Here is a 243,969-nt window from a genome sequence, read left to right as displayed (position 1 = left end):
TTGTAATAGGCTAATTAGAAAGAGGATGAGCATCAAATATCTAAAGATGTCTCTCACAGAATTATCAGTCCAGCAAACCTAGCAGTAGCAGCCATTATGGATCCTGAATTTTGCACATTTGCCTGTATGTAGAGATCATGTCAGAAATTACATAAACAGGTTAGTTTGAGATTTTTTAACCACTCAAAGAGTGCAGTTTGCATGATGCTAGTTGGTGGGGTATAAGCTTCCATAACTAGTAAGCTACAATAGCCTCAAAGCTCCAGTGCAAAACTAAACAATCACTTCAGACACCAAATATGAAATATGTCTTAGCTGATCGACTTTAAGTGGGGTCAAAGGGAAAACTACATAAATGTTGTTTAATGTTATGTAGAGACAAATGCTTTTAAGGCCTTAATTACACAATATGCTGCCATTTTTGCCACAAGAAATAGCATAATCTGAGACGCACTTCATATATGCTAGACTTCCTGGGATCATACAGATGAGTTTTTCACATGAAAAAAATAAATTAATTAAAACAGTCCCATATTTTGCCATCTAAAAGGCTGTAATGATGTTTGTCATGGCTCACAAAGGAACATGTGACAAAAACACAGCCTGAATTTACATGTCAACTTCATCTCAAAACACTGATGCCACATCAAGTGCGAAGTTAGGTGTCATCATCTAGCAGTAACTGATGAGATTTAGATAATAAAGTATTCTGTAAATGAAAGATCAAATGACTGCACGGGCCTTCATTGTTTATGGCTTTCCTTGCAAACAAGATATTAAAACACTATGTTCCGGCTCATCAGAACATAATCTCCCCTTCTGTGTTACTGTGTTTTAGTCCCCATGTTGACTGGAGTTGATTTAAGCTGGCAGGACACTTAAAATGAAAAAAAAAATGTTTCAAAGCAAAAAGATGTCTTTTTGGCCAAAATGTGGTTGTTTTGAGTTTTTATGGTGCTGTAAGTGCTGCTTGCTGAACAGAACTCCTAATCACTGCATTGTTCGTTCTGAGATACCCCTGACTACGATTGGTCCTAATCATCGCATTATATGTTCTGAGACCTCCCCCCTGTCTGTGACTGGTCCTAAAGGCTGTGTCATTTGTTCTGAGACCCACAGCATGTTAAATAATCTTTGCACCTTATTCCACAACCCTACCTCATGCTCAGAAATGAGTGCTGTGTCGGCGCTGTCTTGTCTGTTTACTGTGTCTAATGTCTGTTTTATTTATCCTATTTATTGTATTGTTTCTAGTCTAATTCTTTTTGCACACTTACGTCTGCATGTTGCACTTTGTACTATTTTGTTTAACATTGCACCGTGTTCCTTGGAGGAATGTAATTTCACTCCACTGCGTACTTGTACATAGATGGAACGACAATAAAATCATTAATGTTGTTGTTGAAGCCTGTGATAAAAAGTTGACTCACATGAGTACACATCCAGTCATAACATAGCAGTCAACCACTTCACTGTCTGCTGTGGTTTGGTTAAGAACCACATTAGACTTGAGTTAAGCATTAAGCTATGGAGTCTTCCATTGCATCAATACCAAAACAATGCACTGGGTTTAAATAGATTAGAACATAATCCTTGTAGATATGTATAAGGTATAGGTCTGAAAACTACATTGCTTTTTTAATGTTTTTGTTTTTTTTTTTAGGGATAAAGAGAGGTTGGCAAAAAAATTAATTAGGACTCTTTTTTTTGTTTTGTTTGTGGGCAGCATGGTGGTGCAGTAGGTAGCGCTGTTGTCTCACAGTAAGAAGGGCCTGGGTTCGATTGTGTAGCTGGCTGACTGGGGTTCTTTCTGTGTGGAGTTTGCATGCTCTCCTTGTGTCTGCTCCAGTTTTCTCTCACAGTCCAAACACATGCAGTCAGGCGAATTGGAGATGCTAAACTGTCCCTATGATGGACGGTCCAGGGTGTTTTTTTGCGACCCAGGAGGATGAGTGGCTTAGTATGTGTGGTACATACATTTACATAAACATCATAAGTGGATCTCATGGGGCGGGGGGGGGATAAAATACAAGAAACATGCAGGATACAGGCCTGTTAAATTAGTACAATTTAACAGCTAAAGTTGTAATACCTATTGCTTTTTTCCCCCCACTTGTGTCCATTGGCAAAAATGAACTCAGTTTTCCACTGCAACTTCTTTAGTCTAGCTATCACATGGGGCATTCTGCATGCAAAATGAAACCATTAGTGGCACAGGGACTTGAGTGTTTACAAATTTAATTTTGTTTCTTCATCAGAGGCAGCACAGATTTCCCAGTGGCTGCATGTTTTGCACTGCAGCACATCAAGGACCCCTCTCTTCTAAAAGCTGTGAGGATCTGGCTTTTTTGTGAATCGTATCACATGGCTGTAATAGGCAAGTGTCCCTGCTGTCCATTTAAAACTGAATGAAAGCCATCAAATAGGAGGAGTCATCCTTATGTTTCAGAGTCAGGGTGACAAATCAGCTTTTACGTAAGTGTAATGTGGAGCAAGGCTGCAATTCTCTGCTCTGACACATCTGTAATCATATGTTAAAAAATTACACCAGCAGCTTATTTGTTTGGTTTGCAATTTTTTCTCCGTAACAGCTTCTTGGCAGCTACACATCCTTTCAGATTCATAATACTGAGTTTTCTTCACACAGTGGAAGGATGGACAGAAACACCTGTGGACTTTTTCAGATGTGAAGCAAGAGTGGAGCTTGACTGACTCAAAAATGAAAGCTTTAAAGTACTGTTTATCTGATGGTGACACTTTTGGTGGTCTACCAGGTCTTGCATGGTTGTTAGGAGTCCCATTACTTCATATCTTTAATAAATTATTTAATTCCAGTTTTGGAAATTACTGTATTTTCATTTATTTTTCTTTGACTTTCTCCTTCTTTATACAAGTGGATTATCATATATCTATCCTCCCCATAAAAGTCTCCAAATGAAGGGTGCTCTCTGAGTTTTTACTGTATTAAATTTAACATTTCATAATAATGAGTATAAATAAATAGCTTTGTGTTGATATTAACATAGTGAACTAAAGTACATTTACACTTTTTCCATTTCTGGAGACTCATGGCACTAAATACTTTAATGCATTCCCTGATCTGACGTTCCTGTTTATAGCTGTTATGAACTGGCTGACCCTGAAATAAGTAGACTAAATAAGAGAACAATAGAAGCATAGAAAGAGAAGAAACCACACCACTATGGAAGTAGTGAGTTTATTGATGTGTTTCCCGCTTGTAACCATAAAGCCATTTCCATAGGAGTCGATCATATTTACTACTAATATATGCATCTTATATTAGTCTTCCTTCACCTTTCCAAGCCATCCCACAATCAAGCAGGCAATTACAAGGTTCAAGATCGAAGCCATTTGGGTGCATAGTGAGACAGTCACATACAGAAATACTGTCACAGGAAGAGGAAAGAAATAGAAAAACAAACTTAAAAATATATATATCGTATCATTTTATATAAGAACAAAGCACACCACAGGTTGTCCTCCATAAAAGCCATGATTGCAACATCAACTATACAGGCATACAAAGACATTACTAAGAGAGAGAAATAAACCCAGATGATTCAATGTTGATTTTTTTGTGTGTCTTGTAGAGATACACAAGTTTTGCTTTCAATGTGAAGTTCCTCCATGCACTGCCCTGGCCTCCAGCACAGAGGTCCCATGATGATGTTGTTTTTAGCTAGCTGTACACCTTCTAAACAGCAGTCCTCAGAGACCACAGTTTTGAACAATTGCCTGATTTGCTGGGTAAAACACTGCCATTTAAGCAGTATTTAATGACGAGCTGGGGCCAAGCCATGGCTTCAGCTACTCAATAGGAAACAGTCAATCTGAACCACTGTTCTGGGTCCATATTATCATCATGACTTGTGTGTGTATATGCGTGTGTGTGTGTGTGCACATGTGGAGGGTCAACAACATTCATTTTAAAGTATCATTAGATATGGGAAACTGGAGGCCTCTAGCCTTGTCCCTCTATGCCTCAGTCCAACCACAATCCCCCAAATAACCACAATCTTAAAAAAGGGCACCTTTTAATTAGTCCAAACAGGTGGGGCTATCACCAAACATCCCAGCTGATGTGGTCTTATAACATTTACATCAAAACATCTTCAGGGATCCACCCTTTAATCATCCACCAGTGAATAGACCATTTAACAGTTTTGCATATGCCATATAGGTGATAGCATCAGAGATTTGGACCAACCAAACTCATCCCTTAATCTCAAAGCTTAAAACTAGCGTCCCAGGCAGCAACTCCTGGAAAAACTAAGAGGAAATAGAACATCTACTTTATATTCATATATTTATCATTTGTTTGTAATAATAAACAATAGAAAGTAAATTAAATCATTTCAGTTATCATATTTTCTCAGTTCGATTCATTATACATTTAGGTTGGTACAAATAACCTTCATATACAAGCAATCTATTAAAAAGAAACAAAAAAAGATTGTATATTAGACAGTCATGGAACATGGCGATGGCTGAAAGAAACATGAGCGTCTTTGTTCTGATTCTTGATTCTACTAAATGTGTATTTCATTACGATTTACTTGATCTGTATACCGCTTCCAAAAATTTTAAATAACAAAACTGAAATAATCCCACGTTAAATTCTCAGTTGTTGATGATGGATTCAGAATTAAGTTTCAGAATCATATTTTCCATATTTAAAAGTTTTGATACATCGCCTTTTAAAAGAAGAAAGTAAATGAGCAAAACAGAGCTCCATGGTACAGCAGTAGCAGTAGTAGAAGTAGTAGCAGTATTAAACAATGTTTTGTTTCTTAATGAACCAGAATATGCACCTCTCATACATGAAACGATTTGAAGAGAGCAGTTTTATTATTGGTCAGTAGTACGTTCACCGTTCTGTGGCCCCATAGCGCCCCCTGGTGGCCCAGGCTAGATCTGCATCTGCTCCAGGTATTTGTAGGTGGGGTTCTCGTAGCCATGGTTTTGCATCTTGCTCAGGTGACGCTCCTCAGGACTCAGCATAGGGTCAACCTGTCAAACAACGGGCTATTAGCATATTGCAGCACTTTTTATTAATTTTAAGTCATCCTCAAGTGAAATGATCTCACTGCACCGGCAGAACATTTTACTTGTATATTTAATGCAATAATGTTTGAAGGAAGTAAAATCACCAGGGCAGTAAATTACTTTTGATGTGTTGACTTCAAAAAAAAAAAAGAAAGAGTTTAAATAATCTTATAATATTCTGACCACAGTCCAAACTAAAAATAACAGATATAATGGTTTCACATTCCAAGATAATCAACAAGTAATCAACTGTATGGAACAAGTAATCAACAAATAATCTCCAGTGTTATTTTGATCTCTTTCATTGTTACTTTACATTGTCATGGTACACGGAAGTGTCTCTGATGATACCGGCTCCCAAACAAACATCTGACTAAATAAATAAATACATCCATCCATGAAAATATTAGTGACCTCATTCACTCTGTCTTGCACTCCTGAGCGTACAGTTATCCTGGCAACTCCTAGGTGAAATCTTAAGTATTACAAAAATGAATCTTAAGATCCTTCTTGAAGAATATTTGCCTATATTAAATCATTGCAAGTAGAGATGGGATTGATCTGATACTAGAGAACACTAGATTGAATATCGGTGGGAAAAGAAAAGAACAAATTTGATCATGTTGCATGTCCTAGCCTGAAATAGCAGATACTCTATTGTTTAAGACATTGTTTGCTGCGTATTTCTTCTGGTAGGGTTGTAGAGTGTTAGAGTAGTTCGAGCCTACTTTTAGATGCTCATCTTAAGAGAGGTGTTTCAGTTAAAAAAAAAAAAATCTAATTAATTTAGATGTAATCATACTGTGTTCTGAAACAATCAACTACTCTGTGCAATTAGGATCTGGACATGGTTTGAGCACGTTAACAGGAGTTTTGGTGATGTATTTTACAGAGAGTTTGTAGCTATTTGGACTATATTATTTCAGGAATTTTAAGTTCTAAAATTGATTAACAATGTTAGCTTTGCAGCTCCAGTTCTAAACTAAAGAAGTAAAATTTGGACTCCAAACACATCTTGGCCAATCATCTACATCGTGGTTAAGTGGAAAAATTATGCAAATAAAATTTCTGCCAAAGCTATAAAGCTTTGTTGTATTTAAAGGGCCAATTTCCTACATTTTTCTTGTATTTTTTTCTTAAGGTACACTTACAATATTTGTGTGCCTTTATGTGTCAAAAATAGTCATTATTTATTTTACACTATCATTTTCCAACCTCTGTTTATCCCTTAGAACTAAACATGCTGTTTTAATTACTGTGCCTTCAAGACTGATATATGATAAATGACCTCCATTTTAACCAGCTGCCCTGTAAATTGCTGAAGGCTGAATAGATGCGTATATACACAAGGTGATTCTCGTGACATCACAGAAAATGAGAATTCAAAACTGTGGATTTGAAATGTATTTTGCAGTGTGTTAACATAATAAATTATTTTATTTCAAATTCATAAGGGAAAACGTCACACTGAGCTTGTGTGTACATGTGTCAGACTCACCTCCACAATGCCGTGGCTGATAGTGCCATACTGCCTCTTCCTCAGCAGCACTAGGCTGATCACAATCACAGTTGCTATGGCCACTGCAATCACCAGCAAGCCAATCAGAGCACTGCTTCCAAAGCTAAATTCCTCACCCAGGGGGCGGAATGTCTCCTGGTCCCCTCCACGACTGAACTGTTGAAAGAGAAACAAACCTTAAGCATGTTTCAAAGCACAGTGGAAAGCCTTGCATAATACATATAAAGCCCACAAAATATGTCCAACCAATTTTTTAAATCTTCACTGTAACTGACACTGATAGGAGGTAAATAAAGCTGCTATGAAGTCATATATTGGGCTCTATTTTTGTGCATGAGTGAGTTTAGTTCAGTGTTACAATGCTTGCATACTACTCATTTGATTGAGCATAATCTGGGAGTCTCAAACTACAAGGCTGCAGGCATACGGCTCTCTTCAGCTATAACTTACTAACCTACTATTCTGACTCTGACCAATGGTTAGTTAAACCTTTGTGGATTCACTGAAGACACAGCGGTAAATACAGTGTGTCAGAATTAATAAATGGATGGAATTATCAAACAAATTGACTAAGAATTAACTGCACTCCTTTGCTAACATCATTCACAATAACTTCACTTGTGTTCCTCATCCTTACAGTGTAAAGACTGTTTGCTTTTTTATTTATAATGTTTATATTGTTAATGTTGTGAAGGATAGAGTTCATATTTTTTACCTTAAAAAGCACTGTGCACTGGGAATTTCCACGGGTGTGGGATAATTGCTATTACTATTACAATATAATACACATAATTCTACTGTTGCATGTATGTTCACTTGAACGTAAGATTTATTTGGATGCTAAATTTACAGGTTTATACTACTATTACTACTACTACTACTACTACTACTACTAATAATAAAATTATTATTATTATTATATGTTTATTTTTATTATTTTTAGTAGTCCTCAAGTTATTGAGGTTTAAGGCATCCGGTGTAAACTTTTTTCCAGTGACCAAACGAACAGCTCCTGTGCTGGCTTGGGTGGAGTTTTGCACAGGGGGCATTGCATTTGAAATCTGCTGCATGGTGGTATTTTAAATTACGCTTTGGTCCAAAATTCTGCTTACATTACCGTATCCCCAGATCAACTTGTAGCGCAAATGCAGGTTTTACAATACACCAAATTGTATTTTCATGACTTCAGGAGAAGGCTTAAAAGTCCTGTTCCATTCCTACTACTAACTAGATACAACACCCTTTTTACAAATGAGGTGCTTTTCACAGGTTACTGTCTGCACTAAAGGTCATGAAAATACCAGGAATATACCCACATGCGCCAATGTCGAGATCTGTCAGATTCCAGATAAGACAAAAAAGATACAAATAACCTAAAACTGCCTGGGAATGAAAGACAAACATTAAAACGTGCTCAGAGAAAGAAAGTAATTGTCTGAGACCTTAAACATGAACCCTCTTATGTGTGAGGAATGGAGGATGAACTGTGACCACATGTAGGCTACATTCCAGTGCATTCACATGAAGACATACACACATGCAGCAAACTCAAACATGATGGATAACAACATAACACTGGGAGCGGAAAAATATCTGCAAGCGGTCATTTGCTCTCAGCTTGGTCTTAAAAAGGACTAATATGTTGCATTAACTCCCTGAAGCCCACTGTTATAAACTGTAATTGCCTGCAGTGCCCACTGGAGGGCAATATACTCACCAGAGGATCAACACCATTCAAAACGCTGACTTTTTCAGCACTGTAAATCACTTCTTTAACATCCATAGTCTCATCAATCACCTGTCAACACAGACAGGGCAGCCACAATTACTCACTCTGACAGTGTAGGAGAGAGAGTCAGTGAGCGAGCATGTGTGTGGGTGTAAGCGAGTGTGGGTGCATGTGAACATTTTAACTGCAGTATAAAGCCAAGTAGATTGAAATGCCAGATACAGTACTGTGCAAAGGTCAGAGACCACCGTTTTGTTTTTTGTAATTTCCAGTCAAAAACGGTCATTAAGTACATCATTCATTTTTCAGTGCTAAATTTATTTCTCATGTGCATCTAAAATGGAAAAATGGAAGAAAAAAAAACAGGATTTTCCACAAAATAGAGGTCAAAAAAATTATTAAAACATACAGAAAGAACTGAACTTCTAATAACTGCGCACAACCTGATAGACCACCAAACTGTTACCATTAGGTAAAACAGTACCTAAAGCTTTTTTTTTTGAAAGAAACTGAAGCTTCACTCTTGCCCCAGATCTGAAAAAATCCACAGGTGTTTCTGTCCATCCTTCCACTGTGTGAAGAAAACGCAACATTATGAATCTAAAAGGATGTGTAGCTGCCAAGAAGCTGTTACTGAGAAAAATTTGCAAACCAAACAAAGAAGCTGCTGGTGTAAATTTTTAACAGCTCAGATGAATTAACTACATGTGTCAGAGCAGGGATTTGCAGCCTTGCTCCACATTACGCTTACGTAAAAGCTGATTTGTCACCCTGACTCTAAAACACGAGGATGACTCTTCCTGATTGAAGGCTTTCAGTCAGTTTTGATTTGACAGTAGGGACACGTGCCTATTGCAGCCATGTGATATGATTCACCAAAAAGCCAGATCCTCACAGCTTTTAGAAGAGATAGGACCAAAAATGGACATCTGAGATATCTTATTACTTGAAAGCAGAACATGCAACTGCCGAGACTGAATTTTGGAGGTCCAGAACTAAAAGAAGTTCCTGCAGATTTCTTTGAAAAGTCACACAAAAAGAATGGAAGCTGTAATAAAGGCAAAGGGAAGATATTAAATACTGAAAAATGTGCTACAATATTTTGTATTATAAATATTATATATTTAGTATTAGAAACATTAAAAATCTGTGTAATTTCTGGTTAAGTATTTGTTTGTTTTTTTCTTGACACTGAAAAATGAATAACTGGCTAACTAACTAACTACTTAATGGCCGAGTGGACATGAAAGAAATGGTCTTTTGCACAGTACTATACATTGTGAGAAGTTACACAAACAGAATCTACATTAACAATGCCATCTCAGTCTCTAGCAGATTTGTAAGTTAGTTTTAGAGCAGCAAATAATAAAGCCTTTAGCAAGCATGGTTCAAGTGAGGACAACTTAAGTTCTTCATCATCATATACACACAGTAGTGAGTTTCATGGTCTAATGAAATTCTTCTTTAGTTATCCTATCTTGTTTTTCCCCCACATACTGAATCACTGAATGTGACTGCACATACGTTTAGTGATAGTTAAATGTGGTTTAATGGAGAAGGCAGTAATGGTCAGGCTTCAGGTTTTCTAAACAAACCTCTAGATTTAAAAGAAAACATGCTAGCATGCAGACAGAGTGACTACAACACACTCAGTCCAGTGCAACGCCATGCAGTTTAATCCCAGTCACTCATAGGCCTTGAGTGCAGGCCCTGATAAGAACCAGAATGCAGGAAGACTGAAAAATAGAGGAAATATGACATGCAGTGACATCTAAGATTTAAATGAAACAGACTCAAAGGATCCTTCCTTTTGAGAATGTGAGACAGCCATAGTTATATGAATTATAAATGCTACGTGTCTGAGAGCAGGGAGGGCGTATTAAACTTGTATAGAATTAAACACTCCACTGATGTCTGAATGCCAAAAAAATAATGTGTGATCAAGGTATGGAGACTGCACCACTAAGGCATTTTTCGTTATTTCTTGTCTATTATGGAGATTAAGAAAGTCACTAATTGAAGGCATGTTTTACCATAGCTGGGATTAGTGTGAGCAGCAAAAGCAGGCTATATTGGTTTGTGACATTATGAGAGTAAATATAAAGCAAAGATGGAGTAAGTATTAGAGGGTAGTTTTATTGAGGCGAGTGTGCAAGTTTTGGCAGGCCGGCCAAAAGGTTCTTACCGCATTGTCGTTGATTTTGTTCTTGCTGTTGATGACCCGCTCCTCAGCACCAATCAGACCATCCAGACTGTTCATTCCAGAGCCTACAAACAAAAAGGCACGACATATCCAGTCACATAGAGACAGAAGTCAAAGTGTGTTCCTTTCAGTACCTTTGTACTGATCAAGTTAGTCACGCTAAAACTGACCCAGATTTCCTTGAAAAGTACACACACAGACATTTGGACATGTACAGCCAAATACAATATCCTTGATGCTTGCCATAATAAGTAAACTATGATAATGCCAAAATGCTTCCTCAACACAAACTGTATTTTACTTCACATTCTGCAGACAGCTGTACGGGTGATGTGATCAGTAAAATCTTTGTTTCACATCAAGTTAGCCCGTGGCAGGACAATCGCTAGCGTGCACTCACTGCCCCTCTCCCTACAGCCGCCAGCAAGCAGTCCCAGCAATGGGGTTCGACAGCAGAGCAACTCCATTCATAAATAATAAGTTCATCAAAGAGTGATGCGCTGAAGCACAGCCATGGGCACAGCACTCGACCCACACATCTCCTGGGGCCTCACTTAGCAACTGTGTTGGCGCACAAAGATAGAACTAAAGTGTGCACCAAAAAAAAAAATTTAACAAGAGATCTGAAAAGTTATTCTTTAAATCGTTATTTTTGGCTTTTTCCACAATGCTATGTGCGTAGTACTGTATGCTAGAAATTACAATATGATATGCTAGCAAGGCTAACAAATGAAAACCAGCAAACAAATTGGGGCTATGTATTAGCAACACAATTAACTGAATGTCTTATTTGCTCTAATCTGACCCTAATTAAAGTATTTCAGTGATAAACAAAATCACAGCATGACAGTAGCTAGAAGTAACCTTGGTTTTATTAAGAAAGCCATCAATATGCACACAAAATCAATATGCACACATACTCGCGCAACAGACAATATACGATATAAGGCTAGCTAGCAGGCTGTACATCATTTGAGACTAGGAACAGAAAAAAAAGAAGGAAAGCTGTATACAAACCTATATTCTGTATGAAAAAGGAGAGGTTGATAATACAACTACAACACAACAATACATACAAGACTTACTGACACTGTATGAGCAACTTATTTACTGACATAGTTGTGCTCTTCACTTAAACAACCAGTCCAAAAAATGACAGTCTGTATGAGCTAATATTAATGTAAATAAGCACCACGTCAGTCAAATACAAGTCAAAACATAGTATAATTCAGGCTATATAATGGATTTGCACTAAAAAAAAAACATGATGTCATTACAGGAGGTCTTAGAGAACCTTCAACAGATTATACAGAGCAGTTGGTTAGAAAAAAATCTAACTGACAATCCACAGATCTGCTTGTGAGAGTAAGATCGCAGGTTTGTAGTAAGGATGGAATCATTTCTTCACTCCAGTCCGGGAGGAAAAATTGAGCCAATTTACATGTGGCCACAAGTCTGTGGAAACAGCACTCCTGTGATAGGCCTGCTATATCAAAGCGCTCCTATCACCAGGACAGAGGGGGGGGAGAATAATTAACTAAAGCACTCAAATGAACCTTGAGAAGCTGTCGACAGAGAGCTGGACCTGAGCAAAACAGGAACTAGCAGGAATTTTTCTCCCAAAGCACCACAGCAGTCTTGCCTTTCCACACTGCCCTAAATCTCAAATCAAAACTATTCATTATCTTACTAAGCCTGGTGGCCTTCAACTGGTGGAGTTCAACAGTACTGACAAAATTTGATATAATATTTTTCAGATATATAATGGTATCAGAGTCTTTGTTAAAAGTTAATGAATAATGCTTCTTTGTACTAAAAGAATATCTTACAAACAACCTGACATAGCTTGTTTTGATTGTACTGTATTGCTCTGTTGGCAATACAACTTATTGTTGTTTTCATCTTGTGGTGGAAGGATGGGCAGAAAGACCAGCAGATTTCTTCAGATCTAAAGCTATCTCTCCTTTAAGAACTTTTGACAGTTTTGGTGGTCTACCGCGTCTTGCACGGTTATTAGGAATCTTTTAATCTTAAACGTTAAAAGTTTTGGAAACTCTTGTTTTTTTTTTCCTTGTTTTCCTTTGCCTTTCCCATTTCTTAGGCAAGTGGATCTTATATATAATCTTCTCAGAAATATCTTCTGTAGCTATTTTAGATCCACACAAGAATGAAATTTGCAGAGCAGCTGAGGTTTCTTAAGTGAATGTTAGCGTCTCTTTGATGGGTAACAGCCAGTGACCCCTTTGGAAGCCGTAACTCGTTTGTTTTAAAACTGAAGCATGTGTAATGTTCTGTTAAATATGTGGGTCGTGCTTTTTTCACTTGCAGTTCATCACTATTTTAACTGTAAATGAAATAAAACAAAGGGTCGCTGAATTTTGTACAGTACTTTTGTGATATCATTCTTTCAAAACCATCTGAAGCACCCAACAAACTGCATGCACTGCAGTTAACTGCTGGATCCTGGATTACTAAGTGAAAAGAATAATAAAATAAACTGTTGGGTAAAAGAAATGCCACTATTCTATGTACAATAACGGATATCACTAATACCTATTGTCATGCATATAAATATTCATTATTTATCAATTTTGCTAAAAATCAGTAGTGCTGTGTGTCACCAGTACCGGTTTAGATGATGGATCACCCAATACTATAGCACCCTTTTTTAATAGAGCAGCTCACCCAGTGAGGTAGCAGATAGTGGGGGGGAGGCTGCACGAGTGACTTGGCGGACAAGTAACAAGATGGCCAACAAGCCTGACAGAAAAGACATCACAGCAAAAGAAGGAGGATGGGGGGTGGAAACAATGCTAAAGACAGCCAGTGGAGTAACGTAAGGAGGTGACTCCAAAATGAGACACAAAAATTTAAAAAAAGGAGGAGAAAAGAGAGCAAAAACACAAAACACACGTTGGGTAGGCAGAGGTGACTCAGAGGAAAGGAGAGAAAAGAGAACAAGCCGCAAAGACCCACCTTTCTTGAAGGCGCGTGGGGGTTCAGAGAGATCACCTAGGTATTGCGCACAAGCGTAGGAAAAAGAAAAGAAAAACAAAGATTGAAATAGGAAAAAAGGGAGAGAAAAAATGAGAGAAAACCCTAGACGAGCAGAGGAACAGTCAAGATTATCAAGCTGTGCCTAACAACTGAAAAGAAGACTCCTGCAGGGAAGCTTTTAGCACTATAACGTCCTGATAAAATAAAGAAATTAATGAACGGAGGCGGGGGGGGCGAATGAGCTTCTGAATTGGTCTGCTGCCAGCAAAAGCTCTCCAGGGTGCCAGTATCTTTGTTTGATATTTGTACTTTTAGCAGCATCTGTAAAATGTTATATATATAGATAGATAGATAAATGACGCTTTTTTTTTTTTTTGGAATTTGAAGCATAATTTCCCCCCAGCGCCTGGCCATTTCCTTTTTGGGCATTCCGGAAGGTTTTTGAAAGCAAAGAGTTTGGCAGGCTGGAGGGAATGAGTAGGATCATGCTCAGACAGACGGAGGTTTTTCAAAGCATTTGGCTGCAGTGTGGCTTAGGAGCCTTGGGCTTTGTGATTTTAGAAGAACTTCAAATGGCTTTGCACAGAAGACAGTGCTGTGGGGATTCATGCTGGCAAAGATAAGCAGGAGCCAGTGGCTTGTCTAGACTGTTCTATAAGTTTTATTCAGCTCTTATGAGACATTAGAGTTATCAGCACTCATAATTCAGTGCAGTCCCCGACAGACAAAAATAAATCCATAAATTAAAAAATAAATAAACAAACAGATGGTCTGTGCAGCAGCCAATATAAGAACAGACGGCAGCTGTTTGCAACTTTGAGGTCACTCGCCTTTGACCAGAACATGACTCAGAATGGGTCCCCATTTAAAGGTCTATGCGAAAATGAAGTCACCCCAATTTTATGCTGAAAACGTTTTCTGACTCCTGATAACAATAACCCAGTTACTGTCCCTGATTGGCCTTACTAAACTCTACTTTAGGTGTGAGCAAGATATGCACAATTGCCTGAAAGGTGTCAAAACCCCATAGCAAGCAGGATCTTACCCTCAGGTTCAGGCCGTGAGCCCAGGGTGTTGACCTTGAAGGGGTGGAAGGGACTGCCTTCGAACGCTGGGACCTCTCTGCTCTCCTCTGAAGAAACTGTCACATCAGGCTGAGACTCGGAAATAGAGGACATGAACTGATCCATATCTGCCTTCTGCTCCTGGAGAAGATTATCTGCAAGAGGGAGAAAGAAAGGGGGTGAGAGAGGTAGAGTGGTTCAGGGTGGGTCAGAGTGGGTCAGGGTGTGAAGGAGTGGGTCAGGGCGGGAAAGGGGGAGTCAGGGCAGGAAAGAGGGAGTCAGGGCGGGTCAAGGCGGGAAAGAGGGAGTCAGGGCGGGTCAGGGGGGGAAAGAGGGAGTCAGGGCGGGTCAGGGCGGGAAAGAGGGAGTCAGGGCGGGTCAGGGCGGGAAAGAGGGAGTCAGGGCGGGAAAGAGGGGGTCAGGGCGGGAAAGAGGGGGTCAGGGCAGGAGAGTGATGATAGGTGAGGAAGAGTGAGGGGGGGATGGGAGAGAGAGGGTGAGGGTAGGTTATGATGTTGGTGGGTAAGAGTAAGTGAGAGTGAGAAAAAATAAAACAGCAAGAGAAAGTAAGAAAGAGAAGCATTAGGTAGAGTGATGGAAATTAGTGGAAATTAGCAAAAAAGAGGAGGGCAGGAAGAAAGGGAGGAGTGTGGGAAATAGAAGGTGAAGCAAGACTGTCACATGACAATCCATTCATAAGCCCATGGTACGAGGGGGGGGATCGTACATGAGACAAACTCAAACCAGTTAGAACTGTCTCATTACTGTAACACCATGCACACATACACAACTTGCCACAATGCCACAAAATAACAACAGTCTAAACTCCCAATTACTGTTTGTGCAGGCACAGAGTCATCTACCATGCAGTACATCCATAAATCTCTGTTGAGCAGCAAGAGAAGAGCCTTGACCCAGTTCTGTCAAGCCCACACAGGCCTTTCATCTGTGACACACTACACTACCGCCACCTCTTTTATGAAACAAGTGCAAAAGAAGAAAAATAATGAAAAAGGTAAGAGTGAAAAATAACAGAAATGGGAAATGGCTTGGCCTCTACTCCTCGCGACAAAGAGGGAGTGGTGAGAATGCTGCAGTATGCATGCATTCAATTTAATTGCAGAGCACGCATTTTTGTGCGTGTGTATGTGTGTGTGTGGTGCGCACTAAGGTGTCAGGCTGACAGGCACAAACAGCGGCTCCATTAGGGAGCGAGGGAGGGACAGAGATAGATTCACTGTCACACATCTGTAATCAAAGTTGCTAAGCTCTTTCAAACAGATGTAATTATGTAGTTATGTTGATGTGACTGCACACCTCTACAGAGGAGTACAGGTATGAATCTCATGCTGGGACAGAATGTATTTACCTTAGGGAATCAGGCATCAAAGAACAGATTATAAAGACCTCCATTAGTTTCATATGATGCCCGTCATAGAAAAAAACTTGCACCTCCAAAACAGTGTAGTTCATAAATATTTTTGTTCACAGTGGTGGTGAGAGGAACCAAACAACCAAAGTGTTTAATGCCTCTAAAAGCTACCTCATAGAAAGCCAGTACATGCATTGGTTACAAATTCACTCTCTAATACCTGAGCCATTGTTTTACAATAGTCTTAAGGTAAGATTTTCGGCTAAAACATACTTTTAAAAATTACATTCATTGCCAATTAGTCCCCAAAGAAAACTATTTTCCAACCACAATTTTATCATTATCAAAATGACATATAAAACTCAGTAGACATGTAGGCTCACTGGTCATTTTGTATATATATCTTGTTCCCATCACCATTACAGACAGACAACAGACTCACTGTGATCTCACTGTAACTTCAGTCTAGCAAATCTATCTAGCACATATAGATGGTCATCTCTCACATCTTCTATTAATATCTTGTATAATCTGGAATATGTACATATCAGTATTCTATCCACTGTGTACCCTGCGTCTCATTTATCTATCTCAGACTAACAAATTGCATACATGGAAAAGTGTAAAACTGTACATATCACAGCTTTTATGTCAGTAAATTTCTCTACAATTAGCCTTTTTTCATTAAACCACTCTGAATGACTATTTAAATCTCAATGGATGAATTATGTAGAAATTTTGAAAAGGACTTCAATGTATCAAGATTTTTTCTTTCAAGTAATTTTAGACATTTTCTATAGGTACATGTGTGTATACCTATAAATGGTATAAAGAATAACAACTAGTCTTGATATTTTATGACAACAACAGTACATTAACATTTCTTATGACTGCAACAATTACATCCCCCAGGCTTGTCATTAAACATTACCAAAAAAACAAACTTTTCTCTTCCAGAGTAACTTTGTGAACTTGCTAAACAACGTCCTCCACTTTCCTCTCCACTTTCTTTTTTCATTCATTTTTCCCTCCATCTGCTCTTCCCCACCTCTCTCCCATTCCAGCACACCAGACGCACACTCACCAATCTCTCCTTGGATTTCGTCTGCAACGTATGGAACCTTATAGAGCAGAGACAGGCTCTGATTCATCCTCTCCTCAATCACACGCAGATGGGTCATCACCTAGGCAACACAAATATACTTGCACTTCAATCACATAAATATCAACAGACTTTTGTACATCATGTACACATGTTCATCAAAAGGTTTGACTCCACAGATTGGCTTTCTTACGTATTTCAGTTTCAGTAAAAAAACACTAATTTAGACTAATAACACTAATTTTCTACTTGATCGATCCACTGGTCCTCAATCAGTCAAGAAATGTATGGTGTCCAAATTTTGCTTCTTTAGTTAAGTGCTGGAGCTACAAGGCTAATATTGTTATTAGAAGTAAATTTTCACCCAAATCTTTTCTGTAAATACATCCCCAAAACTCTCACCCTGCTCAAACTGCATCCAGTCTTTAATAAGATCGTGCAGACTTGTCAATGCGGTTTAGGACACATTATTACATACCATTTTTGACAACAGCTTGTGCCAAATTGAGCCTTTTTTTACATGCACACATCAAGCAGGCATTTGGATGACATAGATTACGTTGGCGATTAATGTTGTTTCTTTTATGATTAATTGTTCATCTTGAGTTTTCAAACCGGAGATACTGTATTTAGTCATAAGTAGAAACAATAGTAATCTCAAGTGTCATCTAGGTCAGAATTCATCACAACTGTCGTCTAAGGCTGTGTTCAGAATGCAGGCAAACTGGATTTGTTTCTCAAATCAGATCTTTTGAGACGACTGTCCGCACTGTTATTTGCAAGTGTTCAGATCAGATTTCTGTGTCCAGACATCACCAACCTACCTGCATGGGTTGCTGTGGTAACGACCTAGCCATCAGTAACGCAAAGCTATGCTGGTCATACTGATTTCAAATGTGGATGCAGGAGAGATGGAGGTGCATCATCTCTCCCTCCAAACTCAAAATCTCTGGCATAATGAATCCTTGATGTTCTTTTTTACTCCCAGCCCTCACTTTAAAATCTGATTCGAGTGGCCAAAGCATCCCAGTTGAGCTGCATCTATAAAAATATGATTGGAATCAAACCATCTCCAAATGCGATTTCATGTTTTTTTTGCTGTCCAGACTATAAAAAAATCGATCTGGATTCAATTTGGATATGTCAAAAATCAGATTTGGGCTGGCAGTCTGAACAAGGCCTAAAAACCACTGTCTGCTGTGTTATGCTACATTGTGTTTTGTTTATTTTTATAGCTCATACTTTGTCCTAAACCACACAGATAAATGCATGACTTTAATGAAGATCTGTGTGCAGTTTGAGTGGTTTGAGAGCATTGTTGGGGTGTATTTACAGAAAAGATATGGGTGACTGTGATGTCTAGTATTTTTAACAACTTACAGGTTTAGTACTAAATTAAAAAAGTCAATTTCAGACACCAAACATGACTCGACTGATTGACTTCATCTGTAGTTATTGGAAAATGATGTACATTTGATATTTCGGTGTACCATTCCTTTAAAGGTTTCAATTAAAAAGCCCTTTGTGCCAATTAATAGTGTTATAGGGACAAATACACTGTACTTTCAGACTTGGAAGACAAGGATTTGCATGAAATAAGGATCATAAGTGTATGATTCATACTTGTAACCACGCCTGTTCTTTTGTCATGTAATCTGCATGCAGTGATTAAAAGCCAGCAGCAGATGGGAGTAACGGGCCTCTCCGAAAGAAAAGGAAATCAAAGAAAAAACACTTTTCTCTGTTCTTTCCCAGGTCATATCAAACCACCTTCTCCAACTTCAAAATGAGACAAATACCATCTAAATAGAATCCCTTCCTGCTCTGTTGGTTATTTAAACAGCACTACCATACCTCCATACCAGCACAGGGTAGGGATAAAACAGGATTTACTGCAAAATAGAGTCTTGATGCATTTACGTAGCGTAGTCAAATATAAAGTAATTTTTCAAAAAATAAAAATACATCTCAAACTTGGATCAGATACATCTAGGATAATGTCCCTGAAACCTGACAAGGACCAGAACTACACAGTAAAGAATATGCCCCTCAATTTATCCTGAAATAAACAAACGAGGGAAGGAAACAACAAATAAACAAAAAGATGCTCTGGTTACTTCTTGTCTCCCATGGCAACGCTACATGATGACTGAGGGTAGTTCAGATCGCAAATTATAGCAGCGTGCCACTGGGTTCTGGTTCAAAGGTTCTGTCTAATCAACTGCCTAAAAACAGCAGCGTTAAGTGAAATGTTATACAAGAACAGAGCTATTCTCTAGCAAAAACTCAGATGTGAGACAAACCTCTCTCTCACAGCTCAACAAAAGCCATTATTTTAATAAACGAATGCTAAACCTGGAGGTCACAACCTCCACTGGGGTCACAAGGGTGGTGCTATTAAATATTGATGTGTTGATGTGTGTATGAACATGATGTCTGTTAGTATGGCTCCAATTAAAGTTCACCGAATCAAAGCGAAAGTACCTAATCAAATTAGTATCTAGGCAGGATGTAATAGAAGTTAAACCTAGAGCATTTATTTTCTTCTTCTTCAAGTTAGGCCTAGCCATGATTAGCTTAGCAATGGAATTTTTTTATAGTTAGCACTAGAGCTACACAGTAGAAATGCAAACCAAAAATCCTGTGGAAAAAAACCTAAAAAACTAAAATAAGAAAATATGAAAAACTGCTGAAGTATGGAATTACACAGACAAGTGACAGAGAGAATGCACATCCATAATGTTTGGTTTGCAGAAATGGCTAAGAAAAGCTGTTAGCCCTCCAAAGTGAATGTGAAAGATGGAAATTGTGTGGAGGGAAGTGTAGGAGGAATGGGGTCACAAAACATTCTTAATTTAAAAGTCATCATTTGCAATCTCAAAATAGTTAAAGTGAGGATTCGCCACTGTTCTGTCCTATACAATCTACATATTTAGGCTCTCTGAAAACAAATAATACAAGAATGGTTAAAATTGTCCCATAGTTTAAAAAAGGGCATATTTATTCCCACTGAGTTCGATCCATGAAAAAACAACTTTCACAATGCAACGGGCCAGCCAGGTCTTTAGACTCTCCAGGATAGCAATCCTTGATATTCAGTGCTGAACGTTTGTGCTGTGCTAGAGCACAAAAGTTAAAAGAAAAAAAAAAAGAAAGAGGTATCACCTATATTTTTTTTACCAAGAGACATTTAACACTATAGAAATAGCGAGTTGCAGGCATTTCATACATACATACATCATCTAAACCGCTTATCCTTCTGGGTCGCGGTGTTGCAGGCAATTCAAAACTGAAAAATCCTACTACTACACAGGTAGACATATATTCAAATTTGAGTTTATGAAGTTAACATTTTACTCCAGAGGACTACAAATATGAACCGCGACCAGAGTTAACTGGTCATCCACCAAGACATGAATTGGAAGAAAAGGTAATTCCATAAATTTTCAAACTGCATCAGCATCTCAGCCAAATTAGTTTGCAAAGTTTTTTCTGGTAATTAGCTAACTTTATCAGCAGAAATACAAACATATATTTATCTATCAATCTACATAATTTGCTGTGGATACTATAGCAACAGTTTGCATTTCGTGGATCTGTAGTCTTTTAGTAAGTTTTTTAGTGAGCGGTGGATGACTAAATGTTTAACCGCCCGAAGTCGAGAGCTGCTAAGAGATATTAGAATAAAAACTTACTGCAGTAAATACATTCCACCCTTGCAGCCACTGATGAACAACAACCACAAACATACCAACAGTCACTAGTAGCTTGTTGCTCTCCTTCAGCAGGCTAAAGAAAGTGCATAAATACTGAAAAAAAAATTGTTAAGGCTTCTGATCCATGTGTGAGTGAGATCAAAGGAATGAGTACAGCGCACAAAAATCATAATCAGAGGATTATTAGAGACACCACTGCTCTCTTCCTAGAAGTACTCTGGTTGTGGATTAAATGTTATATATTAATTTTCTATTAAATACATGTTTTCTGCTCTTGTTTCCCAGATGCTGAAAAATCCATAACCTGTATATAATGGCTATTTGGTTGGTCTCTGAATTTTCTGCAATACTATACATAGTGATGAATTTGGAAGTTATGTGATTTCAAAACGAAAGCTGTGGACTGCCTATATAATTAAACTACTGACTGTTTTTTATGCACAACCATCAAATTTCAAACTAACACATTTTTACTCTGTGGAGAGAGAGAGCGTGAGAGTGCACGTTGAGGAGTACCACAGGACTGACCTGGGACTTCATCTGGGTAGCCTTCTCGGGGTCCACTGAAAGCACATGCTGGTAATGGCGGATGGTGTGCTGCCGGTCTTTATTTTCTGCACGCACATACCTCTTCAGAGCCTGCAGAATACGGTGGGGCTGTATAGACAGACAGACAGACAGACAGAAAGGCAGACAGACAAAGAGACAGAGGGAGGAAATCAAGACATAGTAGTATAGGGAGAGTTGAAGAATGAAAAAGAGGGAAAAGGGAGAGGGAGGGTCTAGCAAGTGGATGGTTTAGAACATCAGAGCTTTGTGTTGATCCATGTGTGAGTGAGCAGATCAATGGGATATGAGCAGCAGCGCACAAAAATCATAATCAGAGGATTATCAGAGACACCACTGCTCTGGAAGTACTTTGGTTGTGGATTACACGTTACGTATTACATATTATGCAAGTCCCAGTTTTTTCCAAAAATAAATATCCTAAGCTAAACAACAAAAGCACTTTATTATGTGTTGAGGAACCAAAATAAAGAAATAAGCCAAGAAACTGTGTATTACAATGATTTAACCATGATTAAGGGGTGTTGTGAAGCACAATATAAAGTGAACAGCTGTTATAAAACTGCAGTGACAAAATACAATATAATAAACCATACCAATGTCCAATAAATTAACCTGTTAGTAAAAAATAATCACAAAAAAACAATTCTTCCACCAAGCTAAGCAGTTTGCTAACAGTGGGCTATGACTGCCAAGTAACATAAGTGTCAAATACTCGTCCAAGAACACCGCCATGTTTTTTTTTTTAAATTTGTTGCATCAACACAGAATTTAGTTAATATGTGCTGTCATATGTGAGTATATCTAGTGTTTTACAATAGCTTTGAATCTTGCTCAGCCAATCAAATTTTAGACCCTAGTGCCAGGTCTTAAGAAATCTTTTTAATCTTAATCTTTTTAAGTCTGTTATTTTTTCTTTTTAGATAAATTGTTATCTTTAAAAAAAAAGTTCTCAACCATTCTCTTCATTTTTCAAGTTCTTCAGTATTTTCTTAACCATACTATACTCTTACACTTGTCTTAGACTGTAAGAACGAATTCTGTAACCCTTTAAATCTATAACTGTTAATGAGTTTCACACAATAGAATATGTGAAAACAGACCTCTTAACTATTTCATTTGACTTGTAGTTATTGTTTGCTGACATTTTTGGAACGGGTTCATTTTGTTTTTCCTCCATTTTGCTGTCTTTAGACACTGAGCAGATGAAACTGAGTAATTATTTAATGCAAAAGTATTTAATTCAAATTCACAATGTACCTCAAATTGTGAATTTGAATTAAACCTGTAAAATGTAACATATCAATAAGCTATATGACAAATAAACCTATAGCCTACATATGAATACAATAAAGATTTTATTAAGAAAATAAAAAAGACTTTCTGAAAAGAATATTTGAGAACTTCTTCAGCCCCCCCAGCAAAAAAACAACTGCATCTTCTTAGTGCCTGCCTGAAGACCTTCTGTAAGTTTTTTGTAAATTTGTCTGGTATTTGTTTCCTAGACATAAAAACTGCAGACTACCAAAGACAATGCAGCAGATCTCACTGTATGTGGGAGCAGATATGTTCATCAGTCTCACCTTGGGTGGGTCAGCCTGCAGGGCAGCAAGGTAGTTCTCCAGGGCAAAACGGCGGCGGTCATTCAGCATTGCCTCCACCCGTGCCAGGTGAGTTTCCACTAGCTGCTGCTTCTCACTGGCTGCCTCCTCTTCCAGAGACTCCACCATAGCCTGGAAATGCTGCAGAGAAAAAGAGAAAGAAAGGAGAGAAACACAAAGAGAAGTCCATTGAATATGTTATTGTAACATGTTAACTGAATTAGTCAAAATAAATAAGGCAAGATAATAATCCTTCTACAAGTTATGTGAAATTTCCAGCAGAAAATAATTTGAATTCCTCGGATGCCCCAGTTCTGCATTTGCATTCTGTTCTTTAAAGTATTTTATATATATATATAATATATATATATCTTTACCTGGATCAGGGTCTGTCTCTCTGCTTTCGGCAGATTCTTGGCCTGACGCTCAGCCTCCTCCCACTCCTTCCTCACCTGCCGAGAACAAATTAACAGACAGCAAAGAGGTCGGCAAGTCAGAAGGTAAAGAGAAGGGACAGTGAAATCCAGAGAAACCTCAAGAACCTGCACTGTTTATCATATTCTTGTTTCCCTTGTGCTCATGAAAGGACGCAGGACGTCAGAGTACTGCATCAATGAACTCAGAAATAAAGTCTTCTGAGCAAAGTAAAAATCTGCATGTGCCTGCTGAAGTCTAGAGACTATATTTCTAGGCTTTGACATTTGTGGTAGGTGAGTTCATTACTGCATTTTACAATGTGGCAATTTGCTTCCCTTGACAAAAGCTGTTTGCTATGGTAGTACGTCACAAAAAATGCAAGCATTCCTACTGTGCCATAATGTATAAGCAGCACCCTCAATTGAAAATGCCTTCCTGCATCCCTGTGCTGCAGCTCCATTCATCCACTCTCCTTGTCTCTGAGTCCATTCTCTCTATCCTCCCCCTCCCTTCCCATCTTGCTCTGTCCTCACCCTCTCCATGCGGTTGCGGTGTCTGATCTCCAGCTGCTCCTTGGCCTTCTGGAAGCGGCTGTGCTCCTTATCATCAGCCGGAGTCTCAAAGTACACATCCACGTCATCTGTGGGTTGGGGAGCAGGGGGCACGGCTGGGAAAATAGAGATAGAGATAGCAGTACATTTAATGCAAGAAAGACCTGAAAGGCAAGCAGTCCAAAGGCATATAATCACAGCAAAAGGAAAAGAGCGTACAAAGAGATACAGGTAGGTAGATAGACAGGTGCAGAGATTAGGGGTGTTATGACACGCATATTAATGTTAATCTTTTTTTAATGTGAGACAATATGTGCTGCAAATTGCTCACAGTCAGATTTTATGCTATATAAATAATTGATTCCAGATATTATGACACAAAATAGAAGAGATACCATTGTACTACACAAAACAATCCACGAAATTCCTAAAAGAAACAGCCATGAAAGCAAGGAAACAAAAAAACTCTCCTGCCACTGTATGACCCCGGTTCCTATCACCACCACTATAAAAGAAGTCAGTAAGTTTCTCTACAATAGACCATTTCAAATCAAACCAATGTGATTGAGTTTGTGACATCTCAATCATTGAAATATGCAGAAATTCAGGAAAATCTATGGAGTTCCCCTTTTACTGCACTTTCATAAGACACTGTCATGTTTTTGCAATTGTACTTTGACCAAAACACACTAAAGGAAAATGAATTGTTGGATTTCTATTTTTTTTTACTTCTGTGTCGGAAACATATTTTACCCAGCCACAATACATATTGTTCTTTGAAATGTATCATTACAGCCCTGGTAGAAACAGATAAAGAGACAGAGAAAGAGAGACAGAGCGGTAGAATGATAGGAAATATGAAGAGAAACAGACAAACATATAAGCTACAGAGATTTACACAGATCCAGAGAGACAGACACACAGTCATAGACACAGGCAGAAAGACAGACACGTAGTCAGAGAGACAGAAAGAAAAGTATCAGCTAAAAAGAAGTATGTGAAGTGGTCAGGCAAAACTGATCACACTCAGTGCCACTCTTCTGGAGAAAACGTCCCAGCGATTTTCTCTGCCTCTGAGAGAAGCAGACACTCTTATTTCCCATTCCTTTCATTCTCTCGTCCCCTAGCTGCTTACACTCATTCTCTCGCTAACTTTTATGACTTTGCTCCTCCACCCCTTACTAAGATATGCCTGGGGGGACACAGAGGTTAGATCCAGGTTGCCATGGGATACACGATCAGCCTGACTAGGCAAAAGTCAAGTGAAATCACACATGCATGTTGACGTGAAGTCACCCATCTGCCAGAAGCAAAGATCAGGAGGACAGAAAGACCACAACCTTGTCACAAGCTGGACACCTTCACACAGCTCTGCAATCTTGACTCAAGATCTTTCCATGTTGCCACGGGAACTAGGTCTCCGTTCGAACTTGGATTTTGATTATTGTTTACACAGACAGGTTAGAATGCAGACAGACAGAAGGAGAGCCGACATTGGACACGGAGGCAAAGGACACAGCAACAAGAGGAAAGGACAGGCAAAGAACAAGCACGATGCTTGCATCTGGAAACTGAAGGGAAATTTGCATGGGTTATTTCTGGCAGCCTAAAAGACACAGTGACAATCAAAATCCCCAGCATAAGACTAAGGAAGTCAGTGAACCAGTGATGATCAGATATCCCTGTATTTGTAAATATGTGCATGTATGCAAAAGCACTATTTCTTTTTCTAACAGCAAAATATGTGAAGCCTGATGCCTATGGATAAGGTTGTTTAGGGGTAGGCGATATGACAGTATGATACTGTTAGCATGATAAATTACTTCATGATATGTTTTTATAGTATATAGTGGGTAGTGTCTGTTAAGCTAGACGTACCCTGTGTGATTTTAGAAATCTTGTTCTTTATTGACAACTCACACTGTACATTGAATCGCCCATCATGTATGTACAAAGTCTGCGATTTATAAGCTCACACTGTACGCAAACACTCGGTCCGACTGACATGGCGTGACATGGGTGCTCACACTACATGTGAAACGCAGCCCCTACAGACATCTCTGTCTACAGACAATTTCCAATAAAAGTTACATACATACATACATCATCTAAACTGCTTATCCTTCTGCGATGGACTGGCGACCTGTCCAGGGTGTATCCTGCCTTCCGCCCAATGACAGCTGGGATAGGCTCCAGCACCCCATCAATAAAAGTTGTTTTATTCAAAACAACATGCTGAGTGTCCAAGTCTCGAGCAAAAACATTGGCTGAATCTCATATAACTCCCTGCTCCCTACATAGTGCACCACACAGAAATAAAAATAGTGCTTCCTGCACCTAAACAGTGCATTATATGTCTAATAAATAGCTATTTGGGATTCAACCACGTATGCCACATTCCACACTGGACACATAGTACACTATTTTGGTGTGGAAGCCAGAATGTTCACAGTGCACTGCATAGAAAGGAGGGGGTTGTTTGATATTCAACCACTACAACAGTTTCGCTAACTTGTCCCACTATATGCAATAAAACTAAAAACCAGGTGGTCTACAGTGATAATAAACAAAAAAAAAAATCACCGTATTTATTTATGTATACCTCGCAATTCAATTCAGTTAAACAGAGCAGAGATGGCATTGGTACTGAAAATGTTGACTTTTTTGCCTCTGTGTACATGTGTTCACCTGTGTACAGTGGTTGTGATTGTTCTTATGTGGTTTGAGCAGTTAAATGGACATCACTTCCTCTCTCACACTGCATGGCAAACAACAGGTGATGAAGCTGAAATTCAGTCAGTTCCAACCAAATTGGGCTTAAAATCGGGTTAAAATCACACAGTGCATGCCGGGCTTTAGAGATGGTGTATCAGTATCGTTGAGTACTGGTACAGGGCTGATATCCAGAAAAATGCTGGACTGGATTGGTGGGAAAATAAAAGAATGAATACAACCCACTCTTGTAACAAATCTGGTTTCAAGTGTAATAATTTTAAAAGAAAAAATATCAAGGTTTCAATACTGGTATCGGTGATAAAAAGTGGTATCATACCATCTCTATTGTCAGTATTTATATAACAGTGCCAAACTGCATGTTATTAATCAAAAGTGAACTATTTGTATAAACCGTTGCTCTGTTTTTGGGGACGAGCAAGTCTGAGTACTGACAACGGCTTCAGTTCTTGAGAGGATTATTGGTCCAAGATAATTGGATGTAGTGCAGTAAAGCAGGGCTGTTGCTGTGGGCGGGCTTTAGGAGGCCATGCACACCCAGTTAGAATGCTAGGTTTACTAAAAAAAAATGGTTGGCATATACATTTTATATAGACAAAAATATATATATATTTTTACACGAAAATTAAACACTACTAATTTTATGGTAAAGGTAGTTGTTGTTTTTGCAAATAATTAAATATTTCTGGCCTGTAGCAAATAGCAATTAGGCATTATAGCATGACGTATATTGTCAAAATGTCTTCTAGTATCGTGATATATTTCTTTCAATTTTGCCCACCCCTACTTCCTCTCATGGTGCCTATCCAGGTTTGAGCAATAAGCTAACGCTAATTGCACCAGCAGCCTTGGCGCTGACACACAGAGAGACAGAGAGAGGGACAGGAGCAGCGGGGCATCTGGGTCCTTGCGGAGACTTACTCAGGCGTTTGCACACGGCCATGCAGTACTCCTCCGAGTCGAAGTTGTTGCGGTTGCCGGCGCAGCCTCCGTAGATGAAGCGCACACACTTCCTCTGGCGCATATCGAAGTGCCAGCGTGGCATAGAGGCACGGCAGGGGCCCGTCTCCGCCTCCAGGGAACACACAGCTAACACAGGGAGCGCTGTTAGAGCCTCCGGCCACCAGAGGACAGCACTCAAAAATGCCCTCTGTTATCTTTACCACTCCATACCAATACAATGTGGCATCTTAGCCACTAAATATGTTTACTACACATGACAAACAGTGAATAAAACTTGGTTGCAGTATATGCTGCACTTGTGACAGTGTGACATGAAGCCAAAACCTTACTAACCTTTGACTTCTTGTAGAGATTTGTCAGTATCCTGGTTTTCTACTACAGCAGCCTTCTCTTTCTTTCCCTGTTTCTCTTCACTGTCTCTGTCCTCCTCTTCATCCTCATACATGTACTGGTACTCTTCCCCACCATCCTCCTCCTCACCCTCATAATCTGTCTCCTCTGCTGTGTCTTCCTTCTGGGTCGGCTGTTCATCCACTGCTGGCTCGCTACAGGGGCAATAAAATGTTTCAGGCTTTTTTGTAAACAATATTACTTCATCTAAAGTTTACATTAGTCTGGGAAAATGGGAATAGCGAAGAACATAAATAAAATGGCAAAAGCAGAAACAAAGACAAGCAAAACTGGAGAGAGAGTCTGGGCGAAAGAAGATATGAAAAAGGAGAGAGAAATGAAAATGAATACTGGCGTTACAATGTCGCATGACATGGATTTTACCATATTGTGGATAACGAACATAAACAGCCCCAGACAGAGACAAATATGAACTTGAACAGCTTTAATCATTCTTATAAAATCTTATAGTGCCAGTTTCCTACTCCCAGATTAAGCCTAAATCTAGACTAAAATAGAGCTTCCAATGGTTATTCATCATGGGAAATGCAACTAGTCCAGGACTAGGCTTAATCCCTGTCCAGGAATCCAGCCCATAGTGTTATAAACAAAAAACACGTGCGATTTGAAAACATTTTTTAACTATTTTGAAGAGTAGTGCAGATTATCATAGTGTGACAGGGAAGAGCTTACTTTTTTACTTTGCTCAAACTCAAGACCGGACTAAAAGAATTTGCAATGCTGAGTCACCTTTGACACTGCAATTTAAGTCTAGGCTTAATCCAAGTCCAGAAAACCAGTCTATAACAATACAATACGCTAAGTGCCCTTGTTTTGTTGCTTTTGAAAAACACATGATATCAGCATTGTCCAGGCCATGGAAAAACAGGATGCATGATGATATCAGAATCATATCGGTATCGTCAGATATTTGCTAAAAGAAATATCATCATTGGGTAGATTGTTTAGCTATGTCTTATATTTCAAAAGTGATATTTGATGACATATTTAGTGTACTCTAAATAAGCAGAATGTGTAGGCAATGCTTAGCTACTGTGCTAAAATATCTATTTTAATCATTTTAATAATTTAATAATAAACTAAATTCAAATTCCACATTAAGCAAGGATCCACTCAGTGTGGCTGCAGAGGCAAGCTGGTTTGGGTTGAAGGAGAAGCATAGTTTTCTAGCATGTAGTCATGGTAGGTTTTAGTAACAGAATTTTATTGAAAAATCTTTTTTCTTCAGTCCGAGATATTAGTCTAAAGTGGTTTTAATTTGGTTAATGGACTATTCTCAGTCCAGCGTCACTGCTGGACTGAGAATAGTCCGTTAAACAAAAATATCCAGTCAATAGCGTCCTGTGGACCACCAATGAAGGACTAGAGGATGATTAGCTCATACTGTACAGCAAGAGATGAGCTATCGTCTCTGGCTTTACAACTACAGGGTGGACCAACAACGCAGGTGCAGTGTTACTGCAGTGCTGAGAATGATCCATCACCCAAATAGTACCTGCTCTGTGAGGGTCCATGGGGGTCCTGACTACAGAAGAACAGGGTAAAAGGGGGCTAACAAAGTATGCAGAGAAACAGATGGACTACAGTCTGTAATTGTAGAACTACAAAGTGCACCTATATAGTAAGTGGAGCTGATAAAATGGACAGTGAATGTAGAAACAAGGAGGTGGTCATAATGTTATGCCTGATCGGTTCTACACAAACACGTACAAAATATGTATATGAAAAATATTGGATAACAGACATCTGCTTAGGCCTACAATTCCCCTATCTGTGCATCCCTAATGTAAAACTATCATGATATAGATTTAAGCTCATATCATGATATAGATTTAGGCTCATATCATTCGCCCCTACAAGGAGGGAAAAAGCATGACAAAGGAAGAAGGAGGGACAGAGAGGAGAGAAGTAGGTGAAGAGAAAGAGGGAGGAGAGAGGGAAAGGAGATGAAAGAACAGGCATGGGGACATAAGAGTGAAGGACAGACAGGGAGGTGAAGAGGTTGAGAGGTGGGGAGAGAAATGTGATTTATGAAACTGAATACACCAGCTGCCAGAGGTCATTGACGTGGCACTGCAATTCATCTTTACAAACACATACACACACACACACAAGCCCTCACACTCTCTCAGGTACCCAGCAGTGAACATTTGCACATATCTCACAAACATACACAAACACACAAACACACACACACACAAAATGTCACTACACATTCCTTACACACCACCTGTCATAAGATACTCCTGTTATACTCTACCTTCTGCCCACTAAACAGACCCATCTCATTAGCAGACGCACACATATACAAACACACAAAAGCCAAAAACATCTCTTATTACTCAAACACCATCTGTGATTATGTACATTACGGCTGGGCAATGTGGCAAAAATATCATACTGTGAGACATGAAGACATTTTTATATCACAATACTTTGTTTTTCTGATGTTTGTTAAGCTAAACAGACACCATGCAACAGTAGTACAATGATTGTCCCTTATTGAGCATTTCTTATACTGCATACTGTCGCAGGGCCAGACATGATCTTGTGAGAATGTCTGGGGACAACCATGTGAACTTTTGAGCTAATTGTGGAAGAGAATGTAGATTTATTAGGGGAGGGTCAAATTTCTAAACCAATACAGCTCAGAGTAGGTGGCAAAGATGCAATCATCAACATTTGCAGAGGGACTACAAGGAGGTCATTAGCCCATGGATGAGACGCAGGTCAGCATGGCTTTAAAGTTATGCCAAAAAACTCCAAATAAGCATGTGGATGTATGTTGTGTGTGTAGACAGCACATGCCACAACAAATGCCATATTTAAATTAATTCCTTGTAGAGGATGTTTACTTATTTTCAACTAGAAAATCAGCAAAAAATGTAATTCAAACTTAGGCATACAACTGTGTACAGCAATTAATTGTCAGCTAAAATTTTTATGATTGTGACAGGCCTGGCAGTTGGTCAGTGTTGTGAAAGTACTGACAACACCCATGATATGCTCAGAGAAGCTTACTGTGAAGAACTTTATCATAATAACGACATCATATCATCATTTTGTCCACCCTTAATATGTACACACACTTCAGTGGTGAGAGGAATACAGACAATAAAGGAATATATCAGCTTAATTTTCCAGGCGTTAACACATTTATGCACATTACCTCTCCTCTACAGCCTCATCCTCCTCATCCTCATCAAGCTCCACCTCCTCGTCTTCCTCTTCGTCTTCATCCTCCTCCTGAGAGGGAGAAGCAGGTGGGGCCAGCTCCTCAGGGCGAGTGGAGGGGCAACAGACGTACTCAGTGCCGTGGAACTTATCAATGCCACAGGGCAGCAGCATGCCATAGCTGTGCAGCACCATGCTTCCCTTCGAACAGGCCTAAAAGAGAACACAGATGAGAAAGAAATCACATAAATCACAAAATACTTGACCCTGGAACACAATATTTATGGGGCAGTCTACATACAGTAGTCACATAGTTACCAGAAATAGCATTACATGCATTAGCTTGGTTGATTTTACATTTGCAGATAACACTGAAATTAAGGATGGGCGATATGGCAAAAATGTAACATAATATAAACTGTAAAAATATAACAATACTTTACTTATTTTTTCAGTGTACAATACATACTGATATACATACACACGACATACACAATACATATGACATAACGGTAAAGATAAAATACCATCATATTGCCCACGCATAATCGAAATGTCACAATATGTGATGTTACTGAAAATCAGCGAACACTCAGATCTGTAATGGCAAATAATAAGGACGCGCAGTGATCAGCAGACAACTGCTTGACAGGTTTTTAGATTTTACTTATGTTTCAAATCAATATTTGGGCTACTGTGCTAAAATGTCAGCATTGTATTCATTTTACTGCATTTGCAACCCTACAGAAATAAACAATAATAAGTAATATTTCTCCAAAATACTAATCCAGGTAGATGTAGTCTCAATTTCAACTTCCAGTCCAACATCCAGAACCAATTTTATATAATATACAATTACTTGGTAATAAATAATCATTATGCAAGCAGATAAATTATCCAACTACCTGGAAACAATGTAGGAAAACAAGGTATGAAAAGAACAACACTAAAGGCCCATTGCTACTAGTGTCCTTCTATTTGGCCCAGTTGCCACAAAGTTCTATCACTTAGGCTAAATTCAAAGACTGTCAAAAGAGTATGCTAACTACTTGATTTGATGCATAAACAGCTGGGCCAGCAGCACCATGGATACTTACACAATTGTTATTTGAAAAGACTAGCTAAGACACTTTAGATCTGAAGGTGAACAAACTGCTAAACTGCTTTTTCTTAAGGGTTCACTTATAAAGTTAAGCTATTGCTGCTAGCTAAATATAATTTTTTTAAACTATATTTTTAAACTACTTGGCAAGTCACACCTAGTGTACTTATCCCATTAAGATCAATGCAAAAAAGTGCCTATTTCTGCCATTTTATCTACGTTTTCTGCTGCTGTTGCATTTCTTTCATATGTAAAAAACATGATCAAACAAAACTGAAATGTGATATTTTAATTTAGTTTGTGTCGCAAATAATCTTTGTAGAAAAAGAAAACACATAGATAAGAATATGAATACAAATTACACATTAGTTGTGCTTTATTGTTACTCTGATTAAACAAACCAATAACAAATGTATACCGATCTGTACTCTGAATGAGCTCTCATGAGGAAAATCCAACAAGAAAGACCGTCTTGAGCATATTTTATATAATGATAGAAAACATGTTAGCACACAGAATGCTCCAGTTCTCCATGCTGAAAGTGATCAAATGATTTTACAGTTGCCAATAGGGATGTGCACATGACAACCCATCTGGGGGAGAAAAGTTTTCATTTGTTTTTGGGACCATCAAGTACATGGCCCATCAAGTGGTTAATGCCCTCTAAGTTAATAAGTAAACAGGCAAGGTTTAACAATATCAAATGACTAACTTTTTAAGCCCTATGGTTGCTCAGTTTATGAACTTCAAAGGAATCCAGTGAATGCAGCTTTCATAATACCAGACACATGCCAGACACCCATAATATTGTTTAATCTTAACTTTACATAAATGTTGCTTAACATGTCTTGGAAAAAATTAGGGTTGGCACTGGGTGGAACGCCTGAAAGGTTTTATAAGGTGTGTGTGTGTCTCACTGTGTGGATGAAGACACTGATCAAATTATGTTTAAATTCAAAAATAAAGTGACAGATAACAGCAAAACTTGCTACATACATGTAGGCTCTAACATAGAAATACATTAAGTTAGTCAACAGTCTGATTGAGAGACAAAGTGACAGAGATAGATGTACACACACAGAGTGAGAGAACAAGCAGAGACTTGTAGCAGCTCAAAAGGGCATCTAGCCTGCAGCGCAGGTTACAGAGTTTTGTGTGTGTGTGTGTGTGTGTGTGTGTGTGTGTGTGTGTGTGTATAAAGTGGAAGAGGGTTGTGGATTAGCAGCATTACAGCCCTGCTGCTAATCTGATTATCAGGGTGAAATGTGAGGACTTGAACGTCTACTGTGACTGAGAAAGAGGGAGGGAGGAGGGAAAAAACACACAGTTTGAGAGTAAGAAGGCATGTAAAGAGTCTATAAATATAAAAAAAGAGAGAATGAACAAAGCAGAACCATCAGATGGTCTATTCACAAGAAGAATAATGGAGAATGAAAACAATGAACAACATTCGACAGGCCATCAGTGATGCTCTTTCCCTATTCCACTGTAATAGCTGGTATCTAAGAAGGAAAGAGAAGGCTGAGTGTGTGTATTTGGAGGTTACAGAAGGTTTGGCTTACCTCCTTGGCTACTCCGTGCCACTGCTGATGACTGACGCACATGTCCATGCGCTCCTTATGGAAGAACTTGCACTTCTCCGGGACCAGTAGGACATCGCTCACAAATTCACCAACTGCAAATGTACAACCACACATACACAGTCAGGCATCAGCAAGGAGTCACTGATAAAATTCAATATGACTATTTTCCAAATGCATCAGACTAGTTAATATTTCATTTTGCATGAATGAAGTTAATGAACCCATGCTTCCGGAGTGTTGCCACACAAAATGAATTAAAAGGAAGGGAAGGTCAAAAGAAAATAAGTGAAAAAAACAGGAGTTTCCAAAACTGAAGTTCAAAAATACTGTCAGTCTGAAAGGTGTAGTTGCCAAGAAACTGAGAGAGAAAAGGAAATTTTGCAAATCAAACCAGCTGCCAGTGTTCTCAGAACAATGGAGTCTAGACCTCAACATCAGTGAATGAGAATGCGATTACTTGGATTGCCAGAAGCAGAAAATGAAACCAACTTCTAAGACAGAACTTTGGAGGTAGGGAAAATATCCCTGCAGAACTCTCTCAGAAAAACTGAAATCAAGTCTCCCAAAAAGAATGGAAGCTGTAACAAAAGCAAAGGGTGGACACACTAACTTAGAGATGTACTGATACCACTTTTTCCTTTCTGATACTGATACTTGATACTCGACTGTGTCCCAGTACACATGAAAGCCAACTTGAGTTAAACACTAGGGGGGGGTGAAAAAATTAATAAATAAAAGAATTTTAAATTGATGTCCTTATCTGATGACAGCCATTTAATTTGAGCAAGAACATTGAAGAGCAGAAATCACAGACAAATACATTTAAGTTATTAACAATTTATTTAGTTATAAAAGTGATAAAGCAGATAATGTGGTCACTTTGTACTGCTGTTGACTCAGGAAAAAAGGTATGTGATCTGCTCATAACGTTGATGCCACAAATCAAAATACAGTGAAATAAGCCACATAACTCAAGGAAAATGAAACTGAAAACAAACAAAACTTAAAAAAAAGCAAATTCTCTCATTAATGACCATTATCGAATGAAATAGTAGTAAAACATTCTGTGCCACACACAGATTTACCGGTTGGTCCACCAGGTTTTGCCCAATCAGAATGACGTTGAGAGTAGACAACAATACTATGCTCCAGAATTCTTTTTTTTATTGAGCAGAATGACTGATTGTTTATCAATTTAGTGGAAGGATGTTTGTAGATATTTCACTACAGCTGTATATGAGATTGATCAGAGTGTGTGAACTGTAGCAGTCACGCGGCTGCACCTCTCACGCCCCACAGAATGAAACAAAACAGATAGCAGAAAGTTTACTTAAAACCCACCAGAATCTGAGACTCACCCATAATGTGTTCAAACACAAACATCTGAAGCATAGTGTAAAAGACACCACACACTTAAAATAACATCTCTGCATCTAACAACATCTATCACCTCTTATCACTAATACCCCACTGTCCTTGTGAAATCAGTCTGTCAGTTAATAGTTGTCAGTTATAGAGATCTCTTTTTGTGATATTAGATGCTCATTTGTCCTCCTTCAGGTTTAAAATAATCAGTGTCACCACCAGAGGTGACAGAACTACACACTTACTTAAGTATAAGTACTAGTAATCCAGTAAAAAAATACTCAAGTAAAAGTTGAAGTATGACTTAGATGTTTTACTGAAGTAGAAGTATAAAAGTACATATTTATAAATGTACGTAAAGTAAAAAAAAAGTAAAAGTATTTCTTTAAAAATCATCTCTAATTACATTTTTAAACAGGATATCTTTTTACTGAGAGTTAGAGGAACACATTCATCAAACTGAGCATACATAAGGGTTTTTACTAGAGCAAGTAAGGCCAAGACTCGAGTGGAATTTGCTTTCAGACCTGGAGTTACACACAAACACACACACACACACAAAATGTGTTAATGTCCTGCAATGTCATTACATCAGGCTGTAGGCTGCTCCTAACAGCCATGCAGTCATCACTCTGCATATTCCAACACTCCCCCCCAAAAAACTTCACTATAAACCATGCTCACCACAGGCACAACTTCTGCCCAGAGAAGATGACAAAACTAGGTTAAAATAAGACAGCTGAGGTGTACAATGTTAAACCTGCAAAGCTAAAGATGTACAAACTTAAAACCTAATAATTATTGAAGCCAAAAACACAGGTTACTGCCACAGTGGGCAGACCCAAATTAAGACAACATGAAAGCCACGGCGGGCAGGAAACACATTTATGGTCTATTTCTGCAGTGAAGTAACGTCCATACAGGCGTCTGAACATAATCACTACATCAGTTAAGGTGGAACGGGAAATAAAGCTTCAGCTTCATCTAATCTCTATCCACTGTATGAGTCTTAATTACAGCCCTGTGGCTGCATCACTTGAGATGAGGACTGCCAACATTACTACAGATGCATATTTGGGTGTGATATTTACAGTTTGAGCATTCTTGTGCTGTGAGTTTATTCTGATTCTCCTGAAATCCCACTCCGGCACTGAATAAGGCCATGGCTAAATTGAGGCTACATTGTAAAAAAAAATGCAGCTTTTAAACTTGAAAAGTAAGTAACCAGGTTAACTTGAAATGTTGAGTTCACTTGTGAGTTCTTTTGTGAATAAGTTCACAAATGTAAAACATTTTATTCTTCTGTTAATATTACAGGTTCAATGAACTCAGATTTTCAAGTGAACCTGGTTACTGGAACCTGGTACTTTTACTTTTTAAAGCTGTATATTTTTTTTTACAGTGTAAAGGCTATTATTAACTCAAGAGACAGACGCTTCTTTCCATATGTCTCCCTTATGTTCGGTCCCTCAATAACAATATGGACTAAAATAAACTCAGACTGTAACTTACTACACAGTGGGAGATGAAGGTTTACTTCAAGAGGTAAATCGCTAAGATTAGTGTGTTTGTATGTTTGTATCTGGTGTATCTGTAAAACCAATATCTTAGGCAGAAAGCCAACAGGTTCGTTAACGACTTCTACTGCTTTTCCACAAAATAGACCTACTGGCATTACAGATTTTGTCATAAGCATTTTACTTCTGCTTGTCAACCTACACTGCTGTCATAAGTTCGGGTATCCCCAGCACTAATACCAATACCGTGTTTGAGTGCCAGTATTGCACTGATAACAGTATTGGAGTAGCACTACGCTAAATACTGAAAAATCTCATATAGTTGTTGGATCTTCTGTGAAATGGATACCTTATACTTAATGTCCATTTTGGAAATTAAATAATTGAAGAGTGGTCTCTGACTTTTGCATAGTACTGTAGGTTGTGTTGAATGAATTGTTATGTTTTGCATTTTCCTCTTAAAATGGCTCCAAAGGAACCTGTATTTATACTGGAGTGACAACAGGGACACAGCTGTTTTATGGAATAGAATTTTATCGTGTATATAATGCTCATTATCTCTCAAGAGATTGCTAAGACTTAAAAAAAAATAAATAAATAAAAAATCAACACTGTTGCGTGACACCAACATCCGTGTGCTGGTATAGATACACTGCCTAGCACTACTTGAACATCAAAACAATCCAGCGACAACCACTTTTCAAGATCCAGGCAAAGAACCAATTCTCAATAAAACAAAATTAATAAGAAAAGACAGTAAAACACCTCAATAACTCATCCCAACATGGTCCTTTGCATTTCATTATGATGGGATTACCAATAGGGCAAGTGCCACTTAAACATCTGCACAATCACCCAGAGACAGAGCATGGATCTGACTCACACACACAGTTCCACTCTGCTTCAGCCGACACGGCACAACGACAGCTTTTACTGCACCAGCAGATTTTTATTAATTTCCCTGCAGACAGCTATGCAGGAAATTTACAGAAGAAATATATTTCAACTGTAAAAATGGGCAATTACTGACTCTGTGGAGTCAGTGGGTGAGCAGTAGGTTGCACAAGCAGCACTGGAGAAGTTCAGATGCCATCAGGTACTTGGCATGCTCCTACTGACCATATGGTGGATGGTCATTACAGTAAGACTGACCTCAAGACAGATGGAATGGCAATGGGGTCACTAATTCGACCAAAGACGGGGGGGGGGGAGAAACAGAGATTGTCACTTTCAGTTAGTGTTGCACAATATATTGAAACTTCAGTGGTTTTCAATATGATATTGTGGTAAACAATCCAATATACTAAACATTCAATTCATTTTTTAATAGGCCAACGCTATGTTATTAATATTTAATATTTTATTCTGCTCACAGTCAAATCAAATTGACATGGATGGAAACATGCCCATTAATATACTCCCAGGTAAAGAGTTTTACTCAATAAGGTAACTCTGTGCTCCTAGAAACAAACAGCTTAATTTACAACCCATTTAAACATATCATGGTAAATGTTAGGCTATATTATATTCCACTCTCTCACTGTTAATTTTCCTTTTTGCTAATGCTGAATGAGGCCATGTTTAAAGTATTTAGTTAAGTATTTGATTGATTTAACATTTGAAGAGTTTTGTAGTGATGAAAAAAGAAAAAATGTATATAAACTAAGTTGTAATGATCTCTGTATTTTTCTGTGGTTAATCCTATAAACACCGGGTGTTCAGATGGAAAATGTTTTTATTTATTATTATTACATTTTTTTTTTTTTACCACATTATTGTTTAGGTATTGAGCATTACTCTTAGCATCAGTATCAAAGTAAAAATTCTGGTATTGTGACAGCCCTCTCTGTGTCTTACAAAACATATGCAATGACTGTTAAAATCTGATAAAAATGACAGTTTATAGCAGGGATTCCCAACCTTTTGCAATTTGCAATCCACACAAATGACCACAAAAGCTTCTATGGCTCACAAGAAGTTTTAACACATCTGATTCGTTTTTCTGTCTGAGTTCTGGCTTAATTCGGTTCATTATATATATATATATATATTCATGATGTTTAGTCTCCAAGTGACAGCGTAAACTGTTTGGCTTCAAAGCTTCATTTGTAAAGGCGTCTGAACATATAACACAGAATGTTAGTTGTTAGCTCTCAGTTCCCCTTGCATGTGAAACCTAGCACTAGGTACTCACTGCTGTTTTTTCTTCATTTTGGTTTATACTTGCTTTTCTCAGATTTTTTTTGTCTGATATGGTGGCCGCTTCACTTGCAGATGGCCAAACCTCAGGATCTGGGACCTTTTGAAAGACCTTTTGAAAGATTTTAACATGGTGGATGAATTCCATATGATTGAAACGTGAAATGTTTTACATTGACTTGCACTGAAAATAAAGACAGAACTAGCTAGCATGTTGTGAGAACAATCAATAAGCTTGGTATAAATGTCTTGTTTTTGCAAATAAATACCAGAACAATATTTAACATTACCTTTGCAGGTTGAAAACCACTGGTTTATAGCTTATCTTTAGCAACAAGCAACTTGTTGACTTCCTGTAATATATTCTCCATGTTCAGCATTACGAGCTGTTCAATTTGGCTTTTAGCCAGTTAATTTTCACCTCCTGCTCTTATTATAATTCCACTGCACAATACACTGGGGTTTGATTCTGCCTTGGGCAAGCACACCATGCTATACCAAAAAGAATCCTTGGGCAAGATCGTTAATGCTATATTCATCTAGCTCTGTAACAAACTGTAGGTTGCTCTACCAAATGCCATAGATGTAATGTAAAAGTAGTGAGAAATGGGATGGAAAGAAAAAATGGAAAAGAGAGAAAAGCAGAGAAAGGAGGGGAAAAAAGCACAGGGATGGAGGGATTGAAACTAAGAAGAGAGTTTACCAAAGGAGAAGACTGCAAGCATTCAGAAACTGCTCATTTGGTGCTCACCACAAAACAGGCAAAAACAGCACAGGAGAAAGGGAGAGAGAAGAGAGTGAGTGAGCAAGAGAGGCAGAAAGGCAGTGTTTTGGAAAATTAGAAGGTTGAAGGAAAGGAAGAGGCTGAAAATAGCAGAGGACACAGCTGTTCTTCAACCCACTGCCCCTCCACACACCACATAGACACACACCTACCATACCTCACCCTCCACCCACACTCAACAGGACACAGCAATAAAACTTAACATCATCTTAAAAAAAAATAAAATTCTGCCATTCTCACTGGCCAGTACTGTGTCTGAACAGAGAAATCATGAACAGTTCAGCCCCATTCAGCCCTTATATAAATAACACAGCCACACACAGACTTACAGTACAATGTTTTTGATTCGCAAAAACAAGTGGTACAGTCTACAAAATAATGACTGGCCTCTCTATTCTACAGCACTTGCGTCTACACATGAACCCCGGTGACGCAAACTCCGGTCACAAAATCAGAATGACTCAACAACAGCATTATTCCTTATACCACACTCAGAACAATGCTGACACACATAACAAAAGCTTAGATGGATGTTGTTCCAGCCTCGCCTGCCTCCCTTCAGTACAGCACAGCAAATTGTAGTGAAAGCATAATAGGTAATGCGTAGGACCCCACTCCATTCACAGTTTGGGTTTATGAGCTTAATAATCATGTCTACGGATTTTGCATGGCACAAAAATACAGATAATACAGGTTATACAATTCATGATTAAGATATGATCTGCACATTTGCAGATTTCATCATCTTCAAAAAGCTTTAAGCTAAAAGCTCTGTCTTTGTTTACCATGCAAATGAAAGTCATCTTTTGCAACGGTTACTGACTCTGTGTACTGTAACAAAGATAAGCATTCTGGAGAAAGATACAGTCAGTGGATTTGAAAGTCTGTGATGTTCACAGTATCACATCTTCAAAAGACTTTTCTCTGAAGCATTTAGTTGCTAGTAAACATGTTATCCTTGTGTGTATGCAGATGCATATCACTTTCTGCCACACAGATTTTAGAATCACTTGCTCCTTTATGTCAAGCTTAAACAGTGGTCTATGGACGGTCATTTTGCAGGGCTGTCAAACTGCCCTTTCCTGTCAAAGTTGTCAAGGTATTTCTTGGTCATGTTTAGCAATGAAACCTACCAGACTCTCAAGAGACAGTGGCTTGCAAGACCACTGTGACTAGGTTGCATTCAAACACGTCTGAAATGTTTAATTATATGAGGTCATTTTATTAATCATTTGTCTGTGGATTAGCACTAATACTGACAACAATCCTTGATAAAATTCATGATTTATCTGTGCATTTTGGGTACTAGATTTTACCTTCAAAAAGCTTCAAAAACCTTTTTTTTTCCCACAGCATAAAATTTTAATACCCTTTTGCAATAACACTTCACAAAACTGAAGGTAATCTTAATCTCAAAACAATCTGTTTGATCATATGTTTCAACCATGGAGTATGACATGTTTAATTATATGAGGTCTTTTTTACCACATGGCAACCACTTAAACCAGATGATTCTGGTGAGGTTTTATACACTGGTTCACTGTACCTCAGGCAGACACTGCTGTAAGGACTGTTCTAGATCATCACCATGATGAGGCACAGCAGTGCTATCTGAGCTATAGCAGTACAATAGTGGCCTAAAGAGGAGAATGGAGGAACTGAGTGTATTGTTAGAAAGGCTTACGTTAGATCTCTGCAGAGCCTTTAGTCTATAACGTGTTAAACGGAAGGTTCTGGAGAACCTCTCTGTTCCAGGTCCAGCCTCAGTGGGATGATGAATGGGAAAGCAGAGGAGAACAGTTTTCTCTCTTTTTCTCTCTCTGGGCAAACAGCCACCTGGAGCACCACTTAGACAGAAACAGCTACACAATGTTACCGGTGTGGCTGAGTCAGAGGAGAAAAGAGAGGGGGAGAGACAGATGAGAGCAAAAAAACAAAGGGAGATAGAGAAAATCTGAGAGAAAGGAAGACAAAACAAAGACAGTCTGTGTCTTCTGATCTTCTCCAACTGGCTGAGTCAGGCTCTACAACAGCGCATGCATCCACTCAGCCAGACATCACCAAGATACACCGAGATATAATTTGTATTGCCATTTTTAAAGATCTGTGTGACACTCAGCATTGTGATATATTATGATATTTTGCACTTTATTAGACACTTGTGACTGCATTTTTCCAAAATAATTATTTAGTATCAAATAGAATGTACAATTTGCTCATCACTCTTCAATCCTTTTCCACTGAAGCAAAACAGAACTGTGAAGTAGACAAAGCAACATTCTAATAACTTCCTCCAACATTTACATATTAAGCAAGGTTTTTAGCAGGGGCTGATTTACAGAGCTAGGAGATTGTAATGTTAGGAGTCTTGCATCATCTTGTTGACTCCGAAAACAATGGATTTTTGTATCCTATAAGCCTGCCCACAGGCTTAATAAGGAATTGCACTGATTTTTCTACATTTCTCCATAAGTCAATTGTTAAGATGTAAACAAAGTCTCTGTTCTAGAGAAACTTACCAAGACAGAATATTTCAGTGGTGGTGATAGGAACTAGAAGTCTAAAGAGTTTAATGCCTCTAAAGGCTACATCATAAAAAGTTATTGCATGAAGTGTTTTTGAATACACTGCTTGCCTTTTCTATGACAGTTTGGTCCGTGTATCTTCTCTGTTCATTTGATTTTTATTTCAAAATCCAGTATTGAAAAACAGCAAATGGGTCAATTCTCGTTTTTGATTCTGTTATTGTTAGTCGAAAAACAACAAACAGCTTCATTTTACAGTTTCACAGACTAATCAAAAAATCAAATAACAAACAAACAGCAATGGAATAAAGGGTTGATTTTAACTGAGTTAAATTAACCAACAATAAACTGCCGAGTGCACCCATGGTCGCAGGAGCTCAGAAATTAGGCTGTCGCGGTTAAAAATTACGAGGACAGGAAAGATCGAGCATGAGTGTTGAGAAGGTCAGCCTAGTTCTGTCATTATGGAAGGCGATATGACGTTTTATATGTGTTTGTTGACTTTTTTTCTATTAACAAAAAACTGCGCCGATTACAACATGACTCCCGCCATGTGCACTGTCCCATGTGGGTTAATAGTGTTCGCCCCGCGGCGCCGGGGGTCTCTGTGCTCAGGACTCTGTGTTCCGTTCGCTTCTGTGAGTGTTTTACGGTGGTCTAAATCAAACGAGGGGACTCAACATTTTTCAGGGGTGATAACGTGGGTGTGTTTAGTTAGTTGGGTTAAGTGTCTACAATGAAGCGGAGGGAGCGGAGGTGACCTTCATTGTTAACAGGCTGTCCTGTATGAGCCTTTTCTGCAGGTGTCAATAAAGTAGCAGAATGACAGTCTCTCCTGAGAGGCTACAGTCTCACCAAGATGCTACAGTACTGGTCATTATGACTGAAACACATGTAATCTAGTGTCCATATGCCTGTATGAAGCGTGCGTATGCATAGGGGAGTTCGGCACAACACAGACATAAAACTTCTTGAACTTGAGCGCGTCAGCAGCTGATCTGGGGAGCATGAAGCCCCGTCAAATGTTGGGAGTTCAGTTTCTTCCCTATATCATTTCTTTCTTATATAGTTTGGACACTTCAAATATACAAATGCTTATACAAAAATATAGCCGACCACATACACCAGAACCACAGGCCTGATTTCTATTATTTCTGAGCTTCCATACCTGCACTCTGCACGTTTATTTATAGAAACAGCAGTCGGAGAAAAAGGTGAGCCAGAGGAAACTTATTTCACATGGCGTGCTCTAAAAAGAGAAAAATGACAATAAATGTTGTTGAAATATTACTGAATTGTACTTTATTTGATTTGCCATTCAGTTGTTGACTACATAAAATGTTGATATACCTACTAGGCTACTTCAGTATACAGTATATTGCACTGAATTATGATGCAAGTTAGACGTTATGATGTTCCGGACCTTTGCTTGAGGATATTTTCTCTAACCTGACCAGGAATTTTTATTAAAGACCCCTGATGTAGGGTGTTATAAAGCAAAGTAGTCCCTAAAGAAAACTTTAGGGAGCAAAGTTCCCATCATCACCACTGTAAAGAACTCAGAGTCACATTTCGCATAAAACCATTCTGAATGAGTTTGTTTAGATCTGGAACTCCCTTTTGATTCACAAAAAATATTAATGTAGGAATTGCACAGTGTGAAGCTGAAGCTCAGAGCTGATACATACCTATAATATTTGAGATCTGATCCGAACAGGCCCTATCGGAACTGCAAAATCTGAAACTTGAACATAACTCTAACCTATTTGACAAGCTGTCTTTTTTTATTTGGTCCATGGTGAACAGTTAGCAAGATCATAAGCTAGGCTTTGTTGTACACATAAACAATAATAGGGAGAGATCGCACAAGATATGTGAAAATATGTGTGTGGAATTTACAAACATACAATACAAACAAATCTACATGCCTGAAGAGAGCCCAAAATCCTATTTAAAAAAAAACCCTGTAGTAAAAGATCAATACTTGGGCTCTATCTGTTGAAATAAATTTTTCATCCAAAATATCACAATACTATGCTGTACTGATTTTTTTTCCTTCTCCAATCACCACCTTTTTTCCTCTACTTCACCTCTCTCCTATTAAGTTCCCCTTTCTCTGCTTCCTCTCTCTTCTCTCTCCCCTGACAGAATAGAGCAAAGCAGCCCACTTGGGTGATGGCACTAGCTTGCACACAGTGTTCGCCACATGCCCTGTGATGGTAGGCAGATGAGTGGCAGCTTAGCAAAAACGGTCACCTGCTGGTTATTACGTGACCAACTAACAGAGGCAGCAGTTCTACTGACTAATACTAATTCCCCAGAGAGAGAGAGAGAGAGAGAGAGAGAGAAACATGCCCAAATGCAAATTAATGTAGAAAAGAAGGTTTTCTAAAGCCAAAGGATGCTTTCAACCAACTGTGTCTGTTTAATCATTTTTTCCTCCACTGTTAAATCCTGTACAAAGAACATTATGGTGTGTTCTATGCTACATTCACAATAATGCTCAATGCACTGAAGACATGATTACAATGTTGTTAAATAATGCTACAGTGCTGGAAAAAAACACTGTGCTGCAGGGTTTAGAATCAGGGACACAGGGAAAATGGTGGTTTAGAAAAGTTAGAGAAAAATGATAATACACGCCACTGGGACTTACACACTGTGAGTCCTCCAAACATGACCATTTTCTCTTTCTTTCTGGCTCACATTATACACTTAAATCTATTCCAGTGACATTAAGTCTGTCCACGCTACTTACATGAGCTCCCTGAGTTGCCTTTCAGGCTCCAAAAGTAATTTTGGCCTTTCGTCAGTGGCTGTTCGTTCTGCTATTCTCTCCTATCTTCTCTTCACAGAGACTTTTTTGTTGTGCTAATTAAAGAAAATGTCTGCTCTATTACATGACCATTTTTCAATTCAAAACAAAACACAAACCACAGAATGCAGATCTTCTTTGGCTTTGTTGCTGTTTTGTACTTGGTGTGGCTATTATAGACAATGGATGCTTTTCTCTAGTGCTAAATTACATCAGTCCTGTTTTCAGTTTAGTAGAATAATGAAATAAAGTTCAATTAAATAAACTAAACATAAGCACACTGGTGAGCTGCACGCAAAATATAACCAAGGAAATCACCCCAAGGCGTGTGTAACCACCAATGTTAAAGGCTATCTGAAATCAATCAGAGTTGCACCTACTGGAAGAAATGAGCCAGAACCTCATAACGAATGGCTTATGAGCAAATATCAACACTGGTCTTATTAGTCAGCTAGCAGCAGAGCTCTACTCCTGAGCACTGCTCATATCCTTCATACAAGCATAATCACTGTCTTCACAGTCATACTATCTCGCTTTCTTTCTCAACCATGTCTCCTCCACAGGGAAACACAGGCCGAAAAAAGAGAAAATGAAATAAAAGACAAGAACAAAGTCAAAGAGAAAGACAGAATGTGTAGGAGTTTGCTTATGTGCCTGTGCCTATTTTTCTAAGCCACAACTGCTATAGCATTCATTAGTGCTCTCTCTTGCTCTTCCTTTTGTGCATATACTTGAAATTGAGCAAGAGGAGGAATACAAGCAAAAAAGGAGGACACAAAATGAAATAAGAGACAGAAAGTGTGTCTGTGTGTGTGCTTACTTCACTATTTTTTCATACCACTGCAACAGCTAAAAGGCAACACATAGCAGCAAATTGTAAAGCTCTGAAACCCAGACAGAGACTAAGCATTTTCTTAGTCTGCTTTGCTCAAAGCCTCTCTCTGTCGTTGGACTGGTGACAGGGGCAGAGCAGCCAGCAGCCCATTTCATCCCATTACAGCCTAGAGAGAAATGGGTCTCTCTAATTAAACAGCACTAGCAATAATACTGCTGAACCATAATGAGTTGTTAAGGGGCAGTATTAATAGTCAGCAAAAGAAAGGTGAGACAAGGCAAGAATGAGATGGGTTCAAGGTTAGACTGAAGTAGACAGGGTGAGGTTGGGAAAGGTTTGGGACACATTGGGCCCCACCTTTGAAGGGGCTCTTTTACTTCATTATATCATATCAACAGTTTTTTTTAATTCCTCAAAATAAATCTTAAAGTTGCTTGAATCGCTGAATCAAATCGACAAATCAAATCGCTGTTTGCTCTGCAATTTAATAAACTGCACTTAATTCACAACAAAAAAAGAATCATCAATCGTGATCAAACGTGCTGTCAGTTCAAAGATTCATACCCCTAGTAAATTTTAATCAATGTTTTATTGTTTTTCCCGAGTATTTTAGTTAATAGTAATTAAGTGGAGTCAACGTGATCGCTCTAGATATAGCTACATTAGGCTATACAAGTTTAGCCTGTTGTAGCTATACAGCCTAAGTTTAAGCACAAAATCACAGTGATTTGTGGTTTTGTGCTTAAACTTAGGCTCCTTATACTTGGCCTAGTCTTAGTGTCCAATACTGTGACATCCCTTTTCACTACGCAGTGTTTCCATGGTAACGGCAAACATTATGGCAAAAGGCATTACTGAGAACAATTAGACAACCACACACATACCACCCACAAACACACATCCCTGAGATTTCATGACACCAAGAGTCAGTTGTTTAGCATGTAAAAGGGTGTTTATATGAGTGAATGTGTCTCATGCACTAAACGTTGCCTAAAGGTGCACTTTCCTCGTGACCCTGTCAGTCCATCGCCCATGGCATCAGGTGGCAGGAGCCAACAGCTGCAGTGTCAGCTCCTCACATATATACACACATGCACACACACTCATCTCCAAACGTCCATTTTGTGAAGCCCCCAACTGTCAGCCCATTTCACAGCCCAGTGCCGGCGCTAATGGCTTTTTCAGCCCGCAAAGCGCCACAACTCAATCAGCCAGCGCCAGGGTGAGGGACTGGCAGGCAGAGGAGAGGAAAGAAGAGAGCATGCCAGCTCTACCGCCAGGAAGGGATGAGATAATGTTATTTCTACCATATGAATAAACGCAAATGGAAAGCAAGGTTGGAACTATTTAATGTTGGAAGACAAAATAATTACACAAGGGATGTGATCTATTTCGCACAGCAGTGCAATTGACCTACCCATGCTCCAAACTACCAATGCATTCTTTCAACTGTTACAAGCTTGGACAAGCTTTCCCATTGAATGTAATGAATTTAGGCCAATGAATCCAGGCAGGTTGGAAAAGACAACAGGCCACATTCACCAAATGATCTTAAAAATAAATTTCTTCTTAAAACCCACTTACACAGTTTTCACGAAGATGAAGACTGAAGTCTAGCTGCTTGTATGCCCTAATCACATCCCTCTCGGTATAGCATTTATGGTTCTCTTTCCAGCTACTGCCATGTTCCAAGTAGCATCAAAGTAGCCTTTATCAAGTTGTATCATTTGGTCATTATCATTTACAAGCAAAACACTGCTGATGCCTAGAATATCCGTCATAACAGTAATGTTAGCATTGGAGGACACTGCAGACTACGCTGGACAGCGCTTATGGGACAACTATGGATAAATCAACAAGCAGCAAATTAACAAACGCAATAGCAAAATGTAAAGCTCCAGTTCACCTCAAAACAAGATGTACCACAGTAGTATGAAAGCGAGAGGTGTGAGCCAAAAGAACAGATAAGGACAGAGAGTGGAGTGCAAGCGAGTGTGTCCAAAACAGAGAGTAAAGGAACAGAAACATTACAGAAAGGGTACAAAGAGAGTTTAGTACCTCTGACAGCTGATCTAGCCCACATGACTGTGTTGCCATAGTCAATTACTGAGTGAACTAGAAAAAGAGAGAGTGTGTGGGGATCCATGATCACTTTGGTGCTATGAGAAGCAATGAAGTAGCTGGACACTCAAACACACACAGAGGCTAGAGTGTCTTTGCTGGCCTCATAGCCCCTTGTCAGAAAGAGGAAATAAGATTTTGCTTTATTGCTGTCCAAGTCCCCCACACTATAATGGCTTTTTACCCCTGTGCCATCATGCAGCTCAGTTCCGCTATATCAGCAGCCATGAGCCAGGATTTAGATAATCACAGCTGACTCCAATACAACCCCAGCACACCAGAGCCACGATGGCCTTCAGCCATGCTGAATTGAGAACCTTAATGGCTGACAGATTTAGGAAACTGTGGCTTATTTGATATAGAATTTCAGCCACTGATGTGTGAACATATCCTGCCCAGATTACACTGCTGGTAACAGTTCCTAAATGTGTCTTAATGCAATGTATTTGTGAACAAATGGAACTTTTTTCCTAAACTAAGGGTTTCATTAGGTAAGTTAATTGGCTCACCCAAGCACTTGTAAGGGACCACAGTGTGAGCATGGCCCTTGCACTGCTTCTTCTCTTTCTTGCACCAGTTCTCGATTTTGATTGGTTGGTTGGCCTCTACCACATTTGTAATTTGCAGTTCAGGGTACATCTAATAGGAGAGAGAGAGAGAGAGAGAGAGAGAGAGGAGAGAGAGAGACATTTTAGCACCAACAGCACTCAGTGATCTGTGCCTTATAATCTCTAGACACCATCTGCTCAGGCATGAAACAGCAAAAGTCCTCAGTAAAAACCAATCTAAAAACGTACATGGAGGGCCTCCTAGGGATTTCATACAGCACACTTTTGTGATAGATAACAGTAATGCATGCAATGTATAACAAGACACTTTTTTAATATGAAAGGAAGAGAAGGACAGAGAAAAAGAACAGAGAAGAGGGAGAGAGAGACAGACATAGACACAGAGATATGGAAGGGCACAGAAGCACAGAATTTATCTGACTAACTTGAGTTATGTGCATGCTTCACAGGGCATGGTAATAACTAACACTAAATTTGGACAAGTAACTTGAGCAGGTCAAAACATCTCTTCCCCTGACGGAAAGCCTCAGCTGTCTCTATAAAAATGCATAACTCAAGGTTCATGGGCATTTTGAATAATTTTGTGGTCAAGTACTCACTAACAGTTTGTCATGTGTAAAAATGTACATTGTCCATAATCCACAGCACAAAATTATTAAGAAAAACAGGGCTGTGCTTCCTACTTCCTAGTTAACTAGTTGTCTGCTCTCCACGCTATGATAACCATGAGCCTTTTGCAGCAACATGTAATCAAATAGAAAAAAACATAATTAGTGACATTCACGGCTTTTAGTGTTTAAAAGTTATTATTATATTATTTTTGATTATTTAATGTTGATTTTCAGGTGCCAATGGTTTGAACTTTAAGCAGTGGGAAAAACATCTCTTATTTTATGTAGGTCTGTGTTTGTTGTAGCAACATTTTTGATAATCTCTTGCCCTACACATATGCAATAAATAGATACAAATATGAAAATAAATAAATAAATAACCTTAGTTGGTCACTTTGCTTCTCAGTGGAATATCCCCTTCCTCTAAAGACAGTTGGCCATGTTGTGTGACAAAAGCAATACCCCAGAACACTGGTTTATGAAACAACAGAAAGGGCAGCCTAGCAACACTGCCACACCATGTATTCAATTCTAACATAGGCATTAAAGTGAGATATGTAATGGGATGTTTTTTTCTTATTTGGTCTCAGGCAACACAAACTGATTTGTGAGTTTTGAGTAGTATTTTACTAGTTGAGCAGGTGGTTATGTAATAACTACTCAATTGATAGATTACTCAGGTCCATCACTTTTTCACACCTCCATTCAATGCTGTAGCAGCATTCATATGCAGCATTATATCTGTGTCTCACCTCCTGACAGTAATGCAGCACTCCCTCCTTGGTCTCAATGCAAGTTTTAGTTCCTGAAGGGTCCGGCTCCCAGCGACCCGTCTGGATGTTCACATGCATGTTGAGCTTCCCACAAAACATAGCCACCTGAGGCTCAGCCACTGCAAAGCCTGTCCCTGCATTGGCTGCTAATGCCTGCAGAGGATGAGAGAATGAGGTATAGATAAAGAAGAAATGCAAAAATGGGTTAAAACATGTTAATGACAACAAACTAGAGATGACACAATCCTACTTTTTCTTTTCCAATTCGGTTATTAAAACCTTGAGTATCGGCTGATACACATCTTTCTTTAAAAACTATAAAGTTTTAAAATGAGCTATTTTTAATTTAAGACAGGGATGCACCAATATGGGAATTGTGGTCTGATGCCAAAATCCCTTACTTTTTGTGTAAATCTGCCAATGCTGATACTAATGCTGATACATTAACATCAATAAACTTTAATATTGGGATTATATCTACTCAGAGAATTGTAACATGTATTGCTATATAGGTAAAAATGCAGTACAATGAATAAAACGCAGACATTTTACCAAGTTAGCCCAGCAGTGCCTAAATATTATGCCTCACAGAGTAGAATAAAACACGTCAAATATCAGTATGAAATATCGGCCAAATCTAAACATCTGTCCAATACCAATCATTTTTAAGCAATTATCTGCCAATAAGGACATGATTCTGCTGTTATTATGCATCCTTATTTCAGGCAATGCACTCAAGATGAGTATCTAAAAGTAGGCTGCATTGCTCAAAGTACTCAAACACAAAGTACTGAATAAATATATAGCTCCAGGCTAGATTTGTTACAGGATCAGATTCATTGCTTTTGTTTTTTAAACTATGATATCCACACACATACACACAAACATTTTTGCATTGTATTCATTCAAACGTTGCATTTTATGCATTTACATGATATGATTTGTTTTTAATGTGTATGAATCGGTATAAGCATTAGCAGATGTGCATGAAAAATATCATACATTGCCATTTACAATTACAATGTCGATGCATATAAATATTCTACTTAGAAAACTAAGAAACCACAGAGTCAAACGTCTGCCACAATTGCAAGCCAGAGAAATAGGCAAAGAAACCAAAAAAACAAACATGCTCTCAAAATATTTAACCCCATATGCAGGGGTCGGTGATATAGCATCATGATTCTTCAAGACATTTTCAAGATTAAACATATGCATTGTGAGATTTAGTTTTTATGAAGCTTGAGATGATGGAACAGACAAAAAAAACTACTAGTGCCACATTTTCATATTTTATCAAAACCTATGAATACAAAGATCTTCATTCAGTGTTTCATGCACTGTACTATGTGGTAAACTGGACTAGTAACACTCTCTAATAGCATGAAATATGCAGCTGGTCAGTGTTCTTCAGTACTGTCCATATCCACAATATGTTCAGAAAATACTGTGATGCACTGTGACATAATTTATCACAATACGACAAATATCATATTGCTCACCTCTAACCATTACAGTTAGTGTGTGTATTGAGTGTGTCCTTCCAACACTGTCATGCCTCTCGACACATGCCAAATGTCCTGTACGACAAAAAAATTTGAGCTGACTCCAGGCAAAGACTAAAATGGTCGCCAGGCTGCGTATGCATCACCTCCTTGTGATGAGACTGGCTAATGATTCCTGCTTGAATCGGCTGAGCAATTCACATCAGCAACGGTGCTGGGAATAAAACATGCTGTTACTTTTAATAAGCATGCTGATCGGGGATTTTAGACACTGAGGGAATCAGAGGTATTTTGCCACAAATTTTATCTGTACATGCTGTTTTTTTTAACTGTTCTTACTATTTTCCCCTCAAATAGTTATTAATGAGGAGGTTTTATGTTGAATTACTGCACATTTCTTGGTACCAAAGCTTACTATCACAGAAAAGAGGAATTTAGAAGAGTTTTGTGTTTCATGTCAGAAATTCCCCACCTATATCTAATAATCAGAGTAAAGATTTGCGTACAAATGGTACGAAGGGAAATCTGCCCATCCTCCCACCTGTTCCCTCTGTTTTTCCTGTAGATAGGACATTATCGTAACCGACTCTTCCTTTTTGCCTGAAACAGGAAGCAGCTCCACCCAGTCCTTCATTAAGCCTGAACACCAGCATGTTTGGAGCAAGAACAAAGTTCAAAGGCAGATATAAACTGTGAGATCCAAACCAAGCCATGTTGATGTTGCTTATCAGTGTAATCAGACAGCAATTAGAGGAGTACATAATAAGCTTGGGATGCCTTTCTCAGTACGCACGAAAACAACTCAGAGGGTTAGGTCAGGGCCGGGCTTACACACTGTGTTCAGCGGTGGGGTGGAAAATAAACATACCTCTACTCTCCCACCAGCTCCTTCTGTTTAACTTTATCACATGAATTCACTCAGTGTACACTAGGGGTGCAACGATTATTCGACTTAGTCGACTAAAATCGACGACCAAATGAGTTGCCAACTAATTTAACAATTGATTAGTTGGTGACATCATTACGCGTCTTTCTCGCACTCTCTAGGAACGTTTTGACATTTCCGCTTACTGGAGAGTTAACAACAGCGCGATGGCTGCCTCAAGAACAAAATCCTTCATCCTCCAAGTGTTGGAGCTAAACTCAAAAAAAAAAAAAACATTGTCAGTTGTGCTATTTGTAAAGCCGACCTTAGCTGACATGGGAGCACATCCTCCAAGATGGAGCATCTGAAGAGGAAACTCGTCGGATTCACTGGGTGAAGATGATTCATCTCGGTAAGATACGCCGCATCCCAAATCGCATACTAGCAACCTAAATAGTGTGTAAAAATTGCGCATATACCATTAGAAGTGCACTCATTAGTGTAGTATGTGAAGTACAGAAGTGTGTGGTTTGGGAGCTACTGTTAATGCTAAAAGTTGTCCTACATCATGTTATGAGGTGAGCTGTAACATTTGTATTTTGAAATGCATGTTCTCTGGTACCGTTAGTGGAGTTGGAACAGAGAAGCAAGTAACTATTATTTACAGCAACCCTGTTCACTTTCCAGATAACGTTTACACTTTTAAACCCTGCATCGTTGTCTTAACGTCGAGGCCACCGGTGCGTTTAACATTTAAATTTAGATTGATTTTTTATGTACTTGATTAAAGAAAAACTGCTTTAGTTTAATTTTAGTGCTGCTACTTTGCACATCCATGGTTATACATTTTTACAGAAAAATACATTGGAGTTTTATTTTTTTATCTTTTGTATTAGCAGGAAAATTAATTAAAACAGTGAATTCTTGAATGGTATTCATCTTTATTGTCTTCATTGTTAGTTAGCAAATGCATAAAACAACCTCAAGGTAAATTTAAAAGCCTATAGGTACATAAAAGTTATTTGGTAATGTAGTTATTCATAATCTGAATAATCAATTATTCGTTTAAGTAATCAATAGATTATTCGACTATCAAATTAGTCGGTTGTTGCGGCCCTAGTGTACACCATGTCAGGATATATTACCCATATGAATGACATTTCAATTGGCATCTTTAATAGATACAGCAATGGCTAGTATAAAACCTTAATTTAATTAATTCTGTATTACATACTTTATTATTGTCTGTTTTTAAAAAACATATGATAGGTGTCTTTGACCTATGTACAGTGGAGTCTAAAACTCCGCAATTACATTAAAAATCTGAGATTTCTAAAATTTAAACCTGGAAATAAACAACAGTAGATTTTAGGTTTCTGAAAAATGTGAAAAAGAAAAATGATGACAACTGAAGGAAAATTATTCAATATTCTGCACTACTTCTAGGCTGCTTGATAATGATATTTTTGGGGTTTTATCTCTTCCATTCAAGCACATGTTCAGATGACTCTCAGACGGATATGATCCACTTGAACAACGTTTGGAGTTTATGCCAGCTTGAGCACACACTGCAATTTAAAGCAACAAAATGGGGACATGTCTATTATATCAGATACACAAAATGGTGATTTATGCCAACTAAGATATATCAGAATGCCATATTATGTAGATAAGAATGTAGTAATATTAACTGGCAGACCAGAAAATCTTACCTAAATTGTGTGACTATTATCTATGAAAACACAAAAATAACGTTAACATTAAAGCATCTGGATAGTACTGGGGGGCAAAAAAAAACAAAAAACAAGGATCAGGACATCCTTCAACACTATAACTCCTTAACCTTACGAAATTGTTTTTCCCTTTCAATTATATAAACAATTATTTATAATTGACTAAAATCAAGAGCATTTTGTAGATTAGCTGTGTTTTTAATAAAAGACTTTCCTGAAGTACAAAAACCCAAACACACACATACAGCATAGTTTGGCAACTGGTGCAGACACCACAATCCCAAAGGGAGAGGGTGGTTTGGATTGAGATGTAACACCCACCAGGCTCGTTACCCACAGCAACGGAGCGAGGCTGATCAGGTGGGTGTTGGGACACAGCCCAGAGCTGGCACCCTCACCAAGACACGCAGCCACCCAGAAAGAGGAGAATAAGGATAACACAGGAAAAATTACGTAAACAGCACAGGAATGACATCTCTCTCTCTCTGTCTCTTCACTTTTGCCCATTTTAAAATGCTACTCTTTCATTACATCTCGTCTCTCTTTCTCTTTCATATGCTCGCTGTCACTCTTGCTTTCACTCTTTCACCACAGGTTTTTTTGCCACAGACTTCTATTTTCCTCTTCCAGGTCTTTGATGAGTGCAGAACATTAGAGAGAAGATTGAGAGAGAGAAAAGGAGAGAGAGAGATACAGCAAGAGAGCATGAGAGAGTGAGAGCAAAAGACAGAGAAAGAAAGAACAAAAGGAAAGGCAGAAAAAGTTTGTTATATATTAAAATTTCATCTAAAATAAAAAAGACTACATTGCATGAATGAATACAGGTAAAAAGAGAGCTGTGTGTTATATATTACATCAATACGTCATTAGAACAGAATAGAACAGAATAGAAAAAAGCAAGAGATGTAAGTGCTTGAGCAAAATTAACCGGCTGGGCATGAGCAGAGAAGTGGAACAGGAGAAGAGAGGGGAAAAAATAGACAGAAAGAAAGAGGAGGCCTCTGGCAAAGAACACTGAGGGAAAACCTCTCTCTCTCTCTCTCTCTCTCTCTAGGATGTTAAGCCTGGTCTTTATTCTGTAAGTGCATCAGCAGTGGTAAGTGGACGAGGCAGAGAGGCAGGACATCTCAACAGCACCTAAACCCTGAGACACACACCCACACACACATACACAAACAGGAGAAGGCTCCAGGGATGAAAGAAGAATCTTAGTGTGAATAAATGTACCTGAGGAAGATGTGTGAAGAACTAGGATAAGTGTTGTATGTAATTTGTGTGTGTGCCTATCAAAATGTTCTGAGGGCAAACGAACAGAAGCCATGTCCAGAAACGCACACAAACACGCATGCACACATACACATACGTAGTGTGTTAGGGAAAGAGGAAGAGAGGCAGGGTCAGTGTTCTGGAATGAGTCACTGGGGACATTTATGAAATATCTGTTGCCCAACAAGCATTTCAAAGGAAGAATGTATTTGTGCAATTTCTGGATGATAAAGTCTGGTATTCGTACCAAAATTAGAGAAAAACATGGATAATGTACAACTTTTAGGACCAGTAAAATAGTCCTGACTTTTTAAAGAACTTTTATAGTTATGTTTCATTTCTTAAGCCTAAAAGAACAAAACCTGTGTCCTGACCCCATATAAAACCAACTGGTGTGTGTTCATGTGAATCAGAAGTGGCCCCACTAGTGGTCACACAGGAACAATGAAGTCTTTGTGTGTTGCAGTGTTCGCCTGACCGGACATCACTCCAGCAAACCTGACCTTCTGCAACGTGCTCACACTCTTACTCTGTCACTCTCTCAGCACTCACTCACTCAGTAAAGGTAGTTAGAAAAGTAATAATTTTGTACTTCTGTGTTACCCTTTCACATCAGCAGTTTTTTTTTAATTTAATGCAAGTTAAAATTAATAAATAAATAAAAAGCTTGCTCATTTATTGATTTAGTTAGTGCAACTCATAGCTGAACTTTTAAATTTTGGGTAATGCAATATCCTACTGCATACTGCATTTATTGTGCCTACAAAGATGAGATTCAAAAAGCTGCCTCTATGCTGCAGTGTACATTTTAGGACATCCTCACACCAGAAGCGTCAGATTTCAACAACAATTACTAACCTATCAACAAAAGCAAGCTAGTACAATATAAGACTTTTACAAACACCTTTTTGAAGGATGCAAAATATCATCCACTAATAGTTATTAACAAAATCCCAGAAATCCCAGTATCACACACCCCTATTAGGACCATTACACTAACACTGGGTAAGACCCCCCTTTGTTCTGAAAACAGCCTTAATTCTTTGCGGCATGGATTCCTCAGAATTTTGAAAACATTCTTTTGAGATTCTAGTCCATATTGACATGGTTGCACCATGCAATTCCTGCATATTTTTAGGTCCATTTTAATGCTGCACATCTTCTGTTCTACCACATCTCAAAGGTATTCTTATTGGATTCTGATCCGGTGACTGAGAAGGTCACTGCAGAAGACTGAACTCATTGCCATGTTCATGAAACCAGTTTAAGACGACTTTTGCTTTGTGGCATGGTGCTTTATCATGCTGGAAGTTGGCTTCAGAAGATGGTAAATTGTGGCCATGAAGGTAGTACATGGTCAACAACAAGACTCAAAAAAGCAGTGGCATTCTAGTGATGACTGATTGGTGTTAATGGGCCCAAAGTGTGCCAAGAAAACATTCCCCACACCTTACACCACCCATTACACCACTTCCACCAGCCTGGACTGGCAAGACAAGGCAGGTTGGTTTCATGGATTCATGCTGTTGGCATCAAATTCTGAACCTACTATCTGTGTGCCTCAGCAGATATCGAGATTAATCAGACCAGCTAAATTGTTCGACTCTTTGGCTCTCTAGTTTTGGTGAGCTTTCTGTTCTTGGCTGACAGGAATGGAACCCCACATGTTTTCTGCTGTTGTAGCCAATCTGCCTCAAAGTTTGACATGTTGTGCATTCTGAGTTGCCTTTCTGCTCTTTTCTGCTGAGTTACCATAGCCTTTCTTTCAGCTCGAACAAGTCTGGCCATTCTCTGTTGACCTCTGTCACTAACACAGCGTTTCTATCCACAGAACTGTTGCTTACAGGATGTTTTTTTCTTTATTGCACCATTCTGAGTAAACTCTGTTGTGCTTGAAAATCCCAGGAGATCAGCAATTATTGAAATGCTCAACCCACCCAGTCTGTCCCCAGCAAGAGTCAGAAGCACTGAGATCACAGTTTTTATCCATTCTGATGGATAATATGAACATTACCTGAAGCTACTGGCCCATATCTGCATGCTTTTATGCCCTGCACTGCTGCCACATGATTGGCTGGTTAGATAATTGCATGAATGAGTAGATATACAGGTGTTCCTAATAAAGGGCTCAGTGAGTGTAAGTTTTAAACTACGCTAATGTAATTTAAAAACAAACACTAGAAAGATGTCAGTAGAAACAATCCAAAAACAGCTGCTTCAAAATAAAATCTTCAAGAATGAAATGTAAAGCATACAGAGTTGTTTCTGATTCACAACTGAGGGGTCTCCCTTTAGCATGACTAGATGCTTTAACAGACTGCTCAGTGAGTTTATGGCATTTCCACATTTGCACTGCACTGGTAACATTCACAGGCAAAATCAAGTTGTTGAAAGCACGCCCTGGCAAATTATGTACAAGGGGAGGCAGGGATAATCTATATAGAGGAAATGTAAGTTTTAAAGGCATCACACATAATTAATATTGTGCTGCCAGAGACATATGAGTAATGCAAACACCCCAACACTGTCACCTACACCATTTCATTTTCACAACTCACTCACTAAACTTGTGTTCGCTCACACACCATACACCCCCTCTCTCCCTCCCTTCCCAAACACACCAGCAGCAGGGTTAAACATGGACAACAGACTTCCAATCGGCACAAACAGACGAGCTTTTCCCAGACCACAGAAGTGAATACGAAGGATGAAAATAGCTGTCCTGGTGTGAGGGAATTTCATAAAGCTGCCGGTGTGATTTCCTCCCCACATTCTGCAGCACTACTGTTGAATTCTCACAGACTTGCCAAACAAAACGCACACTCTGATGAGAACGGAGGCAGCATGTAAAATGTCCGCTCTGAGTCACAGTGAGAAACAGAAAGATATAAAGCTTACAGTCACTGTTGTTACAACTGTTAGATAACCATTCTTTTTTCCTTCTGCCTTTTAATTTTCTCTACAAGTAGTTATTTTCTCTAAGGATTCACAGACATGGGAATTGTGGGCTGATGCCAACATCCAATATTTTTCATGTACATATCTGCTGGTGCTTTTATATAAACATTTATAAAATGTAGAAACTGGTATTATAGAAAATATAATGTAATTTCTAGAGGGTTACAAATGCAGTATAGTGAAGAAAATGCAGGTAACTTAGCAAAGAAACCCAGTGTCGTCTATATGTTCTGCTCTACAAGAGTATATGTCATTAAACATTGGTCATCAAACATGATGTCATCAGGCGTCCCTAACTTTTTCTCCCTCCCTTCAAATGAAAATGGCTGACTACATTCTGTGTACTTTAGTGAATGTTTTAATAAATAATAAATCTTTAATAAATCTGTTACTTTTGCCCTGCTTATGTTTTTCTATTAGAGATGGCATGGTGAACTTTGAGTATTGCCTGATACAGCTCTTTTTTCTTTCAGCTTTCGGATGAGCTATTATTTAAATGAAAACCAATTTTCCCTAAGTGAGTCCTAAGTGATTTTCAATAAAAGCACATCATCTAATGAGCATCTAAAACTAGTCTATCGTGCTGAAACCACTCAAATACTCTGCTACTTCACAGAAAGAAATACACAGCTCACAACACAACATCACACAGTTGAAGTTGTTGCTATTTCACACTAGATCTGTTACAGGAGTAAATCAGAGTCATTCTTTTTTCACTTTTGTATTCCATCCAACATTTTCTGCAGATATCAGCCCAATACAGAAACCTGGTGGATCGGTGCATTCTCGTCTTTCTATCAGAAGGAGGTAGGGAGTGAGCGTAAACAAGATGTTGAAAGTAGTCCTCAGGGAAACATGGTGATGGGTTTTTGTCATTGTTTGCTTTGTAATTTAGACAAAGTGAGAGAGAGAGAGAGAGAGAGAGAGAGAGAGAGAGAAAGAGAGAGAGAAAGAGAGAGAGAAAGAGAGAGATACGGAGAGAGAGACGGGGAGAGTGACAGGCAGAGAGTCATCTTGCAGCTGTCAAATAAAATCACACATCAAGCAAATGTTTGTTTGGTTGTCTGAACAGAGCACCATGTGTCTCACTCTGAGTTTACAGAGTAGAGAGGATCTGGCAACTTTCAGTCACACCACATCACCCACAAGTTTCCAGTATTGTAAACTTTAAAAGAACAAAGACATGACACATACAAACTGCACACATATATCATGAATCATTACTGACTGAACAAAATCTCATATCCAAAAGAGTAACTTTTTAGGAGAAGGAAAATACGTTTTCAACTTTCAAACCATTTTCAAATTATGTAAAAACATAAAAAAGGAGATTCAAGATTTTGTTCCAACAGCAATGATTTATTAGTTTCCCTCCATCCAATAAATGCATACAAAGCACTTGAAAAGCCCTATTTAACTGTTTTCCTTCTGTGATTTCATTCTCATGCTCAGTTCCCCACATGCTATACCGCACTGTCAGATTTGCATATTTTTATTTTTGTAGCCCATCTGAAACTCCCAGCCACCCTCTACATTGTGTGAACATTTCATAATGAACACATCATTAGAAATGGTGAAAAATAACTTGGAATAAAATCTAACTAGTATAACTTAATAAAAGCAGGGTGCCCAAACCTCTTGTCTTAGATCTACACAGCAGGCTTCACAGCCACATTGTCTTAGCAGGCTAAACTGCAATGTTTGTGGTGGCCAAAACAGAAAACACAATATAGAAATAAAAAAAATAGGCAGGTTTCAAATCAAGTTTGTATGTATCTTATAATTATATTATGTTTTTTATATATATATATATATATATATATATATATACACATATATTTTATATATGTTTTTCTCTTATTGGGTGAGCCAAATTAACTCCTGACTTTGAGCAGCCCTAACTTAAAGGAAGAGTTCAAATTTACACTATTTTTCCACTTACCCCAGATGTTGACATTTGGTGTCCAAATACATTTGCTTCTTTTGTTTAGTGCTGGATCCACAAGCCTAACATTGATAAACACTAGAGAGCAAAAGTCACCCAAATAGCTCAAACCGTTTCCATAAAAATACAATCACATTCTGTATCACATCTCTCACATGTCTCAGCCCACTTCATACAACATCCAGATCTTAATTAAGGTTGCACAGACTAGACTAAACAGACACAGTATTACTGTGAACTATAAAAAAGGAACAAATCTTGATCACTACAGGCCATTTTAGACAACACCAGGACTGGTATTCAAAAAGCAGTCATAAATCAGAGGACTGGTCTTGGATCAGATTTCTTTATATTTATCACTGTCACAAAAACTGATTCTAGATCAGCACTCATACTCCAGAGTTGGTTTATGAATACAGATCATATTGTCTTAAAAATGGTGCCCCCAACATTCAGCTACACAGCAAGGTTTTGTTAACAGTAAGTCTGTTCTGCCTACTCTGCCCTAAGTGGTGCCTTAGTACTGGTAAAATTTTCTTAATATTATTATTATTACCATTTTGTTCATTTTCTTAAGAAGTATTTCAGGTCATACTTTTCCAAAACCACAACTCCTCTGTACAATCTTAAGGTTTAGATGCGGTTGCTGTGTGTTTTGGGAATGTACTCATGGAAAAATTTTGGGTGACTATTGACATGTTGTTTATCAGCAACTTTTAGCCTCAGAGCTTTAGTTCTAAACTACAGAACCAAATTTTGGACTCCAAATATCTGTTGGCTGATTGACTATATCTGGAGTCAGTAGGAAACTGCAAATTAGCTTTTTCACCAAATCGTTCCTTTAGCTTTATTTTTCTTTTGTGATTACACTCTCCTGCACAGTTCCTCACACGCTATATCACAATGCATGATTTGCCTATATTTATCTGTAGAGTTCTTTAATTTTTTAGGCCATTTTAAAATGTCAGCTTACATTGTGTGAACACTGCATGATAAATGTATCAACAGAAATGGTGCAAAATTACTTCTATGTACAGTAACTTACTCAGACTCACTTGGCTTGCTATACTCATCCAAATAAGGGTCAGCTATTACACGGCTCACCTGATGGTGCTTGGCACCATCACAGTGGGGCTAATCCTCTGTGAATATGTGCATGTGGCCTTAAGTCCTCCACTTAAACTCTGAGATCTACACAGCAGTCTTCACAGCCACACACATGCACACAGTAAAGTCCACCGCAGACTCAGCAGCTATGGTGCTAGCATCCCATAAACACCAGCACAGACACGTCACACCCAATGCAGGCAAACAAACACTGTAATTTTTCTCCTTAACCCTCTCTTTCCTTTTCTCCTTCACTCACTCCCTCTGATGCTCCTAAAATAGATGATTACTCGTGATCACATTTACAGAGATTAAAACTAGACCATGCGGAAAGGTATTGGGACACTGTACGCAGACTTAACAGTAACTCAGTGTAGCTGCAGACCAGCTATAAATCACATTCTCTGTCTCTCATGGTGACTTTAACAACAGGCTATTTGACAGGAGAGCATGGCGAGGCCGAGATTGTGTGTTTTATTATGCGAGCAATGAGAAGCTACAACACTGATGTGGATCCCCTAAATACAGGCAATGGATGCAGCAACAGAAAAAAAGGTACAACAGAAAATGGAGATGAAACACAGTAAACATTTGTGCCAGGATCTGAGGGCTCCCAAAATCCTTACAATCCATGTGACCCAGGGAAAGAAGGCCTTGCTAGAGCTAAGCCCCCATAATCCAACCACCACCTTCACCACCATCCTGTTTTGCCTTTATACATAAAGTAGGAGTTCGCTCAGACCCATATACTTGTTTTTTATGTGTAACATCATGACATAGGTCCCCCATATATTGCTGGAAGCACTGTTAAAATGCAATATCATAGTGTTTTTCAAATCATTTTTCAAAAAATCCTTGTATCACATGACATTTAAGTCTGCAATAAAACAGTTAGTGAACTCATAATGAGCTCATTGAGGGCTGCTACTTAATTTAAAACTTTGCACTGCCTGATTTGACTTGACCATTTTATTGTTTTCTTCTCTTAAATTAGGCAAAGAGAACCTTACGCAGTACTGTAAATGCTTACCAGACATAAACCTCATTTCCAGAAAGGAAACTTACTATTTTAGATTTTACGCATTTTTAATCTTTCAAAATAATCAGATGCACACAGCATGACATACATTAGATTTAACCTGAAGGGAAAAAGATCAAAAATAAAAAATACAAATGTACCAAAACTAACATATAATGCCCAGGACTAGATATATTGCCACTGACTAGTCTTGCACATGTAAAATATACATGCAGGTATCCACATGTAATAAGACTTTTCTATATCTACCCCTAACCCAAGTTGTAACCCTAACCTCAGTAAGAAAAAAGAAATAGTTTTGCCATTTCAGTAAAAAAAAAAAATTAAACATGGAACTTTTGTGAAAAGCATTTTTTTTTTTCAAAAAGTCAGGACATTTTTGGTCCTAAAAAATGTAATATATCACTTCGTTGATAATATCAAATAATAAAAATCCCTGGAAATGCACTAAAAACCAAACCAATACAGACTATCAGACTAGAGAATCAAGAAATTTAAAAGACAAAACAACAATGAAGGGAACTAATGAAAAATAAGAAAAGCAAGGACACAATGTCATTCATGCAAAGGACTGCTCTTAAGAAGAATTTAATGGCTATTTCACTGCTACACTGCGCCCATTATGTTCAGAATTTTAGCCTGCTAAACATGGGTAAGTGAGTGAGTGAGCGAGCAAGTGGGTAAGTGAGCAAGAGAGCGAGTGAGTTTCAAACCAGTTCCTTGAGGTGCTTTGCATTTAATAAGAGGTAATTACCAGAAACCAAACTGCAAAACCTCTGGGTAACTCCACCTCTGTTGCAACAATATTTATATTTATTTAAATATGTAAAGTTTCTGTTGCTTATCTGAGTTTAAGAACTGTAACAATTGAGAACGAACCATGAAATCAGTCAGTAAAGCACTGTTTAACTAATACTATTAGGGATTAAAATTAACATCTAAAATACAAATATAAAATTACATCAGCTGATGGTATCTGTCACCATAATTTTTAGCCCCTTAAAATCATTAATGTCAGGAAAATGTTGTAATAAGGGCTGTTTATACCACAGGGATAGAGTGATCACTGTGTGACTAAGAAGGAAGGGATCACACACGCACCTGACCGTGATCTCTGAATATGAGAAAACACACACTCAGACACCAGACACGCATACACGCCCTGCCAAAAGGTATTTGCTTATGTGCAACATGTCTTGTTAAAAAGGTGAGGTGAAAACAGAGCTTATAAAGGCATGCTGCTGCTCTTTAAACCAGGCCAGCTCCTCAGCTCTATGCAAATGCAGACAGCAAAGCTCAAATGTCCGTCTGTGCTCACACTAATCTGGCAATGACAGAAGAATGTGTGTCTGGAGGTGTGGAAATTCACATCTCTTCCACAGTTCTGCAAGAACATGCGTCACTCTGGAACACCCGTCATTCCATTACAGTGGAGCAGAAGTGACGAAAGAAAGAAAGAAAATAGCTGTGAAGAGGCGAATAAAAAGTCAGTGCTGCAATCCCCATCTGTGGGACTAGGCGTGTCGGAAGTGACTTTTCAGCATATGCCCCAGCTTTCATACACACACACACACACACACACACACACACACACACACTTTTCCCAAATTGTTCATCAGCTAAGACATGTCAGATATCCAAATTTTATTTGTTTAATTTAGAACTGGACATACAAGGCTAATGTTGCTCTGGTCATCATCAAGGTATCTCAGACTTGTCAATGTGGGACATGGTACATTTTTTTAAAAAATGAAACTATGAAAATGAACATATCTTTACCATGTAGCTGAATGCCGTGAGCAACAGGTTTTATGCCAAATTTTAACTGCCCACTGCGTGCTCACACATCACACTGACATAGGTACCCTACAGAGTATGTTCACGAGTTCTTGTTTAATTATATAAACACTTTCTATGAACAGTTAATATCAAATTTACTAACTGAAGATGTGTTTAAAAATAGAAAAAACAAAAATCACAATTATCGTCTAACACCCATTTCCTTGCATGACGTGTGCATGCAAAGGGGAACTGGGGAAGGCAGAATTCGGCAGAACACTTGTGTTATAAAACAGCTGAAGACAGCATTCAGCTACACAGTGAAGTTCTGTTCATTTTTATAGTTTACAGCAAATAATACTGTGCACTTAACCACACCAACAAGTCTGCACAACCTTAATAAGGACCTGGATGCTGTTTGAGAGTAGGCTGGGGGATGTGTTTACAGAATGGCTACTGCCTTAAAGTGTATGTTACCAATTTTGCCTCATAACACCAGCAAAATTTGGACACCAAACATGTCTTTGCTGATGAACTACATCTAGGGTAAGTGAAAAACTATGTAAATCAGAATTAACTAAGCCATTCATTTAAAATTTAAATTTAATTTAGTATGTCATCACTTTTGTAACAAAACTTTGTATCTCTTAAATGATAACTTCAAAAGAGAAGAAAAACACATTTTTTAACTTGTATGAATGTTAATAAAATGGGATTTGATTCCAAGCAATTTTTCTACCATTTCTATGGTTCATTCATCATGAGCCGGCATTTACAAACAGGGTAAATAAAAGTAAAAACAAAGAAATTGAGATTTTTGCTATGACAATGACCATATACTGCTTAAAAAGCAGTTAAAGTAGTTATGTCCCCCCCTCTCTCTCTCTCTCTCTCTCTCTCTCTCATGCACACACAGTAACAACATACATCTATAAATCATTTCCTGTGTCCTCCAGCACAGATGGCCAATGTCAAAGGAACAAGAGGCCCACTCCTCAACGGAAGTAGTATGATGTGATGTGTGACATTCCTGTGGAACGGTGAAGCCCTCGGCGTGTGTACTTGTGTTTGTGTATCTGTGTGTGTGTGTGTGTGGTGTGTCTGAGTGAGTATTTAAAGGGGAATTCAAAGAATTCTTTAAAATGTATGCATAATTAAAGTGTTAAGATATAAACACAGTTAATCAGAGTGGTTGTAATTGAAATGCTCCAATTGTTTACAGCAGTGGTGATGGAAGCCATTATTTCAGGAAATGGTTAGGATTATGCTGCTTGATGATTGAGACACTGTTTTATGACAGTATTGAAACAAGATTTTGACCTAAAATGCATTTGAACTCCATTCAGGGCAGAGTACATGCAAGGCATTGTAAGGCAAAACAGTATCCAAAGACAAAATAACCACTTACCACTAATTTACCACTGTCGACATTACATATAAGACATATGTAAGTTCATATATGTGGTCATTTTGGATAGTAAATAAAATGGCTATGATTGCGCCGTAGACATTGCGACCCCTGGTTCCGATCACCAGCACTGTAAAGAAATATGAGCGAATGTCTGACTTCCTGATAGGGGTACCAGAGTGTTTCATCCTACAGTCCATTAACCTGTAGTTGTTAATCAGAAAAGCCACGGCTGCGTAACTCCAGACCTTGCCACCCACACACTCATACAAGCACTGCGGAAAAGTACTGGGGCAGAGAAGGATCAGACCTTCGTATTAAAACAGAATGGACAAAGACAAGCCCAGAGCAAGCACATGATCTGTAATCCCAACTCTTTTCACACAGACTTTTCTCTCTTTCACAGCACGGCTATTATTTATTGTAATTACCACAGTTTAGTTCAATACAGTTCAGATCATTCCAGCACAGTCAGTCAGTCAGTTCAGTCTAGAGGTCTCCAGTGCATTCCAGATCAGTGTACTTCAGTTTGGCTGCTAACCGATCTAAAATACTGATGTGCAAACACATAACAACCTGGCTCATGACACCCAGTTTCCACTTAACTGTTTCCCTTTCAAAACAAAGACCCTTTTTTCTGTTCTGTTTATGCAATTCACATGTGTATTAGTGTGTGTGTGTGTGTGTGTGTGTGTGTGTGTGTGTGTGTGTGTGTACATGCATGTGCCAGGGGGAGATAACCTGCCTCTTCTCCTGCACTCGTTCTGCAGACATAAATGATGACTTGTTCCAATGCCCTCGTCTCTATGGAAACACTTCTACAAAAGCCTCTCAGCTATTCACACAGAAAAACATCCAGGAGGGGGGGAAGAGAGAGAGAGAGAGAGAGAGAGAGAGAGAGAGAGAGAGGAGAGAGAGAGAGAGAGACAACAAGACAGTGGGTGGTAAACATAAAAAGATCAACAAGAACCAAGTGAGAGAAAATGAGAGAAAGTAACAGGCAGACAGACAGACAGACAGACAAAGCGATGGTTTATGGTATGTAGGGATGGTTTTCTGAAAGTCACTTAACAGCTGCATTCCCAAAAGTCATGACTCTTCACACACATATGCACATACCATCTCTGTCCAATAAGGCTGCAAATGTCTTTACACCAGCTAGTGAACAGTGACACATAAACTAAGCTAACAATCTCAATTAGGGGAAAAGAAAAATAATAAAAAAAATATTATAAGTATAGATACACATCATATAATGCACTTTTAGTTTGCTAACTCTATTGACAACATGTAACTTTGAATTTGGCCTTTTTTTTGATCATAGCATCCTCTGCCAAATTATTATAGCCTATATGCTGGAGCAATTTACTGATTCACAAACAGTAAAAAAATTTATAGCCTGGGTGTGGACATCTCCTTATCAATACAAACATAACTGCCAGCCTAAAAGCTTTCCAAACCTTTCCTACAGCCTATGTAAAAGGAACAGAATTATTCAGTTTGTTCTAATCTACACTTGATGGACAAAAGTATTCGGGCACATACATATTACACTTACAGGGGCTCTTATGACATCCCATTCTAAATCCATAGGCATTCATAAGGAGTTCTTCCCCCCTTTGCAGCTATAACGGTTTCCACTCTTTTTGAATGGCTTTCTACAAGATTTTGGAGTGTGTTTGTGCGAATTTTTGAGCATTCAACCAGAAGAGCATTTGTGGGGTCAGACACTTATGTTGGACAAGAGGGCCTGCCTCGCAATCTCCATTCTAGTTCATCCCAAAGGTGTTTGATGGGGTTAAGGTTAGGGCTCTGTGCGGGCCCGTCAGGTTCTTATTTATGGACCTTGCTTTGTGCACTGGGGCACAGTCATGCTGGAACAGAAAAGCGCCTTCCCGAAACTGTTCCCACAAAGTTGGAAGCATACAATTGTCCAAAATGTCTTGATATGCTGAAACATTAAGATTTCCCTTCACTGGAACTAAGAGGCCTAAACAAACCCCTGAAAAAACAACCATATAGCATTATTCCTTCTCCACCAAACTTTACAGCTGGCACAATGCAGCCAGGCAGGCAATGTTCTCCTGGCATTCGCCAAACCCAGACTCGTCCTTCCAACTGCCAGATAGAGAAGCATGATTTATCACTCCACAGAAAAAGTTTCCACTGCTAAAGAGTCCAGTGGCAGCATGCTTTACACCACTCCATGAGACGCTTGGCATTGTGCTTGATGTAAGGCTTGCTTGCAGCTGCTCAGCCATGGAAACCCATGCCATGAAGCTCCCAGAGCACAGTTATTTGTGCTGTTGTTAATGCCAGAGGAAGTTTGGAACTCTGCAGTTATTGAATCAGCAGAGCGTTGGCGTCTTTTATGCACTATGAGCCTCAGCACTCAGCAACCCCACTTTGTAACTTTACGTGGTCTGCCACTTCATGGTTGAGTTGCTGTGGTTCCTAAACACTTCCACTTTTCAGTATTAACACTCACAGTTGACCATGGAATAGCCAGAAGGAAAGAAGCTTCACAAATTGATGTTGCAACGGTGGCATCCTATTATAGTACCATGCTCAAATTCAGTGAGCTCTTTAGAACGTACGTGTATTTTATCGACCAAAGAAACTGAATATATGGGTGATTTTGCCTTATTCCCCATGGTTATTTTTGACACTGGTTTGGTTGAGAACGTGACAGCATATCAGGAAATGCGTGCATGTGTAAACGTGGGTAATGTGGCCAGTGGGTGTTTTCTGAGTGGAGGGCAGGTGGAGCAGGAACTCTTTTCCCCACTGTACTTCCTGATACATACATCTCAAACAATTAAAATCTAAAACAAAAGTGGTTGCCAAACTGGGGTATACCGTAGTGTGATTTTTATTACCACTAGCACACTGGATATTTTTCGCTTTATTTATTATTATGCACAAAAAAGGCTGCGCTGGAGAGCACAGCTTGCACGTTAGTCCCATCTCACATTGCGCATTTAGAAGAAACTGATTTTGATTACTATTTATTGTTAAGGCATGTATACTCCTCCTTAGCTGTTAGTTTCACCTTCACAAACAGGGTTTAGTTCTCGTTGTAGTGAGTTAGTTTGTAACCTGCTTAGCGATTAGTGTTTTCTTTACGTATCTGTAGCACTGCTTTATGTTGTTGTGCTGTAAAATGCTTAGCAGGTTACTGTGATGGGTGTGATCTGTGGCACACAATTGTGGATATGTAATTATTCGCCATTCATTTTAAAACTGCAGATTCTCTAACACATGCATTTGCCTCCTGCTGCCTTTGTGAATATCAATGAAGGTTAATTCCTCTTGCTAGGCGTGGGCGATAATGTAAATTTAGACAAACGATTATCGTCTCCAGAATTATCGCGATAAACGATATTATCGTGTTAAAAATTAATTTACGAAGAAAACTCAAGTGAGTGGGCCTTTCAGTCACGTGATCATTTTATTGCAGCCTATGTAAGTGAACTGCTGCATGGTGGCGGGGGGGCTGCAGAGCGCAAAGCCCGAGCTTCGCCGAGGGTCGCGAGGCTCGCGAGTGACGGCGGGAGGAGGAGGACGACGGCGCCGGCCATAAGGGGCACCAGGGCAAGGAGCAGGGCCCGGGCGGCGGAGCTGCAAGCTGGGGACAGTGACGAGGAGACGGAGCAGCGAGCTCTCGTTCCCTCTCGGCTCGGGTGATTTTAAAAGGCGCAGAGAGGGAACAGAAAGAGAGAGGGACGAGCAGCAGCAACAGAGACTGACTGAAGAGCTGGTTGGTTTTGTTGAGTTTATTTTGTGTGAGTTTGAAGCAAATATTAAAGGAATGGCTGCTGCGAAAGTTTTTCCTGCCTCCAGCGTCCTCGTGCCCGGGTTAGCGCATGACGTGCTACAAATAATTATTAATATTATTATGATTATATCTTTAACATCCTAGTTTGTATCATACTCAATTAACATTATTACACATCTCAGGCGCCGCTGTCTTGCTGAAGTACTTACGGCTTGGCAGCTTGTACTGTGGATTCAAGGTCTGTATCGCCGCCTTTGATAATGATCAGTTTTCTGCATCGACGGCATGTAACACTGTTAACATCTAACGGTTCTCTGTGTTTTCGTCTGGTTGGAAACCAAAATATTGCCAAACGGGCGCGGTAACACCCTTCTTCTGTACAAGCTCATCCATTTTTCACCGTCTAGGGAGACGGTCACATGTAGCGTGTAGTGTTTCATTTGCATGTACCCAGCATTCTTTGCCAGACTGAAACACTACATTCTGATCTTTTCAAGTGGCGTTTTAAAACGCATATTTGTAGTTAATTAGTTATGTTTGCGTGGTCTATACTTAAATGCCGTCTTTGCTGTTATAGCTTAGGTCTAATATTGTAACCTACCATAGATTAGAATGCTTGTACAAAGTCAATGGTTGAATACAAAGAACAACCAATAAGAACAAAAAAAAAAAAAGAATAAATCGCATGGCAAGGTACATACTTAAAAAATAAAACGATAATTTACTTCGTTTCATCACTGGTTGAAATTATCGCGATATTCGATAATATCGTTTACCGTCCCAAGGCTGTCTCTTGCTCATCCCTGTGCTCTGAATAGCATCTCAGAGTGAACCACACTTGCAATACAGACCTTACAAACATCCCTAACATGATAATTTACTATTATTTAGTACATCTAGTGAGTTGTCATCGCATTATAACATGTTTGACATATTAAGGGGATTGATTTTACAAAGTTAAATGTCTCACAAATGCATCATGGCAATATGTGCCTTGTCATACAGCATCCAAAAATTCAGAACCATTATCTTCTCTGAGCACTGTTCAGTTTCTCAGCACTACACAACATGCCATTCAGTTCATCATTACTACATTAAATTAAAGCCACAGTAGTGGCTTGAAATCTACACTGAGGAAAGTAGTCATCTGTTTCAGATGAACAGTCAAATGCTAATGGTATGTAACCTCATTCTTTTTGAGCTCTAAAAGAGCGAGTTGGTGAAAAGGTAGAAAATTGATGTCAACCGTGTAAAATGATGCTGAAAGTTTTATTTCATTCAGTTTAAAAGAATACAATGTAAAAATGAAAGTGAACCTCATGTTTATAGGCTGTCCCTGGCAAAATTCTATAGCAGCACTCTGTTATGTGATACTATGCTGCTCTATGTGGCGTGATGCTACACAGCGCATCCGGAGGCCTTAATGGCCCAGCACAGTATTTTTCCTCCTTACTCAAAATGTTATATTAGTAGGAAGTATGTGATCATCTTTATACTTCTGCTTCAGTCCAGTATTTATTGGGCACTGCAGAGTGCATGAAATGACCTCTAAATTTAAATTTTTTTGTATACTGCCCCTTAACCACCATTTAGGAATCACACATTATTTGTGGTGATCTTGGGCATCACAGATAACAATATTTGACTATAGCGAATTATAAGCTGCCTTACTCTGCATATTAATGAAATGTGAAATCAACTGACCCTCCCACACCTCACACGCTCCACACTGCTCTGCTTTAGTAATGTTATAGCTACGAGGAGATAGCAATCATTTACAAATGCTGAGTTTCTGGATGCAAAGAGGGAGACTGGTCACTCTCTACATTCAAATCCAAATTACCAGAACCAATCAAAATGGCTAAATTTCTGACACCCAGTACATAACTTTCTAGCAAGCATGTATTACTCATATACAGCTCAATATAGCTATGGTTTTGACAGCCTACTCAAGCTGAAAGGAACGGCTTTCCTTAGAGGAGGCATTGCAGATCTTTATTCTTTAATTGTTATTCTTAAATAATAGTCGTTGTTTGCATTTGACAGTTTATTCAATAATGTAGATAGCAATAAGAATGTAACAAAATGTGCAGGCTAATGTTAGCTACTTTAGTTATATAATTTTGCTTGCTAACGTTACATTAACATTAGCTACCTGCCATCAAATATTTTACATCTAAGATGCAAATCAGCTACAAATTTATTTTTATAATGTTATATGATACTGATATGTTTTTGAGGAAGAAATTAGAAGATAATTATATAAAATTGCTGAAATTTTTATTTCAAACAACTGTGCAGGGCCTTTACGGGGTGAGAGAAGGTACACAGCAGAAAGTTTAATGTCTGAAGGGGTATGAGATAATAAAAAGTTTAGTAACCCCTGGCCTAGTGCAATCACAGGTACACACACAGACAAAAAGGGGGGAGGGTTGTGGCATCATGATGTTGACGTCGTTGACGATGGACAATGGCATCGCCTATCGGCCCAACCCTATACGACACAACTAATATATATATATCAGCTGGCCGAAACGGACACCCTGAATTTTCTTCAATATAGCCAAAAATATCACAGATGGTGGATTTAAAATTAGCAACAAGTCCAGTCCAAGTCATGTCTCAAGTTATATATAAAGCTGTCTTGAACACGACACCACTGTGAACTGCAAGAGAATGCCATCACAATAATTGTGCATGACTCAAAACTGACAGGCACACGTCACACATGCAAAGTCACACATGTAAAGTCACACATGTAAAGTTGGAGATGAAGGCTTTCATTGCTGCATTGACTTTCCTAATGAAATCAGTGTTGTCTGTTCTTTCCTCCTTGAACCTGTCTTCCAGTCCAAGGTGAGTTGCAATTCAGTCATCATGTGACACAAGTGTGACTAATGTCTGAGTCGACCCGACTCACCATTTCTGCTTTATGGTTGTGCAACTGGGAAACTCAATTTGAGTCACCCTCTGATTAAATATCAGAGTAATACACATTGAACTGGTAAATTTGAACACATGGTTAGAATCCCAAAAAGACAGAAAGCAAAGAAAGGTACAAACTAGAAATGGAGGAGAAAGGAGAGAAATGAAAAGCAGAAACACTAAAGAGAGAAGGAAAACACAGAAGAATACAAAAGGCAAGTTTACAGGTTCACCTTTTGCTTAAGCTTTTAAGGAGAAGTTAAGGAACTCTGTGACAGCAGAAACATGTGTTTCTGCCAGCACAAAGCTTGCAGGAGAGGAGAAAATAAAAAAAGGAAAGAGAACTTGTATTTACAAGAAATCAGTTTCTGGTTTCCTTTTGCTTTCTCTCCCTTCTTCTGAAAAAAGCTCACAGTTTTTTTCTTTTCTTATTGCAAAGAAAGTGACTTTCCCAGAAATAACTATTTCTTAGTTATTATTTTACAGAACTCTATTCGGATTGTTGTATGTACACCTACTCTGATGTAGCAAGCATGGAATTTCGCAGCGGCTGGTGAACAATTCCCAATCTGTCTATAAGACAGTTTAATGTTAAGCAGAAGACTGGTATTGCAAATTAAATAAAACAGTAATGGCAGGTCAATTTACCAATTACTTTCATATTATGTTTACTTACAAAAGCATCAGGATGAAAATGACAAGGCCACTCACTTAACCTCAAAGCCATTACAACATTATGGGATACTTTTTTTGTCATTGCTGTTGGCTAGAGAATGCAAAAGGAATGCAGACAGCTAATTTCACTGCTATATATAAATATATATAAATAAACCAGTTGAACACGGGTAACCACTTCTACTTAATTTCCTTGAGGGCTGAAACGTATGTCATTTTTCAACTATTGAACTTTAAAATCAAAATTAACTAAAATTTTCTTCTAGGGGAGCATACTCCTGCACCTAGCAGGGGTCCACCCACCATAGGCTCATAAATTCCTGTGGGGAAACACTACTTAACTCAGTCTGGCTTCTTTTCTCTGGCTGAAAGGGTTAAAAACTCGTCTCTGGTTTCCATTTTGGGCTGAATAAAAGATATAATCAATTTATTTTCTATTCTCTAATGACTGAGGTAAACATCACACTAATTCTAGCTTGATTGTTTTTATTAGCCTATAGATCAATGGCTAGACTAGCTGTCAGAACTGAGAAACACCACAGGGATTCCCAAAGATTGTATGCTGTAATGTATGCTGGGTATTGTATGTAAGAATATTGAGGGACGAAAACATGAAAATGATATAAAATCATGAATTCTGCCAAACATAGAGGTTGAGAAATCTAATGCTGCACTACAGAAAAGTGCATAACATGACAAACAAAATATTAAACTAGTTTAATGCTGCTTTACCATGCCGAAATGCTGCTTTACATGCTCTGTTTCCTAATGAGCAATTAACTGAATACAATAATAGTTTACTTTTCTAATAATTTCAGATTTCAAAGAGGTAAAGATGTGTGGCTGCAATGTTCTTCCATTCATCTGCTTTAGAACATGCAAAATAGCACAAAATCCATTTAGAGAATCTGTACAGTAAGCCAGTATACAGCCACTGTATTTTAAAAACAGCCTGGCAGTACAGGCCCTCTGTGCTGCCAGGCTGTGTTTAAAATACAGTGGCTGTATACTGGCTTACTGTACAGAGCATGTTAAAGCAGCAGCATAATTTCAGATTTCAAAGAGGTAAAGATGTGCAGCTGCAATGTTTTTCCATTCATCTGCTTTAGAACATGCAAAATAGCACAAAATCCATTTAGAGAATCTGTACAGTAAGCCAGTATACAGCCACTATATTTTAAACACAGCCTGGCAGCACAGTGGGCCACTATCAGAATGCCTATAAATGTCGTTTTGAGTTAGAAAGACTCCGTTCACCATCTGTAACTGTTCCGGCATGTTAAGAGCACAAGAAAACTATTATACACGATAGATGATGTAGCAAGAATAGCAGGTGGTTAAGTAATAGCTTGAATATGCACATACATCTGTTTGCACCCAACAAAGCCCCCTCCGCAGCCCCCTCCCTAATCTTTCATAAGTGTTCTCATCATAAAAGCGGTCTTTTACAGCACTTTTTCCAAGTCCCCCCTCAAATGCTCTCTTTCTGTGTGTGCATGTGTGTCTTATTTTTTAGTCACTGTGCCTCTCTTCAGTCTCTATCTACTCTAGCTGCACTTAATCAGCCTCTTGTTCTGTCTTCATCTCTGCCCCCTCTCTCTTTCTCTCCAGGCCATGTGACTGGCCAAGCGACCCCTTCAGTCCGCTTTATCCAGGCTTAGTGTCCATGTGGCCATGAGAGGATTACATTCCTGACATCACCAGGCCAGATGTTGATGATAAAAATAGACACAGTACCTCTTCCATTCTCTAAGGAACGACCAATGGCCAACCTGCTCCACCTTAGCGCAAAAAGCACCTGCACTGATCTCCCTTGGCCCTTGGCAGACTGCTCTGGGTTAAATATTACTCAACCCCTAGTTTTCAGATTAATCTGTTCTTATTATCACACTCTCTGCCCCACCTTTCTCTCACTCTGCATGTGTCAGCATTAATGCCCAACCAAAGTATTCTTTGGCTAATAAATCCATTGATATTAGGGTTCCACAGATTTATTGATATTGCTAAAAAAAAATTCAAATCATACCAACACCAACATCAGGTGGCTTGCTTTATGTTCTAAATGAACATACATTTCTAATGTATAGCGAACCCATTTTTGAGGTTATTAATAGTTTCATGTGCTTATGCCAATCTTGACACAGCTCCCAAAGTTGGAAGTCACTGGGTGCTCAAATTGATCCCAGTAATACCACCTGAATTCCTACACTTAAACACAAAATACCACAATGGTTACAATAATGTCAAATTCATCAAAAACAATGATGGTTTTGATGTTGTTAGCTGTCAGAATTTTGAGGCCCTTAAAACTGGTTTCTGTAATGGCCACAACAAAAAATATCAGCCGGGCCCTAAATTAACTGATTAACACTTACTGAAGGTACAAAATTCAACCTTAAAACTATTGCTGTAACTTTTACATTTAAGGTACATTTACATTGTTTTGTACCTTGAATGAAAAACATACCTGCACAGTACTTTTTGATGACAGTGTAGTCAGCATGCCAAACTCACTTGCTTTATCTCTTTGGCCCCTGTTTTCTCACTTCTCCTTTCTCTTTCTCCCTATGCTGGCCCTGTTATAAGATGCTGACAGTAATATGGTCTGCCTGGATAGAAAAGCAACTGAACAAGGTAGATTTTTATATTTAAATCACCCATCTAGTGCACTACCCAAGTGTACCTAACCAGCAGCTTTGTGCAGCAGCCTGCAGGCTGAAGCAGAGAAAAGAATAGTGCACGAAGGAACAATGACTGAGATTTGAGGCTTACTGAATGCTGCTCTGAATGCATTGCAGTGGTGGAGTGTGTTACTGCTGCTGGCTGCATTGTGGCTGCGCTTGTTTGGAGCACAACGTCCTGCGTTCCCAGCATTTTGAGGTGTTGGGGTCACGAGAACGCCAGCCTAATCCCTCCACTTAGACCAGGCACTTCTGAGACATGACCTTCACTATGCTCTGCCACACTATCCCTTTCCCACTCTACCAGGGCTGGTCAATACATCCGTACATTTGTATATTGTTGTTGCAATATTTGATTTTGCACAGATGTGGACACTTTAAAGCACAATGTTTGTTTCAAACAATTTATAATGTTGAATGCTCTAATAAACTGGAAATGGAAACATCAAAATATTAATATGAGTCACATTATCAGCCACTCCTTTGCTATATAATATAAAAATTATTGAATCAGGACATGTATCGTATCAAATCAAATAATACATTTCATGAAACTTATACCCTTAGTAGTTTTAGTGACATTTGGCCAGGATTAGACATAAACATATACCTTCAAACAACTGTTACAATTTGCAACAGAGGTCTCCAATGGCTAAAAGTATTGCAATGCATATCGCAATAAAATATGTAAAAATTTAATTGCAATACTAGTATTATGTCCATATCGTGCATACATGTCTCCCACAAACCCATCCCTCTCAAACCTTCCTTCTCTATCATCTTCTCTTTTAGTCACCTTCTCTCTCTCTCTCTCCCCTTCACCTTTCTCTGTCATTAACTTCACTCACTATCCTTGTTCATTTGGTCCAGGTTCAGACTACGCACCCTTCCCACTCTCCCCCTTTCATTTTCATGCTTTCGGCTCCTGCACTCATCAGTATGCAGCGCCACTCAAAATCACAACTCGAGGACTGCCAGCACAGCCACATCGATAAAGGGGACGCACACACGCACACAGAGGAATCCTTGTCCAGTCATCCTTCACAGGAGCCCACTCTCAAAACTTAATGAGACACTTCACCAGATAATTGTTGCACGCAAAAAATATAGGAAGGAAAAAAGGTGTTTGAGATGCAAAGCCAATGGAAGTGAGAAAGACAATGACTAACATGACAAAAATCAAGTCAAACGGAGATGCCGGCCCGTCTGCTAAAAAATATAACCCTTTATTCGGATAAAGAGCAAGCCCAATGTTCTCGGTGAAATCACACTATTAAATGACTAAAAGTAATTGAAAAAGTAACTAAAAAGGACGAGTTGGCAAAAAGGTTAATGCTAAGCTAATGATCGAAAATGCATGACATCATATTCATAGATTAATTGTTGGATTCCATTCACTGTTAGCCAAATAGCCTGCTTTAAATGTACAACGCCCCTCGTTAAGTTTAGTCACTGCCCAGAAAACACCCCCTAAATGTCAGTGGTTTGCAGGTGTCCAAAAGTGGGTGTGATTAGTCTTTGTTACAGGTCACTGTGGAGAGGAATGCAGGGTGTTAAAGCTGGGTGAACGTCTTGCTGTGTGTGAGGTGTATAGTTGGTTGGGTGTTGGTGTTAGGGAGGGGGAATTGGTGACATTCAGAACAGCATGGCAAAAAAACACACTCAAGGACAGAATTTCACACTGATTCCCAAGTTGGAAGGATAAGAAGTGTTAGAGTACAAGTTTTACTGAGAGAAAAAAAAAGCAGGGGGGAACAACAGGTCAGGACACATTGTCATTTTCAGACTCATTCACACACAGAGGTTTCCAGAGACGACAAAAGAGGGCAAAGAGAAGGAGAGAAAGAGTGGGAGACAGCTGGAGCAATAGAGGATGGAAAAATGCTGATAGACATGGGTGGTGCATTATTGTATTGGCCTGTGCTGGAAGAGTAAGAGAGAGAGAGTGACAAAGAGATAGATAGAGAGCGAGAGAGAGAGAGGGAGACAGGGGGTTGAGGAACAATTTAACTGTGCGCTTTTGATCATTCTTTTATAATAAACCTAAAATACAGAGACAAATGAGGGATGGAAAGAAAGTGATGAGAAAGATGAAAAGAAACGTAGACAGAGGATTTAAAGTGAGCACTTTACTCATTACTATTGACAGCTTTGCAATGCATCATTACATAAAAAGCTTTATGACTACTACTGTGGTTTGATATGAATAGTGAATAAGTGAAACCATAAACTCAGAATTATGGCACATTCTGCAAAAACATATAAAGGCTTAAGATTCAGCATTCACAGCACCTCTCTCAGTATTTGTTAGGGTGAGAAAACAGTTTGCACTGGTATTGCAATACATTCTTCTCAATAACAATGACAAATAAGGACGCACAGACATTTCAGCCACCGCATATTTTTGGCATAAAGCGGTCAAAAACGGTACTTTCGGTTTTGAGCCGAAAGAGAAAAAACGAAAACTTTGTGTCAAAATCTAAGACTCTACAAATAATTGTACTGGTAATGACAATGAAAAACTGTGATTAATACTGTTTGTTTCTTTCACACTTCAAACTGAGCAGCAGCAAATCAAGAGTGGCAAATGTCACCTACATAGAACTACAATTCACAGTTCCTATGAGTGAAGTTGGACAAACAATTTATAAAAAAAAAAACTTTCCATTCTAAGCATTAGGGGGTACAATGTCCAAGAACTTCTTCACTACATGTCTGAAACCACTTGAAAACACAACATCCCACTCAATATGCAGAACACAGGAAAACTACAGAAGTAGAAAGGTCCCTGCAAGCACGCGCACTGCCTTGGATGAACCGTTCTCTGTTGTCAAGGACGAGGGATTTCATGGCACAAATGGTAACTAACATTCTGGATTTTGATGGATGTCTAATGACAAATGTCGAATATTAAACTTTTACCATGAGGAGAGAGAGCCAGCAAGCTATTCTCAATGCTGAAACTATAGAGTCAAAATGGCTGAAACAAGAGGAGACTGTGGTCACACAGCAACTTTGCTGTTTTTGTTGTTAGTATTAATGTTGAGCATTGTAATACGGTTAATGTGTTTATGTATTGGTGTGTTAAATTTAAACTGATTTCATTTTCTATCTTTATAAATATGTTTGGGTATTATGTCATAATACGCCTTTTGTTTTCTTCAGAGTTTAGAATACTATTCAGACTTAAAACTGAGGATTACCAAAAGTAACTAATAATTACAGTTACTGATTAAATGAAGTAGATTGTTTGAAAGCTAGTTTTTAAAGAAGAAATATTGGACCGGTGTCATACGATACTTAAGGTTTCAATATCAGTATGTTGTCTCTAATTTTTGGCCATATCACAGAGCCCTAATATTCTGTTTCCTACATAATTAATGCTGTAACCTATTTTATGTACTTGTTTTAAATTAAACTGAGCTTTGTGTGCTGCTGTTTATGATCACTCCTATAATCTTTCACACATAAACACTTTTATTTCCATATTTCTCCTCCATTAAGAAAATGGAGTCATGTTCCAAGTGTAATCCTCAAGTCCCTCACGGCTCCCAAAACAAACCCACCCCACTGAATTGCAAAACAATTCACTGTCGCTATTCACATCCTCTGTACTACCAAAGTCCTCAATTCAGAAGCTTATGAATATCACCAGCGACAGCTGAGCTAGCCACAGTGCTAAATGGGCTTCTGAAAAGGTAGCAACGGCATTTTTATGAAGGCAGTAATAGAAAGAGGGGGGACTGAGGTCAGCAAGTGGTGTAGAATCCACTATAATTAGCCGCTAATGATCAAATGCCTCTCAACATGTACCAACACGGCTCTATTGGCTTTTGTTCACTTCGATTGCTCGCCAGGGAAATGCACAGAGCAAAAGTAGATTAGTTCTTTGAAAAATGAAAATAAACCAAATGAAAATTTCTTAGGCAACAGCACAAAGTGGTAGACCTTAGGGTCAGCAATGAGATTCTGCTCTGAAATTAATCAAAGATCATCATTTCATCTGACTATTAGAATAGCAGAAGGCAGGTCAGGAGGATAAAATGACCTTTAAATGTCATTAGAGTGGGCACTAATGAATCCATTACTGTTTAAATGATAAGACTGCTAAAAATAAATGTTTTTCTATTACTAAAGATGGTGGTGGAGGAAAAGATTGAATCTCAATTCAATTTAATTCTGTTATTCTGGTATGAATTGATATGAACCCCTCATTCACACACTCTCCAGCAGCACAACTAAGGTCTCTGTTGATATTCTCACACACTCTTCCCAGAGATACGATAAAGAAACTCTGTGTTCTTTCCTGTCCACTGCTTCCAGGTGAGAGTGGCAGGCAAGAGTGTGACCTATAGAGCTGGTCTGGAAAAACAAACACAGGATGTGTGTGTGTGTGTGTGTGTGTGTGTGTGTGTGTGTGTGTGTGTGTGTGTGTGTGTGTGTGTGTGTGTGTGTGTGTGTGAGTATGAGTGTGAGTGAGCAGAGAGAGAGAGAGAGAGTATATAATATATACAGTATAGTATACTGTAACATACAACATGCATACACGTACACATTGCTCAATACTGCCTTTTGACCAGTGCCCCAGTCTACAACACTGTCCACTGCAAAAAAAGCCACTAAAATGCAGCATTTGGGCCCAAGTGCCACCTTTCCTTTGAGATTTTTTTGCCCCCCCCCCCTCCTTTTAACAAAACATCAAGGCAGTTGAATTTTTATACATTCACAAGTATCTACTATTAATGTCAGTACATCTACATTTCACTGTGAGATCCACAGCAGTCAGACTCAACTAATTGCATCAAAACCTAACATGAGAGCAAGTGACAGCTTCTTTCTAAAACTCATGAGCATTTCTTCATAGCCTGCTGCGCTGGCTGGGTTATGAAGACAACTCAACTTAACTTTACTGCCAGAGGCATTGCTGACCATAATGAAGATAATGATGATGACTATGAAAAACATAAATTAAAAAAAAAAAACACATTCAGTGGAAGAAAGAATTTGTGTGGATGATTTTGTGAAGGATGTGTAGTTCTGTCGATCATGAGGTCAGTTTCTACAAAAAGCAGATACCACAAGTTTATCGGAAGCAACTTGTTTAGGAAACACAATATTTAAAAGCATGGCTGCAACTTTCAACACCGTGATCTACCTGATCCTCAGCAATTTCAATAAATCCTCAGGGGTGACTGATTAAACATAAGAAGGGATTGAATGACAAAAATGGTAGATTATATTGTGAAAAACAAGGATTCCTTTATGTTATCCTCTAGTTTGACCAGTACTATGGGGGGAGCAGATATGAGCAGATGTACTATTAGGAAAAGGCAGTGTCTGACTAATTTTTGGTATGGAAGCATGTTTATTAACTGTTATTACAATATATACAATAAACATGTTTTGATAATTTTGGCTACAAGATTTACTGGCTTACTGGCATGAGCTGCCAGATCAAACTTTTATCTGTCCACCCCGTGTGTGTCTGTGTTTGCTTTTTTTTCCACTGTATGTTGCATGAGCCTCTCAATATTAATCCTTTCCTTCTCTCCACTTCCCTCTTCCTGTGGCAATAGCAAGCAGCTGACTTCCATGTGCATCTAAATGCCTCTCCTATCTCCCCATTACAACACTTCAGCAAAATATTTCTTCCAGGGCTCTGTTAACCCTCTCATCTCTCCTCTCCGTCACTGAGATGCAAATTAAGGAACAGGGAAAAAGAACTCTTCTTCCAATGTGTCACTGCAGATAATAAACACACTCGGTGTAGTAGGGCCCAACCCATATGAACATTTAGAGACCACTCAGACACCAAATTTTGAAGAGCTACAAAATTTGATACTCTATAATTACAGCCTATGCTGCCTTCAAAAAGAAAGCATTAAGGTTAGAATCACCTTCAAAGCATAGAATAACTTTCAAAAGTTGGTTTATGAGCACGAAACAACGAAATCCAGAAAAAAGGAATAGTTGCACAAGTCATTTCAGTATTGGCAGATAATGCATAAAATGCCTAAAAAAAAGTTTCAATTTGACTAATACTTCAAACCATTAGGTGATGTCATATTTACTGAACTCAAGAGCAGAATGTTTAGACAACATTAGGTAACTAATCCTATAGAACAAATGTTACATTGTTTTACATGCCAATCCAGGTAAATGTACTCCAAATTTCTATATTTTATAAATGTTGATGTATGTTCTGCATCAGTTTCCACATCAGCAGATATGTACATGAAAAATATTGTAATGTTTGCCCACAATTCCCACACTGTTACAATATATAACAAGCCACAAATTACCTGCTTTACCAGCAGGATTTCCTGTGATAAATCCACAAGCTGTATTCATCAGGCAACCCATATCGGTCAACCCAACCAATTTTGTGCACCCAAACGCTACGTGGCTGAAATCCAGTGTAAAGGGTCAGGATGTGTGTCAGCAAGTTGAGCTGGTTTTATGGCCTTCCTGAGAGGTTCTTTATAAATGTTCATGCTCTGGTCCTCAATGATAGATGAGAATATCACCTTCCTGTGTCCTGCCAAGACCGTCATGGTCAAGGTCAATGCCTCTTGCTCTCTCTCTGTCTATCAATCCTAATGTCTATATATCTGTCACTCTCTCTCATGACTTGTCTTTCTCTCCATCCTCTCTAACTGCTGCCTCAGCTGAGCTGAGACACTGAGCCCTCTCTGGAGGGGGTTTGTGTTACAAAATACTGCTCTACTATCTTCTCCTCCTCTCCTCTTTGATATGGTTTTGCTTTGTTTCTCCTGCTTCCCTCAGCTGCTGTAGACTCTTTGACTTCTTTAAGTAAGAGAAAAGAAACATCCTCTATTCAAACTATTTACAGGGTCACAAGATTTTTAATTTTTCAATTTCTATAAGTCTTTTTGATAAAATATCCCAGATTATGATATTCACATTCAAATTCAAAAAGAGGCTCTCATTAAACAAGTGCATTTAAACAAAGTTACTCATAAGTAGCATCTTCAGCCCACTAAACAAAGGCTTACTATCAATATGATGTTTTCACATATAAATAAGATTCCACAGAGTGCATTTTGTGGTTTCCTGCACTGCCCACTGAAGGTCAAACATGTGAAATTGAAATTAATCTTAAAATGAATCTTGAAGTGAATTTTATGGTTGTGTTTTCACAATAATTTCTTCCAATCTCACATTTATACTTGGTGCTTTTTGCAAATGCACAGCCAATGATTGATTGTATCACAGTCTGAATAGTGGACGGCTTCTTTGTGGACAGCACCCGTTAAACACGGGCGTGCAATGATGTGGCAAGGTTGTAGATTATATCACTGGTCCAGACTTGACACTGTGGCAATATTAATGTCAAATCACATAGGCTATTGACAGAGCAGGCTGCATTTGTGTTCACATGTGCATGTATGTTTGTGGATGATGAGGCCAAGCTGTTGTTGTTTCTGGCCACAGCCAGCAGATTGTGCCAAGTAGCTCCACAATATCACTCCATTACAGAAGCAGGGCAGAAAGCCAGTCCTGCCAATCAATCCCTACATGCCGACACAGCCAGGCCCTACTCCTCTCCTTCCACAAAGAGAGGGCAAAAAAAAAAATAAATAAAAATAACACAGCCTTATCTGAGGCAGGAACGCTGCTGACTAGTTTCATCTGCTCCCACACAAAGGAGGAGAAGGCAAACGACAAATGCGCCAGGAGACAAAACACAGCAGTTCAGAAAGCAGGACTGCCCCCCCAACTACGCTTGAGCCAAGTGGCCAAAACAAAGCCACGGTCTGAAGGACAATGAAAAGCTTTTAGAGGGAGACTGACTTACTGCTGGAATTTGAATAAAGAACTCACAAGGAAAACAACAGAGCAGAGGCTACAAAGTCAATGCCCTAAAGTGAATATAAATGAGGATAAATCAGCTCCAGTCATGTCAGCAGCAATATTTATGAATGTTTGTAACTAAAGACCAAATAACGTACATGCACACCCACATTCTCCAGAAAATTGAGAACTGTGGTAGAATAGTTTGTATCTCTCCATTTCTCCAACACTCCTTCTCCATCTTTCGTTCTAAACAGGAGCCAGTCCTTTATTCTCTTCTCGTACTTGTTTGATGCGGTGAAAAAGGAGGAATAAATCAGCGTGCCGGGTGTTCCCAGTATGAGTCACTAATGGTGTGTGCACACAGCTGCACAGTCCTAACAACTGCACTACTCCCATGCACTACATGTCCAATATGCTTACTAATGTGGCAGAGCGACAAGATAACATACTGGGCAAATCAGATTAGAATGCATAAGTCCACAAAAATACACTATATACACAAATTTATATATATATATATATATATATATATATATATATATATATATATATATACACACACACACACGTAAATCATATTCAGCACACCTAAAGTTTGATCCCAGCTGTTGCTTAAAATGAGGAACTAACAGCTATAATGTGATAATTTTTCTTTTCCCAAAGAATCAAAAAAAGTTGACGAAATGACTGACACATTCAGTGATAGGCTACTGAAAGTTCTATATTCTAAAGTTCTACAGTTATAATTACCACTCATTACTAGCCCACACTAAGTTCAAACTTGTATATAACTTGTTATATCTCAGCAGCTCTCAAAAGCTGTCGCTGTCCACCACGTCCTTCTCTGTAACTTTGCAAACCTAAGTGTGATTTCCTCACAATGGCTATGTTTACATGCAAATATTTTTGCCAATCCGATTGAATACAATCCGATTACAGATTCAGACTGAGGTGTTTATATGCACACTCTATTCAACGATTTGATGGAAAATCTTCGTTTACATGCTCACTACAAGTAATCCGATGCAAAATGACGCGCATGCGTGGAGTAGCGTTTAGAGTAAACGTTACCATGACAGCGAACATCACGTGAGGTCCAGTCCGCGTGAGATGAGTTTCCAGTTGGCGCGCTGGTGTTTTAATTGCTTTAAAATCATGTCAGACTCAGGAAAACGTGCTTCACATGTGCTTATAAAGGAAGCGGCGAGAGGAAGACGTCGTGTTCTGAGACTCATAAGTTGGACGTCCGTCCCACCGCCGACCTTTAAAGATCAGAGCATAAACTTCGTCTCCTCTGCAGACCCGTTTCTGCTCCGCCATGCTGAACGGTATAAACTTTCGCCTTGACGCGACGCACATGCGCAGAACATACTTACACGTTCCGATTGGAATGTAATCGGATTCAGGCGTTTACATGGCTATTATTCTTCTATTTAACGGATTATTTAGAAGTTTACCCACCTCGTTCAATCGGATATAAATTGTATTCCGAATGGCCTCAATCGGACTAGACTATTCCGATTGAGGTGTTTACATGGACGTGTTCTATTCCGATTGAGCTATTAGTCGGATTATTAACGGATTATCAGGCTGCATGTAAACGTGGCTAATGAGAGAACATGGAAAAAATAGTTGTCTAATAGCTTGCACAGGTTTGATTCTGGTGTAGTACATTGTTGTGGTTATGCCATCGTCCTTTTGAAAAAGTGGTCCTGAACAACACTATTTCTAGCTGCGGTTTTTAGTAAGCCTGTCTAGCCTGCCTATTGCACTCCCATGTGTAAATTTAACAAAATGTTCATCAGCTTGCATGGCAAACCAGATTATTCATGTAAGAGCTGTTCTACTGGAAATGAAATAAAATTACATTTGTTTTTTTTTTTGTTTTGTTTTTTTCTTTTCAACTGATAGCATTTGAAGGTTTGACAGGTTAATCTGCTTATCAATTACATTCCTAGTCCGAACACACACACAAAAAAAAAATTCACTCAGTCAGAGACAAACACCTTCACAGACACAAAGACCTCACTACACATAGTCATAGACACAAATAAACATAAAATTAATAAATAGCTCTTAAAAAGAGATGCTCCTGGCTAGAAAGGGTGATCTTTTATTCATGTGCGAACACATGTAGGAGAGATGAGTCACTGGGTGACCATGAGCAGCTACTGATGCAGGCAGAGAACACACACGCACACACAATACACAAGGAAGGAGAACATCCACAAAATAATGGACAAAATGGGCTATTTTTGGAGTCAAATCTGTAAACATTGCCAGCAAACATTTAGCACACAATTCCCTTACTTCCATTCCAAATTCATCCATTTGTACTATAATCAGAGAAAGCTTTGATTGAATAACTGAGTACAGTTGACTGGCCATTGTAAACAGCTGAAGATACAGGGACAGGAAATGCCAGGGAGGGATGGAGGGAGAGCGACAAAATGTTGCAAGTGCAGTGCTAGTTTGGCTGCATGTAAGCTTACTTTTTTGCAGTGCTGTGTTGGGCTGTTTGAACTGGAGGGGAGGTGTCGCATTCCTGTGCTCATCTCAGTGTAAACAGGAACAGTCACAGTCACCCATCTCCTCTTGCTCATTTCCCTTCCCCTTGTTTTTATAATATCAATCATCAAAGCAACATTTGCTAATATCTATGTTGTGTCAGTGTAGAACTGGTTGGGTGTGGCCTAATATTGTTATAAGCATGCTTGATTGACATCTCTTTCCAAGACTCCCAACTAGCTACGCTGCTCAAGTAGAACTAATACACAATAGTGCACACACAATTGTGGAAAATTGGGGTTCAAATATACAAACCTATCCATGCTGATGTAAGAATCAGACAAATGTTCAACCCCAATGGGAAACAAATGTTCACCAGGTTAAATGCTAGTAGCAAGCAATTGTAATCTCTGCACAGTTATGAGCTTTTCAGCAAAAGACGTAGTCACTAATCTGAAATGTTATCCCATTTATCCCATTATCCCAAATTTATTGAATTTTGCTTGGTATCAGTGGCTAGTAAACCTCATGGCTTTATTTTCATTGCGCAGACATCACACTAAACAGTCTGTGATTGGTCTTTTGCATGCTAGTCAAATGGTCCTTTCCTATGAAAGTCATTGGTTCTCTAAACCTACACAAGTTAACTTGTGAGACTGTATTTCAGCATGATTTTACAGAGCTAGCAGTGGGTTTCATCTCATGTAGTATTTCCACACTAATAAAGTACTTAGTTCCACACTAAAACAGGGCTTCATGCTTAGCAGAAATACTGTTGTCTGGAGTCTCTTCTTGGCTGTACACCAATGCTTTTTTAACCACCATTGTATTTCAGTTGTCAGCTAGTCAACTGAAAAACACATATGCCAAAAGCTCTAGGAGATTTGCAATGTTATGTTAGTGCCAAGCCAGAGGTAGTATACACTTTTCACACATTCTCTCACTAGACTGCTTTTGTTCACCAAGTTGCTCAGATTCTGAGAGAGTAAGGGACAGCACAGATCTCATAAAGGCTGTTTGGGAAGGACAAGTGACATCAGCCATCTGATAAGATTCCCTGAGGCTTTACAATATGTAAGTTTACAAGAGAACAAGCCATGTGGATACTTTTCTAGAAGAGAATTAAAGCTAGAGACAAAGTGTACTGTCTCTCAGTGTGTGCAAGTGCCCAGCCCACACATTTTCCCATCGAGCTGCAAGCTGTAAGTCAGACTCTCTAATGGGATGACGAGGCGCTAAGTCCCTGCTTCTTCCAGCTGAGAATCTTTGAGTGTGGAAAGACTAAATTTGGGATGAGCTGCACTGTGGGAGGTTGCAGTGTCACAGGCACACACATGCACACATACTGAAGAAGCTGGCGTAAGAAGCGCAGAATAATTAGAGCACATACAGCCATACAGGGCCCAGGAGATTGAGATTTAGATTGTGCAAATGAGGGCTTGTCTGACAAGTCATCTAAATTTAACACTCTTGCACAAAGTGTACGCTTTTGTGTATTGGGGCCAACTGATGTGAAAGGCTTACCAATACTGATAGTGATATTAATGAGCTAAAAATATCTAATTTCTGCAAAAAATGATTTATTATGGTCAAAAATTTAAACTGCAATCTTTAGAATATTGCTTTCTTGACTGATACAATTGGCACTTGTCAATTGTAAACTGTTGCACCAAGAAAGGTGTGTTTCTGTTAAGTAGCTGTTCTTTTTCCATTAATTCTCTTCACAGAAAGATTTTTTGTGTTATAACATTCATGTGCAAAAGGTAAGGTTTGGAAAGATTTAGATCTTAGATTTAAATCAAACTTTTTTGTCCTAGGGGATTAATTTAGAGGGCCGACAGCCTAAAATACAGGGCTCCTGCATGGTGCAAGCATTCACACCAACATCAGGAGACCATGAGTTTAAACTCCAGTGATGCCACAGCCATCCATAACAAGGATCTGGAGAGGAGAAAATGTCTGGTGGGACTGTGATGGAAAAAAGTCCCAGTTAGAGAGGAAAGAGAGGTAAAATAAGAATTTAATAGGTTTTAATGTTATATCAGATTTTGGCCTTTTTATAAACATAATCTTTGTTTTATTTCCCAGTCTTTTATCTCTTCTAAATAAAAAACAGGTCATTTTTGACCATTTTGCACTTTCAAAATTTAAGCACATCCCTACTAAACAGTATAAAATATGTTTGTTCTTGTTCTGTTGTTTAGGTTGGAGTAACTTTCTGAAAAGCCAAATCAAACATCCCTGTAGGACAACTCACACTTTGGGCAGCCATTACTTACATATTTCTGCTGTTTTAACCTTGATGTTGTTTTGTGTTCAATTTTACCAATTGAGTCTGTTTGCTATAATATGTAACAAGGATTTTCACTGATACTCGTAAGAGCGCGTTACATCAATCCCAGTCAAACGGACATATCAGTCAGGCCTTATCTGCACTGTGAAACATACACCAGCAGAAACAGCAGGAGATAAATGTCACAAATGAGGACTGGCAACACAATTGAAAACTGGGGATTAAGCTTTCAAACATATGAAAATCACTTCTGAAGTTTATCAGAGGATTATGGCAGGGTAAGTGTTTAACAGTGTTATGTGCATATGTCACGACTGCTTTAATGCAGAGGTGAGGACAGCAGTAAGCCTAAGCTCAGATACCTGACATTGAGGCATGTTTGTACATGTGTTTGAACAGGTGTGTGTATGAGTGTGTGTGTGTGTGTGACTACAGAAAGTGTGTGTACAGGTAAAACTGCACACAAAGTGGTGAGAAAAGGTGGAGCAAGCGCCACAGGAGTGACGGCCAGAGAGGCAGATCTAACGTTATGCCTCTTGTAATTATGGTGTGCCCAGATGGTCCTTGTAAACCTTCCAAATGTGTGAATTTCCAAATCTACTGTGTTTACAAGTTGTGATGTACCATCAGTAAAGGTCTAATGACTTCAATACGTATCAAATTCTCATTTGAAAAATATGAAACTGTAGCACTGATTCACTCCTCTGTCTTGTTTCAAGGGTTTCTCATTTATAATTTTTCATGTAAACCACTGTCAAAATGGTTTTGATCAAAACTAAGCTTCTGGGTGCATCCTATCAGAGTAAAGTGAGCAGGGAGGGGGAGGAGCTTATGTAATGCATGCACCCATGTACAAATGACTAGGTTTTTTATCAGTAAATTATGAATTCTAGAAGTTGCAATTTCAGAGGGGCGTTTTTGCTGTATGGAAAAACGTATTGAGACACCACTGCACTGTATCAAATCGATTGATCGATCTTTATCACCAGCAAGCACATTCTCTGATACCATGTAAACACCAAGCATAGGAGTACCATGTTAATGGTAAATGTGTCAATGATACATCAATTATTGTATCATAATGGTCATAAATGACTGTAACATTAAGCCTTAAAAGTAGCTTCTGCAGTGAGTGATGTTGCTGATCCATCCCGGTGGGATTATGCATCATTTGTGTGATAAAAGTAACAGCTGAAAATGACTACCTGAATGCAAACAACTGGTAATTACTATTTGGTGGCATGAAAACTTTCCGACTTTAAATGTTGACGAGGATCGGCACTATTACACTACCCCTTCCCATTGTTAGGGAACCAAATGTGGCAGAGGTCAATTTACAAACAGGTTCTCTGGCTAGGGAGTGGTGAGAGAAGAATGTGGCTAGAAAGCAAAAAGCCAAGATGGTGAGCCCTAAAGAGCTGAAGGGAAATTTCAGTTATTTCAAGTATTTTATTTTAGTTCTGTTATGTCTGAATAAAATCTGCCGTTCTCCTGCACCTGGCCTCCAGGTGTCCATTCTTGAGCTCTTCAGCTTGGTTTCCTGTCAAGGAGCAAGGCTCTAGACCAGAGGTCACTAACAGGCGGACTGCGGCCTGAGTCCGGACCCAGATGCTGTCCTACGCGGACCTGAACCTATAACCGATAAACTATGGAGAATTGTTTAATTTTGACGGGGTGGTCCTATTTTAATCGGCGTAACTTTTCTAGCCTTTATGGTACTGCTTTAGCAGCCCGGGAAACTCACAGACCAATCGCATACGTTGCAAATATCACACGTGATGCTACTCAGCCAATCAGATCTGTGCATTACGATGAGCACTGAGGCTCGAGTGAGTGATGCACACACAGGGGAGGGACGAGGTGAAAAACAGCAGTCGGAGAAGAAAGTGAATCAGAGGGAAGTTATTTCACATGGCGTGCTCTAAAAAGAGAGAAACTGACAATAAATATTGTTGAAATATTACTAAATTGTGCTTTATTTGATTTGACATTCAGTTGTTGACTACATAAGATGTTGATATACCTACTAGGCTACTGCAGTAAACAGTATATGGCACTGAATCATGATGCAAGTTAGACATTAAGATGTTCCGGACCTTTCCTTGAGGAAATTTTCTCTAACTGGACCTTATTGAATTTTAATTAAAGACCCCTGCTCTAGACTGATGCAGTCCCAAACTACTAGGGATGATAGAAACAGTGCATGGGACAACATTTAATCTATTTAGGATGCTTTGAAGATGCTTAAATTAAGTGCAGTTCATTTTTTGCAAAATATATAGTCATAAAACAATGAACATGCTAGCTGTTCATGCCGCCCTAAAAAACGCAACACGAACCATTTTTAAGTTGCTTCATGTTTGGTATTTGCTCACCAGACTTCCACTGCAAGCAGAATTCTGTTAACACATTACTGAAATTCCCTATATTATGTTAGCATTGCATGTGTAACTGTATGTATTCACATTTTGCTGTCCACACAGGAGAAAACTTTCTTCTCTTTTGTCAGTGTTTCCGCTGAAAAATTATTGCCACTGCTGCTTCAGAATTTTCTGAAATATCATGAAGGTGCATTACAAAACTCTGCAGAGGGCTTTTAATTTGAAAAATGGATACAGGAAGTAGACAAACACTGCACAAACTGTCAAGAGCAGAGTTGAGTAAAAATGCCGAATGAAACGGTTGTCAGTGAGGCGGACTGTTCAGGCAGTTTTAGCAAGCTGTAGCTATTGAATTGGCTAGCTTAGCACACCTTGAGGAGGTTGGGTTGACCTTATTTTGCTCAGTTCAGTTTTACATTTTGTGGACTTTTGCAGACAGTGGTGGTCTGAAATATGGAAAAGGAACTGTTTATCTGTTTTGTTCTGCGCAAACCTGGCTACCTGCTTGTTGTAATGTGTTAATGCAAACACGAGCCATCGAGGGCGAGCTACTGTTAAGGGCGGTATAAAGAACCAGACAGGGGGAGGGGGGTTGGAGAGAGGTTGGTCTTGGCCCGGGCCTTGGCGGGGTAGTGTCTGATCTGCCACTGTTGCTGAAAAAATTCTAAGGGAAGCACTGTTCTGTGATGCTAATATGATGTGTAATGATGCTGGGTGCAGCTGGTCATACAGCTTATTCACTGAACACAAAAATGAGGTTTTCTTACAGTTCCAACACGGGGAGGATATCGTTTACTGAATACAAACCAGTAAACGGTCATAATGCACTGTTAGAACAACTTATGTAGTTATACTAGCTTTTAGAAAGCTGCCCAAGGCTATTGTTATGTTAAGGTTCATTTATGGTCAAAGCCTCAAGATCTAGAGTGATGTGAAAAGTGTTATTGTCTGGGACATTCTATCCTCAAAAAACTTATTCTACCCTGTATGTATCTTTCCACACCTCTCTTTCTCTCTGCATCCTGTCCTTTGCTCTTCATTTTCGTAAACAATGCAAACATGCATAATAGTGTGCCTCTGTCAGGGCCACATGATGGTCAGGCTATTCATACCCATTCAGTGCCACACAATGGGCTCTGATTGGGACCCATTTGTCCCTGCTTGGGAGACAGCCTCTAAAAGCCCTGTGACACATTCAGCTCATGGGGACACTATTCATTTGCATTGCGTGCTATCAGCGTCTGCAGACAGCATCAACCACTTGCAAATAGACACACAGGGACCGACGCAAACATTTCTGTACTGTCTTGCAAATGGAAGAAATGCGTGTATGTGCGTGATGTATGAGTATGTGTAGGTCAGTCTTCAGCTGAGGGCTCTGATTACTCGCTGTAAGGCTGGATATCATCAATGGCCTTGTCATATCATGAGCCCCATTTACATCCTGGTTGGTCTCTGTCTTTCTCTCCCTCTCTCTGGATCAGAAAGCAGCAGAGCAGCAAGAGGAGAGATGCTGAAAGACAATGCAAGCCAAGCGCAATGTAGCCTCTAGATCCGCTTGTCTGGAGCAAGATGGAAAATAAAGAAGACATGCTCGTTTACTTGTTCGGACAATCTGAAAGAGCACAGCTTTTCCTCTCCAGGTCACTGACTGAGGCACTCCATCTACAGTCTCCACTGAGCATGCATTTTCCCAATAGCTTCCCATTTTACATAACAAAAACACTGAAACGAAAACGTCAAAGTTTGAGAGAGGACTCAGCTCACTAATTTCAGCACTGAAAAGAGTTGTGTCAAATCAACAGAAGAATCCGGGAGAACAGGAAAAATTAGAGCAGTCATGTCAATGCCTGCACAGGCCAAGTACCTTTCCTCCAGAGTGCTTCCACTTGCATGACTGCATTTTTTATTCTTCATATTACTGTCAATCATACTGGCAACACTAAATCAGAACTAAATAAGCACAGAGCAGCAATTTCTAGGTAGACTAAAGGTTATCCAGTGAAAGAGTAGCAAGATAAATGCATTGGTGAAATAACAGTTGCAGAAAAGCTGTGTGTAAAGTAATGCGAGCTGGAACAAGGGAAGAATTCCAGCTATTCCACATAGCAATATTCAGCAGTGAACAGAATTAGCATTAAAGGAATACCAGTGTGATACAATTCAACAGAAGATCGAGTTGGACGCAAAACCTCCTGTATGTTTCCTAAAATGCTTCCCTTTATTCATATACAGTATTTTGCAAGTCAGAAAGCAGCCTTTTGTTTATTCAATTTCCAATCAAAACAGCCATTACAATGTTTCCCATTAATTACTTAGACTGTGGCGGCACACAATAGTCGAATTTGTCCCACTGCAGTTTTGTAATGTACCAAAATATCTTTACACATCCCATAATAACATAAACAACAGTGTGTTTTGGGATCATGAGAAGCAAAAATCGCAACCAATTTCTGAGACTGAACTTCATCCCTGATGCTGAAACTTGTACTTAATAGCTATAAACTTGTACTTAATGACTGAAACCTGTACTTGATGGCTGTTTTGACTAGAAATTAAATAAATGAAAGGGTGGTCCCTGACTTTTGCACACAACTGTTTTTTTCCTCAATGTTGAATATCAGATACAACAAACAATATAGTAACTTAGGAGACAAAGACTGTCCACTCTGGTATGAGGTTGGGTATATCAAGTATACAGAGTTTATTAATATCTTGTGAACATGACTTATCAAGTGTGTTATGAATATGAGCTAACTGGGGCAAAACAAAACTAACCCATCCCCTCTACCACACACCTCTACAGAAATAAGCAGCACCACACCAAAACTCACACCAGCCTCACAGAATCAACAGCCAAACTAAACACTTCAGATGTTACAACACAGACGTGGTCTTAAACAAATACAGTTTGTCATGAATCAGATAAGATCACACCTAGCAAAGCTTTCAAAACTAGACACAGGGAGCAAATCGCCAAGCCTGCACAGGAAACGGCTGAGCAGCTGCAATATTGCAAGACTGTGATATTGGGTGAGGGAGCCGCGGGCTGCACATCACCTCGACACAACTTTCTCAGCCAGCTCATAAATCAGGACCAAGGTCCAGGACAATGTGCACTCAGTAGTCCCACACAAAACTAGTATTCACACTATCCACTATGCTTTAAGCACAAGTACCATCTAAGACTACAAAGGCCAAATTAACTTGCAGAGTTAAACCGACACAAACTGTGAACAGAGGTTTATTTCTGTGTTTTCACAGAACACTCTCACAACAGCCTTGGCCACACATATCAAACTTGTAGTTTTACCACCGAACATAGATGAGTGCCCTAAAACAACATCAACAGTATGGAGAAGAAAAGCTTAACCTCCAGCAGACATGGATTTAGAGAGTTTGGAGATAGAGAATTTGATAACCCAAGAAATCATACACTCCCCATTATAACAGAGAGAAAATGCAGTCATCAAAGAAATCTGAGAGGGTCAGAGTATTGATTTCATGTCAAGTAACGGCTAAGGTTTCATCTGCCCTGTTGAACTGTGCATGTCTATAAGCTGAGGCATACACTAACGTTATCCAAAAATAAACAATGCTGGGTTTCCTATTTTTGAGGCCAAAACCCAGGCTACATTAAATTATTAAGAAAAGCATACCGATCATTTTAATGTCATGCTCCATGTTCACAACAGACTGCTCAGCTTTTGCCTATTATTTTCGAAGAATTACCGAGGATTGTTTAATAACTAGGCGTGCCGAGCGTCAGGGCAGAGCTGGCATCTCTCTGGAACAGTGTATTATGTGATCAAATGGGACGGTTTGACTAAGTGTGATAGCATGAGCATACAAAAGCAGCTACCGCAGACAAGGCAACACAGAGACTGATCAAATGAAAACATCACCAGTGTTTCTGCATTGAAGCATACCGATTTAACTGGGTGTCTTCCTTTGTTGTGAATGCTGGCTATGATTTCGACTAAGGCAGCCAGACTGGAGACGTCAGTTCTTCAACATCGCCAACTGAATGGGCGACCCTCACACAATTTCAGACTGGGTCAGTTACTAGTTCAGCACTGGCTCAACACACAGGCTGTCGAGTCATTTCAATAGCTTTACCAGGTTCACCGATACAATGGCTCGTAAATTCTGTAACTTAGGCTGTAATGGAGTCTACCATTATCACTAGAGTGCACGCGAGATAAGACGATCGTACAGCCATTTAATCCACACAGATCAGCAACCTTTCATCGAGAAAAAGCAATTGATATAATGTCACTCTGTTTTGTCCCTTGCAAAAATGCATATATTTGTCGTTTTTTTCATAGATTAAAAACATTCTGGCAGGGCTAAAAATAAATATTAAAAAAATAGACAGTAAAATTAAAAGCAGCGCACCAAATTGCCCTTGAATCATTAGTCAACGTTAAGCGCATAGTCAGTCTCAGTATCTGAAGCATAATGTAGCAGTCCGATTATCCGACTGTCCATAATACAAACTACGCATAACGTTACATGAGGAAATTAATCCGCTTAGGCACACACCGTTAATAAAAGAATCGATCGAACTGAACCTAAACAATAAAGTACACATTCTCTACGGCAAGGGTATGTAACAAAGAGCCAATATAACAAAACCAACCACATTACGCAGGGTTAAAATAAAACTGTGCCATAGCCTACCTCGATATATCCGGCCAGGCTAGGCATAACGATGCCCAAAATCAGGACAGACACCGCCGGGGCTGAACCCATCTCTTCAAGGACTTGTCCGCTTCTGCTTCGCTGAAATGGTCCCTGACTGGATTCGGAAGAAATCTATAAAGGTGATAAAACTGTGTGTCTTTTGGATATGGCCCTCCGGTAAACTGTCGCTCTCTGCTCTGAGAACGGCGAGTGCACCGCTGCTTGTTTTTCCACCCGAACGTCACCGCGCGCCGCCGGTCACTGCTCGTGGAATGCAGCGCGAGCCTCGGCTCAGCTCAAAGGAGCGCTCGCCCCCACGCGGCGGCACCGGGCACTACCGGAAATGAAGCCATGACGGAAAACACGTCTGATCCTAAAAATCAGTTTCTTCACTGAATATATTCTTCAACAAAGAAACAAAATATCCCCTAGAGGTAAGTTCTATTGGATGTCCTTTATTGAGGATATCAATTGAAAAGGGGCATGGCTTTTCCCTCATAAATACTGTATGTCCAATAAGATCAAAGAAGTTCATTTTAAAATTTTACATAAGACATACCCTGTGAATTCTGTTATTTCCAAATTTGTTGACATTAATAGCTTTTGCTCCTTCTGTGGATATGATGATGAAACTTTGACTCACCTATTTTTTCAGTGTGAGAGAACGAATGACTTCTGGTCCAACTTACATGCTCATTTTTAACCCTGTCAAAATTACTTATTCCTTTAATCTCAAAGATATTATTTGTTACTACAATAACTTTGCTAACAAGCCTCTTGAGTATATTGTTATTTTTTTCATTCTACATGCAAAATTCATGAACAGAAGTTTTCAAATTCTCAGCCAACCCTGTCCCTCTTTTTAGTGGAATTTAAATCACTACTCCGGTTCTAACATCTTGTAGAAACTAAGAAAAGTAATAGATTTTTGAATTACTATGACCAGCTTTATGGAGAGACACCTGATTAACTGGCTTTCCTCTTGTATGTATGTGTGTGTGTGTGTGTGTGTGTGTGTGTGTGTGTGTGTGTGAGAGAGAGAGAGAGAGAGAGAGAGAGAGAGAGAGAGAGAGACAGTGTATATGTATATGTGTATGTATGCATCCTCCTTTAGACAGATTTTTTTATGCAGGTTGTTGGGTTGCATCCTTACTCTCTGACGTCGTGATGTGCTAGGATGGTATGATGATATTGCTGAGAGTACTGTACACATATTCTTATATGGGGTGGGATAATGTATTGGTCTGACGTTGGTTGTATATTTTGTATATTCTTTAAATAAAAAAAAAAGTTTCTTCACTGAAGTAACTCGAATCAGCGAGAATCATATTATATTTGGCATATTAATGAAAATGAGAATATCTTGTCTCAGTTATTTACTCCACCCAGGGAAGTCCAAGTATACAAAACCATAGGCTATATGTGCTATATATTTAAATTATACCTTTTTTCCAATTACTATAAATCACTTAAGACAATGAAAAGTAAAATGCAAGAAAGCTGACGTATTTATTTTGTGTGCACTGGTTTTATTTTATATAACTTGTGGTAGTTGTTACGTTGTTACATAACCTGTTTTTGCAATTTCTACACATTGTTTGTGTAGAATCCTACTTCATCTGAACAAAAGAAAGAAAGAAAGAAAGAAAGAAATCAATTTATATGGAATCTGTAAGCATTATCAAGGGCCCTGCACATATACCAACCAGATACTGCATTAACATCAGTGTATCTACACTCTGTCCATTTTATCAGCTCTACTTGCACTTTGAGGTTCTGTGGTGGTGGTGGTTAGTGTGTGTTGTGTTGGAATGAGTGGTTTACACACAGTGGTGCTGCTGGAGTTTTTCAAAACTGTGTCTACTCACTGTTTTGGCTGGATAATTTTGGTTAGTAAACTATTTTCAGTCCAGCAGTGACACTGAGGCGTTTATAACCTTCAGCAGCACTGCTGTGTCTGATCCACTCGTGCCAGCACAATACGCTCTAACCCGCCACCACCACGTCAGTGCCGAGAATGATCCATCAAGTAGTATCTGCTCCGCAATTGTCCTGTGGGACACCTGAACATTAAAAAACAGGGTAAAAAACGATTAAGAAAGCATGCAGAGAAACAGATGGACTATTGTTTTTGTACTGTAGGAAAACATGGTGCACCTGCATGGTAAGTGGAGCTGATAAAATGGACAATGAGTGTAGATATAAGGAGGTGTAATTATTGAAGTGACTGGTCAGTACATTTTGATAACCACATCCTTTTGTAATTATTTCATATAATGATAATAGCCATAACAAAATTATTAGGACCTGTCCAGGGTGTTTCCCGCCTTCCACTTAATGACTGCTGGAATAGGATAAAACAGTAAAACCATTCCCCGAGCTTTTCTAAGTCTCATCTAAAGATTTCTAACATATCTTCCAAATTCTTTATCTATGGCTATTTTTTCATTGCCTATTTGCCTAGTTCAGACTTGATTGAAAGTATTATTTTTTGTGATGATCACTGACTGGCCTACTTTCTGGTTGCTCCTAAGGTTAAAGAGATACATTAAAAAATAATGCTTAACATCAGTCGAGTTAGCAAGAGATTTAAATTAGAGACTGAGCTTTGTGGTTTTTGTTCTTCTGCTATATAGACAACTGTTCACTTGTTTTTTTCAATGTATACCAGTCAGTTTTGGATAGATGTACACCGATGTTTGTCTTTAAATAAAATGTTTTTTTCTTTTTGAATGTCATATTATTTTTTTCATGAACGCAAAAAAATACACACATATACATATACATACACATTTGATTTAATAAATGTTGTTATTCTTTTGAGTAACTATCATATTCATATATGTAAATAAGAAAATGCTGACATTGTTTATTTGTTTATTTTGTTTATTTGTGACTTAATTCTTTCAAAGTGTTACATTTATGAGGAAATCCAACAAAAGGACAAAACAACTGTATTAATTCATGTCAAAGTAGCAACTATTCTCACTGTGCTCCAGTGTTTGACTCTTGATCCTTTTCTTTTCATTTATTTATTTATCTATTTTTGCCTTGCCTTGAGTCCTTTCGATATGTTTGTTGTAATGCCTTTTATTTTTTTTTTCTTTCGGTTAGGATTAATTCTATAGGGTCTTTAATGTATTTTCTGTTGACTATTTTCCCCTTTTTGGTAAAGAGCAAAAAAGGTTATAAAACTGTATTTGTTGTTTTATTACAGGGTGTAGTACAATGAAAAAAATCGTGTCCACCAACTACATTCAGTATGACAAGGAAAATGGCACATAACTGGATCTATCTATCTTGGATAAACATCTGACATCGCCTCTGGCCTATATTGTAAATAGTATTTCACTATAATAAGGTCCTTGAAATAATCAGAGGATTTAGGCTACTGTTGAGGTTCAGTTGTCTAAACGAAAGACAACCATCTTTTATTTCAAGCTGTTTAAGTTCGCTGCAGGTTCACTATGTAAGCTGTAGTTTCAACTAAACCTAGGCCTATGTAACTCGAGGAGGTGCCGTTTTGACGCAACAGAAACCAGTATGTCAGGTTTGTTTATGCGCCCAACTTCTAACAACCATAGCAAAGGGCTGTGAGTCACGGCGAAGAAGTTCCCTGAGTTCCGTCGATACTCAAAGCATATACACTGATGATGACACATTCAATGTAACCATATGACTGTGCTGTTTGTAAGTGGAATAATCATATAAAGGCACAATCTCACATGTAGCGCCTATGGTAGCACACTGAGCTAACAAATCTAGGCGCTATTTTGCTACGTTGCTCTATTTTAAGGATCTACCTGTATTTCCCTTCCTCGCGTACATCACAAAACGCATGCGTTATTTTGTCTCCACTCGTTTTCTGACAAGCCCCGCCTCCTGCGCTGCGATTCGCTAGTAGGTCGGCATTCAAAACACATTATTAGGCAGGCTGCGTGTGAGTATGAACTACTAGCCACTCGCAGCACAGAAAGGCGGGTTTTTCGGAATACGGGTATTAAAAAAAATCTGCGTGAGCGCAACAGGTAACTTTCGCTCAAACAGAACACGCCCACTGTAACCTGATTCCGGATTTTTTTCTATTTTTCGGTCACATAGGTAGGCGAGGCGACATGTTCCGGGTGTTTGTGAAAACTGGTTAATTTAATAGTGTTCGTTTTGAACAGCAGCAAGAGAGCTGGCTTCTGTTTTAATACGTTTAGTATAGGTATTATTTCCATTTTGTTAGCCATTTTTAAAAGCTGGATTATTTTTAACAAATTGGTTACAGGTTTGTTGCTTGGGGGCGTGTTGCGTTCACTTGTTGTCGACAGTAAAATACCAAGACTTACTGACGGGTTTTGCTCAATCCGGAACTAAACAACAAAGGCGATACTTGAAGCGTCGGGTGCCACGGAGGACAGTGGAAATAAATTCTGTTTATTTCCAGTTTTTCTCAAAATGATGGATCCAATGGATGCAGGAATGCGTTACACTCCAAAGTCTTCGGTAGGCCTCACTTTTGCATGTTGCCTTTGTTTTTCCTTAAGTGTATAAAATTGCATTGTCGTTTTTTTTTCTTCTTCTTCTAGGTCACTGCGACCTTTCCTTTCAACAGCCCTTACACCAGTTGTTGTGCTGGTTGTTTGTATGGGAGATGGGAGTACAGATTAATTTTGGTCAGGCTGCTAAACATTTAACATTATTTAAAATCAGGTTGACAGAAACAAGTCAGAGGTAACTTAGCTGAATAACTTACCCTGGAGAACAAACACAATTATACAATCAGGTGGTGAAAAATTCACAAAAAACATATGGCTGACTCTTGTCTTGTTCAGGTTAAAAGTGTTTACAATGATCTTAATGAAGCTCAAGAAGCAACAGGGGTTACACCCTGTTTCCATTTCGGCAATAATATTGAGTTCACATTGCTGTGAGCTATAAACAATGCTGAACGGCCTGATCAGAGCAGTTGAGCCTAAAGCTTGTACAAAAGTACAGTGTTTTAGTTAAGTGCTATTCTCAGTCTCCTTTTTTTGTGTGTGTGTATATATGTGTGTGTGTGTGTGTGTGTGTGTGTGTGTGTATGCTTTGGAAAATGTTCATAAAGTGAAAACGAATTTGCTTAAAGAGGACTGCTAAATCAACGTGCAGCTCTTTGCTCAAAGTTCAGTTTTGAAAGGTTACAGTGGCTCATAGTCTTTCCACTGAACTAAAGCTGTAAATGAAAACATTGGATTCAATATCAAATGCCACCTTTCATATTCATAACATGTTTACGATTAGTCTCTCACATAAAATAGAGGTGCAGAAATATGATGGTTTTTGATTTTGTAAATATGTATATTTAAGTAGTTTGATATTGTCTGCGTTGAGGACAGTCATGATACATGGTCAAGAATGCTACTGAGTGAACACACCCACATTATGAAATTTACTCTGTGAGGAAATAGTAGTGAATTGGCTTTATTCTTTAGTCTTCTTAGAAGAGAGCAAAGCTGCTATTAAATAGGTTAATAGGTGTTCACCTCTCCTCTGGGTTAAATCAGCAGCATTACAGGCCTACAAGATAGACTCTCCTATTGATAATCAATGGAATTGTGAGCTCAAGTTGCTCTTCCCAGTGCATTATGTTTGCATCATGGTCTTACCCTAAGGATGTGATGATGATTGACATACACAAAGAATTAAAAGTGTACATGCCTGCATAGTGCATATTTATAAACAGGTATGACTTAAGCATGTTTTTGCATTGAGTGATGTTGAGGTCTGCCTCTGGCGTAGGCAGTCTATTGTTCTGAGAACATCAGCAGCTTCTCTGTTTGATTTGATTAAAAAAATTGTCTTTTTTTTTGTTTATTTCATTTTCTCAGTAACAGCTTCTTGACAGCTGCACAACCTTTTGGACCTGTAACAAGTTGTCTTCTTACAGTGAAAAAATGGGCAGAAACATCTTTTTTTCAGATCTGAAGCAAGATTGAAGCTTGATCTCTCAAGCAAACTTTAAGTAGTGTTTATCTGAGGGTGAGAATTTTAGTAGTCTACCCGTCTTGCATGGTTGTTTTGTGTCCTCTATTCTTTTAAAACTTTTTTGGAGACTCCTGCCTTTTCACTTAGTTGCCTTCATGTTACATTTCCTTATGCAAGTGGATTAACTTTTATCAAACCTCTTCAGAAATATCTCCTGAAAAATGAACTTGTGTGATACTTGTGTAATACTTGTAATGGCTGTTTTGACTGAACATTAAATAAATGAAGGGTCAACTTTGACTTTTGCACAGTACTGTACTATAAAATACTGCGCATATTGTATGAAGTGGCATGCCAACTGTCATAGGAAATGTTCATTTCAATTTCACACCAATGAAAATGAACGAATTGAGTAGTGATTCACTAGGGATGTGCATTTCGACTAATTTTGATATTCGAGTATCTGCAAGTGTTAATGAAAGGATATTCTTATATTTGACTTATATTTTCAAGTATTTTGGTGTCTCCCCAATCAGAGAGGTAGGAGTATGGTCTTGTATGGCTGAAAATAACTGCCAGGCAGCGTTGCAAAATGGCCACAGAGTAAACAGACTTTCCTATAAGGACTTTGCTTAAGGTGAAGGAGATCATGCTAGCTAGTCTGTCACTGCCGGTTCGTGTATATTGTAGATCAGTAGGGCAGAACTGGTATCCATTTACTAGAATAGAATATAACAATGAACTGAGGTGTTTGCTAAGCGTCGCTTAAACACTGCAGTAGGAAATAAACTGCACTACGAGACACTGGGTCGCTAGTTGACCAAAACACAAAACATTGGAACTTGTGTTAAAAAATATAATCGTGCAAATTCTTGTTTGAATTTTTCGGTTCCACCTTAAATGGTGCAGCAGTTACATTCTGCTGCCTGAGGCTGCACCATTTAAGGTGGAATGGGAAAATTCATACAAGAAGCTGGTGAATAAGATTCAGCTTTGTGTAAGAAGGTGCTGTTCTGAATATCTATATGGCTTAAGGAATGCTGTAACTTACCTACAATGCTTATTCAGCATAAACAATCATTGTAGTAGTTGTATTAATTTATTTACATCAAGTTAAGATCCCCTTTATAGGCTACTAAATGAAAGACGTTTAACATAAAACAAGAGGAAAAACAATCGCTGCGGTCCCTTCGTTATATAATCCTATCCCAATTTCTGAGATATTCTGAAATATTCTTGAAATAGAATCATTTTGGACAGTACCTTTTATTAACCTGCCACTTTGTAATTGTATTGAATGCAGTAGGGTGGTTATGTTAACTGCCCCAAAATTGACGTTCATATATATAAGTATACATTTATATATATATATATATAATGAAGAATATTAGTTCTCTGTTTTGTTGACATATGTAGTGTTAGTGTGGAAACCAGACAGATTGGAGCATGGCAAAGCATAAAAAAAAATTATATTTAAAATAGAATTACAGTGCTGCTGTATACAGACATTTAAAAATATCTTTATTATTGTTTTTTAAAAGGAATAAAATATCATAAAATGTTAAGGACCAACTCGCCTCCCATAATGTAAAAGTTGGCAGCCATGAATATAGGCTGTTTCCACTGTATCTGGACCTAGCTCACATAAGCTAGAGTAGTTAGCCTTGTTAAGTGCGTATGCCGGTGTAACATACGCACTTCCTCACAAACAGGAGCAAAACCTTAACATTTTACACTTGTGTTAAAACATAAAAGTGCCATTTCATTGAATTAATAGCCTCTATATTTTCTTTGTCTTCATGTGATGAAACAGAAAGAGTACTCGAATAGTGACTTGTGTATTTGAATACTGGCACCTCAAACAGTTAACCGAGTGTTTGAGTACTGGTGCATATAATTACTAGCTAGTGACCTAGTTTGATTTTGCAGTAATAACACCTTATGCTACTGTACTATATCAAACCTGTTGACCTGATTTAACACTTAACTGGTGTTCTACTCATTCTGGTGTGCAGTATGCACTTCGCTTCACCCTGAGGGTGTTTAGTAAATTTTTGTCACAGGTGTATCTGTGCCACTGACGTGATAATTAAAGTCTTTTGAAGTGCTGAATTTGAGTTTTAGTCCAGACTGTTTTATCAAAAGCTTTATTAGATGAGTGAACAGAATGTTCCCCATACTAAATGCCACACCAGAACCGTTTAAATGCTAAATTTGTCAAGAAAAATTTGAACTTTTCCAAATTTCAATTAGAGTTTTGCTTTTACTCTTTACATTGTTGTTGATCTAGCTGCTTCTTTAATAGCCTAAGGCTGGCTGCTCTCTTCCATGTTCCATCATTGAATGGTACGATTATTAAGCATATTGTTAGTAATAATTTAGTTAATTTGCTCATTGTAATAGCAATTTATGGTTTTTGATTGCTTTTGACAAACTACATAGTAATGGGTGAATTTTATGAAACTGGATATGTCACTATGGATAAGAACGTCTGCCAGATGCCATAAATGTTTAATGCTGAAAAAGTGGAAATATAAATGTAGCACATAAATGTGTAAGATAGGAACTACTTTTCCTTCCACCCTCTCTCTACAGTCATTTCATATGGCAGTTAATTTATTCAATTTAATAAGTCAATTTTTCATGTCCACATTTACTGGTTTTCACTGTAGATGTGATAATAAATTCCCCTTTATATGTGCACAAGAGGAGTATTGGTTTTGGTATCAGGATATTAGCCTTGGTATTACTTAGTATCCCCCTTTCCTACCTTCCTTAATTTTATTTTGAGTCATATTGTCTGGGTAGGGATGATGTATATTGGGGGTGGGGGACATTTCAGGAGTGAAACTAGTAGAAACAAAAATGAGAATGGTCTGTTTGTCATTCTGAGCTAGCACACCGAGAGTTGCTTAATGTAGCATTCCTGGGACATTAAGAGAAATGATTGTGATAAACAGAAACTAGGTCAGGGCTATGACGTAACACCAGAATGTCAGATCACGTGTCACACCTGTAATCTGACTCATCATAGTTTCACCGAGCTTAGTTACGATACTCACATCCTCTACAACACCATATAAAGCTTATGAAAACTCATTTCAGCAACAACATTGTAATTTGAAGGAGAGATATAAATTTGAAAGACAATCAAGTTTTGTATCTAGAGTTGTCACTATAGATTATTTTAGTAATCAAATAATCTGCTGATTATGTTGACAAATTATACTAATCAGAGTTTTTAACGGACAATTAATCAAGTAGTCTGAGTTATTAGCAAAGGCCAAACACTAAAAATGAAACTGGACAATAACAAACCATGGATGGATAGAATATTTCCTTTAAAATATTCCATAATGCCTAACTGGAGGAAGATGAACTAGGACAAAAAGACAAAAGCCTTTAATAAATGTACTATACATGCATTTTTTGTGTCCAAAATCATTATTTTCTTATGAAATAATTTAATAAATACATGACATATATTATTCTACAATGACTCAAACAAAGTATTTATGCCCCCCAAAGTCTCAAAATGTTACACTATATTGCCAGAAGTAATTACTCACCAATCCAAATCATTGAATTCAGGTGTTCCAATCACTTCAATGGCCACAGGTATATGAATCCAAGCACCTAGGCATGCAGACTGCTTTTACAAACATTTCTGAAAGAATGGCTCGCTTTCAGGAGCTCAGTGAATCCCACCGTGGTACTCTGATAGGATGCCACCTGTGCAACAAGTCCAGTCGTGAAATTTCCTCGCTACTAAATATTACAGTCAACTGTCAGTGGTATTATAACAAAGTGGAAGCGATTGGGAACGACACCTACTCAACCACGAAGTGGTAGGCCACGTAAAATGACAGAGCGGGGTCAGCCGATGCTGAGGCGCATAGTGCGCAGAGGTTGCCAACCTTCTGCAGAATCGATCACTACAGACCTCCAAACTTCATGTGGCCTTCAGATTAGCTCAAGAACAGTGCGTAGAGAGCTTCATGGAATGGGTTTCCATGGCCTAGCAGCTGCATCCAAGCCTTACATCACCAAGCGCAATGCAAAGCGTCGAATGCAGTGGTGTAAAGCACGCCACCACTGGACTGCAGAGTCGATAGCTACAGACCTCCAAACTGCATGTGGCCTTCAGATTAGGTTTAAGGGCAAAAAACGACCGAACAACTTGAAAAACGTGACGACGAATCTGACTCCTGTGGTAGCGCTTCGTCAGCCAACGCCACCAGCCATGATGAGTGGAGGAAACGAGTGGAGGAAACGAGTGGAGGAAACAGCAGAAGCAGTGAATCTGGAGTTGATTCTAAGACAAATACGGGACTTTCGACAAGACTGTAAGGGTCAGCTCGAAGCCATTAAAGGAGAGATAGCGAAAGTTAATTCGAGGATGGATGACGCTGAAGCGCGAATTGTACAGAACGAAGAAAGAATACAAGGCACAGAAGAGGTTCTGGCTGAGATGCTAAAACTTCAGGTACAGCTTCAAGGTAGCCTAATGGACCAGGAGAGTCGTTCGAGGCGTGAGAACGTGAGGATATACGGGGTCCCAGAAGGGTCTGAGGGGGATGCATGCTCCATGATTACTTTTGTGGAAAACCTGCTTAGAGAGAACCTCGAAATACCGTCCACAACGGACATTCACATAGAGCGAGCGCACCGGGCTCTGGGGCCGTAACCCCCCACTGGAGCACCGCCAAGATCGCTGATCGTCATATTTCTTAGCTACAGAACAAAGGAAGAAGTCTTGAAACTGACATGGCAAAGGAGACGTTTCGTGTGGAAAAACAGCAAAATAAGCCTGGATCACGATTATGCGTCGGGAATCCTCATCAAACGAATGGAATACGCCGAATCACGACGAGCATTAAAGGGCAACAACATAAAGTTCCGGACTCTGTATCCAGCAAAGCTAAAAGTTTTTTATGACAAAGGGACGGTAACTTCTGAGTCAGTGGAGGAGTGGTCTCTCAGCCTGACAAGCTTCTGGATCAGATACGGCTATTGACATGACAACCAGGCAGGCTACGGGCAAGACGTGGCAACCGTGACAAAGGGGCGACGGGCTCCAGAGAAAAATTAAGCGTTAGGATGGCCAAGAGTAGATGACCTTTTAAGTCAAAAAAAATAATTTCTAATTTCTTTTGAAATAATTTCTTTTAACGTCAACGGGGTCTTAAATCCAATCAAGAGACGGAAAATTTTATCTAAACTTAAAAAAGAAAGGGCACATTGCATATCTTCAAGAAACACACTTGAACAAAACTGAGCATGTTAAACTAAAATCAATGGGTTTCAAACACTTGTATTTTTCCTCATATAAAGCAGGACATATAAGAGGAGTAGCAGTTTTGATTTCAAATACATTAGAATTTGAACACATATCAGAAACTAAAGATGAGGATGGGAGGTTCGTAATGGTAACAGGGAAAATACAGGGATCAGTTGTGTCACTCTTAAATATATATATGCTCCTCCAGGAAGTGAATGGAACTTTTACAAAAGGCTATTTGAGTTGATGGCCAATTCACAGGGTGTGCTGATTTGTGGGGGTGACCTGAATATTCGTCTAAATCCAAATGTAGATTCCTCTGGATTAAGTATACAGCAAAATTCAGTTTGCAACAGAGTCAATATGGTGATGAAAGAATTAGGGATAATAGATATTTGGAGGGAGATGTATCCATCAAGTAGGGATTATACGCATTACTCTCCACCACACCTGACTTATCCTAGAATAGATTATTTTTTTACTTTTAGTCGAGATAGGGATAAAGTAAGAGATTGTGATATTGGTGTAATAGACCTATCTGATCATGCTCCCATTTATTTACCCATAATGTTGAATAGGAAACGTAGGTCAACATTATGGAAGTTGAATCCAAATATTTTGAATAATCTTCAGATTGTACAGAATTTGAAAACTGATATTAGAGAATACTTGGAGCAAAATGATAATGGGGATGTCTCACCGTCTATTTTATGGGATGCTATGAAGGCCGTCATGAGGGGAAAAATTATAGGGATAACCTCTTTTAAATAAGAAACTAAGGGCTCAGAAATTAGAACAAATGCAGGCACAACTAAAAGGCTTACAGACAGTTAATTACAATACAGCCCACTCAAATTTGAAACAGGAAATAAATAGATTAAAGCATGAAATTAATGACATGTACAATTTGGAAATACAACAGAAACTTATGTACTTGAAACAAAGACATTATGAACCTGGAGGAAGATCAGCAAAGCTCTTAGCCTACAGACTGCAAAAACAACAAGCGGATAGTACTATTAATAGAATTAGAAACCCGAAAACTAACGTGATGGAGTCTAAAATAGAGAAAGTACAAGAAAGTTTTGAGGTTTATTATAAAGATCTGTACTCCCAACCACATGTGCCAAATGATGAACAAATTGACAAGTTTCTAGACTCCCTGGAATTACCTGTAGTAACAGATTCACAAAATAAAAGACTTCACAGCTGAGGAATTGAATTTAGCCATTTCTAGATTAAAACCAGGAAAATCCCCAGGAACAGACGGATATACCTCTGAGTGGTATAAAGTATTCAAAGAACAACTGGTCCCTGTCATGTTGTCGGCCATGAACTGGGTAATAGAAACAGGTGAAATCCCACCCTCATGGAGGGAAGCAATTATTTCAGTTATACCCAAAGAGGGAAAGGATAGTCTGACACATGACAACATAAGGAGAACCCTACATATAATGAGATACATTAACCAAAACAAACTTGAGGCAATGTTAATTATTTTAGATGCCGAAAATGCATTTGATTCGGTTAGGTGGTCCTTTTTATATAAAGTTCTAAGAAAGTTTGGCTACCATCCTGCATTCATTAAAATAATCCAAACGATATACAATAAGCCCAGTGCAAGAACTAAAATAAATGCAGACCTCTCAAGCTCATTTGTGTTAGAACGAGGAACTAGACAAGGGTGCCCAATTTCACCTTTGTTATTCTCTTTATGTATTGAACCTTTAAGTCAAATAATTAGACAGACCAGGGAAATTAAAGGAATTGAGGTATTTTGTATCGAACAAAAACTCGCATTATTTGCAGATGATGTTTTAGTGTTCCTAGGGCAGCCTACTCAGTCACTCCTGTCACTGATGAATACATTGGAAGAGTATGGGGCTCTTTCAGGATATAAACTCAATATACAAAAGACTCTGACATTATGTCCCCCCTAAAAGTCTCAGGGATGCATATAAGCTCAATCGGCAGTCATATCAAATAAAGTATTTGGGAGTGTTTTTACCAAAAGAATTGTCAGATTTGTTTCAAGTAAACTATGGTCCCTTAAATATTACAATAAAGGCAGATATGCAAAGATGGAACCTTATCCCCTGCCTCACCCTAATCAAGAGGGTAGAAACAATCAAAATGAATGTACTACCTTGATTACTTTATCTTTTTCAAAGTCTACCAGTAGAGATATCAGATCAGCAATTTAGAGAATGGGACAAATGGATTTCCCGGTTTATTTGGCAGTGGCGTAAACCTAGAATTAAGTATATCACACTACAGCAGGGAAAAGAAAAAGGAGGAATCTCCCTCCCCTGTCTGCGTGATTACTTTTATGCTTCTCAATTAAGGCCTTTAATATGTTGGAGTAGTGAGCACTATACAGCAAGATGGAAGGAAATTGAAAATGCATTGGCAGTAAGTTTCCCATTGCAAGCTATGATAGCTGATAGAACATTAATGAAATAGCTTTTGGACAGGGAGAATCCCTGGATCAATCTAACAATGAAAATTTGGGAAAGGATAATTACTTTATGTGGGATACAAGATGGGCGGCACGGTGGCGCAGTGGGTAGCGCTGTCGCCTCACAGCAAGAATGGCCTGGGTTCGATTCCCGGCTGAGTGACCAGGGTCATTTCTGTGTGGAGTTTGCCTGTACTCTGCGTGGGTTTCCTCCGGGTACTCCGGTTTCCTCCCACAGTCCAAAGACATGCAGTTAGGCTGATTGGACATGCTGAATTGCCCCTAGGTGTGAGTGAGTGTGTGAATGTGTATGTGTGTCTGTCTGCCCTGCGACGGACTGGCGACCTGTCCAGGGTGTATCCTGCCTTCCGCCCAATGACAGCTGGGATAGGCTCCAGCACCCCACCGCGACCCAGAAGGATAAGCGGTTTAGATGATGGATGGATGGATGGGATACAAGATTCAGTAAGACTGCTGAAATGGTGTGCCTATGATAGTACGTTTCCCCCTAATAAAGAAGACAAAGGCTTTAAAGTATGGGTAGGGAAGGGTCTTACAGCATACATTACCTTTCTACATAAAGGAGTACTCTGGTCATTCCAGTCTTTAAAGGAAGATTTTGGATTGGAACAGAAAGATTTTTATAGATATCTTCAAGTGCGATGTTACTTCAATGAATCTTTTAAAAATGTAAATCCACAAGCTGTTGAGACAGGACTCCTCAAAATTATTTGGTCAACTATTAGATTAGGTACTTGTTCTAAAATTATCTCTAGGATTTGTAAAGAACTCCCTCTTTTGTAGGAAGGATAATACATTTTATATTAAAGAAAAGTGGGAGAAGGAGGGTAAAATATCTCAGATTGCAATGTCAGAGGGTCAGAGGGGGAAAAAAATATGTCAGCTTCAGTGGGCAACAAGAAGTTCCTTAACATGGAGAGAATTTTGCTGGAAAAATGTCCTTCGATTCTTTATTACACCTGTGCAGAAACAAATATATATATATATATATATATATATATATATATATATATATATATATATATATATATATATATATGCTTACCATAAGGTTTGTGTGTATGTATGTAATTATGTGTTTATGCGTATATAGATACATAAAAGTATACAAACATTGAAAGCAAAGCACCTGAATAGGCCCATAATGGAACTGTCCTTAGATAACCATAATTGTGGTGCTAGTTGATAATTGTAATTTGCTATTTTCTTCTATGTTCTTTTCAAAAGACTTTCCCCAATAAAAAGAAAATTAGCAAGGGAAGGTGAATCCTCATCGTCAAAGAAATAAAAACCGTGAAGAAGCAAAGCAAAATCAGGACAAGCTACAGCAGAAAACCTGACTGCCACCATAGGTTTTACTACACGTTTGGAACAGGATGGGTATTCAGTTGGGTGTAATCTGCAACTTCACCACTAGATGCCACTAAATATTACGTAGTTCTCAGCTCCTTTACAGCTATGTATTAAATGGTGTTAAAAAAACGTGATCGCTGTATAATAAAGGTGAAACTGAAGACAAGCAGCAGAGGGTATTTAAAGGAGGAAAGAGCATTCATTCACCTGGCATGGTACTTCGTAGGTTTATAATTTTGAATTCACGTTTAAATGACTTGTTGTTGTTGCTTTTTTTTCTTCTTCTTCTTTTTACTGATTGACCATCACTGATGGAATTTAGTAGTAACTGGAAGAACAAGTATAGATAAAGGTTCACTAAGAGAAGTAAAGTCAAGGAAAAAAGCTGTGAAATTTGCTTTCTATTTCTCTGTTCTTTATTACTTGCTCAGGACAAGGACTGGGAGCAGGCAGTCCAATTCCTGCCAGCAACAGACTCCACAAAACTGGAGAAAAAGAAGGGTCCTGGGAAGGTTGGTGCCATCATTGGTGTAGTGATCTTCGCCTGTGTCATGGCTTTGATGACAGGACTTCTGGTTTGGCATTTCCACTGTGAGCATGCTTTATTTATTTATTTATTTATGGATTTATCTATTGTATTATATTCATGTATGTATGTATGTATGTACTTTAATTGTTGAGGTGTAAACAAAGTCGTGATTGTTTTAATATGAAATGGTATTTTGCAGAGAAACTTACAGACCCAGATTTCTTTGCAGTGGTGGTGACAGGAACCAAGATTGCAATGTCTGCAACACAAATTTAGCCATTTTATGTACTAACCAATAAGACCTGCCAATTCACACATTTTTTCTGTTTTTTTTATGTTGATACTTGTAAATTGGTGGTCTGAAAAAATAAGTTTTTTGGGGACTCTGTTACCTTAGAACGCCCTGCATGTTCCATTCTACCAACAATGACTAGATCAAATTTTAGCTGCCAAGTTTTACAAAAAAACTTCTCAGAACTATCAGAAAACAATGTCCCTGGCATGTTCATACCCATTTTGTGCAATAACTGTCTGAGATTTTTGAGGCATTAAATGTTATGGATGCCTGGTTTCTCTCACTATCACTGTCAGCAGTTCTGACTAACCCACTCCAAGGTAGAACAAGTTAAGAATTTCAGATCAAAAGCAGCTCTTGGACCAATCAGAGCCAAGTTTCTGGCCAAAGTGGCCCCTCATCAGCTTTTAATTTCTTGTAGTACAGACAAAATAAAGATGCTAAAAAGAGTTGTTATAATTGGTTTATTTATTCTTATTTACATATGAGGCATTCACGGTTATTAAAAGACACAGCTTTTGCACCAGTCATGGTGATTTACTAACCAGGTGTCTTCACAATAAGAGTTTTTATCAGAATTACCTGTGAATAAATAAACAAACAAACAACCTAGACCTACATTTCTTGAACACGCTACATTCCCGCCCCTTACAAAAGTCCTTGCCCCCAAGGATGACAAAGTCTTTGAACTGAAATGGCTCCGCCTCCTAGAGTGTGCTGGTGTAGGCCTGTCCACCATCCCAGCCAGCACAAGTGCCGTGAGCTGCCCGCTCAGGCCCATGTCTATGGCACAGCAGCACCACAGCATACCCTGCTCTAGTTGGCACTGTCCTGCTCTGCCCTAGTCAGCAGCCGAACACCAGCTCCGTGAGCATCCCCTCCCTTGGTTTGAGGGAGAAAAGAGACTGAGCAGGGCGCAGAGGAACTCTTCACAGCTCATACGTCAAGTAGGGTGCCACTAACAACAACAACAGCAGCAGCAGTGGCACTCCTCTCCATTGCCTTCCACTTCATCTGCATTTTTGATGCTGACAAGGGTGCTGCTCGTATGTGCTGCCCATGAAAAGCCATGCTGCCCTCGACCTGACAGCACGCTCCACCCCCAGAGATCTTGCAATCAACTCTGATGCTGTGTGTTTCGATATGTACTGGGCATCCAGTGGCTTCCTCGTCACCACATGGCCACCTCTGAAACTCGGTATGGCACTCTCTAGGTCCATTTGGCACCCATCGCTTCTCAAAAAGTCTAGGCCCAGAATGCATCTGTTGGACCTCAGCTATCCAGCCTAAATGGCGCATGTCCTTGCCCCTGACTCACCATCAACTGTCCCCTCCCCATGATTGTTACTAGCTCACCTGTCACAGCATGGTGGGGAAGAGCTGTGCCATCCAGTCCAAACCCAGCAAGTACCACTTCTGGCTGGTCATCTGTGACTGTTGCACCGTGTCCACCAGAGAAGTGCATGGAACTCCTTCAGTGTCAATGGAAATGGCAAAAGTCTAATATGGACGTGGATGTAGGGGCCTTCAGGGCCTCAGGCAAGTAGCTCAGTTGGAGACAGTGTCTTGATGAACTGGTCTCAGGCTTGCTATGTACAGGAGGTGGAATGTGAGCATAAACCCATTTAGCTAGGGTCAGTGTCATTAGAAAGGGATCTTAATGGTTCCCCTGCCTGTCTTCACCGTTCAGACTGTCTTCACCGTTCAGACTGAAGGAGCCTGCACTGAAAACACTGTCCAAAATCTCTCCGGAGCGCCCAGACCAATGCACTGTAATCAAATCTCTCACTAGGGTCTAGCAATAACAAGCAAGCTAATGCATTTCTGTTCATCGGACTACTCACATGATTCAGCTACCAGTTCAAATTATGCATGGAAAGCCTCCCAGACCGCTTTGCCAGAGTATTTTAGACTCTTAGCGCTTAGTGCAAAATGCTGTTCGTTGGTGCCGCCTTCTGTAATTACATCTGCACCTGGATCTACCGCTGATGTCATGACACCACGGCAGCTCTTCCTTCACCATCATTGCTCTCATGGTTCTCACGGGCAGTATAAATCACTCCCGGTGGCAGTCTTCTAATTGTAAACTTGCTGTCATCCTCTTCTAGTTTCACGCAAACAGAGCTCTCCATCTTCCCTCTGAGCTATGTAGCTTAGCTGCTGGCGGCCGAATCGTCTGTAGGCATGGGTATCAAGAACCGGTACAAAATTGGTACTTGATCTTGACTGGTCAGTACCAAAATATTGACAAGCTCCTGGACAAGGAGTGCTGCTACCGGTATTTATGTAACATTAATTCATTCTACATTAACAGGCATTTTCAAATGGTTGGTGCTAGAATGGAGTAGTGGGAGGGACAAATATCTCTGACTACCTTAACCATTTTGAATGCTGAGCATCATTCTGTGCTCTCTATGACAAAGAACACAGAATGATGCTCAGCATTCGAAATAGTTAAGATAGTAAAAGACATTTGAACGCTTTCATTGCTGTAACAACTGAAAGGTAAAGACATTCAAATATGAGGACTCACTTTACTAAATTTAATAATAAGGAAGCTAAATGCAGCATATTACAGCAGTAGCTGCCTTTTAAACAGGGTAACAGCCTCATGAAACACAAAGACAACATTCAATAAATCTTAAGCAGTGCAGCATGTTTACTTTAGCAAAGCGGCTGCTGCGCGTACGTTTTCAGTGCAGCCTCCTAGTGTTGTGACAAATGCTGTTCCCTTGTTGAAATGTACATAAAACTCTAGGTAGGATATTTTGATAGCTTAAAACACCTTATCAAAAATGCTGCCAGCATTAAAACTACAAAGCTGAAGTCAGCTTCCTGTCCACCAGCTTCTTGTTCAAATGTTTCCACTCCACCTTGGTGCAACAGTTACATGCGTTAAAATAAAAACTGCTGCACCATTTAAGCTGAAACGGAAGCGAACTTCAGTTTGAATTCTGATAGTTTGATAGTCTAAACGTCCTAATCAGAAAATGTTTCCAGCATTAAAAGAATATATATATATATATAAGATATTTTGATAGCCTAAATCAGCTTTTCAGGGAACAGTAGTAATACTAAGCTGAGTATGTACTGAATTAACATTTTAGTTAGCATAACATAAATTGCAAACTGCTAGATAGCCTAACCAGGGGTAATTAATTTTGAATTGCTTATAGATGTAGGGAGATGTTTACAGCCTTTTTTATATCTTTTCATTTTGATTGTTTTCACATCTTTTCATGTTGTTTTTTGCACCAAATTATGGAGAGTAGTGTCAATAAGTATCAATAGCGATATCGATAAAATCCTGACAATACCCATCCCTAATCATATGAATGCCTCCTATTAAGGAACGTTTACTTCTGACACCAAATGTAGTGTTTGCTACTATTAAAAGAGAGAGCTTTTGCACAAGTCATGGTGCCTCATTAACCAGCTTTATTAAACAGCTTGCTGTAAGCCTCATCTCGTGCGCACTCTCAGCTCTCAGCTCCCGTCTCTCAGTTCTTCCTGTTCTATGTACATATTCCTCTGGAGAAAACCAGCCCCGACTTCACAATAAGAGTCATTTCTTGAACACACTACACATAGTATGACCTCATGTTCCACTGCAAAAAAGTAACCTTCTCAATTCCTTCTGTGTGTACAACTGAAAACTGTTGACTGCCTTTGCAAAACAAGTAACTGCTTTTGTTTCTTAGATTCTTAGGTGAGTGTTTTTAAGAATTATAACTCCTGTCCTCCTTTCTCCTGTGTGGGCTTACAGTTCGTAAGGACATCAAGGTGAAGAAGATGTACAGCGGCTTAATGAACATCACAAACCAGGAGTTTAAAGATGCTTATGAGAACCCAAACAGCACAGAATTTCAGGCCCTGGCTAAACAGGTAGCCTCTCAGGTAAGAGCCAGGGTCAGAGCTAGATCTACAATTATTTTCAGTTTGTTTGTTGATGACAAATATTTGTGGTTTGACATTGTTTTTTGCCTTTGCATTACTGTTTTAACATTTTTAGTTGAGAGAAATCTACTCCAGGACGCCGCAGCTCTCTAGATATTACGTTGACTCTACTGTGCAAGCCTTCAGGTGCAGCCTTTACACTAATAGCACACCCTCTTTCCTAGTATTTGTGAAATATTATTTTCTTTAATTTCTCTGTTTCTTCCCTCTCTCTCCAGTCAGAACAGTGTAATAGCATATTATCTATCAGAGTTCCACGTTCCAGTGTCACAAGAAGCTGCTGTAGACAACACCATGAGCAGCATAAACGAAATCTTAACCAAGTCACAGCGTCGCCTAACAGACCCCCAAGGAGCTTTACTTTTTAACAGCGTAGAAACTTCAGGTACAATTCAGTAATGAGTCAAAATTTACAGTTGCCTGTATTAAGGTGGTTAGTGTTAGATGAAAACACCTTACTTTTAATTCACTCACTGTCACTTTTTCTGCTCACAGCTGTGGACTCAAGGATGTTTGCAAAGTCTTGTGAGTTTTGCTTCAGTGGTTTTTATTTGAACTAATTTCTTTTCATGTGCTGTGTATAAGACAGTAAATGGGTTGTACTGTGGCTAAGCTATCTCTGTTTCCACAGCAATTCAGAGATTCAGCGCACGCACTAGGCCAAACACGGCCATACTTATTGAGTCACCAGGGTTTCCCAACTACCCATACCCACCCAACACATTGGTGCAGTGGCAGTTACGGGCTGACCCTAACAACGTCATAAAGCTAGATTTCCGTACCTTCAATCTGGAGGGAGACTGCAAAAATGATTTTGTGAAAGTGTATGACTCGCTGGCAGCCATCGAGAGCCGCATAATGGCTGAGTAAGTAGGCCATGCTGACTTTATTTTCAAACACCATTTTAGAAAATTGAGTTGAAAATATTAGAAAAAGTAAATAGTGAGACATTTGGTTCTTAAATTGAGCCTTGTTTAAAGTAATTATAACAGTGAAGTCAGAAAGGTGTATCTGCAGGTGTTAAATGGTAGACTATAAAAAGATTAAGAAGCAGCACCCAATGAATAGTGCTGTCTAGAACAGTGGTTCTCAATCCTGGTCCCATTTTAGAGCTTTCTCTGGTGTAACTGATGAGCAAGTTCTTCTTGGGGTCAGGTGAATGTGTTCAGAGCAAATACAACAGCATGCAGGGCTGTGGTACTCCAGGACCAGAATTAAGAACCACTGTTCTAGAGAATCAACAAAGGAGTGAGAGATTACCCAAATCAGGTGTCACCTGTATAAAACATCTGAAAGTTAGTCCTTTAGTTTTGCACTGGGACTTTAGCCAACAAGTCATAAAAGCAAAATACATGCCTAAATATTTCCAGTCATTCCATTATTAGTTAACTACGTTGTTGTTATTTTATTTTTTCTAAGTGTATTAAAATAAAACATTCAACCATTGCTGCATCTGCTGTAAACATACATACATAGCACCCGGTCATGCTGTCACATTAATCGCTTGAGTGAAATTTTTGATTCACTTTTGATAACGTATCTTTAAGGTAGGAGAAACTGTTAAGTTTTTTTATTGTTTTTGCTTTGAGAACAACACGATCACGCCAATAAGATATAAGTACATATTTGTAGGAATAGGGAGGGAAGGGGGGAACAAAACGAAACAAAAAAAAGTAGAGATGCATTAATGCTATTTTTTAGACCGAGTACAAGTATGTTCTCTAGTACTTGCCGATATGGATACCGTAATGAGTAACCTACTTAGAATTAAGTAGTTGCTAAAGTAAATGAGTGTCATGTACATTAGTAACCTTGGATCAAGTAGCGTTGCAGTGAAGGTCAGTGAAGGTCAAGTTTTGATCCACATCAGAATAGTGCTTCTGTACAGCTGTAAGTAAAGTAGCTTTCATGATTTTGATCCCAAGCTCCTCATCCGTCTCTTTCAGCAACAGTCTCTGTAGCTAAGTGACCACAGGAACGACATTTGAGGCTAATCCAAGGAGTTTACTTGTTGAGTTTTACATCTTGTTAGATGAAAAAAATGTATGTGTTAACAAAATACCTTTCAATTCTATTTAACTAAGTAATGTCGGCATATACCAACTTTGCTTCTGTAAATGTTGAGATTTGCCTTCATTTTGCTAGCCTTATTTTTACTATTTTGTTCAACAACCAATGTGTTACACTAATGCTAGCTTTGTTGTATTTATTAGCCTGTAGCTCAGTGACTAGGCTAGCGGTCAGGATTGGTTGATACCACAGGAATTTCCAATGGTTGTATGATGTGTTTGCACTATGCATACTGGGTGTTGTAGTGAGAGAACAATGACAAACAAAAACTTAAAAACTTATTCACATTTTTAAAATATTTTTTATGTCTCATTGCTGGGGCTAAGGGCACACTGTGCTGCATTACAGAATACTGCAGAACACACCTAATAACACTTTAAACACATTTGGAATAGAGAAATCTTGTGCAAATGTGAGAGTTTGTCCAGCTATATACAACAATATAAATAAAAATATATTTTGGGCTGAGCTATCGTTTATCCATTACATGTGAATATAGTGCCATCTGCTGAGCATTTGCATTACAGCAGGCTATTTGACAACATGTAACATAACACATAAACAAGGGTTTCCAGCCTTTTTTAAAACACACAACTTAAAGCACACACATTCTTTGTGTTCTCGTACTGCTGGTTCAGCTACAAAACATGTTTGTATAAAGATATAAAGTGTTAACAAAGAATGACATTTTAGTGAAGTCATTATTGTCTTTTTGGCTGGCAGGAAGTGCGGATACTACTCTCCAAACGACCCTCTCAGCTTCATCTCCTCTGGAAATGTCATGCTGGTCACATTGGTAACCAATGAGGAAGGAGACTATCCTGGCTTCAGAGCTCATGCTACTCAGTTGGTGAAGGGCAGCAGAGGTATGCACAAGGACTGATCTAGAGAGCCACAAGTAATGTGGTCGATCACCTAAACATGTTTGGTGCCTTTAGTTTGCGTTTTTAGTTTTTCATTGGATCTACAAGAATTATATAATAGAAATCGGTTATAGACATAGACTTCCATTACTTGATATCTATATTAGCCTTGTAACCTTAAAAACTAAAGAAGCAAACTTCAGTCACCAAACAAATCTCTGCTGATGTAATACGTTTTTTTTCAGTTGACCATTCCTTGAAATATCTACTTATAGTGCATGCTTCATCATGATGTCCTGAGAGTATTTAAGGGGATGAATGATTTAATTTATTGCATAATGACAATCTACTGGTACAGAATTTTTTAAAGAATATTTTGTCCGTTAGATTGCTTCACAGAACACTAATGCAGATTCAAAGAACTCAAACGATGAATTCAAAAACACAGGGCTATCATTGTTCCCTTTCTCTCTTCTGTCTCCGCCTTCAGACGTAACATGTGGTGGAATCCTGACAGGAAATACTGGCACCCTTACATCACCAAACTACCCAAAATATTACCCACCTCTTACCAAGTGTGAATGGACTATTCAGGTTAGACAGCCTCTCATGCTGATATTAATATCTAATTACCATCGTTGGGTTAAAAACATTAGTTTGTAAACTTTTTCTTTATTGAAGGTGCCCTCTAATATGAATGTGAAGCTGCTCTTCTCCAAATTCATGATGTCGAAGGGTGACCCAAAATGTCAGAAGGACTATGTCCAAGTCAATGAAGAAAAGTGAGTGATAAAGCTGGTTTGATAGATTTTTGCAGTTACTAAAATTTCACTTTGTACTTTATTTGGGACATAAAGTATTGGATCAACACAGTGCGTGTGTGTTTCTCCACAGGTTGTGTGGTGAACTTCCAACTAACACAGTGCGGACGAGCAAAACAAACCAAATGACTGTTATCTTCTACTCTGATGCATCATATGTAGATCGAGGATTTAATGCCATCTTCACAGCCTTTGAGCCCACTAACCGTAAGTGCAAGTTTAGACAAAGCCCACCAGGATCCCACTCTATGCCAGTGTTCATCAACCCAGTTTTTAGGGCCTGCCAGACAGTTCCACATGTTTGCTGTAACATAGCAAAAATAAATTTAAAAAGTAAATGCTAAAACGGAGAAAGACAAATGGATGCAACAGGAGAAGCCCATGTAAACATTAACCTTTCTTACTCTTCAGCATGCCCGGATAAGTTCTTGTGCAGCAATACACGCTGTGTCAGCCATGACCTGCGCTGCGATGGTTGGAATGACTGTGGAGATAGCAGTGATGAGAAGAAGTGCAGTGAGTACTCCCCAGAAACTGAGTGACATCAGCCCTGCAGATGAATCCTCAGGCTAAACAAAGTCTTTGGGTAGAAGAAACCCCAGCTTGGGCAGAAGTTAGTTAACTACATAGCTACCCAAGTTGGCTGGCTGAAGTCTTGGTGAGGTATCTTATATTAACCTAAGGTGATAATTTGTCAGTGCAAATCTGTTACGGAGAGTGCTTGCTGTAGTTACATAATTACTAGTTGGATAACTAGCTAATATTATCACTAACTGTAACCTTAAACCTTTTTAAAAACATTAGCTAAACATGGTTATAGAGTAAATAAACATAATCTTTATCCTAAACAATTTTATTTTGAAGGCGCAATTTACACTAGCTAATGTAATTGGGGAACTTACCGCAACCTTGACCTTTACAGTTTTATTTACCTTATGTTAATTTGAGCCACTTCACACACACTTTATCTATCTAGGTAACCTAGGTCATTAAGATTTGCCCAAGCTGAGGCTCCCACCACCCAAGCCAAGTCTTTGCCCATGCTTGCAGATGCAGGAAGTTGCAACCTACTAATTCTCACAAAAAATTAAAAACACAGATTTTCCATATGGACACAGCACCCTGATCTAATCTGGGTTGATAGTTTGCTCTTAAAGAAAAAGGACAAATAATTTGTTTTTCCACAGATGTTTTTTGAACAACATACTCCTTGTGAGATATTCAAAAGCATCAAATGAAATTCTTAGATTTCAATCATTACAAAATGTTGCATGTGAGCATGTGTTTTTGGTCTTCCAGATTGTGACTCAACCATGATCAGCTGTAGGAATGGTCTGTGTAAGCCAATGTTCTGGAAGTGTGATGGCATTGATGACTGTGGAGACAGGACTGATGAAATGAATTGTGGTAAGAATTTCAGTGTTTTAATACCCTGTTGCTATCTTGCTCATTTTTGTCATATCAAAATATATCAGTCATGAGTCATCTCCCTTTTAATGCTGTTTGTATTAAACTAACTCTCTCTATTTCCTTCTGTATCTCCCTATCTTGTTCTCTCAGCCTCTTGCAAGGCAGGCGAGTTTGTATGTGGTAATGGTAAATGTATCTCAGACAAACAGAAATGTGATCGGCAAAACGACTGTGGTGATAATTCGGATGAAGCTGACTGTGGTAGAGGTAAAGTGATTCCTTCATGACTAAAGGGAGGAAATATGCCATAGTAATCGCATTTGGCAGTCATTGTAAAAACAAACAAGTTCAACAAAGTTATGGAATATGTCAAGAATAAGATGTTATGTGAATATAACTATTATTTGTCTTTAAAATGGTCACTGATTCTTGTGTATGTGTTAATGAATTATTGAAATGTCGTTCTTTTGTCATTTCTGTTCTCCTTCAGCAACACCATGCACAGAGAGTAATTATCTGTGCAAGAATGGCCAGTGCCTCACTAAGCAGAACCCAGAGTGTGATGGAGTGAAGGACTGTGAGGATGGATCTGATGAGGACTGTGGGGGTAAATCACAAAACACACTGGGGCTGAGGTTCCCATTGTACAGTAGTAATTTTGGCCAAAAGTCTAATTCACACAGTAGTTGATCAGTTTTGTACAGGAGCTTCTAGGGTAATGCAAATAACAAGTAATGGAAGTTTGTACTCACCAGTTTCTATTATAATAATAATAATAAAAAAAAAAATAATAATAATATCTTTATTTATAGAGCACTTTTCTTACCAGTGGCAACTCAGGGCTTTATAGACAGCTTAACAGTAAAAGAAGAAAGTATGAGTATTGAATTAAAATCACGAGGCCATAACACGGATCAAATAAAGATTAATACCAAAAAGTGAAATTTTACACTAAGTTAAAGAGATTACCACTTCTGTACAACACACATATCATTTCTTCTTAAGTGTCAACTGAGCTTGACTGTCTAATAAAAGGTGGAATTGAGTCCCACAGTTTAGAAGCGTAATACCCAAAAATACCTTTTCTGTATTTTACAGACGACATTTGCAAAAGGCCAAAAAAATCTGCAGATCTAAGTTCACATATTGGAACATGAACATAGATAGGCATTCTGTGAGGTAGCAGGTGCTAGGTCATTTAGAGCCTTAGAGGATATATTGACTTCATTAGTTAATCAGTCAGTGTAATCAACTCAGCTTGTAAAAAATGCATGAAAAATTCCTCTGAATCACTGAGATCGAAAAACAAAGTGCAAACTGCATGCCTGAATCATCACATACTTGTCTCAAACTGTATGAAATCATAAAATCTAAAAAAGATTTTATGTGGTTTTTGACTTTGTATGACATGCTCGTAACTTAAAAAGCGGACAGTGTTTTTAGATATCTGTTTGTTATACAGTGTCTGAACTACATAGATTGATAATGTGGGTGTGTACTTTGCAAGCCTGTAAGTTAACTTGTTAAATAAGCTTCAAAGCTCCAGTGCAAAACCTAAAAAAAAAGCTTCAGACACCAAACTGTCTTGACTGTTTGGCTACATTCAGATGTATAACATTTGTGTAAATTTGATTTAAGTTGCTTGTACTTTGCTTATGTATTAATATAATTTCTCTGCTTTTCTCCTGTAGATTGTGGAACACGACCCTATAAGACCTCACGTATTGTGGGTGGTCAGGATGCTACAGAGGGCGAGTGGCCTTGGCAGGTCAGCCTTCACATAAAGAGCTCTATCCATGTGTGTGGAGCATCTCTGATCAGCGATCGATGGCTAGTCACTGCTGCTCACTGCGTACAAGATGAAGGCTCAGTGAAGTAAATGCTGCTTCTTTTTTGCTTTACATCTGCTCTTGCTCTTGCCTCACCAAATAACTGAAGTTTCCATTTTCACTTTGTTTTGCTTTCCTAAGCTGTTAAAAGCTCAGCAAATGCATGAGAAGTGCTGGCTATTATGACAACCTTTTAGTAGAGTGAATGAAAAAGAAGTGATTTGTTCAATAAGTCTGACATGGGGGGGGAAAAAAGCATAAACAAAACTCTTCTACATCATGTATCTGTGGAAGGGCTTTAATTGGTTTGGGTGTGCTTTTGTGTGTGTTTGTAACAGGCTCTCTCAGCCAGGCTCATGGGAGGTGTACCTAGGCCTTCATACCCAGAAGCAGCTAGATAAAGCAGAGAAGCGCTACCTGAAGCAGGTCATCCCTCATCCCAATTACAGTGAATACACCTTTGACAACGATATAGCCCTAATGGAGCTGGACCAGCCTGTCATCTTCAAGGACACCATCCGGCCCATCTGCCTGCCTTCCGCCTCCTACAACTTTCCTGCAGGCAAGGAGGTCTGGATAACTGGCTGGGGTGCCACAAGAGAAGGAGGTGTGTTTAAGGGATTCATGTAATTTCATCGTTCACGATCTAAATATATGTTGTTCCCCGGACTGTAACAGTTTGATATTAGTCTACCCTTATTATGATTGAAGTTAATAGGGTGCATCAAAACATCTTAAATATAAAAATTCATATATATTAGCTTCCAAGCTGAAAGAGTGCCTGTAGTGGAGCTTCGATGGGTACCTTGGGTATGAAGACAAGCCTTCAGAATACAGTAATGTTATTGGTGAAATAAGAACATATCTTTTTACGTTGAATTAATGTTCAACCAGCAATTTCTGACCCTTTTTTTTTCTAATCTGCTTTTTAAACTTAGGGATTAACATGTTCTAACATGTTCTGTGTCTCATTCTACCACGCTGGGGGGTAAATAATCCAGTATTTTCAAGCGCCAATCAGAATGCATCTGACACAAAATCATAAAAAATATCAATTTTTATAAAAGTCTGCCAGACTTATGCAATTACAGTACACATTATTTTAATAGAAATTATAAAGTGTCTTTCAACTCACAGGAGTGAGAGAGTACAGCATTAGAGTAAGCCAACCAAGATAATTTGTCATCTTAGCTAGGAGCCTATTGCAAAAGCACGTTGGCTGTAAGTATTGAATGTAATATTCTACAGCACTGCAAAGTGAAGTGCTCTCTACATATTCTCTTCACGTTCTCTTTGAGGTACTGGTAATATTACAGGCATGCTTAGCAATTTTGGCAGAAGTTAGCTGAAGCTAGCTGTTAAGAAATTCAGTAGTTATGTTGAACAATAATATTACTGCAGGTTGTTTCAGTATTGCTGCTATGTTCCAAATGCAGAATCCAATCCTAACTTATTTTGTACACCATCATAAAATAATCACTTTATCGTGAGCTTTGCAGTATTAAATTTGACATATTAAAGGAATTGTTTGATGAAAAATCAAATTTACACAGTTTCCCGCTTCCCAGACGTAGTCAGTGGTGTCTGATTTTAACATCTTTAGTTTAGCACTGCAGGTACAAGGCTAACATTGCTAACAAACACTTGAAGCCAAAAGTCATTCAAATCTTTTGTGTAGATACATCCCCAAAACGCCTCTTAACCGGCACAAACTGCATTGACGCCTTTGTTAAGTTTGCATAGAAATGTTCATGTGGTTTAGAACAGGGTTTCTCAACCTGTGGGCCGTGAAGCACCCTCTAGTGGTCTACAGACCTGAATTGAGGGGTAGGCAGTAGTTTGTGCTGGGCCAGTAACTTTGTCATAAGTGCAAAAATGTTAACTAAAAAATTTAAAATCTAAGAATCAAGCATTTTCAAATTATAACCATATAATTTGTACAGATGTACAAATAAAAATGCCACAGTAGCAGGTTAATTACATGTTATCCGTTTAAGACAACGCAGCCGCAGCACAACCTCATGTTGTTTTCACCTACCTTGTTTTGTGAGGACCTGTCACAAATTTTCTTTAGTTTGCTTTGTTTTGACATGTATGAACATTCTAGCTCCAAATCACATTCCACATCTACCTCCTACATTTCTACACCCCCCCCCCTTTCATAACATCATTGCAACCAAATATTTTTTTTTTGTTTGTTTTTTTTTTACGTTATGGTTTTTACGTTATGGTTATGTTTTGTCTGATCTTCTTCAGATCCAATTCTTAGCTTTTCAGTGTCAGCACTTAAAAAAAGAAAATTGTATTTAAAAAGGTGATTTTAGTGTGTATAAACAGGTGGGTCTTGGGGTGAAAAAAGATGGCCATTTACAGAAAAGATTTTTGAGTAACTATTGACTGGTATTGTATGTTAGAAACATTAGCATCGAAGCTCCAGCACTAAACTAATAAAGGCACAGTCTTGGCTTACTACATCTGGCATAAGTAGGAAATCATGTAAATTTTTTGCAGAGACATTCTTTTAAGGTTTTGTTTGGGTATACACTGATTTCTCATTTTTTTTAAAAAGGCCTCAGTTATCAAAATAGTAGGATGACTGGCAGCAAGCCATAATGCAGTATTTATTAAAATATCAAACTTGCTGTGTCACTTGACATGCACAAAGAGGAAGGAGTGAGTCCCTCTTGATGTGTGTGTGTCTGTGTGTGTGTGTGTGTGTGTGTGTGTGGCAGGCACTGGTGCAACAGTGTTACAGAAAGCAGCAGTGCGTATCATTAACAGCACAGTGTGTGATGAACTGATGAAAGGGCAGATCACTTCACGCATGACATGCGCTGGAATCCTACAAGGAGGAGTGGATGCTTGTCAGGTGTGTTTTGCGTTTTTGGTTTTGTATGTGCATATATATATATATATATATATATATATATAGTGTGTGTGGTGTGGTGTGTGTGTGTGTGTGTGTGTGTGTATATATATATATATATATATATATATGTATGTGTATATATATATATATATGTATATATATATATATATGTATGTATGTGTATGTATGTACGTATGTGTGTATATAGACATAGACACACACACACACACACACACACATATATATATGTATGTGTGTGTATATGTGTATGTGTGTTTATATTATTCTCTTGATTTAAAACTGTACATCATTTTCCACATTTAATAATAATAATATACTTTGTTCACATGAAAAAAATGTAAACATTACATTGGTCTATTTCTCAGCAAGTGTAAAGGAGAATTCTACCAATTTTCCAAATGTCTGCATAATTGTATGTAATAAGATATGAACAGTAATTGAAAGTGGTTTGGTGTTTGGTGAGTGCTTCCAGACAAACTTGCAGAGATAAAATTGTTCACAGCAGTGGTGATGGATACCATATAAAGTGTTAAGGCATGTGTAATGCCTCTAAAAGCTAACTATTTTCAGGCTATTACATGCTTATGGTTACCAATACTTAAGCTTTTTTAATGTTTTTGTTCAATGTGTTATTTTATTTGTTTTTTTAAATCAGGGTGACTCTGGTGGTCCACTCTCTAGTCTTGGCACTGGCCGGATGTTTCTGGCAGGAGTGGTGAGCTGGGGTGACGGCTGTGCCCGCAGGAACAAGCCTGGCATTTACACCACTGTACCCAAATTCCGTGCCTGGATCAAAGAGAAAACGGGAGTATAACTCCAAGGAAAAAGGATTGCTTAGGACTATGGACAAAAACTTTAGTGAAACATACTGTTGACTGTATAATGAATTCTTTTCTGAATTGTGCCTAAGTAGACAAATGGATAAGGACCATGCATGGAGCCTTTAGAGATGTTCAATATTGAGGCTGTTGTTGAGATTAGGTCAAAGATGTATTTGACCCAGTGCATGATAATCTGTATTCTTGAAACATTTTTTTGGGCGTCTTATCTCTGTGGTTTTATCAGTTATCCACAAAACTCATACAGTTTTTTAGATATTTTTGAATGGAATGCTCATTCATGGTCATCTGTTTTATATTTGTATATTTTATGTAGGGAAATACCAGGGTTTTGCTTTACTTTATGTAAATAAATGTATTTCCTTCTTTTTAACGTACTTACTTGGAAAACAATTTTACTGTGTGCTTGTAGATAGCAGCAAAAATTAATGTTTTTCTGTTATTATTATTGTACCAATTATTACTTTTTTTAAAGAGATTATGATGCTATATGTGGGTGTTGTTGTTGAGGACATCCTCTTACACTCATACATCCCCATATACACTAAAATGTGAAATGTGAAATGTGCTTTTTGTCAGTTTTCTGTTCCATTCAGCATTTGAAGGGGAATTCCACCAGTTTTAGAAAATATCAATAAATTAGCTATAAACAAGTCAGCTTTCTGTGAGGCATCTTGTAAAGGCATCAATCACTGCATCTGGATCCTGTCACTACTGTTGTTGGAGGTTTCTCTAGGATAGCACATTTCATGTCAGACTACTCTGAATAACTTTGGTGGAGTTTCCCTTTAATTATGGGGAAGACAGACAATGCCAACCCAACATTCTCTAATGAGCTTAAATGTTGGATTGGTGTCATTTTTTGTTTATTGTTAAAGGCAAGAAAGTCCCTTTTTATACATTTGGCTCATCAAGCTGTGCTTTTTTTTTGGTCTGTTTTTTGTATTTCTTTTTAGCTGGAAGATGCTTTAGAATTTGCTTATTTGAGTCCTTAGAATTTGTCTCAAATGCTAACTTTGAAAATCAAATATTATATAATGTACTGTGAGGTTGAAGCAGTTTCTTAGATATACACAAGTGTATGCAAAGCACTTGAAGATTGTCTTCTATGTATATTAGGAAATGTGCCTTTTAAATAGTGATAACCTCAGGTCTTTGAGCTCATTGTTTTTTCATGAATTTCATTTAACTATTGCATTTTAGACATTTAGAAGGTTTTGGAAGACTTATTTGTGGCCCATGATTGCGAACGTTGATCATCTAATAAATATTCCCTCTAGTTCTGTTCTGTCTGCTCCTATTAAAATGGACAGTGAAACATTTGATGAAAGCATTTTTAACTGGTTTATCTGGTTGTTTCAATTTCAACAAGAGAATCATAGAAAATACCAAAATACTTTTGATACCAGAAGTTTAACGCAAAAGCATATTTATATGCCATTTAAAGGAGAATCTCACCTTCAAAAAAAGGCTTTCTACATGATTTCAGAAGTTCTTCAAAGTGGTTTGATGCAAAATGCTCTTGTAGAGAAACTTACTAACACAAAGCTATAGCTAGAAACGGTTACGGATATACTGTCTGATGTCTGTGATGTTGTTTTACAATAGTTTTTAGATAAGGTTTTGGCCTAAAGTATATATTTTTTAAAAAAATCTTGAAGGGGTAGACCACACAAACTCACAGAGTGGGCCACTGAGCACTGAAGTGCATAGTGCATAAAAATTGCCTATCCTCTCTTGCATCATGCGCTATACACAGAGTTCCACACTGTCTCTAGAAGCAACATTGTCACAAGAACTGTGAGTCAGGAGCTTCATTAAATGGGTTTCTATGGCCAACCAGCTGCACACAAGCATAAGATCACTATGTGCAATTCCAAGCGTCGGCAGGAGTAGTACAAAGCGTGCTGCCACTGGACTCTGGGGCTGTGGCAACTTGTTCTCTGGAGTGATGAATTCACTGTCTGGTAGACTGATGAATTAATCTGGGTTTGTCAAACGCCAGAAGAATGCTATCTACTGGAATGCACACAATGGCATTTTATACAATTATATGCTTCCAATGAGAACAATCCTTTCCTGTTCCATCATATCTGTACCTCTGCGCACAAAGAAAAGTCAATAAAGACATAGCTTGATGTGTTTGGTGTGGAGAAAATCCATTAGCCTGCACAGAGCCCTGATCTCAACCCCACTGAACACCTTTAGGATGATCTGGAATGCCGATTGCAAGCCTGGCCTTCTCACACTCCAAAATCTTGTGGAAACCTGGAAGAGTGAGTGCAACTCCACATTAATGCCTATGCTTTTGGAATGAGATGCCCAAAAAGCGAAAGCGATTAGCATATCATGTAGTGTATGAGTCGGTATGTTTCTCTACAATGCACCATTTCTCACTGAAACACTCTAAATGACTTTGTTTTCATTACAATGTTTGAATGATGCACTCATTTAGAAAATGTATGGTGGAATTCCCCTTGAAGTATAACATTACTTGTATTCTCAGACATTAATGTGACTGTGAGCACTCCTAGCTGTGAGGTGAAGCTGAATTTACATGAAGTTGAACATTTCCAAAGGACAGCCACAGCTCCACCTCCAGCCTATCTGGGACAGATATGTGGCACTAACTGCCTGGAATATTTGCATAGTGTGTGCAGTGATGTGGAGAGAATGGAAGTATGTGAAGGACTACATATCTCAAAGTGGCCTCTGTTTGACTTCATGGCTGTTATTAATCCTCTGTCTTATTTCCAGCCTGGCATCAGGTAAAATACATGTGTTTTGTAGTATTTTTTGTAATGCATTGTCATCTGTAAATGCAACATAGTTTGCTTATGTGCATGCAGTACATTACTACCTAAAGCTGCACAATGTTTACAAATGCAAAGTCTCTCAGAATTAAACAGGCTGTTTTTGTTACTGTACCTTTAAGATGATATATGTCAATAACCTCTATTGTGATTGGCTGCCCTATGTTGTGCCTCATTCAAAAAGCTGTCTAGATTCCTTGTAACTTCAGCGTGAATGAGAAGCATTAAACTGCTGTAGGTTAAATAAGTAGATAAATGTAAATGGCTTGTTTTCCATGACATCACAAAAATAATGAGTTCAAAATGGGCTGTGTTTGCAGCTTAGATTTCATGTATGAACTGGGGAGTGACTGATGCGTTTTGAAATTTTAATAGTATTTATGTACTACATCAAACTCCTTTATTGCAAAAAGTGAGAAAAATGTAGTGTTCCAAGGTATGGGCCCTTTAAGTGGTATAGCTTTTCAATAACAAACATTAGATTGTAATAGCAATTTGGTGCAAAATGTGAAAACTCCTCTTCTCCGACGTTACAGTTATTCTCCTTCATGTAAAGAAAAGCCCACATACAGTATTTACAGTTATGTTCAGCAGTGTTGTATAATATTTGAGTTCTTCTCCTTAGGTGATGAAATCAAATGCTCGGAATTCCTCCATCTTGATCCACCTTCACCCACTATACAGCTGCTGCAGTTCACAACACAGAGCCATTGTGGTTGTCCATTCAGCGTCCACAGTGGTCTCCCACGACATGTGTGGGAACCTGATAGGGCCACTGTCATGATTGTCCCTGGGAAAAGACAAGCTACAGTTCAGCCCAGCTGGGTGAGGACTATGGCCCAGGAGCTGCTAGCTAGAGGCCAAGAGAATGTACTTGCTGTGGACTGGCTGATCCTACCTGACATGGAGCTGACTGAAGCAGCTGAGCAGATCGGGAGAAAGCTGTCTCAAATCATCCAGCGACTCCTGGTGGGTCGCTGTAAGATATTAGCATTCACATAGACTTAAACTGTCTCAGTGGGGTGTATGTAATGTTGCTGTCCTATAAAAACCTTATAAGCCCAGATTTTTTCACATCAGATATTGTTCACATCAGCTGCCCTTAATACTGAACATTTCATGATGGACTAATGGACTGACAGAAAGGATCCAGAAGCAGGCTTACTTGCAACAACGTCTTCTTACATTAACTCACATTACAGTTAACAACTCCTATGTAGTTACAGTTTTGGAGATAACAGTTTTGTTATGACAACTATGATATGATTTTAAAATGTGATTGATATCTTCAGACGTCTGGAGAATGCTCTGGATGATTTTGTGCCTTCATAAAACAGCAAACTGAAAAATGATTAAATTATCCATTTATTATTCATAAAGTATGTATTTCTTTAAGATTATAGGGTCAGCCCCAGATATGTTTCACTTAATTGGCTTTGGAGTTGGAGCACACATTGCTGGCACAGCTGGCTACAACCTGAATGGAGCTATTGGAAGAATAACAGGTATGTTAATAGATGGTTTATTAATTTTTGGATAACTATATTGCCTTTTTTCAAAGATTAGCGTTAGTGCCATTGGTAGAAGTACTTGACACAATCTCACAGCACATGCACATGATGAAGGCTACAATGAGTGTAAAATTAACCATTAACTTATAGTCGTAAGCAAAGGTTTAGGTTCCCCTCATCAAATTACCTTTTTTGTTGATAAGTGAAAATAAGTACACATCCACCACAGAGAAAACCCTTCGGCACATTTTAACACGTTTTAATTTAATATATTGGGGAAAAATAACATGTAAAATGTGGCCTGTCCGAAATGTATGGCACATTTTATATTTTATGTTTTACTTTTTTTTCCATTATGTTAAGCAAATAAATAGAAACTGTACACAAAAATTTGCAGAAAAAGGTCATATTTAATTTCGTTTTCTTTTTTTTTTAGAAAAATATAATTTTACCACAGGTATTCAAGCTTTGGTGTATGGCTTTCTCTTGTCTTGTGCCTTTGTTAGCGTGATGGATAAAGATGCGATTATTCTATTATGTTTGTTATTACACTTAGGTTTGCTCAGTTTAGAATCTGCCATATGTGCCATTCATGAATGTTTTCTCTCATCAGGCCTCGATCCTTTTGCACCTGTGTTCTCAGAAGCAAACAATTCTGTCTACCTAGATTACAATGACGGACAGTATGTCGACGTGATCCATAGTAATTTCAATCGTGAGACATGTCCACCTTAAAGAATCAGAATATCTATATGTATATAACTTTGGTTTTGAATTAAGAATAACCATGTAATTCTTTCCAGCTACTGAGCCTATGCCTGCCCTTGGTTTCTCCAGCCCTCTTGGCCATGTTGATTTCTACATTGGCACTGGATTTCAGTTACCAGGCTGTCCCAGAGGCCTCTTTAACAGTAAGCGTGACTTTTTGTTAGGCACTAATATTTACTACCAAATGGAACTTCAAAGAATATTCTTGTACAGATTGTTTGCATTCTTCTCTCCCTACCATTGGGCCCCTCTAATGGAAGTAACCTCTATTGGTCCTTGGACCCATACTGAGGGGGAGCCAGTGTTCTGTAGTGTTTCCGAGATGCCACTTTATGTTATGAAAATCGGTGAAAAATATTTTTGCCCCTTGCCTCTATAAACAAAATACAGTCCCCTGTTGTTCCACTCGTCCATACGCTCTGTATTATATACAGCCTAAGTTCTATAAAGGATAAAGACATATCTTTAAATTTACTTGCAAAATGTATACATACTTTAATGCAAAATTTAATTAAGATTGGTCATTATATATTTAATACATATATTTCCCCCCTTTTTTATATTCTGAAAAAATTTTAAATCCATCTTGATCTTGACTTTGTCTGGCCTACTCCTATATAGACATATAGAGCCATTGTTTAGATACAAGTCAGAGCTAAAGCTCTGAACACAAAATATACTTCTTCTCTCCTCTCTATTTTAATAAAGATCGCTACAAATTTTGGTTTCTGTGATTGGACTCAAATAGACAATCTGACCTTTAGACTATTGTTTAGGCCATACCTCTCAAGTTTTAAGCGTCAGCATTTTATTTAACATTTTTTTTATTATTATTTACCTTTTTATGCAAAAACGTGTTCCTTTCCTGTGGATCTTCATGCTTTCTAGTGATAAGTGGGCATTGAGGTGGAAAAGGTTGAAAATCCCTTATCTAAACTATGCCTCAGATATGGCAAAGAATATAAAGAATTCACTTTTTGTTTTCTCTCTCTCTGTCATTCTACACCTTTCTGACTTGTGCCTCATCATTCTGTCGCAGGGGAAGAATACCTGCTGTGCAGCCATCATCGCGCTCACCAGATTTATACCAGCTCCATCCAGGCATCCTGTCATCATTTAGCCTTCCCCTGCCAGTCAGTGGCAGATTTTCAGCAAGCAAAGTGTACATTCTGTTCTTCGCCTGGTCTTAACTCCTGCCCAGAAATGGGTGAGAGACATTAAATTGTCTGACATTCTGTGTCACTAAATCAGACTCATTTATTTAGTTATGTGTTCCTTTTCATAGTTCCCATACTCTTTTTTTCAGGCTATGACATCACTTGGCTGCCTTCCAGTCGTCCACTTCCATTTCAACCCATGGCTGCATTCTTGACCGTTACATCTGCTCCCCCTTACTGCGGTTAGACAACAAACAATAAGAGTGTGTGATCTAATATTAATTAGCCTCTTTAGCCTGAAAAAGTAAAATGAAATTTTGATCTAATGTTGTATACATTAGTCACTCCTCTCTTGTTGGAGCTGAATCTTGGAGGGATTCTCTCAATAGAGGCCAAGCTCTACATCCAGCTTATGGGGAATGCTATCAAGACATCAACCGTGTTGGTGTCAGGGTGAGAAAACATCCTTTTTGTTTCATCCAGGTAATTGTTAAAATGCTAGCCTTTACTAGTAAATAATAGCCTTTACCAAACTGTGTACTTTCATTTGTTTTGTTCTTAGGCATCATATGACAGAGTTTGCTGCAAATAAGGTCTATCAGTTCATGATATCAGCAGACAGTGATGGCGATTTTCATACCGTTTCACTCGAGTTCAGCACTCAGAGGTTGCTTTACCTCAAGTGGAGAAAAAGGAGGATTTCAATTCATCATCTTTTGCTGTCCTACCTGCCCAAAGACAGAAAGTAGGCTAATTTATTAACACCTTATCAAATAGATGTGTATAAATTACAAATACTAGTATTATTCAGAATAAGGAACCTTGTGACTGCTACGTATACCACCATTTAAACATTTGGAATCACTCTTTTATATAATTGAATAACAATTATAAGCAACGTTGCCCTTGACCAAATTCAATTTTTGTATCGATTTTCTAAGTTAACACATCCTGTACAGAGAACACACTTCTGCACATTTTAATGATCAATTATGTTTCTATAATCAGTTATGTTTAAATGATCAATTATGTTTATGTTCACAAATCAGCAAAGCATGTAATTTGACTGGAGGTGTTCAGACTTTTAAATATGACTATGTATAAAATGATACTGATGCTAAAATTAAAAATGTTAATAGGTTTCAAAAAATGTAGAAAGCTGTAAAAATTAAGAAATTTTCAATGATAAACAGAGCTGTAGATGATTCTATAATAGCTGTGAAAGCTGCATATGATGAATAATAAACTTACAATAAAATTAATACACAAATGCTTCATATTCAAAAAAGTGGTTACCAAATCTTGCTGATCAAATAGCTATTCTTAGTAATTTTATGTAAAGAAATAAATCTATAAATCTATAGACTGTAAATTGATAATTACAATTTACAAATTAGTAAACTTTTTATATACTTTTTCCATGTGATAACTTCTCATTCCCAAATTCAACTGTGAATAAACCATCAATTTATGTTTTGGTATACACCAATCAGCCATTACATCAAAACCACCTTGTTTCTTTACTCACTGTCCATTTTATCAGCGCCATCTACCATATTGGTGCACTTTATGGTTTTGCAATTACAGACTGTAGTCCACTTGTTTCTTTACATACTGTGTTAGCTCACTTTCACCCTGTTCATCAATGGTCAGGACCCCCATAAGACCACTACAGAGCATGTATTATTTGGGAGATAATTCTCAGCCCTGCAGTGCAGTGCACTAGCACCAGTGCAACACACACAAACATGCCACTGTTTGACAGACACAATAGTACTGCTGGAGTTTTTAAACACTGTGTCATCTACATGTCCAAACTGTTACACTCCTACCTTGTTGATTCACATTGTAGATGTAAAGTCACTGACAATAGCTCATCTGTGGTTGCACAGTTTGTGTTAGTCATCCTTCAGTCCTTCATCAGTGGTCATAGGACGCTGCTCACAGGGTGCGGTTGGCATGTGGCAATGGATTTAAACTCATACCACGCAATCCACTGAGGTGGTCCTATGGGGGTCCTTATTTTTTTAATAATATTTTTTAAATAATGTTTAAAATGTTATATACTCACAGACCAGATCTATATATCTCTCCCTACAGGATTGCTTACCAAGCATGGAATGTAACAGCAGTAGAAAACCAAAGAGTTGAAGTTGTCCTACAGAAGATTTGGGTGTAGCAAGACTGAGAACAAAAGTTGCATTACCTTTTGTGTTTTTATTTCTGTTTAGGCCAATTTGCCCAACTTTTCTTAACTTTTTTTCTCTGTGTCTACTGTTCTTCAAAACCAGTTCTGGACAGCCATTCCAAGGGCACAGTTTTATGCTTTTAAACATCTAATTAACTTGTTCCCAACCCTGGTTCTGGAGTATCCCCTGCCCAGCATGATTTAGTGTTTTCCTTGTGCCCAACATAAACTTGTTAATGAGCTGATTAGTTGCATCAGGTGTTTTGGGAGCAAGGGAAACACTAAAATGTGCAGTGCAGGAGGTACTTCAGGACCAGGGTTGGGAACCACTGATCTAATTCAACTTACATACGCCTCCATGACTTGTGCAGTGTTTTTAAATATATTTCCCAACAATGCTCAGATGACTATTCATTTGGCTTATTTTTGTGAACATAACAATTACTGGGACCCAACCTGAAAAAATTTAAATGACTAAAACTTTTTTGGATAAACAAACACTGATGCCTGGTTGAATACTTCAACAAACCTGAAAACTGAAATTAACTGATTTTCAAATTGATAACATTTACCATTATAAATGACCAAATTGTTGCCACAACACAGCAGGATTTGAAGATAAATGTGTAAATAATGATATTTTCCACAATTCTTCATACTGTTGGCAAGAAAAGTACTTTGATGCTAATTATAAATATATTTTACAAAATTGCAAAATATCCTCCAGCTCGAAACATTTACATTTACTTTTTTTTATTAACGGGGCAAGTGTTACAAGTTAAGGGATTCACCAGATAAAGGTAGTACAAACTCATTTGTTTATTAAAAAGGGAAAAAGATAAATACTGGCAATGAGAAACACATAGGTGGACACTGTGGTAATAGGAATTCTTTTTTTTTTACAACTCTAGAATAGAAAAATGAATAATTAAACTTTTTTGCTGTCTCATGTAGAGCTCCCTTTGTTTTTACCAAACTATATGAATACTTTTTCTCTGTATAAGACTGACACTCAAATATTTATGGACATGGTTGGAAGCTGTTTCATGAGAATTACCCCTTTATAATAGCAAGAGCTATATAATAACACTGAGTATTGCCTGGTCTCTAATAAAGAAATACCTGGTGTCACTCCACCAGTGTGTAAGTCATCTCTTGCTATTTTTATTGATCAAATGTTTAGGTAATGTTTGTTTATTTGTTTGTTCAGCTACCATAGACACAGTATACTGGTACTCCATGCTATCAGGCATTGTATCCAATTCAGTTTCCCCTCAAATTCACGTTCACTTTGACAAGTCAGGTCCTCAGGCCCACGCACTCACTGAACACAAAACAATGCCAAACAACACTTGAACTACGCAAAGCGAAAATGTTTAAAAAGTGCATAAAGTATTTATCAGTACAATTGTTTATTGTTTACTCGAACTAAAAACAATATATATCACGAAATCTGAATTATGCCGTGGCATTGTGTGACATGAAAAATAAATTAACAAATAAATAAAATAGCACGATTGCTTTCTGATTAAGAATGACTAGGTTCATAATAAACATTGCTTTATTGGCTAACACAAACGTATTATTGCTGGATTTGTTGTTGTTAATGTGATACAGACCGAAGTATGGTCTATATAAGTCATCAGATGTGGAGACAGTTTTCAGGGAAACACTTTTACCCAGGAGCAATATCTAGATCTGTTTCTTCTGCCAAATACAGCTAAGTGAAGCTCCATAATTGACAATATACATGTAGATGAAATATATTGTCAACTTGATTTATGATGCACGAGCAATAATTACTTCAGAACTAAGTAGATCAATTAAATTGGGCAACATGTACAGACAGGAAAAAGCCCTGTCCAAGTCATATCCTCCTCCCAGAAACAGCAAAAATAAGCTCCATAATAGGCATAATATTAAATAATATTAATATTAACAAATTAAATATCTAGTTATAATTATAATAATTACCAATATAATGATTCATAATCAATTATTACAATTATCAATCTGGAACTAAGCAGATCAGTATTTAATTATGGGGAACATATATATATACAGGTAAAATGCCCTGCCCAAATCTGCTCCTCTTCCTATAAACAGCTCAGAAACGTATTCTGAAACTAAGTTGACAGTTTCCATTAAAGAGAACAACTGTAGACAGGGAATAATCTGTCCAACTCTGTTGAGAGAAGCTCCATTATGAATGTCATTCATGTAATGCACATGAATGAGAATATAAATGTCCCTCATTTGCCTTTGCAGACCAGTGTTTAATTAAGAAGAACAATTATAATCTGTTAAAATGCCTTTTTCAAATCTGTTCTCCTTGCTAATTACAGCTAAGAGAAACTCCATTATGGAAGATTAATGTCATAGAATAATTCTAGAAGCAGCTGTTTCTGAACATCATTTGTTTGAATAAAATATGTAGTCATTTTAAACACTGATAAATTTTGATTTTTATTCTGTGACTTAAACATTGTAACATCTAGCTGTATTTGGGGCAAAGGAACAGATTAAGAACAGCTTTGTACCTGTCTCTATATGTTGTCCATAATTTAACATTGAAATGCTTAGTTCCAAAGTAACTGCTCGTGCATCATAGATTAATATGACTATATGTTTCATCCACATGTATAGTATCCTTTACTGAGCTTCTCTTAGAATGTATTTTACTGGAGAAACAGATCTGCACATAATAGTTTATCTGAGGAAAAATATTTCCCCAAAAACAGTGTTAAGAACAACAGATCCAGTAATTATATGTTTGTGTTGGTCAGTAAAGCAATATTTACTATGAACGTAGTCATTTTATATACAGTAATAAACCTGTAGCGTCTTTTTTTATTTCCTTGCGTGTCACATGATGCCGAGATTCCGTTATAAATATTATTTTTAATTCGAGTAAACAGTAAACAGTCATACTGATAAATACTGTATGCACTGTTCATCGCCGATTGGGTAAATACATGCTGCCGTGCAACCATTTTGAACCTTTTTGCTTCCCGTAGTTCCAGTTTTGTTTGGCGTTTGAATGCGTGTGCACGAGGACCTGATTTGTCAATGGGAACGTGAATTTGAGGGGAAACATTACGTGGACGGACCGATGTGTTGCTGTGGTACTGCTCTGTTATGTATCCGCCCGTTTTGTTTTGCTTTTCCCCTCAGATATGTTGCTACTAAATATGTGGTTTAAAATAGTATCTTGTCCTGTTTTAAACAATCGTTTTTTCGGAGATGATTTGAAATATTTCTGTTTAGCTGAAACTGAAGTTAGCTAGCTAGTTAGCGTTAACTTGCTAAGCGTAGAGTAGGTGAAGGCAGAGGCAGAGGCTATATCTATGGGCTACCTTAGTAGCTAAATAAATAATTTAGCCTGTTTACTAACAGTAGGTAACGTTAGCTAGCTAACTTATTTTCATTATTGTTACAGACAGATAAGCACAATGGCGTGACAGTTAGTCTCCATTACTTACACTAGGTTATCGTAGGTTACGTTTTTCTTTTGCTACCTTTTACTTATACAGTTGGAAGAGATTAACGTTACATGTCTGAGAGGCGATCCGACTCCCAGGACTGGGACTGGAGCAGTCCACAGTGCCGCGCACAGCTAGATGAGATCTTTTTCCGCCAGCATGACTATATCCAGGCCAGCAGCCCCGAACATAAGGAGTTTTGGACTTTCTTCGAGCGGTTTCAGCGGTTTAAAGCCAGGAAGGAGATGGCAGGATCAAAATACAACAAGAGTAGCGTTAAGGCTGAGTCGCATGAAGGCAAAGCTCGGAAGAGGAGTGGAGGTGGCGCCGTGGATCTTGGGCTCCCGAAAGAATACGATGCCCGGTACAAGATCAATGTGTCCGTGTGCAGCAGAGATGTGGAAGATAGGTTTGGGAGCTCGGGCCATAGACGGCACAGGGAGCCGTCCGGCCCAGGCCGACAAGAGATCGCAGACTGTCGCCTGGCTCTGCTCCATTTTCTGGACTTTACTCAGAAACAGAGCTTTGGCAAACTTGCCAAATTGCGGCAGGAGCAGAAGAATCTGCCCATCTTTCAGTACCGTGACAGGATTGTGGAGCTTGTGAGGAGCCATCCAGTGGTGGTGGTTGCGGGCGACACGGGTTGTGGGAAGTCCACTCAGGTGCCCCAGTATTTGCTGTCGTCCGGCTTTAGCCAAATAGCCTGCACCCAGCCTCGCCGCATCGCCTGTATCTCCCTCGCTAAGAGAGTCAGCTTTGAGAGTCTCAACCAGTATGGCTCCAAGGTAAGAGGGCATTTGTACATTTGATCTACTGGTGAGTAACTGTCACCAAATAGAATTCTGTTTGTAGCTATCATCTTACTTTATAAAGTTGAATCAAAAAGATTAAGGGCTAATTGGAGCTATAAGTGCTTCAGTCAGATTTATACCAAGAAGTACTTGATGGCATCACACCTCATGGTAGTTGCACACAACACACAGAGATGGTGTAAAAGCAAAGATGGTTCATACAACCAGGAACTATGAGGATTATAAAAATTCCATTCATTGTGCAGTGCATGTAGGTTTCATAAAGCCTCAATCAAAAAAATCTTGATATACAATTGACAGTAGCATTATGTAATCTATAGGCCTCTTTTGTCTTGCGTGTCTGTCCTGAAGGTTGGCTACCAGATCCGCTTTGAGACTAGTCGCACACCAGCTACCAAGCTCCTGTTCCTGACTGAGGGTCTGCTCCTCAGGCAGATACAGCAGGATGTGTCGCTGGCCCAGTACCAGGTGCTAATCGTGGACGAAGTTCATGAGAGACACCTGCACTGTGACTTTCTGCTGGGTGTACTGCGCACTCTGCTTGCCCTTCGGCCCGACATGCGCCTGGTTCTCATGTCTGCCACCATCAATATCAAGCTCTTCTCAAGCTACTTCAGCAATGCTCCTGTGCTTCAAGTTCCAGGCAGACTCTTCCCCATTCAGGTGAGCCATAAGTGGTTACAGTGAGAATAACCTTGGAGAGAGAAGTGAAATAGGCTAGAAGAGAGATATAACTGGTACCATGGTGTGGGGACGACTGCACTGTATCAGTGAAATTGCTGTATACCTTTTTTTACATTAGCATTGTAACAAATAGTCAATAGATACCAAATTTTAGCTAAATCAGATCTTGGCTCTCAAGTTAAGATACTAAGTTAAAATACCGAATGGATTGGTTACTGTATGTTGCTAATAGGTGCTTGTGAGGGAGGTATTACAAGCATTTACTTCACCTGGGTTTGTTTAGGTAATATACCAGCCCATCCCACCAGAGGAGCAGGTGTCCAAATCAGAGAAACTGGACCCATGGCCATACCTGCGCGTGCTTCAGGGTATAGACCAGCGCTATCCGGCCGATGAGCGAGGTGACCTGCTGTTGTTTCTCAGTGGTGTTGCTGAGATTTCCACAGTCATGGAGGCCTGTCAGACTTATGCTGCACACACAAACCGCTGGATCATATTGCCCCTCCACAGCACCCTGTCACTAGCCCAGCAAGATAAGGTAGAACACTTCTGTAATCTCAGTCAATTGTTTACCAACAACAAAGTGTTCAATGTCAGAAGAAACAAAGTAGAATTTAAGTAGGAAGGTGGTATATAATTGTTTTTTTATACTTTTGCCTTGAATAAAGGTTAAGTATACCTCTTGTTTTGAGTAACAATTCCAGAACAAACTATATTTCACAGATATGTCACAGATATTGTTGACTTTACCTAATGTAGTAAATGCTAGGTCTTTATAGAAGCTAATTATACGGCAGTTGACGCATGTACTACTTCTGAATGTCCGCTATAAAGAATTTACATTAATAGCTATTTATGTGTATGACTTTTGCCTTTAAGGTGTTTGACATCGCGCCTTCAGGGGTGAGGAAGTGCATAATTTCCACCAACATAGCAGAGACCTCGGTGACAATTGATGGGGTGCGCTTTGTGGTCGACTCAGGTATAGTAACTGCTGAGTGAAAGAAAAAGAAGCATGAGGATACGCTCTCTAATTCTGTAGTGTTTTGACGGATTGGCTACACACTAAATGACGTAATTCATGTAAACACTCAATTTGAGACCCTACACTGCAAATTGTAGAAAAAGATCGGGAAATGTGAAATTATTAATCTTGTTTCAAAGTTAAATACAAGTTTCTATTATGGTATTCTTAAATTGATCATGAATCCATCAGGAAATCTAGAGTGCCAATTTGTACAATTCTCTTTCACTAAAAAAACTTGTTTCAGATTCAGTGGCACAGACTCAATAGGGCTGGGTGATTCGTTGACATAATCAGTGGCTGTGTTCGAAATAGCCTACTACATACATCTAGCGTACTGATTCTGCCCAAAAAAAAGTCGTAAGTAGTATGCAGTACATGACAAACATGAATTTCTCCTGTGCACCAAAGATATGTGGATGACATGCTGCTCGGATTTTTCCAGTATGCTACTAGAGCTATTGTTGCCACCCGATTTGAACCAGAAACCTGATTTGGACTATACATGTGCAACAAAGGTTTGTTATTTCCGATATCATTTTACGGGTTACTTGGATGCTTGCAGGCTGGGCACTCCCCTTTCCTGTAGTATGGGACACGGCTTGTGTCGTATGCTGGATACTCTACAGTATACTACTGATGAAGAGCACTATGCAGTATACAGTGTATATACCCTGTTATACAACAGTTAGTTCCAGCCACGCAAGCTGATTGGTTGAGAAGTGTTCTAACCGTGCTGTTATTTCGCCATAAGAGCACGTTTTTTTTCACAAACACTGTATCACTCTGCTGAGACGCTGTTGCTAAGCAACAACTTTGACAGCTGTAGGAGACGCTCAAGCTCAAGCTCATTTGAACATTTTTACTTCTTACTTTGCGCACAAACGGAAAATGGATACTTTGAAGATTACATTTGACCTACGGCCGATTTGATCAGACTCTGAAGATGAGAGTACACTAAATTCCGAAACTGTCATTACCACTGAGCAAGATTTTCAGTCAGCAGCTGTTACAGAAGAACACCTAAACAACCTGGAATTAGCCAGAAATGAACCAAATACCATTCGCCGAACAAAATGGGCTGTAAAATGCTTTACAGACTGGCTGGAACAAAACAAGGAGCTGGAGAACAAACTGCTGACGGTGCAGCGAGTGAGCAGAGTTCGTTACTCTGACGTAGCAACAAGCTGCTTGTTAAGGAACTATAATTTTGGTGGAAAGAATTGCTAACATTAAAACATGCCACGTTCACGGCCCAATTTATTTATTTCCTACTTTATTTATTTAACTGTTGTATAAAAGCAATAGAACACTCAAGGTTGTGTGTAACAGCCTTGATGTTATTTCGTGATAACACAGAACCTCTCGTGTTCTATTGCTTAAATACAGTATGCAGTATACAGTACTACATTTTACTGTATACAGTACTATTGCTTAATTACAGTATGCAGTATGTTATTTTGAACACGGCCAAGGTCTTTGATTGCGAAGATATGTCGGGTTTGCATACCCCAGGAAACATACAACATGGTCACAGCGTTTTTTACACTTTGTACTTTTTTACAGCATTGTCAGAAGGTGGTGCTGTTTACATTGTCTGAGCAAAGTTGTCACAGCATGGTCACATCGTCATTATTAAGTAACTTTGCTGTATGGTATCATGACTATTTATTGGTAACTTAGCAAAACTCCATGGTGATTCTTGCACAACATGATGGAACTTCTGAGGATACTAGGAAGCTCTGATAACAAACCGACAACATTGCCGCTGTGTTGTCAGATAACATTGTCACAACTTTTTGAAGAATTACATTTCAACGTTGTGACAACGTTGTGGGCACCAAAACAATAGATTGTCACAACGTTGCCACAATGTAATTGTTTGCTGGGATATTCTGCAAATGCATCGCAATGAAATGGCGATGAAATGAGATGGCTATGCCAAATGAAAACGTGGATTTTCACGCAAACCGGACCACTTTGTCAAGATGGCAGTAAGAGAGCACTGTAAGTCCTGTTTATTATTTCTCCCTTCCCAAGCAATTATAATTAATTTCATAACACAACAGTGACGTGGAAGTTAGACTAATTTTAAAATGTGCCACTATCATTATTCTAATGTGCTTAATGTCACTTTTTACAGGGTGAGGCAAAGCAGTGTGGAGGACTTTGTCCACAAAAGAGCCCACATTTTTCTCTCTGATGTTCAAACAGTTATAAATTTTTTCATTCTTCAGTGGTCCAATATCATCTCTCTGTCTCATTGTCTGTCTGTCTGTTTATTTGTCAATGTTGACTGAAATTTCACTTGCAGTCCTGGTTGTGATTTCAGAACAGTCAGTTTTCTGTTTTAAGATGTATACTCTGAGATTAAGGACCAGTTTTACATTAAATAGGGATTAGGGCCTATTTAAAAATGAGACAACTTATTTCAAGTAACTGCATAATCATACTCCACTAATATTAAGTAATTTCCACTTAAATTAGTGATTTGTTTTCTTGTTCTTTGGCCTTCATTTTTTCAGTGTGCTGAAATTTAATAATGCAAAAAAATTAAGTATTATTTGCTCATATTCAGTGTATTTCACATATTTCTGCAGCAAGTCTGATCTGAAGTAATTTGATTTAAAAAAACAGCATTTTTTGCTTACTTTTGCAAACCTTTGAACACTTATCAAAGCCTGAATCAAAGCATTTGAATATTAGAACCACATGTTGAAATTAAATTATTCAGGGGCAGTTTTGGGCAGCCCTGTACAAAAGGATGTTGAATCTTCAATTATGTCTTTCCTTCTTCTAAAATGTTACTTCCCAGTTTAATTTTGACTGTTTTGTCCTCTGACCATTGTGCGACCGGTAGGTAAAGTAAAGGAGATGAGTTTTGACCCGAAGGCGAAGATGCAGAGACTTCAGGAGTTCTGGATTAGCCGTGCCAGTGCAGAGCAGAGGAAGGGCCGTGCAGGACGAACTGGACCAGGAGTCTGCTACCGGCTGTACGCTGAGTCAGATTATGAGGCCTTTGCCCCATACCCAGTCCCTGAGATCCACAGAGTGGCTCTAGACTCATTAGTGCTCCAGGTGTGATGCTCTCTCATCCCTCTTCTCATAGCTTAACCAACAGCAGGCATTTAGGAAACACAGTTGCTGTGCATATAGTTACCCACTCCCACCAGTATAAGTCTTTGGGAGCAAGGTAATACTGCATCACATTTACTTTGCAGCATTTAGAAGCTTGTGAGTGAGTTCATGCGTGTTGTTGGGAATGCCACTTCATTCCTGTGTGTGTGTTTTTGCTGTTGGCCCATTTTAAATAATGTCTATGCCTATATGTCACACTAAAACATGTTAGTGAGATGGTTCCTTTCTGTCAATAAAGGTGGCTTTTGGCTGCATTAAGTGACAAAACTCACCAGACTGTCTGAAGACAGGTAGTGTCCGGCTTGCAAGACTAAAAGAAATGTTGTAATGTCTGAGGTTGGTTAGGACGCTCACAGCAAAAATAAAACATCCTGACTGATTAGAGCACTCATTTGCATACTGAAGCATATATCAGTATTTCAAAGCTCAGTATGACTCAATAACAATTAAAGAATATTTTGTGCAGCCTTACTTACTACAAGTGATACGTAGCAGATTTTTTTTGTTGATTTAAATTATGCACTAATATCACTGCAGTGAAAGTGCAGACTGAAACATAGAAGAGAGTGTGCAGAAGTGCCTCCTTGTTTTTCACTTTCATGTCATCGATCCCCATTAAAAGTGAGGTGTGTGTGTGTGTTTGTTTTTGTGCAGATGAAGAGTATGGGTCTAGGAGATCCTTTGTCTTTTTCCTTCATAGACCCCCCTCCATCCTCCAGCATTCAGACAGCTGTGACATACCTGAAGGAACAAGGGGCACTGGATGTCCATGGACAGCTCACACCCATCGGAAAGCTGTTGGCCCAGCTCCCTGTGGATGTGGTTATTGGTATGAGACACCAAAGTGTTTTTGTTTTCTTAATGAACAAGAACATTTTTTAAACTACTGAAAAGTATGCCAAGTAAAGGCATTTCACTCTAAAACAATTTAATTGATTAGTTATACAGTGTTGTGCTAAAGTCAGTTTCTTTTAATCAATTTATTTATTCAATTCAAAGGTATTTATTTTTTTCAGTGTCAGGACAAAAGCAGAAAACACATTTAACAGTAAATATATGAACACAGAACACAGAATTTTTTTTCAATATTTTTGTGCCCAAACTGCCTTCATTACAGCTATTTTTTAGGAGACTTACTTTCATTTCTTTAAAGAAATACGCAGGGTATCATCTTTTTTTCTTATTTACAAATTGCAAATTTAGACTCATCAGTCCATAAAATCTTATTTCACATGTCAGTTATCAAGTTTCAGTGTTCTAGTTGAATTTTTTTTATTTTCTGTCTGTGATCTTTTCTCAGTAACAGCTTCTTGACAACTACACATCCTTTCAGACCCATAGCATTGAGTTGTGTTCTCACAGTGAAAGGATACACAGAAACATCTGAATGTGGACAAACTAGATACTGATAGATTTGATATTGTACTTAGTATTTGAAAAATTAACGACGTACACTTTTTTTTTTCCAGTTTTGACTGGAAATTGAATAACTTTTGCACAGTTATTGTAAATCTTGTGGACAAGCTGTCCGATGTTTCTAGATTGAAACTATGGGTTTGTGCATGTTTGTTTTTAAATAACATGAATTCATTAAACTAGTGAAACTTATAGTTCACTATATATATTCATTTTAATCAATAATGAATCATTTAGAAATGTTATGGTCAAGCAGTCAGATAGTTCTGGATTGAATATGTGTTTGTTTGTGTATGTGTGTGTGTTGTGTGTTTTTAGGTAAAATGCTAGTCCTGGGTTCACTGTTCAACCTGGTGGAGCCAGTGTTGACTGTAGCTGCAGCACTTAGTGTTCAGTCGCCGTTCCTCCGCAGTGCTCAGCACAACCCCGACTGCTCCACTGCACGTCAGCCCCTGAACAGTGACCTGGGAGACCCCTTCACCCTGCTCAACACCTTCAATGCATGGGTGCAGGTCAGCCAGATACAAGCAGCTTACCTAGATAGATTCAAGGGGAATTCTTAATTACTTCACTTCTTAACAATTATTTTGAAAAATTGGTGGGATTGCCCTAAGACTGATAGCTGAAATCTTTAAAAATGAGTTTGGTGAAAATATGAAAAATATATAAACATAGCAACATGGCTATGTATGTACTTAAGTCAAAGTAAAAATGCTACAAAAAGGCAGCAGTAGTTGCACCAAACTAATTAAAAACAGTTAATAGTTATTTTTAGAGCAGCTAAAGACATTCTGTCTCTATTGATAATTGTGCATGGTGTTTTTTTTATAGGTCTATTGATATTATGTCTAGTTATATTGCTAATTGTATTTGACTTTTTGGTCCTCTGTAGGTGAAAGGGGAGAGGGGAGGTGGCTCCAGGAAGTGGTGCAAAAGAAGAGGACTGGAGGAGCAGCGACTGTATGAGATGGTCAATCTGAGACGACAGTTTAAGGTAAACTGAAGGGTGTGTGTGTGTACACATTATATATATATATATATATATATATATATATATATATATATATATATATATATATATATATATATATATATATATAATAGTATAATAGTATAATAATGTATATAAATATATATTTATACACAAAAACACACAGTAAACACAAAACAGTTTTCAAATGGTACTTTTCTTCATTGAATGAGCTATTCAAAAAAAGCTGTCTAATACCAAATACCCCAAGTGAAATTATAAATGCCCCCTTAGTTATGCATCAACCAGTTAACCAAATTTAGTTGATAATTAGGATCAATTAGGATATAATTAAACAAACCTACACTTCATAACTGCCAGCCCTGTTGAATCTAAATATCACTTAAGTAGAACTTTCTACTTTCCAGCACTGTGAAGTAGGCTAAAAGGTCGTAACCGGTTGTACATTATGCCATGGCCAAAAGAAATTTTGAAAGCGATGAGAAAGTTATTGAAATACAAACTCAATTCCAAAACGTTGGGACAGTAGGTAAAATGCAAATGAAAACAGGTAGCAATGATTTGCAAAACCTTTTTGAACTGTGTTCAATTGAAAAAAGTAAAAAGACAAGATATTTTATTTTTAACTATTTAACTTACTGTTTTTTATATATATCTGCTTATTTTAAATTTGATGCCTGTAGCACATTCCAAAAAAAGTTGGGACAGGGCCATATTTACCTCTGTGTTACTGCAGTTTTCCTTATGTTCGGTAATCATTTGAAAAACTGTTGTTGTGACAGTAGTGAATCTTCTTTTTTCATTCTTGCTTGATATAACACTTCAACTTCTAAACAGTTGGGGGTCTCCGTTGTCAAATACTACGCTTTATAATATGCCACGCTTTCAATGGAAGACGGGTCTGTACTACAGGCAGGCCAGTCTAGCACCTGCACTCTGTTACTACGAAGCCACACTGTTTTAGTGTAGCTTGCTGTTGTCTTGCTGAAACAAGCAGGGGCATCCTTGAAAATTAAATGGCACCATATGTTGCTCCAAAATGCATGTGTAACCCTCAGCATTAATGGTGCACTCACAGATGTGCAAGTTACACTATATGGAGAAAAGTATTGGGACACCCTTCCTAATCATTGAGTTCAGGTGCTTCAGCCATATCCATAGCTAACAGGCGGGTACAATTAAGCACATAGCCTTGCAGTCTCAATAGACAAACACTGGCAGTAGAATGGGTCATTCTGATGAGCTCAGTGACTTTAAAATGACACTGTCATAGGATGCCTCCTCTGCCACAAGTCAGTTTGAGAAATCTCTGTCCTGCTAGATCAGCCCCTGTCACCTGGAAGCATTATTATTGTGAAATGGAAGTCCCTAGGGGCAACAACAGCTTAGCCATAAAGCAGTAGGCTACTCAAACTCACAGAGTGGTGCTGCCGAGTGCTAAAGCGCACAGTGCCTATCCTCTGTTGAATCATTCACTAAAGAGTTACAAATTTCCTCTGGAAGCAACATCAGCAAAAGAACTACGTGTTAGGAGCTTCACGAAATGGGTTTTCTTGGCCGAGCAGCTATACACAAGCCCAAGATCAGAATGCACAATGCCAAGCATAGAGGGGAGTGGTGTAAAGCACGCTGCCGCTGGACCTGTGGAAACTCATCATTCTTCATTCTCTATCTGGCAGTCTTATGGACGAGTCTAGGTTTGGCGAATGCCAGGAGAACATTACCTGCCTCACTGCATTGTGCCAAATGTAAAGTTTGGTGGAGGAGCGATAATACTATGGGGTTGTTTTTCAGGGGTTGGCCTAGGCCCCTTAGTTCCAGTGAAGTTAAATCTTAATGTTTCAGCATACCAAGACATTGTGAACAATTGTGCACTTCTAACTTTGTGGGAACAGTTTGGGGAAGGCCCTTTTCCAGCATGACTGTGCCCTAGTGCGCAAAGCAAGGTCTATAAAGGCATGGCTGGGTGAGTTCGGTGTGGAAGAACTTCACTGGCCCACAAAGAGCCCTAACCTCAACCCCATCAAGCACCTTTGGGATGAACTAGAATGGAGATTGCGAGTCAGGCCCTCTTTTCCAACATCAGTGTCTGACAAATGCTCTTCTGGATGAATGGGCAAAAATTCCCACAGGCAGATTCTAAAATATTGTTAAAAGCTTCCCAGAGGACTAGAAGCTGTTATAGCTGCAAATGGGGACCAACTCCATATTAATGCCTATGGATTTAGAATGGAATGTCATAAAAGCTCCTCTAGGTGTAATGTGTAGGTGTCCCAATACTTTTGTCCACATGCTGTACCTCTATATAGAGCACATGCCTTTGACACTAACATACCACACAGCAAAACAGACACTGACTTTTGAACTGTACATTGATAACAGTCAGGATGGTCTGTTTCCTCTTTGGCCCTAAAGTTAATCTTTTCTTTTGCCAAGGAAGAGAGCAGGAGAGTCTGAAAACAGCAGCTTAAAACAGAGCTTTATACTTTGTCCTAGTTTGGGTCATAAAAGGCCAAAGACAGTGTTCTCGTAGAATTGGATCCTATCATAAAAAAACAAAACAGAGTTGGCTTTCTTGGGTACTCTGATCCTATTGTAAATACTTTAGTATGGTAAAAAGTGTGTTCTGTCCCAGGAAAGCCGGAATTATACCCTTAGGTGGGGTCATAAAATGCGGCTTGGACTGTTGTAAATGAATACTCGTTAGCCAAATTTTAAGGAAAATTTAAAACCATGGAAACATAACAATGAGGAATAAAAACAGATAAAGAAAATAAAACAAAATCCCAACAGTTCTTGCCCTTGAACGCAACTGGAGCATTAAATATAACCAGTGTTACTACTATGCTGTATTTCGTTCCACCATTGGTTATTAATTTTTTCATCTTCATTTTACGTCATGGAACAGGCCTTTACATTTCAGTTCATTTAAGATCAGTTACCAGTACATTAGGTGTAATGGCTTAACATAATATTAGTTGGGTTTAGCATTATAGTATTGGTAGTTGCTATATGTGCATGCTTTGTCTGTTTAGAGAAACAGATACAGCAAACACGTATTATGTCATGGCTAACTAAAATGATTACACAGAGTGTGACAAAAATCAACATAATCTCATGGCAGTGCATCCACCATGGTTCCAACCAAGTAGTTATAAGCAATGTGCTCATGCTGGCCATCTAAATCTTTATTATAGGTGTTGAGGTCCTGCAATGGGTCGATGATGTCAGAACAACATTTAGGCCCAATTACTGAACATGTGTCTTCTTGTTGCGCTAAGACATAGTCTAATGCAACCCTATTTTTTTAGTATCATCAATCTTTGCGATTGCAGTGTCTCTGAAATTATACCTTGCTTGGGCAGTATCGTAAGCAAACTTTTCAACTTCATGAGATAAAGCATGAATTTGATCCAAAGCCATCATAACTTCATAATTTGGAGAAAATGCACCTAAAAATCTACTCCAGAATGTTTGACTGCATGTCAAATATTCAATACAGGAAGTGGGATCTGATGATATAAAAGCAGCACCAAAAGAATGATTTGGTCCTTTTGCATGAATATGTACTTGGTATTGGAAACTGTATCCCATTCACTTCGAATGTGAAGGTGGCATCAGTGTCCAGAAACTTGAAGACAGATGACACTAATTTTAGAGTCAGTGTCTTATTATGTTTCAGGAATTCTTGGAACAACATTCTGAGTTTGAATGCAGCTTAGTGTTTGCGGGTAGCCTTTGCTTGGTGTGAGCATATGCTTCATTATTTCTTTACTATGAACATACTTTATTATTACAGTTCACTGGATCACACAAACTTAAAACATCCAAAGATATAACTTAAATATTGGTGTCAACAGGGTGATGAATAAGGATGAGTTGCATTATTGACATTATTACTTGATAGAAAAAGATATAGACTGTTGTGGTCTCATTGCCCGTAAGATATAAATCAATGAACACCGACTATTGAAACCGGCAGTTCACTGAAGGCCATGATTGCACGTAACCAATAAGTTCCTGTAGGTGCAGGAACCCAGCAAAATTCATTAACTGATAACCAGTTTATTCATGGATCAGGCTCGTAAATGCAACCCTCAATCGATTTTGCTGTGAAGATGGGCTGTTTTTGTTTAAGTATAGCTATTTTGTCTATGATTTCAACCCCCGTAACGCAATGTACAGCATTGCATGCTCCTTGGTTTAGTGGTGTTGTGACAGCTGCTCACATTAATTGTAGAAACATCCATGTGTAGCAGGGCACACACATCACAGTCCAAAATGGCATTTTTAGACCAAGCTATACCAGTGGACACATTGACAGGATGAGGGAGCGCAGGACATCCAGACGTTCGTCAGTCCAATGGAGTGGTGAACTCCAGTGAGGTCAGCAACACAGTTACATGTCATTACGTGTCTGGCCAAGCATTGCCACAAGTGGTTGCTGAAAGAAATAAAGACACAGCAAATCAACAGTATCCCATAGCTCTCACTTATATGTTTTAAAGGATAACCATGGCTTTTCTGTACACGTTGCATGTGGGACTAGCATCTTTCCAGTGGGGTCCTAAAGACTAATCAGTCCTAATCTCACTTTTGGGTGGCTTCGCCCTGGGTTTGACCCCTGCCAGTGTAAATGCCGACAGTTCTGGCCAGGGTTCTTCTGTCACCCTATTATGTGGTGATAACACCACTTTGCAATGTTAAGCATGTGTCAATTAGGGGTGGGGTGGGGGGGGGTCATTTCTTGGATGCATCGCGATGCGGACGTGGATGATTCTGAATCGATTCACAAATGTCAAAAATTGATTTTGTTGCAGATTTAACATACCAGGAAACCAACTGCCGTTTTCATAAATGCAAAAGTCCATTCGTCTCTAAATGTTTGTCTTAAATCTTTCTCTTTGCTTTTTTGTTAGCTACTAGCTTGGTACAGTTGCCTGAATTGCTATGTGACTCTACAACTTCTATCTACCTATTTATCACTCCCTCCCTCAACAACTCTTTGTTATGCAGAGTTTACGGATTCTCCTGGCAATATTTCAATAATGCATCAGAGGAGAGATGCATGTCTGCCTGCCTTAGATCAATAGTCCCTGGTAAGGACATGACACAGCCTGTGATAATAATATATGGACTCCTTAAGCTAAACCTTAAGTAGGGGGTGAGGCCCTATTCCTACATAGTACAGCATAAAGTGCATTTACCCCTGAAACCCCACTTTGATGTAATTTGAACAATCGTTGTTCCACCTGTCCAGATGCCTGAGCCCTGTATGGGCAGTGAATTTCTGTTGGATTTTTAACATCATCATTACCTCCTGCACTACTTTTTCAGTGAAATGTGTGCCTTGATCGGACTCTGTACTGTCTGGCAATCCTCAACATGGGATGTAGTCTTGGACAAGCACTTTGGCCATGTCCAGGGCAGTCCCCTTTTTGGTAGGGTATCCCTAAATCCAACTGAAAATTTATCAGTGATAATTAGCACGTCCTTCTTCCCCTGACAGGGTGGCAGCATTATGTAATCAACCTGCACATGTTTAAATGTCCCTGGAGCTGCCGCTATGTGCTCTGCAAGTGTTGAAACACCTGTGGCAGTGTTGTTGGCCAGACACAATGCACACCGTCATACTACCTCTGCTGCATGTGTGTGAACTTTGGGGTTCCAACATACTGAGGAGAACCGGTGGACCATGCTGGGGACACCCACATGTCCTAAGCTGTAGATTTGCTGAGCCAAAAATGGAAGTAGAGCTTCAGGAGCATCAGAAAACATCTTTGATAATGACAACTGCAAAGTTTGTAAATCAGAAGCTCCAAAACATTAACAGCAGCAGCTGAAACTGTGGGCAGCCTCCCAGCAGCCTTAGCTGCAGCGTCAGCCATGGCATTACCTCATGCTTCAAGAGAATCAGAAGGGCAGTGAGCTTTTACCTCAATAACGGCAAGGCTTGTTGGAAGCTCATTAGCTGCTTTAAGCTCAGAAACCAATTAGGCATGCTTTATGGGAGTACAAGCAGCTGTTAGGATACCATGTCTACGCCAGATATGGCCAAAGTCATGGATCACGCCATGACTATACCTTGAATCTGTGAAGACATTAACTGAGAGTCAGGATGCTAAAATACAGGCATTAATCAAAGCTACAAGCTCAGCAGCTTGAGCCGAAAAATGATCACGGAGACAGCCCTGAGCTATCACTGCATGTAGTGAACAAACAGCCCACCCTGTGGTGTGTGTGATAACACTACACAATCGTGATCATCATCTTCACCCTCAAAACACGTATCAGACAATGCAGGCATCATTAATAATAAATGAGGGATTACTCATTATGTCCTTTGGAGGCAAATGTAGGAGCTGTGAGAGCAGTGACCCAGTTACTCTATCTCTGGGCTGTAACTGTAATTACACAAGCTGATGACAACAAGGAAGTAACAGCATGTGGACAATGCACTGTGAGAGACTGTGACACTACCACTGGAGCACAGGCAGTGACAGCCACATATGTAGCTTGAATGGCACGCAGGCATAGACCGAATCCAGTAGGATTAACATATAACTTGGCTGAATAATAATGGACGGGGCACAACTGCCCGCCATGGTCCTGCATAAGACATGCAGTCAAAGTAAAGGGCAGTTCAGGTTGCACAAACCCCAGCGCAGGTGCAGATGTCAGAGCTGATTTAGGCTCTTTGGCTGTGTCAGACAACCAGCAGCTGTTTGTGTCTTTGGATGACCCTTTCAGCAATTCATACAATGGCTGGACAATATGAGCATGATCCTTGATCCAGGGACAACAATAATTACATACCCTAAAATTGAGCAGGGTCCTTTCATTTATTGATGGTTGCAGGGAGTACACGTACAGTGGCAGCATGATCGAGAAGGATAGACCACTGTCCTGCGGTCACTAACAGTATATGACCTAAATACCGAACTGAGTGGGAGGCTAATTGTGCTTTAGCTGAACTAGCCTTGTGACCATGTGAGAGAAGATGTGTCAACAATGCCAACAGCTCAGTAGTGTGCACTTCCAAATTTGGTGATGCAAACATGACATCATCAGTATACTGCACTAAAGTGGATTCCTTGACTGGACATTCTAGTTCTGCCAGTTGTCGCCTTAGAGCGTAATAAAAAAGTAGGGCTGTTACGCAAACCCTGAGGGAGAGGAGTCCGCTGATATTGTTCAAAAAAGTAAAATGCTAATGAGAGCTGACTGTTTGGGTGAAGAGGAACAGACAAAAAGCCATTAGCCATATCAATAACTAAAAAACAGTATGCATGCTTGGAACACCATCAAAATTACTCCTAGGATCTGCCACCAAAGGTGTAATGTGATCAATGTGCATTTTAGGAATGCAGTAATCTACTGTGAGGCACCATGCCCAAGGCCAGATTGGAGAACATTAATTGCTGTGTGCTTTAATCAAAATGCTCATGCTAACCAACTCACTAATGATTGGATGGATTTCTTCATTGGCTTCCTTAGCTAGTAGGTACTGCTTAGCGACTGGTGGAGGTGTGCCCATCAGCTGTACAGGTTCAACATCCAACAGACCACATTCATCTTTATCTTTTAGACCAGATAGGATGGATAATGATATGAGGATCCGACACCTGAGCTGCAAGAATGAAGAGCTTAGGCTTTTTAAACTCAAAATCCAATTGCATATGCAACCGGGAAGTAGCATTAATACCTAGAATTGGAGGTATTTTGATGGGAGCCACTACTAGAGAGATTGAAAGATTTAGGGCCAAGTTTTGGGCACACAGGCTCTGTTCAATAGGTATCATTGCTTTCACCAGTCATCCCAGTAATTACAATTCCAGTTTTCATCAGTGGAAGGCCAAAATTCTTGGCCATGGCATTAAAGTACCTTGTGCCCCCGTATCAATCAAGAAATCACATTCCTGACCGTTCACAGTGGTTTTGACTAACAGCCTGTTGTCTTATCTTGATCACATGTAATTGGTTGTAAATATGCTCTCACAGCACACATTTCTAGTTTAAAGGCTCTAGTTGGTTCGGGGAAGCAGATAGCTGAGTTGCCTGCTGTATAAGTTTTAACAGCTGTCCTACCATCTCAGGGACCCACCTCTGACCTGTCCTGAGCTTGCCCCTCCTTTTCATATGAAACGTTTTCTTTTTACAACTACCTATCATGCGGTTATCATGCCTTATTATCCGGCTTTTGAGTTTGCTGGTTATTTGTTCACTGGGTGGCTACAGTCTGTAGCACAGCAGATACATGCAGATGCACATTTGAATCCCTCTCATATACTGTTAAACTCTTTGACAACTCAGCCAGCCTTCCTTTGCACCAGTTAGGTTTTCACAAAGGTAGCACTTTGCACATGTCTGAAGTCAAACCATTAGCCCATTGTGCCATGGGCACTTTGGCATCCATCACTTCCTCAACTGTTGTACATTCAGCATGACCCCCATGTAGCATGAATATCTCAGCGAAGTGCTGAGTGTACTGCCCCACACGCTCACCCTTTTTCTGATGGCGTTTAACAACTTTTTGCCAACACACTGCAGATCCCAAAGCATTACGCAATACAGTAAGCAAGCCTGAATTACACTCTTGCACCACCATGAGAGATTGTAGCTTCTCTGCACTCCTTTCATAATACAACTCCAACTTCTCAATTTCATCTGGCATCAGTATCTGCAAGCTTTGCTGATATAACATCCAAAGGATTAAGGGAATAACGTTTGATTTTCTGGGTCATTAGCATCAGAAAAAGGCTTATGCCCATTTCCTTAGGGTGCCTAAATTCCTTTGCCAGAAAGATCTATCTGTTCTGGGCTCAGTGGCTTGTGTTTAATTGTCATCTTAATCTTACCTGTCTTTGATTTTACTTGTTTCACTCAGGGATGCTTCCAGTATAGTGAGATTAAAATCAGCATGATCACTATCACTAGAAGATTCTACTGATGTTTGCTCCTCTGTTTTACTTCTAATCTCCTTAAGAGAGGGGTGCAATTTCTGTCCCTGATTTTGTGACTCATTTTGTTCTTTCCCCAATAATTTCACCTTAGCCTAGAGGATATTGATGGAACGTTGAGTGTGTTCACGTTTTCTCAGCAGTAGTTACTGCATACTGGTCATTTTAGCATTGCTCCTTTAACTGTTTAATTGTCTGCTGCTGCTTTGTCATTACCAGAGAGTGCCACTGTTGAAACAGCTAAACACATCCCTCAAGGTCCCTTTTCTGTACACATTTGTTTAGAACCAAAAAACATTGGTTTTGATCCCATTCTGACTCCTCTGGAATACCAAACTTTTCATACATTTTCTCCTTTTTCTTTGAACAGAATTGATCTGAAATCTGCAATACATCTCCCTCGGATTGTGCTGACCCATGTTTGCTACCTAGGTATTACGCAACTCAAAGTCAGTAGGACTTATGCAAGTCCTTTCTTCTGTTTGGCAGTTATTTTTCCCAGGAGGTCTCACTCACCGTTTTTTGCAGCGCTCAACAAAAAAAGGGGAGATTGTCCCATCCGAGTCACTGGAACAGCTGAAGTTAATCTTTTCTTTTGCGAAGGAAGGAAGCAGGTTTGCAGAAATGATGATTTTATTGTAGAAGCGCGCTGTCCATCTTCAAACCAAGTCTGAAAACAGCAGCTTAAAACAGAGCTTTATGCTTTGTCCACTCCTCCCCCAAGGCCCTAGTTTTAGTTGTAAAAGGCCAAAGACCTATCGTAAAAAAACAGACTTGGCTTTCTCTGGGACACAGATCCTGTTTTAAATACTCTAGTTACTCTAGTTAAATACTCCAATCTTAAGGTAAAGGAGTAACACTTAAAACCATGGAAACATAAAAATGAGGAAAATAAAACAAATAAAATAAGACAAAATCTCAACAGCCAGGAAAACACAAAGTCCATTATTTCCAAAAACAATTTAAAAGGTGGTCTCGCAGACCACATCACTTATCTCCACTTTGCATCAGTCCATTTTAGATCAGTTTTAGCCCAGAGATGTCTGCAGCATTTCTGGATGTTGCTGATACATGGCTTAACTTGCATTTTAGATGCAGAGATGAACTGTGTTTACTGACAAGAGTTTTCTGAAGTATTCCTGAGCCCACACAGTTATATAAATTACAGAAGTGTGTGAATTTGTAATGCAGTGCCGTCTGAGGGTCAAAGGTCACAGGCCGTCAGTATTGGTTTTTGACCTTGTACACAGAGATTTCTCTGGATTCTCTGAATCCTATAATAATGGACTGGAGATGCTGAAATCCCTATACTCGTTGCAGATGCTTGTTGACTGCCTTTCCTGAATGCTCCTTTCATACTCGAACATTATTGTATCACCTGTTCAAGGTGTTTTTAGAATATTTCACCACATTCCATAGTCTTAAATTGCACCTGTGCCAACATTTTTGGAACATATTGTAGGCATCATCATCAGAATAAGCTTAAATTTGCGAGTAAACAAGCATTTAAAAACTGTATTTTGTGTTTCACTGTTTTCCTTGTCATATGTTACATTTTAAATGAGGACCTGAAACCTGAAATGTCAAATATGCAAAAAATAGAGGAAACTGTGCAAATACTTTTTCATAACACTGTGTATCTCTGTAGATGTTAATTGTATTCTGTGCACTGTGTACCCTGTGTGTAGGAGTTGTTGAGGAGCCACGGGCTGCTGGAGCCAGAGGAGCGCTCTGCACAGTCAGCGCAGGACCGGGCCCAGCGCAGGGAGAGGCTGACTGAGCATCAGAGACTTTTACAGCTGAAAAGGGAGCATGAGCTGCAGGAGGGCAGCCGCAGGAAAGTGCTCCGTCTGGAGGAAGGCCTGGAGGGAGACCCCTCCTCTGGCTCAGACTGTGAGGGAACAGGATCTGGCAAGAAGGACAAAGGCTCTGCAGGACAGGACATGGACATACAGGTGATTCATTTGTGGAACAGCAGCACAAATCCAAAGAGACAGAGATCTCTAGTTTTCAATTTTGCTTTAATTTTATTAGATACATTTTATTACACAGTTCAGCAGAAAACTTGGGATCAAAGGCTGAATTGCAGACAATAAATTAAGAAAGCATATTCTTTGTCCTTGTTTGGCTGGCCCTCACAGGAAGTGAAGTTCAAACTGCGGCATAATGTGAGTGAGCTTCAGGAAGCTGCGTACATCAGTGCGGATCTGTCATCTCGGCAACAGGCTCTGCTCAGACTGGTGCTGTGCCGGGGCCTGTACCCACAGCTAGCGCTTCCTGATGAACATAATTCTACCCGTAAGGATTCGGAGCAGGTATCGGTCTTACACGCCTACACACTTGGAAATTGAGTTGGTTCACAGCTGTAAATTAACAATTGTTGCTTTAATTTTCAAATCCTGGTCTGTTATTAAGTTTGGAATCAAAATGAACCGGATGGTGGCTATCAGGAGTGGTGCTGATAAAATCCACACCACACACATGTCCATTCAGGAATTAAAGCGTGCATTAATATATTTTAAATAATAATCATCTCTTTATCATACTTTTAAACGGTAAAAGGGAGACACTTCTTTTTTGAATAGGGCCGATAACAGCAGAAAACCATGGACCAGAGATGGGAGAGAAAAAATTAAATTAGATGTAATCTTATAAGAAATCTAGCATGAAATAGCACACACTGTTCTTCCTTTTAGATGCTTATCTTAAGTGAAGAGCTTCAATTGAAAATATCTTTACATTTTAGTAGTTTATACAGAACAATATCGTATCAGTATTCCCCTTGACTGATAAGCAAAGTTTATATAACATTATTGGTTTCAGAAGAGAATAAAAATGTGGCATGCCATCCCTAGTCATTACATTTCTTTGTTTTCAGCTTAATTTTTATTCCACTTTTACACATTATCATTATACATGATAAGTGACCTGCGAAATCGCTGAAATATATACAAGGGGCAACTGAAAGTTATATGTTCTAAAGTTCTAAAGTTACATTTACCAATTATTACTAACAAATAAAAATGCCATGACCATGGCTAGCTTTGACTCAATGTATCTGACTAGCTCTCAAAAGCTGTTCACCACATCCTGCTGTATAATTATTGTGCACCCATGTGTGATTTCCTCACTCCAGCATGCATTACATTTTCTCTCAGAGAACATGGACTAAAGGTTGTCTGTCTTATCGCTTCTGAATGTTTGCTTTTGATACGGTACCAAACACCACTATTCTTAGCAGTGCGCTTCATTTTTTTAGTAGGCCTATCAAGCCAAACCAGTTATTTATTGCGACCTTATGCATACAATTCAAGAATGTTCCTCAACTTGAATCATTAACCCACCTATTCAATTGTATACTGAAGCTGTATGTTGGACCGTTAGCATTGGTCGAACAGTTGTTTAGTTTGTTGGTTAACAGTTTATCAGTTAATAATTTACATCCCTATCTAATATACTTTGTCTTTATTTTAGGTGTTTCACACTCGTAACAAGCAAGGAGTTGTTATTCACCCTACCAGTGGGTTTGCCAGTGACCCAGAAGTGCTACATGTTCCTGAATATGAGTCTAGCGAGTTTGGTATGCACTCCTTTTAAGCATTCCACATTCAATGATAAAAAATGTCAATGTCTACACTACAGTTCACCAGTTCACTTCACTTGCGCTCCTTCCCATTACATTTCTCTCTTCTCTCTAGGTGCTGATAAAGGTCAGAGTAATAGGCATCAGTTGCTGGCTTTTGTAACTCTGCTGGAAACCAACAAGCCCTATGTGTCCAACTGTGTACGCGTCCCAGCCCTGCAAGTTAGTATAATGACTATAGGACGGTAGTAATGAATCACTAAATGAATAGCTAATCCATAGAATCACTTATTTTTAACCCTCAATAGATTATTTAATCCCCACTACTCCTTAGTACATCTTTTTACCATTTCCTCACCTCTCCAGACCTTGCTGCTAGTAGCGAACTCCGTTGACAGCAATGCAGATTGCTCACGGCTGGTTGTGGATGGCTGGCTGGAGCTGAGTGTGAGTGATGGCGAGGCTGCTTTGAGAGCGCTTTCTTCTGCATTGACACTCAGGGGTGAGTGGGAAAGGCTGCTCCAGGCTCAGCTGGTCCATGCAGGTCCAGGTTCCACCACAGGCCTGGGGTTCACAGGGCCTAAACTATCCCGGCGTGAACTGGAGAAACTCGCTGATGGACTTGTACGCTTTCTAGTCTATACTGAGGTACTGGATCATGTGATTACATCAGTTAATAATAGTGATATGTTTTATTTATTTTGCATATTTTGCCTCTTTTCAAGCTGTAGGTTGCTTACAAAGTTAGTGATACAACATTTTGGAGCAAGCCAAAACAACAAAAATTACAACATATATAGTACGTTGACAAGGTAAACAAAAGGATTGGTGTTCAGCAGAAGAGAAAAGTAAGAATGCAGCTAGAGGCTAAAGGTCAAGAGGAAACAACAGGTTTGGAAAATGACTGTGATTTGTATTTAACACAAGTATTAATGAAATTAAGTAAGATGAATAGAAATGAGAATTCAATTAAAGCACTGTACACACCTTTTACAAATCTTTTAAAAGTTTGGCAACCAATCTTGTAAGCATTTCTACTGCATTCTCACAGTTTCTTCTTCCTTTGATGTCATAAACTGAAAGTCAAAATAAATAGTTAATGCATACTTCTCTGGTCAGGTGAGTTATAGTCTGAGACGGCTGACCGCACTCCAGTCTCAGAACCTGTACATCGGACCCCAGCTGCACGCGGAGCTTTCTTTGCCGCAGCTGTTTCCTGGAATGAGTGCTGAACCGGATCCAGTTAAAGGAGGCCTGCGTGTGACAAATTACTTCACATACAACTGTCTCTGTGTGAGTAATGTTTTCGCTTTATGAAGAAGCATGCATGTACAGATGTGATTGATAAAGTATATCTTTAAGGCTCATTAATTGACTTGGTGTTTGCTGTATATGCTAGCAGCCAACTGCAGAGGAAAAAATATGCACATCTAAGCCTTAAATATAACTACCAATTTGGACCACAGCTTTGCAGAATTGTTTTAATTGGCTACATTGGAGGGTTTTCGAGCTTTAGGTCACAATGACAGGCAGACATTCTCCTTCAGGATTTTCTGACAGAGAGCAGAATTCATGCTTCCATCAATTGTGACAAGTTATACAGGTCTTGTGGAAGCAAAGTAACCCCAGACTATCACTCTACCCATCACCACGTTTGACTGCTGATATAATGTTCTTATGGTGGAATGTAATGTTAGCTTTATGCCAGATGTAACGGGACCTATGTCTTTCAAAAAGTCCCACCTTTGACTCATCAGTCCACAGAATATTATCCCAAAAGTCTTGGGGGTCATCTAGATATTTTTTGCAAATGTACATTGACCCTAACTGAGGCAAGTAAAGCCTGCAGTTCTTTAGATGGAGTTCTTTCAGTTCTTTCTCCTGGATGAGTCCTGCACTCTTGGTAAAATTTTGATAGGCCGGCCACACCTGGGAAGGTTCACCACAAGTCCAAGTTTTCTGTATTTATGGATAATGGTTTGCTGGAGTCCCAGAGCCTTAGCAGTGGCTTTGTAACCCTTTCCAGACTGGTAGATTTCAGTGACTTTGTTTTGCATCTATACTTGACCTTCAAGCCTGCTTCACATTGCCAGACAGATTCTATTTAAGTGATGTTTAGATTAAACAGGTCTGGCAGCAGTTGTGCCTGGGTGGGGCTAGGGAAATTTAACCCTTTAGTCCCAGTAGTGATTTAGCAGCTAAGGGGGCAGTTACTTTTTGACATAGGACCAGGTAGGGCAGAACAGTATTTTCTCTTCAATATGGAAATCATCATTTAAAAACAGCATTTTGTGTTCACTTTGGTTATCTTTGTCTAATATTTAAAGTATATGCAAAAATAGAAGAAATTGGGAATGTGGTAAATACTATTTCAAAACACTGCACTTTTAGAATACTTACCCATAAATAAAAAAAAATATATACCACCTTTCAAAGAAATGCCATCAGCGCTTGTTAAGTAAAAATTTTAAAATCAGCACATAATGTAAGTGCGTACTCCAACTCAGAACTCACATGGCATTTACAAACACTGAGGATCCTGCTAAAGCCTGAGTAGACTGATAAATCACTGTGATTAGTCAGTTATTCTGAGGTTCAGTAAACTCTTGAGGAATGACTGAACAGTCTCCTCAGTAGTGAATATTTTCATGAATGATAAGCTTAGCTTTGGTATTGTACTGGACTTGCATGCATTCCATGGTTACATACATGTTATTAACTAAAAATCACAGAACTACTCACTTTAAACAAATTTGTGAGATTTTGTTATTGGGATATGGTGAATTGTTATCTTAGGTCATGAAAGGACAGGGGGGGAGCATCAGTGGACTGAAGGAAGTGTTGAGAGCCACAGTAACATTGATAATTTTGTATTCATTTTGGAATTCATTTGAAACGATGAGGAACAGTGTAAAATAAATAAAAATGACTATATTGCCAAAAGTATTCAAAAGTATTATAGTTTATGAGAAAGCATAGAAAGCGCATTTGTGAGGTCAGACACTAATGTTGGACGAGAAGGCCTGGCTCGCAGTCTCCGCTCTAATTCATCCCAAAGGTACTCTGTCGGGTTGAGGTCAGGACTCTGTGCAGGCCAGTCAAGTTCTTCCACACCAAACTCGCTCATCCATGTCTTTATGGACCTTGCTTTGTGCACTGGTGCGCAATCATGTTGGAACAGGAAGGGGCCATCCCCAAACTGTTCCCACAAAGTTGGGAGCAGGAAATTGTCTAAAATCTCTTGGTATGCTGAAACATTAAGAGTTCCTTTCACTGGAACTAAGGGGCCATGCCCAACTTCTGAAAAACACCCCCACACCATAATCCCCCCTCCACCAAACTTTACACTTGGCACAAAGCAGTCAGACAAGTACCGTTCTCCTGGCAACCGCCAAACCCAGACTCGTCCATTGGACTGCCAGACGGAGAAGCCTGATTCGTCACTCCAGAGAACACGTCTCCACTGCTCTAGAGTCCAGAGGTGGCATGCTTTACACCACTGCATTCAACGCTTTGTATTGTGCTTGTTGATGTAAGGCTTGAATGCAGCTGCTCGGCCATGGAAACCCATTCCGCTGACCCCGGAATTTTACGTGGCCTACCACTTCATGGCTGAGTTGCTGTCATTCCCAATCACTTCCACTTTGTTATAATACCACCGACAGTTGACTGTGGAATATTTAGTAGTGAGGAAATTTCATGACTGGACTTGTTGCACAGGTGGCATCCTATCACGGTACCACGCTGGAATTCACTGAGCTCCTGAGAACGACCCATTCTTTCACAAATGTTTGTAGAAGGAGTCTGCATGCCTAGGTGCTTGGTTTTATACACCTGTGGCCATGGAAGTGATTGGAACAGCTAAATTCAATGATTTGAATTCAAAGTAGTTAAGGGTGATCCAGATTGTTACCAGTGAAAAGTTCAAAAGCCAGAATCTGTCATGTTATGGGGGGTTAGTTAGTGGGTATTATTACTGGCGCTTTTGTGAAAGCACTATTGAGCTAAAAGATATATACACATTCTGGAGCAACATATCGCTGTTGTCAGAAGAAAACCTTGTATCTCAATTTTTTACGTTTTTTGAAGTTGTTAACATAAGTTGAAAATACCTGTTGCCCTTTACATTGTTTGCAAATTTCATGATGAATGGGCTAAAAGAAATGACTTTGAAAGTCTGGTTCCATTGACTTATATTAAACGTAAAGTAGGTTTTTTCCTTTTCCTGTAAAGTTATCATTTTGGAGATACGAGGTTTTCTTCCAACAACATCAATATGCTAGCTAGGGATGCATCGATATCGATACTGGCATTGGGTATCAGGGCGATACTGTGCTGATTTACTCATACTCCTAAAAATTCACCGATACCAACATTCTGATACCATGTGGCGTAAGCTGAGTGTATACTGCTGCGCTATTGAACAAACGCAGTGAAGGAGGCTCTGCTCACACAGAGCAGTGTTACTGACTATATGACAGTCAGACACATAGCCATCAGTCACTTTAAACATTCCGCTTGGGTATATTCCCACCAAACCTACACAGTGTGATTTTAGCCCGTTTTAAACACCTAATCACAACCGCTTCCCTAATACCCCAAATAGGGGTGGGGGGAAAAAATAAATTCTTAGATGCATCGCGACGCAGACGTGGACGATTCTAAATCGATTCACAAATTTCAAAAATCGATATTCTAAATTTTAATTGATAACAATGTTGAGGGAACGCAAAAGGCGGAACCTGGAAGTGCAGAATTGCAGCGCCAGGACAGTCTGTAGTGTGCACATAACAAACACAAATGGATGAGAGAGAAATCCGACTGGCATCCTCTGCATTAAAAGCTATGTCGGGGTCGGAAACCCAAATGTTAAGAAGAGCCATTTTGTCCTTAGCAGTACCACTGCATTGTTTAAAAACTCGAGCAACACCGCTGTATGTGATCCACTCTGCAGCATCCACACAAACTAACATGCCACTACATTGTCAGTGTCACTGCAGCACTGAGAATGATCTACCACCAAAATAATGCCTGCTCAGTTGTGGTTCTTAACATTTATGAACAGGGTAAAAGCGGGGTTGACAAATAATGCAGAGAAACAGATAGACTACGTTCTTAAATTGTAGGACTACGAAGTGGACCTGACTAAATGAAACCCAACTCCAAGTTGTGACAGCATGTGAAATGCAATGAAAAGCAGAAAGCAGTGATTTGTAAATCCACTTTGACCTGTATTTAAACAATAACAGAACATAGAAAAGATATTTAATGTTTTACTTTATAAACTTCAGAAACCCCAATGTTAAGAACAGCCATTTGTCCTTTCAACAAAAATCAAACAACCTTGGGAGCCACAACATTTTATGTCCATTTTACCATTGTGGCTGTAAATATGTCTCAGTATGTGCTAGTGTACTAGTATAGGCTAACCAATCTAAACGAAAACGCAGACTTATTGCCGCTTTTCCCGCATCCCCAGCAGGAAACTTTTCCTGAAAAGTAGAATAGTTTCTTGTAAAATGTCTCTCAACGTTTGACTTTTTATTAGGCTGAAGTCAGCTTCTCATTTGCCAGCTTCTTGTTCAAATTTTCTTATTCCACCTTAAATGGTGCCTGAGGTGCCAGAATGTAACTGCTGCCCCATTTAAGGTGGAACGGGACTATTCGTACAAGAAGCTGACTTCAGCTTTGCGACTTTTTAGTGTTTGACAGTTTCTCGTTGCAGACTAAACTTCCAACAGACTAAGTGCTTATAAATGCAAATAAGTCCATTCGTCTCTAAATTATCGATGTTTATCTTTCTATTTTCGTTAGCTACTATAGCTAGGCGAGAATGTTGTCTGCTGCAGAGTTACAGGGAGGTGAATTAGCAGCATTTAAGACCATCTATTGTTAAAACAGTGTTAGAACAATCAGCATAGCTTTATTTTACTGCAAAGGAGGATTATTTTTACCTAAAAATCTAATTCTGCTGTGGGGCTGCACCAGGGCAGTAAAAGAGCTGCATGTTGCCGACCCCTGAGCTAGCGTATGGAAGCACTTTGGCTTCTATGAAGTTGAAGGGAAAAAAGAAGGGAAGGGAAAAAAAAACAGGAGCCACACCATATGCAAGTTGTGTCACACACACACACATCATCTAAACTGCTTATCCTTTTGGGTCATGGTGGGGTGCTGGAGCCTATCCCAGCTGTCATTGGGCGAAAGGCAGGGTACACCCTGGACAGGTTGCCAGTCTATTGCAGGGCAGACATACACATTCACACCTAGGGGCAATTTAGCATGTCCAGTTGGCCTGACTGCATGTCTTTGGACTGTGGGAGGAAACCAGAGAACCCGGAGGAAACCATGCCGCCAAGTTGTGTCTTGGAAAGGACGAAACGAACTACAAACTCCATCGCAACTTTTATTGCCAAGGATTTGCATCCGTACTCAGTCTTTGAGAACAAGGGCTTTCACTTTATGTTGCACATTTTGGAGCCGAGATACAGCGTCCCGTCTGGAAGATATTTTGCTAATACAGCGATCCTCACACTCTACAATGAGACCAAAACTGAAGTTATGGAATCACTGAAGAAAACGGGTAGAATAGCTGTAGCGTGATGCTTGGACATCCTTTGCCACAGGATCTTTGTTCACCGTAACTGCGCATTTTATCACAGATGAGTGACTGCTAGCATCTCATGTGCTCCAAACAAGAGCAGTGAATGGGAGCCTTCCAGTTGACTTGCCTCATCACTTCCGTTTGTTTTATTAATAGAAGATATTGGAAATAAATTCATTATGGATCATTACAAATACTGTGCTTTAAAAGTACCAAGTCCTCACAGTGAGAAAAAAAGAAATCCTGTATAGAAAAAAGATGCATCAAGATGCATCGATAATCGTTTTAGAATTGCATCACAGCCCTCTGAATCATAATTAAATTGAATCATGAGGTGCCTAGAGATTCCCACCCCTAACCCTAATATTGATGCAGACACATTGGTCAACTAAATGGAGATGAGAAAATTTGACATTTGCTACCAAACTCCATATTTGATGACTTTAATCTGTTTGACTGAATAGAATAGCCAGGTATGAAAGTTAATACTGTTTTTTTTTGTTGTTGTTGTTTGGTTTTTTTTTTGTTTTTCTTGGTAAAATAGGCTGTATTTTTTATTTTTATTTTTTTTGCAAAATAGGCTGTATAGAGACTGTATTGTTGTACCGGGTGCAACACCGCCTGGTTTTAGCTTCAATGCACAGTGTTTGCAGCGTTGCACAGTGTCTCTATGTTCAGTACTCAGTATTTCAGTATTTTGAATGAAAGTTTTATTTGAAATTGTCCAAAGACAGAGCTGTCTGAAAGGGCTGCATTTCACATATCATGGACCGTTTTCATAGTGTGAGTATATAAATTGTAGGTTTTGTTCGTACACAATGTTCTATTCAAACTTACAGTGCGAGTCAGAAACTCCACACATGAGCTCCTCGGATATGATTCCTGCTGTCACTTAGCTACAGAGACTGATGTCAAAAGACATGAGGAGCAAAACTACAGCTGTACAGAAGTGCTTTTCTGACATGGAACAAAACCCACTCATTTACACTAACAACTGCTTACTTCTAAGTAGGTTACTCAGTATGGTATCAGACTCTGTATCAGCGAGTGCTAAAAAATATGTACTCATATTCGTACTTGTACTTGGAAAAAAACAGTATCAATGCATCCCTAATCCTGGCTTTTAGATGCTGTCTTTTTTAGGGATGTCCATGCTTATTTCAACATCAGGCCAAAACAGGAAGCCACATTCTGGATGTGTTACAACAGCATGGCTGCATAATCAGAGAGTTTGGGTGCTAGACTGCCTGCCTGCCTCCTACTGAAACCGTGTGGCACATTATGAAGTGCAAAATATTAAGATGAAGGCCCCATATATGTGCATATTTTAACAAAAAAAGGGGGAGTTTGTAAGGTAAAACATTTAAGTATTGCGTTTTTGTACGGTTTTAGGTTTAATACAGGTCAAACAGAATTTGCTAATCAATGCTTTTTGTTTTTTATTGGCATTGGTAATTTTTGGAATTGCGTTTGTAAATACTTTGTTACTTCCAACATGCTTCCAACTCCTTAAACTGTTTCTTTGTTGTAATTACAGCAGTCATTGGAATCTTCCAGACATCTTAAACAGACAATCCACTTGATGTATGCAAACGTTTGACACACTAAAAATCTGATATAGTTAAGTATAGCTGAAGTCTCTTAAGTCTCTAATTGATTGTTTTAAAATGACCTCTGATGTGAATAAAGAGGCCTAATTGGCTTGCCAAAAGAAATGTCAGTGAGTGCAAGTCTTTGTGATGAGGTTGTGTAAGCATTAAAGGTACTCATTTCAGTAGTGAATCAAATTACTGATCAAAGTAATAAAGAAAAATACAAAGGAGGAAATCATACTGGGTGTCAGTCACTAACACAATTATGAAACCAATTTATTATCAGCTGTAATAACAAGAAAAGTTACCAAGTTGCACATAACAAAATAATTCTGATCTAGTTAATGGACCATTCTAGTATCAAATTTGTGAAGTTTTTGTAAAGTACCTTTGGTCTCCCAGTGGTTATTTCAGCTTATCTTTGTTCAGTAGTTGGGTTTAAGCATTATTTAAAGACATGTAACATTTCATAAAATGGTTGCCTTATAAATTCTGAAAATTTCATTTACATGCAGAGACTTCAAATCGCATCCCCCTTTGAAATTTCATTTAGTATCCTGGAAACAGCTTTGGCAGAGTAGTGATGTTATTAGTTGCCATATTTGCTACCCCTAAGTAGCATATCTTTGCAGTTGTAATAAAACCTTGTGTCTTTGAAAATGGAAGTTTAAAAGAAAAGGAAAACGTGTAAGTTAAAGTTAATGTTAAAGTTGAAGTAAATTATACTTGTAAAATTGCACACTGAGAAAGGCTGGCACTTTTAAGTGGTATACACAACTGGGTTTACAAGGTTTTCATATCACAGAAACAGTATGCTTAAGCCAGGCTTGAATAATTTTTTTTTCTTTTTCTTTGTTCTCTGTGTGTGTGCTACGTAGGACTCCAAAGACCTGTACAGTGAATGCTTACGGATGTTTTGGAGCTGCCCTCATTGTGACCTGCACTTGCCCCTGACACCATTGGAGCGCATGCAACATGAGGCCACCTGCAGGTCTGCAGAAGAACAGCTGCCTGAGGACGGTAAGACACAAGGATGCATGAATGAGGCAAAACAGACACATTTACTATAAAATTGCTGGATATTTGATAGATATTTGTCTTACTGTACCATATTAAATAGAATTTGGATTCTCTGGTTGGACTCTCAGTGGTGACTGTGTTGAAGCCACTGAGGCCCACAGTATTTAACTAGCCTTTGTTCTGGGATTATTCATCCGTTTTTATCTGCTTTTACAGACCCTGAAACGGTTAAGTCTGTGTCCTCTTCTAGTCTGACTAGGCTGTACCATTGTGATATCTGTGACAAAGACCTGACCCTCACCTCCACAGAGATACTCAGACACAAGCGCCAGCACCTGTCCTGAACTCTGCTCTACTCTGTACTCTTTACTAAACTGAATTATTTATAGCCAAATGGAGTTTTCTGGTGGAAGAAAAAAACTTTAATTTGTAACGAAGGCTTGGAGTCGTCATGAACTGCTGATGGTTCATTTTTTCCAAATTGACCTGGATATTTCTGTAATAATAAAATACTTCTATGGAGATCATTTGCATTTTTACATCAGAAACAAATAAAATGTTTTGGGAAGCTTTTTCCTATGGATGCCTTCTTGTGGACAAAATCTGAATGACATCTTTTACTACAGTTAAAAATTCGGAGTGGATATTTTTCCAGCAGGTGTTGCTAATGAGTAACTCAAGATGAGAGCCGGTGAGTCATTTTTTAAAAGTTCTGCTGAAGGTGGGTTATCAGACAAGACTTCTGCTCCACGAATATGCAGGTGTTCAGTCACGATGACGATGTCTATAATTACATTTTTGGAGAAAAGCTTTTGTTCAGCAAAGGCCAAAAACATGACAAGAATATTGGGCTTTGCTATTGCTTGAAAGGATTCTGACCAGCTTTTGCAGTTCCATAGAGCAGTGCTTCTCAAACTGGTCCTCAGGGACCCCCTGACAATCCAAATTTTTGCTCTAACCCTGTGTTGTGAACTGAGATCGAGCAAAAATGTAGACCATCTAGGGGTCTCTAAGGGCTGGTTTGCGAACCACTATTATAGACCACTTGATTATTATTGATTGTTATTCATGCAAAATGTTTCAGAAGCATCTCAGCATGCATAAAGAGAGGTAATTTGTTCATTGTTGGGACCTGGCAGTCCAGCAACACATTCATAAGGAAAAATATAGAAAGTATGATCCAGAGGGTGAACGTTTCATTAAAATATAGAATGAGGGTTTAATTAATGATACAAACCCACGATATGTAACACTTTCAAAGCAGCACATTGGCACAAAGTCAGAGAAGTAAGACAGCACAGAAAATAAAAACCCGTCTCCAAAAATAAATAATGAATCAGAATAAATATCTCATTAAATAAATAAACAGGTAATATTTTCTCATTAATTACTTTTCAAACTAATAGATACATACATATTAAAATATGCACACTGGCTGAAACAAATGGCCCAAAAAAGTAAATAAGTATTCAGGTACATAGTTACTTGAAAATTATATGTTATTGATTAATCAAATAAAAAGGCACATTTATTAAGATGTACGGATGGGGCCTTTGTGGGTGAACTCATGTAGGAATTTGATGTGTCTCAAGGACTGGATTCCAGTGAGGCTAGTGATGGTCTCACACTTGGACAGGAAAAAGGGTCAGTATGTGGTCACATGATTTCAAATCTTTGTATGCTTTTCCCCTAATCCATCACACTTTAAGAACCTTCCTTCATTTAAGTGTCTCCAGTCAGAAGTTAACAAAACATTTAGTTTTCATGTTACATCAGAAAACTTGCCCACCACAGATGTGCTTGCATCACATTGATTTTCTCTCTTTGACTTGGCTCAGAGGCACGGTCGTCTAGAAGCTGGCTTTGTCTGATTCTAATCATGAGAAGCAGAGGTATGAATGAGTTGTAGGGGGTTAAAATAGCAGCTTTGAGAGAATAATGTTTTAAAGCCATGTTCTCTCACATATACAGTAGGTTTGAGGTCCAATCTATGATCCCAGGCAGCACTTGATCTGATTTATGTGGATTCTTCACTACTAAAAGCATTCTAAAATTGTACATCTTTTAATCACTGTATTCAGCTGCAAAAAGACCAAGATATACCTGGCAACTCTTCACAGTAACATCCTTTATAAAATCCCAGTCATGTATTAATATGAATACAGTCTACGATCAGGGTCACTTTGGAACAGATTACAGTGACAAATCAATCAGATCTTTTTAAATGCCAGTATAAGGGGGTAAACGTGTCCTACACACGAAAGTGTTTGCACTTCCACTTTTCCAGTAATCTTTATTGTTCTCATCGTCAGCCTAATTTAATTTAATTTCATGCGTCCCTGTGATCAAAATCCCAACAGGCTTTTTATAAAATATAATCTTTCAGTGCATTGCTGACTGTGCTGTGAGACGGATGTTGGTACTTGTTAAGTAATTGTTACCATTTATCTGTCTGGACATTCTCCTGTATTTTTTTTTTGGTTCGAAGTTTCAACACATGGAAACTTGGCTGCTGACAGTTAAATAAGATCCAACTGGATTGTTTCTAGAACAGTGAGCATGTGTCTGTGTACAAAAATAATTTTGATGAAACTGTCTTGAAGCATTTGACAAAACTACATTTGTGTATCTTCACCCTTTGTCTCCAAAAAAAGTGAAATGCACACAAAAATTCCTCCGAAACAATGTGCTCTTACATGACGCTTTACGAAACTACTCCAAAGACAACTCCAGATCACAGCACCGTCTTTTTTAAATGTCTCTTTACTCATTTCTTTTTTCTCTCTAACCTTCATCTTTCTTGCTCTCTCACTGTCTCACTCTTCAGAACGTTGAGGTAAAACTCAGTAAATTAGAGGTAAAAGGGGAGTGTGTTCATTAAATTAATAAATCCAAAAATTATCAAAAACCTTTCAATATTTCAAGTAAAATAAGATATACTAATAAAAATTATAATTATACTTATAAACATCATTTGTATTTTTTCCTTGTATTTTCTTCCTAAATAAAAAACTAACAATTGAAACACTTTATGTCAGTGTTCCCCTCAATGCTTCACCTCCGAGCCCTCACACCAGCCAGTCAAAGCTCAGATAGGCTGGAAGTGGGAACAGTTCTCCTGCGCCTGCCTCTCTGAAGAGCATGGTGACTGCTAGCTCATCACCCGCTGGCACCAACAACAAGGGTCCAGGTAAAGAAGGGTACGGGCGGAATGCAGCAGAGGATCGTGGGGGGAGGAGGGGATTTTTTTTTATCATGAAAGTGTATGAGATCTGGCTCTACAGCTGTTCCTCAAAATGACAACAATATCTCTGTGCTCCCTTCCCTCTCCCACCCCATCACAATCACCTTAACCCCCCAAAAAACTCCACAAGACTCATCCTTGGCCACCCACGCCCACCCTGCCCCAGCCTCCCTCCCTCCCTCCCCCAGCCAGGTCTCACCGCACAGCCTTGTGCTTTCCACCGCAGCAGCCGCATCTTTCCCCGCAGCGCAGGCATGCGCGCAGGGGCAGGTAGCAGCACATGCAGGGCACAAAAAGTGACAGCGCCAGTAGTGCCATCCAGCGGGCGCAGCAGAGCGGGTGTGGCCGGCGGCCCAGTGAGTCCTCACACGAGCATGGCTCCCAGAACTCGCCCTCCGAGTCCGACATGCAGTGGTAGAGCAGGCTCTCAGCGCACCACACGCACGTCCACTGGCGCAGGCAGTGCAGGGCTGGGTCCGGAGCGTCCCGGCAGCGGCCGCGCCCGTTTTCTGAGGCGCTGAAGACCGAGCGGCAGTACACGCAGCGAGATGAGCACGAAGACGAGCCCTGTGGGCATGGGCTGTCGTCATCGGGTGAGATGGCGTCTCCACCCCCACTGGCCCCTCCGCCACCCCCTCTCTTGCGAGTCCGAGAGCGAGGTGTAGCAAGCGAGGTATGGATGCAGCACGGCGAAGGTGAGCCTTTGCCCGTCTCCTGCGGTGAGCCGCCAGCAGAAGACGAGCCAGGCACAGCATTAGGCATACATGTGGGCGAAGAGGAGTGATGCTGAGAACCTTTGGTGTCCAGCATGACGGTGACCTCGCAGCCTGTGATGCCCACACCTGCCAGCTCTTTTTCAAAGCGCACCACGCACAGCTCCGATTTGTCAGGACCGCCTCCCACAACTACACCCCCTGTCAGACCTCCAACCTTGGTCCGCGTGGCTCCAGCACGCCGGTAGTCCTCGTAACCCCGGGAGCCCCATAAGTCCTTGCAAGGGTCAAGATTGCGCAGGTCACCTTCCTCCAGCAAGGATATAGTAGGGGAGAGAGGGGACAGGGGAGAGGAGGCAGGGGGCACCAGTGGAGGGGTTGGGGGAGCAGGAGGAGGGGGAGGAGGGGCCGGAGGATTCAACACAGCCGTCACTTGAGAGAGCTGATGCTGGGTAGGCCGCGTGTGGATCTGGTCACAAGCAAGAGATGGAAAGAAGGTAGGAAGAATAAGTATTATAAGTACATATCCACACAGGTATAGTTTTCAGCAAAAATGATCACCTGGTGCCCTGGTCCTGCTGAACAGCTTTAGCTACCATTAAAATTAATGGTGGAAAAATTTAGTATGCAAAGCCGCTATCTATCATTCTGCCTGTGGTGTTGCTCTCAATTGGAGAATCACACTCTGATAGACAGGTGAAGAGGGCTTTACCTGGGCAGGGGTCTGAGTAGTGACAGCATGCCCTGCCCCATATCCAAACTCTTCTGCAGCGGAACGCACAAAGCAGGTGGAGGAGGACTCGCTGGTCACTATGGTGATGGGCTTAGGTAACATCTCCTTTCTGCTGTTGGAGGACGACTCACTGCCTGTGTGAGACTGAGACAGACTGCAAGTCATCAAACATGCAGAACCGGCTAGTGCTACTGCTATCAAGGTGCCCTCACATGACACAGAAAGTCTAGCTACAGAAAGGCTAATGTTATGCAGCTCTGTTGAGCTCAGACAAATGGCAACAATGGCTGAAAAAATCCTTATTCCAAATAGCCTCTTACTGACAAATAATGTAAGTGACTGCACCTATACTTGATTATGTATCTCAGTGTACACTGTATGTCCAAACGTATCCATTCAATTGTGCATTTACAGCTTGTATAATCTCAAAGGAAAAGCACTGCCAATAGAATGGGACACTCTGGAGCAGCTAACATAGGCCTGAGATTATCATGCTCAAAGCCACAATAGCTAGAGCAGCGGATTTCAAATCAGTTCTTAAGGCCACCAGATAGTCCACATTTTTTCTCTATTCCCGTGTGTTGAGAGTGGTAAATCTAGGAAAAATTTGGACCATCTGAGGACCAGTTTGAGAACTTTAAGATAGAGAGAACATCGAGATAGAGGGATATGTGAGAATTGTGTTCTCTGGAGTAACAGAGCACCATCAAATACCTTTGGGGTGAGTTGAAATGCCATCTGTGATCCAACATTGGTGCCTGGCCTAACTAATGCTCTTGTGAGTGAATACAAACAAATTCTCACCGCAATGTTCCAGCATCTAGTGTATAGCCTTAGTAGAAATAAAGGTTATTACTACAGCAAATGTGAGCAAATGTCCTTCTAATACCCTTGATTTCTAAAGAAACATTGCATGAGCAGGTGTCTACACACTTTTGGAGATCAAAACATGGTACAGCAGCTGTAAAATCACAAAGTAAAAAAAAGTTCTTTCTGCAAACACTGGTCAAATATCCACTGCCACTGAGTACAATATGCTGCCTTTGTGATGTTCCAAGCCATGGTGTGCTCCTTCTAGATTCTTCCTTTCTATTTCGTCATTTGTAATTGCTAATAGATGCTCATGGACTAACATGCAGATGCTGTTGTATGATGGGTACATGACTACAAATCACTGTAGACTGATGCTAAAATCTAGAAGAACATACATACTGTTAAATAAAAGCAAACATGTACTTTCAAAGAGGAGATGTAGTTGTTTTTTTTCTGAGGTACACTGTGATTAGGAAACATACACTTTGTGAGAGGGATCCGTTAGAATGATAACTACAGAAGTAAAACTGATTTTTAATAAGGATGATTTTGAGCGGTGTTAGTTGGAGAACTGTCCAATCTAAAAATGGTAATCAAAATCAAAAGTAAAGTACGAAACTAAAACACTCTTTGCTAATGGCTAATCTCCTACACTTTTAAAAATGGTCCTAATGTAGAGGTTATTAAATGATTCTTGGCTTATGGTTCTAGAAAAAAAAAACATTCACTGTTGTGGAATTCATTTACAAAAAGGAACTATCCATTAAAAGATTCTCATGAAAATAAAATAACCAAAACGATTTTTAGAAACCTTTATTTTTAAGAGTGTAGCTGATTATGAAGATTGGCATGCCTCTCAGCCAATCACAGTTGTCTCTAAACACTACTTCCTCTGTGAATGAAAAAAAAAAAAACTCTGACAAAACTCCTCAGAACAAACCTGCAGGGAAAATGGTGGTGGCAGTAATTGATCATCTGGAGAGTGGTGCTGTTTTATCTCATTCCTGAAGCTGAAAACATTTTGCATTAAAATATGAGCAGACTCACAGCTCTATGGAAAAACTAGTAACAGACTCTAAGGTAAGCTAAACTATATCTGAGTTTGTGTATTTGCCAACAATCATTTTATTATGACGTCTAATAATGAATAATGTTACAGTACGATGTCAGGATTGGTTTAATTTAATAATTAATAATAATAATAAGAAGAATTTAATAATTAGTTTAAACAGGACTGTGCAGTGCTTGCATATGCGTAATGATAAATATTAGTTGATTACAGTTTGCTGAAAGACCTTGTGTGACGAGTCCTCAGCATGTAATATTGATTTGATTAGCTCCAATGTTAGCTTTAGTGTTAACTTATCTGAAGGGAGAGCTTTCTTATTTCACACTTCTTCCTTATTAGACATGAAAAAATGCTGCTTACACTACAAGTGGCTAAAAAGAATTTTAAGGTTTGTTTAAAGTAAACATAGTTCCCAGTGCAAATTTTTGCTTTATCTAAACTGGGCTAAACTGGCCGTTCATAATGTCAGTTCTCAAACATGCATGTCTTCACTGAACATCTTGTAGGTCCAGTTTGTTTTTTTAATAATATTATGTTTTCAGAGGTACTAATCTGTGTGCTTCTAACTTTTCTTCTTATAATCCTACCAAGACTTTCAATCAGATTTTAAAAAAGAGGTTTATCTCTGCATCATGGATTTGCCAGGTGGAATGGAGTGGGGGAAGTGAGTAAGGACTGATTTTTTTTCTGTGGATTAGATTCAGGCCTGAGTTAGATGATACATCAGCGATAAAAGTGGTGAGGTGATGAAAAACACTCACTGCTTGACCATCATCTTCAGTGTCTCCCTCCTCTGGTGTGGAGGAAGAAGGTGAGTCAGATCCTAAAAGAAAGAAATGATGGGGAAACACAAAGGCATTTTAATTTTCTCTTGTAAGAAATTGTATTAGACTACATAGGATAAACATCTAAAATCCTAAAACGAAACAGGTTATAACAAACACAAGATGCTGCAATAAGACACCAGGAGTTAGAACTGTGGCCATAAATTATCAACAAATCCTATAGGTATCCTATCTTATGCCTCTGGGCTCCTGTAGTACCTCTGTCCAGCTTGTCAAGGACACTTTGTAGGCCCTTCTCAAACGAGATGGCATCAGCTGGACTCTGGAAGGTCAGGCCAAACTTCCTCTCCTCCACACGCCAGTGGTGGAAGATGGGGTTCACCTTATTGTAGACCAAACCCTTCTGAACGGCGCATTCAAGCACGGGCTGCATAGAGAGAGAAGGGTAAGTGTTGTTCCACGAAAGGGGGGTTTGGTAGAGGGCACCAAAGATGCTCCAAAGCTGCTGGCTCACAGAGGGCACAGGTCAGCGTCCTTAGCAGCTTTTTGAGGAAATGGCGGGGCAGTCAAGAGACAGGCATGAACACACACGCACACACTCACTGCTCGATCGCGCAGTCGCTCTCCACGTATGACGTACTCCCTCTGTCCTCGGCCTTCGGAGCTCCGCCCCTTACAGATGATAACATGGCTGAGGCCGCCACCTCCAAGGGGCACCCAGCCGCCACTAGAGTCGTCACGTGTCATCACCACTGCTCGGACACGCACACTGTAGGGAGGTATGAGGTGTGAGGACACAGGCTAAGCATGAAAAACACAAATACACACCTGACCATCTACATATGAAGAGTTTAATTCCAAAACAGTGTATATCCATTTGCAACAAGAATAGCAGCTGATGTATAATGCACCTTGTCAAAAAAAATGCATTTTTATTTCTCTCATTAGGGTAGGATTAATCACAGTATACAGTACAATGCAGAAGTCAGAGACTACCTTTCATAAATTTAATTTCCAGTCAAAACAGCAATTAAGTACAAATCATTCAATTTTTCTGCATCGGGAAAAAAACAGAAAACATATTTCACAGAAAATTAAACAGAAAACTCAATAACTAAATATAATATCATTTTTTTCAGAATTTAGTCTGTCCCCTCTTTGCTTTTTCACAGCTTCCATTCTTTTTGGGAAACTTGCTTTCAGTTTTTCAAAGAAATCAGTGGGAATATTATTCCACGCCTACAAAGTTCAGTCTTCTTGGTTGCATTTCCTGCTTCTCAAATACAAGTTCAACTTTCAATGAGGTTGAGGTCTGGGCTCTGTGATGGACAGTCCCTTGTTCTGAGAACACAAGCAGCTCCTTTAATTTTCCTCTTTTTTGTCAATTTCCTTTTTCTTGTTAACAGCTTCTTGACAGCTATACAACCTTTCAGACCCATATCATTGATTTTTCTTCTCACACTGGAAGGACGAACAGAAACACCTGTGGATTTTTTTCAGATGTGAAGCAAGAGTGGAGCTAGATTTTCTCCCTATTTGATGGAGATGGTTTTGGTGGTCTACGAGGTCTTGCACATTTTCTCTGTATCTTAATAATTTTTTGGGCTCCAGTTTTGAAAAAGTATCTTATGTATAATCTCTTCAGAAATACAAAAAAAAAAATGAATAACTTCTACTTAATGGCCCTTGTCACTCTGACTTTCGCACAGTACTGTAGCATTGATTTTTCTTTTATGTTTAACCCTCCTGTTGTGTTCCGGTCAAATCTGACCGATTTACAAGTTTCCTCTTTAAAAAGTGTAGTAAATTTCATCTGTTTGTCATGACTCCATGACTTTGTTCACACATGGTATTTGAACACCTAAAACAAATCTGAAATATTTTTAGAAAAATTAGTGTGTTTTATGGAGTTCAAGCACATATCAAGCACATCCACAGCAACCAGAGAAGGAGTCAAAAGAAAGAGTTGCCAACTGTGTGCACCAAGAGATAAAAAAACTAGCTTTGTGTGTCACAGATGCGGTGTATATGTATATGCAAAGAACATGCAGTGACCACAGTATATTGCCCCACATGCTCATGAGAGAACAAAACTGAGGAACATAAGGATAACATTATGGCACTGCTTTTCAGAGTACAATAGAAAATTGTAAATATGTTCATACAGTGTATGGTTCAAGCATTTCTCTTAAATTTTCCCTGTGTACATTTGGGCTTTTGTTTTCAATAAATAAATCATACAGGTCAATTTTGACCGGGAACACGAACGTTGTTATTTTGTGCCACAGTTTAGAAAACTGGTTTCAAGAAAGTGACTTTGGTAAACATTTCAGTGAAGTACTCTGTGACAAACACTACAATAGGTTTCATCCTAGTATTCGTTATAGTCAAAATAATATGTATATAATGTTTTTTCCCCTGAGCTCAGGTAAATGAGGCCTGCAGGACATAAACAGCAAATACAAGTTCAAAACTTACAATGTTCACAAGAGCTGAAGTTCATAAAAAGATCTAACACAACATTAGGTGATAATATATGTATTATTGTTGATTTATAATGGAATAAAATGATCCCGGTCAAAAGTGACCGGGAACACTATGAGTGTTCGCCGGAACGAACACAACAGGAGGGTTAAAGACCACTGCCAAAAATGTATACAATGAAAACAAAAGAAAACTCATAAAAGTGCATTTTGGAATGAAACCCTTCATATATACACATTACACACCAACACCCACACCTTTATCCACCCAACTGCATGCGTATTATTCTCTCACACACATATGAACGCTGCCAAACGTCCAAATAACAGACGGAAAACCAACGAAAAAGGCAGCAGCTAAAAACAAGAATAATAAGAAGAGAGAGAACCAATCTTGCCAATAAACGTGTACACATACTGCATTAAAAACGAAGTTCTCTTATGAGCTTTATCAATGTTTTCTTCACTACAGGGCGTCCTTTAGTGTTACAGTACAACAGACACGAGCAAGATGATAAACCGTTTTCTCGTGCTGAAAAATCGTGGACGTCCAGCACGAGCGTTGTGCGTTCGTGTCGATTCTACCCTCAGTTTTACCCCGAAAGCACAGCCGGTGAGACACGATTATATCAATGACAGGAAGCAACGCGGGTTTTTAATGGACGGTCACGTGGCCGAGGTAAATGTAATCTCGCTTTTCATGCAGGGACTAACTTATGTCCAGCCATCGTCGCTGTTACATGGGGGCTCGAGCTGGCACGTAGCGAACTGACGTGTTAACATGCAGGCCAAAGCAGACACGTTTCGTGCTAAGGCAGAAACACGGAATATGCCAATGACAACTAGGAAATGGCACTTGAAGAGGCGACAAATTATGGAGACAGCCTGAGGGGTGATGGTGATGGTGGTGGTCGGAGGCGGGGTGGTTAGCTAGTGAGGGTTTCTCTCCCAGAGATATCAATGAACGCGCCCATTCGCCATATGAGGCCCGTTGATGTCTAAGCCAGAGGAGCCACGATGGAGCCTAGCTCCTTCCTCCAGACCGACAGGCCCACTGATAAAAACAGATGTTAAAATAAACACGACGAATCCTGTCTAGATTCGATCCTGAGGTTCATCAGTATCATCCGCTGCCAGTTTATTTTGAGACATTGCGTTCTTTTCTCTCTCTCTCTCGCTCTCTCTCTCTCTCTCTCTCTCTCTCTCTCTCTCTCTCTCTCTCTCTCTCCGCCTCTCATCAGCGTACATCCGTGCTCAGCAGCTCGGCAGCCGCTTGTTTTATGAATGAAATACAATAAAAAAGTGGCCAATTCAAAACGGATCTGCTGTATCCGCGGGGCCGAAAACCACAATCGTGAAGAAAAGGAAAGATGAGTGGGTGCAAGGAGAGATGGAGGAAGCGAGCTCAAGCGGGGCGGCGGGGCGGCGGGGCGCCGGGCCATGAGAAAAGGAAGAAAAGGAGGGGGTTGAGGAAGAGGGTGAGGGAGGAAAAAAAAATCACATTTCATTCATAAAGTTTGGCTTTAAAAATCATAATGAAACTCGAGACGCGTTGATAAAAAATCGCCAGGCGATCGCCCCCTTTGCCTTTGCATCAGCCTCCGTCCGCAAATGGGATTCGAAAGGCGATGGTGGCCGAAAACACGCCATATTTTGTTCATTTTCCCCCCCTCCAACACATTTTCACATTCCCTGACATATTTCGTTGCTTCACGAATTCGCCGCTGATCTCCGAGACGAAAACGTGCTGCGTATTCTGAAAGTAAAAAAAGCAATACTGGCAACCTCTTCGTCTTTGATACGGTATTAAACATCGAACGTTACGAGGTTTTTGAACACTGTGTCTCACATGAACACTAATTATTTTCGCGTATTCCAAAAAATGTGTTCTTGTGGATGTATGATGAAGAGGGTGCACACTGTTGATAGCTACAGCTACGTAATGGTGTTTTTTACACCAACTACATCAGTTGTAGGCGCCTTCAGTGCTCGTATGACCGCCTTACAGTCCATTAGAGGCAGCACAAATGAATCCGTTTCACAGAGACCATCGCTTTGGTCCGCTCTATCGTTCGCTCAAATAAAAAAAATGTAAGGACTTACTCGCCCTCCATGGCTCAGTGTTAGTCGCCGCTTCGAGCTGGCTGCCCCCCGGTCTCCTGGCTTTTTTATTTCCCTTCTCACCAGAACACACGCGCGCGCGCTCACTCACTCAAACACACACACACACACACACACACACACACAAACACACTCTCTCTCGCGCGCACACACACACACACACACATACACACACACACTCACTCACTCTCTCTCAGTCGTGCTCGCGGCTCTCATTATCTTATCTTTTCTCTGTCCACCTTTCTATCATTTCGGTGTATCAGGATGGGCTCGAGGTTGCAGCGGCCATTTTCCGCTGGCAGCAGCGGCAGCATCCTCCCTCCCTCACACTCCCTCCCTTCCTCTCCCTTCCTCCCTCTCTCTCTCTCTCTCTCTCTCTCTCTCTCTCTCTCAATCACTTCCTCCCTGCCTCTTTCCTCTTACTCTACCTGCCGCGTTCCCTTCTGACCATCGCCAGCAGCAGATCACACCGTCGATGACACCCAGTGCACGTCGCATTCATATAATCCAATATAATCCCGCAGATTACATCGGGTGCGTATATATTCAGTTGTGAGCTGCAGCACCAAATACTCACTATGGCTGTAAGGAACGCTGCGACTCAGTAAACTGTCTGGCTAACGGAAGCAAAGAGATGCAAACATAGACAAGTGAAGTTGAGAAATGAGATACAGACCATTATAGTAGCCTACATCAACCTGCCATATAGTAATTTCCCATTATTTAATGACATGACTCGGCGGTAAAGGCCTATCATTTGAAGCCCGCTCACAAAAAATGCACACGGCTGTGGCGGAAACTGGAAACTACAGTTCAGCACCTCGGACAGCTCCCTGCGCCGCAGAGCCGAAGGAGCCATGACAGAATTCTCACTAGTTTCCACTGGGCTGCCTCCATTCATCTCCAACTCCCATTCATGTTCACTGCGAGCCAAAGCAAACAGGCTGCCATTGATAAACAACCACTGCACATTAGAGCGGGTTTAGATTCTTCTTTGTCAATTTTCCCTCTAATAAAATACACGAAGACGATAAGGTTCGTATTTTGCACTAAAAAAGTATTTCACAATGGAGTAAAATTTATGGCACAAAATATTTAACATGTTTAATGGTAAGTCCCAGTGTGTGAAACATATAGTGGAATTTTAAATCTGATATCAGATGCAAGCACGTGAGTAGGTTGTTTTCATTCGAATTTCAACAATGAGTTTGTAGAGCGTTTCGTTAAAACATCGTTTGAGATAAACATAAGAAAAAAAACAAAAATGAATTGAAAATGAAGAATACCAACGTATGCTTCCGTAAAGTGATTTTTCCTGCAAGGTGAGTGCAGCTGAAGCCTAGAAGTCATATTTACATTTTCTTTAACCACGTTAGCCTAGCTAGCTAGCTAGTTAACTTAATGTGACCGTTTTCTGGAGACAGTCCCCGGCTGGGACTGTGAAATGTCCCCGTTTTAACTGTTAATTAAAAACACACCGGAAAGTCTTTAAAAAAAGACCTGACAGCAGAGCAGACGGGCAGACGTCTCGCGTTTTCTTGTTTTGTCCAACAGAGGGGGCTAGCTGCTGCTATCTACTGACTACTTCTACCGTTTCGATGTCTAGTTTTAGAGAATATTACTGTCTAAAACTCGACCAGAAGGTAGCTAGCAAGTGTCAAGTGAATCCACAACATCACCACCATCAAGACACGGATTAAAAGCAGGGGTGGGGTTATGGGACTCAAATCGTGCTACCAGGTGATAGGTAGCTTCTACTTGACCTCTACCTATTTAACTTGTATGCCTATACTAATCAGCGGTCTACAAATAGTGCTTCATTTTTTAAACTGCGTGACTTTTTCAGCAATCCATATATTACATGTGGCATATGTTGATAGCAGCCGCCTCTGTCTCTCCAGAACGGAAGCTAGCCCAAGCATGTGTTTAGGGTCTGCCTATTAAGCTATAGCCACGGGTCTTTTTTTATAGCCACAGGTCTTTTTTTCTGTAGCCACAGGCCTCTTTTTGCTGCCAAATTAGTTAATATGAATATGAATTATGGGCTCAAAAACTGAATCTTTTTGTGTATCCTTGCCTCACACTGCCTAAGCCACTAGTGACTTTTGAGACCCTTTTTACTTAGTTAGTGACTCTATTTCTAAAAAGCAACGAGCGATAAATCTGCAAGCGGTAAGCAAGGAACATAAATCTTTTATAGGCCTATTGTAATTGATTCCCATGCATGCTGATTTTCTTTGTTGAGTGTTCTATAGTTTACCATAGCTTCACTTACCATGGTAGGCTACTAGGCCTATATGATTTTCTGACATGGGTTACTTTGTCAATACCCAGTTTCACCACAGTGCAAAAGTTACCATGGTCAAAATACATGAACTGGAACTATTTAAAAGATAACAACATATTTTAATTATATATTGAGCACTGAACTGGAAATGTCCATGGTTTTCATTTAAGAAATCTGGTCACCTGAAACTAGTGAATAAATCAATGGTAAACGAAACTAGCTTAGATAGCACTCACTAATGGGCTAGTTGATGATATTTGATTCCTCGAAATGTAATTAAAATATATGTCTATTTAGGGTGAGACATATGTAATTTACAAATATAATTTGTAGCCCGCATACATATTTTTGGTGTTAAACCAGGTTTTTTTGTCTTCAGCCTTTTCTTCAGTAGTGAAATGCTTTGCTCTTTAGTACTCAGTCATGTGACTTGGACAGTGAAAAAATCTTGAACTTATTAGTTGCTTTAGCAGTAGCTAATATTTTATGCTGCAAGGTGAGGCCCCACCCACTGTATTTTGAGGACTATATTTTGCCCCACCATTTCTAAACAGGAAGCACCATTTACAAGAACGCAAGTAAGACATGGTGTTGCCTCTCGTTTGTAATGTACTCCAACAACAGCAAGGTTGATTAAAGGGACTTTCCAAAAGAGTCGCTACATAGGTGATTCCACAATTAAGGTGCCATTTGTGTCTCACTGATATTGCTTTTACAATTATGCATGTAAAGGTAAATAACTTAAAACTCCAGTATAACCTAAAAATGTACAACAGTATTTTTGACTATCACAGCCTGCCATGACTACACTTTACCTTAATATATATAATCATTAAAAAACAACCTTATTATTTTTGCATTAATGAATGAATCAATTCCCCATGATATTGTATATGTTATTTGTGTCCATCAACATTAATTCAACCCTGTTACTTGAACACATTCACCCCTATAAAATATTTGGAATATTCCACAAATCACCTATACAACAGGAAGTTGCATCATCCAGATTTCCTGAAGATCATGGGAAAAGGAAAAGCAAATTTTTCATCCTTTTTTCTTTGTTTTCAGTGATACTGTACGACAAGTTCAACCCTGTTCAAATTATCACAAAGTTAGAATGAATTACTTGCAATGAAAGTGGCTCATCAGATCAAAAGGACAATAAGCTAAAAGCTAAAGGAATATAGCTACCTGGATGTGGAGTTTGGCACCATTTCTCTGTCAGAACGCGTTAAAAAACTTGATTCTAATGATCATTTTGTGCTGTATTTCTGTTTTCTTTACAATTTTGTTAGCCAATTGAAGTAAGAAATGCAGTAATGCTTGCTTGTTTGTATTTATTAGCCCTTAAGGTTTTTAAGCATTGTGTCAGCATGCTTGTCTGGATTTTTGTTGTTAAACTTGGATTTGGACAAGAACCTACAAAGAAGCTAATTCTCAAATGTCTTTTGGTTTCCTAAAATGGAAGTGTGTCACAGAAGGGTGTAATTTATACATGGTTCAAATTAGATGGCCTATGAACATTAGCTACTACACTATCTAGATAACCTGCTTTTTTTTACTCCTATCTAGATTTCTGCTTTGTTTAAACATATTATTATGAATATCAGTGATATAGTAAATGGCCTACAGATGCATACACAGTGCCTTCCATAATGTGTGGGACAAAGGCATAAACACTTTTGTTTGTTTCCGTAGTTTTGTATTCCACAGTTTTAAATTTGTACTCAAACAATTCAAATGCAGTTAAAGTGCACATTCACAGATTTTAATATAGAATATTTTTATACATTTTAGTTTTACCATGTAGAAATTATAGCACATTTACTACCCCCCTCCTTCTCCCTTTGTTGCATATCGTTTGCATGCAATGACTGCTTTAAGTCTGTGATTCATAGATATCACCAGGTGTTGAATGTCTTCTCTGGAGATGCCCTGCCATGCTTGTACTCCTGCTTGTTTCAAGGGCTAGGTTTTTTCTTTAGCAAAAGAATCACATGCTCAGTCGAACTCAGAGCAGGTGACTGATTTGGCCAGTCTACAATTTTCCAGTGTTTAGCTTTAAAACCCCCTTTGATGCTTTATATGTTTGGGATCACTGTCTTGCTGCAGGATGAAGCATTGTCCAATGGGTTTGGAGGCACTGAACTTGAGCTGATAAGATGTTTCTATATGTCTCAGAATTAATTTTGCTGCTGCCATCAGCAGTCACATCATCAATGAAAATGAGTGAAGCAGTGCATGTGGCAGGCATACACACCAAGGCTATAATTCCCTCACCACTATGTTTCACAGATGAGAAGGTAAGCTTTGGATTATGGGCAGTTCCTTTTCACGTCCACACTTTAATAATTCCATTGGTCTGACAGAAGTTAGCCTTGGGCTCAAATGTTCTTTTTTTCCCCAGAACTCTGCAGGCTCTTTTAAGTACTTTTTAGCAAACTGTAACCTGATCATGTTCTTGTGGCTAATTAGTGGTTTGCATCTTGCAATGTAGCAACTGTATTTCTGTTCATAAAGTCTCCAGTCAGTAATGATTGACAACTCCACACCTGCCTCTTGATCTGTCAGACCGGTTTTACTTCATTATGATGAGAATTCTTGTGTAATGAGTTGTGAAGGTCTTCCATTAAGCAATGGCTGTGTTCATTTTCGATTTGGCCTGACTTTGGCTGACGTGACAGTCAGTTTGAACTGCCGATGACTGCAGGGGTGGGGTATAAAAACACTGTCGTCAAGTTGGACATATTCTACAACCCTATTTCCAAAAAAGTTCGAACGCTGTGCAAAATGTAAATAAAAACAAAATGCAGTGATGTGCAAATAATTTAAACCCTATATTTCATGGAGAATAGTGCAAAGATAACAAATCAAATGTTGAAACTGAGAAATTTGATTGTTTTTTGAAAAATATATGCCTGTTTTGAATTTGATACCAACAACACATTCCAAAAAAAGTTGGGACGGGGGCAACAAAAGGCTAGTAATGTTGTGTAATGCTAAAAAAACACCTGGTGGTTAATTGGCAACAGGTCAGTAACATAACTGCATATAAAAAAAGGATCCCAGAGAGGCTGAGTCTTTCAAAAGTAAAGATGAAGAGGGGTTTACCACTCTGTGAAGGACTGTGCAGGCAAATAGTGCAACAATTCAAGAATAATGTTTCTTAATGTAAAATAGCAAAGAACTTTTGTTTTTCATCATCTACGGTACATAATAACATTAAAAGATTCAGAGAATCTGGAGAAATCTCTGTATGCAAGGGACAATGCCAAAAACCAGTATTTGGTGGCCATGATCTTTAGGTCCTCAGGTGGCACTGCATTAAAAACAGACATGATTCTGTAGTGGAAATGACTGCATGGGCTCAGAAACACTTCTGAAAACCACTGTCTGTGAAAACAGTTCATCGCTGCATCCACAAATGCAAGTTAAAACTCTAAAATGCAAAGAAAAAAACATAAAAACAGGATCCAGAAACGCCGCCCCCTTCTGTGGGCCCAAGCTCATTTAAGATGCAGTGAGGTAAAGTGAAAAAGTGTCTTGTGGTTTGACAAATCAAAATTAAATTTTTTTTTTGGAAATTATGAACGCTGTGTCCTTCGAGCTAAAGAGGAGAGGGACCATCCAGCACAGTTCAAAAGTCAGCATCTGTGATGGTATGGGGGTGCATTAGTGCATGTGGCATCTGTGAAGGCACCAATAATGCTGAATTGATATATATAGATTTTGGAGCAACATATGCTGCCATCCAGATGACACCTTTTTCAGGGAAAGCCATCTTTTTTTGAGCAAGACAATGCCAAACCACATTCTGCTCGTATTACAACTGCATGGCCTGTAGTAAAACAGCCCAGCAGCCAGTTGCACCAGCTGAGTGTTTGATCGTAAGTTGGGGTGTAAATTCGAACCTAAACATTATATTAAAAGTAGTTTAAACATTTACATCTTAACTAGTAGGGCATAAAGTGATCATAGATCAAAATACTGTCGCACAGATTGACATTTTCACTCTCTGCAGCCAATCAGTAACACTATTCAACATAAACAGTTCTGTTTTGAATGTTCTGACATCACAAAGGCATATTGTACCTTGTGCAGCAGATGGAGAGCAACTACAGCGCCTGACTTCAAAAACTGCATCCCATGGGATTTTAATGTCAGATGACATGTTGACATTCTGCAGCACCGGTGAAAGTCAACCATAATTTATAACCAGCATGCATCATGTTAAGTCAGCGCTCCGCAGGACCGCATTAAATCAACCGCAACCTATGGCTGCATTCGTTTTTGAGTTGGTCAACGTGAACTGCTGTTTGACTACAGGGGTGGGGTATTAAAACACTCACAACAAGCGTGGGCTAACAGCGCTTGCCTTTTTTGTCGCAGACGAAATTGAAGCACTCGAAATAAGTGCTGGAAATAAAACTATAGTATATGATGGCCATATGTAAAAAATTAGTTGCCAGAAGGAGGAGATAGAATAGAATAGGAGAAAAACATAGGAAATAACGCATCTGAAGTTCTTAATAAAACCGTAACATACGTAACACACATCACGTTTGTCATTGGAGATTCCAGCCAACCAGGGTGATTGATGTTAAGTCGGTTTTGCGCAGGGCCGCATTAAGTCGACCACAACTGCATAGCACTGACTTAACGTGGTGCATGCTGGTTGTCGGACTTTCGCCAGCGCTGCACAACGTCACGTCACATGACATTAAAATCTCGCGGGAGCAAGGCAGCTAGTTTCTGAATCAAGCGCTGCAGTTGCCTATGCGTCGTCAGAACATCATGTACAACTATGTACAAAAAGTGCAGTAATTTCTACATGGTAAAACTAAAATGTATAAATATACCTTATATTAAAATCCGAGAATGTGCACTTTAACCACATGTGAATTGTTTCAGTTTATAACTGGAATTCAGAAGCAAATAAAAAATGATGCCTTGGTCCCAAACATTATGGAGGGCATTGTCATTTGGGCTAGTTAATATGTAAATCTGGAAATTAACAGTGATTAATTTAGAATAAGAAATGTCTGTTAGGTTGTTTGCTAACAGTGGCCCATGTGTTCATATTTAGGAGAGAATGACTAGGAAAGGATGGGCAATTTTCAGTCTGAGCAGGAGCAGCAGAAGAAACGTTTATCAGAGTGTGAGAATCTAAAGCAGGAAAGACAGAAGGTGGCAGGGTCCAAGACAGATTGTGAGAGTAAAAACATAAGGTTTAGATCTGTACTCCCCTCTAAATCTAAGGGCATCACTGAATTTTTATTTAGTGTGGACCGATCTTCAGTTTGCCCTTTGCCACCAGTCACCACTTCTGATTCATCAAAGCCATCAGTTTGTCTTCCTGTCAAAATCACTGTGCTCCCACAGCTACACCAGGCTGCACCATCAACCTCTGATGCCTACCATGAGCAACAGTTCTCCAGTCCCTCAGAAGAAATTTGTGAGAGTACTAGAGGCAATACCAAGGCTAAATCAACTTCAGATCAAACCTCAATGTCTGTTGCTCCTACTTTGTTTACAGCTTTGCTCCCAAAGAATCTTCCTGAAGTAGACCCAAAGTCTGCTTGCCCACCACCTACACATACACCTCCCCATTTTTCTTTTTGCAAGAAGACATCAGTTCTATCACAGGAAGCATATCCAAAGCTTGTGCTCCCTGGGACTGTTCAGCTGCTGAAATCATGTACAACAACATCCCAGTCTAAAGGAACAGCTACCGTACCACTGAATGCTGGAACCCAAAAGACACAAATCCTGGCTAAGTGTGGCTATAGTGACAGAAACAAAAATCTTTCAGAAGATACTTATGGTTTTGGAAAACCTGCAACTGTGGATCAAACTGTTGCTCAGATTGACTCCAGGTGGGTAGTGTTTTATGTTAAATTAGATGTCTGTAGTTTAAATGCTTAAATTAGATTCAGATTAGATTAGACTCTACCTACAAATGTGTGAGTGTGGATTCGCTACACTTGTTTAATTCATCCACTGGGTTTCTGTGCAGGACTGAATATGTCAAGAAACAAGAAGCTCTGCCTGACACACAAATGCAAGCAGACATGAGGAGAGTTTTGCATTGCGTTCGTGGTGAGCAGGCCATTGAGGCTACCCCTCTTAAAGTCAGTCCTCCAAGCCATGACAGAAATGCAATGCACACTGCTGAGAAAGTCAAGATAAACAAATGTACCTATAAGCTGCCTACTCAGTCAGAGCATGTTCAGTCAGCTGTCCCAACTCCAGTACACAGCACCTTCCCAACAAAAGTATTCTCCAGTAATCAGATACCAACCAAACAAGCTGAAGATCCAACACAGCCTCAAAATAGTAACTGTTTCTCCATACCTGGACCTGTATCATTCAAAACAACAGAATACAAAACATCAGCAGCAGCTACAGCTATGAAACTGGCAAAACACAAAATCAGCACTGCAAATTCACCTCCCTTACCAACACCTACCATGTCAACCTTTAAGGAGAAAACAGGACATCAGCCTTTAACAAAGGATTACATTACTGTTCCATCTACAGACAACACAGGCACCACTGTTAAACCACCCACTTCACCAACTGCCGCAATGGCACACCAAAGGGAACTGCCGAAAAGATACATTTCAATCATTCAGGCAGTAAGGCACACCAGCAACAGTACCAAAAGCACCTTGGCCTGTTCCTCATGCTCGTCTCCTGGCAGTTCACTCACAAGACGAATGAGACAGAAGCTCATAAGGCAGAGTAAATCCAAGGCAGAAGCAAAAACTAAAGACATTTTATCCTCTGCTAATGATAAGCAGAGCAAAGAGAAAGCATGCAACAAAGTTCAGAAAGAGACCAATGGGGGTGCAGAGAAGCAGATATCGAACTGTCCAGACTACATTAATGACGAGCTTCTTGCTGAGTTAAGCAATACGGTCAGTTCTGTGTACAGATCTAGTGAAACAAATTTAGAAACATTTACACAGCTCAACCAGGTTTTTGACCCGCCTTGTAATGAAAATATAGTTGAAAATCTGGTTGCCACATTTAATCAAGCCGTCCACCTTTCAGCATCTCAATCACCTTCATTTGCAAAAGCTTCTTTCTCATTTAAGCCTTCGAAGTCACTGTCGTCAACATGTGTCAGCCAAGTCTTAGAAGACTGTACCACTAAGGATATGGTAGATTTTTCAAATTCCACTGTGATTTCAGAATCGATTAATATAGAGATACCATCTGAAGATGGGCGAGACACCTCTGTAGATCCTCTTAACATCCTTACTGCTCCATGCTCTCAGACAAAGGCTAAGAGAAAACATTTTTCCAAGACCAAAAAGAACATGAATTCAAAGAAGGAGGTAATAAAGATGAAAATAGAGGACACTCCACCACCTCCTCCTTCTCCATCTTCTGGGCATCCATCACATCCTGAGGGTCGCTGGCATCCCTTTACCACTGATCTGGCATGTACATGCAGGGCCCAGTGCCGTCACAGATGCAGCGCTCCACTACCCCGCAACATCAGACAATGGTGAGCTCCGTTTGTAGCTTAAGTGTGGTTAGCTATGATGTGAGCATGGTAGCATGTTAGAAATGTATAATGACCACCTTTGAGGATCAAAGAAAAAATACTGCACTGTGCAAAAGTCAGAGACAACCCTTCATTTACAGTCAAACAGCCATTATATGCCATTATCAATTTTTCTGCGTCAGAAAAAAAGCAGAAAACATTTTTAACAGAAAACTGCACAGGAGCATCAACAACTAAATATCACTTTTTTTCAGTAGTGTCTTTTACCTTTATTACATTCTTTTCAGGAAATTTCCTTTCACTGTTTTCTCTGTTTTTTCTTTTAATTTTAACTCCAGTTTTAGATTTTTTCTTCTTCTTTTCCTTTGACTGTCTTCTTCCTTATGCAAATATATTATTTTATAACTTATTTCCTCAGAAATATCTTGTGAAAAATGAATAATGTGTACTTAATGGTTATTTTGACTGGAAATTAAATAAAGGGTGGACCATGACATTTGCACAATGTGCTTTGTTGCCATTGCCTGTGGTGAAAGAGAACTTAAACCTGCTGTATACTGCACAGTTACTTACCAAACAAGTTGAAAGTTGATGGATGAAAAGTAAGTAAATGTGGTAAAGGTTTATGGCAAAATGCAAAAATTGCAGAGCATGTATCATGAAATTCAAGTACACAGTCTGGGGCCAATTTCTTGGAGTACTGCAGAACTAAAAACTACTAATTAAATTTTTTCAAAAAGTAGAACAAGTACTCAAGAACATAGAAGAACCAAAATACACAAACAGTAGCTTTATACCACCAAGCATTGTTGTGATCGTATAGCTTACTGTCCTTCTTTTTTCCATTAGGCTCGATGTGAAACAGAACTACCTATGTGAACCACCCTGGGTAACTACAGCAACATTAGCAGCCTCCCTTGCTTTTAGAATGAAGCAAGAAAACAGAGAGTTTTGTCTTTGAAAGTAACTTTACACCAGGAAAACAATAAACCCAGATATGATATTTCAATAAATGCTCTGTATGTGAAATGGGCCAAGCTTATTCACACATCATTCATTTTCTCACACTAAAATAGTGGTTAGCGGATTTCAGAAAACCAAGTAAAGGGTCAAAAAAGTTTATTTTTAAGAATTACCACAACTGTTTGTGACACAGAGCAGCTGCATTTTTTATCAAGTGGAGTTCAGTTCATTAATGGGTACAAGAAATGACCAATTAAAAAATACCCACCAACTTTCACAGCAACCCTCTTTCAGTTGCTAGGATACAAGGCAGGGGCATCTAAAAGCGTAGTAATTCTGAAAACACTCTGAGGGCAACAACAAGCAGGTCAATGAGTTTTTGGCTTCTGACAAAATTCAAACTTGCAAACAGTCAAAATCACAGTCCCTTCACATCTGCTTTATCATTAAAATAATACAAAAACCATGATCAAATGGCAACATATAAACAACTGACTATACCAAGATGTGTCGTCACTTTACTTGAAACTCATAAAATTATGCCTCTGTGATGCAAGAACTTTATTGAAAACACCACATTTTACATTACAGCTCACATACATACACACAAACACAGATACACAGAGAGAAAGACCAACCAATGTCAGGTCATGCAGGCACAAGTGTATAATAAATGATGACAGTTTTGAGAATCATTCACTGTGGCAAAGTGTAAAGTAATCCTTTTCTGTCTCTGTGTCTGTGTGTATGACTTTAGCGCTCCGCCATCTAAATGATGCTTTGGGGGTTTAAATGTGGCTTGAGCCCAATGGATTATTATGTATACATACAAAGAGAGTGTGTGTGTGTGTGTGTGTGTGTGTGTGTGTGTTGAGGGCAGTGAAGTGGGCTCATCTGTCACTGCATTACACAATCATCTCAAGCTGTCTTGCATATTCAATGACTTGCTGGGCCAGCTCTGTGGAAGGGATGGTCACCTCCTCTGTCCGCTGTTGCTGGGAGCTGAAGGAGTAGTAACCATCAGGGCTCTGTGTCCAGCCTCTCTACAGGGAGACAATGTATGAGTCAGTGCGAAGTCCCACAATGGAACTACATTCTGTTGCACCTAGCTATAAGATGTATGCTTACTTTCTTAGCATATTCTGTCATCTTTTTTGGGGAGGAGAAGAAAAGCACCCTTGTGGCCTCGTTGAACTGAATCTGCTCATATGCTTTCTCTATACATCCTGCAATCTCATCACTGGAAAAGAAACATTGAAGATTTGTGATTATAAAAGCACTGTTCACTGAAACTTAATTTGAAAAAAATTGTTTGATTAACCATAACTATGTTAATCATATTTAGAATGTACAGAAATATACATGGTTGTGTAACATTATCCTTAATCCAGCCCTGGGAACCACAATTTTTTGCGTTTCTCTAATTTAAAACACCCAACTGATTTCAAAGATCTCAGTACAACAGGGCAACATTTAATACCAGTACTGATACCTTGACTTCAATAATGATTTATGATCTATGCAGTTTTTGTTACCTTCTTTTAAGTCCAAAAAAAATATTAAACTGTCATAAGTCATATGTTGCAATGGATTGCAATAGTAATCAAAGGGAGCACCACAAAGAATTTATGATGTGCTTACTTGTGTTGACATATTGTTATAATGTAACATATACAGCCAATCAGCAGTCTAGATTTTGAGACAAACATGTTTATTGGGTTTCCTGATGCTAATGAGACAATTTAGATACTGAAATTTGGATACACAAAGTAATCTGGTATGTACTGTTAAAAATACTGAATTTTGATAAAAAGCCCTAGAATTAGGCATGTTAGTTGTGCAGAGCGAATTCTTAAATTCCAGTTGTGGAGGGCTGGCATCCAGCACAGACTGCAATTGAACAACCTTGATGCAAAGAATAGGGTCTCCAGGAGTGAGATTGGAAACTACCCACCATAATCAGTCTGATATCAAGCCTAAAAAAGCCTCTGTCAGGAATTAAACATGTTAAGTACTATAACAACACATGCTCCTACTAAAATGTAAAACATATTTGCTATTAATAAACTAGAAAAGAGCTATTCAAAGAACAACAGACCCATGGCAGTAGTAATTTTTACCGAATAGTGTCAAGAAGAATGTCTATGAAGAATGTGTAACTCTCAGCAGGGATGTTTCCTTTTGCAAGAAAGACCTTGTTGTAACTGCCTTCCATCAGGTACTAAAGTAGAAAACAAAACACAAATGTTTCAAACTATAGAGTCCTGCTTGGCAATCACAAACTTACTATGACACAACCATGAATTGACTCATATCTATTACAATTCCAATACATTTCTCTTACCTGCTCTAATGAAACTGGGTGTCTAATGTAGACATTAGTCTGGATGTCCTTAGCACTGAGTCTCTCTAGCTCTGTGTGAAACTCAGATACTCTGTTCTGGGAGAGCAGGAAGAGCAGATTTAGACCCAGCAGCTGGTGCATGTAGGCTGACTCTGGCAACTCATCCCTGTTTGGGACGATGAGGTAGAAAAGATGAGAACAACAGTTACAAACCTCCAATAAGTTAAAAAAAAAGTGCCAATTATGTTATGTTCATAAGCAAACAACAAATAAAACAAAAAACTGACTAAAGATGCACTAATGCACAACTCAATGAATTAAGTAATCATACTAAAGTGTAAGATAAGATGTTCATGGGACTTTCCACCTAATACTGATTTTGTTTTTAATTCCTGGCATGAAGGCAAGTATTACTTGTAATCAAAATAATAACACTTCAGCTGAGCCATGTATCGTTCAAAGGAGGGGATGTCTTTCTTCAGGATGCTCCACAAAGCTCCAATCTCCAGCACATCGCCTGCAATATAAAATATACTTGTATGTATCCCCATAGTAATTAAAGTGATGAAATGCTAAGCTGTTCGTCTTCCACGTTTACTCACGGGCCAAGATAAGCTGCTGTTTTGTGAGTTTGGTCCCAGTGGTTGGTAAGAAATTGAGTTCCAAAAGAGAAATCTGCAAAGAAACAATTTAAATCTTTTAACAGAAGTATTAAACAAAAAAGTGATTTTCCTTACATGAACTACAAAAAAGATCACTCAAGATGGCTGCATTTACTATTGTTAACTAATAACTAACAGCGTATACGAAAGATAAAGTAACATTAGACGGATCGACACTCATGAGTGTCAATAAAGCATTTTGCGTCATCAAATGCATCAACTTCACCCAACTAGCTAACGGCTAGGTAGTTAGCTTGCCTTTGCAGCTTACTGAGCGTTAAGTGCTAAAACATTAACACAGCTCGCACCATTAGCTAGCTAACTCGACGAATACAAGCGAATAATCACACCAGAACAGCCCATTATTTATAGCTGAATGATCTATCTAAAATGTAGGATTATTGCTGGCAAATAGCTAACGTTAACCTAGTTGCTGGCTAAATCGCGGTGGCTAGTTAGCACATTCACGTCTTTAGTTATTCGGAGAAAGTAATTTATTTCCAGTTTTCTAAGCTATATTTTGGCGGCCGATGAACAAAAATCATAAACAATACCTTGAGTTTGCTCAGTATTTCTCCACATTTGTTTAAATTCAGGTTTTTCTTATTCCATTCAGCTTTTAACGTTTCATATAGTCCTACGGTCTCTTTCAATACAGACGCCATGGTGATTCTGCAAAACGTACGACACCGGTGGGCATGAATACGGCGTGTAACTGTCGTGAAGTACTGTTGCTATGGGCACAAGTAACTGTTACCGACAGATGGCGCTATTGATGGCGTTCATGAAACATCTGATCTCAGATGAGAATCCTTCTGTATTTATGACGACCATGTAAGCTATTCGTGATATGGTTTGTAAATAACGACCAGCATCTCTATACCATAGTTCTTTAAATCTTTTAGGTTTTTTTCATTTTTTAATTGAATAGTAAAATCATCACCTTGTAGATTTTTGATTTTCGATAGGAGGTCATTTTCCCATACCTATCATGGCACAGAGGATAACTGAAAAATGCTATAGAAATACATTCTGCTGCAATGTAACCATTGCTACATTCATTGTAAACATACCTACTTGCCTCCTAGAGTGGTGCCCCAATAGTCCCGAAAGTGATTTTTGTCTAGTTAAACCCGCTTCAGATGATGTGCCTTGAAGGTGGGAGGAACTTTTAAAGAACTACAAGCGCTTTGGGGCAGATACACAAGGGCTGCTACCTGGCTGATGCAGAAGGAAGGCCAGGCAGCTAATGTTATTGCTAGGAAGCCAAATATCACATCTGTATTTTAGCCATTACATTATTGTCTTTATTGCTATGTGGGGGATTGTATACATTGTACATTGTATGCATAAGCTGAGTGATTCAAAGCTGTGCTTCACATTGCATAACACAATAATAACTTGATTTTAGTTTTAGACAAGCATACCCCTTTAACACCGGCGATGGGTTGCTTTCCTGAGTGGATTTGGGAACCACTGTCTGCAAGGAGGAATACTGCGAACAGAGTAGGGATTTCAGGGTACTGTTGTATGAGGCCTATGGCACGGTAACACCACTATCAACCAGCAAGACTGGTTGCTAAATTGTTAGCTAGATTGAGTGATGTCCCCGAGCAAAGTGAAAGGATGTCTTATACGCGTCAAGAAAATGGGCTAGTGGTTCTCATTCTGGCTGTATGGATCTTGTTCGTGCGCCCTTACAGTTTCCATTGCTCCTTTTACTTAAGCTAATTCTGAAACCTTTCACGAGATGTTATAGCAAGAAAAACACAAAGAAAGTTCCTGGTGATCGGAAAATACCTAAAGGGTATCATTTGGTGCAATCAATCAGAAGATGACCGTCGATGACAATATGTTTATTTAAATTAGCAATGCTGGTGCTAGCTAGAGGAAATTATATATGCATAAACTGTTAGCCTGGATATTTTGCGACGATTCATTTTTTTCTTTGATAACTACCAATGCCTAACTATTTAAAACTGTAAAACTATGTACCGAGTGATGGAATTAAGACGGAAGAGAGACTTCATTCAAAGCCATGATGACTTGAATATGTATTAAATCAAGCTACATATTAAATAAATGAAGCTGAAATGAGATCATAGCCGATGAAGATTTGAGCCTTAAAATGTGTCTATTGCGTTTTTAAGCTTTAGGACAGAATAAATACTTTCAGGCCACACCCAAACTGTACACAACTTCAAATTCGACCTATCATATGGCCTAACTAAAACGACACACCACGCCCCTTATAAAACCACTAACTTAAAATCAGTCCGTGTTTTCTCTTTAGTTTTATTTTCAAGGAGACAATCATCCAATAAACTGGTTGATTTGATCCACCTCTTCATTTGTGATGTTTAAAAATAAGATCCAATCACAGTCCGCAGTGTTTCATCAAAAATAGACATCTGTGGCATAAAAAGAATCCGGACCCTGGGCAAAGCTGTATGCACAAACGCCTGTTGATTATTACGAACGAATTATTCGTATAAACCTATTAAAACAGAAATGGTATTGTTTTTATATATGTGCAGTCAGAATCCCATATTACTGAACATCACTTGCAATACACAACAGAGTTAACGTTGCATGACGTTGCACGTAAGCCAACACGTAGACGTAGTTTAACCAAAAAACCGATTAAACTTACGCCAATGGTTCATATTATTGTGACATATTAAAATGCGGATACTATTACACTGATATTCGGAAGAGTGAGAAATTCACTGCAAAGGGCTGACCAACGACGCTATTACAGGTGATCAGTTTATGAAGCAGGCAAACGCGGCGGTCCTCCGTTTCCTGCTTGTGCGCTCTGTGGTTGGGTCCTGACTCGGAGCCCGTGCAGGGCCGTTCTGGAGACCCCGCGCTGCCTGCACCTCTACCGTCTCGGGTGAGTTTGTTACAATGTAGCAATTTCTCTATAAATCTCAATAACTACTGTAAAGCTGCAACATTTGCATGCTGCACGCGGATCCCGAAGCTCACCTCTATCAAGTTCATACAGCCGAAGTCTTGCATGAGTCGGCGAATGTGTGGATTTTACAACGAATTCCCAAGCATACCCCCCTGGTCCAAGACTATTCCAACATAAACTCATATTTTAGCTCGCAAGGATAAAGATACTGGGCTACGCAATTGCTTATATTGGTAGCTAAGCCCAAAATATTTGGTGTTCGTGCGCCGCGTTTCTTTACGGAACGCCCGTGTAATACATACACTTTATGAATCCAGTTTTTTCAGATTTATTTGCGCTGCGTCTAAACCTGTTAACGCAAAATTACTGCTAGTCGGCTAGCTGGCTACAGCTAACTGAAATTGCTGCAAAACGATGATCAAGGAGGCTTTTGAACACGGATGAAAACAGACGGTCGACGCGATTAGCTAAACCTTCTCGCCTTTTCGCATGGTCGGGAATGGAAAGGAATTGCATTGGACCAATTGGTGTTTTGAACAAGTTGTAGTTAAGCAAAGCTAACTGGAACCGCCGTTTACTGGAGGTCCAGAGTCTCCATTCATGTCTTGTTATGCCTCTCTCTTGTGGGATGCTCTGATGTGTGTTTTAAAGAGTGATAAGTGTCGAAGACATATCCGAACTAGCTTTTGTCGAGCCGCCCCCTGCCCTCATCTTCATGTTGTGGTTTTGATTGTTTCAGTTTATAGAGCTCATATAATTGGTTGAGACGTAACAATCAGGTTACTGCGATGACCTCAAACTCTTAACTTCATCCAAGTGTACTAGTTTATGAATAATTAGTCAGTTCACATCGGTTTTCCTGTGTTTGTTTCTCTAGTAAGAACTCGATGTTTCGCATTTGTTTTGAGTGATTGTGAAAAACCGCGCTTTCCCCCTCCGTTCCCCTGCACTGTTGTTGCAGTTGAAGAATGGTTCTTCAACACTACCTTTTCCTTCTTGTCGTTAGGTTGCATGGCCTGTTATCACACAAATAGCAGTCGTTCCTAATAAAAAGTTGAGGTTTGTTTTCTTGACGTCATGATCCTGGTAATTTTATTATAGTCTTTTCTCGCTAGCAGTAGTGAGGGTATGTTGATTGGCTGAGAGCCGGCTAGTGGAGACCAGCCTGAAACATCACGAGATAGTATGTACTGAAGTCTTTTTTCTTTTATAAATAAACACACAACTTGTAAGAATTTTAGTCTTTGTGAGCTTGTGCTACATAATTACCAATGTGGTAGTGGTAATTCCCAATATAATAATATAATAAATGAACTGTTGCTATGCATAATGAATTCAAGTGCTAATTAAATGAACTGTACAAAACTAGTCTCTGCTTTCTTAGGGTATTTTGCTTTGTAGAACATTGCATGTCTGTATAGTTGAGACTGAAGAGTATTTTTTACTCAAGCCTTATCACTGACACAGGAGAATAAAAGTTTGCTACTCTCTTTCAGTGCACAGATATTGGCATTTCGTCTAGGTTATTTAATCCATTATTTTAGCTCTTGCCCCGTGTTAGGTCTTGTATTGTATTTCTTAAAAATGCTAAATGTGTCACACTGGGTGTTATTAAGTTTGGAAATTGTCGATGCAGTTCAATTTTGCATGCCTTAATGTATGTGGCCATTTCATCACTACAGAATAGTCTATTAAAAAGTTATCTAATAAAACAATGTTTATCAGTTGTTAGAAAAAAATCCATTTGTTCTTATGTGTTGAAAAATGTATGTATGATTTATTTATCTTGAAAATATTATGCCTTTTCAGTTGACATGGATGATGAAGATGGCAGGTGCTTGCTAGATGTAATTTGGTAAGTGAAAGGCTTGTCTCAGAAAATATTGTTTTGCTAGTGGTACAAAACACAAAATTTAGATCTCCTTAGTGGTATTTGTTGTTTTGAGCCATCTAAATGATTCTCCATTATGTTTTATAGTGACCCACAAGCTCTCAATGACTTTCTTCATGGATCAGAAACACAAGTGAGTACTTAGTAGAGTTGTTTCTGAGTTGTGTTTTGCAAGGTATCTATCCCTATTCGAAAATAAACATGAGAAAAAGTTGAGACATCATTTTCAAAAAGCAACCCTTGGCCATCACACAAAAGCGTTCTCAGCGCGTGTACAACACACTAGCTTAACATTTCCCTCCCACCCCAGCTTCTCTCTAGGCAATCGTTTCTGTCTCTAAATTGTTCAGTAAGGGTGCATTTCTTAATTTCACCTCTCATTTTCCCTCTTTGGTTAAGTCACAAAATTGACATACTAATATAATGTTTCCTGTCTTTTGACTCCTGGTTTCTCTAACTAATTAACTGTTCCGTTGTTCACTTTTGCATGTACTTTGTTCTGTGCTTCTTGCGTTCTGGTGGGTCTGGACACTATCTTCACTTTGCTCTTCCTTTGCCTTTCCACCTTTGGCCCTTTGCCCTTCTGCATCTTATTCCTGCCCCTGTCCTGGTCTGTGCCGTGGTATTTGTCTATCCTATCCTGGGTATGCCTGTCTGTAGCTGGACACTGATGACCTTTTGGATGGCTCGAGTGACCCGTCCAGCTCATTCTTCTCCACTGCTGGGGTGAGTAATGTCCCCCATTTTCCCCCCACCCTCTCGTCTCCATCCCTTTATGTAGCATGCATTCTCCAGTCCCACCCATCAGATCAGATACAAACATACCAGCAACCATCAAAGGTGAATCAATAAAGCTGTCTGGGCCTCTGGTGTGTTAGAGGCCTACCATCTCATAGCCATCCCTACCATTTATTTCCTGTTCCCTCCATTATCTGATCCAATGTCCACTTGCAAACGTTGGCTTTTCTGTCTCCTCTAGGGACATGTTCCTGAAGTCCAGCCACAGGCTCAGCTATCGACGAGTGAGCCATCTGGGCTGCCCCGAGTCAGCGTTGATTTGGACTTTCTGGAGGATGATGACATCCTTGGAGGCTCACCAGGAGGAGGTGGCGATGGTGGAAGCAATGGTGTCGGGTCAAATCACGAACCATGTGACATTCTGCAGCAGAGTCTGGCGGAAGCCAACATCACAGAGCAGAGCCTTCAAGAAGCAGAAGCTGAGCTTGATCTCAGCTCCTTTGGGCTAACTAGTCTGACACAGGTGGTCCAACCACTGCCTGATGCTGGTTTGCCTGGGGTGGGCATTGGAGGTGCTACTCAGATCTTTCCTGGCCAGGGTACCACTACCACACCTTCCAGTGCAACCACAGACATGCTTGGCTCTGTCCTGGCTCACCCAGGCCTGCAGATACAACCGCAGGTAATGAACAAGGCCATCAGTGTCCAACCATTCATGCAGCAAGTTGGACTTGGAAATGTGACCCTTCAACCCATTTCAAGCCTTCAGGCCCTGCAAAATGGTAGCCAGACTGGACATTTGGGCATTGGACAGATTCAAGTCGTGGGCCAACCCACTGTAATGACTATCAACCCGTCTGGTCAGCAGATCTTGACTAAAACCATGGGTGGCTATCAGCTGCAACAACCCGGGCCTGATGCAGCAAATGCCGGAGCTCAGGCTGGTCTTGGAGGTTCTGTGCTTAGCTCTGGAGGGGGACTTTTAATTCAGGGAGGCAAGGCCACTCTAGGGTCCCCGTCTTTGAATGGTCCAGCCGTTTGTGTCAGCACCACAAATACCAACAGCAGTGGTACCACAATGGCCGCAGCGAGTGGTATAGTAGGATTTAGTAGTGCTCCCCTAAGCACAGGAATTGGATCTCAAACTCAGCCTCAGCCCCAGAGCCAAATTATGCAGAATGTTATCATCCAGCGTACACCAACTCCAATACAACCCAAACCTCCACAAGGTGGCACCATCCAACCCAAACCCTTTAAACAGCAGCAGCAGCAGCAACTTCCAGCCCCGCATGCATTGCAGAATGATGCCAGTAAGGCTCTTGGGGTGCAGCAAGTCCCTGCATCTGCAGCTCAGAATGTAGCCTTCCTCACTGGCAAGCCAGGTTCAAATGTTGTTTTGAGCACACAGACCACCACACAGGGGGCACAGTTCCCCCAAGCTCTGTTTAAACAGCAGGGTGCTCCTGCAACAGGTAAACCCCTTAGCGTTCACTTACTAAATCAGCAGGGCAGCATTGTCATTCCTTCCCAGGCTGTACTACAAAGTCAGAACCATCAGTTTCTCCTGCCTCAGCTTCAGACTGGAGGTCAGATTTTGACTCAGCACACTGGGGGTCACATCATCACCAGTTCGGGACCAGGTGGACAGATAATTGCTGCCAATCAAATCTTGACAGCCAATCAGAACATCAATCTCAGCCAGGTACTGGCCTCACAGGGTCATCCTGGTGCTGCCCACATTCTCTCTGGGCCCATCCAGCTCCAGTCTGGTCAGATGGGTCATCCCACACTATTTCAGATGCCTGTCTCCATAGCCCAAACACAGAATCAAGCTCATTCAGTTACAGGACATGTTCAAACGGTTATACAGGGCATGCCTATACAAAATTCCGTGTCAATAGAGGGGCTGAGCCCTGCAGTCAGTTTGCAACCAACCCTTCAGCAGCAGGCCGGTGGCATTCCCACCAACAGCAGCACTGGAGCAGCAGCCATGGCACAGTGCCAGCCAGGAGAGAACATCACCGTGCTTGGTAGCTCAACCGAGCAAGCTGTCCAACCCCAGGTGCAACCACAAACACAACCCCAAACCTCCATCCTTACTGTACAGACAGGTCCATCAGTTTCAGCGTCTGTATCAGTCCCCTCCTCTACAGCTCCATCGTCTTCAGTGGCTACATCTACATCCTCTGTGACCACAGTGGGTTTGGGACCCCAGGCTCAGCACAGTCCAGGAAAGGTGTTGTTCACGCCCCCAGGCTCTAGCATGATCCTCAGCCAGGAGCCCGTGCAGATGTTCCTGCAGCAGGTCAGTGTGTTTTCTGTAGTCTTTATTTTGCAAACTGTGTGCAATAGCCAACAAACTAACATATCACTGGAAAATATAATCCCCAAGCTGACCAATGACCAGGGCCACGTTCAGTAGTTAAGCTGTTTCAGTATGTAGCATCCATTGCAGATTTACAGGTCTGCTTTCTGAGATTTAGGTCTGTCTGACCATTTTTTTACAATGTAGAGCCCTGCTGAACGTGCCCCATTTTGGATTTCTGTTGTACTTCTCCCCTTCCTGAATTGATAAATGTGCTCATGTCAGGACCAGCAGCACCAAGCAGGGAAAGACCCACCTGCCTCTGTGGGCGTACCTGCATCTGTTATCGTCAGCGGCGGCAGCTCTGGTTCCGCCCCTACAGGCCATGACAACCTGTTAGCCGAAACACGCCCGGGGCAGAGTCCGAGCCCCTCCCTTGGTCCCGCTCACATGGCAGCATTGGTTAACAAGGTAGATGAGCTTGTGCTCTGCACTAAGCCCCACCCACTTGTTGCTGGCACTGCTACATATTGGGACACCTTGTCTCCTAGCAGAACTGTGCCTTACCAACACACACGCACACACACTCGACCTCGTTTTCTGCCATGCCTTTCTGCTCAGCATTAAGCCCCCTTTTTCAGTTGCTCTGTTTCTCTCCTGCTTGGCAGCATTATTTTGTCTTTTTCAGTTTTTTGTACATCTTCTTACCTCTGTGCTCTTTTCTTGTCCACTGCTCAATTTGGAGTTAGTATGTGGTAGTATGATGATGATGCTACTGTATTGTGCGCCATCTTATGATAAAGTGTGCTGTTTTGCCTGTTTTTGCTTGTCATAGCCTCTTCCTTCCTTTATGTTAAATTTAAATTTAAATTTTGGCAAATACCTCATATTTGATATGCAGTAAAATTGTTAAGTCACCTGTGGAATGAATGAGGCTTTCTCTCCAGATTTTTGAAATGGCAGTTGAGTATACTAAACATCCATTCTAAAATACTTATAAGAAGATTCAAGTTTGGAATCACTTGTCATATTAATTTTTCTTTTTCAAGAACTTAACTTCAACTTATACAGCATAGATTGAAATGTTAGAAAGTAAACAGTGAAACGTAAACCATGATTCATTCACAGTTTAACTTAATGAAGGAACAAGAAGTTATTACATGGTTTGAAAAAAAGCAAATCTGTTTGAATAATACACTGTAATTATCCATTTATTGTCATTTTTGTCACAATTACTATGAATAGTTCTTTGATCAGTGCCATTTGGTCACTGCAGGAAGTGTGGTATGTTTTTTTAAATGCTCTGTTATCGAGCTGTATTCGATTGCATGCTGAAATTGCTTTTATAAGGTAATTAATTCTGCTTTGGCGTTTCTGAAATAATTAAGATGAGGGTTTGTGTGGAGCTGTTCCTACATCAGTGCAAAGCTTTTACCTATATGTTAAAAGACAGGAAAATTAAAGGGGAATTCTGCTGGTTTTTCAAAAATTCTACATAATTCAATCATTGAGATGTAAACGAAGTGGTTTGATGTGAATTGGTTCATTGTAGTGAAACTCACCAAGTCTGATTTCTTTACAATGCTGGTGATAATAACCAGAGGTCTCGATGTCTGCAATGCAAATACAGCCATTTTATTTACTATTCAGAACACCCAGTGAATCTGCATATCATGTGAGTTTTTATGTGTTGATAATGATAAAGTAGTGGTTATTTGAAAAATAAGTTTTCTTTGGGGACTGTTTTGTCTTATAGCACTCTGCATGTGTTTCCATGAGTGAATTTCAAAAACACTTATGCATTTTGCACTTTTGCAACACATATTTTGCATTTAGAAGCCAAACAATTATTTTAAAACTATCGTAAAACAATTTTTCAGGCGTCAGGCAGCATATTTGTAACTATTTCATGTAATAACTTTCTGTGACCTAGCTTTTAGTCATTAAATGCTTCACATGTGTAGTTCCTATCACCAACCATGTAAACAATTCTGACTGGGTCAGTTTATCTTTAACTATGCAATATACAGGAAATCACTCAATGATTGCGCTTAAAATGATTTAATTATACAGAAAATTTGAATCCCCTTTAGCAAACCTGATTTTAGGTTTTATTCAAAAATAATTGTTTGCTAAGCAGTTTGCATTTTTAGTATCTTTATCATATTTCTAAAAACTTGGCTGCCATTTTGGAGTTGATCTGTTGTGGCAAATGTGTCTCAAAGGAAAACCCAGTTCAGGTCAAGTGTCTGCATAGTTTGCCTTACTAAGCCTAACTAAGTGAAGCATGAGTTTATTTACCAAAAATGTACTGTTACTCTTAACAATTTTATATAGGATAGGAATTTGTTTGATTCATAAGCTTTATCAGACTGTTAGTTCTTCTCACACATGACATTTGCTTTTACATTATGTTAAAGGGTAATTAAATCATAACTATTTCATGTAAGGTCTTTGAAGTATGTGAAATATGCCTTTAAGGCGTTAAATGCTTCAGTTGCTGTCACTGAAAGTTTCTCTAGAATGGAGCATTTTATATCAAACCACTCCTTGATTTTGTTTACATTGTAACATTTAATTAGAAAATTTAAGAATTGGTTATAATTCTCCTTTAATGCCCATTCAACCCTTGACCAGTGTCACGTCCACTGAAAATTGTACTAATGCTGCAAGTGTGTCTGTAACATTAAGCAGTCTATGTATGGAGCATAAGCATGGATAATTTGCTTGAAACAAGTTAGAAAGGTGGACAGAGAATTTACCATTCCACTTAATATTCCAGAAGACACAACAGCCATGTTTTTGTTTCAAATCGCAGCACACACAGGAACTCCAAATACTGTCACGCTCATTCATGCTCTTTTGTATCATGAATGGACAGATAAACAAACTTTTTGTTAGTTGGTGTCAAGGTGGGGCACATGTCTCCTCCCTTATTAACATCCTATTTACACATCTCTCTACCTTTCTTTAAATAATTGTTTTTTGACCTTAATCATACCCTACTCCCTACCTCTCAAGAGAAAAATCAAGATAACTTTCAAGGCCTAGATTTACTTACTTTGCTGCCTCCAGTGGTTACCTTTGTTATTGTTTTTTCTTTAACATGTTGAACAAAAGCCCTGTGGGTTCCCCATGGTGTTCATTTAATGACTGTGCACACTTCATGCTCTGAAATGTGGCCCCCAGTGTTCCCTCCACCACAAGTGAAGAACATCTTGTTTAATCATATGTAGTACTTTCTATTAGAAATGTATACAATTGCTGTTTTGTGCAATGAAGACATTTTTCTTTTCTTTGTGTCTTTTGTAACTGTTTTCCAAGCTTTTCAAAAAAGAAGTTGAATCCGTCTTATTTCTGCTTCCTGTTTTATTATGCTGCTTATTTTTATATATTGCTGGAGTGTTTCCTCCACCAACCAATAATGACTTGCAATCCTTGATTGAAGTGACATTCTCAGGTAATGTTGATTTTACTTCTTGCTTCCTGATCTCTAGGTTCCATCAGCGGCACATCAGCAGGCTCTAAAAATCCAAAGCGCCTCACCCTCTCAGACCGTGGCCCCTCACAGTGTAACTCCGACTCTGTCTGACAGCCCACAGCCCTCTCAGGCTTCACCTCTTACGCTAGGCCAACAGATCCAGTCCCCTCACCCTCCTCCGCAGTCCCGGCCTCCCTCTCAGCCCCAGGCCCAGCCACCCTCTCAGTCTCAGACACCCACTCGTGCATGCACGCCTTCCTCTTTACCTCCATTGTTTATAATACACAATCAGATTGGGGGTTCTCCACAACCACCTCAGCTAGCTGCACAGTCTGCTCAGCAGACACAGCCTCAGCAGATTCAAGTTCAGATCCCCCAGGTTCTTCCCCAGCCACTCCCTCAGCCTGTGATCCTTCAGCAAGAGCAACCGCCCTCCTCCTCTTGCTCCCCAAAGCCTCCTACAGTACCTCCCACCTTCCAGTTTGCGACACCCACAGTAGGTACCCCCACTGGGCCAGTGGCAAAACAGCAGATCACGGTGCCAGGCCTAAGTGCCGAACAACAGCACCATTTACAGCTGATTAACGCCCAACTACAAACCATGTCATCGATTGCCCAGCCCTCACCGCAACAGAAACAGCTGTTGGAAAAGCTCCACCAGGTAAGATGTTGTCAGACCTTATTGTAGGCTTCATTGCACCGTCACCAAGACACACCTAAAGTTTTTCGTATTGCAGCTAAGATCTAAAGCATGAGTAATCGTATTGGTCGTTAAAGCCCATGGTGTGTACAAACAATTGTTCCAACCATTGAGATCTGAGGGCAGGTCATTGTGGAATTCATGTAATACAAATCTCATATGTCTCGTATATGAAATGCAATAAAAACAGAAGGCAGTGATTTGTAAATCTACTTTGACCTGTATTTAAACAGAAACAATACAGAGACAACGCATTTAATGTTTTACTTCATCAGCTTTGTTATTCTGTACATATGCATTCATCCTGATTACTGCAGAAGATTTCAAGTTGGGACAGGGGCTAGTTAAGATTGGGAACATCATAAAAGTGGTAAACAGGTGTAAGTCATGCTTATTATGTATTGAGCATTAAAAGAGCATCCAGGAAAGGCCTGGTCCTTTATTAGCAAGGATGGGTTGAGGCTCAACACCTTTGGTAGAGTGCAAATGGTCCTATCGTTTAAGAACGATCTTCCTCAATGACCGATTGTAAGGATTTTGGGAAGATCACCCTCTTCAGCGCATAGCATCATTAGAATCAGGGATTTGGAGAAATATAAAATCTCAATCTCATAAAGGGCAAGGCTGAAAAAAAAAATACAGCTGTATTGCCTGTGACCTTCAGTTTTTCAGATGGCACAGCATTAAAAACTGAAATGCTTCTGTGATTGATATTACCTCATGGGCTTGGGAATACTTTGATAACCCATTGTCAATAAACACTCTTTGGCATTAATCCACAAATACAAGATATGACTGTACTATGCACAGTGGAAGCCTTATGTCAACGATGTCCAGAACCACCACAGACACAGTGGAAACGTAGTGTGGTCTGACGAGCCATATTTTCAGAGTGTTTATAGAAGTAATGGATGTTGTGTTCTTCGGGCCAAAGAAAAAATGGACTGTCCAAAGTTCAAAAGCTAGGCTCTATTCATGGTATTGGGTTGTGTTAGTGCATTGTGGCTTGGATAATCTGCACATCTGTAAAAGCACAATTAACACCAAAAGATATATGATATTTTTTATTTATTTATTTGTTTTTTTTAAGAATTTTGCATAATTTTTTTGGTATTGAGGTTTTTAGTGTGTACCAATGAGAGGTAGACTTTATGGAGCCAGTTGCCTGTCATGGATTGTGTTTGAGGGTGGTCAATGTTAAGCAGAGCACTGGGAATTAAACCCTCTGAAATTCCAAGCATAGCAACAGTACCACTAAGTTACTGTCTGTACAGTAGCATGAATGTGGAATGATATTCTCATATGATGGCTGTTTCTGGATCTGTAATTTGTAACTAAAAGCAAAATTACCAGAATGAAATGTGATGCTTTTTGTAATCCAAAGATTGTAAAGCCTGAACTGTATGTTTATTCAGGTCCAGCAAAACATCCTACTCCAGGCCAAACAACAAGCTCAAGCTCAAGCCCAGGGCCAGGTGTCTCAGCCTCAGGCTGCAAGTCAGTTCAGCAAACTACCTGAGCAGCCCACAGCCCAGGTAGTGACGTCATCAGCTGGCACTGCTATTAGTGGATCAGTCCCACCTCTGTTACAGCAGAAATCTGTGCTTGTCAAGTCCTCTGCTACAGGTAGGCTACCACTCTTATGCCCTCACCCTGCAAGAATTGTGTTGTCTGATTGTTTTCTTGTCACTAACGGTTTTCTTGTCTGACCTTCAGGTTCAAACGACACACAGGTACTTTCTGGAGCTTCAGGACCTGCTGTGGTTTCGGTTAACCAGGGAATAGCCCCCCCAAACCTAGCTCAGGCTGCTCAGGTATTTGATGTTTGTCCGCTGTCTATTTCAAGTCTCTTACTAATTGCTGATTTAAATTTCCATAATATATACTTAAGGCTAATCATGATTCTAATATTCCTTTGTATTAATATTTGATCCACTGTAGGCAAAGACAGGGGTCATAAGTGGAGTTGGAGGGCTCACATTAGGTAAACCAGGGTTACAGATTCAGGTTCTGAGTAGTGGACTCTCGCAGATGCCTGCACCACAACCTCCTGCTCCTGTTCAAACACAGGCAAGGGTTAGATTCATTGCTGCTAGCGAAATACTATTACAGTATTGCTGCATGTATAATATAAAGGCATACATTAATATGTTGCCCTGCATATTTTAAGTTTGTTTTGTATGACCTTCCACAGACTGCAGCTTTAAAAAGACCTTTTAGTATGGAGCCCAGCAAAGAAGCGCGGTAAGTACCATTCATATAAATAAAGTGTAGTAGTAACATGATGGAAGGCTTGTCTGGATTTTGTGCTAATGAGCGTGTGTGCATGTAGAATGCTGGAACAACTGAGGAAGCTTCAGGGTTCTGTATTGCATCCGGACTACAGCTCGCCTTTCCGCTCTTTCGAAGACACTCTGCACCGACTGCTGCCCTACCACCTGTACCAAGGCATGGCTCCCTCCCCTCAAGATTACCGCAAAGGTATAGCCCCTAGGCCTGTATACATGATACAGCTGAAATAGAGGACTGAACGATTTGGGCAGAATATATAATATATATTTTTCTAACAAGTTTTGTTTACTGATTATTTTTTATAAATTGAGATCCAGGCCTTTTTTTGGCCAAGAAAACCAGCAAATCCACTTTTTTCTGGCTTGAGACATAAATGCTGAGTGTGCCAGTCTGGCAGTTAGTTGTGATTGTGGTGTTATGTTCACAGCACATCCATGTTCGCAAGGTCCATGTTAGATTATATTTCCCCACTTAAAACACCTATTAGTAATGTAAGCTAAAATAAAAGTTGCAGTATGATAATTGCACTCTTTCACATTGCAAACTAGATCGCTTGAGCTTTTATTCAGCTCAACTCAATTCCTCTGGCTAGCTTGCTAAACATAAATCCAGCCCCTGATATTTCACAACTGAGTTTGTGTGTAGTTATCTTCACTGCAGTTAACGCAACAGTTCCTCTCTTCCTTTTTGCCCAGTGGATGATGAGTTTGAAAATGTCTCCTGCCAACTTCTAAAACGTACACAAGCTATGCTGGACAAATATCGTCACCTGCTGTTTGAGGAATCAAGGGTAGGCTCACATACTTACACTCTAAGTCTTAACTACTTCTCCCTTTCTGTCATTCCCTGTCTTGACACTGACTTGCTATTGGTGCTTTTTCTTGTGTTTGTCCTGAGTAGAGGCTGGGTCCTTCTGCTGAGATGGTGATGATTGATAGGATGTTCATCCAGGAAGAGAAGATAGCGTTGAACCAGGATAGGATACTGGCTAAAGAAAAGCCAGGTAAACAGCCAGTTACACTCTATAAGAATGAGAAGAGGAGGCACTCTCAATTATGCATGGACATGCCACTATACAGTTCAGTATTTTCCCTTTTGACATTAAGTTAATGAGCTCTCAAACAAGCACTTCAATGGTATTAGGTGTTTCAGGAAGAATATATACTAAATTGTTTTGTTTAAGGCCTGTTTCACACACACTGCCTCTGGTAATGTGAGAAACACAAAATGTCTTGCTTTTCATTTCAGGTCCTGTGTTAACTGGTTAGGCATCCAGCCTATTTTTTACACTTATTGCATGCATCACACAGTAAAACACAATGAAATAAACTATTGAAACAAATGTACAAGAAACAAAGAAAAGCAAATAAATGTTATTTTATACATTATTTAAAAAAAAATAATTTAATTAAAGAATAACCACGACAGCAGTTCTGCAATTCAGCATTTTCGTGTTGTAGACACATTTTGCAGCAAGTCTGTAGGCCAAAACGAGTGACCAATCAAAAATAAAAACAGAAAAGTAATTGATTGGATTATATTTATGTATGTGTTTACTTGTTCATTTGTAAAAAAGAATGACAGTAGAACTTGCTACTTGGTGCAGTGCAGGTGCAGTATGCATGAAAGGTGAGCACATGCATGTTATAGCAGTCATGCTGCCACATTGCTCGTCACATCGAGGTTGTATGTGTAAAACAGGTGTAAGAGGGAAGCATGAATCATCAGTCTGGTCAGCCAATTCTGTAAATGCATCAATATTAGTTACGGGTGTGATTTTTATTGAACACGATTTTGCTTTCTCTGCAGAGGAGTTCGTTGCAAACTCATGTTTGCTGACCAGAACTGCAGACAGTGCTGTGAGGCCTACACCAGTTGAGCTGAGCTCTGTCCGAACAGGGCCATCTGCTGTTGCAGCACCTCATGCAGCAGCAACCCCATCTCCAGCTCCTCCCTCAGTTACACCTGCTACCACTGCAGCTACCACTGCAGCTCCCACTCCTTCTCCTTTCCCTCCCACCAAACTAGTGATAAAACAAGGAGGAGGGGGAGCACTGGTGTCCTGGTCCACTAGCTGCTCCCCTACACCTGCAGCAGTGGTACGACCCAGTCCAGAGCCTGCAGCACAGGCCTCTGAGCGCTCTTTTGGCCGCACCTCTTCCTCCACTCGTTCTGCTGATGACGACGATGATACGCTCCCTCAGCGGACCAGCAAACCACCCATCAAGACCTATGAGGCACGGCAGCGAATCGGCTTAAAGTTGAAGATAAAGCAGGAGGCAGGGTTCAGCAAAGTGGTCCACAACACTGCCTTAGACCCTGTTCATTCGCAAACCCAACACACCCCACAGCCACAGACCCCTGAGCCACTGTCCAAAAGCAGACCCCATGTAACCCAAACAGCCACAGTTATTAGGACTCCACCCCCAACTTGTAACCCCACCTCCTCCACCATTTTCAGTGCAGTGACCACACATGCCAGTTCCACCTCTGGTGGTGCAGTTTCTTCCACTGCCCCTTCTTCCTCTGTATCTCACTCATGGTCATCTTCATCTTCCTCTTCCACCTCTACTGCCCAGATGAATGGCACTCTGGAGCACAATGAAGTGGGCGGGGTCAAAGGGAACCCTACCTCCACATCCACGCCTCAGTTGACCACCTGCCGTCTCCCATTACGCAAAACCTACCGGGAGAACATCAGCCCTCGTCACCGACCAGGAGTACCAGGGGGTGGTGATATATTGCCCATCCCACCACCGGCACCCCCAGGGCCCCTCACCTCCTCTCCAAAATCAGAACGTACGGTGATTGCCAGTGTGAAGCTGGAGCGGCAGGGTGGCAGTGGGCCCACCCAGCCCCACAGTGACCCTGGTTCACAGGGCCTGATGGCAGTAGAGGACGAATTCTTTCGTGGAATCAAAAATGCTTATCACCACCATCACCACCAACAGCAGCAGCAGTTCTCTGACAAAGAGGACGAGGAGGATGGGGACAGCAGGGACCGTGTGGGGAGGGTGAAAGGGTTGGTGAGTAAAAACAGAGAGAGGGCACTGGGGACGTTTCAGATGGACCAGCATGCACCAGGCCCTCCGTCTCCAGGTGAAACGTCCTGCACAAGAGACTCCTCACTTCCTGCAAAACGGTGTAAATCAGACTCCCCAGACATGGACAATGCTAGCTTCTCAAGTGGCAGTCCCCCACCGGATGACTCTCTGAACGAACACCTGCAGTGTGCCATAGACAGCATACTGAACCTGCAGCAAGGCCCAGGCAGGGGACCCATGGGCAGGGTTCATACTACGAACCTAAGCAACCAGCACCAAACTCATCACCGCCAGGGCACATCATCATCATCTTCATCAACATACAGACACTCTCTCTCTTCCTCTTCTTCTCCATCTTCATCTTCCATGTCCCAGCACCCACAGGTAGGGGGCCGAGGGCAGAATGGAAGTCTGGTGTCACAGACTCACAGTAGATAACAGCCCCTGTAGTCAGTAAACGCTGAAAGACAAGGGCATAAGGGGTCTGGGAGGGAGAGAGGCGTGAAATGGAGTTTCACTTTCTTCTGTTCAGCTGTGTTTGCCTTGTTTGTCTATGGATGGTGACTGAAGAATAATGTTCTCTTGGTTTACATATGGCCCTGTAAGTGTACTTGTGAAAGGATGAAGTGCACTTTGACATGGTTTTGCTCATTTTTGTTGTTCTTTTTTGTGTTCTTGGGTGGGAAGCTTCAGGCCAGTTCCTAATCAGTTTGTTGTTGACAGGGGTTCACTGTCTTTTTTCTTGCAAAAATGCATTATTAATGATATAATGGGGTAAGATGGCTCAATCATTTGTCAATTTGATTTATGTACTTTTTAAAAAATAATTGATCTGATTTATGGTCCCTGATGAATTTATTACAACTATAGCATCCTGTCTTTACAGTATATGTTCATTTTTGGTGACATTTTTATTCATATTAAGTGAACTTACTTAACTGCAGTGTAATTTTTGATTTTGGCATTAGGTCTCTTTGTCCACTAGAGAGAGACCGGTGTAAAATTGGTTCAGCACAAAATCATGTCATTTACAATGATACATAAACTGAATCAGCACCCAATAGTTAGTGTAGCATTTCCCCTAGAAAGACAAATATTGAAAATCATCCATAGAAACAAGTTCTTTGTTTTAGGAAATGTTTCTGATCCATTGAGCACTGGCATTGACAGACACATTCATGAAATTGAAAGAAGTAGCAGAGCTGTTGACCTAAAATCATGCTACCATCTGGAGCACATTACAGAGAACACCTGTGCAGGGTTTTTTTGTTTGTTTGTTTTTTTGGAGGGGGTTGCTATTAGAACCTCAGAATTACCTCTTAAATTTTCCCAAGCGACTTTAACAACCTCCAAGAAAGGTTGAAGGCAAATCCAAGGATACCCAATGCTGCTCTTGGCGATCTACCCTCTTTCATAGTATATTTCCATCTGTCAAATCTGGTGAGAATTTTCAGATGCACCTGAAGAGCTTAATTAGATCGATCGGATGTGTCAAATTACTGTTGACAATAAGCTCAGCAGGAGGGGACATCTCCAGGAGCATAGTTGTGTACCTCAGGTAAAATCACACATCCTTTGAAAAATCAGTTATTTTGGTGGTTCTCAGTCCCACTCCTGGGGAGCCCAAACACTCCAGTGTTTTGTATTTTCTCTGAATCAGGAATAGTAGAGCAGAAAATGCAAAAACTGCCGTGTCATGGGGTTGTGAAGACTGGGGCTGAGTTATGCTTGTTTTAGTCAGTATTTTCTGTCTGTGTACTATCTCAGACATTTAAGGCCCTAAGGTCACCCTCCTAATTTATTTATATTTATTTTTTGTACACATACTTAGACTCCTTCGAAGCCCTTTGGACAATTCAAAAGCAAACACAGCTTAAGCAATGACATGGAAAAAGAACAATAATAATGTAAAGGAAAAAATAGAACTGTAAGAATTTGAAGTATAGTACTACAAATTAATTTTGTATTGTATTTATTGTGTATAATGACACTTTTTAAAAAGAACTGTACATTTAGTAAAACTGTAAATTAAACCTTGCTTCTTTTATGAAAGAATCATGCTGTTTTCCTCTGTTTTGGAAGTTCCAGAGTGTCATGGCTATTGAGGAGTAATTTCTTGGATGACAATCACTTGCAGTGTGTTTTCTGACCACTAGGTGGTGACTTTCAGCTAAATTAGTGTCTGCCTAAGATCAGGGAGTGTTCAAGGAGCTTGGTGGGTGGGGCAACCAAAAAAGGCCATTACTTGCAGTTAGCTGAGCTTTTGAGAGTTTGGAGGTATTTCGCAAAGTAGGATTTCTGTTACCTAGATAAAACTTAAGCCAAAAGTCAAGATTGTCCAATATTAGAAGAGGTAGGGGACATTCTGCATGGTCTTCTCTTTTGGTTTAAGATGCTCAGATTACTGAGAAAGCCTGCTATCTGAGATACCCCCTGTTCTGTCATAGCATCATGTGCAACTCTGGACTCATAATAGCTTGCTTGTTTAGCCATGCCCAATATAGCACATCAATGGTCTGGGTCTGCTACCCTATTTGCGACATGTACCATTGTTGTGGAAGGCCACTCCTTCATCATGAGTGCAGACAGCACTATGTACAGAGCCTTTTGACTTACATTAGCATTCTCCATTTTGGTCCCCTTTCACCTCACTGACCCCACCCTTTTCCACCCACTTGGTCATGCCTGTCGGAGTCTCACCAAAAAAAAAAAAAGTTAGCCAGGGCTTGCCCCAAAGTATATGTAAGTGTCTGAAGAGGGGAGAGTAAGGGGCAGGGAGGAAAAAAGAGAGAGAGGGAAGGAGAGGCAACAAGGGCGGTGCAGAGCTGTGTGCATATGCAGCTTGAGAACACATTGAGAGCTCTCTTAAAAGCTTGTCTGAAGAAGGCAAAGTGTTTTTTTAAGCTTCAACAATATATCCTTTGTAGAAAGTGCTTCTGTGATTTAAGCTTCAAGTGGACCAGAGCTTAACTGCTGCAGAACTTGCATCTAGTTGAGGTTTATATTTTTGCTCATCATTGATCAAGTATTATGCTTTGACTTGTTTGTTCCTGTCTTGGCAGTGATTGTACCAGGTAAGAACATTATTATTGCTCTAGTTTTACACTTTTGTATCTTGAAACTCAAATCCTGTCCTTTTTCATGGAAGATGTTCTGGCAGTATAATAGTTTTCCTTACTTTTAAAGCTGTGCCATTGTTGAGGTCCCTTTTTATGCAACACTGTTATAGTTAATGAAAGTCACAAGAGACAGTTCAAAAGTGCCAAAGAAAGATAAAATGGTCATGCAGAGAGGCAGTATGAAAGCAGGGAACATACTTATAAGGCTAGTCTGTGTGGATAGGCAAAGCAGTGTTGCTCTTTCCTCTCATTACATACACACTGTGGCTCTACACAGGCTTTGGGACTGAGGTGGAGTGCACAGCATTTCATTTCTTCCACCAAGATGACTGGCTGTGTTGCAACTGTGGTGAATGATGCCACAAGGCATTTTCCATCTCCTGCGCAACTTGTTAGTCCTACTTGAAAAAGTCAAATTCCAAATTGATGTGTTTGAGCGATGTGTATGCAAAAATCCTGATTTAAAGGACCTAATTCTTTTTTTCATATCCATTTGGGATTATGTGTTAAACTGAGTATTACTAAAATCACTAAACTGTTCACAGTTTTGAACTAGACAGTTTTTTTGAGCTGAATAGAGGTATAACGATCAGGGTTGGGCAAAATACTTTGAAAAAGTAGTGATGGCTGAAGTAGTGATATACTGATCTAAATGTATTCAGTAATGTATTCCATTACAATGCATAAAATAGTAATGTATTCAGAATACATTTAAAATACACATTAAAAAAGTCCATGAGAAAATTATTTCACACTGTTCCTCACTGTTGGCAGTTTTGTTAATGTAATTCTTCTGTTAATGTTTCATGAAAAATTCAGTTATTCAAATGAATACCAAAATGAATATAAAATCCTCAGTATTACTTTGCCTCTCATCTGTTTCTTCAGTTCACTGCTGCTCTCATAATCCCACTGCCCTTTCATGACTTAAGACAATAATGCACCATATCCCAGCAACAAAATCTCACAATTTGTCTTTAAAGTGATTAGCTGTGTGAATATCAGTTAATAATATTTATGTAACCATGGGACACATGCACAAGTCCAGTCAAATACCAAAGCTAGGCTTATCACTCATGAACATGTGCACTACTGAGGAGACTGTTCAGTCATCCCTCAAGAGGTTACTAAATATAAAAACCTAATATATATAAACTAATACTAATATAATAAACTCACAGTTGTTTTCCACTGACTAATAACAGTGATTTATGAGTCTACTCAGGCTTCAGTAGGACCTTCTGTGTTTGTAAAGAAGCCTTTTGAGTTCTGAGATAGAATATACCTTTATATGCTGTGGGCTGATTTTAAAATATTTACTGAGGTTACTAAATAAAAAAAACCTAATATATATATATATATATATAAACTAATACTAATATAATAAACTCTAAGTTTTTTTCCACTGACTAATAACAGTCATTTACGAGTCTCCTTGGGCTTCAGTAGGACCTTGTGTGTTTGTAAAGAAGCCTTTTGAGTTCTGAGCTAGAGTACACTTTTACATTTTGTGTGCTGATTTTAAAATATTTACTGAGCACTGATGGTGTTTCTTTCAAAGATGGTATATATATTTTAATTTATGGGTATGTTTTCTAAAAGTATTGCCTTAAAAATGTAAAAAGTAACTGTATTCTGAATGCTGTCTTTACAAAATGTAGCTTGGACTGAATACAGATACTTAATTTTAGTATTTTTAATATGTACTCCAAATATTTGAATCCATTACATCCCAACCCTGGTAATGATATGCTCAGCCCACAATTTGGTTTCGATTCATGGTATTGGGTTCACCATTCCTTGTGCTCACAATATTTTAATGACAATAATCATGGTGTTGCAGCAGCATTAGAGCTGGGAGGCATGTAGTTTCACAGGACCAGATGTGATCTTGTAATAAAAATGAGAAATTTTGGGCTAAATGTGGGTGAGAACAAACTGAGTGGGAAATTTCTTAAACCAAACCAACACATCCATGATGTTACTTATAAAAACACACAGCCTCAAGTGTTCTATTGCTTTTAACAGTTCTGCAGAAATGAAACAAAGAAGCCCTGAACATTTTATCGCAAAGGCTTTAATTTTTGCAATTTTCCTTCTATCAAAAAGTACTAAGTTAGCCTTTTGTATTACAGAGAGAGCCATAAAGCTGTTGCAATATCAAGTTCAGCTCAGCTTTTTCCATATTTGCCAGATTACCCTAAATGTCCAGCAAGTCTGTAACTACATTTCATTTCTAGTTTGTTGTTCCACCATTACAGCTGCCGACTGGGCAACAACAGGTTCAGAATATTATGTAGGCCAGCTGTCACATTCCTTGAGAATATGAACTAATGGACTGCAGGTCAAATATTATCTAATTTATCTATTTGTGTTGTTTTTGTATGTGCTAAAGTAGAAAAATAGAAAAGGGTAGTTGCAGCATAAAGCAAGTGGCTGCTTAGCAACAGTGCTCAGAGGAATGATACAGTCATAGAGAAAAAAAATACTGTAGGACTTTTCTCAACCACACCGATTGTGCCTTTGGAACTATTGTATAATATGGCATGATGAATAGAATGACCACTCTCCACAATGCACATTGTCACAGCTTTGCATTGTGATATTACAGTACCACAATGCATCGTTACAGCCCTACTCCTGAGTCCTCTGTAACAGTCTTTTTTGATAGTCTGTTAAAATTGTTTAGGTTTTTCACCAATCCAACTGGAGACTCGTACTGAGTCCAGTCTTTGACTAAAACAATTTTAGGATTTTCAATTGTAATTTAGTCTAAGGAAACACTTAAGCTGACTGGCAATAAACAGCATTATTAAAGGTGTTTTTACAGCTTCTAAAAGTATACTGCCGTGTCATGCACCAGTTAGAAGGATGATTATGATGCAACTGTCCTCCCAGTGTGAGGCATATGTACAGATATGTGCAGTAGATCACTGTCTGTGCTCTGGCTTCTGCAATGGTAACTGTTTACTCATTTCACATTCCACTGAGAAGCACTACTGGAAAACACATCTCACTCTTTTCAATATACGGAAATGAGCTACGTATGTGGACTGGTGTGTGTGTGTGTGTGTGTGTGTGTGTGTGTGTGTGTGTGTGTGTGTGTGTTTCCAAAGTGAACACCAACATTTTCCAGGCAAGCACAGACAATGCTCTCTGCTTTACCACTGGGCTAAAGGAGATTCCATTTCCAAAGGAAAAATTGGAGAAAAAATTAGTGTAGTCATTTTACCAAAAAAAAAAATAAAATACTCAGCTAAGCCTGGTTAAAAAGAAATTCCACAGATTTTTCAAAAGATCTGCTAAATTCAGTAGCTGAAATGTAGACAGTGTTATTCAGAGTCATTTGGTGTGAAATTCTGCATTGTAGAGAAAATGACCTACTTAGATTGCTATACAGGTTGGTTAGAAAACCAAGGGGTCGCAATGTCTACAATGCAAACATAACCATTTTATTTACTATTGAAATGGCCAGGAATTACATTTCAATGTGGGCAACAGAACAATATATTGTCACAATGTTATCACAACATAACTGTGTTTGCTGGGTAAATACTTTTGATGTTTGGCTCCTGTCACCAACATTGTGAGTAATTCTGACTCTGTTTACCCAGAATGATGCATTTTGCATCAAAATGCTCTGAATGAATTTATTTACATCTTAATGATTAGAACTGCTGAATTCTCTTTTGCCAATAATGCACTTCAATTCTGATGTTCCCTCCTTTGTTCCCCACAGAAATTTAAAAGGCTGAGAAGAACATACCATAAAAGGAGAAAACCAAGATTTCAAATTGTAAAATAGTAGTCAGTATCACACAATCCTCTTTTACACTGAATCTTGGAGGCAGACCTACACGAACAACTTTTGTAAATACAGGAAAAAAGAGACGAGCCTGCACAGCCATCTCAGAGGAAACATAAACACACGGAGACAGGGTACAAAACAGACCCATAAATTAAGTGAGCAGAGCAAAACCGCCATAAAGTCTCCACATAATGTCTCGCTGGGGGCGGAAAAATGTCAAGAAGACCCCTGAAGTGATTAGGACAGTCACAGAAGGCCTGAAGTCACTCTATCGAAAGAAGCTTCTGCCTATTGAGGAGTACTATGGTTTCCATGACTTCCACTCGCCAAGTCTGGAGGACGCTGACTTTGACAATAAACCTATGGTGCTAGTTGTTGGTCAGTACTCTACAGGAAAGACCACCTTCATCAAGTAAGACCTGTAACTATTTAAAGTTCTATTCAAAGTGTTGGAAAAACAGAAAATAAAAGACTCCCTGACAGACAAAGAGAGAAAATTATATTAGTGCGAGAGGATTTTAATTAAAAAGGCATTTTAATTATTTCATTAAACCCTTTAGTACAGTTCAGAATTGCGCTGGAGGTATAGTGTTCCACAAGTGTTAAGATAACCTTAACGTTTCCCAGGTACTTGTTGGAGCAAGATGTACCTGGAAGCCGTGTGGGACCAGAACCTACTACAGACTGCTTTACTGCTATCATGCATGGCGAAGTGGAGGGGCTAATCCCTGGAAATGCTCTCATAGTGGACCCCAACAAGCCCTTCCGCAAACTCAACCCCTTCGGAAACACCTTCCTCAACAGGTAAATAATGGTAAATACTGCATGCAGAGCTCACAGCAAAGCATGCTGTTTCTGGCTTTAAGGTAGTGGAGTGAGTTTCAGAGAAAAAAACGCTAACAGATTAGTGTCCGTATCGGCAAAGAAAATGTGGCATCGTGCCATCTCTAGTAAGCTGGAGTGCAAGATAGAAAGGGAAGGTGAGACAGAATGTGTCGATTGACCTCTCTGCTAGTAAGAGACAAGCAGGGTAAGGAGCGAGACGTAAGAGAAAAACAGTGCTTCTTTTGCTCTATGGAATCTCAAGTGTCCGTGCCAGATTTCTGAGGGAGGAGGGACTCTCCTTATTTGTGGAAAAATGGAGAAGGGGAGAGATATCACGAGAGAGCTTGCTGAAAGCTGGCATACTACAGAAAGAGCTGCAGTGCTTGGCACTTATAAAGGAATTTCCCCCTTTTTTTTGTTTTAATTTTTTTTTGCAAAATTTCTTTATAATTCAAACATTAAGATATAAACATAGTCATTCAGAGTGGTTTGATGTGAAATGGGCCATTGTAGAGAAACCTGTTGCCACTATAAAATTGTTCACTGTGGTGGTGATAGGAATGTCTGAACCTTTTGATGCCTCTAAAATCTGCCTCAAAGAGTTATTGCATGAAGTCCTAACAAATATGTTGTCTGATGCCTGAGACATTGTTATACAATAGTTTTACTGTAATCTTTTGGTCTAAAGTGTTTTTTTTATTCATTCATTGCAAAGAGGTACAAGTTAAAATAGTCCCCAAATCACGACCCTTGGTTCCTATCGCAACCATTTTAAACAATTCCGAGTTGATATGTTTCTCTTGAATCTTTTATTTTTATTTTGTTATGCATAATTCTGCATCATTGCAGGTTTTTAAAACGCCATGCTATTAAAAACACTGAATTATTTTGCTGTTACAATGAAATATATATATAAAAAAACAATAATTAAAAATTCCATCAATAGTATATGAACCTAAAAAATCTAAAATAAGTAAGCATTTGAAATTTCAGCTGTTCTGCTATCTAAATTTCATTGTCATTTAAGAGACCTAATAAGGTATGGAGATTTCTTGCATCTCTCAGTCCAGCATCTTAGAATGACTACCTTGTTTGAGGTAGTCCCCGTAGACAGGAGGTTAAAGGCCGATAAACAAGGTGTTGGGCTGTAACCTCCTGTCTGAGGGGAGGTAGCCAGTCTCCAAAGTCCGACTTGTACAGTTTTGTAGCAAAATGCAGGCACAACTGCTTAAGTCTGTCATTAACAGATGGCAGTTAAAGGATCGGACACGCATTAGGACATATTGTGTACCTTTGGCCCAGCATAATTCTGCAAGCTCTTTTTTAAAGTTGTTCTCACCTTTTATCCTGAGCTCTGGTAAGCTAACTATGCCAGACAGGAGCTGCATAGAATGAAGCATTTAATATTAAACCACTCTAAACCATTACATCTAGACAACTGAATTATGCAAAAACTCTGAAAAACAGGATAATTCCCCTTTAAGAAGATCAGAGTGTACCAGTGCCAGATGTATAGGGAGGCGGGCATGATGAAGTCAGAGACATTATTTCTAGTCTGAAAGCTCTCCTGGAAAAAGAGTTTGTTTACCCTTTTCTGGGCCTCCACGTCATGGAAGTAATTTGCCTGTACCTCTCCTCTGCAAGTCTTAGCCTCACAACTAAATTGAATATCTGAAGTAGCTGGAAAAATGTTAGGATAGCTAATGAATAGCTTGTAACTCTAAACAATTAGACTGTAGTAACAGCAAAACAAAGTTAAGTCTCTGCTTATAGACTAGCTAATTTTATAATCTCTTTGAGCACAGTAGTTTTTTGATACTCTGAAGTGCCATTGTCCACTGCCCTGATAGTGATTGGCTGGAATCAGTTTTTTTTTCCTGCTCTCTGAGGCTGTGTTTTTTTGGAGTATGTTTTGAGAATGTTGCTTCTTTGCCTTCCTGCTGTGGGAATTTTTGACTCATTATACCCATTTACTGCAGGAAGTGGCTGTGTTGTTCTAAGCGTCTGATCATTAGAGGACCATATTGTTTGATTCTGGCAGCACTGGTCATTTTCCCTCAGGAAGCCCCTGTGCTTTTGGAGCACCACTTCCACACAATGGACTTGGGAGGGGTGCAGCCCGGGGTCTGCACATTAGATCACTTCACGCAGCCATGATACAGGAGCACTGGAAACTTCTGTGTAGCTCAGATTCTTTCCAAAGTTCTTTAGGATCCAACTGTTCTGCTTTCAGCTTTTAATGAATTTTTAATGCACTTTAGGCTTTGTCCTTTTCACACCATTTATTTTTCAGAAAGATAGAGCATCTCAAGAAGGAAAAAATCAGTTAAATAAACTAAAATGGTGCTTGGTTATTTCCTTGCAGTTGTTAGCAAAACCTCTAACATCCCTGGCAAAAATACATGTCATTGATTTTCTAAGTGAAAATACATTAACATATTTACAAACAAACTTAAGTATCACATTTTTCTGCAATTTATCGCACGATTTCTATTTACTTGTTTAGTGTATTGGAGAAAAATATAACAAAAAAAGGGAAAGTTTTGCAGAGGCCACATTTTATGTTTTATTTATTTTCCCAATATGTTAAATTCAGCACATAAACAGTAATTGTGCATTAAAATTGCAGACGTTTGTTCTTTGTAGAGGATGTGTTAACTTATTTTCACTTAGAAAATCAACAAAACATGTCATTTGACCAGAGGCATATGACTGTATATGTGTACACTAAGTATTACATTCTCACCAGGATCTTGCAGCCTTTTTATGACTGTTGTGAGCTAAAATACTTGAATTTGCAGCAGTAGATTTCTCAATATTTGCAGCAATAATTGTCGTTGGTTTTTTTGAGGGGCCAGAGAGGGGGTCTGCAATAACACTGTAGAAATTTGCAATAATTGTGAGCCTGATATATTTTTTCAACTTGTTTTGAATATAGCCTAGTTAGTTCCAAAAATAACCAAGTTAGAAACAAAGTGGAAATTAAGTGTACCTCTGAAAAACGAGAACACATAGATACACAGACATGAGAAAGCTGCACTAAAAAGAAGTAGCATGAGTCAGAAGGAAAAAAACTAAAATATGGTGTTTTGTGTTGTCACTGTGCAAAGGCTATACAATAATTAAATACAATAATTAAAAAAGTCCAAGATGTCACGTTGGATTTTAGGTTGGGTTTTCAAACGATGTTGTACATCTTTATGTTGAAGGTCTGGCTGGATGTTTAACTTCTTCTAGATCACTGTGCCAGTACTGGCACACTTCTATTGAAGTGCTCACTTACATTTTTTATGCATCGTTTTTATGTATGTAATCCAGCAATATGGTGATGCAATATACATTAAAAAGCTTGAAATCTCAGGATTCAATTCCTGCAAACTATTTTATGATCTGTTACTCATAGCCAATCTGAGACATCATAATCCAAAGCATGTGGTCTTGATAATGCAGCAAAAGTCAGAGATCAGTTTAGAGATCTATGAGTCACATGGAAATAAACTCTTCCATTCTAGCCTCTGCTGCTCTGTGTTAGTAATTCAATACAATTACTCTGATGGTATTTGGTTGGGAAAAAACATAAGAGTGCAACCAAGATCATGACTTTATCCCAAATTATGTGGGAACAGTGCTCCTTTTACTTTGGGTATGCCATTTCAGACAAAAATGGGGAGACAGTCAAAATGCAAAATGAACATTATACTGGTGAAAATATGATGACAGTTATAAATAATTCACTTACATCCCTGGAGGACAACATCTGTCAACAAGTTTTTTTAAATACTCTTTCAACACACTTGTAACCAGACTCATCCACTCGGGGAAGGGGTCTGAGGCGCGATTGATGTTACAAAATGTTCTTCCGCATGTTGTTTGCAATCACACATGTCTACTAAAGTGGTCTTCAAATCTCCAAATTCCTAAAGCATGCACAGTGAAGCTTAAAATAAAATTAAACTGTTTTGAATTCTCAGAGAAAAGACTGTTCAGTATTTTATACTGAAATGGTGTAATGAGACCACTTGTATATAAAATAAGAATGATATTTCTATAGTTAAATATTCAGGAAAGAAGAGGAAAACACTACACCGTGCAGAACAGGAGACCTCCATTACAAGTGTTAAGAGTTTATGTTTCGTCACTGAATAAAGGAAAAGTTCTCCCTATGTTCTACTCTTAGATTTCAGTGTGCTCAGCTGCCCAACCAGGTTCTGGAGAGCATCAGTATCATCGACACTCCTGGCATCCTGTCTGGAGCCAAGCAGAAAGTGAGCCGAGGTGAGGCCAGCACTAAAGGTGAGGAGAGGGGACGGGGATCAGGGGAAGATGAAGACACCCATCCCACAATAATTGCACCCATTCTCCTTAGTCACCTGCACCCTGCTAATCCTCTCTCCTGCACATTATCAACCAATTCCAGAGATTTTTTTTGCTCGTTTTGCATCAGTAATGTGTTAAGCGCCTTATGATTTTCATCCTTTTGATGCTGGCAAAACTCCAGGCAAGAAATGCAAGTGTAATAGCACACATTGTAAAGAATGACAAAAAGTCAGTGGTGGACAAAGTATAAAAAATTATAAAAACTTACTTGAGTAGAAGTAGGTGATATATATTTACTTGAGTTAAATTAGAAATATACTTGAGTTAAATTAGAAATCTACTTGAAGTAGAATTCCATGTATTTTTCAACATTTTTTACTTATTAAAATGGTTAAGATCTAAATAAAGCTGTGTAAGAATTGTTCAAAGCAGTGGTGATAGGAACCAGACATCTGAAGCATTTAATGCTACCTCACAGCAAGTTATTGCATCAAATACTTACGAATATGCTGTATGTTGCCTGAGACATAGTTTAACAAGTTTTGAGAGAAGGCTGTGGCATAAAACACATTTATAAAATCTTATAGATTTGCCATTATCAACATTACATGTGAATGCAGAAGACAAGTGTATTTTGATCAGTAAATAAAATGGCTATATTTGCATTACACACATTGCAATTCCAGTCACCACCACTGTAAAGAAATCTGAGTTGATAATTTTCTCTAAAATGCACCATTTCATATAATTTTCATTTCAACTATTGAATTGTGCAGAATACCTTTTTTAAAAATTAAAATTCCCCTTGAAGCATCAAAAGTACCATTAATGAAAAGGATTCTATAGTATTTTGATTAATGGTTTCTATTAAGCAGACCTATCTGGCCATAGACATGAACAACACAAGTCTCCTTAATAGAAACTACTATTTAAGTACCTTCGTATTGTTGCTCAAGAAGAAACATGTATGTATGGATCTACCAAATTTCAAACTTTTAACTGACTTGACTTTTAACTTTAGACTAAAATCTTTTTGCTTTAAGTAGCTCTATACCTTTTTTGTGTTCATTTTATTTAAATAAATGTGTGAACATCTGTGTGAATATCTGAATACTTAACTGTTTTTTTTTAATAGTTATAAGTAAGGGTATTTCTACTATTCAATAACATTTCTGCCAATTACTCAACTACAGATTTTTGTACTTGGTCCACAGCTGCAAAATGTTTAGTTTTGGGGAGATTTGTGAATTCCTTGCCATGTACTCTAAAATAAACAGCATAACTAGGAGAATGCAGAAATACCATCTCTGGATGCTTTTTTCATTCCCTCTTTCAAGCTCTACCCATTTTAACATCATAGATTTTATGCATGATCCTAGATATATACCTGGAAATAGCATGTAGTACTCAGGCATTAAACGGACTCCTGATATAACCTTTCCCAAAATGCTAGGCTAAACCGAGATGAGACCTGTTACAGAATAAGACCCATATTCACATTGTAGACACCACCAAGTGATTCCAGCAGTGTAGGCCTGCTTTGTCTCACATATTTGTGTGCCTGAAAACAGCTGGATTACATCTGACACACTGAGTGGGAGAGAGAAGCATGAAAGTGTGACACTTAGAAAGTGGGAATGAAGGAATGTAGAAGCAGGGCAAAGATGTAGGGATGAAAGAAGGGTTGGGAAGAGGTGGAGTGAAAGATAAAAGACGTTCAGTTTTAAGTTGGCGAAGAATGAATGTTCTAGGCTCGGACATATCGTTCTAGATAAAACCTTTAGTTGGTATACAATACTGTGCAAAAGTCAAAGACCACTTATTCATTTATTTGATTTCCCCATCTAAAAGGCCATTACATTACATATTTTCAGTAATTTGGAGATTTCTTTTGAGGATATTAGAATTCCAATAATCCACATGCTTATGGAAAGGGAAAATGAAAAAAATTGGCTTTCCACAATTGGTGTTTTTAAAAAATATTAAAAGAGAACATTTGACCCCTAGTAACTGTGCTAGACCTTGTAAACCACCAAAACTGCCATCATCAGGGGCTGTACTTAAAGCTTTGATCAAGAGAAAATCAAGCTCCGCTCTTGCAACATCAGTGAATGTGTTTGGGAATACTTGGATTGTGAGAAGCAGAAAGTGCAACCAACTTTGAAGACTGAACTTAAGAGGTGTGGAAAAATATCTCAGCAGATTTCTTTGAAAAACTTAAAGAATGGAATCTGAGATAAAGGCAATACTGAAAGATGCGATGTTATATTTAGTTGTTTGGGTTTCTGTGTAATTTCTTTGTGAAATATATTCTCTGCTTTTTTCTGATGCTGAAAAATTACTAACTTGTACTTATTTGCCATTATTGACTGGATTGAATATATGAAGCATGGTCTCCTACATTTGCATAGTACTGTAGCATCACCCATTGAAAGGTCCTTTGGGATCCAAAAATATTCTTCCATGGCTCCAAAGAACCCTTTTTGTCACATTTACAAATGACCTATTCAAATGCAAAGACGTTATCCTTTTCTCTTTTGATAGGCTATGACTTCCCAGCTGTCTTACGCTGGTTTGCTGAGCGTGTGGATCGGATCATCCTTCTATTTGATGCCCACAAGCTAGAGATTTCTGATGAGTTTTCAGAGGCCATAGGTGCTCTGAGAGGCAATGAGGACAAACTGCGTGTGGTGCTCAACAAGGCCGACATGGTTGGAACCCAGCAGCTGATGCGTGTGTATGGGGCACTCATGTGGTCTCTGGGGAAAGTTTTTGGCACCCCTGAGGTTCTGAGAGTGTACATTGGATCGTTCTGGTCCGAACCCCTCATGGTTCCGGATAACCGAAGGCTGTTTGAGCTGGAAGAGGAGGACCTGTTCACTGACATTCAGAACCTCCCCCGCAATGCTGCACTCCGCAAGCTCAATGATCTGGTCAAGAGAGCTCGTCTCGTGAGGGTAAGCTATTTCGAGGCAAACATTTTGTTGACAACAGTTGCATGGTCATTAGTTAGATATCATGGGCCTGTGGCACATGTGTATATAGATACCTTGTGCTTGTTAAATAGCCTGTAATTTATATTTATTTAGAAGCATGCAGTAAGCATTGTGTATTTTGTAGTCTTATTTTTGGGTCGTGTTAAAACAGCTGGGCATAGTACAAAACTGATGCTTTTCTAATGTTCATTTCACAGGTCCATGCTCACATAATTAGTTATCTGAAGCAGGAGATGCCATCTGTCTTCAGGAAGGACAATAAGAAGAAGAACCTGATCTACCAGCTGCCAGTCATCTTCTCCAAGATCCAGCTGCAACATCACATTTCCCCTGGAGATTTCCCTGACTGTGCCAAGATGCAGGTCAGTGCAAGCTAAAAGCATTTGCTGCTGCTCGTACAAAAAGTGTGACATGAGGCCTTTTAATGTGCCTTAGGCCAGAATTTTCCAACCCTCATCCTGGAGTTCTGCTGCACTGTGCAGTTAGTGTTTTCCTTACTCTCAAACACAAACATTTTGAACTTATGAAGGGTTTGTTTATTCACTGATGAGTTGAATCAAATGTGTTAGAGCAGGGAAAACACTGAAATGTGCAGTGAAACCATGGTTGATAAAGTTTTACGATTATTAACCTCTTTAATTTCAAATATTTCATGGGTAGGTAATGTTATGTTTTTGTTCATTACAGCCCCATTTTTAGAAAAGCTAGAGAAAATATATATTTTATTCTTGTTCACAGTTGTGACCGGTGGGAAACTACAGATCACTTATACCCAATTACACAAGAAATTAAAAAGTAAAAATAACTGAAATGATAAACATGAACTATAAACCATGTTTTTTCAATGAGACAGCATAGTATTATAATGATAGAAATCTTGGATGTAGTTCTATGTTCTAGCATGTCCAAAAGTTCAGACAAAGTCAAACTATATGAAAGAAAACTAAGACTATTTGAATAAAAAGCAACTCACAACAACTCTGTGAGCATGGTATAAATGTAGCAGTACTACAACATCAATTGTAGACTCTTTAAAGACTGTGTGCACCAAAAATAGTACTTAGCTGTGTTGTAATATGTATTCCTTATTGCTTTTATAGAGCTATGATGCAGAAATTATATTTCACAGGTGCATGTCTGAATACATTCATATGTGAAGTTTTGAGTCAGATTACATGTTTTGTTGATTTTTATTAAATGAAAATAAAGTGAAAATATAAAATGTTCACTTTACAAATTCATTATGGCATTTTCAGCAAATTGTAATATATTTCTATATGTTTGCTGAGTTGAACGTATTGTAAAAATGTAAAAAAAAAACAAAACAAAATATAAAGTATGCCATTAATTTTGCAAAGGCCACATTTTGTCTTGGTTTTTTACCCATATATATTGAATATAGCAAATAAACAGTAATAGTACATTAAATTTATTATTGCCATCATAGTTTCACCAGTATAATGTTCATTTTGCATGTAGAAGTGTGTAGAGGATGTATACTTGTCTTCACTTAGAAAATCAACAAAGCGTGTAACAACTAAGGGCGCCCAAAATTTTGGATACGACTGTAGCTCTGGTTTTGTTGCATCATCCACCGAAACATTTTCATATGAAATCCAGACAACTTATCATTTGATTTGTAGTTTACTGTTCAGTAGAAAACACATTGACACATATTTTAAAGCTTACGAATCCTAAACAAAATTTCTTGCACAAATTTGATTTGAACCTGGATCAGTTATATTATATAGAGAAACAGGAAAAACGTGTCCTTTTCTCTACTGATCATTTTAGTCCTCTCTGTAGTCGCCAACATTATACCTTAGGTCTGCAGAAAATTAGGTCTCTCCCCACCTCTCTACTACAGTCAATGGCTTAACACAACTGTACCTAAACTTGTCTTATTAGAAATCTTCTCTTTTGCACTACCCCAAACAGTAAAAATAAATAAAAGTAATTCAGTTAATGCTGCTACTACTAAATGCACTCTTGAAGGGGCCAATGTAGGTCAACAGCATTATACTACCTGGCATTTTTGGATGAAATATTCTTTTAAACACTGTTTAAAACTTCTGTCCTCTTTGTTTTCTTTTTAAGGAACTGCTCGCAGGTCACGACTTCACAAAGTTCAAGTCCCTGAAACCTAACATGATGGCTATGCTGGATGAACTGCTGTCTACTGACATCGCCAAGCTAATGCCCCTTCTCAGGCAGGAGGAGCTGGAGGCAGGGGTCCAACCCGGAGTCCAAGGTGGGGCTTTCTTGGGGACCCGCGCAGGGCCCTTTGTGGAGGGTGACCCTTTTGGCGAGAAAGTTGAAGAAGATGGCGAGGATGGCGAAGCAGAAGAAGATTGGATTGTGACTAAGGACAAGCCCAAGTATGATGAGATTTTCTACAACTTAGCACCCAATGAAGGCAAGCTGAGTGGCACCAAAGCCAAAGACTGGATGGTGAGCACACGGCTGCCCAACTCTGTGCTGGGCCGCATCTGGAAACTGTCGGATGTCGATCGGGATGGCATGCTGGATGATGAGGAGTTTGCCCTGGCTAGCCACCTGATTGAGGTAAAGCTTGAGGGGCATGGCCTGCCGCCTGAGTTACCTGCTCGTCTGGTGCCTCCATCCAAGCGCAGACACAAAGGATCTGATGCCTAGACAATACAAAATGCCCACGGGGGCTACTAGATGGCTTTCTTGTTGGAATGCATATACAGATAGGAACAGTCACACTGAGACACTCTCCTGTAAGGCAGATTGTTGCGTTTACTCTCTCTTACTTCCAAATGCACTTAATCGTAAAAAGCTTTAATCAGCCAAGATCCTAAACCAGCTCTGAGCAGGTACATTAACTGGGACAAATTTGCAGTTATTGAATTAAAAACAACATTTTCATGAGCAAGGTCTTACAAAAATGTTTGGAAAACAGTGCTGGTCTGCAGTCTAGATCATCTTGATCAATGTAATGCTTGCGAATACACATGCAAGCAGTAAAACAGTGACAAATTATTTACTTCCCAGGAGAGGCAGACCAAGCCTTCATGTCCAAATCCAGATATGCATTGAGACAGGGAAACTGTCTAGAGGTCTACACTGTTTTTTTCCCTTCAGAGCCATAGCTCTCACCCTACTGCCGCTATGCATCTACACCTACTTTCTCCTGTACATCTCTGTCCCCAAATATCACTTTATCTTTTGTTGTAAAATTTGAATAATATAAAAGACTAATTCAATTAACAAATATAAATTTCAAAAGACAAAAAGGGTATTAGGAAAATGTATGCATGTATATAACAGTCAACCACAAATATCTTAGAGGAAAAAAAAAAAGATTGGTCCTGAGAAATAGCAAAGAAAAAGGTTTTTATAGTAGTTAAAATATAGAATGTGCTTTAGAAGTCCGATTATGTTCACAGGCCTTTTTAGTGTGAAAAAAAATGAATATCAGAATGTGAAATGTACTCTAGCACTCGAAATGGTGGCATAATCTTCAGCTTTTAAGTCCTGTTTAAGGTAGTTCATAACTCTCATGAAAAATCTGACATTTGTCTTTCTGTGCATGATGAATTCCTGCCCTTTAAAATGAAAGAATATATGTACTTTCTGTGTGTTTCTGATTTTTTTTGTTCATTTATGCATATTTTTTTGTTATTTTTATATTGAACTCTTTACATACTATGAATGAATGTTCCCTGTATGTAAATTTAGAATCATGTCAAAGATTTTAAAGAAAGAAAAGAATTTTACTGACTACTGTGCACAATTTTACCAATTGCTTCAATGTTAACTGTTGCTGTAACACCAAATAAACTGTGCTTACTTGATATCTTTCTGTTTTTACTTATGCTTTTTCAGTCTTCAGTAGAGCTTTTCATAAATCTTCTGTACCAAATGATATGTGCAGTAGAGGCCACATTTTACATTTTAAGTATAAGTTATTCATCCAGCTTTAGGAAAAAAAAGCAGAAACACAGAAGCCTCAACATTTTTCAGCATATAATGTGTCAAATTTTGCTTTTATTACAGCTTCCATTTTTCCATTCAGGAGATTTGCTTTCAGTTTTTCAAAGAGATCTGCAGGGGTATTTTTCCACACTTCCTAAGTTCAGTCTTAGAAGTTGGTTGTATTTTCTGCTTCTCATGATATAAGTAACACTAATTACAAATTTAGATTCATCAGTCCATAAAACCTTACTAATATAATATTTTTGGTGTTCTAGTGGAATAATCCTTTTTTGTCTAGTTCCTTTTCTCTGTAATGGTTTTTTGATAGCTACACATTCTTTCAGACCTATAGCGTTGAGATGGAACAATCTGATGAAGGGACAGACAGGAACACCTGTGGATCTTTTAGATCTGAAACAAGAGTGGAGCTTGATTTTCTCATCACTTTCAAAGATGAAAGCTTTGAGTGCTGTTTATCTGATAGGTTTGGTGGTCTGTTAGGTCTTGCACTGTTCAAAGGAACCAGGGGTCATCATGATATTAATATACTTTAAAAAATACTTGTCAGATCAAAGCCTTATCTCAGATCTATTGCAAAATACTGTCAGGCAATTTATTTGTAACTATTTCATGTAATAGCTTTCTACAAGTTAGCTTTAGAGGCATAAAACATTTTGAATGTATGGTTCCTGTCATGACTGCTGTGAATAACTGTGACACTTTAAGTTTCCCTAGAATAGCACATTTCACATCAAACCTCTCTTAACAATTTAATTATTTAGAAATTTATAAAGGATTTGGTATTATACTTAATGTGTAGTTACTTGTGCGTAGTTTTCCATTAAAGAAATATTTCCTGATATTTTTTCTAACACTAAGAAATTGATAACTTGTAATTACTTATTTTGACAGGACATTAAAAAAAACTAAAAGGTGGTCTCTGACACTTGCATTGTACTGTTTTAGTTTCATGACATAATAAACAACTGTGCATTTATCTGAGCCTTGCAAAATTGTTTTTAAATGAGTGCCCCTCATGTATAATGTACATGAACAAACAGGTCTGTGACTTTTAACAGAAGAGCTACAGTATATTACTGTCAGATTTGGCTGCATCAGAATGTTAATGTGAGCTTTCAAACAAGGGTATATGGAAACATGGTACAACTTGCACATAAAGGGTTATTCTCCTCCTCACATATGCTGCGCAGTTGGTTTCATGGTGACAGCCCTGATAAACAGTGAGTCACAGTCATCCATGCCAAAACCCCATACCACCATTTTCCATTTTCCAGTGTAATCCCTTTTAGCTCCCCCACTCATGCACTCTCTCTCGAACATTGGCTGTTTTCAAATGCTGTAAACACTTCTTACAGCTTACATAACAACTGTGTGATTTTCCTTCTCCTTAAACAGTTCTGAGCCATCAAATGTTTAAATGCATGTTATGCTCACGTGTGTGTATGTATTGTGTGTTAAGTGTGTGTGCATGTGAGATGTTCCAAGGGAAAGTTGATCTCTCCCTACCCCTCTCCTGCACTCTTTCATGGACAGAAACACAAATGAGAAACAGGCAAACCACTCATTCCTCTACACTCACTAGTTGCAGTGTGACTCACATGTGAAGAATGTAGTGGGCTGGGCTGCAAAGTTATTAATATCTCTTTTCCTAAAGTCCGCTAAGTTTCCTAAGGCCTAAGCACACTCCTTAAACATTATATCTTTGTGAAAGGAGTTAACAACATCTCCCTATTTGGAATTTATTCCAAGGCCATTTTAATCCCCAAGCCTGTACTCCTGTGTGTGCGTGCAAGTGTGTACATCACAATGGATAAAGAGGTAGAAAAAAAAAAAGAAAGGCCAACCTAAGAGCACAAAAGAGAGCCTACGCATTTGAAAGCTACCTCATAGACGACTTTCTATCAAACATCTACATTCATATCAATTTTATCAATTTACTCGATATCATCAGTTTACTTTATGCAAAAAAAAACTGATCGAAAAGTCCTGGGGTCATGGGGACCCACTGCCCTGCACAGTTTACACTATTCCATGCCTCAGCTCATATCATTATGAAGCGCTTGTTAATTAGCTGGTGAGTTGCATCAAGTGTATTTGGGCAAGGAGCGAAATTGTACGGTGTGGTCCCCACGGCGTGAACTGAGAACCGCTGCTCTAAATAATTACTGAAATCTGAACATGAAGGTTTCACAATCATAATACCATACTAGTGCAATACTCTTCTGGGATAAGATTTGGCATGAAACGTTGATCAAATGAAATTCAGCTGAATCTGCTCAATTCGCCTTCCTTGGATTCCTAGAGGGGAAATGAATGTTACATGAAGCAGTTAAACATGAGGTAACGGTTTGCTCTAACAACAAATTAGACACGAAACCATGTACAATAGGACTATAGGCCATGACCACATCCTCCACATTGGGATACCCTCATAGACCCATCTGCACAAGGGTCACCATATACGTCACATCGCCTACGTGGGGAATTCCTCGAAAAGAACTCGACAAGACAAAACTAACCTAGCAAGGCTGGGTTCATAGAGTAAATGCTGCCCCCTGGTGGTTTAGAAAACAATTTCATAACATTTAAATGATGGTTGCTTGGCTTCATCTAACTGTTCACGAACATGATCAGTTTTATAAATGCAAATGTACATTGTCGTTCTAAACTCTCCTGCTGTGCTGCGACTAAGCAGGGCGCATGTTACGCATTGGCACTGTCTTTTTTCTCTCTCTTTTTTTTGAAATGCCATCTCAGATTACGACCTTAAACGTCGCAAATAAAACTAGGGAACAAACACGTTATACCGTAATAAAAAAGTCGGTATAAAAAACACACAAATATAGGTATATTACATATATTAGCTATTGATAAGTAAGTTAGTGTTTCATAATTGCGGTAAATATGGAAAACTGGTGTACTGGTTATGTACTGGAAATCCTTTTTACTTGACCAGATTCATATGTAGATTTTCATAATTTCAATCATCCACCAGATACTTCACCCCCTCTATTACCTTTTCCTTTCTGTTTGTAAATCAGACGAAAAAAGAAAACAGAAAACTCTACAATCTCTACAAGTACCAAGATGTCTTTTACAGTGACTTTTCTTTTGGAAAGAAATCATCATGGTGGCCATCTTGAAAATGTTAGTAATGTTGTGTTGATGTGGCTCAGAATGTATCGCTTAAGTTTCAGCTAACGTTAGCTGTATGCAGAAAAAATGGACAACTCCGGTAAAGAAAAAGAGGCCATGGCTCTCATGGCAGAAGCCGAAAAGAAAGTGAAATCCTCTCAGTCTTTCTTTGGCTCGTTGTTTGGGTAAGCAGTAACTAAGCTAGCTAAGTTGAGTAGCTAATGTTGCACGATAGATTTTAATACAAGTTAGCAAATAGCGAACTACCTGGTAGCTAGCTAGCTAGCTAGGTGGCTAAAAGTGATCTGACGATCTGTAATAAACTAAAGCTAACTAAAACTATACATTAAACCCAGGTCATTTTCACCTGCGTGAGTACTCGTAGACACTTGCTTGTTGGAAGAAATTAAATAGTTGGGTGTCCTCTAACGTCTAACGTCTAACCTCTAGCTAACGTTAGGGCTTAAAGGCTAACCTTAGTAACATGTTACAGCTAACTTAGCTAGTTACATAGCCAGTGAACTTGATCCAAATTTAGACATAACGTATAGTTACCTAGCCAGCTAAGTGGTGAGTTATAAAGCTATTTCAAAAATACGTTCTAGAGTTGCTAAATATCTGGGTAGCTAATTAGTTCGTTAGCTCATTCTGTGCAAGCTAATGATTGATGGCCAAATTGTAAACATAGCCAGTCACCTGATTATATAGCTACATGTCGCAATGTTGCTAGCTAACGTTAACTGGCTACGTTTCACAAGTTGTGAACATACTAACTTAATAAATATTTGCATGCTTTTTTTAACTCTTCTGTGAATATTAACCAACCACCTAGTGACATTTAGAAATAGCTTTAATAAAGGTATGCTTTCTGGCTACAGGTCATAGCAAGTGTTGAGGTAACGCTGAGAAGGCCAAACTCCGTTTGAGGAAATGTCAAAATCTGTAAACCAGCATGCTCTTGTACTTATTTACTTACTTAGGGGCTCATCAAAGATGGAAGATGCCTGCGACATGTACGGAAGAGCAGCTAACATGTTCAAGATGGCAAAGAATTGGAGTGGTAATGAACAAACTTGAAACTTAGTTCTTTGAATGTATTAGTCTGACATGCTTTACCTTGCTTAGCAGTATGTCATACATTGCTTTTAAGTTAGGAATTGTAAGTAGTAATTCTGAAATATTCATGTGTAGTATCAAATGGAAAAACATTTTTTGCCTTTCAGCTGCAGGAAATGCCTTCTCCCAGGCAGCTCTCCTACACCTGCAGATGCAGAGCAAACATGATGCCGCAACCAACTTCATTGATGCTGGCAATGCATTTAAAAAAGCTGACCCTCAAGGTCTGTTATTCTTTTATCTCTGAAACTAATGTTAAATTTGTGTCCTGTGTTTATTTAAAAGCCACTATATAGTATTTTCGTATTCTGTCATCAGCAATATTGTGCTCTGAAATTGATTAGAATATGAGTTGGTGCTTTAATGAAAGCCTATTTTCTTAAGAGAAAATCAACTGTAAATCATCTGCATTCTATTCTTTCTGCAGAGGCTATTAACTGCTTGAATAGGGCCATCGAAATTTACACAGATATGGTAAGTCTTTGACCTTAATCTAATCCAAATTAAATCAGCTCCTATTTCCAGTCCCTCTACTGTATGGGGTTAATCTAACTTAAGATACCAAGTCTAGCTGTGTGTAATGGCAGTGACATCGTAGTTTTTGGTGTTGTTGCTGAGGTGTTGTACAGGTAATCAATTATGTGATATACAGCAATGCTCAACCTAATACAGTGCAGTGAATTAAAACATACAATTAGTTTAAACTGTGTTTCATGGTTATTTCAATCACCTGTAGTGAACAATTAAAAAAAAAAGTTGTAAACTGTAGCAAAGTTTTGGAATATGAAGTTGGCTATACTGATTATGAAAACTTGTATAGCCGCTAATACTGTGGTTTAGCCTTACATGTCTTTATGCAGAATTACATTGCGCTGTAATTACACTAAAGTAATTTGTTGTAATCAGCTTTGTTGTAATATTGCGTAACAGTCTAGGTAATAACATAACTCCGTAATAAAGTATTGGCTATTGTAATATTATCTTTAATCCATAATTTTGATTAATTAGATATTTAATAAGTGTCTGGATTTCGCATATTGACAGAGTGCTTTCTACCAATGTTTTGTATTGTATGCTGTCTCTGTTGATCTATTATAGTAATACTCTACCAATTAACTGAGTGATTGAGTTAGTAAAGGCCAAACAGTATATTTGTATTTACTTTTGACTGATTCCGTTTAAGGCTGTGCAGGATGAACAGTTCCCAGGGGATTGTACATGATTTGTGCAATGTTTGTGTCTTCTGCTGGTACTTGGTATGTTTAAAGGTAACTCACTGCACACATAGTACTTAGAAACTGAGCAGCGCTGGTAACACTGTGCACTGAAGCTAAAACCAGGTGTGAATGTGCATGGTAGGACAATATGGTCAGTCTACAGCCTATTACACAAAAAATCATCGTATTAACATTTATACCTAGTAATTGTATACAGTCAAACAGAGTGAAGTTGTATAGACGGATTTTGGTAGGAAATGTTGACTCTTTGCCTCCGTTTAGCTGGCCTTCGCATCTCCACCCGTAATGAGGAAGAAGTTGTGATTGTTTAAAACAGACTAAAATCACACAATGTAAGTTTGGTGGGAATATGGAATGGCAGAATGTTTAAATTGACCAGCGGCTTTCACTGCGTTTGTTCATTAGCACAGCAGCGACAATTGGCTTATGTCACACAGTATCAGCAGGAAACGGAATGTTGGTATTAGTGAATTTTTATGAGTACGACTGTGAGTAAAGAGTAAACAGAGCAAGGAATTGACCTGATACCAGTACTGGTGTCGATGCATCCTAACTTTTGGCCCCCATAGTAAATTACAAAAGGAATGTTCTTTTCTTGTACAAGCCATGTAGACACCACCAGGGGGCACTGTGTAGTTGTCTTAACTGTCTCCTTGCTTTTGGACAGCTTTGATTTTGCCAGAAGTAATGTGACCAAAGCGTCTGTGAAATGTAACACAAGTTAACAAAATTTCCATTCCAGTTTATTTATAATTCTTTCTTTATTGTAGGGTCGCTTTACAATTGCAGCGAAGCATCACATCACCATTGCAGAGATATATGAAACTGAACTAGTCGACATTGACAAGGTAAGATGTATTCCATTTTAGTGGCACCTTTATATTCTGCTCTGTGTATTGGAGTGGTAACTGTGATTTAAAGGGGGCAAAGGGGTTGGTCATGTAATCTAATATGTCTATTATATGTCACCCAGTTGACATTTGGGCTAGTTATATTTGAGGAACAGGGAACAAGCTTACGCTGTATAAACAATAGGCTGAAACTACATTTTATCCTGAAGTATGTTCAATTTACTATTCTAAGAACAGTTTTACAGTGTATGACCAGATAGGCCAACTGATTGAAGTGATGTTGGCTTGTACAAGCATGGGTGGCTCCCAACAAAAACTGTAGAGTTACAGCAGCAGCAATACATCTTTTGAGGAAGAAAAAAAACATTTCGTAGAAACTGCTTAAATCAGAGTTACATCAGTAACTACATCAGTGCGCACTGTTATTCTTAAGGAATGTCATAATACATTAGGAGTATGCCTAAAAGACTTTTTAAATCATATTAAAAAAAATTTATTTTTCCTGCAGTTGGCTAAACAAAATGATCTTGCACCATAACGATTCTTTCAGCGATTAGCAATGATTTGTCTAGTTCATTGGTTGAGAACTCCAGTCCTAGAAGGCCAGATTTCTACACAGTTTGGTGATCTTTGTTTTGGGTTTTATTAAGTGAAATGAAAGGTTTTGTAGGAAACTTTAAATAAGTGCATATAAAGTGTGGGTAAGTCATAGCTAAGGGAAATGTTGCATCCATTCCTTAATGCATTTCTCTTTTTTAGGCCATTGCTCACTATGAGCAAGCAGCTGATTATTACAAAGGAGAAGAGTCCACCAGGTTAGCAAGTCATTATTAATTGATCACTGTAGTTTTTATTACAGAGCACAGTTTACCTCGGTACTGTGAGTTATTTATGAATATGCTCAGAGTCTTGGAATTTGGAAATAAACATTTCCATTTTTATTCAATTGTTTGTTTGTAAATCTGATTTAGAATCTCGTAGGAAGTACAAGTTGTGTTTTATTAAGTATTATGTTTTTTTCATAGTGCCAAATGTGCTAATTTAGAAAAGTTGTTAACCAGGGCATCTTTCATCTCTTCTTTCTACAGCTCGGCCAACAAGTGTTTGCTGAAAGTTGCCTCCTATGCTGCTCAGCTAGAGCAATACACGAAAGCAATAGAGATATATGAGCAGGTGCGTGACCTCTGCAAGCATAAGTTAGAGCTTTTAGTTAGAAATGAGTTCTTCTACCTACAAGGAAGAACTAGGGCCAACTAAGGCTAGCTGATGATCGCCTACAGTCAGCTCACCATCGCTCTCATCTACCAGAAACATTTGCAAAGATTATAGCTCAGGGCCAACACACAAATACTTAATCTACCTGTGCAAAAGGGAGCATCTCTCTATAGCAGGAGCTACAGTAATCTGTAAAACTTCGAAATACAAAGTAAGCAATATTTTGTTTGAATATCCTGCTAAAGCTAAACCTATAGTGTGAAAGTAAACAACTGTTAGTGGTACTGGGTGGGTAAAAAGGTTACTCAAAAATGAAAGTTTGTACATTAAACAGAAATAATACACGTTCATAATTACATCACAAAAAGTAAAAAAAAAAATGTGTGAGTATCCCATGGTTTAATTTATGTTGGTGTGTTATTAGAGAACCTTCAGAGTTCTTGTGTGTCTGTTTTATTTTAAATATTTTCTTGTCGGGAACATGATATTCAAGTACTGCTTTTTTAAAATTCAGACACTCGTATAGCAAAATTAGAGATGCAGACCCACTTTTTCCCTTCTGATACTGATACCTGGTCCTTAAGTACTGGCTGATACCGAGTACCAATACTAATGCTATCTAACCCAATTACAATTACATTTTTAAAATATTTTATTTTGGTAAAATCTATGTTCTGCATCACAAATGAAACACACTTAGCTTGACTAGATAGCATTTACTTGTTGGATTATATTATATGAGTAAAAAAAAAACACTTTTGTGTATTTACTGCATTTAATTAGCATTTTATATTATATAATTAGTAATAAAAACCTTGTGTAACAACTTAAGTACATGTAAAATATCTTTTATAAACAGTGAAAAACTGAACAGTATACAGATAAATCTGTGGTGTGTACACATCAGCACACAGCAGCTTCTCTGGCTCAAAAACAGCTAAATGTTGTTTCACATCCAAATTTCTCAAGTCATTTATCTCATGTGTCTCATACGTGGTAGTGATAAAACATGCACTGGTGCTGAAAAATAAGGCTACTCTCTGAATGTGTACCCTCTTGAGAATGCCATTTGCTCGCTTTACTTTTGTTTCGTTTCTCTTTTTGTGCACTTATTCTTAACTCTCTCTTACGGCTGACCCCTAACGCAGATGCTCAATAGGCCAAAACAGTGCTAATGAGGATGGACTAGAACCCACAGTGAGAGACACACTGCACAAACTACAGGCAACCATTGGTGACACATGGCCTGACTGCGTTCTACGTTCGACTGTCTGCTTTGTGTGTCAGGGCCCAAATTTATTTTACTGTTCAGTTTGTACTGAGTAACCAAAAAGTGTTCTGCAGTAATTCATTACAATTTTTGCAGTCAATCATTTGAACAATAAGAAATAAGATGTGAATTGTGTGGAAAATCAAGTTGGCATTTATTGTAGTTGGTAAAATTGGGAAAGGTTTAAATGGGTCAGATGCCACAAAATTAAATTTTTCCTGTTGTGAATGAGGATCTGATTTTGAATGGCAACTTTATTCTCAAGTTTTAACTTATTTAACTTTATAAATAAGACTAAGTTTAACTTATCAAGGATCACATTTTTGAAAGTGAAGCAGCATATAAATAATGTTTTTTATTTTTCTAGCACCAGATCATTTGTACATTGCAGTTAAAAAAAAAAGTCATACTGTCACACTCTCTGTGCATTCATCTGTTTGCAGGTTGGAACACATGCAATGGACAGCACTCTGTTGAAATACAGTGCTAAGGATTATTTTTTCAAGGCAGCTCTCTGCCATTTCTGTGTTGATATGCTTAATGCCAAGGTACATATATGAAGCCTTTTCTTATTTGGTCAGCAGCTATATCCCTTTTTTATATTTTATGTATGTCTAATTTTGTTCTTCTCCCCGTTAGCTTGCACTACAGAAATATGAAGAAATGTTTCCAGCCTTTTCAGATTCACGTGAATGCAAATTGGTCAAGGTAGGGCTTCTAGAAATTCTTTACTGATCTAGATGGTAACCATATCCTACTCCAGTAAGCTGAAACAGCGTGCTGCACTAGTTAAGATGCTTTAGTCTAATCTCAAATTGTGTATGTGTATGAGACATCACACCTGTGGAAAGACACCTCAGAGCAGATAGGCTTTAATGTTTCTAGTGTAGCTATCCTCTGCATGCCTCTTGAAACAGGAGATTCTTGGTTGTGTGGCACGTTCACTGCAAAGAATAAGATAAAGGATAAAAATAAAAGTGCATAAAAATACCAAAAATGCATAAAAGAGGCATAAGTGACTAAAAGAATGTGTCGCTTTTGTGCCATCTCCTGTTGTGTTATTTCAAAATTAACAATCAAAATAAAAAGTTCCCTTTACTTACAGTCATCAAATAAGTGAGTGTAATGCAAAATTTTGAATCAGTCATTTAATAAGTGTGAAAATGTCTATCTGACAGCAGTTCCTAAACGTTAAACATACTGTCTACCACATGAGAGGAGCTGATTAGCATTAGCATGGTGTCAGCTCTGCTCTCTACAGAACTGGTTTGCTTTTGGTTACCTGAAATAAGTTTAGACAACGAAAACTGTCTGAGAGGCAAGTCGAGCACCTGGTGTTGGAGTGACAAGGACAAAATTGAACCTATTCTGTGGTGTTTGTAGCGTGTTAGCAAAGGTGATGAAAGCTTAGGTACCAGGCTAAAAGTGCAAGTGATATAGGAGTAAAAGTGTTCTGTGGTGTGTGTAGCTGTTACCCATCACTGAGCCACAATCATTGGTCCTGATTTAGCAGCCCATCAGATAGAAATAGAAGCCATAACTACTATGATACAGCTGTGAGAACCATTAGACTTTCTAGCAGACATTTTTAGTTGAGAATGTTGGATGTTTTTGTCTCGGGCTAAGAAAAGTTGAAATGACTAGAGGATTTTTAGTGCCCGATGAAGCATCTTTTTTCTGCCTACAGGCATGTTTCCTGATCCTAAAGAGCTAATGCATCATCCTAACTGAAATACATGGGGAGATTTGTATTATATTTGTTGTTACCCTCTAGTGTGCAGGCACCCTAACAGAATCCGTTGAGGAGCAAGCGTAGGGGCTGTGGGGTAGGTGGGGTCCTCAAGTGATTAAAAACGTCTTCAGTGTAAAAGTCTTCCCATATGTGTGTGATGTTAAGTGAACTTTCCAAGTAGCAGAGCACTGGTTCTAATAGCTCTAATAGCTTTAATGTGGGTGTACAGTAACTTTAAAAGTCAACATTGCATTGAATCATGGAGAAACTAGTGCAATAAGCAGGGAAAAAAAACAGCCAGGCAGAAGTGCATTGCCAAAGGAGGCAGGACGATTGTGATAGTGTCAACAGTTAAACATATTGAGTGCCATCCTTAAAGATATTTTTTGAAATATACTATATCTTTAAATATATGTGTCATTTTAATGACATGGTGTGGTAATTTATCCTGCATTAAGTTAACATTAGCATTAGTTTATATGCGCTTTCCAGTTCAGCTTCATGGAGATGGAAAAAAGCTGACATAATTGTGCATCATAAAACATATAACATAGCATAATCTACAGAATTTAAAATACTAGAAAAAAATTGTTGCTGGTAGTCCTCTTTGGCACCAGGTCTAAATGTTCAAAACGTTACCTTTTATTTCCTCTCACAGAAACTTTTAGATGCCTATGAGGAACAGAATGTTGATGCCTATACTGACTCGGTATGTAAGCCATTTGATCACATTTTATAAAATCTTCATCTGCTGAAACAAGATGTAAAGTGGAGCTAATTAGTATTTTCCAACCTGGGCCTCAGGTCTCTGCCTCTTTAAAAAAATAAATAAATAAAAATGAGAAGCTTAAAAAAGGCAGAAGTATCACAGTTAGACAACTGCATATGGAAACACCTTTGTTTGCCCAAAGTTTCATTGAAAATTATGTATATTACAGGAAATACATTAATACATGATCTCCCTCTCTTTTGATTCTTCTTTTCAGGTGAAAGAATATGACACAATTTCACGACTGGATCAGTGGCTCACCACCATGCTGCTTCGTATCAAGAAAACCATACAGGATAATGAGAGTGACCTTCGTTAACAGTTTTCTCTTCCTTCAACTCCTTGCCTTCTCACCAGTGATTTCCCTTCCCCTTTCCTCTTATTCTTTGGCCTTCCACAGTTTTACTTTCGTGACTGTTATGGTTGGCTCGTTCTCATCTTTTGCCTTGTTATCCCCTTATCAGCAGCTCAGTGACTTTTGACCTATGTGCTTTTTCTCAGCCCAGGTTCCCTCTGTCTTAACTTGAATCAGGCATGGATATAGGCCTATGTTCACACTTTAAAGAACACTAAGAAATGAGTGGCCTATTATTTATATGAGAGCAAAGGAGGAGTGCCTTAGAACTGGATACAGTTGCAGTATGATGTGGAGTGCTGTGCACACCTTGCTTAAAGAAAGTAAATGCTGTGGTTTCATGCTTTCTGTTGAGCATGTTTATTACTATGCACAAAAGACTTTTTTGTTTATTCTACTATAGCTTTTTTCATAGTGTTAAATTCTGAGCAATAAATGGCATTTTTACCAGATATACCATTATAAATTCTAATAGAAATAGCTTTTCTCTGCATACTTGTCATGTCATTTCCCTGTCTATGTAACCTCTAGGTGATCCAATGAGATATTCTATTTCTTTTTTGTTTGTTCATTTCATAGACCTTAATGTTATAAGTAGTTCTGTTAACAGTTTTCAAAAATCAGTGGAAGTAATTAAATAAATGAAATGCACACATTTTGTAAAATTGTTATACACTAATGCCAATGTTTAATACATTTAAAACTTACAGGTTACATGTTCTACTTTGTGACATGGAATATTACTGTGATGAAATGTGTAAAGGCCTGTTTCATGGGCAGCTAGAATTCCCTGCAATTTCATGGTAAGAGGTGGCATTCCTTGCACTTCGGTAGTGGACCACGCCTGTCGACCTGAAACACAGCCATCAAATCCCACCACCACCTCCGCTTAACTTTTTCATGTTAATGCTAAGCAAATGTTCAACTTTTCAGTCGATTTGGTTATGAAGTGTGTGATTACTGATCCATTGACATGGACTTTAATGCCATGCTATCTCATTATAGATTCTGAAACCATTAAACGTTTTATAATTCTGAGCAAAGACCATTACGTGTCAGATGAGGAGAAGAGTTAACCAGACGTTATCCTTGGTCTGTAAATTTTTTGTTAACTAACAATGATTCCAAAAAAAACACTCTACTTTGCTCATTACTTTACAGCATTTTCCATTGTAGCAGATTTTCCACCAAAACCTATAGTCTTTTGTTGCAAAACCAAAGTAATATTCATGTATTTTGGAAATTCATTTTATCTGCAGTGGTAGTGGTCAAACCAATAGTTTTGGTGTAGTTTGAATGTTTGGTATCATGTTTCTTTTTTATTTTATAAAAAGTCTAGATTTAAATTTTCTACACAGAAGGTACTTTTGTATGTTTTCCTCAATATTTAAAGTACACTAATTAATGTGGGCAGTTTAATTAGTGTGTTTGGCTGTTTCAGCCAAACAGGTCATACTAAAGAGCTCAGTGCTAAAGACTTTGGCTCTGTCATAGGATGCCACCTCTAAACAGGTCAGTTTGTCAAAAGTTAGTTTGTTCAAGACCAAAAACATCAAAATTTTTGTGAGGTCTGTTGTGCCACGCTGGCGCACATGTTAATTATATATTAATTATACCAAGTACTAACTTCTATGTTTATACCCATTTCATTTGTTCGTTTTCCTCCATTTTCAAATAGACTGGTATTCTGTTTCCATAAGCTAATTTGACTCCAGTTAGAATGTTTAGTTTTATTTAGTTAATTATATATTCATTTACAATTTATTTTTAGCTGAAAATTCATGTTAAGGCCTACGTACTAAATTGGTTGATTTGATTGTTGAACCATGTTTCAAGTTATTTGTCATAATAAATTGAAAATTAAGTTTACATTTTTTGTTGTTCAGGTAAACCAAGTTACCTTATATTTAAACAATAGAATTTGGGGCTGTTCAGATGCCACTAATTTAAACGGGAGCAGGAAGCACTTACTGGGAGGTAGGTAATAACCATGTAGGGTCTATCTGGCTATTTTTAACACCAGTCAGTAAATGCCTTTCATCTACCTTTGTCTAGTAGAGGGGGCTCTGTCATTCAGAATTGCATTACAAACCACAGGTGAACGTGTATGCTCAGAGGTATCCCCAGGGACAACAGCCACAGCCACAGCTGGAGGTGCGCTCGGCATGGGTACCCCAATTCCTTAGCTGGGAGAGGTCTCTGTGCATGGAGAGTTCCCACAGAACACCCTGCACCAGAGACAGCAACAGAGGAAACCATGGCTGATATGGTCTTCATGGGGCCACTAGAAGGACACAATGTCTTTCCCTCAAGACTGTCCAATAGTGCTGGAATGAGGGGTAGTGGAGGGAAGGCATACAGCAATTCCCTTGTGCACCATAGTGTCCTGACCCAATGGCCTGCAGTGGGTTGTGCCACGTAAAGTTTGGCGGCGTACATAACCTGGTGCCACTGTAGTGGTTCATATGATAAATTGCAGACAGGTTGTCTGAGGGCTGTCTGGCACTCTG

The 243,969-nt window shown here is 39.1% G+C and overlaps 9 protein-coding genes across 19 annotated transcripts; 6 read left to right on the top strand and 3 right to left on the bottom strand.

Moving 5' to 3' along the window:
* Nucleotides 1-3,201: 3,201 nt before the first annotated feature.
* Nucleotides 3,202-95,605, bottom strand: aplp2 (amyloid beta (A4) precursor-like protein 2). 5 transcript variants are annotated; one of them, XM_036561767.1, is made up of 18 exons: nucleotides 95,333-95,605; nucleotides 49,965-50,138; nucleotides 48,542-48,671; nucleotides 33,851-33,963; nucleotides 31,182-31,399; nucleotides 27,935-28,146; nucleotides 27,560-27,727; nucleotides 23,888-24,021; nucleotides 23,315-23,389; nucleotides 22,920-23,078; nucleotides 21,298-21,426; nucleotides 17,036-17,135; nucleotides 14,561-14,734; nucleotides 13,495-13,530; nucleotides 10,501-10,583; nucleotides 8,304-8,384; nucleotides 6,566-6,742; nucleotides 3,202-5,031 (listed from the first exon to the last, which is right to left on the bottom strand). In XM_036561767.1, the coding sequence occupies exons 1-18, from the start codon at nucleotides 95,402-95,404 to the stop codon at nucleotides 4,930-4,932; spliced, it is 2,337 nt and encodes a 778-aa protein (XP_036417660.1). In that variant the 5' UTR covers nucleotides 95,405-95,605; the 3' UTR covers nucleotides 3,202-4,929. The 5 variants fall into 5 exon arrangements, with proteins under 5 accessions (XP_036417660.1, XP_036417662.1, XP_036417661.1 ...); XM_036561769.1 differs by lacking the exon at nucleotides 8,304-8,384; XM_036561768.1 differs by lacking the exon at nucleotides 13,495-13,530.
* A 3,788-nt stretch (nucleotides 95,606-99,393) lies between these two features.
* On the top strand, nucleotides 99,394-127,228 carry st14a (ST14 transmembrane serine protease matriptase a). The gene is made up of 19 exons (XM_036561628.1): nucleotides 99,394-99,826; nucleotides 110,832-110,991; nucleotides 114,991-115,121; nucleotides 115,237-115,307; nucleotides 115,400-115,566; nucleotides 115,677-115,706; nucleotides 115,813-116,047; nucleotides 117,975-118,117; nucleotides 118,605-118,708; nucleotides 118,796-118,896; nucleotides 119,009-119,142; nucleotides 119,347-119,451; nucleotides 120,235-120,342; nucleotides 120,496-120,612; nucleotides 120,836-120,952; nucleotides 122,037-122,220; nucleotides 122,513-122,781; nucleotides 124,907-125,043; nucleotides 125,720-127,228. The coding sequence occupies exons 1-19, from the start codon at nucleotides 99,779-99,781 to the stop codon at nucleotides 125,876-125,878; spliced, it is 2,520 nt and encodes an 839-aa protein (XP_036417521.1). The 5' UTR covers nucleotides 99,394-99,778; the 3' UTR covers nucleotides 125,879-127,228.
* Nucleotides 127,229-127,669: 441 nt separating this feature from the next.
* On the top strand, nucleotides 127,670-134,331 carry LOC118801402 (phospholipase A1 member A-like). The gene is made up of 10 exons (XM_036561722.1): nucleotides 127,670-128,671; nucleotides 129,342-129,685; nucleotides 130,113-130,221; nucleotides 130,841-130,942; nucleotides 131,031-131,138; nucleotides 132,035-132,202; nucleotides 132,302-132,394; nucleotides 132,494-132,605; nucleotides 132,715-132,897; nucleotides 134,253-134,331. The coding sequence occupies exons 1-10, from the start codon at nucleotides 128,461-128,463 to the stop codon at nucleotides 134,329-134,331; spliced, it is 1,509 nt and encodes a 502-aa protein (XP_036417615.1). The 5' UTR covers nucleotides 127,670-128,460.
* A 3,030-nt stretch (nucleotides 134,332-137,361) lies between these two features.
* On the top strand, nucleotides 137,362-168,216 carry dhx34 (DEAH (Asp-Glu-Ala-His) box polypeptide 34). Its single transcript, XM_036561647.1, has 17 exons — nucleotides 137,362-137,465; nucleotides 137,874-138,607; nucleotides 138,986-139,297; nucleotides 139,602-139,856; nucleotides 140,198-140,300; nucleotides 143,203-143,420; nucleotides 144,135-144,309; nucleotides 145,215-145,408; nucleotides 145,789-145,890; nucleotides 156,536-156,802; nucleotides 156,989-157,162; nucleotides 158,322-158,427; nucleotides 158,546-158,652; nucleotides 158,797-159,078; nucleotides 159,550-159,723; nucleotides 167,502-167,643; nucleotides 167,860-168,216. The coding sequence occupies exons 2-17, from the start codon at nucleotides 137,894-137,896 to the stop codon at nucleotides 167,985-167,987; spliced, it is 3,453 nt and encodes a 1,150-aa protein (XP_036417540.1). The 5' UTR covers nucleotides 137,362-137,465; nucleotides 137,874-137,893; the 3' UTR covers nucleotides 167,988-168,216.
* Nucleotides 168,217-170,122: 1,906 nt separating this feature from the next.
* Nucleotides 170,123-179,920, bottom strand: spred3 (sprouty related EVH1 domain containing 3). Of its 2 annotated transcripts, XM_036561764.1 has the most exons (6): nucleotides 179,587-179,920; nucleotides 175,604-175,769; nucleotides 175,259-175,427; nucleotides 174,977-175,038; nucleotides 172,313-172,477; nucleotides 170,123-172,069 (listed from the first exon to the last, which is right to left on the bottom strand). In XM_036561764.1, exons 1-6 carry the CDS (start codon nucleotides 179,595-179,597, stop codon nucleotides 171,083-171,085), a joined length of 1,560 nt encoding a protein of 519 aa, XP_036417657.1. In that variant the 5' UTR covers nucleotides 179,598-179,920; the 3' UTR covers nucleotides 170,123-171,082. The 2 variants fall into 2 exon arrangements, with proteins under 2 accessions (XP_036417657.1, XP_036417658.1); XM_036561765.1 differs by lacking the exons at nucleotides 175,604-175,769; nucleotides 179,587-179,920 and having other exon boundaries at nucleotides 172,313-172,487; nucleotides 175,259-175,417.
* Nucleotides 179,921-190,606: 10,686 nt separating this feature from the next.
* psmd8 (proteasome 26S subunit, non-ATPase 8) lies at nucleotides 190,607-194,084 on the bottom strand. Its single transcript, XM_036561756.1, has 7 exons — nucleotides 193,934-194,084; nucleotides 193,320-193,392; nucleotides 193,132-193,234; nucleotides 192,718-192,883; nucleotides 192,494-192,594; nucleotides 191,502-191,613; nucleotides 190,607-191,416 (listed from the first exon to the last, which is right to left on the bottom strand). Exons 1-7 carry the CDS (start codon nucleotides 194,042-194,044, stop codon nucleotides 191,279-191,281), a joined length of 804 nt encoding a protein of 267 aa, XP_036417649.1. The 5' UTR covers nucleotides 194,045-194,084; the 3' UTR covers nucleotides 190,607-191,278.
* Nucleotides 194,085-196,215: 2,131 nt separating this feature from the next.
* Nucleotides 196,216-212,805, top strand: bicra (BRD4 interacting chromatin remodeling complex associated protein). 5 transcript variants are annotated; one of them, XM_036561633.1, is made up of 16 exons: nucleotides 196,247-196,275; nucleotides 197,418-197,482; nucleotides 198,109-198,154; nucleotides 198,278-198,323; nucleotides 198,851-198,916; nucleotides 199,170-201,233; nucleotides 201,519-201,704; nucleotides 204,731-205,375; nucleotides 206,830-207,040; nucleotides 207,131-207,228; nucleotides 207,356-207,484; nucleotides 207,609-207,658; nucleotides 207,747-207,895; nucleotides 208,402-208,496; nucleotides 208,607-208,709; nucleotides 209,516-212,805. In XM_036561633.1, the coding sequence occupies exons 3-16, from the start codon at nucleotides 198,114-198,116 to the stop codon at nucleotides 211,186-211,188; spliced, it is 5,556 nt and encodes a 1,851-aa protein (XP_036417526.1). In that variant the 5' UTR covers nucleotides 196,247-196,275; nucleotides 197,418-197,482; nucleotides 198,109-198,113; the 3' UTR covers nucleotides 211,189-212,805. The 5 variants fall into 5 exon arrangements, with proteins under 5 accessions (XP_036417525.1, XP_036417527.1, XP_036417529.1 ...); XM_036561632.1 differs by lacking the exon at nucleotides 197,418-197,482 and having other exon boundaries at nucleotides 196,216-196,275; XM_036561635.1 differs by lacking the exon at nucleotides 198,851-198,916.
* Nucleotides 212,806-213,497: 692 nt separating this feature from the next.
* Nucleotides 213,498-229,636, top strand: ehd2b (EH-domain containing 2b). Of its 2 annotated transcripts, none has more exons than XM_036561651.1 (7): nucleotides 213,498-213,824; nucleotides 217,609-218,089; nucleotides 218,305-218,481; nucleotides 222,680-222,777; nucleotides 225,364-225,776; nucleotides 226,013-226,177; nucleotides 227,913-229,636. In XM_036561651.1, exons 2-7 carry the CDS (start codon nucleotides 217,869-217,871, stop codon nucleotides 228,468-228,470), a joined length of 1,632 nt encoding a protein of 543 aa, XP_036417544.1. In that variant the 5' UTR covers nucleotides 213,498-213,824; nucleotides 217,609-217,868; the 3' UTR covers nucleotides 228,471-229,636. The 2 variants fall into 2 exon arrangements, with proteins under 2 accessions (XP_036417544.1, XP_036417543.1); XM_036561650.1 differs by having other exon boundaries at nucleotides 222,680-222,795.
* Nucleotides 229,637-232,914: 3,278 nt separating this feature from the next.
* napab (N-ethylmaleimide-sensitive factor attachment protein, alpha b) lies at nucleotides 232,915-242,505 on the top strand. The gene is made up of 11 exons (XM_036561648.1): nucleotides 232,915-233,098; nucleotides 233,894-233,973; nucleotides 234,137-234,253; nucleotides 234,457-234,503; nucleotides 236,038-236,115; nucleotides 236,878-236,933; nucleotides 237,207-237,291; nucleotides 239,047-239,151; nucleotides 239,243-239,311; nucleotides 240,994-241,044; nucleotides 241,322-242,505. Exons 1-11 carry the CDS (start codon nucleotides 233,001-233,003, stop codon nucleotides 241,421-241,423), a joined length of 888 nt encoding a protein of 295 aa, XP_036417541.1. The 5' UTR covers nucleotides 232,915-233,000; the 3' UTR covers nucleotides 241,424-242,505.
* The last annotated feature ends 1,464 nt before the right edge of the window (nucleotides 242,506-243,969 follow it).

Source organism: Colossoma macropomum, unplaced genomic scaffold, assembly GCF_904425465.1.
Source record: "Colossoma macropomum unplaced genomic scaffold, Colossoma_macropomum, whole genome shotgun sequence".
Classification (NCBI taxonomy): Eukaryota; Metazoa; Chordata; class Actinopteri; order Characiformes; family Serrasalmidae; genus Colossoma; species Colossoma macropomum.
Note: the sequence above shows the minus strand (reverse complement) of the source record. Positions and strands in the feature narration are given on the sequence as shown.

Excerpts from the sequence above, each read along its gene's own strand:
- aplp2 (XM_036561767.1), bottom strand. The coding sequence starts at position 95,404 with ATGGGTTCAGCCCCGGCGGTGTCTGTCCTGATTTTGGGCATCGTTATG. Across the intron at positions 31,400-33,850 it reads GGCACGGAGTAGCCAAGGAG|GCCTGTTCGAAGGGAAGCAT; the intron begins GTAAGCCAAACC and ends GTTCTCTTTTAG. Across the intron at positions 10,584-13,494 it reads CCCACGCGCCTTCAAGAAAG|GCTCTGGAATGAACAGTCTG; the intron begins GTGGGTCTTTGC and ends TTTTGTTTGTAG.
- st14a (XM_036561628.1), top strand. The coding sequence starts at position 99,779 with ATGATGGATCCAATGGATGCAGGAATGCGTTACACTCCAAAGTCTTCG. Across the intron at positions 110,992-114,990 it reads TCTGGTTTGGCATTTCCACT|TTCGTAAGGACATCAAGGTG; the intron begins GTGAGCATGCTT and ends GTGGGCTTACAG. Across the intron at positions 120,953-122,036 it reads ATCTGATGAGGACTGTGGGG|ATTGTGGAACACGACCCTAT; the intron begins GTAAATCACAAA and ends TTTCTCCTGTAG.
- LOC118801402 (XM_036561722.1), top strand. The coding sequence starts at position 128,461 with ATGAAGTTGAACATTTCCAAAGGACAGCCACAGCTCCACCTCCAGCCT. Across the intron at positions 130,943-131,030 it reads GATCCATAGTAATTTCAATC|CTACTGAGCCTATGCCTGCC; the intron begins GTGAGACATGTC and ends AATTCTTTCCAG. Across the intron at positions 132,203-132,301 it reads TAACTCCTGCCCAGAAATGG|GCTATGACATCACTTGGCTG; the intron begins GTGAGAGACATT and ends TCTTTTTTTCAG.
- dhx34 (XM_036561647.1), top strand. The coding sequence starts at position 137,894 with ATGTCTGAGAGGCGATCCGACTCCCAGGACTGGGACTGGAGCAGTCCA. Across the intron at positions 139,857-140,197 it reads CACTAGCCCAGCAAGATAAG|GTGTTTGACATCGCGCCTTC; the intron begins GTAGAACACTTC and ends TTTGCCTTTAAG. Across the intron at positions 158,428-158,545 it reads ATATGAGTCTAGCGAGTTTG|GTGCTGATAAAGGTCAGAGT; the intron begins GTATGCACTCCT and ends TCTTCTCTCTAG.
- spred3 (XM_036561764.1), bottom strand. Across the intron at positions 175,039-175,258 it reads CCTTGACAAGCTGGACAGAG|GATCTGACTCACCTTCTTCC; the intron begins GTACTACAGGAG and ends TCTTTCTTTTAG. Across the intron at positions 172,070-172,312 it reads CTACTCAGACCCCTGCCCAG|ATCCACACGCGGCCTACCCA; the intron begins GTAAAGCCCTCT and ends GCTTGTGACCAG.
- psmd8 (XM_036561756.1), bottom strand. The coding sequence starts at position 194,044 with ATGGCGTCTGTATTGAAAGAGACCGTAGGACTATATGAAACGTTAAAA. Across the intron at positions 193,235-193,319 it reads ACAGCAGCTTATCTTGGCCC|GCGATGTGCTGGAGATTGGA; the intron begins GTGAGTAAACGT and ends TTTATATTGCAG. Across the intron at positions 192,884-193,131 it reads TGTTATTATTTTGATTACAA|GGATGAGTTGCCAGAGTCAG; the intron begins GTAATACTTGCC and ends CGTCCCAAACAG.
- bicra (XM_036561632.1), top strand. The coding sequence starts at position 198,114 with ATGGATGATGAAGATGGCAGGTGCTTGCTAGATGTAATTTG. Across the intron at positions 201,705-204,730 it reads TGGCAGCATTGGTTAACAAG|GTTCCATCAGCGGCACATCA; the intron begins GTAGATGAGCTT and ends CCTGATCTCTAG. Across the intron at positions 207,229-207,355 it reads ACCTAGCTCAGGCTGCTCAG|GCAAAGACAGGGGTCATAAG; the intron begins GTATTTGATGTT and ends GATCCACTGTAG.
- ehd2b (XM_036561650.1), top strand. The coding sequence starts at position 217,869 with ATGTCTCGCTGGGGGCGGAAAAATGTCAAGAAGACCCCTGAAGTGATT. Across the intron at positions 222,796-225,363 it reads AGGTGAGGCCAGCACTAAAG|GCTATGACTTCCCAGCTGTC; the intron begins GTGAGGAGAGGG and ends CTCTTTTGATAG. Across the intron at positions 225,777-226,012 it reads AGAGAGCTCGTCTCGTGAGG|GTCCATGCTCACATAATTAG; the intron begins GTAAGCTATTTC and ends TTCATTTCACAG.
- napab (XM_036561648.1), top strand. The coding sequence starts at position 233,001 with ATGGACAACTCCGGTAAAGAAAAAGAGGCCATGGCTCTCATGGCAGAA. Across the intron at positions 233,974-234,136 it reads GATGGCAAAGAATTGGAGTG|CTGCAGGAAATGCCTTCTCC; the intron begins GTAATGAACAAA and ends TTTGCCTTTCAG. Across the intron at positions 236,934-237,206 it reads AAAGGAGAAGAGTCCACCAG|CTCGGCCAACAAGTGTTTGC; the intron begins GTTAGCAAGTCA and ends TTCTTTCTACAG.